The sequence below is a fragment of the Typopeltis vanoorti genome, chromosome 3 (genome assembly GCF_054136105.1).
Source record: "Typopeltis vanoorti isolate ZY-2024b chromosome 3, IOZ_Tvanoo_1.0, whole genome shotgun sequence".
In the NCBI taxonomy this organism is placed as follows: domain Eukaryota; kingdom Metazoa; phylum Arthropoda; class Arachnida; order Uropygi; family Thelyphonidae; genus Typopeltis; species Typopeltis vanoorti.
Genome location: NC_143551.1, coordinates 100019180 through 100240812, shown reverse-complemented (window position 1 = coordinate 100240812; position 221633 = coordinate 100019180). Strand labels below are relative to the sequence as shown.

Here is a 221633-nt window from a genome sequence, read left to right as displayed (position 1 = left end):
TCCCTCTATCATCCGAGAAATGAAATTTTAATTTTCTGATATCCTGTATAACCCTTTCAAAAATGTGTAGCTATCTAACATGTCACTCCTTTTCTTCCCTCTTACTAGCATCAGCAGTCTATAAATTCTCAGTCTAATGCCTTTTATTCCCGCATAGGGAGTAGGTGAGGCCATTTTATCCTTGTCTAACTTTTGGAGACTGAGGGACAGTTCAACCTCCACTGGTAGACAATCAGAGATAGCTGGCCCAAGACTATTACTAATTATACATCGAATCCAGGAAAGAGAGGTGGCTGAGAAGTGCGCCATCTCAGAAACCCGAGTTTCCGAGAGGAAAAACCCTCTTGTACGTATCAAACTTCGACTGATTCGGGACCTTGCCAAAGAAAAGATTTAACAAGAATTCCTCTAGCTGGTGACTAGAATAACGCTCTTTCTTCGTTTGGTCTAGTGCTGTAAAGGCCCACGCTACTTCTACTGAGTTACACAGGCTCTACCTCTTTATTCTTACGTCATTGCTCTTTTCATCATTGCGATTATCCTCTGATTAGCATTAGCAATTTTTGCTGTATTATCAATGAACTATAAAAAATAAATCAGCTAACGCCTTTCATTCCGTTATAAAGGTGATAAAAGGCGTTAGCTGAAATATCCCAGGCTGTTTCAGCCTATCCACCTTTTGGAGTTTAGTAGGCAGTTCAACAGAGAAAACTAGCATAAGACTATCACTAATTATAAGCGACAACGATGAACAGACGGGCGAAGAAGTGCTGCCATCTCTCGGTAATAAATAACCCTATGTAGGTCTCCTGTAAAATTCTTCCCAATGTTGCTAATGTCACGAAAAAGTAGTACTTGATTCAGGACTGGTCTTGGGATATACCACTAGTCACCTTAAATCTAGCTGAATCGGGTCCTCTCCACACTAATTTTTGATATCTGTCATTCAGCTGGAGCCTGTCTAGCTCAGTAGAAGTGGCATTTGCAGACGCTTCATAGCAAGACTCGGGGTTCAAAGCTAGTCGCAGACTAGAGGAACATTTTCTAAGCCTTTTCTCGACCGGTTCCCAAGTTAGTCGATCTCTGGCATGGGCAAGCGGATGTTTTTCTCCTGGAAACCCGGAGTTTTCGTCCCGAAAACTTAAGAAAATACGCCGTCGAATCCACACTATTTTCAGACATTAAAAATATTGTGTTAGGGTTAGGGATCACGAGATGGTGGCACTTGCTAGCCACGTTATTCACTGCGTACCCATTAATTAGTGATAGCTTGGGCCAGCTATCCCTGATTGTCTACCAGTGGAGATTGAACTGCCCACTCAGTCTGTAAAAGTTAGATAGGGCTATACACCCTTTACGGAAACAAAAAGGCATTAGATGGGTTTTTAGCTGGGTCATTCAGCTGTTCTCTTATTCTAAACCAGTAGTATTTTCAATTCCAATCCAAATTATGCAAATGAGTTCCATTTGGAACCCTATTAAACGCTTCAGCCAAATCCGAAAGTATCGTGGTGAATCCATTTCCCTTGTCTAACTCATCATTCACATTATTATAAAATGTGAGCTAGTTATTCAAGCATGGCCTTCTCTAAGTAAACACGTGGTGATAATTGCCAAGTATTATAGATTCTTTGTCACCAGTTTCCATATAGCATCTCTTCTACCTTTTCCAGAATCTTCACCCATTCAGGAGATACTGCAGTTAATAGCTAGACATCTCACTTTTTCACCATTGTGCAATGTTATTATCACATGATTACACTCCTGTGGAATCTTCCTGTGATGAGATTCAAATTGTGCAGACCTTTCAAAGCACAGTTATTTCAACTGAACAGAGTTTAAGCATCCCTGCTAATAGGTCATCAATCTTTATTGCAGAATTCTTTTCGACAATAAGTATTGATGTTTATGCACTTCCTCCTGGGTTTCTTTATCCGTTACAGAGGTATTATTGAGCACTATTTTGCATACACGGAGTTGATAGCTTTTACGAAAAATTGATCAATAATTAGTTGAACAATATCTTTTGTATCTTCCACCTCGCATTCGGCAGAGTTATTTTTTCAAATTCATTCCTTTTATTGCGAAAATAACAATAAAATTCTTTTGGGTTGCCCTCAGATTAAATACTCGGTTTTAATTCATACTCACACTTTGTTATCCACACAAACAGTTGTAACTCTTTATACCTTATCCATAAAATTTTTAGAATTAACATCAATCTTATGCTCACAGTATCACTTCTGCATCATATGTTTTGCGAATCTCTTTCTTATTAAGATTGTACATTAATTTGACTCCAATAATATTATTCAAACTCTACAGGCACAGTCCTACATTGCATCATTAATGTAGTTTTTCGTGCATTAAAAATTAGTTGTGCATTACCAATATCCTTCCCATCCAGCAATTGATACTATGGAACAAAATTACTATACTCCTCAGAAGGCCATAATTGAGTATTTGTAGTTCATTTGTTATAGACGAGCCCTACGGATGGCATCCTGTCCATGACGAGAGAACCTTTATCGAATATTTTCATGGAGTGGTGAATTAGCTGGTCTCATCCATTGGTGGAGAGGACGAAAAAAAATCCTGGTTTTTCGTCCCTCAAAACAGGAAAAACAGCCCTTAAAATACATTTCTATAGAGATAGTAGGTTAATTGCCGGATAGAAGAAATCAGAGACTTAACTTTCTTATATAGAGCAACCTGTGGAATATTCATAACTATAAATTCACACGTATGCCACAATAATTAACTTTTTAGTAATATATATACATTATCATCATTCATCATCATGCATATCAAGGATTTAGGTCTAGAGTGGCCTGTTCTGGCCTTAGAAATCATCGTTGAATCTCTTAAGAGGACGCCCTAGTTTTCTTTTCCCTAATGGTTTGTAATTTAAGGCTCGTTTTGGTAATCTTTCTGTTTCCATTCTTTCAGCGTGTTCCATCCATTTGTGTTTATATTTTTTTAAATTTTTTCTATTACTGATTCCTGGTTTAATTCTTTCATAATTTCTTCATTTCTTTTGTGATCAAGCAGAGTATACTTTGCAGTTTTTCTCATAAACTTCATTTCAGGTGTTATTAATCTTAGTTTGTCTTTTTGTTTTATTGTACAGATTTCACTTCCAGACAATAGGACTGGTAGGGCTAATGTATTGTACACTTTTGGTCTTGTTTGTTTTTGAACTAGGTTTGGTTTAAATATGGAGTTAATTACACCTGTTATTTTTAAATATTTTACAATTTTTAGGTTTATATCTTTTTCATTTTCATATGTAATCATACATGCTAGGTAGTTAAATGAATTCACCTGTTCCAAAATCTTGTTATCTATTACTATTTCAGTTCTTACTGGATGTTATCCTTTAAAGGCCATCGTAATATACGTAAAATACACAGTAATATATATATATATATATATATATATATATATACATATATATATATATATATACATATACATATATATATATATATATATATATATATATATATATATATATATATATATATATATATATATATATATATATATATATATATATATTAAAACATGTTTTAATAATACGAATTTAGAGTTACAGAGCCTCACCATCTTATCATTCTACTGCACATTATGGATTTCAGGTACAGATCCATAATAGTTAACCTGCTGGATGGAGATAACACTTGATGGGACAGATCATAAATTCCTGTTTTGTATCACAGTATGTAACATTTTCTGAATGGAATACCTATACACTTCCCAGAACAGCAGAGAATTCATCCCTGCCACTAAATAGAAGCTGAACACTCAAATCTTTAACTGAAATCGCCGACAGTACACTCAAAGGACAAAAGCATTACAGATATCTATCTAATAGCATGTCACAAACGCGAATAACAGCCTTTATTCTCCGAGACATTGACTCCACCCGATTCCAGAGTGTTGCTGGAGGTACATCCAGCCATATCTCTTGCAATATTGTCTACAACTGTGCCTTAGACTTTGGTCCGGGATACAGGGATCTGATAATTGGCTCTACTACATTACAGAGAGATTTGATCGGATTTTAATCTGAGCAGTTTGGGGCAATCGGATGGTTCCAGACAGATGAGTATTCCTCTTGCCATGCCTAGGTGGTTGCAGCAAGGTAGGGAAATGCATTTTCCTGCTGAAACAGACCATGAGGGAAGGCCATAAAAGTGTGTAGGTGATCAGCCAGCACCTTCTGCTAGCTCGCAACGTGTAAGGACCTCTCCTGACACATAAAAGGACCTAATGTGTCACATAAGAAGTCTCATAAAACCATCACGGTGCCACGAACTCCTTCAATAGAGCCGACCTGGCATGAGGGGGGCCATATCCTCATCCTGTGGACGCCACACCCGCAACCTCCTGTCAGCTTGATATAACTGAAAACTGGATTCATCAGACTACAAAACACTGGTCTCCTCTTCAGAGATCCAGTTTTGAAAGTTTCTATACCAGGCGAAGTGCAATGTCGGATGACGGGCTGTTAACACTGGTACACGATTACGGCGTTGATTTCCGTAGCCCGTGGTATGCAGGGTACGCCATACCGTTTGCTCGCTGACGTTGCTTTCACCTCCAACACTGGATGTGATTTGTGTCGCCGTTGCCCTGTGGGTGGTTGGTATACTAGTCTGGACAATCTAAGTCAGGGAGTGGGTGAACCCCTCGCCCACGGGCGAAATTTCGCCGGCGAGTCTATTTCATTTCGCCCCTTTGCTGATGTACTCGTATGTATATATAAATAAAATTTTATAATAATTTAAATTTACTATAATTAAATTTATTTAAATTTAAATAATTAAATATACAAAGCTAAAAATAGCTATATTACATATAATATGATCATCATACGTTTGGTAAGATATATATTGCACACTACATACACTATATATAACAGTTAAAATTTACCAGTCGCCCGCGGAAGTTTTTAAATTAGCAATTTTCGCCCTTGATACTAAAAAGGTTCCCCACCCCTGATCTAGGTCGACCTCAGTCATCAATGGCGTGTAGTCGGCTTTGTGCCCAGCGAGCAAGATTAACTACTTGCTCGCTGGATACTGGTACGTCCGTTGATAGTATACTCGCAGGTAGTCTGCGAGAACCCTAGGGTTCTTTCCGGTTGGATGATAGAATGACTCATATGTCTTGTGCCAAAAATACGTCCACAATTAAAGTCGCTAAAATCGCCACATTTATCCATGTTTGTCGATTCGATATGCCGCTGGGAAGCCTCGTTGTCTGCCTATTTATCGCCTGCTTTCGGTTTGAGTACGTTTCACTCTGATCGGGGGGGGATATTAGTGTCAACTTCCCATCACCCCTATCTCTAATATTTGGTCCATTGAGTATATAATCACGTCCAATACTCTTTGACATCGAGCTCCTTCTGTCACATGTTGCCTAAGGAATTTTTCTCGCAATAGCTGAATAATTTCGGCTTCATTCTTCTCATGATTTTTCACAGCCAACCTATCAACTTTCGGATGATTAAAGCCCACCATGAATAATAATTTAGTGTACATTAGATTTATTTTGCAATTCATTTAATAGTTACCAGCAACTGATCCACAAGGTATGTAGGAACGCAATGCATTGAACCACCGTTGTTTCCTAACAGTTTCAAACTCACTGCAAAATTGTAACATTGCAGTCATTATCCTCTAACTGAACTCAAATAATCCAAAATCATTAGCATCACACCTCCCTCCTCTCCTGTGTTGTCTTTCATTACTAAAAATACTGTACCTTTTACACTTGATATCAGTTAGATCTTTTCCTGCACTCCAGGTCACAATAATGCCAATAATCTGAGTCCAAACCATACTCACTAAGGCAACAAACTCAGGTTCTTTGTTCTCTCTATAATCTGTATGACATAGTAGCACAACTTTCCAGATTTTGTTCATATCTAATGTATCAAATATGCAGACATCTGTGTTCATACTAATTAATTCCAAACAGATGAGCAAATAATCATTCTTTCATTATAATCACCTTCATGATAAAGAATTTTCGTAAGATTAAACAAATGGCATAACCTAGTCATTCTTTTGCACATATTTTGATTAATGCTTACCATGATATCTAGTTTCTGTGACATTCCGCTTAAGGATCTTATCAATAAATTATCATTTCTTAAAACATCTGATTACAAACACAAGTAAGTGCAGACGGTCCCTTTCACATCGAACTGTTCTTCCTTCAGCATCATCCCATACATTCAGAAACTCACAAACATTATTTTCAGATAGATTATGTATAATCGTTTTCGTTTGCCACCATATCGGTCTTCTTATTTCAGTGCTATTATATCATTGTAATATAATCACGATTTTCACTTTTCATTTGTTCCTAAAAGAACTAGTACACCTTTTACTGTTATTTTATATTTTTCAATAACATTCGATACTTTTTTTTTTAATTTTAGCACCCTAAAAACTCCAAGTAGTAACGTTGTCACAAATTGCATATTTTATAACTGAATCTCCATATTCTTCTTTTCCTTCTTCTTCTTATTTATTAAACATACAGGGAGAAACAGACTCATCGAGAGTGGCCGTTCATCAATCACATCAGTTATCAGAACCTTCCTTAAAACTCATTGACAGTAAAAGGTGTTGCCACTTCAACAAGCAAACTGTTTTACTTATTCATTACTTCGTGACACAAAAATCTATCTCTCCACCCTTTCTTAAACGCAAGCAAATTTAACCTTTAAAGATGTCCCTTGTCATTTCTTCTATTTCATATAACAAAGAATCACATGAACAGTTATATCCTATAGCAACTTTTCAGAAGTTAATGGAATTCTTTCATATCAATCTCTCTCTCTCTCTCTCTCTCTCGATCCTGTCTATTTACCAGTGTCTGTAGGCTACAGTTTCAATCTATCATAGTAATCAATCTTCAATAACACCAACATCTTCTTTGTAACTTTTTTGTATATTTTCCCCAGCTTCCCTACCCCCGAGAACTCATGATTCCTAATCTGCTCACCATCGTTCTGGAGTGGTCGACTCAAGGCCTAGTAAAAAGGCAAAATGGCTTCCACTTACATTTCAATGTTCATTTCAACATCGCCATTATCCTCTGCGTTGTACTTGCAATTTTTCATATATGAGACCAGTGAACCTCAATTTATTATTAAACGGTATTAAACTAGATCATCAAGAGAGGAATGGGGAAAGGTGTGAAGGTTCAGCTATGGAATAAAAACGTGCTAAAGATTTGAATGCCTTTGAAAATGGTATGTGGCGAAAGAGTGGAACAATATGATTTGGGTTCGGACCTTTTAAGTATGTCTAGGAAGGAAAAAGAGAAAATTCTAGAACAAGACCAAGTAGATTGCATATCTAATTATAAGAATAGGCTGTCTTAATTTGTTATGTGTACGTAAATGCCAGGAGCATTGGAAACAAAGGGGTAGAGAGTGTTGCTTTATTGAATACAATGCAGCCTAAGTTTATTGGCAGTGAAACATGGCTATCAGAATCAGATATGGTAAGTGGGATCGAGTGTAACAGATATACTATTTTTAGGAATGACAGAAGAGATAGGAGGGGAGGAGGAGTGTTACTAATGATATCAGATGACTTCAGTCCGGTTAGGGTAAAAATACAAGTAAACAATGATAACAAAGTAAACAAAGTAAGGGACGAAGAAATGCATTTCCAATTAAGCCTTATGGGTACCAAGCGAATGATCATTATGGGTGACTTTAATTTTCCAAACATTGATTGGGTAGAAGAGAAATCTCATGATAAGAAAGAACAGGAATTTATTGAATTGTTGCGTGACAACTTTCTCAAGCAACATGTGAAAAAAGGAACTCGAAGTCAAAGAGTATTGGATTTGCTCATAGCGTCAAAAGGGATCTCTGTCAAGAATATGGCTATTTTACCACCAACCGGTGACAGTGATCAAAAAAGCAGCAAACGCCTTTTATTCCCTGATAGGGAGTAAGCGAGGCCTTCATACCCTAACTAGCTTTTGGAGACTGAGTGGGCAGTTCAATCTCCACCAGTAGCCAATTAGAGATAGCTGGCTCATGTCTATCACTAATTATAGCAGCCACCGACGAAGTAGCTGGCAAACAAGTGCTGCCATCTCTTGGACCTAACCCTAACAAGATATGTCACTGTCTGAAATAATGTGGGTACTACGGTCGATTTTCTTGTGTTTACGGGACGAAAAACCTGAGTTTCCGGGAGGAAAAACCCGCTTGCCCATGCCAGAGATCGACTAACTCGGGAACTGGTCGAAGGTAGGCTTAGACGAAAGTTCCTCCAGTCAGCGACTAGACTAGACCCTAGGTCTAACTTCGAGCAGCCAAGCGCAGAGGACGCAAGCGCGACTTTCACTCAGCTACACAGGCCTTGACAGTGATCATGCGATTCTTTCTTGAGAAATATCTACTTGTATTGAAGTTCCGATTAAAACATAGTACATGCTGAACTACAAAAGCTGGAAATTGTGATCAACTTAGAAGAATATTATCTTTGGTCCCATGGTATAAGTTACTGAATAGGAAAAATGTCAGCAATGCATGGAAATCTTTAAAAAAGTGCTTGAAGGAGGCGGTATATGAATGTATCCCTAGTGTTCGAAGAATAAATAGGTTTGGAGTGAAATGAATGTGCAGCCTTATTAAGCAAGATATCCACAAGGAAAAGATGATATGGACAGATATCGTGAGAATAAAAGTGAGAGTCGTTAGGAAATATATAAAGTTCAGGCAATAAGAGTAACAATAATTGTGCAGAAAACTAAATCGGTGTATTAAAAAAAATTCCCATGCAAGCTAAAGGCAATCCAAAAGAATTCTGTCGTTATGCTGCAAGCAATAAAAAGAATGAATGTGGAAAAATAACTTTATTTAATGCAAATGGTACTCTAGTGTCGGAAGCTAATGAGATTGTACAATTAATGAGTGCTCACTTTTCTAAGATATATTAACCGCTTGAGAGGGAAGTGAAGTGGGCACTGCAACAGCTATCCAATAAGAAGGCACCAGGAGGCGATGGAATACCTATTTAGATGCTCAAAGACCTGGGAGAAGAGGCAGTTAAAATTTTAACACATCTATGTCAGTGAATTTGGATCACAACTAAATGGCCTAGGAAATGGAAAAAATCAGTTTATATATCTTTATTGAAGAAAGGCGATGCAAGAGAGTGCGAAAATTACAGAACTATAGCACTGATTTCTCATGCAAGTAAACTTACTTAAGATCATTCAGAAAAGACTGGGCCATTCATGAAGAGAGAAATACCAGATGACCAGGCAGGATTTCGAAAAGGCAGAGGAACAAGAGATTAAATCACCAATGTGAGATGGATAATAGAAAGAACACAAGAATATCCAAAGAATGCCTACATTTGTTTCCTTGAACTATAGCAAGGCTTTTGACTCTGTAGAACATGTGAAACTATGGAATGTGTTAAGAACAATGGGAGTACCAGAGCATTTCATTATCCTTTTGCGGAATCTTTATTATGAACAAGAAGCTAATGTCCGAACAGATCTTTGAGAAACTGAGTATTTCACAATAGGTGAAGGGGTGCAACAAGGATGTATTTTATCCCCTTACCTGTTTAAGTTGTACAGCGAATACATTTTAAGAATGGCAGGGCTGGAGGAGTCTTCAGTTGGGATTAATAATTTGAGGTATGCAGATAATACCACCTTTCTAGCAGAATGCAAAGTAGATTTGGAGGAACTTACTATGAACGTTAAGGAAGAAAGCAGTAAATATAATCTTAAACTTAACCTCAAAAGACAAAAGTTATGGCAACATGGGGAGAAAATGGCAGCAGTTAATAATTTTGTGCTCCTAGGATCCCGAAACGATCAAGATGGTTATTGTGCTAAAGAAGCTAGAGGGAGATTATTACTCGGAAAAAAAGCAATGAAAAATTTAAGCAAGATCTTTAAAGATAAAGATATTAGCCTCGCAACAATAATCAGAATCGTGAAAGCAATGGTATTCCCTGTGGTACTGTATAGATGTGAAAGTTTGACCCTGAGAAAGAGTGAAAGAAGGAGGATAGATGCATTTGAATTATGGGTTTGGAGATGCTTACTAAGAATACTATGGACTGCAAAGCAAACCAATAAATCAATGATAGACAGAATAAATCCAGATTCCTTCCTCGAAGTTATGATCATCAAGCAACAATTGTGAAATTTCGGACATATTATGCGAGCAAATGACAGTCTGGAGTAGATGAGGATGCTTGCTAAAGTTGATGGAAGCAGGAGAAGAGGAAGACTAAGAATTAGATGTGGAAATGGAGTTAAAGAAGCAACTGATATGAGCTTTGATATTCTGAAAGATGTGGCCAGGGACAGACCTGAATGGAAAATGTATGTTCATGGAGTCACCAGGAGTCATGGAGTCACCACGATGGAACATAAAAACATATAATTAACCAGGTGTATGTAACATAGTGTTCAATGCTACTTTGGATGAAGAGTTAGAGTTTCATGAAAATGAGATTGAAGAGCTCTTGCATAACCTGGATAAGAAATGAATATCAGCCCATTTGGTAAAGGAATGCTCAGCTGAATTGGCTAGCATTTCACACATTTGTATAACTTGAGACTCAGCTCAGGAATAATAACACAGAAATGGAAGGAATGAATGATAGTTCCATTGCACAAGAGTGGTGCAAAAACTGATGTGTCTAACTATCGACACTGCCACACCATAGTATCTATGGTGTGGTAGTGAATATTTTAGAGAAGTTGGTAAGAACTAGCATACAGAAATGGGTAGACAAGCATTCTATACTCTGCAAGGAACGGCATGGGTTTATTAAAGGAAGGTCATGTTTTAGCAATTTTCCCCAATATTTTATAACACTGTTATGACAGAGTTGGATAAAGGAAATGGATACACTATGATAATGTTGGATTTTTCTAAGGCAGTTGAGAGGATTCCACACGATAGGTGCATAAACTGGAGAATATAGGATTGGAATATAATCTATTGACTTGGATCAGGGGATGGTTGACAGACAGATATCAAAAAGTGGTATACAATGGGTGTGTATCTACCAGATTTAACGTAACCAGTGTGTAACTCTGGGTTCAGTTCTTGGGCCAATTGTTCAATCTATAATAATATCAAGCAAGACCTATCATCAGATTTGCAATTGTTTGCTGATGATAATGATGCGAAGATAGGCAGGGCAATCAGGAATGCTACTGATATTCAGCAATTACAAAATGATTTGTATAGACTGGAAATCTGGGCAACGAAAATCGCTGTCAGTTTAATGTTAGTAAGTATATAGTTTGGTACCTTGGCGTGATTAGAGTTCCAGCGGCATATTATATTAGCGGGGTTATTCTACAAGAAACTGAAGAGGCAAGGGATCTTAGTGTATTCATAGATAAGAATTTAAAGTTCAAAATTCACATAGCAAAGTTTGCAAATACAACTCAGAGGATAATTGCTATGTTGAAGCAAACCTTGACATGTAAGGATAAGGAAGTAATTTTGCCTCCTTATAAGGCTTGATAAGACCACACTTGGATTACTGTGCGCAGATTTGGTCTCCCGGCTTCCAAGGGAATAAATAAGCTGTGGAAAGGGTGCAAAGAAGAGTTACAAAGATTATATCTGGATTATGGGATTTAGATTATGAGGACAGATTACGAGTATGTGGATTACAGACTCTGGTTAACAGGGTCTGTAATCCACATACTCATAAACAGAGAAAGAGGAGTGATATGATAGAGGTCTATAAACTTTTGAATGCGTGTTATAGTATTTCAACTGATGAAATTTTTCATTATATGGAAGGTGGGGAGAGAACACGGGGGCATCCATGAAAGTTAAATTTATTTGCAGTCAAGGAAGGGGTAAGAGCTAGGTTTTTCTCCCAGAGAGCAGTGAGTGAGTGGAATAATTTGCCCTTATGGGTATTGAGTGCATCCATTGCAAATGAATTTAAGGGAAGGTATGATAGCCGGGTTGGGTAAATTACACCCTCCCTTGATGAGTCATTGACTCCCTGGAGATTTCAGATAATAATAATAATAATAATAATAATAATTTATTTATTTATTTATTTTTTTTATTGTTCTTTCAAATATTTACATATGTACAATGATCATCTATTCAGTATACTATTTTACAAGGTTCAGCACTTTGTGCTACATATAATGAGATTTAAATAGTAATGATGATAACAGTTTTTTTTATATATAATCATAATAATAATTTACAATTATATTGTTCAGAGTTACATAAGTTATATAATATTACATGTTGTGGTTTACTATTTTTCTTTTCTTTGTTTTTTTCAAGTTTGAAAAGGTGTGATTATACAACAGTATTTACACATATGCAATCTAAATATTATGTTTCTTTATTCTCACAAAAATATGGTGTAAACTTATCATTTACTTTTAAATGAATTTTTTTAACATTGCATACATTTGTTACAGTTATTATATACATTACATACATTTGTTACAATTATTATATACATTACATACATTTGTTTACATATGATACATTACTTACATTTGTTTACTTGTGATATTTACATTACGTACATTGGCTTACATATAATATATATACATTACATACATTGGTTTTCATGTGATACGTGCATTACATGCATTTGGTTACATATGATACATCTTGGATGAGAACTAATTTCTTTGCTTTCATCCTCGAAGCTTATATGTAAGCTTATCTGAGGATGACACCAGTTGGTTATTATGTATTTTTTTTTCTTGCGCTGTGTTGGGAAGCTACGAAATCTATGATTGAGAAATTCGCGCACGCACGCACGCACCCACCTACCCACCCAAAGGTGGGTGGGTGGGTGAGTGCGTGAGTGAGTGCGTGGACAAAGGTCCCTCCCATGATTTTCCAGTTCATTCGGTTTTCTGCTTCTCCCATCCATCTCACTCCTGCAATTTGTTCCAGTTCATCTCTCCACCTTCTTCTCGGTCTTCCTCTTTGTCTTGCTCCATCCATTGGTCTACACTCTGTTATTTTTCTAGTCATCTCCCATCACTGCATGTGGCAATATGGCCAGCACATCTCCACTTAGCCTGCTTAATGTATTTTACAAAATCCATGTTCCCTGTTTAAGATCTTATCCAGGTATTTGTCTTCCTATCTCTTAATGTTATTTTTAACATACTTCTCTCCATGCGATGTTGTGTTGTTCTCAGCTTTTTGTTTAGGGTTTCTGTTAAAGTCCATGTTTCTCCTCCATTTGTAAGGACAGGCAGTATGCACTGGTCGAAAGCTTTCCTTTTTTAGATTCATAGGGATGTCACTAGTGAATATGTCTCTCATTTTCCATAAGCCATCCATCCAAGAAAGTGAATTCTTCGTTCAATCTCTTTTCTTTGGCACCCTTCTCAAAGGATAACAATTGGCCCAAATATACATATGAAGTAACCTGTTCTATTTCATGGTTTTCAACTTGGACAGTTCTATGGTTTATGTATTTATTCATCATTACTTTTGTTTTTTCTGTATTTATTTTTAATCCAATTTCTCTGGAGGCTTCGTTTAGCTGATTTAGCCTTTCATCCAGATCTTCAAGATTATCTGCTATCAGGACAATATCATCTGCAAATTTCAGATGATGCAGCCTTTCTTCATTTATGTTTATTCTTTTTGTTTCCCAATGAAGGCTTCTAAAGACTTCCTCTAGTGCAGCTGTAAATAATTTGGGAGATATGGTGTCGCCTTGCCGGATGCCTTTTTGTATTGAGAATTTTCACTGTTTTTATATAATTTAATTACAAGAGCGATAATCAATTCAAATGATGTGGATATTTTACAGGATGACTTAAATAGGCTGACGCTATGGACTGAGGTAAATGACTGTCAGTTCAACGTGGCTAAGTGTAAGGTGATGCACTTCGGGAGGATGACATCGCATGCTGTTTACTATATTAATGGAACTGAACTGCAGGAAGTTGATGAGACAAGAGACTTGGGAGTTATTGTGGACAGAGAACTTAAGTTTAAAGGGCATGTTGCTAAGATTGCCAAAACATCACATCAAATTACATGGTTGTTGAGGAACACACTAACAAGCAGGGATAGGGAAGTTATTATTCCACTCTATAAGGCATTAATAAGGCCGCATTTGGACTATTGTGCACAGATCTGGTCGCCAGGATTTCTTGGTGATGCGGAAGTGGTAGAAAGGATTCAGAGGCGGGTTACAAAGATTGTTGCAGGTCTGTGGGATGTTCCCTATGAGGATAGATTGATGATCTGTGTGCTCCAAAAACTAGCTGATAGACGTAGGAGAGGAGATATGATAGAGGTATTTAAATTGTTAAAGGGATTTTACAGGATTGATACTGATGATAAGACCAATGCAGGATGTGAGAGAACGAGGGGCCATCCTTGGAGATTGTGTAAGAGTGTGGTTAACAAGGGTGTTAGGACTAGATTTTTTACTTGGAGGGTTGTGAATGGGTGGAATGCTTTGCCAGAACTGGTTGTGAATGCTTCAACTGTGAATGAATTTAAGGAGAGGTATGACAGGTATTGTGTAAATAATGGTTAGTGTGTCAATGTCGGGTCTCCCGCAATGAGTCTTTTGACTCCATGGAGACACCGTTAAAATAATAATAATAATAATAATAATAACAATAATAATAATAATAATAATAACAATAATAATAATAATAATAATAATAATAATAATAATAATAATAATAATAATAATAATAATAATAATTGTAAATATGTTTTTGTGTTTCAATATATGGTTTCTCAGTTCCCTAGGTTTCAGGTGCTTTTAGTGTTGTAGATGTTTTAACTGAATCAAATGCTTTATCATAGTCTACATAGGCTAGCCATAAGGGTTCATTGTATTCAATTGGTTTTTCAATGAGCTATCTTAATGTGGGAATATGGTCCAAAGTATTGTAATTCTTCCTAAATTCAGCTTGTTCACAGGATTACATTCACCCTAGTTTAGATTTTATTCTATTATTTATAAATTTTGTGAAAACTTTATATATGGTGGGGAGTAGGCTTATAGGTCTGTAGTTTTTTATTTCTTCCTTATTGCCTTTTTTAAAAATTAATATTAGATGTGAATTATTCCATTTTTCGGAATTTTTCTCTGTTTTAGGCATTTAATGAAGAGTTTACTCAACTGTTTGATGACAGGACTTCCTCCCATGAAGTCTAATTTAAGGAGTCTACCATAATTCCATCTTCTCCTGGGGCCTTTCCATTCTTCATTTCCCGCAGTGCCATTTCCACTTCACCTTGTAAGATCTCAGGGGCATCATGTTCTTCCTCACTTGAGTAATCCATAGATGATTCTTGGATGTCTCGGTCTTTGTCTTCATAGAGTTCAGTATAAAATTCCTGAATTCTTTTGATTATTGCAACTGTATTTTTTATCAGTTCATCATTTTTTCCTCTTACAGCAGCTATTTCCTTTGTTTCAACTGATAATGTTCGTCTTAGGACCTTCATATTACTATTGTTTTCTATTATTATTATTATTATTATTATATTATTATTATTATTATTATTATTATATTATTATTATTATTATTTGACACCTCCAGGGAGTCCAAAGACTCATCGAGGGAGAGTGTGCCAACAGCATCGAACGAATGATCCCCTTCCAACTACTAACCGCGCTCAAACTTGTTTAACCTTTTGCGTGAGCCATTAGTAGCGGAGGCTCTACCAATCGACCAATCTTTGCTGGCTAAATGTTTCTTTAATTTTCTTAGTATTATACGATCGAAGTTCATGTTTCATCCTTTTACGTATAGTTTTAGAAATATCCGTATATTCTATTTTATTGGTGTCATTCAAATCTCTTTTAATATCTCTTCCTTTCTTCATCAGATCTAAGGTTTGCTGTCTTAGTTTTTCCTCTCCTTGGTGCTTTTTTATACCTGCTATTTCTAGTGCCCAATTCAAGATAGATTTTGTTAATATTTTATTAGCATCATCGATGGTAGTAGTTGTGTTTAACTTTTTTAGTTCATTTTTTGAGTGATTCTCTATAACAGCTTTTATTGTGGTAGAGGTTTTGTAGATTCACTAAATTGGACTTTTTCTTATGAGCTTATTCCATTCCCATTTTTTGTTGATCCATACTTTTGCCCTTACTAGTCTGTGGTCACTTCCTGTGTTAAATCTATTAAGCACTTCGGTATTATTTATTATACATCTTCTGTTGGAGAGGATGAAGTCTATTTCATTGTAAATTTGTCCATTTATGCTTCTCCAAGTACATTTTCGGTATCTGCTAATGGTAATTGTGATGTGAAAAAAGAACAAGTGGTTGAGGAGACGGAATTGAAACCATTTCAAATGCATACAACAAATCTCATGGAAGCACAGGTGATAGTGAGTAATTACTCAACTGAGTGGATTCTAAATGATGTAACACGCGAGTATATCTCAGCTAACGGGTTTCCAGAAAATTTAGACAATGATCTTTCAAAATCACAAAGAGCTTATCCTGACAAAGTAAGACATGTTTCTATGAAACTCATTGAGAGGAATCTGATTAATGGCAAAAAAAAAATAAAAAAATAATAATAAGAGATTTTCTTGTTTACTCTCTTAGTACCGGAAAGATCATCTGTGCGACTTGTGGCCTTTTTGGTGGAGGGGTGCTGACGATAGCCACTTTGTCAGTGGATTTAATGACTAGAAAATGCAGAAGCATGAGTGAGTCATCATGAGAAAGCCACTAATCATATGAATTGTCTCATAGCTTTGAAACAAAGAGCAAATCTTGCAGGGAGAATTGACTTACAAATAACCCAGCAACTGAATGAAAATATTAAGTACTGGAAGGCGGTGTAAAACGAGTCGTTGCAATTGTATAAATATTGGCCAGTAGAAAAACTTGCTTTGAGGGGAAAGAATGACATTTTAGGTTCCTTGCATAATGGAAATGTAATGATGTGTCTAGAGTTAATTAGTGAATTTGATCCTTTTCCTGCTGAGCACATCGCCAAAAGCGGGAAAAAAGAAAAAAGTTTCGTTTCCTATCTCTTCCTTTGCCACGTATGAGGAATTTATTAAAATAATAGGCGAGAAAGTGATCAAATTTATTGTGGAAGAACTTAAAATAGCTAAGTACTATTCCATAAGTGTTGACTCAACACCAAACGTGTCTCTGCTGATCAGCAGCTGTCCTTCATTGTACGATATGTGAAAGAACACGGAACTCCTGTGGAGCGTTTCTTGCGTTTCATTCCTAACGTGAGTCACAAATCTGAAGAGTTACAAGAGGCGGTTTTGACTTCACTATTCTCTGTTTCTAATTGGTACTTGCGCTACCGAATTCTGTCGATACTCTTGTGCATTTTTTGATGTCCTTCAGAAACTGTACGTATTTTTCACATCTTCAACACATCGGTGGAGTGTTCTAAGAAAGCACCTGGAAACTTATGCAAAAGTAATCAAACGTCCTTCGCCTATTCGTTAGTAGCTCGTGATGATGCCTGTCGGAGTCTTTGTGAGGGATGGAAGGAAATAATTTCCACTTTGTCCGAAATTGAAAATAACACCACCCAGAAGAAAGCGCGATGTGAAGCATGTTGGATTCTACGGCAACTTCAGTCACTCGAAGTTGGAATCATGACCTGCCAATGGAGTGATATTCTCGCAAGAATGAATGCTACAAGCAAGAAATTACAAAGTGTAAACATTGATATAGGAGCTGTGTGTAAACTGTACGGGTTCCTCGAAGAATATTTCAAACAACTAGAGTTATTCTATGAATCCTATGAAGAACAGGGCAAGAAACTTAGTGGAGTTGACTTGTATGAGGAAGAGAAAAAGAGGAAGAAAGCCCACCAGGATTTTTTGGCGGCAGCGCAGATGAAAGTAACGAAAATGAAGACGAGTACAATCCACCAGTCAATTTCAAAACTGATACTTATGACACAGTTTTGCATAGTCTCTCATTCGAAATGAATTAAAGAAAAGTGTCATATGAAAACCTATCGAAGTAGTTCCGGTTTCTCACAACAATGCAAGTGATATGTGCAAGGACGTCATAAAACGGCAAAAAACTTCAAGAACACTTTTCGACTGATATTGAACCTGAATTTGTAAACGAATGTCTGCACTTCAGAGCGCACCTGAAATCAAGTAATCTAGAAATAAATATATTCCTACAACTTTCACAGAAAATTCGGCAGGAAGCTCTACAGTATATATATCCCAATATATATATATATATATTACGAATTTATGATATAAATAGGTTATGCATGTAAATCAACATGTTCATTAAATATGAGGGGCGACAGTTTCTGTGGGCCTAGGGGTGGGAAATACCTTAATATGCCACTGACTACAGGGAGATTAGTTTTGACTTTTTTTCTTTTCATATTTGTCATACAGGTATTAATTTAGTGGTTTTACATTGAGTTCATTTATGGTAATAAGGTAATAATATCGTAAAATGCTCTAAATAAATTGAAATGAAAGCAAATAAAAATTTATTACTTTTTTTTTTTTTTAGATTTAGTACCTTTTTCCTGCATAAGTTGGTACGAAATATTTTTGCTGGGTGGTCACCCTGCCCATAATGCTTTATAGATTAGCATTTTTATGTGTATCTTTGAATCGATATTGTTTGATTGCTATTATCATGAATTTGTTGTGCTATTCCAACTTCGATCAGCGTCGAAGTGAAGTCCAAGATAACGTGTTGTATTTACCTGTGTGATGGTTGTGGTTTTAGGATCAGCGCTTTGTTTATAGGAGGATGGATGTTGGTAAGTGAGATATTTAATTTCTATGGATAGGGTTTGGGGGGTTTTTGAGTATCGTTAGCTTTGTTTTTTCAGAGTTTACGTACGAGTACTTGTCGTATTATATTAGAATCATAATTGGACATGATATGTAAGTTATAGTTGTCTCTTATAATATACGTTTAAAATAAAGCTTAACATTATTTAGTCCTTATGAAAAATTTCTTTGTTTGCCATGGGTACTACCAGGAAGCTGCGGCCACAGAGTAAACCATAGTCTACATTATATACCGAAAAACTTACAACGTTCTTTCTTACATATAACATACAGTTATACAGATAGAGTTTCTACCTGTATAGCTGTATGTAGTTCCGGTACAGCTATACAGATAGAGTATGAGGAATTTATTAAAATAATAGGCGTAGCTGTATGTAGGTATAGGTATAGCTGTATGTAGTTCCGGTAGAGCTATACAGATAGAGTATGAGGAATTTATTAAAATAATAGGCGAGAAAGTGATCAAATTTATTGTACTGTAATGACAAACACATTGTTGGCTGAATGTGCTAAGTCAGTAATGGCTACAGCTTTAATCATTATAATTTGCATTTGTATCAGAAGAAGCATAATGTTGTAATAATCTCCATCCCAACAGGTGACACCGTATTACAATGAGGAATTTACCCAAGAAGAATATAAGAATCTTAAGAATGCTGCATTTACAAATTTTTTAACATAATATATTCTGTTAATTACGAACCTCAATTTATTTGTTAAAAATGTGATGTGGGAGTTCAATTTCAGATTGCTATAGATGTTGAGGCTCAATTACTTGACTGATTTTTTTTTTTTTTTTGACTAAGCTACAGTTACAGTTTTGATATCACTACATTTCGTTTCATGCCATTTTATGTTTATATTGTGATCTAGCGTATCTGTTGGAAGTTTTTCCACTTGGTTTTACTATAAATTAACGATACCAAGAAATTATATATTATTATTATATCTATATATAAGGTGCCTCCATGGAGTCAAAAGACTCTTCACGGGAGATCCAACATTGACATACTTACTGTTATTCACACAATATCTGTCATACTGCCCTTTTAACTCATTCACAGATGAAGCATTCACCTCCCCCCCCCCCCTCTGGCAACGCATTCCATCCATTTACAACCCTCCAAGCAAAATATCTAGTCCTAACATCCTTGTTAACCACACTCTTACACAATCTCCAGGGATGACCCCTCGTTCTCTCCCTTCTTGCATTGGTCTTAAAAAAGTTATCAGTATCAATCCTATAAAACCCTTTTAATAATTTATATGCTTCTATCATATCTCCTCTCCGATGTCTATCATATACTTTGTTTAATTTATCCAAATGTAAACAAAGAAAGTTTGCACTTGAAATATAATCAGGACACTGGAGCAACTCGTATATCGAAGCTAATGACTTCACATCACTTGAAGTGATGTGAAGTCATTAGCTTCTTAGTATCCCATAATGCAAGTCATACTAAGGGCTTCTTGGTATCCCATAATGCAAAGCACATATCCTTACAGGTATGTATAATGTCATGCATTATGGGAAGGGTCGCTACCGAGACCGGTTTCGACTTTTATTGAGGTTTCATCAGTGGGAGACAGATCCAGAGGTGATTACTAAGGCAAGTGATGTGAAGTCATTAGCTTCCATATACGAGTTGCCCCAGTTCTGATTATATTTCAGGCACAAACTTTGTTTGCACTTGGATAAACGATTAAACCAAGTATATAATTTCTTGGTATATTTAATATATAGTATATCCAGTAGAAAAAATTCCAAGAACTATCTCTAATCCAGAGTATTTTAATAATAAGGTGTGACGCTTTTTGGCTACTGGTATATGAAAATATGACTTCAGCATTACTTCAACCTAAGTATATCACCTCTAGTATCACCTCTAGGTCTGACTTCCACTGATGAAACTGTTATATATCACCTCTAGGTCTGGCTTCCACTGATGAAACTGCTATAAAGATTGAAATTGGTCTTTGCAAGGATTCTTCCTATGCTTATAATAGAGCTTTTCTTTCATTCTTATCATATTAAATTCCTCACATAACTGATTTGAATCGAATAGATCGTTTTGAGACAGTGGATAATTTTTTTATGTAATTCTGGATTTATTATAATTGGTGCGAATTTCGAATTTTTCATGAATACCTGCACAGCTCATATCAATACTATTAGGTAATAAAGATTCAATAATACAGAATGATGATCTGCTATTTTGCTAAAATAGATTGCAAAGGATACATCATAGGCCGTTTTGTTTCTTAAGAAAATATGAACAAAACACCTTACTGAGTTATTTTGTACTTCTCTTCTATTGCCATCAATGTATGCAAGAAACCCATGTTTAGATAATGTATTTTTATATTTTTCAATTTTGCCATTTATCATATATAAATCTTATATAATAGTAAATAATAATACGCCTACGCCTTTTATTCCCTTATAGGGAGTAGGCGAGGCCTATAAACCTTAACTAGCTTTTGGAGACTGAGTGGGCAGTTCAATCTCCACCTGTAGCCAATCAGAGATAGCTAGCCCATGCCGGTCTCTTCATAGGCAGTCGCCGATGAAGAGACCGGCAAATAAGTGCTGCCATCTCCTGGTACCTAACCCTAACATGATATGTTACTGTCTGAAATAATGTGGGTTCTACGGTCAATTTTCTTGAGTTTATGGGATGAAAAACCCTAGTTTCTGGGAGAACAAAAAAAAAAAAAAAAAAAAACCACTTGACCGTGCCAGAGATCGACTAACTCGGGAGCTGGTCGAAGAAAGGCTTAGAAAAAGTACCACCAGTCAGGGACTAGACTCGAACTATAAGTTTTATCTTCGTGCGGCGAAGTGCAGAGGACAAGCTCTACTTCCACTGATGTGCACAAGCCTTAATTTATATTAATTTTATATTATACCCTCTAATGATATTATTATGTTTTATGCGCTATAGGACATTATTTAGCTCTGATAGAAATATATCAACTGAGCCATCATGTGCACAGCATATAGCAAATATAAGTATATTCATTAATGTGTCATAAATCATCCACGGCTGTACTTACACTTTTCCCAAGGCGGGCGGGGCCAAGGCACTAGAGTTCTCAGGGGACATTAAATTGACCCTAATTTTCGTGGGCTCCCAGCTAGAGCCTTCGCATGTGCATAAGTACGGCCTGAACTCCTCACAGTTTCAGCACTATGCATATTTGATTTCATTTTATGAAAATTAAATGTATATTTTCCAGCATGCAAATTTAATCCGCCTGACAGTTTGAATGATTATAATCATGGAGTAATTAACGAGAGAATAACTATAAATTTCAAGTTGTTTGATCCATATTTCACTTAAGACTAGTAAATCTATATATGATTCGATTTCTGAGAAAATAAGATTAAATTATCAATATTTGACCTTAACGACTTAATATACATGTTATAAGTTGGCGTTCTTAGATGGAAAGATCTTAGACAAATATCTAATTTTTGAAGAGAAGAAGAAAAAGAAAAATAACATGTTAGCAGACAACCTCCACCTCTATGACAGCAAGCAACCCAGAACCTTTAAATTTGGAAAATGGAGTTCAGAGACAACCCCTGACCTCTGTGTGATCACTACTGATATGGAAGGAATCTCTCTCACCTCAACCTATCAAGTGCTGCCTCCTTTTCCCCACAGCTAGCAAAACCATGCCTAATTAGTGTAGGACATAATCCCAAGAATGAACAGCTTCCCAATACTGCGATGGAATTACAGGAAAGTAAACTGTCCAAAAATTACTGAATTCATTAAAAACAACATCAATATAATTCCACCTGATAACTATGAAAGATTCACTAAACTTCTCACAGCATTTAGCAAGAAACACATGCTCTTAAGGTCTTTGGAATGATGGTAGAAGAGCTCTCTGGCATGAAGAAATGAACAAACTCAACTTTATTAAGTCGATTCGCAAGGTTTGGTCACTGCTCTGTCGACTGGGAAGCACTAACCCCAACAGGATTAAAGGAAAAGTAAACTCTAACAGTATTCCAAAAATCTTAGCACAAAAAGCTAAACCCCAAATTCTCACAGATACCAAAAAAAAAGAGATCCATCATCTTTATAAAAAAGTTATCTTATCATGTCCTACATTAACAAGAAACTCCAATCCAGTTACTATAGATGAAATTGATGCAGCACTCAAACTAATTACAACAAGTAAAGCTCTTGGCGTCGATGGCATCCTTAAAGACTTTCTTATTCACCTTGGTACCAAAAGCAAAATCCTGGATATCTAGTTTTTCTCCGCAATAATAAATAATGAACGGCTTCCAAGACTTTGGCATGAATCAAAGATAATGGCCCTGGCAAAACCCCAAGAAGTCAGCTGATGACCCTGATAACTACCGTCCTATAGAATTACTCTGTTCTCATTACAAACTTTTTGAAAGGATTATTCTCTCTAGAATTTCTCCAAAAATAGAGGCCATCTTACCCAGTGAAAACGTTAGGTTTAGGCCTCGCAGAAGCTGCTGCGACCAGAGCCTCGCTTTTACTGCCTATATAGAAGTGGGATACCAAAAAGGTATAAAACAGATACTGCCTTCATAGACCTAACATCAAGAAAGGTTTACTGTATAAAGTAGCTAAAATAATCTAATAGGAAAATAAATGTTCATTTGAATTCAAACAAAAGCAGAACATTTATCTTGCAGGATGGATTGCCACAAGGATCTCTTCTCGCTCAGCTTTATTCCATCTGTACACAAGCGATACTCCTCCAATAGGTAGTCGAAAGTTTATGCGCTAATGACATAGCTATCGCCACGCAATATTGTACACTCTGCTCAGTGTGTCCTCAAGGACACACTGAGATTTCAGCTCGCTACAACATTACTTTGAACACTGGGGACTATCACCTAAGCCTAGCAAAAACTTGCTTTTTCGTTCCACCTATATAACCACGAGGCTCATAAAAAATTAAAAATAAACTTCTGCAACAACAGAACCCAGATCCATGAAAGTAACTCTTGTTACCTTGGTGTCACACTTGACCATAGTGTAACTTACCAAAAATATTTGGGAAAAAAAATTAGTTAAAAATATAGTTAAAGTGCCAGGAACAGCATCATAAACAAACTGGCAGGCACAACTTGGAGTTGTAATGACTTGACTCGTAGAATAGCAGCCTTGGTTCTAGTCCTCGTTGTTGCAGATTATTGTTCGCCAGTTTGGAGTTGAAGTCACCACACGACTCTCATAGACGCACAGCTTAACGTAGCAATCAGAACCATCTCTGGTACCTAACGATTCCCTGATGAAAACAATCTTTTATTATTTAGTGCTGCATTAATTTTTTTTTTTTTTTTTTTATGTTGAGAAAGTAAAAGGAAATATTCAAATAGAACTTGTCGAGATTCAGTGTGATAGAGTACTAAAAGGAAAGTACATATAATGAAATCGGTGTTCTAACTTTTATTTTTATTTACCATGTCTTTTTTTTTTTTTTTGTTTAATTGCGCATGTTTGCTGTAGAACATGTTAGCTATGTTTATGGTGTATACTTTTGTGAACAATTATTTTCATTCTTGAAAAGAAATAAAACTTCGCTTGGCGTAAGATTGGATGAGAGTATATCATCCATATTGAAAACTGCTTTATCACAAAAAATACCAGCCGATATTGATAAAATAATTTCTCGCAAAAGATGTCAAGTTTCTAATAAAAAAATACTAAATTGATTATACTTTTTTTTAAATGTAACGATTAGTGATATGTTTGTATCGATATGTTGACAAATTTATTTTTAAACGTACAATATGCTATGCATTCGATTTTTCTTTGCATGATTCGTTCGCACCATTGTCAGAAATTGTTTTTGAGTTTTAAACAATTTCAATAAATTGAGTGAAAATATTGTATAAGTACAATATTTTCACTCAAGTTCATAACTTAAACAAAGTTATGAACTTATTCAATATTTATAATTTTCACAAAGTTGACTTGTCGATATTAAAGTACAGTATATTAAAGAGGAAATTAAAACCTTTTTTTTTTTTTTTCCTCTCCACATGAGGCCCGTCCGCACTACTTCGGGTACAAGCTTAAGTAGCCTGTGTTCCCCTTTGAGTTTGATCCGCTACATTAGAACTGCACACTGTCGGTGGCAAGTTATTTTGCGACCTAGGCAAAGTTTGCAAGTGCGTCCCTTATTTCATAAACTAAAATGTTTCTAATTGACATTAAACAAAATAAAATTGTCTTTCAGGTTAAATTAATAGTTTTTTTAATTTTCTTTTTTAATTAATTTGAAAATTCCCTGTTATAATTCATTTACAAAAAAAAGTTATAAAATACAAATTTAATTTTTTAAAATGTTAACGTTTTAAAATATTTATCTTAACTGAATTTTAAATAGCGGTAAGTTCAAATCATTTAGGTAAGGAACAAAAAAGAATCAAGAGTTAAATAGTAAAATAGTGTGATGTGTGAGGGATATGTAAAAGAATCGATCCCTAAATCATATATCACTATTTAATTTTGATATTTTAGTAAAGTATGAATAAAGCATAGCTTGAAGTTTTGCGCCCATTCATGGCTTGCACCCTAGGCGGTTGCCTAGTTTGCCTAAATGGTAGCGTCGGCCCTGGAACTGCAATAAATGTTATTGAGTATGTACCGTCATCTATGGATGCTGAGCACTTGGTAACGAAGCTGTCTTGTTATACACGTACGTAAATCTCCCTTCCCTCTTTTAAAGGAAATAAACGAATGTATAATTAATCTCTCCTTTTTTTAAATAAGTAAAGTGGCAAGTTTTGTTTCTCAATTCATATGACAAAGATGAATCACTCCCAGTTGCTCGTGAGTTGAATATTTAAACATGAAAATATTGCTAGAAATCAATTCACACCTGATTGGAGGAAGGAAGGAACAAGGAAGAAGTAAATTCTAGGATGTTTGTTTCGTCACATGAGTAACGTGTTTGTGCCCATCATTATTATGGGAAAACGTTTGGTTATCGAGACACTTCTTTAAAATTCGTAAGTTGGTCTTTTTCCTGCTTGAAATTAATTTCCTTCTTATTATAAAACTTTTTCCAATATGTGTGTATAGCATTTTTTTTTTTTTTTTTACGTAAAAGAAAATTCTCACGATTAGATGACCTTCAATTGTATAATATTAATTCATGATATTTGGCCTTTGCGTAGTCATGACACTGTTTGCAGTCCCAAGGGCGGAAACCCGCCAGCCAAGTGTTGATGGGGGGGGGGGGTGGAATTCTCAATCACACTTATTGGGTAAGAAATGCAACGAACATAAGTTTGCTATACAAAATGTAAAAACATAACGAAAAAAGTAAACATAATTTATGAAGCTATACATTGTTAAAGAAAACGAAGCGGAGAAGTTTTTTTCCTGCACTTGGAGAAATAAATTAATGTGAATGGTGTGTTGGGATTTTCTTGAGGTTGAGGGGAAAACTTTCATCAAGTTACATTTTATTACCAGTATAAAGTGACGCTTCTAGTTAGTTAGGCTACTGCATGCTAAGCGTAGAGCGACTAATAGAAACGAAGCAACAGATACAGTGCTTAATGTATATATCTGTGCGCGCGCATCACATGGCTACGGATACATAATACTGTTAAGAATTATAATTATAGACCTGTTACATTCAAATGATAAATTATTTTTATATAATTAAACATTTAAACAACATTTTTAATTAATGGCTAAAATGAAAAACTTCAGTGATATCAAACAATAACAAAAAATCTATTTATCACCCTGTGTAAAAGTAATTAAAAGCTCGGAATGTCTACTCTTTCACTAGTATTGATCACTTTACTATATTCAATAATTCTTCAGTAAAATCAATAAGTAAATCAATCTCAGTACATATCAGTATTTTATTTTACAGGATTATTGCTTTTTTCAGTAGTGCCTAGACAAACTAGAGGCAGATTTTAATGTCTCTTTTTTCTTTAATGTATTTATAAAACTCGTAGCAATTTAGATAAAGATTTGATTTTATCTGAATCTCTGATTTGGTAAGTTCCACACTGCATCTGTTTCACATATCTGTCCAGTGTCCTGCCACAGTACCGAATAGATTGGTCGATTGGCAGAGCCTTTGCTACTGGCTCACACAAAAAGTTAAGCAAGTTTGAGTGCGGTTAGTAGGTGGAAGCGGTTCAATCGTTCGATGCTGTTGGCACACTCTCCCTCGATGAGTCTTTGGACTCCCTTGAGGTGTCAAATAATAATAATAATAAAGTGCATTTGTTTCCTCCATTTCCTCACATGTCTCTCTCTCTCATCGTCTTGATTACAGTAATTTGTTACTGTTTCCTACAGAAAAACTAGCCAGAACTTTAAAGAAATATGATTTCTGTACTGCTTTCAAACCTCATTTAAAGCTAATTACTCTTCTAAGAATCTACCTTTGGCCCTCTCTGTTCCAGGTATAATAAATTTAGTTTAATCCTTTATCCAAGTGTGAGCAAACAAAGTTTGCGCCTGAAAGTATCTTCAGGACTGGGGTAAGGTGGTACAACACCAGGGCTTACTCTAACCAAGTGAGAAATAAACTTTCAACATCTGTTCCAGGTGTTTGCAAGTTTCCTTGTTCTTGCATCTTATCATATTATGGTCACAGTGGTAGATCTAACATCTATCTAGGTGAACTTATATCCACTGCCACAACTATGGTCAGTCAGGTCTAGCAGATCATGCCTTTGGATATCTTGCATAAAGGTATCGAAAGGTTTCCCTACCAGGATTAGATGCAAAAAAAAAAAAACTACTATGCTTCATCAAAGCATATACAAACTTAAAATACTTTTTAGAATCAATGACAGATATAAAAAACCAGCCTAATCTAAATATGGTTGTGTTAAACTTTTCAAGATTTGGGAGACTTCAGTGCTTAAGCCTTCTGTCCAACAGCATCTATAGAGAAACACCATAGGAATTTGGGCTTAAAATAATTTTAGTTCTTCCATGTATTATTATTATTATTGTGTGTGTGTGTGTGTGTGTGTGATTATAATTTTAATATGTATTTCTAAATATGTCTGTAACAGAGACAAAAAATTGGAACTATTAACTTGTATTTAATTATCTTTTTCGTGTTGTATTCATTCCATTAAACTTAATTATAAGCCAAAACTGACATTGGTATTCTCTGCTGAATATGGCAACAGGTGTTCAAGATTTATTGTTTTTTATGTTTGTAGTATTTTCTTAAAGTTTGCACTCCCATCTAAATTCTTTTAAAAATCTAAAAGATGATAGAAAATTCATTTTATTTTTCTAAAATAAAATCACTAACCTCTCTAGTACCTTCATCACAACTCCAGATATATAGATTGGCCTATAATTTGAAGCCATAGTTTTATCACCACATTTATACAGTAGAATAATTTTACCTTCTTTCCACTCCCTTGGTACCTCTGCTGTTGTTGTAAGACTTATTAAACAGGCATGCCAATGCTACTGCCAATTCCCTGGAATATTCCTTTAGGATGTTTGGTGATATGTCATCAAATCCTATCATCTTATTGACATCAAGGTTATCTATTTCCTCAAATACTTCTTGCTCACTCACAATTAAGCCTCCTCTCCTATGCCCTCTACACTTAACTTCCTCATGATTCTACCTGATCAGAATGAAAAACCCTTATAAATTGGTCTGTGAATACTTCAACAATGTCTTCTGCAGCAGCAGCAGCAGTTACCATTCCACCATTTTCATCCATTAACATCATCTTACTACGATCATTCTTCCCTCTATTTTCCGCACATCTAAACAACCCTAGGGTTTTTCTTTGCCTGATTTGCCAATTTCTGCTCATACTGCACTTTTGTTTTCCTTTCCGAGTTACTCTCCTGGCTTGTTCTTTATATTCTTCGTGTAACTGATTATTACCATTATTCATCCTGTACTGTCTCCAAAGTACTTTCCTCTTCCAGATTTCATGCTTAAACCCCCCCTCATTTATCTATTTTACACCTACCTTATTCAGCCTTTTGGCCTTTGGAATACATTCGCACATTGATGCTGTTTATGAATTTCTTTGTCAGTTCACAAGCAGCATTTATTTCCTTACTGCTCAACTCCTCATTCCATGCTATAGCTTCTGACTGTCTCCTAAGCTTGTCATAATCACCAGCCTTATAATTCCACACATATCCTTCCTCACAGAAGTCTGCATATGGCTACAACCCAGGTGATCACTTCATGATCACTCTCACCAGCTGGAGGAAAGTGTGAAATCCCACTCACAATTACATCCTCTGATAAATGATCAGATCTAAAACTCTTGATCCTCATGTGTGCTCCTTTACATGCTGCCTGAGATAGTTATCTCTCAAGAACTCGAAAAATTTATTTTCCTTATTCCCAAATGCTTACTCCTTCCAATCTATACTGCCATAATTAAAATCACCCCTAATAATTACTGTTACTTTGTTCCCTAATCCAAGTTGTTTATACATTTCTTCATAATCACCCTCCATATTCACTAGCCTCTAGCAGCATCCAACTAAATATCTCTTCCCATCAGCCTCTACCATACACCACACTGCCTCATAACCATTACTACTTTGAGAGGGAGCCTGGAAAGTTCTGATAAATCTAGAACAAAAATGATATTAAAATAACTGATATAATCACAAGAAACAACATATCTTAAAACCATTTTACTCCCATGTTTCATCAAATTGTAATAATTTGTTCGTTTTCTTTTAGGATATATAAGAAGACAAAAAATTAATTAATTTTTGTTCTGGGTGTTTTCCAGACCCCCCCCCCCTCATGTTTCTCTCTTTCATGTGTACCTTATGTGGACAATTCCCCTGCTGTCATCAGAGCAGCACTCTCCTCCCTAAAGTGCAAAAAACACTTTACCCTTCCATTTTTAGTCCCAGTTGGATATCATCTTCATTCAACTACTAATTCCCACGATTTTGCAGCAAATAAACTCAATAAGTGAAGCCATTTCATCTCTCTTATTTCTGATACTTCTGGCATTTGTAAATGAATCTTAGGAACACATGCAATTTACAGACGAAAAATACTAGTGCCAGTGGTTGGCAGTAGATGGTGTAGGTGATGATGCTAGTCATGGTTCACTGTAGTTGATTTAAGTGTTGGAGATGGAGAGTTTGTAGAGCAAGTTCCCTACCTCGATGAGTCTTTGGACTCCTTTGCAATGTCATGTAATAATAATTAACACAGTTCACTTTTGGGTCTTGTAATCAGTCCTACCCAATCCAATTGCTGGTTGTGATTTCCCCACACCTGCCCTTGCCTAATCACTCAGTCTCAACTACTCCACTCACATCTCAGTCTATTCTATTTCTATGCTGATCATCCCATACATATGTACATACATTCGCTACTACTTCCAACATCTACTCTCCCTGTCCACCCACACTCTCCCCATTTCCCTGTTCCTCATGTATTGCCACTCTTTCTTCATCTCTCGCACTACTACTGTTTCCATTGCAAAGCACTACTGTCTCTTCAATACCACTCTCCTTATCTAACACTTCATCTCTTACTTCTGATCTCTTGCAAATATCACACACTGCACTTCTGTCTAGCAAGAGTTTCTTCAGTTCACTCACTCCAAAGCCATTCAAATGAAATCCATCACATCTGTATAATTCCATTCTTCCCTGAAATGTAGTTGATTATAATTTATATATATATATATTGATGATATATATCGATATATTATTATTATTATTATTCGGGCCTCCATGGAGTCAAAAGACTCATCGTGGGAGGTCCTTCCTAAGAACACAAAGTCTGTCAAGACTCATTGAGGGCCCCCCCCCCCCCCCCAAGAAACACAAAGTCTATCATGCACTCCTTAAACTCATTGACCGTTCTCGCACTCACCACTCCATCAGGCAATGCATTCCACGGTTCAACCACCCTCCACGCAAAGAAACCACTCCTCACCCTCTTGCTCACAGTTTCCTTTTGCAACTTCCAGAGATGGCCTCTTGTCATCATTCCTTCCCACTGTTCAACCAAGCGAAAGAACTCCCCAGTGTCAACCCTGTAACCACCTCTCAACAGTTTAAAAGTCTCAATCATATCACCTCTCCTTCTTCTATCCGCCAAACTCTGCAGTCCACATTCCCTCAGCCGATCCTCATAACTATCCTTGTACAGTCCTGAAACCATCTTTGTCATCTGTCTTTGTATCCTTTCCACAGTTAATTTATCCCCTTCAAATCCTGGGAACCAAATCTGAGAACAATAATCCAAGTGTGGTCTGATCAGAGACTTATACAATGGAATGATAACCCTCTTATCTCTGCAGGTCAGTGTCCTTCTCATAATTGCAGCAATCCTCTGTGTTACCTTCACCACCTTTGCAATATGTCCCCTAAACTTCAGGTTTCTATCAATCATCAACCCCAGATCTCTTGTCTCCCCTACTTCCTCCAGTATAACTCCTCCCATAGAGTATGCAGCATCCCATCGATGTTTCCCTAATCTCAAGACCTTACATTTTGCTGCATTAAACTGATACCCCCATTCATTTGCACCCATCTATCTAGCTTATTCAAATCCTCTTGCAGGGCTACCACATCTGCACTATTACTAATAATCCTTCCCAGCTTCACATCATCCATAAATAACTGATTATCCCCTTGCAATCCACTGGCAATGTCATTGATATAAAGGTTAAACAATATAGGTCCTAGTACTGAGCCCTGTCGGACCCCACTTGTAACCCTCTGTCTCCTTGAAACTGCTCCTCCATACACAACTCTCTGATATCTATCAGACCGCCAATCCTGAATCCAGTTGACCCATGTGCTGGATATAGTTTATATATATATATATAGTTTATTAGAATTGTAACTTGTCTTTTGGAGCAGCTTATATGTACATATGCCTATGTATATATGAAAATTGGAAAGAAAATACTTGGTAGCACTATCATGGTTTGGCAGAATAGCACCTGAGGATGTTTGCATAGTGTCTGTTCACTTGGTGTTGATAAACGTGTGGCAAATATTAACAGAATATATTATCTTTCATCATGCGCACTATAACGTTTTATAAAAATGGAACAGTGTTCATGTATAAAAATCCAGGTTGGAAGACTAATGCTTATGACTGCTGACAATTTTCACAGGAAGCATATGGGAATGTGACCCAATCTTTGTCTAATAGGATGACTACATCATAGCTGTCAGTTTAGCCAAGGTCAGAGTAGTGTGCATGATGATTCATATTGCAATTATCTTACTGAAGTGGCACTGTTAGATATTAGCAAAAGAGCCATTTGGATAGGATGTGATAGTCACATCAGCATGAGCATGAACTGAAATGGTAGTTGGGAAATGATACATTCTATCTTGTGACACTGTGCTAGGAATCATTGTGAAGGTGATAATTGTGCCATGTGGTTTTTTTTCTTCATGTGGTACTGACAGGAGACCAGATAGTCAATATATATATATAGTAAAATGGAACATTTATGAAACATTTATCTACACATGGCATTGCTATGGAAGCATCTTCATTTCACTGCCAAATACTAGTCATATCACATGATATGTTGCTGTATATTATTATTATTATTATTATTATTATTATTATTCAGGCCTCCATGGAGTCAAAAGGCTCTTCGTGGGAGGTCCTTCCTAAGAACATAAAGTCTGTCAAGACTCATCGAGGGGAGGTCCCCCCCCTAAGAAACACAAAGTCTATCATACCACTCTTTAAACTCATTGACCGTTCTCGCTCCCACCACTCCATCAGGCATTGCATTCCACGGTTCAACCACCCTCCACGCAAAGAAACCACTCCTTACCCTCTTGCTCACAGTTTCCTTTAACCTCCAGGGATGGCCTCTTGTCATCACTCCTTCCCGCTGTTCAACAAGCAGAAATACTGCACAAATATAGATGGAATTTGTGCAGTATTTCATTCACAGAACTGAAAGGGCAAGATGTCATCTTGCATGCTATGTGGAGGAGCTTCATTATAGATATCATCTGACAGCCACTTCCCAAAAGCATCCATTATTTTTTACCATCAGGTGTGAACATGAATGAAACATATGACTAGTGATTCAGTTAGAATCAGATATATAAATAAATCCACATTGTTGGATTTATTTATATATCCAAATATATTTATATATATATTTATTTATATACCAGAGAGGCTCTGGTTGGAACTTTTTAAAATGTTTGTTATATCATTTTTTTAAAAATTAATTTGCTATAGTGAGTCATCTGTACCACTACAATATTAAAGTATTCTTTTCAAGCTCCATGTTTATGTCATTGTTTTATGACTTGGAGTGTTTTTGATATAATAAATTTAGTTTAATCCTTTATCCAAGTGTAAGCAAACAAAGTTTGCGCTGAAGTATCTTTAGGACTGAGGCAACTCGTGGTAAAGGTGGACCAAGCTCTCATCACTCCTACTCTTATTATCTCCCATAATGCAAGGCACATCTCCTTGCGGATATGTATAATTATTATGATCTGAGACCTCCAGGGAGTCAAGGACTCATCAAGGGAGGCTGTAAATTACCTAACCCAGCTATCATACCCACCCTTGAATTCATTTACACTAGATGCACTCACTACCCCTAAGGGAAAATTATTCCACTTACTCACTGCTCTCTGGGAGAAAAACCTAGCTCTTACCCCTTCCTTGACTGCAAATAAATTTAACTTTCATGGATGCTCCCGTGTTCTCTCCCCACCTTCCATATAATGAAAAATTTCATTAGTTGAAATGCTATAACACCCATTCAAAAATTTATAGACCTCTATCATATTACCCCTTTTTCTCCTGTTAACCAGAGTCTGTAATCCACATACTCGTAATCTGTCCTCATAATCTAAATCCCATAATCCGGATATAATCTTTGTAACTCTTCTTTGCACCTTTTCCACAGCTTCTTTACCCCATTGGAACCTGGGAGACCAAATCTGCGCACAATAATCCAAGTGTGGTCTTATCAAGCATATAAGGAGGCAAAATTACTTCCTTATCCTTACATGTCAAGGTTCGCTTCAAGATAGCACTTATCCTGTGAGTTGTATTTGCAACCTTTGCTATGTGACCTTTCGAACTTTAAATTCTTATCCACCAATACACCAAGATCCTTTGCTTCTTCAGTTTCTTGTAGCATAACCCCGCTAATATAATATGCTGCTGGAACTCTAATCATGCTGAAGTGCATAACTTTATTACACTTACTAACATTAAACTGACAGCCATTTTCGTTTGCCCAGATTTCCAGTCATTCAAATCACTATTCAAATCATTTTGTAATTGCTGAATATCAGTAACATTCCTGATTGCCCTGCCTGTCTTCACATCATCAGCAAACAATTGCAAATCTGATGATAGACCCTGCTTTATTTCATTAATGTATAGATTGAACAATAATGGGCGAAGGACTGAACCCTGAGGTACACCTGAGAGATAATGCTATGCATTAATGGAAGTGCCACTACCCATACCGGTTTTGACCTTTATTGAGATCTCATCAGTGGTAGCCAGATCCAGAGGTGCTGATATTAAGGTGGAAGCAATGGAGAAGTCATATTTACCTATACAAGTTGCCAAAAGGTGTCTCACCTTATTATTAAATTACTCTGGATTTGTTTGCTTACACTTGGATAAAGGATTAAACTAAATTTATTATAGGCTAACCAAGTGGAAAAAAACTTCCAACATCTTTCTCTAAATCCAGAGTAATTTAATAATAAGGTAAGACACCTTTTGGCAACTCGTACTTTTCCACCTTGGTATCACCACCTCTGTGTCTGGCTCCCACTGACGAGACCTCAATAATGGTCGAAACCAGTATGGGTAGTGGCCCTTCCCTTAATGCATTGCGTTATACATGTCTGCAAGGAGATGTGCCTTGCATTATGGGAGATACTAAGAGTAGAAGTGATGAGAGCTTGGTCCACCTTTACGAGTTGCCTCAGTCCTGAAGATACTTCAGGCGCAAACTTTGTTTGCTTACACTTGGATAAAGGATTAAACTAAATTTATTATCAAGTGGGGGCGGAAAAAAAACTTCCAACAAGTGTTTTTGATGTTGAAAAGTTTTAGCACCATTTTTATGGTAGCAGTTCCATTTCTTGCAAACATTCATTGAGACAACACTTGGGTAAAAAGCATTCCGAGTCATCCTTTATACCCAAATACGTTCATGAGACTTCAGTAGCATGACTTGTCATTCCACTGGGGCCACTTTCCAATCCTTGTTCTGTGTTCCTTGGTCTGTCAATTGGCAACATATTAGTTGTTAGTAAAGGCATGTGGACTGTAGTTCTTCACTTATTTGATATGTAGTTCTTTACTTTTTTTTTTTTTTTTTGAAACTTTTGGATTGCTTGTGGCTGCTTGTATATCCAAATATAGATTTTCTAGAGCCCAACAAGATGAAGTAACTAGATGAAGAAACTTCCAATGTTTTAGGCCTGCTTCCCAGTTGTATCTTAAAGGCTTATTTATCCTGTAGACTTTTTCTTTTTTTTTTTAGTGACGTCCACCCATAAAAGGTTAGGAAAAGTACATGGATGGTTTAAGGATTTTGTTTGGTCTCTAGAACTTGTCTAGAGACCAAACATGGAACTTTTTTAAGCATTTCAATCCTCCAATAAGTCCCCCCCCGCTCCTCCACCACAGTGACATTTGACTATGATTTTCCTTTAAATTACTGTTAACTCTTTCCATGTACTCATCATTTGGTAAAGATCTAAATGACTTTTCACAAACTGACATCCTTTATACACCATGTATTGCATATGACTAAATAAACACACGTAAAACCACAGTAATAGGTTTTTTTTAATATGTAAATATTTCGACCTAAGTGTCTTAGGACATTGTCAGTACAGTTGAGAACAATACTAGAAATGACATACAGATAGGGCGCATGAATACAATGGAATCCAAATGCGCTTTCTAGCATTTAAAAAAAAAAAAAAAAAAAAAAATATATATATATATATATATATATATATATATATATATATATATATATATATATATATATATATATTAGATTATTTAGATTAAATTAAAATTAAAATTGAATTATTTTACACAATTTTGTATGACAATTTCCCATACTTTAGGAATGGCAAGAACATCATTAGGGTTTAGATTGGGTCTGTGAAGTAAGGCTTCAGCACTTTCTTTATCTAAACGTTCATGTTTGTATGAAGATCTGTGTAGAAGTTTGTTCTTTTCTCAGTGGATCCTGTGGTTTAGGTTTTCAACTTTGTGTTGGGAGAGGCCGGATTTCTGCGGCTTGATGAGACGGATGCGATCTTGATGTTCAGAGATGCGTTTAAGAACAGATCTGCCTGCCGGCCCAAAGTATGACAGTTTACAGGAGCATGGTACCTCATACATGCCAGGTAGTAACAGAGGTGGGAGTTTGTCTTTAGGCGAAGGTAACAAGTTGTAGATCTGGTTGATGGGTTTGTAGGTCGCAGCAAGATTGTATTTTTTGAAGTCGCTCTGAGATGCCTTTGACATAAGGTATGGGAATCCTATGGGCTTGTTCTTATCTAGGTTGATGTGTGGAGAAGTGGCTGATGATTTTTTGAGTAGTTTTAGGATTGTATCCATTTAGAATGGCTGTGTTTTTGATTATTTCCAATTCTTGTTTTAGAGATTCCTCAGAGGAGCAAAATCTGTGTGCTCTTGATACCAGTGATTTGATGATGCCAAATTTTTGAGAAGGATGATGAGCAGAAGAGTTGTGGATGTAGCAACCTGAAAAGGTTGGCTTTTGAGAAACAGATGTAGCTCTTGTTCGGAATGACCCCAGACTGCAAAGACATCATCGACATAATGTAGCCAGATTTTTGGTTTGGGTTGAAACGTGAAAATTTTTTCCTCAAGATCTTCTATAAACAGGTCTGCCAAGTTAGGTGATAAGAGGGACCCCATAGCTGTTCCCTCCTCTTGCTTGTAGATTTTTTCTTTCCAAGTGAAGTAACCGGAAGTAATTGTAAATTTGAATAGTTCAACAATATCAGACGGAAATGTTTGAGTTAACAGGTCCACTGTTTCTTTATGGGGGATATTAGTGAAGAGGGAGACAATCGAAGCTAATTAGCATGTCAGTTTCCAATAGTCGAGTGTCTTTTAACGCTGGAAAACGCTGCTGCACGCATTTGGATTCCATTGTATTCATGCACCCTATCTGTATGTTATTTCTAGTATTGTTCTCAGCTGTACTGATGATGTCCTAAGACACTTAGGTTGAAATATTTACGTATTAAAAAAGCCTATTACTGTGTTTTTACGTGTGTTTATTTAGTCATGAATTCTCCACCGGTTTCTTTATATAATCAAATATATTGCATATGACTATGCAATACAGATTTTGCTGCAGTAAGAGAGATGTCTTATGACTGTTTGGTTGGAGAGTGTATATATAAATATGGATATTTAACTGTTACACTGATATGTATATTTTTTGATAAATATGCACGGTAGGCAATTACATTCTTTTTATTTACTTTCTTTATCAGATTGAAAGAGCTATGTCTTCATGGAAAATATACAAGACAAAGATTTGTTTGCATGTGATTGTTCCAGCTGTACAGCACTGTAACTTGGACATTTCATCGTTATTAAAAGTTTGCATTTTAATGTTTTCTTTGAATTATTTTGTACTCATTTTGATGTTGTTTGTTCCATTGCAAACTGAAGAATTAATTCAGGTAACATTATCTGATTTGTTATCTGGTAGTCTATACACATATACCACATATGAAAGAAAGATAGGTGTGTTTCTTTTATGTTTCATACATAATTTAAAATTACTTTTATTAATAATTTATACATAAATATTGTATCTTTAAATTTAGCCAGATCATATTGTCACAGGAACAAGAAATCATATAGATGCCAGGATATTTTTGAAAAGGACCACTGTATTTTTGGATGTACTTATCCAAGTGTAAGTAAACAAAGTTGTGTGCATGAAGTATACATTCATGAATAGGCTACTTGTATATAGAGGCTAATGACTTCACATTAAATTGCCTTAGTTATCCCATAATGCAAAGGTAATGTGAAGTCATTAGCCTCTATATATACAAGTAGTCTAGATGTGAATGTACTGTACTTCACTTGCAAACTTTGTTTTCTAACACTTATATTCTTGTTTTATCCTTTATCCAGTTTCTTGGCAAGTTTAATTTAATTTGCAACCAAGTGAAAAAAAAACACATCAACTTTGTACATTTTGCATCTGCATTCTTTTAAAGAGATTATTCCAACGCCCTCATTTTGTAATGTAGAAGCTGTATCTCAGGAAGTTCCACAATACATGATGAAGAGATTATCTGATGTCTGCAATGGCACATGTGGGTTCCACTCTTTATTTCAACAACAACTCTCATCGTGTTTTGAGTGAATTGGTTGTAGAGAAGATTAAGCTTGTTCATTTTTTATTTATTTTTTTATTTATTTTTTTATTAACATGTTGAACTTTTGCTGAGGTGGTGGGGTGAGTTAGCATGAAGATGTCAGTGTGAGTAGGCTTTTGTAGACATCCAGTGATATACACTATTATGTACCTCTTTACTGATTAACATATCTAGGAAAGTGAGTTGTGGTTCTTCTCCATTTTGATGTGAACTTTTTTAATCAAGTCCATTTAGAAAAAACATTTAGATTGTCCAGGCTGTGTTTTCCAAATAATTAGGATATGTATAACATTTGTAAATAACACACTATTCAAGTAGCTAGAATAGTTTGTTTGAATTTTGGAAAGTTTTTAGACAAAATGAAAGGAATTTTTGATAAAAGAATGAGTATTGAGTATGTCCTATGTAGTTTTTAAATTTTTTTTTTTTTTTTTTTTTTTTTTTTAAATTTTCAGCAAACCATTCAGTCTAAGATTAAGAGGATCGCTAGCTTTAAGTTAACTTCTAGTATGATCTATATAAAACTTTTTCACATGAATGAAAGATCTTATAGACATAAGATATTTGTGGAAAGGGACACTGTTTTTTTGGACAGCATCTTTATATCTGATGTCATGAATGGCATCTGCAGGTTTCTTCGTGTGCAATTGTTTGGATAATTGTTTTGAATGAATTGCTTGCAAAGAAGGTCCTGTGTATCCTAGGATATACAGATAGCTCTATTTTTTAACTTGGTGATGATGCTGAACTTTTGCTGGGAGTGGTGGAACAAGTTAGTAGGAAGATACCAGCTGATATGAGTAAGCTGTTTTGTAAAAATTATCTGGTGATATGCTGTCTTCTACCTCTTTATTGATTAAATATATTTCAAAAAGGGAGGTTCTTCTCCTCAGTTTTGATGGTGAACTTTATTTTTTATGAAAAACTGTTAGTTTATAATAAATTTAGTTTAATCCTTTATCCAAGTGGGAGCAAACAAAGTTTGTGCTTGAAAATATATTCAGGACTGGGGTAAGGTAGTACAACACTGGGATACTCGTAGCAAAGGTGGAGCAAGCTACCATCACTCCTATCCCAGTATCTCCCATAATGCAAAACACATCTCCTTGCAGATATGTATAATGTTATGCATTTAAGGGAAGGGCCACTACCCAGACTAGTTTCGACCTTTATTGAGGGCTCTTCAGTGGGAGCCAGGCCCAAGTGGAGATACCAGGCAGAAGCAATAGCGAGGTCATCTTTACCTATAGGAGTTGCCAAAAGGTGTGCCACCTTTTTATTAAATTACTCTGGATTTAGAGAAAGACGTTGAAAGTTTATTTTTCACTTGGATAATCCTTTATCCATATTTTCAGGCGCAACCATATATTGCACCTGAAAATATCTTCAGAGTAATTTAATAAAAAGGTGGCACACCTTTTGGCAACTCCTATAGATAAAGATGACCTCGCTATTGCTTCTGCCTGGTATCTCCATCTCTGAGCCTAGCTCCCACTGAAGAGACTTCAATAAAGGCCGAAACTAGTCTGGGTAGTTGGTAATTAGTTTACGGAATTAACAACGCATATAAAGTATATTAATTAAAGGTAACTTTAATGAAGAACTTCTATATTTCGGCAATGTCACATTGCCATCATCAGGAACATAAAGATATGGTATGTGCACTCAGGAACTAACACAAAGCAAATGAGGAAGAAAGCAAGAAACCAATATTGTTCCTAAAGTCCTAATGGTGCCCTCTTGCAGGCTAATTTGGTAGTCTTGGCAGTTGGGCTGAAGTTCTCATAATGAAAGTCTCCCAAATTTGGGGCAGTTTCATGCACCCAAATTTGTTGAGGTTAGGAACGTTTTTTAGAGCTGCTGAAGATTCTTTGAATAATCTTTCGTATTTAAACTTGCTGTGATGAATTATTTTTGTTTTCTTCCAACAAATTTTATGGTGGGTATCCAAGGCATGGTCTGCCAGCCCAGATCGGCTGTACTGGTGAAACCGAATGTAGTCTTGGTGTTCTGAAATCCTGATATTTGTTGTTCTGCCTGTTTGGCCAAAGTAGGACAATTTGCAGCTGCAAGGGACCTGGTATACACCAGGTAGGTCTAGGGGAAGTGGTTGGTCTTTGGTAGAGCGGATAAGGGATGCCAACTTTTTATATGGTCTGTAACAGGAAGTAAGGTCATATTTTTTGAGGATATTGGTTATTTTCTCAGAGGTGCCCTGGATGTAGGGGATGGTGATAGACATGGTGTAATCTTTATTGGGGAGGGGGGGTTGTGGTTTACAGGTTTTAGTATTTTTTGGATTTTTTTGGGGTTATAGCCATTGGCTAAGAAAGTGTTGAGGATGTGGTTTAGTTCAATAGTCAGGGCCTTGTCATCTGAGAACAGGGCAAAATTAATCATTCAGATTAATTTTGCCCTGTTATATAGTGTTTTTATCACACCATATTGTTGTGAGGGGTGGTGGTGGGATTGCTGGTGAATGTATCTGCCAGTGTGGGTGGGTTTTCTGTAACCAGAGAAAACCAAAGATCCATCAAGCTGGCGGGTGATTAAAGTGTCTAAGAAGGGGAGGGTGTTGTTTTCCTCTTTTTCTAAGGTGAACTGGACTCTGGGGTGTTGGTTGTTTAAGTGTGCTAGGAAGGAGTGGAGTGTGTCTGAGCCATGCGGCCAAATAGCAAACACATCAGCCACATAACGAAGCCAAATAGTGGGTTTTTGTGGGGCGGAGTTTAAGGCTTTCTCTTCAAATGTCTCCATAAAGAAATTGGCCAAGGGTGGGGAAAGATGTGAACCCATGGCTGTCCCCTCTATCTGTTTGTAGAACTTTCCTTGCCAAACGAAATAGCCTGAGTTCATTGTGAACTGAAATAGGGCTGAGATATCAGGAGGAAACTTGGCTTGGATGAGCTGAAGGGTTTCTTTGAATGGGACATTAGTGAATAGGGAGGAGACGTCAAAACTGACCATTATGTCAGTGTGTTGGAGTGTGAGGTTTTCTATACTGGCTTTAAAGTGGGCTGAGTTTTTTATGTGTGATGGTGTGTTGTCAGTGTAGTGTGTGAGCGTTTTGGCTAAATGTTTGGCTAATTTATATGTGGGGGAATCAATGCCATCCACTATGGGACGCAATGGCACATCTTGTTTATGTATTTTTGGGAGTCCATATAAGCGGGGGGGGGGGTCTAGAGTTATAAGGTTTAAGTTTGTTGGTGACTTCCACAGGCCAAGAAGTGACTTTCTTAAGGAGTCTGTGGATAGTTCTAATCTGAGAGCTGGTTGGATTATATTCATTAGGGAGGTAAGCAGTACGGTCTAGTACTAAAGAATTTAGCTTACCTTTGTAGTCTTTTTGATTGAGTACCACAGTGGCGCTTCCCTTATCAGCTTTGGTGATTACTATTTTTTTGTTGTTTTTCAATTCTTGTAGGGCTGTATATTCGTTTTTGGATAAGTTGGATTTTGGAGGTTTGGCTTTAGTGAGAACACCGACTACATCCAGTCTCATGTTGTTGGCGATATGGTTAGGCAGGTTGCGAATTCCACGCTCTATTTGGATCATGATTTCTTCAGCAGGTATCCTTTTAGGAGCTAGGACGAAATTGTGACCACGTGAAAGTGCTGTGAGTGCTTCAGGCTTTAAAACTGCCGACGAGAGGTTGACTACAGTGTTGAGTGGTGGCTAAGGTATGGAAGTAGAATTCTTTGTCAGGTTTTCGTATTTTTTCACGTGCCGACTACGTATTTTTTCGAATTCCTTTCTTGCCGATGCGCATGAGATGTCATTAAGTATAGACCATAGATCAAGGCCGAGTGTATTCGACAGTTCTTCCTCTAGCACCCGTAAGGTTTTGTTTTCATCGGCAAGGAGAACGCGCGTCATGGTAATTTGTTCTCTTAACAGGGCGAAGCTAGTGCGGTTATAAATGCTTAGAGCTTTCTCGGAAGTGAAACGGTGCTTCAATTTGACACAAGTAGGGATCACTTTGTTATCCCGCCAGCGTTTTAGGAACGTCAGACGATTTATTTGCCTCGATATCTTTAACCTCAATTTGCCGTATTGACGGGCCTTTCGTGCGATTGCATCTCCGTGTATGATCATGATTCTAGTAGCAAGACTTATACGTTGGTTAGACATAACTGGTAATTAGTTTACGGAATTAACAACGCATATAAAGTATATTAATTAAAGGTAACTTTAATGAATAACTTCTATATTTCAGCAATGTCACATTTCCATCTTCAGGAACATAAAGATATGGTATGTGCACTCAGGAACTAACACAAAGCAAATGTGGAAGAAAGCAAGAAACTAATATTGTTCCTAAAGTCCTAATGGTGCCCTCTTGCGGGCTAATTTGGTAGTCTTGGCAGTTGGGCTGAAGTTCTCATAATGAAAGTCTCCCAAATTTGGGGCAGTTTCATGCACACTATATAACAGGGCAAAATTAATCTGCTCAGATGACAAGGCCCTGACTATTGAACTAAACCACATCCTCAACACTTTCTTAGCCAATGGCTATAACCCCAAATAAATCCAAAAAATACTAAAACCTGTAAACCACAACCCCCCTCCACAATAAAGATTACACCAAGTCTATCACCATCCCCTACATCCGGGTACCTCTGAGAAAATAACCAATATCCTCAAAAAATATGACCTTACTTCCTGTTACAGACCATATAAAAAGTTGGCATCCCTTATCCGCTCTACCAAAGACCAACCACTACCCCTAGACCTACCTGGTGTATACCAGGTCCCTTGCAGCTGCAAATTGTCCTACTTTGGCCAAACAGGCAGAACAACAAATATCAGGATTTCAGAACACCAAGACTACATCCGGTTTCACCAGTACAGCCGCTCTGGGCTGGCAGATGCCTTGGATACCCACCATAAAATTTGTTGGAAGAAAACAAAAATAATTCATCGCAGCAAGTTTAAATACGAAAGATTATTCAAAGAATCTTCAGCAGCTCTAAAAAACGTTCCTAACCTCAACAAATTTGGGTGTATGAAACTGCCCCAAATTTGGGAGACTTTCATTATGAGAACTTCAGCCCAACTGCCAAGACTACCAAATTATCCTGCAAGAGGGCACCATTAGGACTTTAGGAACAATATTAGTTTCTTGATTTCTTCCTCATTTGCTTTGTGTTAGTTCCTGAGTGCACATACCATATCTTTATGTTCCGGAAGATGGCAATGTGACATTGCCGAAATATAGAAGTTATTCATTAAAGTTACCTTTAATTAATATACTTTATATGCGTTGTTAATTCCGTAAACTAATTACCAGTTATGTCTAACCAACGTATAAGTCTTGCTACTAGAATCATGATCATACATGGAGATGCAATCGCACGAAAGGCCCGTCAATACGGCAAATTGAGGTTAAAGATATCGAGGCAAATAAATCGTCTGACGTTCCTAAAACGCTGGCGGGATAACAAAGTGGTCTCTAATTGTGTCAAATTGAAGCACCGTTTCGCTTCTGAGAAAGCTCTAAGCATTTATAACCGCACTAGCTTCGCCCTGTTAAGAGAACAAATTACCACGACGCGCGTTCTCCTTGCCGATGAAAACAAAACCTTACGGGCGCTAATGGAAGAGCTGTCGAATACACTCAGCCTTGATCTATGGTCTATACTTCATGACATCTCATGCGCATCGGCAAGAAAGGAATTCGAAAAAATACGTAGTCGGCACGTGAAAAAATACGAAAACCTGACAAAGACTTCTACTTCCATACCTCAGCCACCACTCAACACTGTAGTCAACCTCTCGTCGGCAGTTTTAAAGCCTGAAGCACTCACAGCACTTTCACGTGGTCACAATTTCGTCCTAGCTCCTAAAAGGATACCTGCTGAAGAAATCATGATCCAAATAGAGCGTGGAATTCGCAACCTGCCTAACCATATCGCCAACAACATGAGACTGGATGTAGTCGGTGTTCTCACTAAAGCCAAACCTCCAAAATCCAACTTATCCAAAAACGAATATACAGCCCTACAAGAATTGAAAAACAACAAAAAAATAGTAATCACCAAAGCTGATAAGGGAAGCGCCACTGTGGTACTCAATCAAAAAGACTACAAAGGTAAGCTAAATTCTTTAGTACTAGACCGTACTACTTACCTCCCTATTGAATATAATCCGACCAGCTCTCAGATTTGAACTATCCACAGACTCCTTAAGAAAGTCACTTCTTGGCCTGTGGAAGTCACCAACAAACTTAAACCTTATAACTCTAGACCCCCCCCCCCCGCTTATATGGACTCCCAAAAATACATAAACAAGATGTGCCATTGCATCCCATAGTGGATGGCATTGATTCCCCCACATATAAATTAGCCAAACATTTAGCCAAAACGCTCACACACTACACTGACAACACACCATCACACATAAAAAACTCAGCCCACTTTAAAGCCAGTATAGAAAACCTCACACTCCAACACACTGACATAATGGTCAGTTTTGACGTCTCCTCCCTATTCACTAATGTCCCACTCAAAGAAACCCTTCAGCTCATCCAAGCCAAGTTTCCTCCTGATATCTCAGCCCTATTTCAGTTCACAATGAACTCAGGCTATTTCGTTTGGCAAGGAAAGTTCTACAAACAGATAGAGGGGACAGCCATGGGTTCACCACTTTCCCCACCCTTGGCCAACTTCTTTATGGAGACTTTTGAAGAGAAAGCCTTAAACTCCGCCCCACAAAAACCCACTATTTGGCTTCGTTATGTGGATGATGTGTTTGCTATTTGGCCGCATGGCTCAGATACACTGCACTCCTTCCTAGTACACTTAAACAACCAACACCCCAGAGTCCACTTCACCTTAGAAAAAGAGGAAAACAACACCCTCCCTTTCCTAGACACTTTAATCACCCGCCAGCTTGATGGATCTTTGGTTTTCTCTGTTTACAGAAAACCCACCCACACTGGCAGATACATTCACCAGCAATTCCCCCCCCCCCTCACAACAATATGGGGTGATTAAAACACTATATAACAGGGCAAAATTAATCTGCTCAGATGACAAGGCCCTGACTATTGAACTAAACCACATCCTCAACACTTTCTTAGCCAATGTCTATAACCCCAAAAAAATCCAAAAACTGTAAACAACATCCCCCCCCCCCTCCACAATAAAGATTACACCAAGTCTATCACCATCCCCTACATCCAGGGCACCTCTGAGAAAATAACCAATATCCTCAAAAAATATGACCTTACTTCCTGTTACAGACCATATAAAAAGTTGGCATCCCTTATCCGCTCTACCAAAGACCAACCACTTCTCCTAGACCTACCTGGTGTATACCAGGTCCCTTGCAGCTGCAAATTGTCCTACTTTGGCCAAACAGGCAGAACAACAAATATCAGGATTTCAGAACACCAAGACTACATCCGGTTTCACCTGTACAGCCGCTCTGGGCTGGCAGACCATGCCTTGGATACCCACCATAAAATTCGTTGGAAGAAAACAAAATAATTCATCGCAGCAAGTTTAAATACAAAAGATTATTCAAAGAATCTTCAGCAGCTCTAAAAAAACGTTCCTAACCTCAACAAATTTGGGTGCATGAAACTGCCCCAAATTTGGGAGACTTTCATTATGAGAACTTCAGCCCAACTGCCAAGACTACCAAATTAGCCAGCAAGAGGGCACCATTAGGACTTTAGGAACAATATTAGTTTCTTTCTTTCTTCCTTATTTGCTTTGTGTTAGTTCCTGAGTGCATATACCATATCTTTATGTTCCTGAAGATGGCAATGTGACATTGCTGAAATATAGAAGTTATTCATTAAAGTTACCTTTAATTAATATACTTTATATGCGTTGTTAATTCCGTAAACTAATTACCAGTTATGTTTAACCAACGTATAAGTCTTGCTACTAGTCTGGGTAGTGGCCCTTCCCTTAATGCATAACATTATACATATCTGCAAGGAGATCTGTTTTGCATTATGGGAGATTCTGGAATAGGAGTGTTGTTAGCTTAGTCCACCTTTGCTACGAGTTACCCGGTGTTGTACTACCTTACCCCAGTCCTGAAGATATTTTCAGGCACAAACTTTGTATGCTTACACTTGGATAAAGGATTAAACTAAATTTATTATAGTCTAACCAAGTGAAAAATAAACTTTCAACACCGTAATTTAGATCATCCAGATTGTGCTTCCAAACAATAAATATGTCATCTAAATTAAATTATATTTTACATTTTACAAGAAATTGTACTCTTGTAAAATCCTTTATCCAAGTGTAAGCAAACAACATTTGCAAATGAAGTATCTTCATGACTAGTTACCTGTATATAGAAGCTGTTGACTTCGCATGTATTACCACAGTATCCCATAATGCAACAACATTATGAGAAGGGTCATTACCCAGACTGGGTTCAATCTTTATTGAGGTCTTGTTGGTGAGGAGGAAGACTAAAGTTGAATTAATGTAATAATCATTTCCTATATACAAGTAAAAAGTATATCACCTTATTATTAAAATACTCTGGATCAGAGATAAATTATTGAAAGTTTTTCACTTGGTTACAAAATAAATTATATTTGACAAGAAATTATGTTCTTGTTCAGTCCTTTAACCAAGTGTAAGCAGACAGTTATTTGTTTATTTTTAAACTACTTGTGTATGAAAAATATGACTTCTGCACCTTAATTTAACTTTGATATCGTCTTGGGTTTGGCTCCCACCAACATGACCTCAATAAAGTTTGAAATATGTCTGGTAAGTGAACTTTCTCATAATGTTTTTGCATTATGAGATACTGAGGCAATTGATGTGAAGTCAACAGCTTCTATATAACAAGTAGCCTAGTCATGAAGATACTTCATGTGCTAAAGTTGTTTATCTACTCTTGGATAAAGGATTCAACAAGAATATAATTTCTTATCAAATATAACTTATTTTGTAACCAAATGAGAAAAAAAAAATCAACGAAAATTATATTATCTATGTAATGCTCTCATGTAGCTGGGTTTCAGAATTGTTTTTGATGAGGTTGTCTTTTCACATTTTTCTACATGTGCAGTTGGTTGTGACAATGAAGAATACAAAGTTAAACTGTATAGTAAGTAGAGGAGTGAAGGCAGTGGAAACTTGTGTCTTTGTATTGTATCTTATGGAAACAATTTTATGTAAGAAGTTAGCATGTTCTATTAGTACATTTTTATATAATAACACATTATATAACTAGCTAGGATGATTGATTAGTTGACTCAATTTTGGAGTCTTACAACAAAAAAAGAAGACATTCTTGATGAAAACATTCATTTTGAGTCATGTTTTTCAAAAGTACAGCTAAGTATTTTGATAGGAGGCAAGTCATAGAACTCATCCCATCTACTACTGAGCAGAGCATGTTAAGTTTGTGAATTTGCAAGTTATTCAAATTAGGAGTAAGAGGATCGCAAGATTTAAGTTGTTTCTTTAAATCATCAGATCAGTTGAGTATGATGTTAATCTTTCTTGTTACAAGTGAGATCACTGTGTTTTAGATGAGTCACTATCATTTTCCATTTACAGAAAGCCCCCCCCCCCCCACACACAACAAAACCTACAGACAAAGAATGAAAACAGACATAGATACTCCTAACGATGACTTATTTATATCCAAAGAAATCAAGTCAGTATTAAGATCAATGGATCCAAGTAAAACTCCTGGAGAGGACGGAATAACCAGCAATATACTACTAAGAGCATTTGTCGAATTCCCTGAATTCATAACAACAGTTTACAATGAATGCCTAAAAAGAGGGCGATTTCCTTTAAAAATGGAAACATTCTAAAATTATACCCATAATAAAACCAGGAAAAAAAACATCTGACGAAATTAGCAAATACAGGCCAATCAGTCTCATAAACGTTGCTGGTAAGGTGCTAGAAAAACTTCTGATAAACCAAATAATGCACTATGTCTACTCAAGAAACCTATTAAGCAGCAGTCAATATGCATTTAGACCTCAATCCAGCACAGTAGACGCAATTATGGAGGTAAAAGAGTTCACAGAAGACAGTCTACAGCAAAAAAAAGACGTACTACTGATCTCACTCGACGTACAAAGAACTTTCGATGACGCATGGTGGCCAGCCATAATCAATCAATTAGGAGATTTAAAATGTCCAAAAAACTTACTCGATCTTACAAAAAATTATTTTGCAGATAGAAGAGTAACCATGCTATTAAAAACCACAGTGGTAACAAAAGTAGTCAAACGAGGCTGCCCTCAAGGCTCCTGCTGTGGACCAGGTTTCTGGAATATCCAGTATGACTTGCTATTAAGACTTCCTTTCACTACTGAAAGTCATAGCTTATGCCAATGATGCAATGATAATGATTCGGGGATGTGACGGCTTACAACTAACGGCCAACGAAGAACTCTTTAAAATTGCAGAGTGGGCACGCAAGAAGAAAGTTACATTCAATGACAGCAAGTCTAAAGTGCTTCATATCTCACGTAAAAAATGAAAACAACCTGTTGCAGTCTTCCTAGACGGAGAAATTCTTGAGGTAGCCAGTGAGCTAAAATACCTAAGGGTAATAATAGATAAAAGATTTACCTTCAACAAACACATCTCATATGTTGCTGAAAATAGCTTACAAATTGTAAACCTTCTAGCAAAGTCGGCAAGGATTAAGTGTGGATTAGGCCAATGAGTGGTGAAAACAATATATACCGGAGCTATACTACCATTAATATCTTATGCTGCACCTGCCTGGAAACATTCACTAAAATCAAAGAAAAATAGACAAAAGCTAAATAGAGTTCAATGCCTTATAGCCATACATACAATTAAGTTGTATGTATGGCTATGAGGCGTTGCCCAAAATAATAATAATAATAATAATATTATTATTATTTCGGGCAACTCCAAGGAGTCGACAGACCCATCAAGGGAGGCCCTAACATCATGTCAAGAACAACTATTCGACATTCACACAGTATCTCTCATACCTCGTGTTGAATTCATTCATGGTCATAGCACCCACAACAGATTCTGGCAGCTTATTCCACTTATTCACCACTCTCCAAGTAAAAACCTAGCTCTAACACCCCTGCTAACCACATTCTTGCCCAGCTTCCATGTATGGCCCCCTAATCCTCCCACCACCAGTCCTATTCTCAAAAATATCTTCTACATTAATCCTATAGAAACCCTTCAGTAATTTGAATGTCTCAATCATATCACCCCCCCTTTTCTGCCTATCAATCAATTTTTGCAACCCATAAACCTTCAACCTGTTCTCATAAGCTTCATTCCACAGACCTGCTATCATCTTGGTCTCTCGTCTCTGGATCCTCTCCACCTCCTCCCCATCAAGAAGAAACCCTGGTGCCCATATCTGGGCACAGTAGTCTAGATCGGGTCTTATCAAGGCTCGATATTATTATTATTATAATTATTCAGGCCTCCATGGAGTCAAAAGACTCATCATGGGGGGGTCCTTCCTAAGAACATAAAGTCTGTCAAGATTCATCGAGGGGAGGTCCCCCCCTTAAAAAACACAAAGTCTATCATACCACTCCTTAAACTCATTGACCGTTCTTGCTCTCACCACTCCATCAGGCAATGCATTCCACGGTTCAACCACCTTCCATGTAAAGAAACCACTCCTCGCCCTCTTGCTCACAGTTTCCTTTCGTAACTTCCAGGGATGGCCTCTTGTTATCACTCCTTCCCACTGTTCAACTAAGCGAAAGAACTCCCAAGTGTCAACCCTGTAACCACCTCTCAACAGTTTAAAAGTCTCAATCATATCACCTCTCCTTCTTCTATCCACCAAACTCTGCAGTCCACATTCCCTCAGCCAATCCTCATAACTGTCCTTGTACAGTCCTGAAACCATCTTTGTCATCTGTCTTTGTATCCTTTCCACAGTTAATTTATCCCCCTTCAAATCCTGGGGACCAAATCTGAGAACAATAATCCAAGTGTGGTCTGATCAGAGACTTATACAATGGAATGATAACCCTCTTATTTCTGCAGGTCAGTGTCCTTCTCATAATTGCAGCAATCCTCTGTGTTACCTTCACCACCTTTGCAATATGTCCCCTAAATTTCAGGTTTCTATCAATCATCAACCCCAGATCTCTTGTTTCCCCTACTTCCTCTAGTATAACTCCTCCCATAGAGAATGCAGCATCCCATCGATGTTTCTCAAACCTCAAGACCTTACATTTTGCTGCATTAAACTGGCACCCCCATTCATTTGCACCCATCTATCTAGCTTATTCAAATCCTCTTGCAGGGCTACCACATCTGCACTATTACTAATAATCCTTCCCAGCTTTGCATCATCTGCAAACAACTGAATATCCTCTTGCAATCCACGGACAATGTCACTGATATAAAGATTAAATAATATAGCTCCCAGTACTGAGCCCTGTGGAACTCCACTTGTAACTTTCTGCCTCTTTGGTATTGCTCCACCATACACAACTCTCTGATACCTATCGAACAGCCAATCCTGAATCCAGTTGACCAATCTGACATCCAGACCCATGGGCTGCAACTTGAATATCAGCATATCATGTGGCACCCTGTCAAATGCCTTTGCTAAGTCTAGGAAAATGGCAGTATATGCCATTCCCTCATCTAATACTTTTGTAACTTTATCATAAAAGGCTAGCATATTGCTAAAACTAGAGCACCCCTTCACAAATCCATGTTGACTCTCACAGATAACATTACCCTCATCTGCCCAATGCTGTATACGGTCCCTCACTACTTTTTCCAAAATCTTAACAACTACTGATGACACACAGACTGGCCTATAATTAGACACTTCCAGTGTGTTACCACCCTTATACAATGGCACTATCTTACCTTCCTTCCATTCCCTGGGCACCTTTTCCACAGCCAGACTTTCATTGAAAAGCCAGGTTAAAGGCACTGTTAGTTCCCTAGCACATTCTCTCAAAACTCGTGGTGAAATACCATCCAGTCCCAAAGCTTTACTGACATCCAGAGTACTCAATATCTGAAACACACTCTCCTCCTGTACCTCTAAACCTCAAACCAGCCCTATCCCCTCTAACATTAAAACTGACTCCTCTAGGATGAAATACTCCAATAAAGTGTTCATTGAACAATTCCACTGTGTTCTCTGCATCAGTCACCCATTTTTATCCCACAATATCATTCTTCCACAGTCATTTCTCCTCCTACTGGCCACATAGCTAAAAAATTCCCTAGGATTTTCTCTGGATCTTAATGCCAATCTCCTCTCATATTCCAGTTTCACTTTCCTTACCACACTAGTCACTCTTCTGGCCTGTGTCTTATATTCTTCATGCATCTTCTCTTCACCTGTCCCCTTATATCTCTTCCATAACCTCTTTTTTAATATTAAACAGGAATTTGCATGCAATTCCTGTTTAATATTGTTTGTCATCCACTTTACTCCAAATTGTGTCCTCTTCTTCACTCGTGGTATACAACTTACCATTGCTACTAACAAATATTCTTTCACAATTTCCCATGCACTAATGATATTCTGGCCTTCCAATTCTTCCCTCCATGAAACTTCCCGAAGTTGACGTCTAAGACTATTATAATCACCTGCTTTATAATTCCACATAAGTTCCTGTCTCTTTGATACTCCTGCATGTCTATTCATTTTCCAAGTCAAAACCTATATGGTCACTCTCTCCAACTGGTGGGAGAGATGTCATCTCAGTTATTATCAACTCTTCTGATGCTATAACCAAATCCAAAACTCTTGAACCCCATGTTCCCTCTGTTACATGTTGCCTAAGACATTTGTCCCTCAAGAATTCTAGAAATTCCATCCCCCTATTGCTACATGCATCTTCTTCTCTGCAATTTATACTACTGTAGTTGAAATCTCCCATAACAATCATTCTTCTTGCACTTGCCAAACTTAACTGTCTAAACATCTCCTGGTCCCCATCCTCTGTGCTCCTGGGTCTGTAGCAACACCTCACTAAATATCCTGTCTTGCCTACCTCTACCTCACACCATATGCTCTCAAAATCATTTGTCTCACTTCCTTCCAAATTCTCCACTCTTAGAGGACATAGGTCATCACTTATCATAAGCAGTACCCCACTACTACGCTTTCCCCTCCTATCCTGATGAAAGATGCTGTACCCAGCAACTTCTATTCCTGTTATTATATCCCCTTCTGTCAACCATGTCTCAGTGATCCCAATAACTTTTGGCCAGGCTGATGCTATCTGCGCCACCAATTCCTCTCCCTTATTCTGGATACTCCTGGCATTAGTATAAAGCATATAAATGCCATTGTTTCTATACCCAGCATTATCCCTTCTAGACTCCACTGGGCTCAGTGTTACCTGATGTCGTCTCCTTTCTCCCAGGTATCCATTCCCACAAGAGGCCAACCCCTGCTAGCATGCTCTCTGGGACACACTGACTCGTTCAGAACAGCAATCTGTCCAGATGCCTATGTTCTTCCTCATTCAAATGTAAGCGGTCTCTTGCACACAATTCCTCTCTTTCCTCAAACGCACTCCAAGCATCCACATATACCAGTCCTCTCTTGTCACACATTCTCGCTATTATGCCATTCAATATCACCGCTCTTCTTCTCAGCTCATCGTTATCATACCTAGGCAACATGCACACTATTTTTCCTCTCTCTGTCTTCTTCCGTGCAGCCTCAAGCAAAAATCTCATATCTCTCACTGCCTGACTTACATTACCACTCAAGTCATTTGTTCCTACCATCACAATCATCTCATCCACCCTTTCACCTCTCTTAATTGCCATAGCCACCCTTTCTATTGTTCTTCCTCGCAAACACTCCTCATGAATCCTATCTTGAACACCACGGATCATTGAGTCGCCATACATTATACCTCTTATCATTCCCTCTCTCTCTCCTATTGTTTCCATTCTCTCCTGTTCTTTCATTCCCATAGGTCTCTCTCATTCCCTCTCCTCTACTGCTATTCTCTTTTCTGGCATTCCCATACCTCTCTCTCCTACTGTTTCCATTCTCTCCTCTTCTAGCACTTTCATATCTCTCTCTCATTCCATCTCTCCTACTGTTTCCATCCTCTCGTCTGCTAAGCATTCCCATACCTCTCTCTCATTCTGTCTCTCCTACTGTTTCCATCCTCTCGTCTTCTAGCATTCCCATACCTCTCACTCATTTCCTCTCATCTACTGTTTCCTTTCTCTCCTCTTCTAACGCTCCCAAAATTCTCTCTCTCCCCTACTCTGATTCGGCTTGCATTTATCTCTTCCATTCTCCTAATCTTATCTTTCATACTTCTGCTCTCATTCACAAGACATTCCACCTCCTCTTTCAGTTCAGCTATCTCCCTCTGCAGGTCAGTCACTCTTAATCTAAATTCACTCTCCCAAACAAAACCATCTCCTAAACTTTCACAGTCACTCATGCCTTCCACACTATCAACTATTATTTTCTCATTCATATATATATTTTTTCATTCTCTCCTATCACACTACATGTCTTCCTACATTCATTCCCTGTTCCTGGAGCAACAAGGTTGAATATTGATATTTCGAATGTACTTATTTCCTCTCACTGCCTGCATTTTGCGCACATATGCTCTCTGCTCTCTTTCACAAACCACATATCCAATTCCCAAGATGCATACATGCCACAAGTACTGCATGCCACAAAGTCCCTTATGATATTGCTTATAATAGAGTTCTTAAGAGGAACAATATAGAGGAACAATAACTTGTTTATCTCTGCTTGTTAAAGTATTTTTCAGCAACCGAGTGATTTGATGAGCTGATTTAGCCACTTTTGCAATGTGCCTCCTAAACTTCAAATCCCTATCCACCAACACTCCCAAATCCCTGGCCTCATCAATCTCCTGGAGTACGGTTCCACCAATGTGATATACTGCTGCTAATCTTTTCACTCTAAAATGCATAACCTTACACTTTGCCACATTAAACTGGCATCCATTTTCCCTAGCCCAGTCCTCCAAACTATCCAAATCATCCTGCAAAATTTTGACATCCTGTGCACTCACAGTTGCTCTACCCAACTTTGCATCATCATCAAACAAGTGAACACTTCCTCTCAGATCCTTTCCTATATCTTTCAAGGCAGCTTGTGTTATTGCAGCTTTTACACCGATCTACCTGAAAGTACAAGAATTATCTCTAATATATTAAGTCACTTCCGGGAGATATAACTAAAATTCTAACATAGATCCAAATTGCTACGAATGTCTGCTTCACTACAGTAAGTGGCCTCACCCAGCAGAGAAAACAAATATTAAGGAGAAGGAAAGCTCTGAAAGTGACGAATTCCATATATACACTGACGGAAGCAAAACTGGCAGGAATGTCGGCTGTTCTTTCATTGCATATAACAGGCAGTCCATTATACAAGAACGCTGCTCTAGATTGCATTCCTCTCTGTTCTAACAATGAAGCAGAACAACTTGCTATAGTTCATTCATTTATATATCTCCAGGAATTAGAGGTCAACACCTCTCATCAAAAGACAGCAACAATTTACAGTGACAGTAGAAGCACTACAGACGGCATAAAAAACCAGAACAACCATATAGCGTTAATAGAACAGACAAGAAAGCTGGTTTGGAATCTCACTCTATCGGTGTGGAAAATCAAGTTCTGCTGGGTGAATGCACATACAGGGGTTGCAGGAAACGAGAGAGCAGATCAGTTGACTAAAGAAGCGGCTAGAAACGAGTTACCAGAAGTACTCTAAATCTGCTATAAAAACACTTGCAGAAGAAAGAAGCCTAGACTTGTGGGAAGAAGAAGAATGGAAAACGTCAATAAACGGATCATCAACAAAAGAATTCTTTCCTAGCATCAGAAGCAGACTCCAGCTGAAAAAACATGTCATTTCTTGAAGTTTAACCACATTACTAACAGGACATGGAAAACTAAGACACTACTTACACAGATTCCATATCCTGAAATCATGTATTTGTAGTTTGCAACTCCAACAGACCACATACTTTACGACTGCCAGCTACTGGACTCCATATGGATGCCCCTAATGCAACACGTCATTACTTCTAGAGACAAGTGGCCAGTGTCAAAACAGAGACTAATCGAACAGTATTACTCAGAAGTAATTAAATTTGCCAATGAGATTAACTACCAGTCGTTGTAAAGTAACATAAATTACCGATATTCTATGAATTATAAGTGTACATATATGTATATATAAAAATATAAATATGGAAGCAAAAGTTGGAATATGTACATATAGATGTAAAAATATAAATGTAAATATGAATAATTAGTACAAAATTGGAAATATAAATATGAATATTGATACAAAATTAGAAATGTAAATGTTAATCAGTACTTGGAAGCTACATGTAATATATGCAATGGAGCATGGGAATAAATTACCTCCTAGTAGGGTTACTACTGGGAGGCAAATGCAAAATAAACACGTGCACATCACACACACACACATACATAGAGAGAGAGAGAGAAAGATATCTACATAATCATCCAGCCCAACAGTAATGGTATTTTAAAAACACTTATGCACAGATCCAGGGTGATTGGTTCTAATGATACAGCTCTTTCCACAGAACTTAAATATCTGTGCCATACTTTCTTGGCCAATGGCTAAAATTCCTACAAAATAGATAAAATACTACATAGGCCCATTACTTCTCCTTCCTCTAATACATAAGAACATTACTATTCCTATTCCTTATGTCAGAGGTACATCAGAAAAATAGCCCAAGTACTGATAAAACATGGCCTTCATACCACATTCAAACTTCATTTTAAATTACCAACTCTGGTCTGCTCTTCTAAGGATAAACTCCATCCTGTAGCATATCCTGGAGTGTGAAGTTCCTTGTGACTGTGACTTGGCCTACCATGGGCAGACAGTAAGATCTGTTAACATCTTCCTTTGAGAACATGAAAAATACATTCACTACCATTATTATGGCAAGTCAGGACTGGCAGACCATGCTTTGGACATTCCTTTCACACAGGATTAGATGGAAGAAAACCAGTGTGCTATTTAGGACTCATGACAGATCAAATAGATTATTTTTACAGTCAGCCATGGCTATGAAGAATTCTCCTAACTTGAACAAGTATGGTTGCATTAATTTGCCAAAAATTTGGGATACTGTTATCTTAAGATCAACTCCTACATATCTGTAATGCTACTTTTTTTTTTATATAACATTAATGGGTGCCAGATTATGATTTTACATCTTTTGTCCACTACAATTTGAATTGTTTCACTTACTCATTGTCTCATATAATGCTCTGAAGATGCTGATTTGCAATTCAGCTAAATATAAGCCAGTTAATAAACATGTTTTAATATATATATATATATATATATTTTAAGTGCTTCTGATTCTCAGAAAGATTTTTAGTTGCATTATTTTTTTTGTGACAATGGTGTTTGAAAGGATGGACAAATTAGGACTTCAGATCTTTTGTCCATTACAATTTGAATTGTTTCACTTACTCATTGTGGCATATAAACTATAACATGCTACTTTGTGAAGATGCTGATTTGAAATTCAGCAAAATGTAAGCCAGTTTATAAACATCTTTTTTTATAATTTTTTTTGTTTAAGTGTCTTTCATTCTAAAAAAAGATTTTTAGTTAATTCTTTTTTGTAACAATGGTGTTGGAAAGGATGGCTGCTGTTTTTAGCTTAATATGTTGCATCATTTAGAGATAAGCATTTCATTCTTTTACCACCCCAATTAAAGTTCAGCATCATCACTACCATTTAAAAAAAAAAATAGAACTATCGGTATCATAGAAGAGAATGTTGATTTAAAAGAGGAAAGAATTCCTCTTATGTAGATAAACTTATACATTGGTTACACGTGACTTTAAATTTTTCAGGAAATGACAATGTATACTAAAATATTAATTAAAAAACTTTAATCAATTTCCTATATTTCGACAATGTTACATTGCCATCTTCTGGGAACATAAAACTATGATATATGCACGCAAGCACTAGCAACAAGCAAATGAGGCTGAAGAAGGCAACTGAATTTGGTCCTAGAGTTCTGAAGGTTCCCCTTAGTGAGCTAAATTGGGTTGTCTTGGCTGTTAGGCTGATGTTCTCAGGATGCAAGCTTCCCAAATTTGTTGAGGTTTGGAAGTTTTTTATAGATGTGGCTGATTCCAGGAATAATCTTTTATATTGCTGCGATGTAGTAAAGTGGCTTTCTTCCAGCATATTCTCTGGTGGGTATCTAGTGCATGGTTAGCAAGTCCTGAGTGGCTGTATTGGTGAAACCAGATGTAGTCTTTGTGTTCGGATATCCTGATATTAGCTGTCCTGCCTGTTTGGCCATAGTAGGACAGCTTACAACTGCAAGCGACCTAGTATACTCCAGGTAGGTCTAGGGGAAGTGGCTGGTCTTTGGTGGAGCAGATATGGGATGCCAATTTTTTATATGGTTTGTAACAGGTAGTTAGGTTATATTTTTTTAGGATTTTTGTTAGCTTTGTAGATGTGCCTACATATAAGGAATGGTGATAGATTTAGTGTAATCTCTGTTATGAAGGGGGGGGATGTTGTGGTTAGCTGGTTTTAATATTTTCTGGATTTTTTGGGGGGTTGTGGCCATTGGCTAAGAAGGTTAACGTTAAGGATATGGTTAAGTTCAGTAGTTAGGGCATTGTTATCTGAACAGATTAATTTAGTCCTACTATATAGGGTATTTATAATCCCATATTGTTGTGAGGGGGGGGGAGTACGATTGCTGGTGAATGTATCTACCTGTATAGGTCGGTTTTCTGTAAACAGAAGTCAGGGATCCATCAAGCTGTCATGTAATCAGAGTGTCTAGGAAAGGGAGACTGTTGTTGTTTTCCTTTTCCAAGGTGAACTGGATTCTGGGGTGTTGATTGTTTTAGTATGTGTTTAAGAAATTGTGGAGTGTATCTAAGCCATGTGGCCAAATAGCGAACACATCATCAACGTAGCATAGCCAAACAGTGGGTTTTTGTGGGGCTGAGGTTAAGGCTTTTTCTTCAAAGGTCTCCATCAGGAAGTTGGCAATGGGTGGAGAGAGTGAAGAACCCAAGGCTGTCCCCTCTATCTGTTTATAGAATTTTCCTTGCCAAATGAAATAGCCGGAATTCATGGTTAACTGAAATAGGGCTGAGATATCAAGAAGAAATTTGGCTTGGATGAGATCTAAGGTATCTTTGAGCAGGACATTTGTAGATAAAGAAGAGATATCAAGAAGAAATTTGGCTTGGCTTGGATGAGATCTAAGGTATCTTTGAGCAGGACATTTGTAGATAAAGAAGAGATATCAAGAAGAAATTTGGCTTGGCTTGGATGAGATCTAAGGTATCTTTGAGCAGGACATTTGTAGATAAAGAAGAGACATCAAAACTGATCATTATGTCAGTGTGTTGGAGTGAGGTTTCTATACTGGCTTTAAAATGGGCTGAGTTTTTTTTATGTGCGAGGGTGTGTTTCCAGTATAATATGTGTGAGCACTTTAGCTAAATGTTTGACTAATTTGTATGTGGGGGAAATCAATGCCATCCATAATGGGACGTAATGGCACATTATGCTTATGGATTTTTGGTAGTCCATATATTTGGGGGGGGGGTCTAGAGTTGAAAGGTTTTAGTCTGCTAGTCACTTCCACAGGCTAAGAAGTAACCTCAAGGAGCCCTTGAAGTGTTCTGATTTGGGAGCTGGTGGGATCATATTCAGTAGGGAGACAAGTAGACCAATCTAACAGTAAAGAGGTAAGCTTACCTGTGTAGTCAGTTTGGTTGAGAACCACAGCAGCATTTCCCTTATCTACTTTGGTGATTATTATTTTGCTGTTGTTCTTCATTTCTTGTGGAGCTTTTAATGCTTCTTTAGATAGATTGGTTTTTGGTGGTTTAGCTTTGATAAGAACACCGGCTACATCCAGTCTGATATTGTTGGCAATATGGTTGGGAAGGTTGCAGATACCACGTTCTACCTGTATCATTATTTCTTCAGAAGGATTTTTTTTTGGTGCTAAGGCAAAGTTGTGGCCATGTACGAGTGTGCTGAGTGCTTCAGACTTCAGGGTTAGCCAGTATAGAAAACCTCTCACTCCAGCACACTGACATAATGGTCTGTTTTGATGTCTCCTCGTTATTCAGAAATGTCCCACTCAAAGATACCTTAGATCTCATCCAAGCCAAATTTCCTCCTGATATCTCATCTCTATTTCTGTTCACAATGAACTCAGGCTATCTCTTTTGGCAAGGAAAATTCTACAAATGGATAGAGGACAGCCATATGTTCTTCACTTTCTCCACTCATGGCCAACTTCTTTATGGAGACCTTTGAAGAAAAAGCCTTAAACTCAGCTCCACAAAAACCCACTATTTGGTTATTCAGAAATGTCCCACTCAAAGATACCTTAGATCTCATCCAAGCCAAATTTCCTCCTGATATCTCAGCTCTATTTCTGTTCACAATGAACTCAGGCTATCTCTTTTGGCAAGGAAAATTCTACAAATGGATAGAGAGGACAGCCATATGTTCTTCACTTTCTCCACTCATGGCCAACTTCTTTATGGAGACCTTTGAAGAAAAAGCCTTAAACTTAGCTCCACAAAAACCCACTATTTGGTTACGCTACGTGGATGATATGTTCGCTGTTTGGCCACATGGCTTAGATACACTCCAACTTCTTAATACACTTAAACAATCAACATCCCAGAATCCAGTTCACCTTGGAAAAGGAAAACAACAACAGTCTCCCTTTCCTAGACACTCTGATTACACGCTAGCCTGATGTATCTCTGGCTTTCTCTGTTTGCAGAAAACCAACCCATACAGGTAGATATATTTACCAGTAGTCACCCCCCCCCCCCCAACAATATGGAATTATAAACCTATATAACAGAGCTAAATTAATCTGTTCAGATAACAATGCCCTAACTTCTGAACTTAACCGAAGGCCAATGGCTACACCCTTCAAAAAATCACAACCACAACTCTCCTCGCTCCCCTTTCATGACAGAGATTACACTAAATCTATCACCATTGCTTATATCTGGGGCATGTTGGAAAAGCTAACAAAAATCCTAAAAAAATATCGCCTTGACTATCTTACAAACAATGTAAGAAATTGGCATCCCTTATCCACTCCACCAAAGACCAGCCACTTCCCGTAGACCTACCTGTAGTATACCAGGTCGCTTGCAGTTGTAAACTGTCCTGCTATGGCCAAACAGCAGGAAAGCTAATATCAGGATATTTGAACACAAAGACTACATCCGGTTTCACCAATACAGCCACTCAGGACTTGCTGATTATGCATTGGACATGCACCACAGAATATGCTGGAAGAAGGCCACTTTATTACACTGCAACAAGTACAAGTATGAAAGATTATTCCTGGAATCAGCCTTAGCTCTAAGAAACTTCCCAAACTTCAACAAATTTGGGTACATGAGACTACCCCAAATTTGGGAAGCTTGCATCTTAAGAACATCAGCCCAACAGCTAAGGCAACCCAATTTAGTCTGCTAGGGGGTCACCTTTAAGACTCAAGGACCAACTTCAGTTGCCTTCTTCAGCCTCATTTGCTCGTTGCTAGTGCCTGCATGCACATATCATAGTTTTATGTTCCCAGAAGATGGCAATGTAACATTGGCAAAATATAGGAAGGTATTGATTAAAGTTTTTTAATTAATATTTTAGTATATGTTGCCATTTTCTGTTTTAAGTCACGTAAAAGAGAAAAGAGTAACTCTCCCTTTCAATTCATTCTAAATTGTGCTGTGCTATACTGCATGATGATGGCATCTGAATCTCCTTTAAACTAGTTCACACACTACAAATTCTCCTCTAGAAGACAATGTTCCTTTAAAAATATCCTGATGCCCATAGAATCCCTTGTTTGTATGGCAAGGTTTATATAGGGCAGACTAGAAATTACAAAATTTGGAAAGATGAATGTCATAGCAACATTCATAGCAGCTGTTCACATGACCAAAGTGATGCACAGCATACTTGCTCATGTGAATCCTATGTGGCTGTGCGAGTTTATAATTGCCTGCTACAGTCAATCAGCGATCTCTGAAGCACATGTCAGTGCACAGAACATGATCCAATGACATGAGCAACATAATCTAACTGTGGGGGGAGAATCCCTTTATTATTTTTTATTTGCAATAGTATCGTGGACTGGTCTACTGTTTTGTGTGTTTTTATTCGATAAATTTAGTTTTAACAATGTAAGTAATTATATAAATACATTTTTATAAAAATTGTTATTAATAATATATTTATTTACCCAGACAATGTTCACTTTCTAAGACAACAAGAAAAAGAAAATTTATGATAAGGGGAGAAAATTCCAAGAAAAATGGGATGAAACAAAGGACAAAATTGTGTGCATTATTTGTAACGAAACAATTAGTATCACCAAAGAATATAATATAAAATGGAACTACAATAAAATTCACAAAGAATAATATTCATGCTTTGAGGGTAAACTGAGAGGAGAAAAATAAAATTTTTGAAGAATTCACTTGAAAGCGAACAAGTATTTCAAAAATTATGCAAGACAATGATGCAGTGAGAGCCAGTTATGAAAGCAGCTATTTATTGGCAAAACATTCCAAACCTTTTAGTGACAGTTCCTTGGTTAAGGAGTGCATGATAAAAGCAGCTGAAAACGTCTGTCCCAAAAATGTGCAAGTATTTCACGATATTTCTTTGTTCAGAAATACTGTGATCGAAAGAATAACTGAAATGGCAGATAATCTGCCTGAACAGTTGCAAGAAATATCTGCAAACATACAGTGCTTTTCAATTGCACTTGACGAAAGTTTCGATATTCACGATGTGGCTCAAATTTCTCTGTTTCTTCAGGCTTGCGACGACAATATGAATATTGCTGAAGAGTTCTTGGAAATGATTTCCATCCATGGAACCACTACAGGGGAAGACATTTTTGATGTTATGTTTGTATTTTGATGTTTGAAGTTGGTATTTTGGAAAAATACAAACTTCCTCTGAACAGGTTTGTAACTGTGACAACTGATGGTGCTCCAGCAATGACAGGCAAAAATAAAGGTTTTGTACCAAGACTTGTAGCAGTTAAAGGAAATGTATCCAGACATTCCAAAACTGCAATCTTTCCACTGCATTATTCATCAGCAGGTCCTGTGCTCCAAAGTATTGGAAATGAACAGTGTACTCATCGCTGTGACAATTACTCTGAACTTCATCCATTCCAGAGGCCTCAGTCACCGCCAGTTTGCACAATTTCTTAAAGACTTGGAGAGTGAATTTGAGGGGCTACCTTATTACACAGAAATTCGTTGGTTATCTTGTTTTTTATTTCTATTTTATTTTTAGAGGAGATAAAATTGTTCCTTGAAATGAAAAATCATGATGCTGCATTTCTTAATAATCAGACAAGGGTACAAGATCTAGCAATCTTAGTTGATACGCGTGGATAGGCTTATGTGTTCGTCAGACATTTTTGTAATAGATTTCACAGTTTGCTATGAACACAGATGATTAAGAAAATAACTATTTATTAACTTAAAAGCTAATATTTCGCTGGTATTATATCCAGCATCTTCAGAGCACACAACACAAAGTTTGTTACAAATGCAAAACAACCACAATCCGGTGTAACAGTGGCGCTAGTAAAAGTAATTGCAACATGCAACACAAGACTAAAGTCCTAATATGGCGCCATCTAGGTTTAAAAAAAAAAAAATTTTAAGTTTTGAAATAGTAGTCCAAATGTAGTCTTAGAAAGTTTGAAAAAATGAAATAAAATAAAAGTAATAAATATTAATTTGGTCTTAAGATGACTGTCTCCCAAATCTTTGTTGAACGAAAGAATCAGTTTTATCTTTTCTCGATATTGTCCCAAACTAGAAAAGATTAAAGAAGAATTAGGCGATTTTACGCAGCAGAAGTATTCTTGCTTTTTACAGGTCCTTTTTCCTTTTAATTTTGAAAAAGCTCCTATTTGTATTCAAATTTAACTTATTGATTTCCAAAATGATTCCATTCTAAAAGAGAAATACTAAGAAGTTCGTGTTCCAAAAATATACACTTATTTAGGTCAAAAATATCCGGAAATAAAAAAATTTGCAGGAAATTAGATTGGAGACTGGCTATCTGATAGGTATCAACAAGTTGTGTATGGGGATGCGATATCCAGGAAAAGGAAAGTCACTAGTGGAGTGCCTCAGGGGTCTGGTTTAGGGCCATTACTGTTTAACTTGCATATTGGTGATATTGGCCAAGATTTGGATGGAGATATTCAGTTGTTTGCAGATGATGCAAAGTTGAGACGAACCATAAAGAGTAGTGAAGATGTCGTGGCCTTGCAAGAAGACTTGAATAAATTGAGTAATTGGGCATGGAAATGGTGATGTGAGTTCAATGTTGCAAAATGTAAGGTTTTAAAATTGGGAAAACAAAGATGGGATGCAGAATTTATGCTTGTTGAGAATATACTGTTGGAGGTAGAGGAAATAGGAGATCTGGGGGTGATAGTGGATAAGGATCTAAAATTTAGGGGACACATCGCCAAAATTGTGAAGACAACACAAAGGCTTCTAGGAATGATGCGGAGGACACTGACGTGTAGAAGTAGGGAGATTCTTGTTTCGTTGTATAATGCTTTGATTAGGCCACACATGGACTATTGTGCCCAGATTTGGTCACTGGGTTTTCAGAAGGATGAAGAGATGTTGGAAAGAGTCCAAAGGTGACTGACTAAGGTAGTTTCTGACCTCTGGAATGTTGAGTATGAGGAGAGATTGAGAAGATGTAATTTGCAGAGTCTGGTGGAGAGGAGGAAGAAAGGAGATATGATAGAGACCTACAAGTTGGTAAGGGGTTGTTATAAGATCAATGGTGGAGAGGTTCTACAGAGAATAGGGGGGGGAACCAGAGGTCATCCCTGGAAACTGTATAAAGAGGGTGTGAGTAGGGGGAGTGAGAGGCAGGTTTTTTTTGCGCAGAATTGTGAATGATTGTGAATGGTTTTTTTTGCGCAGAGTTGTGAATGATTGGAATGCCTTGCCTGAGAGTGTGGTATCAGCAAGGAGTTTGAGTGTGTTTAAGGCTCGGTATGATAAGATGTGTGTGTGATAAAAGGACCTCCCAGATGAGTCTTTGACTCCATGAGGTTTTGGGGTAATAATAATAATAATAAATATTCTATGTTATTTTATTATTATTATTATTATTATTCAGGCCTCCATGGAGTCAAAAGACTCGTCGAGGGAGGTCCCTCCTAGGTAACACAAAGTCTAGCATACCACTCCTTAAATGCATTGACCGTTCCCGCTTTCACCACTCTATCAGGCAATGCATTCCATGGTTCAACCATCCTCCATGCAAAGAAACCACTCCTCACCCTCTTTCTCAGTTTCCTTTCGTAACTTCCAGGGATGGTCCCCCATGTCATGACTCCTTCTCGCTGTTCAACCAAGCAAAAGAACTCCCAAGTGTAAACCCTGTAACCACCTCTCAACAGTTTAAAAGTCTCAATCATATCACCTGTCCTTCTTCTATCCACCAAACTCTGCAGTTCACACTCCCTCAGCCGATCCTCATAACTAACATTGTACAGTCCTGACACCATCTTTGTTATCTGCCTTTGTACCCTTTCCACAGTTAATTCATCCCTTTCAAATCCTGGGGACAGATCTGAGAACATTAGTCTAAATGTGGTCTGATCAGAGTCTTATACAACGGAATGATAACCATTTTATCTCTGCAGGTTAGTGTCCTTCTCATTATTGCAGCAATTCTCTGTGTTACCTTCACTACCTTTGCAATATGTCCTCTAAATTTCAGGTTTCTATCAATCATCAACCCCAGATCTCTTGTCTCCCCTACTTCCTCCAGTTTAACTCCTCCCATAGAGTGTGCAGTGTTCCATCGATGTTTCCCTAATCTCAAGACCTTACATTTTGCTGCATTAAACTGAACCCCCATTTATTTGCCCTTCTATCTAGCTTATTCAAATCCTCTTGCAGGGTTGCCACATCTGCACTATTACTAATAACCCTTCCCAGCTTCGCATCATCTGCAAACAACTGAATATCCTCTTGCAATCCACTGACAATGTCATTGATATAAAGATTAAATAATATAGCTCCAATACTGAGCCCTGTGGAATGCCACTTGTAACCTTCTGCCTCTTTGGTATTGCTCCACCATACACAACTCTCTGATGCCTATTGAACAGCCAATCCTGAATCCAGTTGACCAATCTGACCTCTAGACCCGTGTGCTGCAACTTGAATATCAGCTTATTATGTGGCACCCTGTCAAATGCCTTTGCTAAGTCTAGGAAAATTGCAGTATATGCCTTTCTCTCATCTAATGCTTTTGTAACTTTATCATAAAAGGCTAGCATATTGCTAAAACTAGAGCACCCCTTCACAAATCCATATTGACTCTCTCACAGATAACATTACCCTCATCTACCCAATGCTGTATACGGTCCCTCACTACTTTCTCCAAGAGCTTACTATTTTGGAAGCACCTATTTATGGAGCATTCTCATGTATGAAAGTAACAAAAACAGCCCACAGATCAATACTAACTGACGTCAATCTTTCTGCCATAATGAAGGTCATATGCTCTCAATCTTTGAGTCAAAATATTGGGTGGTTAACAATAAATGTTACCAAGTGTCAGGAAAAAAATAAAACACTACAATTAAATTACTTAAAATTACTATAATTAACCCCAAAATATAGACATTTTCCCCCAAAAAATGAAGTATTTATTTCTACACAAACATAAAACTTTCAAACTAATAGGAGGCCCTGTAAATGTTTGCGATAGTTATTAATGAAACTTTATACTTTTTTAGACTGTGAATATTTGATTTGTTTAAATAATATTTTAATTTTGGTTTAAATGCTATATATTGTAAATATTAATATAATAAAAAATATTCTTTATTTTTTTGAGTTGTCATAATCATTATACTATTAATTGTCTTGTAATGACTTAGAATAAATTAAATTGTCATTAATTTTTCCATTTATTTATATTCATTCTTTCATTTCCCTTTGATTCTAATTAGTGCAGCTTATTTTTAATCAGAAATTTTTTTGCAGACCACTTGAGATACACTTTTATAGCAAATGGCTTGCAGTCTAATTGAGTTTGACACTCTTGATATACAGGTAAACATGTAGTTCGTCCTTAGGTTTTGGACACCAGTGTAGTTTGTCATAATATGCAAGTAGCAACAATTTGTTAATAGTGTTAAAGGTTTGAAACTGTAATGAACAACAGAAAGAACTCAAGTCATAATATGGCACCAAATGTTGCTGGATAAAGAGCAGTTTAGTCATGCTTGTTGAGGTTTGGGGCATATTTCATATTGCTGCTGACAGAAAAAACATGTTTGACTTGTAATGTCTTGTGTGCCTTCTTTGGGTTTTTTTTCATCTAATCTATAGGAAGGAGGAATCCAAAGTGTGGTCTGCTAGTCTCGACTTACCATAAGAATGGTGGTGAATTCATGAAGATAAACTTATACATTGGTTATACATAGCTTTTCATTTTTCAGGAAATGACAACATATACTAGAATAAAGTTTTAATTAATATTCTAATATTATAATAATAATAATAATAATAATACTAGAATATTAATTAAAAACTTTAATCAATACTTTCCTATATTTCGGCACTGTTACATTGCCATCTTCAGGGATCACAAAACAATGATATGTGCATGCAGGCACTAACACTAAACAAATGAGGCTGAAGTTCAGTCCTAGAGTCCTAAATGTGCCCCTACTGGGTTAAATTGGGTTGTTTTGGCCATTGGGCTGATGTTCTTAGAATGCAAGTTTCCCAAATTTGGGGCAGTCTCATGCACCCAAATTTGTTGAGGTTTGGGAAGTTTTCCAGAGCTGAGGCTGATTCCAGGAATCATCTTTCATACTTATACTTGCTGCAGTAATAAAGTGGCCTTCTTCCAGCATATTCTGTGGTGGATGTCCAATGCATAATCAGCAAGTCCTGAGTGGCTGTATTGGTGAAACTGGATGTAGTCTTCGTGTTTGGATATCCTGATATTAGCTGTCCTGTCTGTTTGGCCATAGTAGGACAGTTTGCAACTGCATGGAAACTGGTATACTCCAGGTAGGTCTAGGGGAAGTTTGGTAGTCTTTGGTAGAGCAGATAAGAGTGCCAATTTCTTATGTGGGTTGTAACAAGTTGTGAAGTCATATCTCTCTCTCCACCCTTGGCCAACTTCTTTATAGAGACCTTTGAAGAAAAAGCCTTAAACCCTGCCTCACATAAATCCACTGTTTGGCTACACTACATGGATGATGTATGTGTGTGTGTTTGTTATTTGGCCGCATGGCCTGGATACACTCCACAACTTTTCAATACACTTAAACAATCAACACCCCAGGATCCAGTTTACCTTGAAAAAGGAAAATAACAGCTGTCTCCCTTTTCTAAAAAAAACCTCTGATTACATGCCAGCCTGATGGATCCCCAGCTTTCTCTGTAACATGGTTTCTGTAACCATGTTACAGAAACCCTACATATACAGGTAGGTACATTCATCAGCAGTCCCCCCCCCCCAACAATATGGGATTATAAAAACTCTATAACAGGGCAAAATTAATCAGTTCAAATAACAATGCCCTGACTACTGAACTTAACCATATCCTTAACACCTTCATAGCCAATGGCTACAACCCCTGCAAAAATCCAAAAAATATTAAAACCAATTAACCACAATCCCCCCCCCCCTTCATAATGGTGATAGACTTAGAGTCTCTCACCATTCCTTATATCCAGGGTATGTCCAAAAAAACTAATAAAAATCTTAAGAAAATATGACCTCACAACTTGTTACAAACCATATAAGAAATTGGCATCTCTTATTTGCTCTACCAAAGACCAGCCATTCCCCTAAACCAGGCATGTCCAACTCGTTTACCTCCAAGGGCCAAATTAAGAATTATACATCAAGTCACGGGCCGCAACAGAAAAAAAAAAAATCTCGAAATAAAGAGGAAACAGATTTTTTGATATTAACATTAGAGTATATAAGTACAAAATACAATCATGTTACATAAATACATATAAAACATAAAGTTTATTTAAATAAAATTATACATATCATTTTTTTGAAGAAACTTGACAACGTTTTTCATTAAAGAAATCTTCAAAATTTGGTTGAATTTGTTGAGCTGTAGTTATTTTCAATATTGCTTTCACATGTTCGTTTGTTAATCTTGATCTTTCTGCAGTTTTATTATTCTTTAAAGTCGAAAATAGTTGTTCGCATAAATATGTGCTTACGAACATAGATAAAATACACCTAATTGCACATAACACATTGGGGTATCGATCGACTGATAAATAATTATAGAACTTTGGAATTCCAACATCCATATATTTTTGTTTCAATATTGAATCACACTGAATTTCAATTAATTCCAACTGTAAATTGCCATCAACAGTTTCCACATCAGTCGATAGAGGAGAAGTAAATAGGTGAAACTGATTTTCATATTTCTTAAAATCTACAAATCTTCTTTTGAATTAATTTTCTAATAACTTAATTTGATTGGCATATTCTGAAAATTTCAATTTCGGTGATTTTTGTAATAACGATTAACAACATTCAAAATGGGATAAATTTTCTTTTTGAATTTGTTTTTGCCAAAGTAATAATTTCTGTTTGAAAATGTTAATATTGTCAAATAACATGGTAACTACTTGATGTTTGCCTGGTAGCTTAAGATTAAGTTGACTAAGGTGACTTGTAATGTCAACTGAAAAAGCCAGGTCCTTTATCCATTGATAATTTTTTGATATTTCACATTCATAATTTTTTTGATTCTAAAAAAATGGTAATTTCGTCCAGAAATTCGAAGAATTGCTTTAAAACTTTATGACTGGAAAGCCACCTAATTTCTGTATAATAAGGTAGATTGCTATATTCACTTTCTGTATCTTCTAGAAAGTTAGTAAATTGGTGATGATTAAGCCCATGTGCATGAATACAATTTATAATTTTACTGACATTTTTTAGGGCATGTCCGGTATTTAAAATTTTTGAGCATAGTGTTTGCTGATGAATAATGCATGAAAATGTTGAAAATTATTATTATCTTCTTTGCATTTTCCTTTTAAATTTGTAACAATTCCTTTAACAACACCAGCCATGGCAGGAGCACCATCAGTTACAAGACAAACTAGTTTTTTTAATGGTAAATTGTATTCATTCAAAACTTCCATAAGGGCATCAAAAATATCAACTCCAGTGGTTGTATCATGCATAGGAATAATTTCTAGAAGTTCTCCACTTACTTTTAAGTTCATATGATATCCACGAATAAAAACAGCCAGCTGAGCGATATCCCGTACATCTGTACTTTCGTCAATTGCAAGGGAATTGGTCTGAAATGTTGGAATTATTGATTTTAGTTGATTCCTTAAGTTCCCGGCTATATCATCAATTCTGCTAGCAATGGTATTTCAAGATAAGCTTATATTTTTAAATTTCTTTAATTCATCAGGACACAGCACGTCAACTGCTTTAATAATACATTCGTGCATATTCCTCTTCAGTGAATGGTTTCGACTTGCTTGCAATTAAATGTGATAAAAAATAAACGGTTTTTACTGTTGCTGTTATCTTCAATAGGTTTGGTAAATACACTTTGTTGATTTTGAAGTCAATTTTAATTCTGACAATTTATCTTCACAAAGTTTTGCAACATATTTGTCATAGTTTTCTTTATGATTTGTATCTTAATGCCTTTTAAAATTATATTATTTGCAAACTGCAATAGAGTTTCTACATATCAGGCATAAAATTTTTTTCCCCTTGAATACAAAAGTATTGTAACTCCCATTTTTCTTGAAAACTACGATGTTCTTCTTCAATTAATTGTTTTTTATCATACTGGTTGAAGGTTTCGACATTATTTTTATAAATTCTTTATTATTATAAAGAAAACACTACACTTTCTTATGACTTGAAAATTGCTAACGGCTAGCTTCCGATTTCTGTGGTCAGCGGATGTAGCCGCATACGTAGACTTGCTCGTTAAAATTCGATATTTATGCAGTGATGTAACAAGATTTTTTGAAATGACAAATAGAACATAATATAATAAGTTTAGTTTAATCCTTTATCCAAGTGTGAGCAAACTTTGTTTGCTCACACTTAGATAAACTCTCGAATAGAGCATTATTTCCTTCAGAAATTGCAGAGTAATTTGGCGTATAAAATAATCTTAAGTGGAAATGTTAATTTTTTTAATATGTTTATTTAATTCAGTGTTGTCAAAAGTTAAATAACCATATTGGTTACAAAGTTTGGCAGGCCACATGTTACTTGTCGGCGGGCCCTCATATTTGACATGCCTGCCCTAGACCTACCTGGAGTATACCAGGTCCCTTGAGGTTGAAAACTATCCTATGGCCAAACAGGCAGGACCGCCAATATCAGGATATCCAAACACAAGGACTACATCTGTTTTATACCCATACAGCCACCCAGGACTTACTGACCATTCATTGGGCACCACCACAGAATACGCTGGAAGAAGGGGCCAGTTTATTACACCACAGCAAGTACAAGTATGAAAGATTATTCCTGGAATCAGCCTCAGCTCTGAAAAACTTCCTAACCTCGACAAATTTGGGAAGCTTTCATTCTAAGAACATCAGCCCAACACCCAAGACAACCCAATTTAGCTTGCTAGGGGGGAACCTTTAGGACTCTAGGACTCTTAGTTGTTACTGCCTGCACGCACATATCATTATTTTGTGATGCCCAAAGATGGCAGTGTAACATAATTAATATTTTAGTATATGTTGTCATTTCCTGAAAAATTAAGAGCAATGTGGTGAATGTTTTTTGATATTGCTCCCACTCATCTATTTTTATCAATTATATATATATACAAAATTGATAAAAATAGATGGGTGTATGTATATAATTGACACACACACAAAAAAAACTAGACTTACCCTGTAGCTTGGGAATGGAGAGTGGGAGGGGAGAGACAAAGAGATGGTTATAGAGCATGTTCTAGCCTGTCACTGTGAAGTAAGGCTTAACTCCATTGCTTTACTCAGTACGAGTGGATGAGTGTTCAAATATTGACATTTTCTTACCCTTGGTCAGAAAATGGAGTGCAAGAGTGAACAGTGAGTTAACATCAAGTTTCTTGTGATACTGAAGAAATCTGTGACGGAAACTTTTCAATTATTGACTGAGGCTTACGGTGAAGAGTGCATGTCTCGTGCACGCAATGGCACAAACGATTTTCGGAAGTTAGAGAAAGCGTGAAAGATGATGATGATGATGATGATCGTCCAGGCCGCCCATACACAGCAGTTACCGATGACAACATTAAAAAGTGTGAGATCTGATTCGAAAAGACAAAAGATTGGATGTTTGAGCTATAGCTGAGAAAGTTCATTTGGACAGGGAAAGTGTTTGATGCATTTTAACAGAAGAATTGAACATGCAAAAAATGGTTCCAAAAATGTTGTCAGATGAACAAAGAGAACGTCACGAGGAACTGTGTTTGGACCTTTTGCAACACATTGAGGATGAACCAGATTTGTTTTATTCAGTAATTACTTGTGATGAAATTTGGATATTTACATATGATCCAGAAACCAAGCAACAATTGAGTTCCACTGAACTTGCCTAAGAGAAGTATCATTGGAACAGATCCTGGCTCTGTGTGTTAGTATTATTACGATATACTGTTGGGCTAAATGATGTCATTATTGTTCATGAAATGAACAATAACAACATCGTGTCATTATCTTCCAACATGTATCAGCTTTCTATAAATGAAAAAAGATAATGAACAATTATCTTTGTGAACAGTTTTCATCATTAGCCTGAACAATGTTTATCATATGATTGATTATTTAGAAATTCTCTACTACATGTTGACTCAAGAGAAGTAATATTTTAATATTTTACTCTCTTAAAGTCTTGGTTTTTTTTTGGTTTCATATAACATCAGACTTCAAGAATTCACTGATGTTCATATACTAACTTCAGTCATGAATTTTGTCAAATGAAAGTTTGTTAATGAGGTGTGCTTAGCAATAAGTGTAAAATACTCATGTTTTTTTTTTGGCCAACTCAGGTAAGCCACATCATTCAGGAGTAGCCACTGTTAATCTTTACACTAGACTCTAACACCAAGTCTCGTAGTTGGAAGTGCAGTTTCACATCATCATCATGATGTTGATTTCATATGCATGATCCTGTCTCAGAATCCATAGCATACCAAAAAAAAATATTGTTTATGGTCTTTATGTTTGTGTATGGTGAATTGCTACATGCTATGTACACTGTATCTATCTTAGCGAAACAGTGGCAAGAGTACTGCCACCAGTTTCCCATCATTTGTACAGTTTGTCTGCCATGTCATTTTAGCTTCAAATAGTAGCAGACTGGAAGAAGTTCATTATCACTTTGGGATGGGGGGGGGGAAGAATTTGTGGAAACAAACATTCTATTTTTCAGGTGAGTGAGGTAAGTGATATCCCTTATTGTAATTAGGTCCTAATATTTTACTCATTGTAAGAGTGATTTAAAAGGGAAACCTAGTATGCAGTATGACAAATCATTCTTTATAATATACTTTTATTCTGCTTGATTTTTTTTTTTATAAAATTCCTTTCGATATAATATTTTTTTCTTTTTTTTAGATATGAGCTCTTTAAATAGGACACAACCTACAATTCACCCTAAAGAAGTAATAGCATCATTAGGAAATAATGCAGCATTTGACTGTGTAATTGAGAATTTAACTCCTGTAAATTTTACATGGTATTTTAGAAATACTGAGATGCAACCAGATAATGAGAAAATAAATATAAACTTGCATTTTTCTCAGAATTCTAATAGTAGTTTACAACAGAAAAGTACCTTAACCCTTGCTACTGTAGAAAAAAATGATAGTGGTGAATATGAATGTCTTGTTAGTGGGATTAAAGCTATAGCTACCCTGATTGTAAAAGGCAAGTATATTCTTTAAATTGGTTATAGATTTTATTAGAATTGATTTTTTTTTTAAAATTATTAAATCTTAACATTGATTTCTTTGCAGTTTGTTTAATTCAGTGTTGCATTATTTGCAACATGCCTAAGATTAATTATTTATCTGTTCTTTTAAAGTTTTGTTTCTCACATTATATAGGGTACTGTGAAATGTTTTGTCAGAAATCTTATTTATCGGGCAACTGCTAAAGACATTCTGAATTTGATATTTTTATGGTAACATACAAGTGCAGTATATCTTCCACTTTGTTCAATAGTTTCTTGAAGATATATATGACACATCTGTGTCTGTAACTACCCTGCAACACATGCCTTGGCAACTTTATGGCCCTAAACACCCTGTCAAGAACTATCTTACATTTGTGCAGTATCTATCATACTTTGCTTTGAACTCATTCAGTTATGGCATCCACAACAGATTCTGGCAACCTATTCCACTCATTCACTACTCTTCAAACAAAAAATACCTAGTTCTAACACCCTTGTTAACTACACTCTTACTCAGTTTCCATGGATGGTCCCTAGTTCTCCCACCACAGACTTGTTCTGAAAAATTTATTCTGAATTAATCTTGTAAAAACCCCTCAGTAATTTGTATGTTTCAATCATATCACCCATTTTCTGCCTCTCAACCAGTTTCTGTAACCCACAAATCTTCAACTTGTTCTCATAAGGTTCATTTCATAGACCATCTACCATCTTGGTCGCTTGCCTCTGGATCCTCTCTGCCTCCTTCCCATCACCAAGAAACCCTGGCACCCAGATTTGTGCACAGTAGTCAAGATGGGATCTTATTAAGGCTCGATAAAGAGGAACAATAACTTGCTTGTCTCTGCTCGTCAAAGTATTCTTCAGTAACCAAGTAATCTGATGAGCTATTTACCCATTTTTGCTATGTGCCCCCCTAAACTTTAACTCCAATCCACTAACACTCCTAAGTTTCTGGCTTCGTCAGTTTCCAGGAGTACAGTTCCACCAATATGGTATAGCTAGTATTCTTTTCACCCCAAAATGCATAACCTTACACTTTGCCACATTAAACTGACATCCATTCTCCTTAGCCCAGTCTTCCAATCTATCCAAATCATTCTGCAAAATTTTGACATCGTCTTTATTAACTATTACTCTATCCAACTTTCCATCATTAGCTAACAATTGAACAGTTCCTCTGATATCCTTTCCTATTTCATTAGTGTACAAATTAAAAGTAGCAGTCCAAGAACAGAACCCTGTGTCATACCACTAGTCTTATGGTTTCTTTTGGAACCTGAGTACTCTGATATCTCTGCATCAACCACCCTCCTATCCACCTCACCAACCCTATGTGGAGAGTTTTTCCACTTTGTTATACTATAAATTAAAGATGCCAAGAAATCATATTCTTAGTTTAATCCTTTATTCGAGTATAAGCAAACAAAGATTACCATGACTGGGCAACTCACTCTTGTATAGGGGCTAATGGCTTCACATCATTTGCCTTAGTATTCCATAATGTAAAGCACATATCCATAAGGATATGCATAATTTTACATTGTATCTTGTACATGTCAATAAGGTTACGTGCTTTGTATTATGGGGATACTAAGGCAAGTGATGTGAAGCCATTAGCCTTTATATAAGAGTTGCCCAGTTATAAAGTTATTTTACATGCAAACTTTGTTTGCTTATACTTGGATAAAGAATTAAACCAAGAATATCATTTCTTGGCATCTTTAATTTTTCACCAATGTGCTGCTATTTACTGATTATTCCTGTAGAAAGACTTATATGCTGGTTAAACACGATAACTAGATACTTAAGGAATTGACAGCGTACACTAGAAATATAAATTAAATCAACTTTAATATATACTTTCCGATATTTTGGCAATGTCACGTTGCCATCTTCATGGGAACTTAAGATAAAGACACGTACATGCAAGTACTACATAACAGCAAACGAGAAACAAAGCGAGGAAGGAAGCTAATGTTTTCCTAAAGTCCTGATATTGCCCCTTGGGGGGGGGGGCTATATTAAGTGTTCTTGGTTTTTGGGCTGAAGTTCTTCTGATATATGTTTCCCAAATTTGGGGCAGTCCCATGCATCCAAATTTGTTAAGGTTTGGCATGTTCCTAAGGGCGGAGGCTGATTCCATGAATAGTCTTTCATATTTGAACTTGCTGCGGTGTATTACTGTGGCTTTCTTCCACCTTATTCTGTGGCGAGTATCCAGAGCATGGTCTGCAAGCCCAGAGTGGCTGTGCTTGTGAAATTGGATGTAGTCCTTGTGCTCTGAGATTCTGATATTTGCTGTTCTGCCTGTTTGGCCAAAGTAGGACAATTTACAGCTGCAAGGGACTTGGTATACACCAGGTAGGTCTAGGGGAAGTGGTTGGTCTTTAGTGGAGCGGATAAGGGATGCCAAATTTTTGCCAAAATTGCAGGAAAAATTCTACAAACAGATAGAGGGGACAGCCATGGGTTCACCACTTTCCCCACCCTTGGCCAACTTCTTTATGGAGACTTTTGAAGAGAAAGAAGCCTTAAACTCTGCCCCACAAAAACCTACCATATGGCTTCGCTACGTTGATGATGTGTTTGCTATTTGGCCACATGGCCCAAATACACTCCTCTCCTTCTTAACACACTTAAACAACCAACACCCCAGAATCAAGTTCACCCTGGAAAAAGAAAAAAACAATAGCCTCCCATTCCTAGACACACTAGTCACCCGCCAACCTGATGGAACCTTTGGTTTTCTCAGTTTATAGAAAACCCACCCATACAGGCAGATACATTCACCAACAATTCCCCCCCCCATTATTAAGATACTATTCAACATGGCAAAACTAATCTGTTCAAATGACCAAGCCCTAACTACTAAACTAAATCATATTCTTAACACTTTCTCAGCCAATGGCTACCCCCCAAAAAATCCAAAATATACTAAAACCAGTTATCCACAACCCACCTCCCCCTTCACAAAAAAGATTACTCTAAATCCATCATCATTCCCTACATCCGAGGCACCTTGGAAAAAATCAACAAAATCCTAAAAAAACATGACTTGACCTCTTGTTACAGACCATATAGAAAATTGGCATCCCTTATCCACTCCACTAAAGGCCAACCACTTCCCTTAGACCTACCTGGTGTATACCAGGTCCCTTGCAGCTGTAAATTGTCCTACTATGGTCAAATAAGCAGGACAGCAAATATCAGAATCTCAGAACACAAGGACTACATCCGATTTCACCAGTACAACCACTCTGGGCTTGCAGACCATACTCTGGATACTCGCCACGGAATAAGGTGGAAGAAAGCCACAGTAATACACCGCAGTAAGTTCAAATATGAAAGACTATTCATGGAATCAGTCTCGGCCCTTAGGAACATGCCAAACCTTTACAAATTTGGATGCATGAGACTGTCCCAAATTTGGGAAACATATATCAGAAGAACTTTAGCCCAAAGGCCAAGAACACTTAATATAGCCCCCCAAGGGGCAACATCAGGACTTTAGGAAAACGTTAACTTCCTCGTTTCGTTTTTCATTTGCTGTTAAGTAGTACTTGCGTGCATGTGTCATTATCTTAAGTTCCCATGAAGATGGCAACGTGACATTGCCGAAATATCGGAAAATATATATTAAAGTTGATTTAATTTATGTTTCTAGTGTACGCTGTCAATTCCTTAAGTATTTAGTTATCATATTTACTGATTAGTAAACCTTTATCCAACTCAGCTGACACTATATTATAAGACATGAGCAAGTGACTGAGGTATGACTACCTTTCACAAAACCATGTTGCCACCAATACAGTATCCCATTTCCATCTATCCATTCCTGTATTTTGATCTTGACCAACTTCTTCAATACTATGACAATAACTCTTGATATGCTGATTGGTTGGTAATATGCTACATCAGTCTTGGAGTCTCCTTTGTGCAATGGAACTGTTTTTTTCCTCTCCTCCCTCTCGGGACTAACCCAGAGTTGAGACTTAGATTATTTCTCAACTGACAATTCTCTCACAGCTTCACTTAAAATTCAAGTTGTTATACTATCCAATCCCACAGCTGTATTCAAAGTAAGTTTCTTTAATATGCTATGTACCTTCATTTCATTTTCCTCGGTTTCCATATAAGACTTTACCTCTCTCTTTCCTGCAATATTACCACCTGGATGATATACTCTTGCAAAGTGTTCACTTAGTAACTCTACTATTTCAACTGATTTGGTTACTTCCCTAATAACGGCATTCATTAAAATCATTCTGCCATAAACATTCTTTCTTTTACTTGTAACATATCGAAAGAACTGTTTGGGATTATCTTTAGCCTGCATTACTAATTTCCTTTCATAGTCTGCTTTTACCTTTCTTTGCCATCAGGATAATGATGGATTAGTATAAAGCATCAGGATAATGGTGGGCCCTTAAGACCACCATTACCCTGATGCTTTATACTAACTATCCCATTCTGCTTTGTTATCAGTGGTACTAACTTAGGCATATTATACACATTAACTGCCACACTGAATGTCTGCATATCCACTCAACAGCTCTTCCCCCCAAAGCTCTAGTTTCCCTGATTTTGCACATTCACTTCATTCAACAACACTTTTTACAGTCTCTGAACACCAAATCCATTCAGATGCAAACCATCCTTATATTGGAGGGCGCTAGTGGGTCAAGCGCTACGAATGTGCTTTGAAGAGCTCCTGATTCAGATAAGTTTTACTAGGAATAATTAAGTATATATGCGTAATTGTTTAAGTAAGAGCGGCTGTAAACGTTGTACGCTACCGATATTATTAGTGTGGGTTTTTTTTTCTTGCTTAAACTAAATACGAAAACGTTAATATTAGACCTAGTAACCTGCAGAGAAAAAAAATGGCGGCTGCATTGTCATTCCATGATTTTAATTTGGATTTCAGTAGGTTCGTTAAGTGTGAGGTCTGTTATATGTATTCCTTCGATTACATAAATGATTTGTGGATGTTTAGTGCGGATGGAAGAAGGGTGTGTGCGAAATGTGACCTGAACGAGGAATTGATGAATGCGAATATGAAGTTGATGACAGAAAGTGCTAGTACCGATTGTGTCGTGAGTGCACGTTTGAAAGAGAATGGCGAGAAAGACAGGCGAAAAAATGTTAAAAAATCAGGAAAAAAGAAAAAGAGCAATTTGACAACCGTAACGAATGTTAAAAGGGACGAAAGTGAGGCGGAAAGAAACGAAATTGAGAGAACGAATGAAAGTAGAAATGGCGTGGTGCAGAAACCGCAAATAAAAAAAATCGAAAGAATGAATGATAGCGAAAAAAGAATGACTGATGGCGAAAGTTGGACGCATGTTGGAACGAAAGTACTGAACCAAAGAAAGATGAATGACAGTAAAAGTGAGAAGAATGATAGCGAAAGTTGGACGCATGTTAGTCCGAAAGTACAGAAACAAAGAAAGATATGTGAGAGTGAAAGTGAGAAGAATGACAGTGAAAGTTGGATGTATGTTGGACCGAAAGTACGGAAACAAAGAAGGATGAATGAGAGGGAAAGTGAGAAGAGAGGGTCGAGAGTTAGAAAGTTAGAAAGATTTAATGATAGAGTGAATGTGTCGTGAGGTTCAGAAGGTGAATTGGATTGGATGAAGCAAGAAATGAAATGGATGCGGAATGAAATTAAGAGAATTCAGGTCAAAACTATTAAAATAAATCATGATGGCATGAAAGAGTTAACAAAAGATGAGCGAGTGGCGTTGTATGGCGACTCCATTATTAAAGGTGTGCTAGAGGATAAAATGCACAAGGCATGTTTTCCAGGCGGTAAAATGAGTAGAGTGATTGAGGCATTGAACATGAGGCGGGAACGAGCAAAAGAGTTAATTGTATTAATTGGAACAAATGATTTGAGAGAGAACAAAGAGCATGTCAAAATGAATGTCAGGAGACTGCTTGGAAAGATAAAGGAGAATAGTGTGACAGGAAGGGTGGTCAGTGTGTTGCCTAGGTATGATTGTGGTGAAATGAGGTGGAGAGCAAGGATTATGAATGATATTCTGGCTGAAATGTGTGAGGAGATGGGAGTACAGTTTGTTAATGTGTGGAATGAGTTTGAGGGACGAAGTGAGCTGTATGGGAGCGATGGACTGCATTTGAGTGGTTATGGTGTGAGTCGCTTGGAGAGACTGCTGCTGGAAGGTAGAGAAGTGAATAGAGAGAATGAATCAGATCAAGAGGGGAGTGATGTGGAAGAGCAGGAGAGTAAGACAGGAGAGATTGAAGGAGTAGAAATGAATGTGGAAGTGAGTGGTATGAGTATAGATAATGAGAGAATGGGTGTGCAAGAGGAGCAGGGAAACGGGGAGGCTCAGGGTGGACAGGGATACACAGCGTGAGAAAGGTGGATGCTCCAAGAGGAGGTGAGAGAATGTGTAGGCAGGAAAGTAATGGGATGATCAGGGATCAAAAGGAAACAGATGGAATTGCAAAGGGTTCTAAAATGAAGAAGCAGAAAGGGAAATGGCCCCAGTCCAGCATGGAGAGATCACATCGAGTGAGTGGTATCAGTGGAACTAGCTGTAGATCCAGAAATGAGTTGTTGTGTTTGTATACCAATGCTAGAAGTATAAGAAACAAGGCGGATGAAATGGTTGCACTAATTGCGTCTGTGCACCCAGAGATTGTCGGAATAAGTGAGACATGGTTAGATGAGGATGACATCCTGACAGGAATAGAGATGGAAAGGTATGATGTGTTTCGTGAGGATAGAAGGGGTAAAAAGGGAGGGGGAGTGCTATTGATGATAGAGAAAGAGTTATGTCCATACAAGGTAGAGATGCAAGGGGGAAATGGGGCCAGTGGTTTTGAGGCAGTATGGTGTGAGATAGAGGTGAATAGAATCAAATACTTGGTGGGATGTTGTTATAGACCTGGTAATGTGGATGGTGGTGATAGTGAAATGTATAGTCAAATAAGCCAAGCAAATAAGAAAAGGGTGATCATTATGGGTGATTTTAATTATGGCAATATAGACTGGAATGAAGAGATAGCAACTGGAAGTAAAGAAAATGAGTTTCTTGAGTTTTTGAGGGATAACTACCTCAGACAGTATGTAACAGAGGGCACAAGAGGATTAAGGGTCTTGGATTTGGTCATCTCATCGGAGGATGTAATTATCAATGAGGTATCAAATCATCCACCAATTGGTGAAAGTGACCATGAGGTGATTACTTGGGTGGTTGCCAGCAGTGCAAGGACCCCTGTGAAAAAAGGGTATATGTGGAACTACAAGGGGGGTGATTATGAAGAGCTCAGGAGACAGCTTGCAGGTGTAGCATGGAATGAGGAGTTAGCTGGAAAAGAGATCAATGCAGCTTGGGGGATTTTCAAAAAATATTTAGTGGATGCAATGTCTAAATGTATACCACGGGTGAGAAGGTTAAATAAGTTAGGTGTGAGATGGATGAATAAAGAGATTAAGCATGCAATACAGAGAAAAAGGGCATTGTGGAGGCAGCATAAGAGAAGTGGAAGTAACCAATTTCATGAGTTCTACAAAGACCAGGCAAGGAGAGTGACTTGGTTGGTGAGAGTAGCTAAAGAGAGGTATGAACAGCAGTTAGCTAATGAAGCTAAAAAGAATCCTAGGGAGTTCTTTCGATATGTAGCCAGCAAAAGAAAGAATGATTATGGAAGGATGACATTGATTGGAGGAAATGGTATATAGACAGCTGTTGCAGAATGAAGAGATGTTGGAAAGGGTCCAAAGGCGACTGACTAAGGTAGTTTCTGACCTCTGGAATGTCGAGTATGAGGAAAGATTGAAAAGATGTAATTTGCAGAGACTAGTGGAGAGAAGGAAGAGGGGAGATATGATAGAGACCTACAAGTTGGTAAGGGGTTGCTATAGGATCAATGGTGGAGAAGTTCTACAGCGAATAGTGGGAGATCAGGGGAGAACCAGAGGTCATCCCTGGAAACTGTATAAAGAGGGTGTGAGTAGGGGAGTGAGAGGCAGGTTTTTTTCGTGCAGAGTTGTGAATGATTGGAATGCCTTGCCTGAGAGTGTGGTGTCTGCAAGGAGTTTGAATGTGTTTAAGACCCGGTATGATGAGATGTGTGTGAGATAAAAGGACCTCCTAGATGAGTCTTTGACTCCATGAGGTCTTGTTTAATAATAATAATAAATAATAATAAATAATAATAATAAGTCCTTTTGCCTGTCAAGCTCACTCTACACATTCACAAATGCCACACCACTCTTCTTGCATAACCTACACATTGAGTCATTCGCTGTTATGGCCCTCCTCAGCTCTACTCTGTCATAGCATGGCAACAGACTCTCTCACTCTTTTCTTTTGCTACTTCCAGTAATTCTTTCACATCATTTGTTTCGGTCAATACGATCATCTCTTTCACCTTGCCCTTTTGTGCTCTAATAGCTTCACTTAACATAATTAATTTTTGCACCCAGGAAGCATGATTTTGTCAATTTCTCATTGATCACACCTCTTATGATTGAATCACTCTACATGACTTGCTCCTTGAATTTTCCTTCTCTCTTGGTCATGTCCTCATTTCTCTTTTCTCACACTTCTTTCTGTTATCAGCTGACCCACTCATCAGACATTTCTGCATTTGTTCCAGCTCCTGCTTCATCCTGTGTCTCATTTCTTGTAACTGAACTATCTCCCTAATTACAGCCAACTCTTCATTCTTTACATCAGTCATACTATTTTTTGATCTACACTTTTACTCTCTCTCTCTCTCTCTCTCTCTCTCTCTCTCTCTCAGTCATGTCACATTTAATCTCACTTTCAATCCTGTCTGCCATTATATCTCACACTTTTCAAGTGCATTCTGAGTTTCATCCACTACTAAAATCTCACAACTCGAGACACACTTTTGACCCTCACTCTCATAGCATTTTTTGGCACACTATCCCGCTAATGTTACTTTCAAACCAAATGCCATTTGCCTTCAGTAATGCATACATTAAAAATAGGTTTGTCTGGGATGTGCCTGAATAGTTATCACTTTAGTTTCCATCAGATTAGCAGGTTTTTTTTTGGGAACAATTTCCCTTTTACAAACTGTGTAAAAAGCAAAATGGATATCACCACTTTCCAGCCAACAGAATGCGGGTTTGAATCCCACGTTGGCATTGATGTTCACGTAAGTCTTTAGGTGGTCAACAGTTGTCATCATCGATTGTTAAAACCACCATCTTTTTTATTAGACACCTGAAGTGGCTTGAAAATGTATTATCTTGAAATATCTTGAAAATGTATTATCTTTGATCTTTAGATTGGGGTGAAGTAACTGGATTATCTCATTCTACCATGTGCCTACAATACTAAATCTATTGCGTATAAAAAATTTTACATTATAGATCCCTGTGGCACACTAGTGGTGTGCTACATTTTTTGGGACTATTGTTATTTAATTTGTATATTAATGATTTTGGGGTGGATTTAACTGGCGATTTACAACTGGGGAGAGTGATAAGGAATCAAGCAATGTTGTGGCCTTAAAGGAGAACTTGAATAGATTACATGAGTGGGCAACAGTATGGAACTATCAGTTCAATGTTGCAAAATGTGAGTTCTGAAATTTGATAGTCAAGAATGGGATGCAAAGTATAGACTTAGTGGGGAAATTCTGGAAGAAGTTCAGGAGACAAGAGACCTTGGAGTGGTGGTGGAACAAGGAGCTGAAGTTCACATTGCACAAGTTCTGAAGGATATGAAGTTCACATTGCTTTCCTCTCCAATTCACATTGGAGAGGAAAGTGTTGTGAAGTCATCATATTGGATTATGGCAATGATGCAGTGGACCTTAACATGCTTCATGTTGGAGGCTTAATGGATTGTACACAGCACTCAGAAAGGATTAAAACAGAATTTAATACTTCCTATATTTTGTCTCAGCCACTGAGACATCTTCAGGGATTACAAAAAACTAATGTAACATATACACAAATACCATACAATACTAAGGCCAGCCACGTGGATGAAAGTCCTATTTAGGTGGCCTGGAATGTAAGGTGAGATCTCTGATAAGTGTTTCCCAAATCTTAGGAAGCTTAATGCAACTGTATTTATTAAGATTTGGTTGATTTCTGAGAGCTGCTGCTGATTCTAAAAATAGTCTCTCTTTTTTGAATTTGCTGTGGTTGAGCATGCCTATTTGATCTCATCCTGTGGATACAACCCACAGGATGAGATCCTGTGGGTTGTATCCAAGACATGGTCAGCCAGGCCTGACTGACCATAGTCCTGGTTGCAGATGTATGACTTGTGTTCCTCTTGGCGGGTGTTTGCTGATCAGCCTCTCTGTCCAAAGTATTCCAGCTTACAGGAACAGGGTACTTTATAAACTCCAGGCACCGAGAGAGGAGGGAGCTGATCTTTTGTAGAACAGATAAGGATAGCAAGTTTGCGGTGGGGCTTAAATGCTGTGTGTAGGTTGTACTTTCTTAAAATCTTGGCTATTTTTTCTTATGTGCCACGGGTGTAGGGTATAGTGATGACATTTCTAAACTCTTTCTGAAGAGAAGACCAGGGAATGGGAAGGAACTGATTATTTTTTTAATACTGTGATCGCTGTAGCCATTGGAGAGGAAAGTGTTGTGTATGTGGTCATTTGTGTATATGTTACATTATTTTTTTGTAATCCCTGAAGATGTCTCAGTGACTGAGATGAAATATAGGAAGTATTAAATTCTGTTTTAATCCTTTCTGAGTGCTGTATACAATCCCCCATTAAGTCTCCAACATGATATCCTTACAGAACTTAAGCCTCTACACACGGACCTTAACATGCAGAAATAAAGAAGTATTGGTTTCATTATATAAGACCTTGATCAGGCCTCATATGGATTACTGTGCACAGATTTGGACCCCTGGTTTTCATGAGGATGAGGATATATTGGAAAGGATCAACAGAACACTAAGGTGGTAACTGGTCTTTGAAATGTGGGACATGAATGCAGTTTTCAAGGCCTTGTGAATAGGAGGAAGAGCGGGATATGATTGAGACATTTAGGTTGGTAAAGGGCTGTTACTGGGTTAATGTGAAGAAATTTTTCATAGAATAGAGGAAGGATATAGAACAAGGGGACATTCCTGGATGATTTATGAAGAGGATTTAAGCAGCAGCATAAGGAACAGGTTCTTTGCATGGAGAGTGTTGGTGAGTGAAATGTTTTTTCCTGACATTGTGGTGAATGCAGATACATTGAATGAGTTTAAAGCATGGTTTGATTGACTTTGTGTGTGTAACAGTGTGTCTTTTTCTCTCACAGTGAGTTCTGACTCCATAGAGGTCTGGTGTTAAAATAATTTTCTTCAGTGGGATTCAGATAAAACCCTATAGTTTCAAGTCCATGCTAACAAGAGAATATTCAAACTTTCAGTGTTTTTCATTTATAAAACATTTTAAGGTATGCTCCCATGCAGAATCTTAGCTGCCAGTTCCAGTATTAAAGACCATATCTCAGAAAAAGAAACTGAAAGCTCCTGGTTGTGAATTTCTGTAACATATATACCAAAATAAAACACTAAAAAGGAACTATTTGCTTGTTAAGTGTATATGCCCTTTTATCTTATTATCCTTACTTTACATATTTTTTGTTTTTTCAATATTGATGTTTTTAGTTTAAAACTCAAAAATAATTAAGTCATAAAAATCATGCGAAGATATATTTATTAACTAGCTTATATTTACTGGATTTCAAACCAGCATTCTCACATCACAACTGCTTGTTACAATCTTACACGCAACAATGAAGACTTACTCTTAATTTGGCACCATCTAATGTTGTTTAGTAGTTATTATAGTTGTTGTTGCAGCTAATGGCTACAGCTCCTACAAAATAGAAAAAATACTACATGCCCCTCCCTCCTTCTCCTCTTTCCCCCAAATGCACAAGAGCAAAGCACTAGTATTCATATTCTATCCAGGGCAGTATAGCTAAAAAGACAGCCAAAGTATTAATGAAATATAACCTTCACATCACATTCAAACCATACATACATCCACTATGAACAGACAGGAAGATCTGTTAACATCCACCTTGGAAAACACAATAAAATACATTTACTACCATCATTATGGCAAGTCAGCACTGGCAGACCATACCCCCCCCCCTTTCACACGAGGATTAGATGGAAGAAAACTAATTTGCTATATACAGGGTGTCCCAAAATTCACGCAAGATTTAAATTTAGCGCCATGTGTGCGGTAAAGTGTTGCCAACGAGGAAAAAAAGACAGCATGACAGTTGATAGTTCAGGGTTATTAAAAATGGAGCGCTACACGAAAGAACAACGCATTTTCATTATTGAGTAATATTTTAAAAATAATGAAGGTTTGACAGCTACAGTTCGCAATTTTCGTACAAAATATGGTCGGAATAGTGATTTAACTTCATGAACTGTGAAAAGATTAATTAAAAAATTCAAGGAAACTGGATCAATTAGTGATCTTATACACTCTGGCCGTCCTTCAACAAGTCGTTCAACAGAAAACATCGAAGCAGTTCGTGAGAGTGTTGCTGAGAGTCCAGGAACATCAATTCGGCACCGTGGTCTTGAATTGGGCATTTCAAGAAGCTCTCTACAGCGTATTCTTACGAAAGATTTGCATCTTTATGCTTACAAAGTTCAGTTGACTCAAGAACTGAAGCCTACTGACTACACACAGCGAAGAGAGTTCGTTGAATGGATTATGGAACAACAACAAGTGGATGCTTATTTTTCGAACAAAATCATCTTCAGCGATGAGGCTCATTTTCATTTTGATGGCTTCGTTAATCGACAAAATTATCGCATTTGGGGTTCAGAAAATCCACGAGTGATTGTTGAGAAACAAATGCACCCACAACGTGTCACTGTTTGGTGCTGATTTTGGGCTGGAGGCATCATCGGTCCATTCTTCTTTGAAAATGCGGCTGGTAAGGCAATAACAGTTAATGGTGCTCGCTATCGCAACATGATAATCCAGTTTTTTGTGCCTAAATTGCAAGATATGAATGTGGACGACATGTGGTTTCAACAAGACGGTGCCACATGCCATACAGCCCGAGAAACAATTCAATTACTGCATGAGTCATTTCCTGGTCGTGTAATTTCCTGTTTTGGTGATCAGAATTGGCCATCCAGATCATGTGACTTAACGCCGTTGGACTTTTTTCTTTGGGGTTTTTTGAAATCTAAGGTTTATGCCAACAAGCCCACGACCACCCACGCCTTGAAGGAAGAAATTGAGTGCTGTATCAACGAAATTCAGCCACATTTATGCAAACAGTTATGGAAAATTTCGACAAAAGAGTGCATATGTGCCAGCAAAGCCGTGGAGGCCATTTACCCGATATGCTATTCCATGCATAACCCTATACTGTATGCTTTATGAATCAATAAGAAATTACAATTTTTAATTAAAAACCTGTGTTTTCTATCAAAATTACTTCTTGCGTGAATTTTGGGACACCCTATAGAAGTTGTTGCAGGTCAGAGGTCAGAAAGACTATTTTTAGAGGTGGCAATGGCTATGAGGCTCTTCTACCTTCAGCTAGTGTGGCTGTATTAATCTGCTAAAAATTTGAGAGAGAAACAGTCATCTTAAGATCAGCTTCAGCACAGTCATAATAATTTCAGTACAACATTAGAGGGTGTCAGATTAGGACTTTAGTTCTTTTGTCTGTTACAATTTGAATTGCTGCACTTACTCATTGTCACGTAGACTGTAAGAAGTTGTTGTGTTCTGTGGATGCTAGTTTAGCATCTGGTTAAACATAAGCTAGTCAATAAATATCTTTTTATCAAATTGTTTTTAATGTTGTAATTGTTAAAAAGAGAGATGATCAACATTCAATATCTAAGCTTGTCTACAAGATTTCTAGTTAAAACAAAGGAAAGTGGGAAAAAAATTAATATTGCTACTTTTTGCATGAGCCACTACTAATGGCTCACGCAAAAAGTTAAGTAAGTTTGAGCGCAGTTAGTAGGTTGGAAGGGGATCAATCGTTCGATGCTGTTGGCACACTCTCCCTCAATGAGTCTTTGGACTCTTGGGTGTCACATAATAATAATAATAATAATTTTGTTTTAATTTTTTAGGTAAAAAAATTGGAGCTTATTGTCAAGTAAAAGAAGTCTGTGATATAAAGGAATCAGTATGTCTTCAGAATGTGTGTTCATGCCCAAATGGATTCTATCCTGCAAGAATGAATAACAGTGAACAAGAATGCAGGCATAAAGGTAAATTCATTCTTTTAATTGAAAATAATGAGATCCCCCCTCCCTCCAATAAATATGTGTGAGGAATGGTTTAAAATTGTTTCCATCTCTTTCTACAAATCATAGCAAAAGAATTGATTAAACAATGTTTATTTTATTTTATTAATTTAATTTGTGTGTGTGTGTGCATGCAGAAAGAGGAGGTAGCTTCAATAGATTCACCATTTTACTAGTATCTTGTTGTGATTTATTTATTTGAAATTAGAGATAAAAGAATGCCAGAATGTGAAATGCTTTCTATTAAGTCATGTAAGATATTTACATCATAAATGTGGACCAGTTGATATGATTTTAATAGTTGAAACATCATCAAATTCCTGATGATGTGTTAATTGTACTCTCCTAAGGATGGGTGGGGTGGGGTCGGGTTTATAGGATATTATGATAGTACTACATGAAACATTTACATCATTACTAACCTATTGACAATTTCCCTTCAAATTTCTTCTGGCAGGACTCCAATATTTTTTGGTCTTCTAAAGCTTGTTACTGTATCCATCTACCTAGATCTTCTGGGTCTTTTTCTTTGCCATCCTGGTAATAAATACCTGTTTTGTTAATCTTCTGTCTATTCTATTTAAGTGACATGAGATTAGCTGTGCTCTGCACATTATCGAATGCTAACAATATCAAGTTCCTTCCTAATATCCTCTATTCATTATCCTAATCTTTCTTATAACTCTCATATCTGTTATCTCAAGTCTTTTGATCAAGTGTTTTATTCCTAACCCAGCACTCAGATCCATAAATTATAATTGGTTTGAATAGTCTTGTATATAGCTAGTTTAGTGTTTTGCCTAATTTCTCGTATTCCATATAAGTTTATTAAGTTCTCTTTCACTACCATACAGCTTTGCTATTTCCATTGCATGTTTCCTTATTTAATTTGCCAAAATTGTGCCTAAATAGCTGAAATGATTTCCTTGTTGTATAGATTCTCCATTTAGGAGATGCAGTTGATGTTTTTAAAAGTGCCTGACTATTTTTATACCATACTTGTTACAGTGATTATTCAATCCAGTTAAAGAATCCTGAGGTCTGACTACACTTATATAAGATTATAACCATCTGTGTAAAGTAAAGTTATGAAATCTGACAGATAAACTTAGTTGTTGATATGATATATTAAAAAAAAATATATATATATATATATATATTAAAACATGTTTAATATGTTTTAATATGTTGAGTTAGTCACTCTTTTCTTTACATTTTGGCATTCATTCTCTGAGTTTTTTTTTTTTTTTTAATTTCTCACTTTTTCTCCATCATCTGTATATATTGCTCTATAGCTCACTGCTAGCTGCTCAACTTTTTAACTTTCCCGTGTTCTCATAAGTCACATAAGATATTTACATCATATCTTATGATGTAAATATCTACATAATACAAAAAGCATCTAATCCGTGATATATTAACTGGCTTTTATTTCGCTGAATTGCAAATCAGCATCTTCAGAGCACAAAACAGCATGTTATGGTTTATAGAGACTATAAGTAAGTGAAACAATTCAAATTGTAGTTGACAAAAGATCTAAAGCTCTAATTTGTTGTAAAAAAAAAAAAAGTAGTATTACAGATATGTAGGAGTTGATCTTAAGATAACAGTCTCCCAAATTTTTGGCAAATTAATGCAACCATATTTGTTCAGGTAAGGAGAGTTCTTCATGGCCATGGCTGACTCAAAAATTAATCTTTTGGATCTGTAATGACTTCTAAATAGCACATTAGTTTTTTTCCATCCAATCCTGTGTGAAGGGGTGTCCAAAGTGTGGTTCAAAAATTCTGCAAATTATTGTAAAAAGTGCTTCCTGGCCAAAAGAAATCATCAAAAAAATAATAAAGCCAGTTCATGTTAAACACTGCACATTTATGGATTACCAAAATCCACAAATCTAATATCCTCCTATAGCAGGGGTGTTCAACCCATCGATCGCGATTGACCGGTTGATCTCTTGTGCATTCCTCCTTACAAAATTAATTAAAACTAAAAACATAATATTTTATTTATCATTATTTTGTATTATTTTTAATTTGCTTTAAGTGTATTGCTATTGTTTATTTATTTTTCATTAAAATTGTCAAATCAGTAATTTTCTTATAAGTCTGGGTAAATGAATTAATTTGGATCAGTGGAAATCAAACAGCGAGCCGAGTGAATACGATTATAAGCAAAGTGTAAAAACTCGATTGTAGCTTAAATATTAAATATTCCAAAGCACATTACATTGATTTTTTACATAGGTTAAGTCCCATGTGAATATTGTAAAAAAATAAACTTTGTTTGTCTCGGTATAGTTTGTATTAGATGTTTTTGTAAATAACTCTTTTGAAGCTAACTGTATATACTGCTTTAATAAAAATATGTTAGAGTATTAAAAACAAAGGCAATGTTTTTGTTGCCGAAGCTGTACATGGCGGCATTAGAAAGATTGTTATTGAAAGTTGTATGTATGAGAAAGGCTTGCAGGCTCTAAGTGTAAACATCTCCGAAGTCAGTCAGAAAGAGTTCAAACAACTTTCCAATGGCCGGCAACTTACAATCAAAAGAAAGCGGAGGAGAACAAAAGGCATGCCGAACTTGAAACTTAAGATGAAAGACTCATACTGATTCTTTTGGGATTGTCAAACTTCATGCGAGGTCTCAGAGGAAGCCTGATAAAAAGGGACTGAAGCAAGCAGAAGGGGTCCCTGTTCCAGAATTGCTGTCAGAGAGGAGGCTGCCCGGTCCAGAGTTGCCGTCAGAGAGACTACCCGGATCCACTTTGTTTAGAGAGGAGTTTCCTGCTTCCAGAAAGGAGCTTCTCGGTTCGAGACATCACTAGAGAGAGACTACTTCTAGGCAACAGACAAGGTTTCAAATTGCTGAAAGGAAGAGTTCTAATTGCCGGAGAAAAGTTTCCAGGCCATTAAATGTCAGACATTCACCAGTGTGTTGCGTTTTCATTACAATTTGATGAATCAAATGACTTAATTGATATTGCTCAGTTAATAGTATTTATTCGCATGGTATTTCAAGATTATTCAAGTAAAGAAGAACTTTTGAAAATTATACCATTATTGGGAAGGACTAGAGGAGAAGACATTTTTTTGGCATTTGATGAATTTGTGAAACAACACCAACTTCTGCTTTTTAAACTTGTGTTTATTACTACTGATGGTGCTCCTGCAAAGATAGGTAATAAATCAGGCTTCATTTCATTATGTAAAAACGATGACAAATATCCAGATTTTTTAACGTACCACTGTATTATTCACCAACAAGTACTATGTAGTAAAAGATTAAACACAAAAGATGTTTTGGATATTACATTTAAAATCGTAAATTGTGTTCGAGGAAAAGCCCTGCAATGGCAGTTATTTAAATTACAGGCAGATGATGATGATAGGGAACTTCTGTTGTACAATAATGTTCGCTGGCTCAGCAGAAGTCAATTTTTAGAAAGATTTCTTGTATTAATTAATGATATAAAAATTTTTCTTGATGAAAAAGGAAATATTTATCCACAATAGAGTGATAAAAGATGGTTGTTACACTTATCATTTTTAGTAGATTTCTGTACAAAAATAAGCAATTTAAATTTAGAGTTACAAGGTAGAGATAAAAATTTAATTGACAATGTTAAGTTCAATAAAAACTTTCCAATAATACTTACTTTTATTAAAGAAAAATATAAATGACCGCGAATTTAGACATCTCCCATATTTATTAACTTTTTTTGAACAAAATCAAGAAATGCTTGATTTTGTTCAAAATCTAGAAATGAAATAAATAAAAGAATTTATTCGTGAAATAGAATTACTTGAGTAAGAAATAAATTCAAGATTTAAAGATTTTTAATAAAACTGAAATGATTGTATCTTTTATCAATAATCCATTTTAAGAAAACTTGAACATCACAGAAATTTCAAATAAAATTAGTGGGCTGTTTGATATAAACCAAGCTGAAGTAGAACTTCAGTATGGTTTACTGAAGTATGTAGGTATAAAAATCTTGCAGTGGCTGCACTACATAGTTCAAATGGCTTGGACAGAGGGGACAAATTCCGGATGATTGGAGTAGCTCTCATAGTATCCATATACAAAAAGGAAAATAAAACAATGTGAGAATTACAGAGATATTTCCCTACTGAATGTTCCTGGTAAGATTTATACAAGTATAGGCATGCCAGACGTCCCGTATTGAACTTTTAGGGACAGCCTAGTGTCCCTTATTTTAATGAAAAGATAAAATTATAAATATTATATTAAGCAATTAGAATGTTCAATATTCTTTTCGAATAATCCAACTTAAATTGATTTCTAAGCCATAAAAAGCTGACAATTCGATGAAATTGTGTTTACGGCAGCGGCATGGCAGCGAGTGTCCCTTTCAGTGGTTGCTTTTTATTTAGTATAAGCATTTTATTTATAATTCTGTACAGATATATTGCATTTGCTTATTTTCAAACATTTCTTATTTGGACATTGTGAGATAAAGGATTAAACTAAATTTATTATAGTCTGACCAAGTGAAAACTAAACTTTCAACATCTACTGATACTGCACCGTTTGGCAGCTCCTATAGGAGGAGATGACCTTGCTAATGCTTCTGCCTTGGTATCTCCACTTGGGCCTGGCTCCTACTGAAGAGACCTCAATAAAAGTCGAAACTAGTCTGGGTAGTGGCCCTTCCCTTAATGCATAACATTATACATATCAGCAAGGAGATGTGTTTTGCATTATGGGAGATACTGAGATAGGAGTATTGGTAGCTTGTTCCACCTTTGCAAGGAGTTGCCTGGTGTTGTACTACTTTACTCCAGTCCTGAAGATACTTTCAGGCGCAAACTTTGTTTGCACACACTTGGATAAAGGATTAAACTAAATTTATTTTATTGCAGTATCAGTATAGTACGTGATGTTATTTCAATAATTATTAAAAATAATATCTCACCTTTTTTGAATGTGCAATACTTGGTTAATACATAAAATATATAATTAAAGGTAAATTAATGTTTGTTTCTTTCCTTAAGCCCTTGACAATGCCTAAACGAAAGGGCATTTTTAATGATGATTATTCGAAAGAATGGAATTTTACGTGAAGATTTCTATAAACTTGTAACAGATGATCCAGTTTTGTTAAAGAATGATAAAAGTAGTGCTAAGTATATTGGCCTGAACTGCACCTAATTATTATAACGTTCCTACATTATGTCATTTAATAAAATTCTTTTAAGGTTTGGAGGTGGCATTTTTTTTTAACACCCATGTCCTGTATTTAGTTTTCCAAAATCGGGCAACCCTGTGCAAATATACTTGAGAAACAGTTGAGAAGGATTGTAGAAGTGAAGCTTGGTGAACAATAAGCTGGATTCAGGCCAAATAGCCGGCCTGGTTGGCCAAGTGGTTAGCATATCCGCTTTCCAGCCAAAAGGCTGCGGGTTCGAATCCCGCCGGGACATGGATGTTTGTGATTGTCTGTGAAAGCACTAGTGGTGGTAGTTGGTGGTAGATGGCATTGGTGTTAGATGATGAAGGTTGGTGGAGTAGTGAGACGAAGAGTTGTAGAGTTGGTGCCCTCCCTCGATGAGTCTTTGGACTCCCTGGAGGTGTGGTGTAATAATAATAAATAGAGGCTGTCAGCAGTATTAAACCTGATATCAAAATTGGAGATGTTAATTCTCAGCTCTTTACTTTATGCAGATGATGTTATACTTTTAAATAACTCCAGTACGAGTCTACAAGATTCCTTGACTAAATTGTTGCAATAAATTTGGTATGAAAATCAGCAATAACAAGAAAAAAGACAATGAAAATATCAACTGTATCCTGAATGTAATCTACAGAACAAGTAAAACATTTCAGCTACTTAGGCACAATTTTTTTAGTGAAGCTGGTAAATGAAATGAAATGTGGACGTAGACAACAGAATCAACAAAGCTGTATGGTACGAAGTGAACTGAATAAATTTATATGGAATAAGAGAGAAATTAGTCGAAACACTAAATTAGGCTGTATACAAGATAGTGTTCAAACCAATTTTAACTTATTGATCTGGGAGTGAGCTGGGTCAGAAATAAAACGCACTTGCCCAAAGACTACAGACCACAATTAGAGAGTCCTGAGAAAGATTAGGGGCATGAACAGATGGTATCAATGGCAATATCATATTAAAAATGAGGATATTAGAAAAGAACTTGACATTGTTAGCATCCAGGAATGTGTTAGTGGAGCCATTGTCAGGTGATATGGTCACTTAAACAGAATGGGAGAGGAAATATTAGCAAAACAAGTATTCTCTGCCAGGTTGGTAGGAGGAAGACCAAGATGTAGGTGGATTGATACAATAAAAAGTGCCTTAGAAGTCAGAAATATAAGAGCTGATAATGTTGGAGTCTTGACAGATAACAAATTGAAAATTGTTGATAGGAAGTTAGTAATGATGTAATTTCTTCATGTAGTACTGTCGTAATATCCTGTACACCCCTTGAGGGTACATGTCAGGAATTTGATGATTATTATGATGATAAAACATCTTTTTATAAAATAGTTCATTTGGTGTTGTTAATACCGTTAAAAAATAAATCATGAATAAAGTTATGAAATTAACATTCCAATTTTGATGTCAGGTTTGATGCCACTTTCTTCTGTTGTATTTTTTAAGAAAATTATAACATAGACTAATTCTTAATTATAATAAATTTAATTAATCTTTCTGATATTTTGGCAAAGTTCAAATTGCCATCATCAGGGAACATAGTACAGTATGCTATGTGCACACAGGCTGCATGGTACTCTCCCAAATTTGGGAACCACTCATCCTCCAAATTTCAGCACAACAGCAAGATCACCCATTATTCAACTAAGGGACACTTTAGGATGACTTTAGGCTCAACTTTTTTTTGCCTTCTTTCAGCCTTATTTACCCATCATTAGTTCCTGCATGCATATATCATACTGTACTGTTTTCTTCGATGACAGCAATTTAACTTGTCTGAAATATTGGAAATATTAATTAAATATTTTGGCCACTGTAATTCATAATGTGCTCCATATAAATGAGGGATAACATTGGAGATAATGTGCACTGTTTTCTCACACCTGATTTAACATCAAACTGTCTCCCTGTACCTCCTTTATTTCTTACTGCTGACTTACATCTCAAACAAAGACTATGTATTACTCTATATAATGTTTCATTTATATGTTCCATTTAATTATAGTGTTTTGAACAACTTTACTCTTTGCATAATTAAGATATCATTTTCCAGATGTATAAAACTTAACTACAGATCCTTGTCATATTCCCATGATTTTTCAACTATTTGTCTTACCATGTTCATGTCGGGGCAATCAGGACCCTTTTGCTACCACCCTAACCATCTGCCGGGGTGAGAGAAAACACCATGCCTCAAGGCAACTTCGTGCTTGCTTATCAGCAGATATTTTAATGGTTCTTTGATTGTAACCAGACCTGCATAGGGGAGGGACTAATGGTTGTTTTATTATATATCGGAAAACAATAATTAAGGAGAATGCTATATTTGAATTACTAAGAGGTGTAAATATGTGAACAATTATTGATGTGCCATGTGAGAATGGGAAAATATAAGGAAGAGAAAGAACAGTTGGGAATAGCAATAGTTTGATTACTGATAAAGGAATTATTAATCATCAACATTTGTGTTATTATATGTATCTCCTGTTTGTTGCTGGATGGAGTGAGTGATGTGATTATGCAAACTCTAGATATGTATATTTGCATTTATGATGGCATAATTGAAAAAAAAATATGAAGAGAGTTAAAGAGATTTGTTTGCAAAATATAAACAAGTAATCAACAATAAATAGTAGCTGTATACATTTGGTAGCTCATTAAATAAATATAGGAAGTTGATCATGTGATTCATTTAGGCATCACGGGAATACACATGGGTTGATGTTGTAGAAAACGATCTTGCATAATTTGTTGTGCAAGATGATTTTCTACAACATTATAAAACATTTTATGTTTTATTTTTATTTCACTTTGTTTTTTAAGAATTTTCTTTTATTCACTGATGTTCAGTGTACACTTTTTACATAGCAATCTACACATAAATAATTTCTGATCATCATCGGAATTATCCATTCTTTCACAAATCCTAAGTTCATTACATAACTTTTTTTTTTCTTTTTGTCAGCAGCTCTTCTGTATTATCAATAATAGATATCTCGCATATTCTAATATTTTGTTGGAGATCAATACATGCAGTCCATTTCTTATAATACATAGCAGGATTCTTTTTTTTTTTTTTTTTTTTTTTTTTTTCAGGAATAGATGGATTTTCATTCACTACATCCATTCTTTCCGAACAGTGGAAGAAAAATGGTCCTACAGCATGAAAAACATTCTATCTGTCCTCAACAGACACTATACTGCAGAAGCAAGAAAAATGAGTAATTTTATATAATACAATATGTACTATGCAGGCGTATAGTGGCTAATTTGTTCAAAAGACATATTTCGGTGATTACACATCATTTTTTATTATTCAGTTATACAACATACTGAAATAATAGTTCCCGACAAGTTTTGTAAATCGTAGGACTTACATCTTCAGGGATGTAAATTCATTCATCATATGAAACGGAACATCAGATGAACTTATCAATTTTAAAGATTATCTCAACAATTTGCACAAGACCATAAAATTCACTTTAGAATAAGAAGAAAATAGAAAACTTCCTTTTCTAGATATTCTATTAGAAGTTAATGAAGAAAATAAACTCTCCTTCTCAGTATATAGGAAGCTGACCAACACAGGAAGATTTCTAAATGCAGCCTCACACCACCATCCTTCACAAAAAATAAGCTTAGTTAAAACTCTTCAAGACAGAGCATACAATATCTCCAGCACCCAAGGAAGATGTAATGAAGAACTAAAATACTTAACACAAATCCTCCAACAGAATGGATATGAAACTAAAACCATCAAGAGAATCCTTAAAATGCCTTTAACTAACAACACAATAAAACAGGATTACAAAAACGCAATCTCGCTTCCTTATATCAAAAATGTTACAGATAACTAGCAAAATTATTGCACAAACACAATGTAAAAGTAGCCTTCCTTCCTATGGAAAAAATCTCAAGATTCCTACATCCACCAATACCACCTCATCATTCTCTTAAAAACCAGTAGTCTACAAAATCAATTGCTCTTTTGCCGGATTTGCTATGTAGGACAGACAGGAAGATCTGGAGAAATACGCATGGCTGAACACCATAAAGACGTACAATACAAAAGAGAACAAAAAAACGGGTCTTGCTTTCCATTCCATTTTCACTGAACACGATGTACTCTGGCAAAAAATGACGATGTCATACATAGAAAACAACTGCTACATGAGAAAATTTAAAGAAGCTGTTAATATGCTGAAAAACCCACCCAATGCAATCAAAATCAAGGTTTAATTCTCCATCAAGTGTGGTCAGCTCTAATTAAAAATCTACCTCAATCTGGGCTCGGACTGTATGAACGAGAACAAGAACACGTGACAGTATTGTTTTATATCTGCATTCTGTTATTGAGTTTATGAATAGCCAGACGTTTATGATTTGTAGTTATTCTCTTGTTTAAACTTTAAGTTATACTATTTACCCATGAAGATGTAAATCCTACGATTTACAAAACTTGTCGGGAACCATTATTTTAGTATGTTGTATAACTGAATAATAAAAGATGTGGTGTAATCACATCTTTTATTATTCAGTTTTACATATACAAATATGTCTTTTGTATATGTACTATGTTTAGCAACAATTAGTGTAATTAGAGACACCTGAAATAGCACCTCATAATGAAAAACAAGTTCCCTCCCAGAGACACAATGCTGTATGCATGCAAGCAAAATGGATTCATTCTTCTAACATTCTCTTTCAAATTTTCAGTTTAAGAAAACATGTGTAACAACTGTTTATAATGCAGTTATTGGCTACAGAAAGCATATTATTTTTGTTATTTGTCTGTGCGCTCTTTCCAAGGTTAATTTATCCCTTTCAAATCCTGAGGACCAAATTTGAGCACAGTAGTCCAGATATGTCTGATTAGGGCTTTATACAATGGAATGACAACTCTTTTCTCTGCTGGTCAATGTCCTGAATATTGCAGCAATCATCCAGGTTACCTTCACCACCTTTGCAATGTGTTCCCTGAATTTCAAGTTTCTATCAGTCATCACCCCTCCCAGATACCTTGCCTCCCCCCACTTTCTCCAGTAGAGTGTGCAGCCTTCCATCGATGTATCCCAAACATCAAGATTTTACATTTAGCTGAATTAAACTGATATCCCCATTCATTTGTCCATCGGTCCATTTTATTCAAATCCTCTTGAAGGACTACCACATCTTCACTATTACTAATAACCCTTCTCAGCTTCACATAATCTGCCAACAGCTGAATATCCCCCTGCAATCTATTGACAATGTCATCGATATAAAGGTTAAACAATACATGTCCCGGTATACTGAGCCCTGTCGATCACCACTTGTAACCTTCTGCTTCCTTGATGTAACTCCCTCATACATACACAACTCTAATACTTCTCAGACAGCCCCAATCCAATTCACTAATTTGACATCGAAATCCATATGCTGTAACTTAAATATCAGCCTATCATGTGGCATCCTGTCAAATACTTTTGTAAAATCAAAGAAATGGTTGAATATGCCTTTCCTTCAACACCCACTCTTGTCACTTTATTATAAAAGGCAATCAGATTACTAAAACAAGACCACCCCTTAACAAATCCATGCTGATGCTCACAGACATTATCTTCATCTGTCTAATGCTGTAAATGATCGCTCACTAATTTCTCCAAAATCTTAACAACTACTGATCAAATACAAACTGGCCTATAGATTGACACTTCCATTCTACTACCATACTTATACAATGGCACTATCTTACCCTCCTTCCAGTTCTTGGGCATCTTTCCTGCAGCTACTCTCATTGAAAAGTCAGGTCAACAGAGTTGTCAGTTCTTTAGCACATTCTCTCGAAACCTGTGCTGATATCCTATTCAGTCCCATTTCTTTATTGACATCCAGAGTACTCAGTATTTGAAACATTGCTATCTTCTTGCACTTCAAACCTTCCCTATCCCCTCGAGTATTAAAATCTACTTCTCCAGGATGAAATACTCCAATAAAGTGTTCATTGAACAACTGCATTATGTCCTTTGCATCAGTCATTCTGTTCCCATTTTTATCCAACAGTTTTTCATTGTTCCACAATCATTTCTCCTCTTACTGGCTATATAATGAAAAAATTCCTTAGGATTTTCTCTGCATCACAGGGCCAATCTCTTCTCATATTCCTGTTTTGTCTTCCTTGCCATACTAGTTCATTCTCCTGGCCTGAGTCTTATATTCTTCATTCATCTGCTTTCCATCCCTCTCCTTATACTCTTCCATAACCTCTTTTTCACCTGCAGTTCACATTTGATAATGTTCTCTTTTTCACTCGCAGCATACAACTTGCTATTGCTGCTAGAAATATTCCTTCACCAGTTTCCAAAGACTGATGATATCGTTTCCTTCTAATTCCCCCACCCATGGAACTGCCCCAGGCTGATTTATAAGATTATTATAAACACCTGCCTTATATATTCCTTTTTCTTTGATACTCCTGCATGTCTATTCATCTTCCAGGTCAAAACCACAAGGTCACACTCTCTCTCTCTCTCCAACTGGGGGGGGGGGGCAGAGATGCCATCTTGTTAGCAGATCTTCCGATGCTATGACCGAATTCAAATTCTTGAACATTGTGTTCCTTCTACTACATACTCTTCCCAGTTATACTAGTTAAACTCTTTCATAACGCACTCTTTTTGCACTCAACAAGCTCAACTGCCTAAACATCTCCTGCCCGTCACCCTTTATGTTCCCTGGCTTATAACAACACCCCACTACATATCCCATCCATCTCCACCTCATACAATATGCTTTCAAAACCATTAGTGTCATTGCTATTCAAATTCTCCACTCTGAGAGTACACAACTCATCATTTATCATAAGCAGTACTCCACCACTGCATTTGCCTTTCCTATCCTGCCAAAAAATACTATACCCTGCTACTTCTATTCCTGTCAGTACATCATCTTCTTTCAACCATGTCTCAGTGATCCCAGTAATCTTTGGACAGGCATCAGTGCCACCAATTCATCTTCTTTATTCCAGATAATCCTGGTATTTGTATAAAAAATCATCACGGTACTGTGTTTCTATACCTATCATTATCCCCTCTAGACTCCACTGGATGCAGCATGTCCTTCATCATTCAGTATGTCCTGCATCATTCAAATGCAAGTGGTCTCTCACATACAGTTCCTTCTGTCCTCAAATGGCCTCCATGAATCCACTTAATTTAAGCCTCTCTTTCAACACATTCTGGCTATCATACAATTCATTGTTGATGCTCTTCTCTGTAGCTCTGCATTATCATGCAACGCACCTATCTTCTCTTTCTCTCTCTGTCTTCTTCCGTACAACCTCAAGCAGAAACCTCAGTTCTCTCACCACTCAATTCACACTGCCTGTCAAATCATTCATGCCCACCATCATAATCATCCCATTCACCCTTTCACCTCACTTAATTGCCAAGTCACACTATCTATCATTCCTCCAAGCAGACACTCCTCTGCCATTCTATCTTGCACGCCAGTGATCATTGAGTCACCATACATCACACTTCTTACCACTTTATTTCTTCCTTGCTCACTTGCACCCCCCCCCCCCCCCGACACTTTCTCTCCTTGTTTTCCTACTTACCTGTCATCTCTCTTTCCCTGGTTCTTGCACTGTCTCACCTTTTTCCCATTCCCTCCATTTCACTGGTTCTTCTATCCTCTTCATTTTTATCATTCCCATAACTTCTCACTCCTACTCCGATTCACTTTATAGTCATTGTTTCCAATTTCCTATTCTCTTTCTTTAATGCTTCTCAACTTGTTTCTGATACGTTGCACTTCTTTCAGTGCATCTCTTTCTCTCTCTCTCTCTGCAAGCTGTTTCCTGTTGCTCGACATTCATCCTCCCATTCAACATCCTCTTCCAAAGCTATTCCATATTTTAAACCTGCTACACTCCCTACTTTTATATTCTTATTCACATCTTATTCACACTCTCAATCATTCTGCTCAACTTTCTCTCGGTTGGTATTCACCCATTTCTAACGTAACACTGCAGAGGTTCGTTATGCTAATTTTTAAATCACAAATTTCTTACCATTTTCTACATTTTATGCAGACATGTACTCCCTTGTCTCTCACTTGCCACATTTCTAACTGCTGGGATGCATACATGCCACAAGCACTGCTGAACACAAAATCCCATATTAGAATGTAGTCGTTAAACAGCAGAGGACTCGGTGATAAGCCACCGGCAAACGGAATTGGGGCTGCCACTATTATTCAACTATTGCACAAAAAATACTAACAAACTATACTAAAATATTAAGTTTAAGTACAAATTCTCGAAGTGCAAACTTCCCACAGTTGATATACTTTCTATCTAGCTTAAGATTCCCCATAAATTTAAAGTAAAAGCTCTGATATATTCCCAGCAGTTGCAAGATTTTTTTTTTTTCAATGCAGAGAAACTAGAATACCCAGGGTGGATGGTAGCAGGGGTGGCCTCTTGTGGGAATGGGTACTTGGGAGAAGGGGGACACATCAGGTAATGCTGAGCCCAGTAGAATCTAGAGGGGATAATGCTAAGCATAGAAACAGAGTGGCATTTTTATACTTTATGCATTTTAATGCCAGGAGTATCCGGAATAAAGGAGAAGAATTGGTGGTGTTGATAGCATCAGCCTGGCCAAAGGTTATTGGGATCACTGAGATGTGGTTGACAGAAGAGGATATAATAACAAGAATAGAAGTAGCAGGGTACAGCATTTTTCAGCAGGATAGGAAATGAAAGCATGGTGGTGGAGTACTGCTTATGATAAGTGATGACTTATGTCCTCTAAGAGTGGAGACTTTGGAAGGCAGTCACACTAATGATTTTGAAAGCATATGGTGTGGGCAAGACAGGATATTTAGTGGGGTGCTGCTACAAACCAAGGAGCACAGAGGGTGGGGACCAGGAGATGTTTAGACAGTTGAGCTTGGCAGGTGCAAGAAGAATGACTGTTATGAGAGATTATAACTACAGCAGTATAAGTTGGGGAGAGAAGATGTATGTAGCAATAAGGGAATGGAATTTCTAGAATTCTTGAGGGACAAATGTCTTAGGCAACATGTAATAGAGGGAACAAGGGGTTCAAGAGTTTTTGATTTGGTCCCAGCATCAAAAGAGTTCATAATAACTGAGATGAATGACATCTCTTCCACCAGTTGGAGAGAGAGAGAGAGAGAGAGTGACCATGTGGTTTTGACTTAGAAGATGAATAGACATGCAGGAGTATCAAAGAGACGGGAACATACGTGTAATTATAAGGCAGGTGATTATAATAGCCTTAGATATCAACGTGGGGAAGTTTCATGGAGGGAGGAATTGGAATGCCTGGATATCATTAGTGCTTGAGAAATTGTAAAGGAATATTTATTAGTAGCAATAGTAAGCTGTATTCCTCAAGTGAAGAAGAGGACACAATTTGGTGTAAAGTGGATGACAAACCATATTAAACAGGAACTGCATATGGAAGAGATATAAGGAGACAGGTAAAGAGCAGATGCATGAAGAATATAAGACACAGGACAGGAGAGTGACTAGTATGGTAAGGAGAAACTGGAATATGAGAAGAGATTGGCCCAAAGATCCAGAGAAAAGCTTAGGGAATTTTTTAGCTATGTGGCTGGCAGGAGGAGAAATGATTGTGGAAGAATGACATTGTGGGATAGAAATGGGAATAGAGGTGACTGATGCAGAGGACATAGTGGAATTGTTCAATGAACACTTTATTGGAGTATTTCATCATGGAGGAGTAAATTTTAATACTAGAGGGATAGAGCATGTTCGAGGTTTAGAGGTGCAGGAGGAGAGTACTGAGTACCAAATACTCAGTACTCTGGATGTTAGTAAAGCTGTGGCACTGTATGGTATTTCACCACGAGTTTTGAGAGAATATGCTAAAGAACTGACAGCTCCTTTGACCTGGCTTTTCAATGAAAGCTTCCATTCCATGGCTACCGAAAAGGTGCCCAGGGAATGGAAGGAAGGTAAGATTGCATAAGGGTGGTAGCAGACTGGAAGTGTCTAATTATAGGCTAGTTTGTATGTCATCAGTAGTTGTTAAGATCTTAGAGAAAGTAGTGAGGGACCGTATATAGCATTGGGCAGATGAGGGTAATGTTATCTGTGAGAGTCAACATGGATTTGTGAAAGGGCGCTCTTGTTTTAGCAATATGCTAGCCTTTTATAATAAAGTTACAAGAACATTAGATGAGGGAAGGGCATATACTGCAATTTTCTTAGACTTAGTGAATGCATTTGACAGTGTGCCACATGATAAGCTGATATTTAAGTTGCAGCGAATGGGTCTGGATGTCAAATTGGTCAACTGGATTCAGGATTGGCTGTTCGATAGGTATCAGAGAGTTGTGTATGGTGGAGCAGTTTCAAGGAGGCAGAGGGTTACAAGTGGGATCCCACAGGGCTCAGTACTAGGACTTTTTTGTTTAACCTTTATATCAATGACATTGCAAGGGGATATTCAGTTGTTTGCAGATGATGCGAAGCTGGGAAGGATTATTAGTAATAGTGCAGATGTGGGAGCTCTGCAAGAGGATTTGAATAAGCTAGATAGATGGCTGCAAATGAATGGGGGTATCAGTTTAATGCAGCAAAATGTAAGGTCTTGAAGTTTGGGAAACATCGATGGGATGCTGCATTCTCTATGGGAGGAGTTATACTGGAGGAAGTAGGGGAGACAAGAGATCTGGGGTTGATGATTGATAGAAACCTGAAATTTAGGGGACATATTGCAAAGGTGGTGAAGGTAACACAGAGGATTGCTGCAATTATAAAAAGGATGCTGACCTGCAGAGATAAAAGAGTTATCATTCTATTGTATAAAACCCTGATCAGACCACACTTAGACTATTGTTCTCAGATTTAGTCCCCAGGATTTGAAGGGGATAAATTAACTGTGGAAAGAGTACAGAGGTGGATAACAAAGATGATTTCAGGATTGTACAATGTTAGTTATGAGGATCGGCTGAGGGAATGTGGACTGCAGAGTTTGGTAGATAGGAGAGGTGATATGATTGAGACTTTTAAACTGTTGAGAGGTAGTTACAGGATTGGCACTGGGAAGTTGTTTCTCTTGGTTGAACAGCGAGAAGGAGTGATGATAAGGGGGCCATTCCTGGAAGTTACAAAAGGAAGCTGTGAGCAAGAGGGCGAGGAGTGGTTTCTTTGCATGGAGGGTCGTTGAACCGTGGAATGCATTGCCTGATAGAGTGATGAGAGCAAGAATTGTCAATGAGTTTAAGGAGTGGTATGATAGACTTTGTGTTTCCTAGGAGGGACCTTCCACGATGAGTCTTTTGACTGCATGGAGGCCTGAATAATAATAATAATTTATTATTACGAAAATTTATCTTTTTTTTTTTTTTTTTTTTTGCTGCTAACCTTGTAACATGTCTGATTATAAACCTCACCCTCTCTTCATTAAATGAAGGAGAAAAATACATCGGATTAAAACTTTCAAAATTTTTACAGGTTATAGGGCTTATAAATAATTGAACTTTCAAATTTGATTATTTCAATATTTCAATAAATAAACTAGATAAACAAAGAATAAAAACTAGAGAAATGAGAACTGCAAAATACACATTATTAGATAAAAAAGGAAATGAAGATATTTTAAAAGAACTAATAATAATATCAGTAGGGAAAAAACTACTCATATGTAAACAAAATTGTATCAAAGATGTAAACTGAACAGTCAACACCCAATATCCTATGCCATGTGTTGGCAAACTTCTTTGACCGTTGATCCCTTCAAGAGTTTCTTGACTTTTAATTGACCCCCTTCTATTTTTTTATTACATAATTATAATAGGACAAGCAAAAAAGATGCTTATGTGAGTTTTTAGATTGTTTATTTTATAGTTATAGTATTTTATTGTATGTATAATATAGTATATATTATTATATTGGCTTAACGTCAAAGGGATACGTTTTTGTTTTTGACGTCCTTCTTAACATTACATATTTGATAAGAGGGATAAATAATATATAAAATATAAAATTTAATTTAGATAACAAAATAACAATAATTCGATCTTCCTTATATATATGTGAAAATAAGACTTTTATTAACTTAGTATATAATTTACTAACGTTATCAATGTGAAGGGTATGCTTCGTGACTCTTGACAAGATTAGCAATGTTGGGTTCAAAATTAGTAAGATTCAGCCTTAAATCGCCACAAAATTGAATATCTAGCTTATTTCTTTTGAAAATTGTGGAGACAACTACTGTGTTCGAGTAAAACTTTAGTTTAATATAACTAAACTCTACATTCGACGTTTCGACCTTTATATCAAGGTCATCTTCTGGAGCATATGCACTGTATACAGAGAACAAGCTACATTACAATCTTAAAGTTACTGGCCAACCGTTACAACAATTGTTGGCCTGACCTCTAAAAAAAAAAAAAAAAAAAAAAAAACCAGCTAACGCCTTTTTATTCCCGTATACAGGGAGTAGGCGAGGCCATTTAGACCTATCTAACTTTTGGAGACTGAGTGGGCAGTTCAATCTCCACTGGTACCAATCAGAGATAGATGGCCCAAGGCTATCACTAATTAAGCGGTACTCAGTGAAGAGAGATGGCTCAAATGTGCTGCCATCTCGTGGTCCCTACGATCGATTTTCTTGAGTTTACAGGACAAAAAACCCGAGTTTCCGGAAGGAAAAACCTGCTTGCCCGTGCCAGAGATCGACTAACTCAGGAACCGGTCGAAAAAAGGCTTAGAAAAATTTCCTCTAGTCGCCGACTAGACTTGAAACCAAGTCTTCCTTCGTGCGGCCAAGCGCCGTGGTTGGCAAACGCCACATCCACTGAGCTACACAGGCTCTGCCTGACCTCTAGTGAAAAAAAAAAAAATAAATAAATAAAATAAAAATTAAATAGAATACATCAACACTAGAGTCCTATTATTAATATTATCTGTTGGTTGTAGAATTACATTGGGCACAATAGTAAGTCTATGTGTATATACATATATACACATATATTTACAATATGATTATACATGTACATTCCAACCAGTTGGTATGGAATGGTTTCTAATACTGGCTAGAAGTTGGCTAGAGTCCTGACTTATGCTGGATCTTATGTATTAGGTAAGCTGAATGTGTGCCATCCAGATTCTTGGAATGTTCATGCTGCCATTGTTGATATTTGGGTGGTTTATCAGAATTTCGCAGGCTTCCTTAAATTTTCTTTCGTACCAGGTTTTTGTATGGTGTAAAGAGCAGGTGCTTTTTCAGTCGATTTGGTGTAAGGTGTTGAGCGCATGATCTGAGAGGCCTACTTCACCAAAATGGTTATATTTAATGTGTCTTATGTGTTTTTTCTTACGTATAGGGATTGTACGTCCTATTTCAATGTATAGTAAGTTACAGGTGCAGTGGATGCAATAGGGGAGGAGAGGATTCTTAGAGGAGTTGAATATGGTTTTAAGTTTAGTAGGCGGCTTAAAGGTGGCATTGAGGTTATAATGGTGTAGGATTCTGTTGATTTTTTCCAATAACCCTTTAATGTGTGGAATGGCTATGGTTTTACTGTAATCTAGATTCTTTTTTGTTGATGTTTTATGGAGTATTTTATTGATAGTATTTTTGTTATAGCCATTATTTATGAATGTGTCGCTGATGATTTTTAGTTCTTGCTTCAGGACTTGCTGGTTAGAGTATGCTCCAGAAGATGGCCTTGATATAAAGGTCGAAACGTCGAATGTAGAGTTTAGTTATATTAAACTAAAGTTTTACTCAAACACGGTAGTTGTCTCCATAATTTTCAAAAAAATGTACTCGAATCACCGTGCAAGCCGAAAAGAAAAGAAAAGCTTATTTCTTTGTTTTGTTAAAATGAAATTAACCAGCTTCAACCATTTACGAGCTTGGAAATGCAAGCAAAAAGGGGAGTACCACTTCAGAAAGTTTTGGATATAACTTAAAGTCCTATTTTTAAAAAGCGTCTTAGCTTCAAGATCAACTGACAATTCAATAAGTTCATCTTGTAAGTTACATTTGATATTTTCAATAACTACAGAAAATGGCATGATAACCCAATCTGGAATGTGCATGTTTTCAAAACCTGCAAAGCGCAATTTAAAATCATCCTCAAATTTTGAAAATGTTTTGTGTATATTTCTAAGTCTTCATCTTTTACTTCCAATTGCCATAGATTTGAGAAGTACTGAAAATCTTTTTGTAACAATGATGATTTAAATAAGGCTAATTTAACTTGGAAGAATAAAAGAATCATCCGAGCTTGAATAATCGTGACATCTTTATCTTGTAGATGGGTCTGTACATCATCAAATTTTGAAAATAAGTCTGGTAAGTAGAAAATATGATTCTTATTTCTCTTCAGTTCATCACTCAAAAACAAATTTACATCTGTAAGAAACTCTGGGGTTGAGTCGAACAACTCAACAAATCTTTGTAGACTTGCATCTCTAGACAACCATCTTACTTCAGCATGCAAGAGTAATTGGTTTGATACTTCATTATTTTTTTCACAAAGTTTGGCAAACAATCGCGATTTAAGAGGATGAGCTCTAATTTGATTAATAGATTTAATACACACTCTTAGAGTATCATGCAGTTCATCACTGAGAGTTTTTGCCACCAAATGGTTTCAGTGCAACACACAGTGAATAGTACGTACACGTTGAACTTTTTCTTTCAGAAAGGCAGTGAATCCTCGATAACGGTCCACCATTGCAGGTGCACCATCTGTGGCTACTGCTGTTATATTAGTAAATGGAATATCATACTTATTTAACTATTCCTCCAATCGCTGAAAAATTGTCAACCCCATTCCATCACTTTCAAAATATTTTGCAAATAAAAATTCATCAACAATTTGATGTTTGGTTTTACTATAATATCTTATATAAGCCATAAGAATAGAAGAACTATCGAATGTAGATTCATCAAGTTGGATGAAGAACTTGCTATTTTTGAGTTCTGATACTACAGTTTTTTCTACATCTTCAGCTATTTCACCAGTACGTGTTTTCACGGTATTTGCACTCAATGGTAAGCATTTTAAAACAGGACTAGAATCTTTTTCATTATGGTTTCAATTACTTCTTTGATTGCGGGTATAACAATGTCCTCTGCAATTATATATGGTTTTCCTTTTTTTACTATATTAAAAGAAATATTGTAGGAGGCTGTTAATCCTTGTTTATTGTCAGCTTTGGCAGGTGCTTTCATAAATGATTTTATAGTTGGTCGATGTGTGTATTTCTCTTTCAGTTCTTTAAAAAAGTCAAGATCTTTATCTTTCTTATCTTGATGGAGTCTTTGAAGATGATCTTTCATTTTTGCTGGTTTCATTGCATTGTTACTAAAAGTTTTTTCACAAAGAAGACACATAGGCCTCATTTCATTTCTCAATGAAGCAATAAACCCAAGTTTCAAATATTCTAACGAATATTGTCTGCATTTCTTTTTAGAATCTGAAGCTGCCATTGTGGTTACTGGGGTTGTAACAAAATAATTAAAATTGACGTCAGTAAGCAAAAGTAATGTCTAAATAATATACAAAACTACCAGCCCTGCTCAACTCTTCAACATAGAGAAGTTTGGTTTATGAATGAATAACGATTGAATTATAATATGTATATTGATGAATTTTAGAACATTAATGCTCACTTGTATGTTGATGCGCAATAATGAGACTGGGATTGAATACGTGTAAGTATAAGTAAATAAGCAACTGTGCACATGTTTCAATCTTGCTCCCGCCGTGCCGGCTGGGCAGGAACCATCGACATCCGTTTATTGGTAAATACGTCATTTTGGCCTCCGTAACTATTTTCATGACCTTGCTCCATCTTACAGGTCCTATTCATGTCATTGTTCCCACAATTCACTCTTAATTGCGTTGTCATTCAGGATGGAGGTAATCCAAGTTAACCGAATTAAATATTACCCGTACAATGATGTCTTATATTTTTCTATTAACCCCTAACAATGTTATATCGACCCCTTTGATGACTACTGCCCTAGACAGTTAATAAAATATAAACAATTTGGGAAGAGGAGGCTGGTAGTCTTCAAAAGAGGCTATTATATTAAAAATGAGACCGAAACAGATCATAAGATCCATATTTAGCGTTATTATGATGATGATGATGATCATTCCATCTAGATATTGGTCTTCCTCTGGGTCTTTTTCCTGCCATCCTGGGCTCAAAAACGTTTTGCTAACCTTTTCTCAACCATTGTGTTTAAGTGACCATTCCACCTTATAATAACTCCCATCACACACATTCCTGAATGCTGATAGTGTCAAGTTTCTTCCTGATATTTTAATATGATTCTGCCATTGATGCCATTTCTTCACTTCCCTATTTTTTCTTAGTGTTCTCTGTGGTGTGTAGTCACAAATTTTTTTAAGCCCATCTCTCAGATCCTTAAGTGAAATTTGAACACTGTTGTACATTGCTCACTTAGTGTTTTTCTAATTTCTTTCTTATTCTGTATAAATTTATTCAACTGGCTCCCTACCATACATTCCAGCATTACTTATTTTGTTGTTTTTCCATATTGCATTTGCCATCTTCACTAAAAATAGTTCCAAGATTTCAGATAATTGATGAATTTCATCTAGTGTACAACTACAACCACCAATTTACTCATTTGACTCCTCACTATACTGGCTTTGCTTAATCTGTTATTTATTTCCATATTTAATATACCATCCTCACAAAAAATTATGCCCAATTTTTAGATGGTAGATGAACTTCATCTCCTGATATGAGACTACCACCCTACTTACTGAAGTGGCTTGAAAAATACTACATTTCATCTCTGGAGAGTTACTGCATTATCTGATCTTTAGCTCTTTCGTGGCACTAATACATGATTGATGATTGTATGTTAGGTGTCAGTTTTTTTGTAGGTGAAATTCCCATAATATAATATGCACCTATTCTGTAGTTGAGGTTTCCTTTTTTCCCTACCTGTATTCATAATTTTAGTATCTTTTTTTTTTAATTACTGATTTTCATACCAAATTTGTTACAGAAGTTATTTAATTATGCTTAGTCTTGAAGGTGCTTGCTGCCATTTAAGAGAATAATATTATCTACATAAAGACCTAAGCTTAATCTCTCTCATGGTCTGCACAAATCATACATAACATCAGTGTTATTTATGATCAGTGGAGATAGTGTACAGTCTTGCCTTAAACCTGATTTAATATCAAACCATTTCTTATATCCTTCAGTTTTTAACTGCTTGCAACGTATAAGCTATTGCTCAGTGAAGGTTTCATTCATACTATGCAGATTTTGTATAGTATAGTATAGTTTGGCCAATTCTTCCTTTGAAATCTTGTTTGAGATCAGTAAATTTTATATTCTCATGATTTTTTTTTGACTCTTTCATAAGGGCCAAAAAATGGGTTTATGTGAAAAATCGGTCTAATCTCATAACCTGCTTTTCATGTAAACCCAGTTTGTTCTTTGCCACTTTCCTCTTCAATTTTTCTCAGCCTTTTTTTCAAACATATTTGTATAAATCTTTTCCTGACACTGATGTGCTAGGTTTATATGCACAGTGTTTAAACTGGTCACTGAATTAGAAAGTTTTATTTAATACTGTCCGACAACAGATACGAGAACCTCGGTTGGCTCTGTGCCAAATCAATTCATGTTGAATGGGAGAAAGAAATAAGATGAAGTATGAATTGGTCACCAACATGCGAAATCACGTGCTTTATACGTAAAATTTTCGAACTATTATACAAGCAAAATAGTTACCGCTTTATAAACTACAATATTCCTAAAGGGGAAGTTAATTTTCTGATGTGTGATAATAATCAACTCATCCCACAATACAAATTGATTACCCTATTATCAGAATAGATTCTCCTTCTTCTGACATGCACAGAGGTGTCAAAGGATCTCGCATCTGTGGGTGTACAGTACCATGTTGGACCTCTTTTAGCCCAAATTACGGTACATATGTGGTTTGGCATAGATTCCATGAGGTGTTGGATTGCATTTACATCCACAACATACCAGGTGTTCACCAGGCGGTCCTTTAACTGGCTCAGATTTCATGGAAGAGGACTTTGCTCTTTGATCTGTTTTTCTAACATGTCCCAAACATTCTAAATAGGGGTTCAGATCCAGGCATTGCAGAAGCCAGGGAAATTGCCATGCTCACTGAACCACTTGAGCCTTCAACCTGTTGGTTGGAGAGCAGACATGCTATCCACTCAGCCAACCAGGCTTGCATTATAGTTCAAAAAAGCTTGAAAATAGATTTCTCTTTTGCTATTTAGTCAAAAACAGAGAAAATAAACTCATTATAGTGGAACCTCGGTTGTTGAATGACTCTTATCTTGAACAAATCGGTTCCTGAACATATTTTCCAAACAAAAAATGCCCCGGTTTCTAAACAGAATCTCGGTTCCCGAACAGGCAAACCGGCAACCATGTGCTCTGTGTGCTGAGCTGTAAGGCGGGAAAGCGTCAGTTATGCAGCAGCCTCCACTCAGTGCATACACGTGCTCAGATTTGCAGTGAGTTTTCTTGATTTTTCTTTGTGTTTTGTTGTTTTTTTATAAATTATTATTAAATAAGCCATCATGGGGCCGAAGAAGAATAGTGATAGCAGCAAAGTGAAAAGAAAAGTTGTTAGAAACATGATGGAGATGAAAAAAGAAAATCATATCCAAAACATTCATGTCTCGAATCTTGCTATGCAGTTCGGTATGGCGAAATCAACGATCTGTACAATACTCAAAAATAAAGAGGTGATCAAGGGAGCTGATGTTGCAAGAGGAAAGTTCTTACTAAACGAAGATCACAAATGATCGAAGAAGTAGAAAAATTGTTGCTGATTTGGATAAACGAGAAACAGTTAGCTGATGATAGTGTTTCTGAGGCTATAATTTGTGGAAAAGCTAGGCGATTACATGATGACCTGTTAAAGAAAAATCCTGTTACGAGTGCTGATACTGATGTGTTTAAAGCTAGTAGAGGGTGGTTCAAGAAATTTAAGAGAAGAAATGGCATACATAGTGTGGTTAGGCATGGGGAAGCTGCGAATTCGAACCAAGAAGCTGCTGAGAAATATATGCAAGAATTTAGTGACTATGTAAAGGCTGAGGGTTTATTTACCCAACAAGTGTTCAACTGTGATGAAACCGGCCTATTTTGGAAAAAATTGCCAAAGAGGACCTACATCACTTAGGAGGAAAACATTGCCAGGACACAAACCAGTGAAGGACACGCTGACTCTTTTGCTATGTAGATGTGCAAGTGGGGACTTCAAGGTCAAGCCATTGCTTGTGTACCACTCTGAGAATCCGAGGGTGTTTAAGAAAAATAACGTGATGAAAATTAAATTATCTGTTACGTGAAGGGCTAATAGTAAGGCTTGGGTAATCAGGCAATTGTTTATTGAGTGGATCCATGAAGTCTTTGCCCCAAGTGTGAGAAAATACCTTCAAGAACAAAATTTGCCAATTAAATGCCTTCTTGTGATGGACAGTACTCCTGCTCACCCTCCAGGCTTGGAGGACGAGTTAGTAGAGGAGTTTGATTTTATCACAGTGAAGTTCCTGCTTCCTAACACAACTTCTCTAATCTAGCCCATGGACCAGCAGGTTATTTTGAACTTTAAGAACCTTTACACCAAAGCACTGTTTCAAAGGTGTTTTGAAGTGACCTCTGACCAGAATTAACACTCAGAGAATTCTGGAAAAATCACTTCAACATCCTCCATTGCTTAAGTATCCTTGACAAAGCCTGGGCGCAAGTGACTTACAGGACCATGAACTCAGACTTGAAGAAATTGGGGCCATCCTGTGTAGCAGACAGAGACATCAAGGCTGAGCATGTTGCTCTTGTCAATGATATTGTGTCTCATGGGCTTGGAAGTCGACACTGCTGATGTAGAGGATTTAGTGGAGGATCACAGGAATGAGCTCACCATGGAAGAACTGGAAAACCTTCAGAAAGAGTAGCAAAAGACGGAGGTGGAGGAAATGTCTTCAGGCACAGAGGAAGGAAGGGAGGATGTTCCTAGTTCTTTGATCAAAGAAATGTCTGCGAAATAGGGTTAGGTGCGAAGTTTTGTGGAAAGATATCACCCTCATAAAGCTGTAGCAAACATCATAAACCTTTTCAATGATAGTGCCATGTCTCACTTCAGAAACATTTTAAAATGCAGTGAAAAACAAATCTCATTGGACAGGTTTTTAGTGAGACAGAGGCCCAGTGTCTCAAGCAAAGTCGAGTGGTGCCGAGAGACAGAAAAGAGAAAGAGAAAAAACACCAGAAAGACAGTTACCTGATGTTTTTATGGAAGCAGACCCCTCTTCCTCACCTCCTTCCACTTATGCCATCAACTCTCCTCCGTATAGTTAAAGTGAAGTTAAATTTTCATCTATATTTTATCTATTTATTGTGTTTATTCTTTTTTGTGTAAGATTTTATGCATTTTCATTGTTTTGTATATGATTTTATGCATGAAGAACTCTTATAAAGGTTTAAATAAACAATCATCTGGGGTTCGGGAACGGATTAATCCATTTTACATTAATTCTTATGGGAAAATGGTTTCATTTTTCAAAAAAATTGGTTCCCAAACAGCCTTTAGGAACAAATTATGTTTGACAACCGAGGTTCCACTGTATTTTGCTCTGGCTCTTCTACATCAATAAATAGCTTTATCTTCTTGAAGTAGATCTCAAACTTCTGTTGACATAAATGCATCACATCTACTTCCCTCATCCAAAAAGCTAAGCTGTATTTTTCATTCCAAATGTGACTTCTTATCCAAACACCTATTTCCTCTATAAATCTTGGATTCTTTGATCTCTGTAATACTTCTCCTACATTTGGAAAAGTGTCTTGCAACTTCTTTAAAATGCATGGAATAATTTTAGCAGTGATTAATTAAAGATCCCACTCTTTCTGATTCGTCTTCCTGTTATGCAGTGCCAATTTAATTAATTTTTGTGCTTCTCTATATATTTCCATTTTTCAGATGAATTGTCATCTGTCATTCTCTCCTGTTTAAAAAAAAAAAAAAAAGGAAGCTTGAACAGTCAAACAACTTGATTTGACTTCAGATTTTAAGCTATTATTCTTTATTTCATCCCTGCTACCTGCAACAAAACATTATCTATCAGCATTTCTCAAAACTACAATGGAGTCTAATAATTTTTTTCTTGTGTATCTGCTAGTAAGGAATATAGCTATTTAAAAAAGAAAAAGAAAAAAGAAATGAAAGTCAGATAGCTACCAGATATAGAACAGTTTGCCAAAAAAAAAAAAAAAAAGTCAAAGGAATCCTAGATTCCCCCCCCACCCCAAAAAAAGAAAATACTAAGAAATACTAATGATGATTATTTCTGAAATTTTAGTTTCCCTAAGTTTTAAATAGTGTGTATTGATATGTAGTTACAGGAATAGAAATCTTATGGTTAATTTTACATTTTCAGCAAAACATGCCGAATCATGTGAGAATTCTCAGGACTGTAGAGAAAATGATTATAATTCTGTTTGCAAGAGAGGAAAATGTCAGTGCATCAGAGGCTTTACTTATCTTGTTCCTTTAAATTCTTTGGACAAAAAATGTTATAGGATATGTAAGTTAATTTTTTAAGAATTATTTGGTATAAACATAAATGTTTTTAATTTTACTATTACATACAATATCAACAAGGATTTTATAACTAGGGAAAGGTGGATTATATGTATTTTAGGGTTTAGAATTTAAAAAGTGAAACATGTTTTATTTTAGCATGTATCTTAGATTCATTGTTCAAAGTATGTGAAAACATAAGCTTGGCTAAGTAATTTTCAGTGATAAATATTTAAAAAAAATTATGCAGTTAGGAAAAAAAATTGCAATGTGATGTAAACAGTCAAAATTCAAGTGCTTGATAATTTTACTATATTTATAAGTAGGAAAAGTAGATATAGAAAGCATAGTATTTTATGGGACATCCCTAACTAAACTTCCTTTTGGCCACTATCAAATACACAACATTTAGGCAAAGTATAAGATGCAAGTGAGTATTTTAGATTAAAACCATCCATATATATTTCAAGATTAGTAGAAGAAAGGATTCATCTTCAGAAATTCTAGGTATATGCTGGGTGGCCAAATTGTTTTTATTTCTCTTTAGAGCTGAAACAAATTTAACCATGAACATAAAATTGTATATGATATATAAATACAATAAGATTGTATTTATGTACAATAAGAGCGGTGATATTGAATGGCATAATAGCGAGAATGTGTGACAAGAGAGGACTGGTATATGTGGATGCTTGGAGTGCGTTTGAGGAAAGAGAGGAATTGTATGCGAGAGACCGTTTACATTTGAATGAGGAAGGACGTAGGCATCTGAAGAGATTGCTGTTCTGAACGAGTCAGTGTGTCCCAGGGAGGATGATAGCAGGGGTGGCCTCTTGTGGGAATGGATACTTGGGAGAGGGGAGACAATGTCAGGTAACACTGAGCCCAGTGGAGTCTAGAAGGGATAATGCTGGGTATAGAAACAATGGCATTTATATGCTTTATACTAATGCCAGGAGTATCCGGAATAAGGGAGAGGAATTGGTGGTGCAGATAGCATCAGCCTGGCCAAAAATTATTGCGATCACTGAGACGTGGTTGACAGAAGGGGATATAACAACAGGAATAGAAGTCGCTGGGTATAGCATTTTTTGTCAGGATAAGAGGGGAAAGCGTGGTGGTGGGGTACTGCTTATGATAAGTGATGACCTATGTCCTCTAAGAGTGGAGAATTTGGAAGGAAGTGAGACAAATGATTTTGAGAGCGTATGGTGTGAGGTAGAGGTAGGCAAGACAGGATATTTAGTGGGGTGTTGCTACAGACCCAGGAGCACAGAGGATGGGGACCAGGAGGTGTTTAGACAGCTAAGTTTGGCAAGTGCAAGAAGAATGATTGTTATGGGAGATTTTAACTTCAGCAGTATAAATTGGAGAGAGGAAGATGCATGTAGCAATAGGGGAATGGAATTTCTAGAATTCTTGAGGGACAAATGTCTTAGGCAACATGTAATAGAGGGAACAAGAGGTTCAAAAGTTTTGGATTTGGTTATAGCATCAGAAGAGTTGATAATAACTGAGTTGACGTCTCTCCCACTAGTTGGAGAGAGTGACCATATGGTGTTGACTTGGAAAATGAATAGACATGCAGGAGTATCAAAGAGACGGGAACTTATGTGGAATTATAAGGCAGGTGATTATAATAGTCTTAGACGTCAACTTGGGGAAGTTTCATGGAGGGAGGAATTGGAAGTCCGGGATATCACTAGTACGTTGGAAATTGTGAAAGATTATTTGTTATCAGCAATGGTAAGTTGTATACCACGAGTGAAGAAGAGGACGCAATTTGGAGTAAAGTGGATGACAAACAATATTAAACAGGAATTGCATGCGAAAAAGAGGCTATTGAAGAGATATAAGGAGACAGGTGAAGAGATGCATGAGGAATATAAGACACAGGCCAGAAGAGTGACTAGTGTGGTAAGGAAAGTGAAACTGGAATATGAGAGGAGATTGGCCCTAAGATCCAAAGAAAATCCTAGGGAATTTTTTAGCTATGTGTCCCGTAGGAGGAGAAATGACTGTGGAAGAATGATATTGTGGGATAAAATGGGAATAGAGTGACTGATGCAGAGGACATAGTGGAATTGTTCAATGAACACTTTATTGGAGTATTTCATCCTAGAGGAGTCAGTTTTAATGTTAGAGGGATAGGACTGGTTCGAGGTCTGGAGGTACAGGAGGAGAGTGTGTTTCAGATATTGAGTACTCTGGCTGTCAGTAAAGCTGTGGGACTGGATGGTATTTCACCACGAGTTTTGAGAGAATGTGCTAGGGAACTAACAGTGCCTTTAACCTGGCTTTTCAATGAAAGTCTGGCTGTGGAAAAGGTGCCCAGGGAATGGAAGGAAGGTAAGATAGTGCCATTGCATAAGGGTGGTAACAAACTGGAAGTGTCTAATTATAGGCCAGTCTGTGTGTCATCAGTAGTTGTTAAGATCTTGGAGAAAGTAGTGAGGGACCGTATACAGCATTGGGCAGATGAGGGTGATGTTATCTGTGAGAATCAACATGGATTTGTGAAAGGACGCTCTTGTTTTATCAATATGCTAGCCTTTTATAATAAAGTTACGAGAACATTAGATGAGGGAAAGGCATATACTGCAATTTTCTTAGACTTGGTGAAGGCATTTGACAGGGTGCCACATGATAAGCTGATATTTAAGTTGCAGCACATGGGTCTGGATGTCAGATTGGTCAACTGGATTCAGGATTGGCTGTCTGATAGGTATCAGAGAGTTGTGTATGGTGGAACAATTTCCAGGAGGTAGAGGGTTACAAGTGGGATCCCACAGGGCTTAGTACTACGACCTATATTGTTTAACCTTTATATCAATGACATAGCCAGTGAATTGCAGGGGGATATTGCAGGGTCTCAGTACTGGGAGCTATATTATTTAATCTTTATATCAGTGACATTGTCCGTGGATTGCAAGAGGATATTCAGTTGTTTGCGGATGATGCGAAGCCGGGAAGGATTATTAGTAATAGTGCAGATGTGGTAGCCCTGCAAAAGGATTTAAATAAGCTAGATAGACAAATGAATGGGCGTGTCAGTTTAATGCAGCAAAATGTAAGGTCTTGAGGTTAGGGAAACATCGATGGGATGCTGCATACTCTATGGGAGGAGTTATACTGGAGGAAGTAGGGGAGACAAGAGATCTGGGGTTGATGATTGAAAGAAACCTGAAGTTTAGGGGACATATTGCAAAGGTGGTGAAGGTAACACAGAGGATTGCTGCTATTATGAGAAGGACACTGACCTGCAGAGATAAGAGGGTTATCATTCCATTGTATAAGTCTCTGATCAGACCACACTTGGACTATTGTTCTCAGATTTGGTCCCCAGGATTTGAAGGGGATAAATTAACTGCGGAAAGGATACAGAGGCGGATGACAAAGATGGTTTCAGGACTGTACAAGGATAGTTATGAGGATCGGCTGAGAGAATGTGGACTGCAGAGTTTGGTAGATAGGAGAGGTGATATGATTGAGACTTTTAAACTGTTGAGAGGTGGTTACAGGGTTGACACTGGGAAGTTGTTTCGCTTGGTTGAACAGTGGGAAGGAGTGATGACAAGAGGCCATCCCTGGAAGTTACGAAAGGAAACTGTGAGCAAGAGAGTAAGGAGTGGTTTCTTTGTGTGGAGGGTGGTTGAGCCGTGGAATGCATTGCCAGATGGAATGGTGGGAGCGAGAACGGTCAGTGAGTTTAAAGAGTGGTATGATAGACTTTGTGTTTCTCGGGGGGGGGGGGGGGGCTCCCCTCGATGAGTCTTGACAGACTTTATGTCTTAGGAAGGACCTCCCTCGAGAGTCTTTTGACTCCTTGGAGGCCTGAATAATAATAATAATAATTATAATAATAATAATAATAAAGATAGTAAATAAATTGTGTAAAATAAAAACAGACACAATTTGATCAATATTGGATAATTATATAAGCTGATGGTAGAATAAAATCACAAAATGATGTCTTATGCATGAAAAATGGTTTAAAATTCTCAATAGACAAATGATTTTTTTAAAAATGATTTTTATTTAGTTGTTGGGATTTAGGATATTGCAGTTTGTAAAAAGAAATGAAAACAGTAGACCTCATTATGGTGATCAGAGTGTCATTCACTATTTGCTTAATTGAGATTCTGGAAAGACTTGCTAATTTTTGGATAGTTAAATAATTATCCTCTATGTCTAGTAATTGTTTCAGTATTTTTCTTTACATTGTATTTTTATCCTGTATAATCTTATGTTCATGCCCAACCAGGTGGATGGCCTGGATGTATAGAGAAGGTACAACCAGGTCATCCACCATACCTATAACTCCTGAAGGTAGGTCCTTCCTTCTAATAACATTGAAAGATATATCAGTGGTTCTACTTTTAATCTAAAATATTTATTTGCATTCTGTGCCATTATTAGGATGATGCAGTTCAGTATTTTAGATAAAAAAAATCATGTGTATTTAATAGTGGCTAAAAGGAGATCATTTAGAGGTAGGTCCATATATATATGGATCAAAGTTATATAACTCAGAGGACACCTCCCCTAGCCTTTAAAGGAATGCAGAGAACCGACCAGGGCTTCTGACCTAATGTACAATCCTCACCTTCTCGTGGTGTACCCTGTTAGATATCTACCTGGATACTGAACGAACGAGAATGGGCTGGCAATTTGGGATTTAGCCGACCAAATTGTATTCTTATTATCTTAAACCAAAATACAAAATGATGGTACAACATGACAGAATTTCATGCCTGCCGGGAGCGTCGGAAGGTTAAAAAAGGCCCCCGTTGTTTTCGCCAGGGAACCAGGGCAAACAGCGAAAAGTCAGTTACTGGAACAAATCTGAAAACACATCCCAACTCAACATCACCAGAGTTAAAGATTGGTACTAGCAACATAAGAATCCTGAATGGCAAAGAAATGGATCTAGCTGAGGAATTAGATAAGTACCAGATCGACATAATAGGGGTGACTGAAACAAAACAGACAAAAACTGGTGAGATCTTTCTGAGCAATAAATACAAAATATTATACTCAGGCAAAGACAATCAAGGAAAAGAAGGAGTAGCCATAGTATTCAAACCAAAATATGAGGCTAATCTTCTTGAATAGCAGGCACTCTCAAGTAGCGTGATGTGGGCAAATGTGAGAATGGGGAACTGGACAATGAGACTTATTTGTGCCTATGGTCCCACAGAAGGTTCTACTAAGGTAGAAGTGGAGGAATTTTTTGAGGCTTTAGAGAAACCAACAGACACCAAGTTGGTCCTTGTTGGGGATCTAAATAACAGAGTAGGAAATGATTGTCAGACATACAAAAATATTTTGGGAAAAATTGGAGAAAAGAGCAAAGCTAATAATAATTGCAAATATCTGTTGGATTTCTGCTCAGGACATGGACTGGTTATTACTAACACAATATTCCAACATAAAAATGTGCACAAATTCACATGGAGAGAAGAGACAAGGAATAAGAAAAGTCTCATCGACTATTTTATTGTTGATAGGGATGTTTTCTCCCTGGTGCAGGACACCAGGGTGTACAGAGGATTTGAAATTGGAAGTGATCACCATTTAGTCCTGAGCAGGATAAAATTGAATTTCATATTGAAAAGAATAACATGTAAGAAAGTTTTAAAATGAATAAAAGTTGAGCAGCTCTCAGATATGAACTGTAGACAAAAATACACAAAGATTATTGAAGAAAAAATGAAAGAGTTTGAGAACAGAAATCAAACCTTGGAGAGTCAGTGGCAAACTCTGAAGAAATCATTGATTGATTCTGCCAGAGAGGCATGTGGTGAGGTTGTCTGCAAGGATAAAAAAACCAGAACTCCCTAGTGGACACAGGAAGTTTAAGAGGCAGTGAAGGAAAAGAAGAAGGCATAACGAAAGTTCCTGTCAAATAAGTCAGCTTGTGCTCTTAGAGAATATAGAGACAAATGCAAGAATGCTAAACACTGTGTAAAACTAGCTAAACAAAAGTAATGGGAGGACTTTGGTAAGAACATAGAAAATAAATATCAAGAAGGTGGCAAGATATTCTGGAGGTTTTAAGAAGCTCAGAAATGGAGGAATGAGTGGTGTAAAAGGAGTTATAGATGATAAAGGTGACATGAAAATGGGAGAAAAGGATATCCTTGAAGTATAGAATAATTACTTCGAAAAACTGCTAAATGAAACAGGCAGCGATGACATCACAGTGGTAAAAAACACTGACCAGGCATGCAGTCAGGAATACATATCCATACTTGAAGTAGAAAAGGCCATGAAAGGCTTGAAATGTGGAAAGGCATCAGGAGTAGATGATATATTCGACCAGAAATGCTGAAGTATGGTGGTATAAGAGTCTTACAGTGGCTGCACTGCATAGTTCAGAAAGCCTGGACAGAGGGACAAATTCCCGATGATTGGAGTAGAGCTCTCATAGTACCCATATATAAAAAGGGAAATAAAACTGCATGTGAGAATTATAGAGGTATTTACCTACTGAGTGTTCCTGGCAAGATCTATGCAAGTATACTTGAGAAACGGTTGTGAAGAATTGTGGAAGAAAAGCTTGGTGAAGAACAAGCTGGATTCAGGCCATATAGAGGCTGTCAGGATCAGATCTTCACTTTACAACAAATAGTCGAGAAAGCATGGGAATATAACTAAGATCTGTATTTAAGTTTTGTTGATTTGGAAAAGGCATATGACAAGGTGCCAAGAGAGAAGCTATTCAATATGCTGCAGTTATATGGTGTAAATGGGGCATTATATCAAGCAATACTTAGTCTTTATTTGAGTTGTAAGTCAGCAGTTAGAATTGAAGGAAGTACAGGAAGATGGTTTAATGTTAAATGTGGTGTGAGACAAGGATGTATATTATCCCCTCTGTTATTCTTTATCTATATGGATCAGCATTATGAAGGAAAGTGGTATTAAACATGATATCAAAATTGGAGATGTTAATCGTGTGGACAGACTTATGTGTTCGTCGAACATGTTGTTTATTATTTTAACGGTATAATAGAACACAGAAACTAAGTAAATAATTGATTTATTAACTTGATGCTGATATTTCGCTGGTATTATAACCAGCATCTTCAGAGCACAAAAACACTGTTTGTCACAATACGCGAGACTAAAACAACATGGTGTACATTAACAAAATTGTAGCAGCAACACAAAGACTAGAGTTCTGATTTTGGCGCCCTTTATCTGAAAAAAAAAAAAAAAAAAAAAAAAAAAAAAAAACGCTATCATATATTGCTAGAGTCCTAGAAAAGTGCTAGTTTTTCCTTAATATGACTGTCTCCCAGATCTTCGGCAAGTTAATACAGCCATATTTGTTGAGATTTGGAGTGTGTTTAGGGCTTCTGTTGCCTCTAAGAACAATCTCTCTGATTTATATGGGTTTCTGTGTAGTACTTTTGTGTTTTTCCAGTTGATCCTGTGTGCAGGGGTATCCAGAGCATGGTCTGCTAGGCCCGACTTCCCATAATGATATTTCCGGACGTATCGTTTATGTTCGCTGATGCGGATATTCACAGTTCTTCCTGTTTGACCGTAGTAGGCTTGATTGCATGAGCAGGGTACTTGGTAGACTCCTGGATGTGATAAAGGAGGAATGCTGTCCTTGGGTGAGCGGATGAGGGTGGCTAATTTGCTACATGGTCTGAATGTAGTGCGTAGTTTATGTTTAATGAGAATTCTTGAGATCTTTTCGGATGTGCCTTTAATGTAAGGGATGGTGACTGTTTTGTTGTAGTTCTCTGTGGTGGATGGTGGGAGGGGTTTCTTAGGAGTGTTTAGTATTTTGTTTATTTTTTGTGGATTGTAGCCGTTGGCCAAGAAGGTGTGGCGTAAGTGAGTCAGTTCAGCAGTAAGAGCCTTGTCATTTGAACAGATTGCTCTCGCTCTATGGGTTAGCGTTTTTAATATGCCATATTGTTGAGAAGGATGATGGTGTGATTGTTTGTGTAAGTATCTGCCTGTATGTGTGGGTTTTCTGAAAACTGAAAATGATAAGGAACCATCTGGGAGAGGTGTGATGAGTGTATCCAGGAAGGGCAGACAGTTGTTGGCTTCCGGTTCCATAGTAAAGTGGATTTTTGGGTGTTGGCTATTTAAATGTGCTAAGAATGTTTTCAATGTCTCAGGGCCATGTGGCCAAATGGCAAGCACATCATCAACATAGCGTAGCCAAAGTGTTGGTTTGAGAGTGGCTGTATTGATTGCTTGTTTTTCCAGGTGTTCTATGTAAAAGTTGGCTAGGGGGGAGAAAGGGGGGGGAGCCCATGGCTGTCCCATCAATTTGTTTGTATATTTTCCCTTTCCATGTGAAATATCCTGCATGTATTGTGAATTTGAATAGTTCAAATATATCAGGGGGGAAGTGTGACTTCAGTAGATTGAGGGTTTCTATTAGTGGTACATTTGTGAATAGTGAAGTGATGTCAAAGCTTACTATTAAGTCTGAGCTTTTTAGGGTGAGGTGTTGTAAGATGCTTTTTAGGTGTGCTGAATTTTTGATAAAGAAGGGAGAATTGTTAGTGAGAGTGGCTAGTAGCTTTGCTAAATGTCTAGCCAGTTTGTATGTGGGACTATTTATACTGTCCACAATTGGGCGTAGGGGTGTGCCTGGTTTGTGAATTTTTGGTGATCCATAGATCCTCGGTGTTCTAACATGGAAGGGTTTGAATTTTTGGTGATCCATAGATCCTCGGCGTTCTAACATGGAAGGGTTTCACCAAAAATTCACAAACCAGGCACACCCCTACGCCCAATTGTGGACAGTATAAATAGTTCCACATACAAACTGGCTAGACATTTAGCAAAGCTACTAGCCACTCTCACTAACAATTCTCCCTCCTTTATCAAAAATTCAGCACACCTAAAAAGCATCTTACAACACCTCACCCTAAAAAGCTCAGACTTAATAGTAAGCTTTGACATCACTTCACTATTCACAAATGTACCACTAATAGAAACCCTCAATCTACTGAAGTCACACTTCCCCCCTGATATATTTGAACTATTCAAATTCACAATACATGCAGGATATTTCACATGGAAAGGGAAAATATACAAACAAATTGATGGGACAGCCGTGGGCTCCCCCCTTTCCCCCCCCTAGCCAACTTTTACATAGAACACCTGGAAAAACAAGCAATCAATACAGCCACTCTCAAACCAACACTTTGGCTACGCTATGTTGATGATGTGCTTGCCATTTGGCCACATGGCCCTGAGACATTGAAAACATTCTTAGCACATTTAAATAGCCAACACCCAAAAATCCACTTTACTATGGAACCGGAAGCCAACAACTGTCTGCCCTTCCTGGATACACTCATCACACCTCTCCCAGATGGTTCCTTATCATTTTCAGTTTTCAGAAAACCCACACATACAGGCAGATACTTACACAAACAATCACACCATCATCCTTCTCAACAATATGGCATATTAAAAACGCTAACCCATAGAGCGAGAGCAATCTGTTCAAATGACAAGGCTCTTACTGCTGAACTGACTCACTTACGCCACACCTTCTTGGCCAACGGCTACAATCCACAAAAAATAAACAAAATACTAAACACTCCTAAGAAACCCCTCCCACCATCCACCACAGAGAACTACAACAAAACAGTCACCATCCCTTACATTAAAGGCACATCCGAAAAGATCTCAAGAATTCTCATTAAACATAAACTACGCACTACATTCAGACCATGTAGCAAATTAGCCACCCTCATCCGCTCACCCAAGGATAGCATTCCTCCTTTATCACATCCAGGAGTCTACCAAGTACCCTGCTCATGCAATCAAGCCTACTACGGTCAAACAGGAAGAACTGTGAATATCCGCATCAGCGAACATAAACGATACGTCCAGAAATATCATTATGGGAAGTCGGGCCTAGCAGACCATGCGCTGGATACCCCTGCACACAGGATCAACTGGAAAAACACAAAAGTACTACACAGAAACCCATATAAATCAGAGAGATTGTTCTTAGAGGCGACAGAACCCCTAAAACACACTCCAAATCTCAACAAATATGGCTGTATTAACTTGCCGAAGATCTGGGAGACAGTCATATTAAGGAAAAACTAGCACTTTTCTAGGACTCTAGCAATATATGATAGCGTTTTTTTTTTTTTTTTTTTTTTTTTTTTTTCAGATAAAGGGCGCCAAAATCAGAACTCTAGTCTTTGTGTTGCTGCTACAATTTTGTTAATGTACACCATGTTGTTTTAGTCTCGCGTATTGTGACAAACAGTGTTTTTGTGCTCTGAAGATGCTGGTTATAATACCAGCGAAATATCAGCATCAAGTTAATAAATCAATTATTTACTTAGTTTCTGTGTTCTATTATACCGTTAAAATAATAAACAACATGGAGATGTTAATGTCAGCTGTTTGCTTTATGCGGATGATGTTATACTTCTAAATAAATCGCTACAAGTCTGCAAGATTCTCTGACTAAATTGAATAGCTGTTGTAATAGATATGGTATGAAGGTCAGCAATAAAAAGACAATGAAAATAGGTAGAATCATTCAAAATGTCAACTGTGCTGTGAATGGAGAACCTGTGGAACAAGTAAAACATTTCAGCTAGTTTGACACGATTTTTACTGAAGATGGCAAATTAAATATAGAAATAGACAACAGAATCAACAAAGCTGGTATGGTAGGAAGTCAAATGAATAAATTCATATGGAATAAGAGAGAAATTAGTCGGAACACTAAATTAGCTGTATACAAGACAGTGTTCAAACCAGTTTTAACTTATGGATCTGAGAGCTGGGTTAGAAGTAAAACACTTGACCAAAGACTAGAGACCACAGATATGAGAGTCCTGAGAAAGATTATAGGTGTGAACAGATGGCATCAATGGCAATATCATATTAAAAACGAGGATATTAGGAAAGAACTTGACATTGTCAGCATCCAGGAATGCGTTAGCAGAGCTAATCTCAGGTGGTATGGTCACTTAAACAGAATGGGCGAGGAAAGATTAGCAAAACAAGTGTTCTCTGCCAGGTTGGCAGCAAAACGACCCAGAGGAAGACCAAGATATAGGTGGATTGATAAGGTACAAAGTGCCTTAGACGATAAAAATATAAGATCTGATAATGTTGGAGTTTTGACAAGTAACAGACTGATTTGGAGGAAAATTGTAGATAGGAAATTAATAATGATGTAATTTTTTTCATGTAGTACTATCATATCCTGTACACCCCTTGAGAGTACATGGCAGGAATTTGATGATGATGATGAAAAAGCCATCAAAGGCTTGAAATGTGGAAAGGCAGCAGGAGTACATGATATTCGACCAGAAATGCTGAAGTAGTATGGAGGTATAAAAGTCTTACAGTGGCTGCACTGCATAGTTCAAATGGCCTGGACAGAGGGACAAATTCCCGATGATTGGAGCAGAGCAATCATAGTACCCATATATAAAAAAAAGGGAAATAAACTGGAATGTGAAAATTACAGAAGTATATCCCTACTGAGTGTTCCTGTAAGATTTATTCATGTATACTTGAGAAACGGTTGAGAAGAATTGTGGAAGAAAATCTTGGGGAAGAACAAGCTGGATTCGGGCCAAATAGAGGCTGTCAGGATCAGATCTTCACTTTATGACAAGTAGTTGAGGAATCATGGGAATATAACAAAGATCTGTATTTAAGTTTTGTAGATCTGAAAAAGGCATATGACAAGGTGTGAAGAGAGAAGCTGTGCAAAGTGCTGCAATGAATAATGTCAGTGGAGCATTATATCAAGTGATACTTAATCTTTATTTGAGTTGTGAGTCAGCAGTTGGAATTGAAGGAAGTACAGGAAGATGGTGTGATGTTAAATCTGTTGTCAGACAAGGATGTACATTATCCCCTCTGTCTTCCATTCTATAAGTCTCTGATCAGACCACACTTAGGCTATTGTTCTTAGATTTGGTCCCCAGGATTTGAATGGGATAAATTAACTGTGGAAAGGGTACAGAGGCAGATAACAAAGATGGTTTCAGAGCTGTACCATGTTAGTTATGAGGATCGGCTGAGGGAATGTGGACTGCAGATTTTGGTGGATAGAAGCAGGAGAGGTGATATGATTGAGACTTTTAAACTGCTGAGAGGTGGTTACAGGGTTGACACTGGGGAGTTCTTTCGCTTGGGTGAACAGCAGGAAGGAGTGATGACAAGAGGCCATCCCTGGAAGTTACGAAAAGAAACTTTGCAAGAGGGTAAGGAGTGGTTTTATTATTCAGGCCTCCATGGAGGCCTGAATAATAATAGTAATAATAATAATTTATTATCTATATAGATCACATTATGAAGGAAAGTGGTATTAAACCTGATATCAAAATTGGAGATGTTAATGTCAGTTCTTTGCTTTATGCAGATGATGTTATACTGCTAAATAAATCCTCTACAAGTCTGCAAGATTCCCTGACTAAATTGAATAACTGTTGTAATAGATATGGTATGAAGGTCAGCAATAAAAGATAATGAAAAAAGCAGAAGCATGGAAAATATCTACTGCATTGTGAATGGAGAACCTGTGGAACAAGTAAAACATTTCATCTACTTAGACTCGATTTTTAGTGAAGATGGTAAGTTAAATATGGAAATGGACAACAGAATCAACAAAACTGGCATGGTAGGAAGTCGATTGAATAAATTCATATGGAATAAGAGAGAAATTAGTCGGAACACTAAATTAGCTTGTATACAAGACAGTGTTCGAACTAGTTTTAACTTATTGATCTAAGAGCTGGGTTAGAAGTAAGACACCTTACCAAAGACTAGAGACAGCAGATATGAGAGTCCTGAGAAAGATTAGAGGCATGAACAGACGGCATCAATAGGATATCATATTAAAAACTAGGATATTAGGAAAGAACTTGGCTTTGTCAGCATCCAGGAATGCTTTAGCAGAGCTAATCTCAGGTGGTATGGTCACTTAAACAGAATGGGTGAGGAAAGATTACCAAAACAAGTGTTCTCTGATCTTGTCAGCATCCAGGAATGTGTTAGCAGAGCTAATCTCAGGTTGTATGGTCTCTTAAACAGAATGGGTAGGGAAAGATTACTGAAACAAGTGTTCTCTGCCAGATTGGCAGGAAAACAACACAGAGGAAGACCAAGATATAAGTGGATTGATACAGTAAAAAGTACCTTAGAAGATAGAAATATAAAATCTGATAATATTAAAGTATTGACAAGTAACAGACTGATTTGGAGTAAAATTGTAGATAGGAAGTTAGTAATGATGTAAATTTTTCATGTAGTACTATCATATCCTCTACATCCCTTGGGGGGTACATGGCAGGAATTTGATGATCATGTTGATGATGATAAAACTATGTAACAGCAATTCCCCCCCCCCCCTTCAAAGCATAGATTACTGTAAAATCTATTACTATTTCATATATCCAGGGCATATCTGAAGCATTTACAAAAATCCTAAGGAAGTATGGCCAGTTACAAACCACATAAGAAATTGGGATCTCTAATGGGCTCTACCAAAGACCAGCCACTTCCTCTAGACCTACCAGGAGTATACCGTCCTGCTACTGCCAAACAGGCAGGGCAGCCAATATCAGGATATCTGAAGACAAGGACTACATCTGGTTCTTCCACCAATACAGCTACTCAGTACTTGCTGACCATGATTTGGATACTCACCACAGGATATGCTAGAAGAAGGACATTCTATTAAACTGCAGCAAATATAAGTATGAAAGACTATTCATCGAATCTGATTTCTAAAAAAAAAAAAAAAATTCTAATTTTTTTTTTTTTTCAGTCTCTGAGAGCTTCTAGAAAAAGCTCTGAATCACTTGGAAATCAGCAGTGTAATTGTGTCAGATGTGCTATATATTTATATGACAAACTATTTTGTATTGTATTGTATTATAGCATGCTTATAACATTCTTGATCACCATAAAGAACTTAAAACTCTTTCATTATCTGCTCAAGATATTTTTGAATATGGACTTAATTTTCTATTCTGTATAAAATATAATCATTAAGCCATTTGATTTTCTGACTAGAACAAAAGCTTTAATGAATGGAAACTTTTTTGGTTTGTTTAAGGTTGCTCAAATTCCATATATGAGATAAGCCTCTTCATGAATTACAAAATCATGCTAATACATGAATTCTGAAGTCACTTTTTTCTCTCTCACATCGAGCAGTATATTATGTACCATGAGACATTTCTTTATATTTTGTAAAAATTTGAAATATTCAGTGGGATGTTTAATAATTTAAAACAATTATTGCTTAAATTGTTGATTATTTATTTATTATTATTATTTTTTTTTTTTTGTAATGCAGTATATGAATGATAACTAATAGTGTAATAATATAAATTTACTAATATGTAAAACACATTTGCTTTAGTGAGAAAATTATATGATGCTTGTGAAGTGAATGAACAGTGTCAAATATTAGATCCAGCATCTGTGTGCTCTAGAAGTGGTGTGTGCACTTGTTCACGGCTGGCAAGTGACTTTAATGGAAAATGTTTACTGAAAAGTAAGAAGCATTTGTCATTAAAATTCTTTCTCATGGTTAAATTTTATTACTTGCACCTTTTTTGCATTTAATTCTGCAAGTGATTATAACACAGATCATCTGCATTTAAAACACAGGTTTTTAGTTGCAGGTGATTTTGGTTATGTATATCAGTAATTTTTATATTTGATGCTTTCACTATTAAATCTGGTAGTATTAAGATGTCCTCGTTACCTCCAGTTGGTGAAAGCGATCATGTGGTATTGACTTGGGAGGTTGCAAAATCTGTGGATTTTTCTATTAAGAAGGGGTATGTACGGAACTACAGGTTAGGCAATTATAACAAGCTTCGGAGTGAGCTTGCAGCCATCCCATGGCAGAACATATTGCAAGGGAAAGATGTTAGCAGTGCTTGGGATAAAATCAGCGGGTATCTGAGGAAAGCATTGTGTCCCCATGGTTAGGAGGTCAAACAAGGCAGGCATTAGATGGATGAGCAGTAGTATCAAGCTTGAACTGCAAAAAAAGAAAATGTTATGGAGAATTTACAAGGAGAAAGGCGATCAGGACACCCATGAGCAGTACAAGGCTCAAGCTAGGAAGGTTACCAGCATAGTAAGAAAAGCTAAATCAGATTATGAGAAGACCTTAGCCAAAGAGATCAAGGGTAATCCCAAAGAGTTCTTCCGCTATGTGGCAAGTAAGAGGAAGAATGACTTCGGAAGGATAACCTTAGTGGGTGCTGATGGTATTGAGGTGACAAAATCAGATGTAATAGTCGAGTTACTGAGTGATCACTTTTCAAAAGTCTATCACCCAAGTGAGGATATCTCTATACCTAAAGTAATACCTAATGTGAGAATTGAAGCTAAAGAATCAGAGGTATTAAATATATTGCAAAACTTAAATGCAAACACTGCGGTAGGCTTAGATGGAATATCAGCTCGGGTGTTGCGTGAATGTGCAAATGAATTGTCAACCCCTCTTACCTGGATATTTAATTCAAGTTTGAACTCTGGTATGGTCCCTAGGGAGTGGAAGTTAGGCAAAGTGGTTCCTTTGCATAAGGGTGGCTCTAAAACTGCAGTATTGAATTACAGACCAATCACCATCTCAGGAGTAGTGGTAAAAGTATTGGAAAAGTTGGTTAAAGACAAAATTCAAGAATGGGTGGATCAGGATATGATACTCTATAGAGGCCAACATGGTTTTGTTAAAGGTAGATCCTGCCTTAGCAATCTATTAACTATCCATAATAGAATAACATCAGAGTTGGACAAAGGAACTGGCTACACAGTGGTACTTCTGGATTTTGCTAAGGCTTTTGACAGGATACCCCATAGAACACTGTTACGCAAATTGGAGCAGATGGGAATGGATATTAAATTGGTGATATGGATAGGAGAATGGCTCAGGGAGAGATACCATAAGGTGGTGTATGGAGGAGCCGAGTCCAGAATGAGGCAGGTGACCAGTGGTGTGCCTCAGGGCTCTGTGCTTGGGCCAATGTTGTTTAATTTGTATATAAATGATATAGGAAACGGCTTAAAGGGAGATATTCAGTTGTTTGCTGATGATGCAAAGTTGTGTAGTGCAATAAAAAATCAAGCTGATGTTGAAAGTTTGCAGGAGGATTTAAATAAGCTGGTAAAATGGGCAAAAGAAAATGGATGTCAGTTCAATGTGGAAAAGTGTAAAGTCATGCATTTTGGGATTAAAAGATTACCAGCTGTGTACTACATCGATGGAAAGGTACTCCAAGAGATTGATGAGGCTAGGGACTTAGGGGTATTGGTAGATAGGGAGATGAAGTTCAGAGGACACATTGCTAAGGTGTCCAAGATTGCACATAGGATTACTTGGTTGTTGAGGAACACACTGACATCCAGAGATAAAGAGGTTATTATTCCCCTTTATAAAGCATTGATACTTCCACATTTGGATTACTGTGCTCAGGTCTGGTCACCTGGATTCCTTGGAGATGAGGAGGCTGTGGAGAGGGTTCAGAGAAGAGTGACCAAGTTGGTGAGTGATATAAAAAATGCTCCCTACATTGATAGATTGAGAGCTTGTGGATTGCAGAGATTGGTTGATAGACGAAGAAGAGGGGATATGATAGAAACATTCAAATTACTAAAAGGTTTTTATAGGATTGATGCAGGGGAAATGTTTCAGCTGTGTGATAGTGATGGAAGAACAAGAGGTCATCTCTGGAAATTAAAGAAGAGTGTGGTTAACAAAGGTGTCAGAACAAGGTTTTTTGCCTGGAGGGTGGTGAATGAGTGGAATTCATTGCCTGACTTGGTTGTGAGCTCTTCGTCTGTAAATGAATTCAAGAAGAGATATGACAGATATTGTTTTGCTAGTTTGGGTCTCCCGCGATGAGTCTACTGACTCCATGGAGATACCCGTAATAATAATAATAAAAAATAATAATAATAATAATAATCTTGATTTTTTTATTTTACAAATGGTGTTTGTTTGATTTCAAGTCTATTTCCTACCAATTAAATGAAGAACTGATTTATAAAGGATTAATAAATGATATCTACTGAATAATGAGACTTTACCTTGGCAGCCCAGTTGGTAGTGATGATGCTGTTTAGCACAAAACTCTCAAATCTAATCTGGAAAACCAGGAACTAAAAGAACTTTTCATCTAAAGCTGAGTTACTTTTCATCTGATAAAGAGGGGTATTGATTTGAAGGGTGTCTCCCCCATTCCAAACACAAACGGGGTGTAGAAATCTCACATTGACAGGCATTGACTACAGGCCTAAGCTTGTTTCAGGTCTGATGGATTCAATTAAAGTTTAAAACTTACTTGAATCCATCAGACCTGAAACAACGGGGGGGGGGGGGGGATTATTTAAGGCTCATCACATTCTTATTAAGGTGAATCGCAATGCATTCTACTCATTCATCACTCACCAAGTAAAATATCTTCTTTCACTTTCTTACTCACATGACCAGTTTTCAGGGATGACATCTCATTCTGATATCATTCATTATCTCAATTCCCTCAATCTGTCCTTATACTCAATATTCCAGAGTTCTGAGACAGTCTTAGTTATTCACCTCTGTACTCTCTCCAATATTTCCTTATCGCCAAAGCCAGGTGACCAGATCTGTGCACAGAAATCCAAATGATTTCTGTGTGATTAAATTCAAATCCACTGTATGAGGCCTAATTGGTGCCTTATACAGGAACTAACACCTTATCTGTACATGTCAGCATTCTTTGCATTATAGCAGCAGTTTTCTGGTTACCCTTACAACATTTTGCAATGTATCCCTTGAACTTCAGTTCCCTATCCCTCACTATCCCTAAGATCCTCTGCATCCTCACTTCCTGAAGCAAAGTTCCTACAATATGATAAACCTCATTCCATCTCTGGCCAAAGTGCATGACTTTACACTTAGCAATACACTGAAATGACATTCCTATTCTTCAGTCCAAAGCACCAATCTATTCACAGTTCAAATCCTCTTGTAACAACACATCAAAACTTCCTGATAGTGCTCTTCCTAATTTAGCATAATCAGAAAACAAGTGACAAGTGGGGGTACCATAAGGTTCTGTTTTGAGGTCACTGTTGTTTAACTTACATATATAAATTAATAAATAAAACCCCTTTTTTACACTTTCCAGGGGACTGATGAAAAAAAGTGTAAATAGCAGGAAATGTAAAAAACATTAAAAAAAGCCTAAAAAGATGACTTACTGCTAGTATGTGACTCTTCATACTAGATTACAAAATTTAAGAACTGAAAATAAACGAATTTATAATTACTTACATTTATGTATTTAAAAAAAATCTTTAATTGTTGATTGTTTTTGCTTTTTTCGCACTCTTATAAGTTCTACCTTCCTCTCCACAGTGTAAAGGCATTAAATGCCCCATTCTCTCCTTTTGCACTTGCAATATACCGTCTCAAAACAGAGATAGCTTCCATTGCTTCTTTACTAGTAGGGATGGTAGGTTCATGATCACACTCTTCTTCTTCAACCACTTCTTTCTCTTCTTCTTCACCAAGGTGGTTGGAAAGGATGTCTTCTACACTTGGTACCATTGATGTGATCACACCAGCATCAACATCAACATAGTCTTGAAATGAGGAAGACTCATCCATCACATACCAGTTGTTGGGCTCTGATATATCTTCGTCTTCCTCCTGTAGTTGTTCCTCCTCTTCCACAAATGTAACTCCTGCCTTCCGGAAACAGTTGGATATGGTTTCAGGAGTAACATGCAATCATTCTTTGGCCACATAATGCATGGCATCAAGGATTGATATGGTCATTTGTTTTGGGTCCATACCATTATCATGCATAAACACATCTTTTTCAACAAACATTTTACTATATTTCCATTTAAATGCATGGATGATGCCCAGATCTAATGGCTGAAGCTCACATCGAAAATATTTTTCGGTTCGTAGTCCTGAATAATAGTCTTTAGTTCATGTTTCCACTGGTTTACAGTTTCCCCTGCAACACTATTACTTTCTCCACACACTTGATTATACACAAATCGTGATGAGTCTTGAAATGATCAGTCCATCCATTTGACGCAGCAAAACTATTAATCCCCAACCTCGCAGCAAATTCAAGGGTTTTCACTCGGAGTATAGTATCATTGACTGGAATACCCGACACTCTCGCAGAAACAAACCACTTCGCCACAAGTTTATCCAATTCATCTTATGTTGATGCGCAGATATATATATATTTTTTGACATAGTGCCAGATTGCTTTGCATTGAGTTCAATGCTTGACTTGTTTTTTACTATCGTGTTCAAAGTGGACACGGAGAGTCCAAGATCTTTTGCTAATTGCATACGTGTTCTGGCATGCCAATCTACCCGTCGCAGAATTGCCATCTTTTCTTCTACCAAAATACATTTTCTGCTTTTTTTCTCCATGCAACCATTCATGGATCATCCACTACCACAACTTGAAAGCAACTATCACATGCTGAATTATGTATCAGAAATTCTGCAATATGCCACGTGCTTCTGAATTGCAACTATGAACACCAACATTGCAAGCTAGTGAAGTGATGTTTCACGAACTGTGATTTATTCATTGATATCTAATATTCACAAGTAACAACTGTTACTTGATAAAAGTGTGAATGTGATTTCACAAATTGTGTGTGATCCTTGTTTGCGATTTCAATACAGCACAGTGAATGTGAAATCACATCACAGCACATTATGGGTGCCACGACCTACCAACAGTTTAAAATTACTGATATGAAAACTTCATGGTATCAATTCGTACTTTGATTGAAAAATCACAGTATCACTCATCACTACTTCACTGCTGCAAGCGTGCAAGTCACCGTGATGGCGGAAATGAAACTACAGCCGAAAGCAACGCTACCTGGGAACAGATATGCACAGATTTCTGCAGAAATCGATTTGAATGAGAGGAAATCAATTCGAAAATCAGTGTTGCCACCCGAGAAAAAATCGCAAAGCACGGGAAATAACATCCGCATCAAGTTGTTAACGGTGGGAAAACAATATATCGTAAGAATAGGCCTTAAGATGGGATCAACGGAAAATGATGCAAATGGCAGGAAAATGTAAATTGCAGGAACTTAAAAACGGGTTTTACTGTATATATATATATATATATATATATATATCTAAGTTAAACAACAGTGGCCCCAAAACAGAACTTTATGGTACCCCCACATGTCACTTTCTTTTTTCAAGACAATGCACTCCCACACACACACACACACACACTTGTTGGCTTCTATTAGTTATGCATCTCTGTAACTAAAACACCAAATGACTATCCATCCTCATCTGCACACTCTCAGCAGTAGTTTATCATTTGGTACTCATTTGGTACCAAATGAGTTACAAATTTGGTACAGATTTTGCCAAGATACCTTGGCAAAATCTAGATAAATTATTATATAAGCATCTCCTCCATGAAATACATTAGTCACCCCATTATAAAATGTAATCAAGTTACCAAAGCATGACCCCCCCCCCCCTCCTCCTCAACAAACCCATGTTCTCTTGAAAGATTTCCATTCTCAACAATTTAGGTTTACATTCTGTGTTTAACCAGCCTCTCTAACACCTTCACCACTACACTACAATTTCAGTAATTTCCAAAGAAGAAAACTCAGATTTTTGAGTTGCTCACTTTTTTTAAATTTATGCTTTAAGTTTGTTCAGAGTCAAAATGCTAATCCCCTACACTCCATTCTCATGTAACAAAAGAAATCATTGAGATACAGAATACAAAACAAACAAAATCACAAGAAATAACAAATCAAAAGAAAAGAAAAAGAAAATCATATGCATTAGAACAAAAGAAATTGTCAAAAACATGATAAAGGAAATTTCTACAAATCAAACAAGAGAATTCATAAGATATAAAAGAAATAACTGGAAACAGAACAAAAGAAATTATGGGAAATAAAAAAAATTACAAAAAATAGATCAAAGTTCACAGGAAACTGAACAGAGGAAAGCTGAAAATGTGTGTAGTTCTTGTCAGTAGATTGGCAGGAATCATACACAAACACACAAAATGACATGAAAAATTACAAATGCAAACAATGATTTGAGATAAAAGAAAGAACTAGAAGAGTAGGAAAATATAAAAATGAAAATCCAGAATTAGTGTAAATTTCAAAATGTTACATAGCTTAAATGACTGCCACTTACCTGAAACCTTCATGATAAACTAAATATGTGCAGTCTATACCATTAAAATTAAAAATAACCTGAAAACTCAGTAGCAGTCAACTTGGTCACTTCCTTACAAAGAGGAAGGGACAGAATGTGATAAGCATTAGTCAGCCTGAGAAAAGTGATAGACACAACTGGTGTCAATGTCAGCTTCCTGGTTGGCCACAGTCCTAGTGATGTACAACTGGCATAAATTATTATTTTGTTTTATTAGAACTAACAGTATTGTTTTATTAGAACTGTAAATTAAAGAAATGTTGCTCATCATACAGTATTTCTTTAATTGGAAGTTTAAATGTTGTAAATGTTACGAAATTGGTTTGGGTAGCAGCTCATCGATATGTAGCAGCAGCGCTAAAGGAAATGTGTTTGAAAGACTCTTTATCTATAAGATAAAGAATTCTAAATTTCCAATTTAAAATGTTTACTTTTTTGGCCTAAATTTTTTATTTTAATTGAAAAAACCCAAATTTTTATGTTTTTGCACATATTTACAGTAGTTTATTATGAAGATTTCTGGTAAGTGACATTCATTTAAGCTAATGCAACCATTCCAAAATTTAAATTGATTCTAGATTTTCATAATTTCATTCACTTCTTTCTTATGTCTCCTATTCTTATTTGCATTTGTACTTTTTCACGTTGTCATTTTGTGTGATTTATGTATGATTCCTGCTAATTCTTTGTGCTCTGTCTTCACTGTGTGATTTCTTGCCATTTCCTTTGTTCTGTTTCCCACAATTTTCTTTGGTTATATTTCCTGCAGTTTCCTTTTGTCTCTTATTTCTGATGCCATTTGCTAGGAAATTCAGTTTGCTATTGTGATGGTGTTCATCTTTTACTGTTTGTAATAGCGAGCTTAAATAGCATTATTCTATAAGACCCGGACTGAGAACATGTCATTTCATTATAGCGATGCTTGTTATAGTGCACATCATCTATGTTTTAAAAATAATAATAATAATAAGAGGCTAAAAAACTATGGAAGAGAAACATGGGGAAGAACAAAATGGATTCAGGCAGTACAGGTTGTCAAGATCAGATTTTCATTTAAGACCAATAGTTGAGAAATTGTAGAAATGCATGCCAAGGATCTTTTTTTTGACTGTTGTAAATCTGTAGTCTATATATAGAGCAGTATATAGACTACATTAAATTTAAAATCAGCATTTAGCACTGTGAAGGGCATTTCAGGAAGGTGCATTGAAATAATATCAGATGTAAGATAAGAGTGAACACTATCTCCATTTTTATTCATCATCTATGTGGGTTAAAATTTTTATTTTTTTAGCTATTTTGAAAAAAAAGTGGGTGAAACCTGAGATTAAAATCTTGTATACTGCTAGTTTGGTGTTTTGGCTAATTTCTGTCTTATTCCATATAAATTTATTTAGCTGACTACTGACCATACCAGCTTTGCTTATTTGCTTATGTTTGCTTATTATGTTTTCAGATATAATTTGCCATCTTTGCTGAAAATTGTTCCTAAGTAGCTACAACAAATAAAATATTTCAACTATTTAGGAACAGGTTTTAAGTGAAGATGGCAAGTTAAATTTTGGAAATATACAACGGATAAGCAAAGGTGGTATGCTGGGTACCCAGCTGAATAAATTTATATGGAATAAGAGAAAAATTAGCCATAACACCAAACTAGCGGTATACAAGACAGTATTCAAATCAGTTTTAAATTATGCATCTGAGAGTTGGGTTAGAAAAAAAAAAAGCACTCAATCAAAGATTGAGTGCTTTTTCAGACCACAGATATGAGGATTCTGAGAAAAATTAGGGGAACAAACAGATGGCACCAATGGCAGAATCATATTAAAAAGGAACTTGATTTTATTATTATTCACTGGATAGTCAGAGGGTGCTTTGGAATAAGTCAACATAAGCACGTGCTCTTTGTTTTTATCATTTTTAGGTGGTTTCTGAATTTAATTTAACCAAATGTAACCATAGCAGCAATCCTCAGAAGGATTAATATCACTGAGGAACCTGTGAGTACTCTTTAAGTGCATCATCATCATCATCATGCCTTTTATCTTTATTCATATAATATCAGCCATGTGCAAGTGCCCATTTAATGCCTACTGTAAAAAAGCAAAGATGTTGGCAGTAAAGCCCAACAATGACAGAGTATGCCGGGCATATCCAACGTCAATAAACCCAACGCTGCTATCAAGTGTCACACTGCAGACTAGACATCACAAACACCAAATAAAGGCCCTTGTGGTTGCATGCTCAGTGCATAAAAATCAACAAATTGGCATTCAAACTTCTTGTAAACTTGAACCATCCTTTCTTCTGCCTACCTACTGTGCCTCCCGTCAGTGAAACAGTTTCTAAACTTAGAAAAACACATTGAAAGCTTGGAAGCGTGCCTTGCTACTATCGACTAAATCTTTTCCCACAAAATTTAATTAATTGAAGCCAAGTTAGAACCGATTCATGATCAGTGCTTATACGAAAAATCACCTGCCACTGTGATACCAGCCAGCTGCGTAGCCTCATTGCATCAATGGTGCATATCGCAATCAAGGCCAAAAACAAAACAAAAGAATATATATATATATATATAATGGCATCATTCTCAACTTCCACACTGAAAACAATGATACACTGAAGGAAGACATCACCAAGCTAATGCAAAATCAGATTCTGACTTCAGAAAAATCATCAGATGCCACTGCTGCAGACCTACGAATAAAAAAAAAAGGATGGGACAACTTTCCCACGATTGGTGAAAGTAACTTGCATCACACTTAATGGCAGCTGTGAACAACTTCAAAATCAATTCTCCAGAATCCCATATAAGAGCCTAGCTCAATCTTTCCTTGACCCAGTGCAAACAAAGCCGACAACTTTGCAAACAACTGGAGCTAAAATTGCAAAGCAGCTACAAAACTAGATACATAGAATATAAAAGAGGAACTCTACTGCAGAAATTGAACCACACCAACAGCCAACTTGAAAATCAGTGGACAAGTACAGCATAGGGAATATGTATGACCCTTGGTCAACAACAACCCCCCCCCACACACAAAGACTTTCAGATCCACTTTACAAATATACATGGCCTCTGCTCCAACCTCAACAGTGTCCACTTTCACCTCCAGCCTACAAAACCCTACCTACTTTTTCTGACAAAAACCCAAATTTCACACTCTCTAAGCATTACTCACTTGAACTTTCTGAAATATGCACCCTTTGACTCCTTTCAGCTCATGGGTAGTGTTTGTGCATACATTTGCTCTGACACCATGCCAGAGAGCATTCAACTTAGAATCTACTGATCATGACTTAATATGGCTGAAAATCTCTCTGCTCCACTCTTTCAAATTCATATTGTTGGATCCTACTTCGTCTTAATCTATACCTTGGATCCGACATGATTACTATTACGATGTTCTTAACTAATTGATAAGTTGTAAGTTGATTTCTAATTCAAATATAAAGAAAATTTATATTTAAAGATTGCGCCACTTTATATCTGAATTAGTTCAAGAATTGAAGATAAACCAACTCTCAACTATCCTTCCTTTATATGTTGTTATTATATATACTGGCCGAGAATATTTAACTTACTTAATTTACTCGCTTTGGTTCGAATATTTTATGAATGGTGCAGGAAAAGAGATTCAGGCAAAATACAACTTTTGATTAACAAAAACAAACATTTAATTTTAGAATCACAAATTTTACACTTAAGATCAAATCACTAATTAAGGTATTATAAACACTTCAGCCTTTCTGATAATACTGTCATACAAACTCAGACAATGGTAAATTTGTTATCTCTAATACAGTCCTCTCACAGTTCCTTAAGTTCCAAATACAATAAAATCGCAGTATTACCACTTTACAAGCAAACACTTTTAAATTTACACTTCAGCTAATCTTTGCAATAGTTACTGTTAGTATAAGGAAATTCTAGGATGAAACTCACACACTTCTCTGTATAGAAATATTAAAAGTTGGAATAATCTTACCGATAATCCTTTTTTCTTCATCTACTTATACGTAAACACTTTTTATAACTGTAAACACTTAAACAGTATACGGCACTCATTAAATAAATCTTCTAAGCAATAACTGAATTAATCATCGGTCACTATACACATAAACAAACGTTCTTGCATGAAGTGCTACTGATCACTCATGAATTAAGGCAACACACAATAATTCTTAACTTGAGGTTTTATATGCACAGTTGTTCATTCCTCCTGCATTCAAATAATTCTTTAGGCACTATAATTCTAAACACAGCTAATGGTAAACTTCAACTTTGCAGCCTCTACTATTCTCTAGTAACTTCGTGCTTTGCTTCAAGGTTCCGTATGACGTTGAAAGGTTGGCGCTGAAATTAAATCCCAACTCAAGTATCGCTAGTCTATTTAATAGTCTCTCAGCTGTTTTTCGTAGCCATAACTATTATTCTACAACTTATTTGCTAACTGCTTCTCGACTGGTAGACTTAAATTAGCTGCTTGAGTGACTTGCCGACTCTCTAATATTGCACTCTGATTCCTGAATGCCCAATGCTCCGATTCCAACCCAATGCCAATCCTCTCTCTCTCTGTTTCCTCTCTATCTTTATTTTCAGCATTCCTCCTTTATATATGCGTTCTTCCCGCCTAAATTGTTCTCGTGATCTCTTTGACTAAAACTCTTTTCAATAATTTTCAACATTCTCTTCACGTGCTGTTTCAAACTCGTGCTCACTTACTTACATACATCTCCATGACAACAAAACAAAACATAATAAAATTGAGCTATTGCATAACATTAAACTTCTGCAAATAGGAATAAATAGAGAATATTAACATTTCGATTAATGCGCAGTTAAATTATCAAATACAAATTCTTATAATATTAATATAGTAATAAATAAAATAGCTTAATAATATTTAATACAGTCTTTTCATTATTAATACATATATCTTTGATTAATTTTCTAATTATTATTAGAACTTCAAGGAAAATTACATGAATAATAAATCTTAAACAAGGGACTAACAAATAATATATAAACAAGTCTTGCTTAGTATATGGTAGATTATGTTAAATGTGAATGAAGAACAAAAACATACAAAATAATTTCATTCACAGTTTAATAATATGCTGTCTATATCATTCTCTCAATGCCACCAACCACTCAGAACTCTTTGATTTCCTCTCTTTGAAAGTCGATGTTCTGCAATCCAACTTTCCTAGGAGGAGGTTGTCTTCCTTGGCAATTTCAGTGTACACAAACTGGCTCTCTTTTTCCAACAGAACAGACCAAGCAGGTAGAGATGCTGAGACATTTGTCATCACGAATGACCTCATGTGAATCATTCACATGCCCGCCACAGTACCAGATAATCTCCACTAGTGATTCCCTCCAAATATACTGTGAAGGTTGTATCTTCCTTAGGTAATTCAGACCACAACCTTGTACTTATTTCTTCCAGTACCCATACAGCCATTCTCAATCAAGAATTGTCTGGCATTATAAGAACATCAAGTGGGATGACCTTCAAGATTTCTGTGCCTCATTCCCATAGTTGGATTATTGCTTTTGGTCTTCCAACACAAGCATATACACCAGATGCATCACTAAAGTAATCCTCTTTGGAATGAAAGCACATAGTCTCCATTCCATGCTAAATCCCCATCCCCTAAGTAAGCAGTAGCATCAAAGTTGCATCAAAGCCATTCAAATTAAGAACCAAGCATACCAAGAACTGGCTATCCTCAAGAACCCCACTTTCTCTCACCCTTACACCAGAGCCTGAAACAGCCACAAGAAAATCATCAGTGCATCAAAAAGCAATTTCCAAAGAGCCAAAAACAGGAAACTTGCATCATATCCAAATGGTAGCTGTGCATTTTGGTCTCTGCCAAAAGCAGTTGGCCACAACTTTTGTCTGACACTGCATCTTCTGTCCAGATGGGTTTGTTGCATCATCACCCATAAAGAAAGTCAATTTCTTGGCATCAACCTTTCATCAAATTTCTGCATAGATGATTTTGATAAATGTTCCCCAACCATTCCAAACACCCAGTACCCAATGCCTCCTATGACTTTTCACCAGGGATCAGAAAATTCCTATCTAAATTAGATATAAAAAATTCCCCTGGCTCTGATGGCTTTCCTCCAATTGTCCTGAAGACTCTTGTACCAGATTTGACTCCTATTCTATGCTATCTTACTCCACTAGCATCTACCTTACATCCTGGATGAAAATTAGCCTATATCCAACCCATTTCCAAGAAGGGTGACCGATCCTTACCATCAATCTCTCACATCAGTCCTCTCCAAAGTAATTGAGAAAATGATCAACACCAACTTCTATGCCATCTTGAAAGCACTCAACTAATAAACGACTGCCAGTATGGATTCCGCTAATGCTGTTCAATGGGGATCTGCCCACCTACGTCACTACCTCTGGATAAGCACCATGGAAAAGTTTGCTGAATCCCAAGTGGTTGCACTAGACATCTCCAAGGCTTTTGACCAGGTCTGGCACAAGGGCCTATTAAGTAAGCTTCTATCATTCAGTCTGTCCCATAACTTCTGCAACTGGGTTGCCAGTTTTCTCACTGGACACACTTTGCATGTGATTGTTGACAGTTCTCTATCTTCTAACTGTGCAACTAACCCTGGACTCCCACAAGGTCCTGTCCTCTCTCACTCACCCTGTTTCAACTGAAGTAGATCATCAATGATCTACTTCAGTTGATTGCCAATCCAATACACACAGCTGCCGATGAAGTACACTATACTACATTCCTCCTTCTCACTTGACCTTGCACCAAACAAATCATCACAACCCACAGAGCAACTACATCTGCAAGTCTAAATACTGACCTCCAAGCCATTCTTCGATGGGACTCAGATAGCCTTGTCAGTTTCAATGCCTGCAAAACACAGTTATGCCTTATTTCCCACAAAAAAGAACTATATTATACCAGCCTTACCTTTGACAGCACCTAGATCTGTAGGCAGGATGAGATCTCTCTCCTTAGGATTAGCTTGACATCAAGACTCTCTTGCCATAAACACATTACAACCATTGCCTCCCCAGCATCCAAAAAATTAGGAGTCCTCTTTTGTTCAAAGCATTATTTTACAGCTAAACAGCTATTAACCCTGTGCAAATCACAAATCTGCCCATCCATTGAGTATCGTTCACACCTCTGGGGAGTTGCCCCTAAGAGCTGCCTAAAAATACTAGACGCAACACAGAAGGCAGTCAGACTAATTAACGATGACCCATCACTTACCAACTCACTCCAGCTACTCTCTCACAGGCATCTAGTATCTACTGCATGCATCTTCTATAAATATTTGCACAGTGAATGTTCATCAGAACCATCATCAATAATTACTTCCCAGTGTACCAAATCCATCAAAACATATGCAGCTACAATCCAACTTCACTTCACAGTCAAACTGCATACTTGTAGAACAAATTTCTCTTCCTCTTCCTTCATCCCCACTGCTGCTGTATTGTGGAACAGCCTTCCCTCCCAAGGAATACAGTGCACAGTTCTTCAAATTCAATGTGAACAAGTTCCTTGTTTCTCTTCCTATACATGGTATTAACGTATTATAGGTTGACCAACTAACCTCTCATGGTTTTGGCCAAAAGAGGTGGTATTCAGACTATACCACACTAAATCTAATGTGGTATGGCCACTTAAATAGAATAGGTGAGGAAAAGTTAGCAAAAAAAGTGTTTGATGCTAACATGGCAGGAAAGAGACCCAGAAGAAAACCAAGGTATGATTCAGTCAGAAGTACCTTAGAAGCAAGAAATATTAGATATGACAATGTTGAAGTGTTGACGAGCAATAGAATAATTTGGGAAAAATTGTGGATAGGCAATTAATGTAAGGCAAACATAATCATGTAGTGCTGTCATAGTAGTCTGAACACACCTAGAAGATACATACCAGTAAATTGGAGATGTTAATTTCATATCTTTTTATTTAGTTGATTTATAGTCTTTAAATATATCCAGTGTAGAATAATTGAATAACTGCTGTAACAAATTTTTGTTTTTTCCACTTGGTTATATTATAAATTAAAGATGGCAAGAAATTACATTCTTGGTTTAATCCTTTATCTAAGTGTAAGCAAACAAAGTTTGTGCATGAAGTAACTTCACGATTGGGCAACTTATATATAAAGGCTAATGACCTCACAACACTTATATATGAGTTGCCCAGTCGCGAAGTTACTTCACATACAAACTTTGTTTGCTTACACTTGGATAAAGGATGAAACCAAGATTTAATGGCATTTTAATTTCTAGTATATCTAAGTGGAAAAACTTTCAACATCCATCTCTAATCCAGAATATTTTACTAATAAGGTGTGACACCTTTTGACTACTTGTATATGAAATATGACTTCTGCATTATTTCAACCTTGATATCACTTTTGGGTCTGGCTTCCACTGATGAGACCTCAATAAACACTGAAATCAGTCTGGGTACTGACCTTTCCCATAATGCATAGCATTATATATGTTCTTAAGGATATGCGCTTTGCATTATGGTATAGCAGGGCAAATGAAGTCATCAGCTTCTATATACAAGTTTTCTGGTCAGTGAAGTTACTATATGTGCAAATTTTGTTTGTTTACACTTGGATAAAAGATTAAACCAAGAATAATTTCTTGGCATCTTTAATTTATATGTAACAAATTTTGTATGAAAATTGGCAATTTAAAAAAAAAAGACAATGCAAATAGGAATTGGGGGGAGGATATGATCCTTCCCATTTTATATTATCACATTACATGTAAAATATTTCAGCTATTTAGGCACAATTTTTTGTGAAGATAATAAATTAAATATGGAAATGGGCAACAGAATAAGCAAAGCTGATATGGGGATGCAGTTGAATAAATTTATATGGGTAAGAGAGAAATTAGTGTAAATGCCAAACTATTGGTATTCAAGACCAATATTCATACCAGTTTCAACTTATGGATCTGAGAGTTGGGTTAGAAATAAAACAGCTTACCAAAATGTAAAGATCACAAATATAAGAGTTCTGAGAAGAATAAAGTAGTGAAAAGATGCTACCAGTGGCAGAATCATAGGGAAAATGAAGATATTAGGAAGAAATTTGACATTATTATCATTCAACAAGGTGTGGGTATGTGATCAGAGAGCTAATATAAAGTATCATTGTTAAAAATGATTTTAGGAAGGAACTTCATATTGTTAACATTCAAAAATATGTTAGCAGGGCTAATCTGAGGTAGCATGGTCATATAAACAATGGGAGAGAAAAGGTTATTCAAACAGGTGCTTGATGCCAAGATCTTCCTCTAGATCTTTTTCCGGAAAAAGATCTAGAAGAAGACAAAGGTCTAGATGGATTGATTCAATCAGAAGTGTTGTAGAAGACTGAAATATTAAATTCTACAATGTTGGAGTCCTGACAAGTAATAGACTAATTTGGAGGAAATTTGTTGCTAGGAGATTAATAATAATGTAAACTTAATCATGAAGTGCTATCATAGTAGCCTGCACACCTCTTGAGGATACTTATCTGGAAATTGATCATGATCGTGATGCTAGTTATCAGCACTGCAATATTGTATCTTACATTTCGGTCTTCTGAGGCACTTCTGTCTGAATCAATCTACTATATATATTGGTCTTCCTCTGTGTCTTTTTCTTGACATCTTGGCATCAAAGGCCTGCTTTGCTAACTTTTCTCTCACATTCTGTTTAAGTGGCCATGCCACTTTAGCTTAGCCTGGCTCACACATTCTTGAATGCTAACAATGTCAAGTTCATTCAGGTTTAATTTGATTCTGCCATTGATGCAATTTGTTCAAGATCTTAATTTTTCAAGGAGCTCTCATATCTTTGGGTCTAATCTTTAATCACATGCTTTAATCACAGCAAACTAATTTCAAGTCATGAATATGAAAGTTGGGTTAGAATGAACAGTGTCTTGTGTACTGCTAGTTCAGTGTTTTGGCTGATTTCTCTCTTATTCCATATAAAACCTGGCTTTTCAATAAAAGTCTGGCTGTGGGAAAGGTGCCCAGGGAATGGAAGGAAGGTAAGATAGTGCCATTGGATAAGGGTGGTAACAGACTGGAAGTGTCTAATTATAGGCCAGTTTGTGTGTCATCAGTAGTTGTTAAGATCTTGGAGAAAGTAGTGAGGGACCGTATACAGCATTGGGTGGATGAGGGTAATGTTATCTGTGAGAGTCAACATGGATTTGTGAAAGGGCGTTCTTGTTTTAGCAATATGCTAGCCTTTTATAATAAAGTTACAAGAACATTAGATGAGGGAAAGGCATATACTGCAATTTTCTTAGACTTAGCGAAGGCATTTGACAGGGTGCCACATGATAAGCTGATATTTAAGTTGCAGCACATGGGTCTGGATATCAGATTGGTCAACTGGATTTAGGATTGGCTGTCCGATAGGTATCAGAGAGTTGTGTATGGTGGAGGCAGTTTCAAGGAGGCAGAGGGTTACAAGTGGGGTTCCACAGGGCTCAGTACTAGGACCTATATTGTTTAACCTTTATATCAATGACATTGCCAGTGGATTGCAAGGGGATATTTAGTTGTTTGCAGATGATGCGAATCTGGGAAGGATTATTAGTAGTAGTGCAGATGTGGTAGCCCTGAAAGAGGATTCGAATAAGCTAGATAGATGGGCAAATGAATGGGGAGCATCTGTTTAATGCAGCAAAATGTAAGGTCTTGAAGTTTGGGAAACATCGATGGAATGCTGCATTCTCTATGGGAGGAGTTATACTGGAGGAAGTAGGGGAGACAAGAGATCTGGGGGTTGATGATTGATAGAAACCTGAAATTTAGGGGATATATTGCAAAGGTGGTGAAGGTAACACAGAGAATTGCTGCAATAATGAGAAGGACACTAACCTGCAGAAATAAGAGGGTTATCATTCCATTGTATAAGTCTTCAGGGGCAGGTGTGGTGGGGAAATCGCAATCAACCAGTGGCTTAGATAGGACTGGTTATAGACCTAAAAATGAACTGCTGTGTTTCTTTACAAAATGCTAGAAGTATGAGAAATAAGGAAGATGAAATGGTTTCAGCGATTGAGTTTATTCACCACAAAATCATTGGAATAAGTGAAACATGGTTGAATGAAGATGATATCGTAATGGGAATAAAAATGGAAGGATACAGTATTTTTGACGAGGATAGAAAAGGCAAGAATGGAGGGAAGTGCTGCTGATGATAGCAGGGAAATTATGTCCACATAAGGTACATATCAAAGAGGAAAATAGTGGCAATGGTTATGAGGCAGTGTGGTATAACATGGAAGTTGACAGGAAGACATACTTAGTTGGATGTTACTATAGGCCAGAGAATGTGGAGGATGGTGATAAAGAAATGTATAAATAACTTGGATTAGTGAACAAAGGAAAGATAATTATTATAAGTAATTTTTAATTATGGCAGTATAGATTGGAATGAAGAAATAGCATTTGGGAATAAGGAAAATGAATTTCTTGAGAGATAACTATTTCAGGCAGCATGTAAAGGAAGGCACTTGGGGATTGAGAATTTTAGATCTGATCATATCGTCGGAGAATGTAATTGAGAGTGGGGTTTCACACTTTCTTCCAGTTTGTGAGAGTGACCATGAAGTAATCACCTGGGTTGTGGCTAGCCATATGCAGACTTCTTTGAGGAAAGGATATATATGTAGAATTATGAGACTGGTGATTATGCCAACTTAGGAGATAGCTTGGAGCTATAGCATGGAATGAGGAGTTGAGCAGTAAGGAAATAAATGCTGCTTGGGAACTGACAAAGAAATACATAACAGCATCAATGTGAATGTATTCTGAAGGCAAAAAGGCTGAATAAGGCAAGTGTAAAATGGATGAATAAGGGGGGCTTAAGCATGAAATCTGGAGGAAGAAGAAGAAGGTACTTTGGAGGCAGTGCAAGATGGATAATGGCAATAATCATTTACATGAAGAGTATAAAGAACATGCCAGAAGAGTGACTCAGTTAGTAAGGAAAACAGAAGTGCAGTATGAGCAGAAATTGGTAAATCAGGGAAAGAAAAACCCTAGAGAATTTTTTAGATATGTGGCAAGTAGAAGGAAGAATGATCATGGTAGGATGATGTTAATGGATGAAAACGGTAGAATGATAACTGCTGCATTAGACATTGTTAAAGTATTCACTGATTAATTTATAAGGATGTTTCATCCTGATCAGGGTGGAATCATGAGGAACTTAAGTGTATAGAACATAGGAGCGGATGGCTTAATTATGAGTGAGCAGAGGCATAATTGAGGTGATGTCAATAAGGTGATAGGATTTGATGACATATCACCATGCATCTTAAGGGAATATTCAGGAATTGGCAGTAGCATTGGCATGCTTGTTTAATAATAGTCTTACAACAGCAGGTTCCAAGGGCGTGGAAAGAAGGTAAAATTGTTCCACTGCAGAATGGTGGTAATAAGGCTATAACTTCAAATTATAGGCCATTCTGTATATCTGGAGTTGTGGTGTTGAGGTACTAGAGAGAGAGAGAGAGAGAGAGAGATTGGTGAGAAGTAGGATACAGAATTCAGTTGAAAACAGCAGTATTCTTTGTGGTTATCATCATTGGTTTGTTAAGGGGGAAGATCATGTTTTAATATGATCTTTTAACTTACTTATACTATAACAAGGTGACAAATACCATGGACATGGGAAATGTATATACAGTGGTGTACTTGGATTTTGCAAAAGCTTTTGATAAGCTCCCATATGACAAACTATTAAATAAATTGAAACAGATGGGATTGGATAACAGACTTCTCAGTTAGATCAGTGACTGGCTGTCAGATAGGCATCAGAAAGTTGTAATATAAGCATGTCGTATCCCATAAGAGGAAGGCCACTAGTGGTGTAGCACAGGGCATCAGTTTTGCGGCCATTGTTGTTTAATTTGTATATTAATGATATTGGGATGGGTTTAGCTACTGATATGCAGCTGTTTGTAGACGATGCAAAATTGGGGAGATCAATGCAGAGTCATGCAGATGTCATGGCCTTGCAGGAAGACTTGAATAGATTTTCATGAATGGGCAGGTAAATTGAACTGTTAGTTCAATTTTGCAAAGTGTAAGGTTTTGAATTTGGTAAGCAAGGATGGGATGCAAAGTATACACTAGGTGGGGAAACTTTAAAGGTAGAGGAAATGAGAAATCTGGGAGTGATGGTGAACAAGGACCTGAAATTCAGGGGCCACATTGCACAAGTCGTGAAATATCACGTTGAATAATGGCAATGCTGCAGAGGACCCTGCATGCCATTGTATATGGCCTTGTATGGATTATTGTGCACAGATCTGGTCACTGGGGTTGGTTTTCATGGTGACGAGGATATGTTGAAAAGGATCTAGAGAAGATTCACAAAGTTGTCAGTGGTCTTTGAAATGTGGAGTATGAAGATAGATTGAGAGAATGTAAATTGCAAAGCCTTGTGAATAGTAGGAAGGGAGGGGGGGAAGGATATGATCGATACATATAAGCTAGTCAAGGGTTATTATCAGGTTGACATGGAAGAGATTTTTCATAGAATGAGAGAGGGGGGGATAGAACAGGAGGCCATCACAGGAAACTGTATAAAGAGGGTGTGAGTATCAGGTTCTTTGTATGGAGAATGATTGGTGATTGAATGCATTGCCTGAGTGTGTTGTAAATGCAGATACATTGAATCATTTTAAGGCACTGTTGGATGAGCCTCCCATGATGAGTCTCTGTTGTTAATAATAATATCATTTACTTCAGCTGCTTTTACATCAACTTTTTTAATGGCTTTTCTATCTCAACTTCTTCTCTCATTTAACAGTCTTTGAAGGTAATTATTCTGGACATCTAGAATATCTTTATCTTCAGTTTTCATGTCATCTTTATCATCTATGATTTAGAATATGCTTTCTCCATTTCTGTGCCTTTTTTTCCCCTCAATAGTCTTTTTAGAATATTTTGATGCCTTTCTAATATTTTTATTTTCTGTATTCTTATCAAAGTATTCAAATAACTTTTGTTTATTTACTTTTACACATTTCTTCACTTTCTTACATGTTTCTGTTTATTTTCTCAAGAAAACATGGACTTACTTGCTAAGAACTTTCAATATGCTTTCTTCTTTTCCTTGATTATCTCTTTAATTCCTTGATTGCACTATGGAGTTTTGTTTATTTCTATCTTTATAGACAACCTTTCCACATGCCTCTCTCTCTCTCTCTCTCTCTCTCTCTCTCTCTGACTGAATCAATCAACATTTTCTTCAGCTTTGCATTGAAACCCCAGTGTTTGGTTCTTGTTTTCAAATGTTTTCAGTTTTTCTCCAACAATATCTGCATATGTAAGACTACAATTTATCTTTGATAACTATTTTACTTTAATTATTTTTAAGTCTTTTGTAAATATTTTTCTTTATATACAAAACAAAGTTCTTTTTTTTTTTCATGCTCAGAACTAAATGATCACTTGCTATTTCATATTCTCTGTATATTCTTGTGTATCAAGCCAGAATGAAGATATTACTATTGATAGCTACCAATTATATATTTGGTTTAATCCTTTATCCAAGTGTAAGCAAACAAAGTTTGCACCTGAAGTATTTTCAGGACTGGGGGCAACTTGTGGTAAAGGTGGAGTAAGTTCTGATCACTTGCCTTAGTATCTCCCATAATGCAAAGCACATCTCCTTGTGAACATGTCTCATCAGTGGGAGCCAGACCCAGAGGTAGTGATACTAAGGTGGAAGTAATGCAGAAGTCATATCACCACATACCAGTTGCCAAAAGGTGTCAACACCTTATTATTAAAATTCTCTGGATTAGAGATAGTTGATGGAAGTTTTTTCACTTGGCTATGCTATCAATTATATATTTGGTTTAATCCATTCTTGACCTTATTGGTCATTCTTGCAGTCCATGAGATTCTTAATAGTCTCCTCCATAATTCAAATGAATCAATTCGCTTTCTATCTTTCTTCTTAATAATCCAACTTTCATACCACTACTGGAAATACCGCTTTGACAATTCTAACTTTCATGGCCTTACTTTACACCTCTATCTTTCATAATTTTTGCCTGGTTTAACATAGCTTTTTTCCCCATGACTATCCTTTTAATTTCATCTTCGCATTTATTAGCCTCCATAGCTCAGTCAGTATAGACAAAGCCCTTTGGTAGGAAAGACCTGGGTTCGATTCCTGTCAGTGATGTTAGGAACCTTTATCTGTTTTTTTTTTGACTAAAGGTGAGTTTGCCAGTCTCATATGGAGGTAGAGGGTTTTTTTCACCCTGAAACTTGAGTTTTTTGTCCCCCAGAACAGGCAAACTGGCCCTGTGAACATACACACATGGATTACAGTGATGAATACATCCCGGCCATATGCCGGTCCTGAACTCGGATAAAATTGGGAGGTTGGGGAAAGTAATGGTGAACTATCCTGTAAAAATCTCACCAGGAATACTTTGTGGGCAATGCCTACAATGCCTATGATCGGAAACGACTGAGACTCTGGGTTTTAAAGGAGAGGAATCTAGAGCATATTGCTCAAAATGTTCCATATAAAAGTTAGCAATAGGGAAGAATAATGGCGAGCCCATGGCTGTGCCTTCTTTTTGTAGGTAGAAAGCCATACAAAATAATCAGAACATAATACATTCGCAAAGAGCACCATGATATCTGGAGGGAATTTGTTCTGTAAAAGAAGGATTGTGTCATTGTTTGGGACATTCGTAGAGCAGAGATGTCAAAACTGACTAATAAATCATCTTTTTCTAATGTAATGTCTTTGATTATATTTATGAAGTGTTGTGTGTTTCTGATATAGGAGGGGGAAATGACCTACCAACTCCTTGAGTGTTGCTGCTAATTTCTTGGCTAGGTGATAATTCTATACCTTCGACTATCGGCCAGAGTGGTGTGTTTTGTTTGCGTATCTTTTGGTAGACCGTAAATCTCGGGGAACGAGCCTTGCGCGGAAGTAGTTTTTTTGACTGTATCTTCAGGCCATGTGGTAATTGATTTAAGTAGTTTCTCTGTTTTCTTTTTTATTCTATTGGTTGAGTCATAGTTAACAAGTCGGTATGTACTATTGCCTGAGACTAGCAGATTCATTTTTTCTAAATAAGTGATTCGGTTTAGAATAACAGTGGCACTTCCTTTATCGGCTCTAGTTATCACGATGTTCGGATTTGATTTTAATGATTTCATCGCTGTTAATTTGTGTTTCATTAAGTTGTTTTTATTGTTTTCTTATGATTTATATTTAAAATGTTGGTGATTTCTAAACATATTTTGTCTAGGATGAATCTTAAGTCTCTTTCAATATTACAAATAAAATCCAGTTTGTTCATCAATCCGGGTGCTACGGCAAAATTTAGACCTTTGCTGAGTAGCGAGAGTTCATCTTTGTTTAAGGCGTGGTTGGATAAGTTAACTACGTTACTGTTATCTACATTATTGGCTCCTGTTGCTTCTTGCTTCTGGTTGGTTCGTTGTTACCATTCACTATGGAGAAATTTGAATATGTCTGTTGGTTTTGTCGATCTTTTAGTCTATGAAATTTGGAAATGAGATTTTCTTTCTTGTTTGAAGGATATGGTTCGCCATGTTGTCTGTAATCTTTTCGAGGATAATCAAATATCTGCGGCTGCGTTCAAGTAATTTGACAGTTCAGATTTTACATTTTGTACCTGGTTTTAAGTACTGGCCAAGTTTTTTCTTGTAGCCTGGATCTGTTCTCTGAGTAACGCTTTCTCCATTCGGTGGTATATTCATTACGCCTTTTTGAGGTAAATTTTCTCTTTAGTTTGATGCTCTAGATACACTTGTCACACATCTTCCTTCTGGCAGTCTTTCCTTCACTGTTTACTGGAAACCAACACATACTGGCCAATATATACAAACTCCTACCACCACCCAACACACAACTAGGTGTCATTAATACTCTAAAAAACAGGACTTTGAAGATCTGCTCCTATGAACATGCGCTGAAAGATGAATTTGAAGTTATTAGCAATACTTTTCTAAAAAATGGTTACAGCCAAAACACTATTAACAAAATTCTCTACAAGACCTCAAGAAAAAACAAAGATAAACCAGACTACAATAAAACTATAACCATTCCTTACATTAAAGGGACATCAGATAAAATAAACAGAATACTACAAAAATACAACCTCAAAGCTACCTTTAAACCTCCTACAAACTTAAAAAGCCTACTCAACTCATCCAAAGACCCACACCCTCTGCTGATCCACCCTGAGTATACCGTATTTATTGCACCTGGCATATACCGTATATAGGGGAAACAGGACGCATAATTCCTATCAGACTAAAGGAACATAAACGACACATTAAATATAATAACTATGGTGAAGCTGGCCTTTCTGATAATGCCCTGAACACTTTACATAGAATTGACTGGAAAAGCACCAGTTGTTTACGTCACACTAAAACATGGTAAGAACGCAAATTTAAGGAAGCCTGTGAGATTCTTATCAACCACCCCAATCTGAACAATAATGATGGTCTAAAAATCACAAGCATATGGAAGGCACATATTCTACCCATGGAACCTTTCTCTCCAAGAGTTAACCATAAACAGGACTGTAGATAATCCAGAATCCTAAATCTAAAATAACAATTGTAATGTTAAAAATAGGACATCATTGTTACTGAAAGAAGACTATCTATAAGAAAGAATGCTTTTCTCATGTTATCTTAAATAGAATTTAGCTTTGATGTAGTTTCTAAATAATTAATATGTAATTTTTTTTTTTCAACTGGAGGTCATGCCAGTAGAATAACCGTTGATTAAATCATTGTTTCTTTAGCTTACTGTGTGTAATGTAACTCAGCTTGTCCTTGTATATTTATATATACTCCAGATGATTATCTTATTATTATTATTATTTAGACCTCCAAGGAGTCAAACGATTCATCGCGGGAGGTCATTCCTAGGAAACACAAGTCTATCAAGACTCATCGTGGGAGGTCCCTCCTGGGGAAACACAAAGTCTATCATACCACTCCTTAAACTTATTGATCGTTCTTGCTCTCACCACTCTATCAGGCAATGCATTTGACGGTTCAACCACCCTCCATGCAAAGAAACCACTCCTCACAGTTTCCTTTCGTAACTTTCAGGGATGGCCCCTTGTCATCATTCCTTCCTGCTGTTCAACCAAGCGAAAGAACTCCCCAGTGTCAATCCTGTAACCACCTCTCAACAATTTAAAAGTCTCAATCATATCACCTCTCCTTCTTCTATCCACCAAACTCCCATTCCTTCAGCCGATCCTCATAACTAACATTGTACAGTCCTGAAACTGTCTTTGTTATCCACCTCTGTACCCTTTCCACAGTTAATTTATCCCCTTCAAATCCTGGGGACCAAATCTGAGAACAATAGTCTAAGTGTGGTCTGATCAGGGTCTTATACAATGGAATGATAACTCTTTTTTCTCTGCAGGTCAGCGTCCTTCTCATTATTGCAGCAATCCTCTGAGTTACCTTCACCATCTTTGCAATATGTCCTTTGAATTTCAGGTTTCTATCAATCATCAACCCCCAGATCTCTTGTCTCCCCTACTTACTCCAGTATATCTCCTCCAATAGAGTATGCAGCTTTCCATCGATGTGTCCCAAATATGATGATCGAAACGTCGGGAAATTAAAAGATTTATTTATAACATGGTTGTAAAGTCCATTATTTCTAAAATGAAGTACATTTTGTTTCTTCCCACAGTTCTTCTAATTCTATTCCTGTCTTCTCCAAATTTTTTTCCAGCTTCTACTTTAAATGCTTCATTTATAGGATCTAAATCAAATCTACACACATGCACGCACACACACACACACACACACACACACACACATATATATATATATATATATATATATATCCTAATCCTAATCCTAATCCTGTGGCCTCTCTGTCCTTTTGTTTCTTCTTAGCCCTTAATTTGAATTTAACTTCTGCTATCAGTAATTCATGATCTGTCCCACAGTCTGCACCAGGTAAATTTTTTTTTGCTGCTTGGATAGTACTCCTCCAACTTTTGCTGGCAACAATATAATCAATCTGATTTCTATATTCTCCATATTAAGTGAAGCCAACGTGTAAAATCTTCTTTTATGTTGTTGGAAGCAAGTGTTTGAAATAAAGCATTTGTTCTCAACACAAAATTCCAACATCCTTTCTGCTGCTTCATTCCTTAGTCCTAAACCAAATTTTCCAGTGATACCTCGTTCTTCTTTTTCAACCACTTTTGCATTCCAGTCACCTGATATCAAAAAGAAAATCTGTTTTATCGATACTGTATACTACTTGTTGCAAGCTGCTGTAAAATTCTTCTACCTCATCTTCACTTGAATCTGTAGTGGGCATACACCTGTATGAGTGTAACAGTCACTGGGGGTGTGCCTTTATTCTGATTAGAATTATTTTATTGGACGGTGGGTTGTAACCTAAAATGTATTTTCTGTATTCTCTTCTAACTATGAATGCTACTCCATTTCTTTGAAGGTTTCATGTCCAGAATAATACATCATGAAATCATCAGTATGAAAGTGACCCATTCTTGTCCATCTCAGTTCACTGATTCCTAACATCTTAACTCAAGTTCTCATTTCTTTCTTCACCAGTTCCAGTTTTCCTTGATACATACTTCTTACATTCCATGTTACTATTTTATATAAATCAGTAAAGCAGAGGCATTTTTCTTCTGAAATTAACTCTGTCAGAAGTTGAACTTCCAGAAGACTTTGATACAGCTTCATCAGTTCTTGTTAACTTTATTAGAAGTTCCTCTCTGCTTTTCCCCAGTAGCCATTTCAGTACCTTCTGACCTGGGTGTCCCATCTTTGAGGACTATATCACAATAACTTAAGCCTCTGTTCATAAGATTTTTTTGGCAAAATGTATATAGAATATATACACAATCTTAATCTGAACAAAAAAGGTCTAAACATTCCAAGAATGTGGAGGACCCATTTACAACCATTATAACAACCAGAACAAGCCACAGAAAAATCTCAATATAAGAAAATTTGGTAGGGTTTTTTTTTTTTTTTTTTTTTTTTTTTTTTTTTTTTTTTTTTTAATCATTCAATAGCAACCTGAACTGTACAAGTCCTGAAAGAAAGCTTAGTACGGAAGGACTTTAGCAGGGTTTGTTGTGTTTTTTTTTTTACCACTAGAGGTCAGGCTAAGTGAAAGATCAGTTACTAGTGTAGATTCAATTTACCTTGTAGAAAGCAAGAGCATGTAGCTTGTCTTCATATACACATATATTTTTTGATGTGATGACCTCAATACAGGGGTCAAAACGTCAAGTGTTATTTTATTAATAATAAGTAAAATAATCATTTCAGCACGTGTTTTGTGTCCCTAAATTCGTAAATATGAATGCTGATCACCATATAACCTTAAAAGAAAGATATACAGAAGTGGTTTGCCATTTCCTTCTGTCTTTGTTTAACCTACTAGGTAAGGTTAAACAAACTGCAAGAGATGAAGAAAAGTAAAATAGGAAAGATTGGGGGGGAGCAAGAAGGGGGGGAGGAAAGAAAGAAGAGCAGGGACCAGTGTAACAGATGTATATGAGAGGGCGCTTGTGAGTCAAGCGTGGCGGATATGTGTGTGTAAGAACTCTGGATTGAGATGTGTTATTCTTGGAATAATTAAATATATGTGAGTATTTGTTTGAGTAAGAGCTGCTGTAAATGAAGTTGTGCGCTACCATTATTATTAGAGTGGGGGATTTTGTTTTGCCTAAAATTAATTACAAATTCGTTATTATTAGACCTTACAGTAGTAACCGGCAGAGGAAACATGGTGACGGCTTTGTCATTCCATGACTTTAACTTAGACTTCAGTCATTTCGTTAAGTGTGAAGTGTGCTATATGTATTCTTTCGATTACATAAATGATTTGTGGATGTTTAGGGCAGATGGAAGGGGATGTGTGCGAAGTGTGACTTGAACTAGGAATTGATGAATGCGAATATGAAATTGATGACAGAAAGTGTTAGTAGTGAGAATGTCATGGGGAAAATGAGTGCACGTTTGTAAGAGAAGGATGGTGTGAAAGAGAGGCAAAAAAAAAAGGTTAAAAAAATCAGTAAAAAAGAAAACAAGTGATCTGAAAATCTTAACGGATGTTAAAAAGGACAAAAGTGAGGTGAGAGTGACGGAAGGAAACAAACTTGAGAGAATGAATGAAACCGGAAATGGTGGCACAGGAATCGAAAGTGGAAAAAATCGAAAGATTGAATAATAGCGAAAGTTGGATGCATTTTGGACAGAAAGTACGGAAACACAGACAGATGAATGAGAGTGAAAGTGAGAAGAGGGGGCCGAGAGTTAGAAAATTAGAAAGATTTAATAATAGAGAGAATGTGACGTGAGATTCGGAAGTTGAATTGGATGAGGCAAGAGATGAAATGGATATGGAATGAAATTAATAAAATTCAGGTAAAAACTATTAAAACAAATCATGATAGCATGGAAGAGTTAACAAAAGATCAGCGAGTGGCATTGTATGACGACTCCATTATTAAAGGTGTACTGGATGATAGAATGCACAAGGTATGTTTTCAGGTGGTAAAATGAGTAGAGTGATTGAGGCATTGGATATGAGGAGGGAGTGAGCAAAGAAGTTGATAGTTTTAATAGGTACGAATGATTTGACAGAGGACAAAGAGCACGTCAGAATGGATATCAGGAGGCTGCTTAGAAGGATAAAAGAAAATGGTGTGACAGGAAGGGTAGTCAGCGTGTTGCCTAGGTATGACTGTAGTGAGATGAAGCGGAGAGCAAGGATTATGAATGATATGCTGGCTGAAATGTGTGAAATGAGCTTGAAGGACTAAGTGAACTCTATGGGAGTGATGGACTGCATTTGAGTGCTTATAGTGCGAGTCACTTGGAGAGACTGCTGCCGGTAGGTAGAGAAGTGAGTAGAGAGAATGAATCAGATGAAGCGGGAAGTGATGTGGAAGAGCAGGAGAGTAAGACAGGAGAGATTGAAGAGGTGGTTATGAATTAGGAAGTAAGTGATATGAATATAGAAAATGAGAGAATGGGTGTGCAAGAGGAGCAGGGAAACGGGGAGGCTCAGAGTGGACAGGGGTACACAGCATGAGAAAGATGGATGCTCCAAGAGGTGGTGAGAGCATGTGTAGACTGGAAAGGAATGGGATGATCTGGGATCAAGAGGAAACAGTTGGAATTGAAAAGGGTTCTAAAATGAATAAGCAGAAAGGGAAATGGCCCCAGTCGAGCATGGAGAGATCACATCGAGTGAGTGGTATCAGTGGAACTAGCTGTAGATCCAGAAATGAGCTGTTGTGTTTGTATACAAATGCTAGAAGTATAAGAAACAAGGCAGAGGAAATGGTGGCACTAATTGCGTCTGTTCACCCAAAGATTATCAGAATAAGTGAGACCTGGTTGGAAGAGGACGACATCCTGACAGGAATAGAGATGGAAGGTATGATGTGTTTTGTGAGGAGAGAAGGGGTAAAAAGGGAGTGGGAGTGCTATTGATGATAGAGAAAGAGTTATGTCCATACAAAGTAGAGATGCAAGAGGGGAAATACTGCCAGCGGTTTTGAGGCAGTATGGTGTGAGATAGAGGTGAATGGAATCAAATACTTGGTTGGATGTTGTTATAGACCAAGTAATGTGGATGGTGGTGATAATGAAATGTATAATCAAATTAGCCAAGCAAATAAGAAAAGAGTGATCATTATGGGCGATTTTAATTATGGCAATATAGACTGGAATGATGAGATGGCAACTGGAAGTAAAGAAAATGAGTTTCTTGACTTTTTCAGGGACAACTACCTCAGACAGTATGTGACAGAGGGCACATGAGGATCTTGGATTTGATCATCTCATCACAGGATGTAATTATAAATGAGGTGTCTAATCACCCACTAATTGGTGAGAGTGACCATGAGGTGATTACCTGGGTGTGTGGACCTCTGTGAGAAAGAGGTATATGTGGACATACAAGGGGGGGGGGTGATTATGAAGAGTTCAGGAAACAGCTTACGGATGTAGCATGGAATGAGGAGTTAGCTGGAAAAGAAATCAGTTCAGCTTGGGGATTTTCAAGAACTATCTAGTAGAAGCAATGTCTAAATGTATTCCAAGGGGCAGAAGGTTAAATAAGATAGGCGTGAAATGGATGAATAGAGAGATTAAGCATCCGATACAGAGAAAAAGGGCATTATGGAGGCCACATAAGAGAAGTGTAAATACCCAATTCCATGAGAGCTACAAAGACCAGGCAAGGAAGGTGACTTGGTTGGTGATGGTAGCTAAAGAGAGGTATGAACAGCAATTAGCTAATGAAGCCAAATAGAATCCTAAGGAGTTCTTTCGATATGTAGCCAGCAAAAGAAAGAATGATTATGGAAGGAAGACATTGATTGGAGAAAATGGTATAAAGACAGCTGTTGCGGAATGTGTGTGGTGGAGATACTTAATGAGCAGTTCATAAAGATCTTTCAATCTCGTGAATGTGACTTCACCGCGAGATTGAGAGCAGTTGATGATGTGGAGGAGAGACTGACTGGAAGTGTGTGCAAGAGGTGTATGGGGAGTTGAGTAAACTAGATGTTAATAAGGCTGTGGGAGTTGATGATATATCACCATGTATTCTGAAGGAATGTGCTGAGGAGTTGACACCTGCCTTGACATGTTTTTTTAATACGAGTCTTGCACTCGGTCAAGTTCCTAAGGAGTGGAAGGAGGGCAAGATTTTGCCACTTCATAAAGGAGGTGATCGAACCCAAGCATCAAACTATAGGCCTATCTGTGTATCAGGTGTTGTGGTTAAGTTGTTGGAGAAGATTGTGAGAACTAGGATCCAGAGTTGGGTTGACAACAATGGTATTATCTTTGATGGACAGCATGGATTTGCTAAAGGGAGGTGATGTTTTAGTTATTGTAATAAATCTACTTATTTATTACAATAAAGTGACTGCTTCCTTGGACAGAGGAGAAGAATACACAGTAATATACTGGGATTTTGCAAAGGCTTTTGATAGAGTACCTCATGATAAGTTGACAGTCAAACTAGAGCAGATGGGGTTGGATATGATTAGTGCATTGGATTGAAGACTGGCTATCTGATAGGTATCAACAAGTTGTGTATGGGGGAGCGATATCCAGGAAAAAGAAAGTTACTAGTGGAGTGCCTCAGGGGTCTGTTTTAGGGCCATTACTGTTTAACTTGTATATTAATGATATTGGTGAAGATTTGGATGGAGATATTCAGTTGTTTGCAGATGATGCAAAGTTGGGACGAACCATGAAGAGTAGTGAAGATCTTGTGGCCTTACAAGAAGACTTGAATAAATTGAGTGATTGGGGATAGAAATGGGGGATGTGAGTTCAATGTTGCAAATGTAAGGTTTTAAAATCCCATCCCATCTTTGGAAAACAAAGATGGGATGCAGAATTTATGCTTGGTGAGGATATATTGTTGGAGATGGTGGAAATAAGAGATCTGGGGTGATAGTGGATAAGGATCTGAAATTTAGGGGACACAGCCAAAATTGTGAAGACAACACAAAGGCTTCTGGGAATGATGCGGAGGACACTGATGTGTAGAAGTAGGGAGATTCTTGTTCCATTGTATAAGGCTTTGATTAGGCCACACATGGACTATTGTGCCCAGATTTGGTCACCTGGTTTTCAGAAGGATGAAGAGATGTTGGAAAGGATCCAAAGGCGACTGACTAAGGTAGTTTCTGACCTCTGGAATGTTGAGTATGAGGAAAGATTCAGAAGATGTAATTTGCAGAGTCTGGTGGACAGGAGGAACAGGGGAGATATGATAGAGACCTACAAGTTGGTAAAGGGTTGTTATAGGATCAATTCTGGAGAAGTTCTATATAAAATAGTGGGAGATAGGGGTGAGAACCAGAGATCATCCATGGAAACTGTATAAACAAAGTGTGAGTAGGGGAGTGAGAGGTAGGTTTTTTTGTGCAGAGTTGTAAATGATTGGAATGCCTTGCCTGAGAGTGCAGTGTCTGCAAGGAGTTTGAGTGTGTTTAAGACATGGTATGACGAGCTGCATGTGTGTGTGTGTGTGTGATAAAAGGACCTCCCAGATGAGCCTTTGACTCCTTGAGGTCTTGGGGTAATAGTAATAATAATATTACATGAAATAAGGTATGGTCCAGCATCAGGTACCTCGGGTTTGCCACTCCCATACTCAATAATAAAATCCTGTACTTATATAAAATCACTAGAAATCACCATTTTCTGATGAGTTTTTTTTTATAAAAATTTGGGAAATGATCATTAAATTATTAAGTCCAAATGAACATGTCAAAATAAATGTAAGCAATTAGTTCATTCATGCTAACAAAACCTTGCTGATCATTCATCCTTTTATTTTCACCTTGCAATATTTGCATGCAAGTATTGCAAGTACTATTTTTAGTACTTGTAACATTTTTTAGGTGCATATGAATATTCTAAAGGCCAAGATGTGTATCGCATTGGACTCATTGCAGCAACATGTATAATTGTTATTATTGTAGCTGTATCTTTGTGGGTTACTCTGAGGAGGTAAGTTTTTTTTATATATATAAGTAATTTCTTTACTTGTTTACTTAACTTTTATAATTTATTCAAAACTGCTGCTTTGAATAAATACTACACTTTTAGAAATCTTGTGTAAGATCTTTTCCATCTGTAATCCAGTTTTTGCTGTTGTATGCAAAATTTTGATTATTGAAATAGAAAAAATACATTCAGTAACTGTTCTAAAGTCTGGGAATTTGTGAGTCCATCAGAAGGTAATAGCAGATGATTAGAGTGTTGAGGATAGATACAATTTTTTTTCAAATTTCATTAATAATATTAGGTTAATTTCTTGTGGCTTTTTGTTTTCAATGAGAGTGTGATTAAGGGAGCTGTTTGTCTTTTAAGAAGAAAGTTGTGAAAGTTATATTATACTAGATATTATCAATGTGGTACTAATGAATAATAATAGAACAATGGTAGCCAAGACTTCTTTGTTATGGAAATTTAATATGAGAGATTTTGTTTGGTACAGTATGTGTGTGTGTATGTGTGTGAAAGCAATTCTGGTGAGAAAATTTGTAGAAATGCTTTGAGGGTGAGTTCTAGTTCTGTAGGGTAAATAAAACATGGGATAGCAGAGTGATGAATATGGCAAATGGTAGGAAAATGTAAGTATTGATGAGATAGTTGATGAAACTGCATTGGTGAAAGATCAGAAGGATAAAGAGGACCTTATGAAAGAAAAAGCAGGCTTGTGTGGGAGTCTTCAGAACAAAGCATGAGATTGAATGATTGCAGGAACATCAGGTGATTGGTAAAAGCTGAGAAGAGAAATAATCAAGAGGTGTGAAGTAATAAACAGGAACATATGACAAATAAGAGAGAGAGAGAGAGAGAAAAGAAAAAAAAATTATCATCATCAGTTCCCTGATATGGACCCTCAAGGGGTGTTCAAGCTACTATGACAGCACTACATGATTCTTCTTCTCTCTTCCATCATCTATGTGGATGATGATGAGGCCAAATGAACTCTTTCCACTTTTGTCTCTCCCGGAAGAGTCCAAACAATTCTGCCCAGTTTGGTGTCGCTTGTTGTGATTTGGTTTTCAGGTCCTCTTTTATTTTGTCTATCCATCTAATTCTGGCTGTCCTTTGGATCTTTTACCTTCTTACTACATGATTAAGTTTGCATTATTATTAATCTCCTATCCACAGTTTTCCTCCAAATTAGTCTATTACTTGTCAGCACTCCAATATTGTCTTATTTAACATTTCTTGCTTCTAAGGCACTTCTGACTGAATCAATCCACCTAGACCATGGTTTTCACCTGGTTCTCCTTCCTACCATCTTGGCATTAAACACTGTTTTACTAACCTTTCCTCACCCATTAAGTGGCCATACCATGTTAGATAAGCTCTGGTTACACATTTTTGAATGCTAACAATGTCTAGTTCCTTACTAATATCTTCATTTTTAATAAGATCCTGCCATTGATGCCATCTTTTCATTCACTCCCTAATATTTCTCAGAACCCTTGTATCTGTGGTCTCTAGTATTTTATTAAGTGCTGCTTTATTTCTAACCAAACTTTCAGATCCATAACTTAAAACTAGTTTGAACACTGTCTTGTATACAGCTAGTAAATAAACTATTCTAAAAAACAGATTTAACTTGCCATCTTCACTAAAAACTGTGTGTAAATAGCTGAAATATTTTACTTGTTTTATAGGCTCTCCGTTCAGGATGCAGTTGATGTGTTCAGTGTTTCTGCCTATTTTCATAGGTTTAGTCTTTTTTTTTTATTGCTGATTTTCATACCAAATTTGTTAAAGCTGTTATTCAATTTAGTTAGAGAATCCTGGAGACTAGCACTAGATATGTTTAGGAGTGAACATCATCTGCATAAAGCAAAGAACTAAGCTTATCTCTAATTCTAATATCTGATTTAATGCCACTTTCTTTCATAATGTGATCCATATAGATGATAAGAGTGGAGATAATGTGCATTCTTATCTTACACCTGATTTTACATCAAACCATCTTCCTGTATTTCCTTCAATTCTAACTGCTGACTAACAACTTAAATATGGAGTATGTATTGCTCTGTATAATGATCCATTTACCCCATATAATTGTAGTGTTTTGAAAAGCTTTTCTCTGAGCACTTTGTCATATGTTTTTTCCAGATCTACAAAACTTAAGTCATATTTCCATGATTTCTTAACAATTTGTTGTAAAGCAAAAAGCTGATCTTGACTTGGCCTGAACCCAGCTTGTTCTTCTCCAAGTTTCTCTTCAATGATCTTTCTCAACCTCTTTTCAAGTATGCTTGCATAAATCTTACCTGGAACACTTAGTAGAGAAATTCCTCTGTAATTCTCACATTCTGCTTTATTACCTTTTTTTATAGATGAAAACTATTAGAGTTCTACTCCAGTCATCTGGAATTCAACTTTCTGAATTATGCAGCATAGTCACTGCAAAACTTTTATATCTCCATACTTTTTCAGTACTCTTTCTTCTATTTCTAAGCTTTTTCAATAGCTTACAGTACATTTTGCCACCTTCCTGATATTTATTTTCTGTATTCTTACCAAATTTTCCCACAACTTTTGTTTAGTTACTTTTACACTTAGCTTAGCTTAGCTCTCTTACATTTTTCTCTGTATTCTTTGAGAGCATCTGCCGACATATTTGCTAGGAACTTTTGATATGCATTCTTCTTTTCCAGGACTGCTTCTTTAACTTCTTGTGTTCACCATGTGGTTTCTTATTTTTTCTATCTTTATAGACAACTTCATCACACACCTCCAACCAAATTAGTCAACGTCTTCTTCAGAGTTTGCCACTGAGACTCCAAGGTGGTTTTCAAACTGCTTCAAATTGCTTTGATAATGTTTGTATAGGCGAGTCTAGATTTACCTGTAAAAGCTGCTCAACTTTAATTATTTTTAAAACTTTCTTATATTCTCTTCTTTTCAATATAATATTCCATTTTTATCCTGCTTAGTATTAAGTAATGGTCACTTCCAATTTTAAATCCTCTATACACTCCTGTATCTTGAACCAGCATGAAGATATCACTATCAACAATGACAATCCATGAGGCTTTTCTTATTTCTTTCTTCTCTCCACTTGAACTTGTGCATATCTTTATGTTGGGACATGATGTTAGTAATGACTAGTGCTTATCCTGAGCAGAAATCCAGCAAATACTTATCATTATTATTATTATTAATTAGCTTTGTCCTTTTCTCCAAATTTTCCCAGAATGCTCCTGTATATGCCTGGTGGGATTCATTTCTTGCTCTGCTGTTTTAGATCTCCAACAAGAACCACTTTCTCCAATTTTTTTTTTTATTTATTTTATTTTTTTTTTTTATGTCAGATGCCTTAACTAATGGCTTGGAAAAATTCTTCCACTTCTTCCTTAGGCACAAATAAGTTTCATTGTTCATTTCCCCATTTTGAAGTGTGCCCACATCACTCTACCTGAACACACTGCTTTCCAATAAAGAAGTTTAGCTTCATGTTTGGTGTTGAATGGTAAAATGTTTGTTGGCATTAGTATTAGTGAAGCTGTCAAGTGACAAAGAGGTATGGTTAAAGAATTGATTGTTTTGGTAAGCACTGTTTAACTTGAAAGGTAAAAAATATTGTATGAAAGGCTACAAAGGATTATTGGAAGAGGCAAAAAAAAAGAAGAAAAAAAAATAAATATAAGTGAGAGAATGATTGTGAGTCTGCTGCTGCCACAGTATGATAGAGGCAAGTTGTGTAGGAGAGTTTTGATTGCAAATGGGTCAATGCATAAGTTGTGCAGAAAGAATATTATGCAATTTTGTAGGCCTGTGGACTGAATACGATCAACAGAAGGACTTTTATAATGCTGATGGATTGTACTTAAATAAATTTTGATTTAGGAGCCTTGAGAAAGCATTGTCACCGAAAGCATGGAAATGCAGAGTCAGGAGTAGCTAGTCCTAGAAACGCAGGTTTTTCCATCCTGCCAAACAGGCAAACTAGCCATAAGAACACACAGAATTTACAGACACAATGAACTGGTCTGAAAGCCTTAATTGCTCAAGCCATAAATCCAATACAACCAGTCAGGGAAACTAGAGCTACTGGTGGGAAGCAGATGTGTATGTTTGCATGGGGAAGCACTCATAAGGTGAAAAAGTGTGAGAATGTCCACAAAATATACAATAACTACTCCAAAAATACGAGGTAGTCAATACAAGGTGTAAAAGTAATTGTTAGTGCCTAAGGGAAGATACTGCAGTTTTTATATACTAATGTATATAAAAGTAAGGTATGTTTGGTCTTACAAATGCATTAATGAGACTTGGTTTACAGCAGGTGATGTAGTTACAGGGATGTAGCAGGGACTGCCTACACTTTTTCTTTTAAACAGCACAAGTTTGCTTTTTTAAAGAGAATTATTATTATTATTTCGTGACACCTCCAAGGAGTCCAAAGACTTATCAGGGGTGGGCACCTACTCTACAACTCTCTGTGTCCACCACGTAATCCACCAACTACACTAAACCACCACTTCCATCATCTACACCATTGGCATCTACTGCCCACCACCAGCACTAGTATATTTTGTCTGTAAATTGCGTGTGTTCTCAAGGCTGATTTGTCTGTATATGCAGGATGAACAACCAGAGTTTCTGGGAGAAAAAATCCTGCTACCTCCATATGAGATCAGCTAACTCACCTTAAATTGAAAAAAAAGCCATATTAAGATTCCTCCCATCACGAGAGGCCTTTTCCAATCAAAGGGCATAATGTACCATCGTTCTTCCAACTGCGCTATGGAAGTGCTAAAAATAATTATTATATGACACCTCCAGGGAGTCCAAGGACTCATTGAGGGAGGGCACCTACTCTACAACTCTGTATTGTTCTCTATTGCAAAAGAAAATTATTCCTGTCTGCATTTGGATGTTTTCAAATATTTTAGTCACAACTGGAAAATCCTTTACTTTCAATCTGATTATTTTGTCTTCTAAGTACTGTGTGTGTGTGTGTGTGTGTGTGTGTGTGGAACTTTTCAAGTACTTGGAAAATAAGAAGTTGCAAAGGATTTTCCAGTTTGGTAGGTTTAGAACATTCACTATATATATATATATATATATATATATTGCAACTCTTCATGTTTTTAACATTTGTTTTCATTTTCCATTCCAATATTACAAATACTTCAGTTAAGCTATGTAGCAGTAAGTCAAAGGCACAAAGACCACTGTGAAATATTTTCTATTTTGTTTAAACTTTCAGTGTTAAATATAATATAATGGTGTAGGTATGGTAATATTTTGATTTCATAATAAAATTTGCTAATGTTTTGTTTTTAGTGATGCTACTTTGTGTATAAATCATGCTACTGTAAAACTCTTTTGAAAAAGCCAGTGATTATCCTTATACCTACTCAAAATGTGTTTGTGCATGTGTTTATGCCTGTATTACTAACTTACAAAAGGAGTAATATGTATACATGTAATAAACTTCTGCAGTATCACAGTGTATTGAAATAATCATAATTTTCGCATGAAACAAATTTAATTTCACAAAGTTTTTGAAGCTTTTCAATATACATTTTTCCTCATCTGTATTCTAGATAAGGGAAATTGCAAATTTTAAATATATGCATTTCAAATTTAAAACAATTTAAAAATTTTTTGAAAAGAAAAAAAAAAGTCATGGCATTTAAAGGTCGAGATCATATTAGATCAGAAATAGCAATAGAAGATAAAATAATAGAACAGGCGATGCAGTTTAATTATGTAGATTGCATAATAACATATCTAAAAGACAAAGATGCAGATGAAAAAATAAAGAAATTTCAGAAAATTGGTGGAACAACTTAAAAGGACACTGAATAAAGAAACAAGATGAGAAACCTAATTTAAATTTTACAAAGGAATAGCTACTCCCATTCTATCATGGTTCAGAAATATGGATTTTTAAAAAAGAAAGAAAAATACAGGCAGCAGAAATGAGATTCTTCCTCTTTTTTTTTTTTTTTTTTTCATCCGTCAGATTATGGATTGAGTCTCCTCATGAAGAAAACTGGGAATTTACAACATAAATGAAAACATCAAGGAATATAGAGAGAAATGAAAAGAGCATTTGTATAGAATGGAAAAATATCAACTACCAAAGGAAGCGCATAAATATAGACCAAAGAGAAGGAGAGAGAGAGGAAGACCAGCTACAAGATGGAAAGATTAGTGAAGCCAGAACAGGCAGATGCTTAATCAATAATAAGAAAGAGCGGGGCTTCCTCTCAGAACATATTTATGAACACACCAACTTACTTGTGGTTTGAAACAGATATGAACTATTTCAGTAAAATATCGAGATCCTGGCAAGTAAATAAGCACAGGAAATGTGGATAGTCTGATATTCATTTTTCTCTATTGTAAAAATGAAGAGACAAAGCCCATCAAAACACTGTTTGGGAATAGTCAACCTGGGAGAATAATTTCTTATCCTACCTCTCATGAATTTGCTTTTCTTCAAAATTGGATGAGTGCTCTTGGACTTCAGTTTCTATTTATTCTATTTATTTACTTTGCAATTGATTTACTGTAACTAAGTCTCTACAGGTATTGTATTACAGTGTTGGCATTAATCTATCACAGCATGCATTTTTTAATACTTTAGACCTATATCAGATAAATGCTTTGTGTGGGTCCAGGTTACAAGCAAAGTAACATGTGGATATTCTTTTCAAAGAGCTGTAGTGTTATGTTTGTCCCATAAATAGACTGCTTGTAATCTGCTGATATGATAACCTAAATGTGCATAAGTCAAAAATGCAAAATTGAAAAATTATAAATCATTGTATATAACACTGGATGCAGTGTTATATTTTAAGCTTGATTTGCTCCAAGTATGTTATTTCCCACTTATATCCAAACTATATATTAAAGACAGTTGTGGAGTAAGAACAATATATTTAATTTTATTTTAGTTGGTTAGAATGTTTCAGATTCATATCCATGATGGTGCATTGACTTCAGGATCAATATGTTGTGTTCTAAAGAATGAAACTCAATTATAGAAAAAATTAAAATATTTACTGTAAACATATAATTATATACAACAGATAATACCTACAAAGAATTATTAAATGGTCATTTTAAGAATTACATAAATGAGCTCAATAATATTCACTCATAACTCTGAATTTCACAGTTACATTCAATATTGAAAGATAACACGAAATACTAAGTATCTCATGCCAGATAAAATTTTTAACTAAGTATTTTATACCAAATAAAATGTTTTATGTAAATTATTCTACGGTTAATAAGTATTTATTCCTAATAATAATAATAATAAAGCCTTTCAAGACTTTTTCCTTAATTGCTGAAAAAGCCTTTCGTTTTTTTTTCATTTTCATAAATTTCATTTTGTTTCTGCAACTGGTTACAATTTTAATTTCAGCTTCAGAGAACTGACTTTTCCGGTACTGAATTATGAAGCATCCTTCAGCAGCGATAAATTATGAAAAAATACTTTAAAATGATTAGTCAGTTTTGGAAGCATCTTTAGAGATACAATTTTATTTTGCTGCTTGATTACATTACATATTTTGGAGAGACATTATATATTAATACCCTGCCTTATGATGCTTTGCTTTACGATTATCTGCTCATATGATGCTTTTGAATTATGACCAATGTCCATTTATATGATGCCACATGCACTCATGTGATGGTTTTAGTGACATAATGGCACTGTGAATCAGATGATGTGCAGTATGCATGAACTCAGTTTATTTACAACATTGTTGCTTGTTATCTCTCTCTCTCTCTCTCTCTGTGTGTGTGTGTGTGTGTGTGTGTGTGTGTGTGTGTGTGTGTGTGTGTGTGTGTGTGTGTGTGTGTTGGTATTTCTCTGTGAATTATGAAATGTTTATAACTATTATTTTATTATTGTTAATAATGAGATAAAATTCAAAGTAAGGGTGCTGTCGCTTTTGAGGATACATCAATAAAACAGTGGCATCACAGGCTGGCTGCCAGATAATACACAGGCCCAAACCTGTCAGTAACAAATCAGGAGGCTGCCTAGTCAGTGGTGCATAATTCTGCTGTCACATACTTTGCTAGGTTGTCCAACACCTAGAGTTAATCAGCAACCACTAACATGGAGTCAACCAATAAAATTCACGGTTGACCTCTCCACTCAGCCTACATTGCCCATCACTAGACACAAGCCATGGAAAGCTTTGGAGAAATGCTGTCACTCATGACACTTCCAGAGCTTTTGATTGCATCTGGTGTCAAGGCCTGCTAAACAAATTGCTATCCTTTGGTTGTTCAATGTATTTCATGGTGGATGGCCCTCCCTCTCTCTCTCTCTCTCTCTCTCTTTGAACTTCACCACCAATGCAGGAGTACCTCGGGGCTCCATTCTATCTCCAACCCTCTTTCTCCATTATATAAACAACCTGCTTTCAGACACCGCTAATCCTATTCACAGTTTTGTTAATGACACCACATTCATTCATCCATCCTACTCATCTGACAAACTATGCAATGCTTAGAGGTCTGAAACTGTTATCTTTAACCAACATCACTGATCTCTATGCTAGTCTTTGATGGAACAAGGAGAACCTAGTCAGCTTCAATGCTACCAAAATGCAGTCTTGCCTTTTCTCTCAACAAAAAGGAATTTTCAGCTCATCTACCTTACCCTCAATAATATACAAATTACCAACTAAATCAGATAACTGAACCATTGAATCACTTATCCAGATGCAAACTATACAAATCCCCAATTTGCCCATATTTAGAATGTTGCTCACATGTTTTGGGTGGTGAACCTAAAGCCTCTCATGCTGCCCAGAGGAGAGCAATTTGGCTCATAGATGATCACTCCCTTGCAGACTCATTTCAACTGCTATCCCACAGATGTACTGTTTCTGATCTGTGTCTGTTTTGCAGATACTTCCATTGTCACTGCTCCACTGAATTGGCAACAACCATACCTCCACTTTCTGCTGGGCCTGTTAAAACAAGAGCAGCAGTAACTGCCCAAGATTCCTTTTTAGTACCATTATGTTTACATCAAACCTACTTCTACTTCTCTTGCTCTTTTATTTCATCTACCTCTGTCCTCTGGAACAGTCTTCTTCATGAAGTATTCTTAAGTATATATAAACATTATATAGTTAAGATATAATAAAATCAGATAATCCTGTACTAATTTAACTATTGCATTTTCAGTGGATCTCTGAGTGGCATATCCACTTCACTTTCTCCTCTTTCTGTAAGGAAAGATAATGTACCTGTGACTGATGCAGCAGGTATTTTAAAAAAATATTTTTTCTCTCCTTTTGTAAAAGTTAAAGATAGTCTGGTGAAAGAATTGCATTATCATTGTTAGAAACATGATTTGAATTTAGATAACCGCAGAGAATAGGCAAATGACAAATGATAAATATGAAAGAAAAGAATAACCTAGTCTAGAATTCTGAAAGTCTATATTATATATTAAATTCTTACATGAAAGGCTATAACACTAACAGCACATCAATATTGCATGTGTGTGTGTGTGTGTGTGTGTGTGTGTGTGTGTGTGTGTGTGTGTGTGTGTGTGTGTGTGTGTGTGTGTGTGGGTAAGAGCTTAAGGGGAAAAGGAATCTACTGATCTTTTCTTGAATGATTGGAGACTGTAGTATATGAGATACACAGCATACATTACTGGACAGCTTGATTACTGGAGGAATGATGCTCCAGAAGATGGAGATAAACTGAATGAAAGTGGAAGGCAATAAATTGGTTCAGTTAGTTCGAAGTTAGACTGTGAACAGACTGCTGATCTGCAGCTGCTCATGTTTTGACAAGTTTAGATGAAAGTGATGGTGATGTCTACAAAATGAAAACAAAGGAATGGTAGATGCCACTTCGGTGAAGAAGTGCCACGAAAACACCTACAAAAAAGCTATAGCAGAAACTGAGAAAGTGACCAAAGTAAGTCTGTGATTAAGTAACAGTTATGTTAAACCAGACTGATCTCTCCTCTTCTGCAGCACATTTTTACTAGTGATGTCATATCGACTATCTCACTTTCAAATAAAAAAGCTCATATAAAGATTCTTCTCTTAATGAAGAGAACTGAACTTAAACCTTTTCCAATCAAAGCGTGCAATATACTGCCATTCTTCCAATTGTGCTATGGAGGAGCAAAATTTATGAACAGATAGGGGTACCTCTATGGGTTCCTTCCTTTCCCCACCAATTTTTTTTATGGAATATTTTGAAAAACAAGCTCTTGACTCCAGTCCCTCTCAAGCCTTCTATCTGGTTAAAATATGTGGATGATGTGATCTCTATTTGGCCTCATGGCATAGACATATTAGACTCTTTCCTCTCTTACATCAATAGTCTTCACCCAGAATCCAGTTTATCAAGGAAAAAGAAATTAATTATAGTTTAGCTTTTTTAGACAAATTGATAACACACCTACCCAGTGATAACCTATCCTTTTCAGCATACAGGAAAATAATAAATATCAGTCTCAGGATCAGAGATATCACTGGAATGAAAAAATGCATGAATAGTGCAATTATGGTTCTGACACAGAAGAAACTTTTTTTTTACTGGATTTTTTTTATTTATGTGGCTTACATATGAATGAATATTTTGTATACCAAGATTTTTTAAAAAATTTATTCCATTAGAGAATTTTTGTGTGTACTGTTGTAAAAATCTCGCATAAATGTTTTGCTTGTTATATTCATTTTATTTTTAGTTTTATATATGCTTAGTGAAAATTTTATTTAATGAGGAGTACATTTTGTTTGTGATCAAGTAATCAAAAATTATACATATATGGTGTATGTGTGATTTGTTTATACTTAGTATTTCGTGTTTATTTAAGATACCTTGGTTTCTCAGATGAACCCAAATATATGGGATAGGAATAGTCATGCTTTGGGCTCATTTATTCAGGAAGGGGAAAGTAGGAGGGCATGTAGTATTTTACCTTTGTTGTATGGACTGTGGCTGTTTGCAATAAAAAAAAAAGTATGGTAAAGGTAGTTGAGTTCTATAGCAAGAGCACCAAAACAAAGGGGCCTCTGGGTCAATGAGTTGGTCTTTTAAGAATCTGTTGAGCTGAATGATATGAATATTTATGCAGGTATATTCCATTATAGAGCATCAAATTAACACTTTTTCTTTTGTCTGTTTACAGTTTAAATTGTTTTCTGTACTCATTGTCACATGTGCATTGTAACAACTTGTGCTCTGTAGATTCTGGTTTGAAATCCAGCAATATATAAGTCAATTAATATATTTCATTATTATTATTTGTTTTGTTGTGGTGTGATAACATTAAAAAGTAGAGATAAAGGCATTTTAATATTTGCAGTTGATGAAAGTTTTTAAAAGAAATATAAATACATTTCTTAACCAAATAAATGCAAAAAATTTGTTCTAAAAAATGAGATTGTAGAAATTAACATTATGATGATTTATTAATATGTGTCAATTTTACAAAACCAATTTGCTTGGTGAAAATATAGTTGGTGATAGCCATTTGTTGGTACGTTATCTTGGAAAGAAAAAAAAAGGGGGGGGGTTGATTTTTCTAAATGATTATTATATTGTAATTATATATATTTTTGTGGCAGTCTCCACATTGGGCCTAGTCTATATTGTTCACCAGTATGGCTATACAGTCCTCATATCAAGAAAATCAGCATGCAAATAAATGCAACAATGAAGACAATAATAGGCTGGGTGTCAGATCCACTCCCCTGTACTGACTTCCAGCTTTGAGCAACATTGCACCACCGAACTTGCACAGACAAGCTGCTTTCGTAAAAAAGTACAGAAAAAGAAATAGTAATCATAATCCCCTGTTACCAATACATGAAAACCTTCCACATTTAAGTATAAATCACCTTAAATCCTGATTGTTTCCACTAATACTGGCTGAAGAATTAGTAAATAGCGATTTCAGCATTAATTCAAAATGGCTAGAAACTTGGAAGGAAAAATCGACACCAGACTTAAACGAGTATATCCTTCCTAATTAAAATCCCAAAGGAGTTGAGCTTCCATGTCACTTATGGAAAAGCTTAAATAGAATACACACAGGACATGTTATCTGCACAGACAGCTTACACAAGTGAGGAAGATCCCCTATACCCCAATGTGACTGTGGGGGCCATAAACCAAACCATTTGGCACATTGTGGAGGACTATAGCATAACCTGGTAACCTGATGGACTTTTTTTTTTGAGGCAAATCCTTCCCCTCTTGAATGGCTAGCTGAACTAGATTTAAAATTTCAATGACTTTTTTATCTGAATGTTATATCTTGACTTTGTTTGTACATATTTTTTTGTACATATACGCTACCTGTCTCATATATCTTGTCTGCACAAATAGGTGTTACATATTTTGATGTCATGTGTCTTTTTTATTATGCCATTTGCTAAATAAAGAAATAAATGGTGGCAGTCATAATTTTTTTTACTTTTTTATAGATTTGCTCTCTTCCTGTTGTGTTACACTTTAGAATATTAACTGGCAATAAAAACAATCAATAAATTAAATTTTTTTTTTAAATGAGATTTTTGAGTCTTACAGTTGTGATGAAATACACTAGTTTTGTGATAACAAAATTCATATATATCTGTCATGTACAGTGCAACTTCATCATGATAAAGTGCCATTCCTGAGTCCTCTTGTATGAAAAAAAAAAATCAGCTATCCAGTGGGTAATGGTTTCTGAAAATATTTCAGAAATTTTCAATGCTACTGGTATTGAAAATACTGTTAAAATACTGCTTTTAAAATACTTTTAATATTTTAAGGACAGCTATATTTACTTTTATAAACTTAGCTAATCAGACTTTTTTGTCAGCTATTTGAGGATGCCATAATATAAAAAAATCACTGTATTATTATTTGTTTTATTTATTTATTATTTTTTTTCAAACGTCATGTCCACTGTAAATATAGTTAAGGTATTTTACATTACTTTAGTAGCTGAATCATAGTTAAGATAAGAACAACTGTATAAACCTGAGCTACAGGTATACATTTTTATATAAAGAAACCTGTGGTGAATTCATCACTAAAAAACACGTACTAACCATAGTGATAACTTTTAATACGTAAATATTTCATCCCAAGTATCTTGGGACATCATCAATACAGTAATTCAAACAATACTGCGAAGAACACAGTTAGGGTGCATGATTAGAATGGAATCTCAATATGCATTTAGTAACGTGCTATAAAAGTAAATTAAAAATATAACTGAACAAAAAAAAAAATTAACATATATAAAAAGATTATTTTACACAATTTTGTATGATTATTTCCCATACTTTAGGAATAGTAAGAACGTTGTTGTGGTTTAAATTTGGTCTGTGTAGTAGGGCTTCAGCACTTTCTTTATATAAATGTTCATGTTTATATAAAGATCTGTGTAAAAGTTTCGACTTTTCCCAGTGGATCCTACGGCTTGGATTTTCAACTCCGTGTTGAGAACTGTATCAGATGGAAACTCAAAAATTTCCATCTGATATAGTTGAATTATTCAAATTTGTGATTACATCCGGTTACTTTACCTGGAAAAGTAAAATTTACAAGCAAGAAGAAGGAACAGCAATGGGGTCTTCTTTATCACCAAACTCAGCAAATCTGTTTCTAGAACACCTGGAAGAAAAAAAAAAAAAAAAAAAAAAAATTTCACTTGTGAACCTAAACCAAAAATTTGGTTACGATATGTTGACGACATCTTTGCAGTCTGGGATCATACCGAAATAGGAATTACAACTGTTTCTAGATAAAATAAACCTTCTTCACCCTCGCATCAACTTTACGCTAGAAAAAGAATCTCCACAGGGTATCTCCTTCCTGGATTTACACATTCAAAGAAAAGAAGACAGTTCCATTGCCACGTCTGTCTATCGCAAGCCTACATTTTCAGGTCACTACATTCACAATTCTTCTGCTTGGCATCATTAAATCACTGGTTTCCAGAGCACGCAAATTCTGCTCCTCTGAAGAATCTCTAAACCAAGAACTAGAAATAATCAAAAATACAGCCATACTAGATGGACTTAAAACAACTCAAAAAATCATCAGTCACTTCCCCACACATCAACCTAGACAAGAAGAAGTCCATAGGATTCCAATACCTTACATCAGACATCTCCGAATGTCTTTCAAAAATTATGAAGAAATATAATTTTGCCACTACTTACAAACCCATCAACCAAATCTATAACTTGTTACCTTCTCCTAAGGACTAACTCTCACCTCTGATGTTACCTGGCTTTTATGAGATCCCATGTGCCTGCAAATTGTCTTACTTTGGACAGACAGGCAGATCTGTTCAGAAACGCATCTCGGAACATCAAGACCACATTCGTCTTTTCAAACTGAAGAAATCTGGTCTCTCTCTCTCTCTCAACATGGAGTTGAAAATCCAAACCATAGGATCCATTGGGAAAAGTCGAAACTTTTACATAGATCTTTATATAAACATGAACGTTTATATAAAGAAAGTGCTGAAGCCCTACTACACAGGCCAAATTTAAACCGCAATGATGTTCTTACTATTCCTAAAGTATGGGAAACTGTCATACAAAATTCTGTAAAATAATCTTTTTATATATTACTTAAATATAAAGAGCCAATAGGCTTCATTTTGGCGATATAAACATTATTTAAATTAAGGGGATATTAATCCCACATTGTTTTAAAATCGAACAAGAAACTCAAAGATTGGAATCAGAGAGTTTCTTGCCGAATATAGTATAATAAACTATAAAAGTATCGGCATTTACTAGCGTGAGCTAATGCAAGTAGTCCTAGTACGTAGTACAAACTCGGGCAACTCGCAGTAAAGGTGGTAAAGTTCTGATCGTTATTCTTGGTATTTTCCATAATGTAAAAACACATTTCCTAGGAAATGTATGCTGTTATTACATTATGGTGGGAGGTCACTACCCAGACTGGTTTCAGCCTTTATTGAGGTTTCATCGGTGAGTAGCTAGACCAAATTAATACCAAAGGGTATAGCGAAAAGAACTTATATCCTCTGCTATACGAGTTATCAAAAAAGGTGCACCCATTTACTTAAATATAAAGAGCCAATAGGCTTCAATGTGGGATTTAATATCCCCTTAATTTAAATAATGTTTATATCGCCGAAATGGAGCCTATTGGCTCTTTATATTTAAGTAACTTAATGGGTGCACCTTTTTGACAACTCGTATAGCAGAGTATATAAGTTCTTTTTGCTATACCCTTTGGTATTAATTTGGTCTAGCTACTCAATGATGAAGCCTCAATAAAGGCTGAAACTGGTCTGGGTAGTGACCGCCCACCATAATGTAATAACAGCATACATTTCCTAGGAAATGTGTTTTTACATTATGGAAAATACCAAGAATAGCGATCAGAACTTTACCACCTTTGCTGCGAGTTGCTCGAGTTTGTACTACATACTAGGACTACCTGCATTAGCTCACGCTAGTAATCGCCAATACTTTTATAGTTTATTATACTATATTCGGCATTTCTCTGATTCCAATCTTTGAGTTTCCTATTCGGTTTTAAAACAAGGTGGGATTTAATATCCCCTTAATTTATATAACTTTTTATATATGTTATTTATTTATTTATTTTTTTTTTTGTTCAGTTATATTTTTAATTTACTCCTATAACACGTTACTGCACGCATATTGAGATTCCATTGTAATCATGTGCCCTAACTGTATGTTATTCGTAGTATTGTTTGAATTACTGTACTGATGATGTCCCAAGATACTTGGGATAAAATATTTATGTATTAAAAGTTATCACTGTGGTTAGTACATGTGTTTTTTAGTGAAGATATACATTTTTTTTTTACTTTTGTGTCATAACTGGGCTACAAAATAACTTGCTGCTATCTCTCCTTACCATCCCTTTCTGTCTGTCTGTTTATATGTGCATGTGAGTGAACTATTATACTTTTCAATGATAGTTGAACTCACAGAAGGTTGGAAACCCACAGCACATAACATCATATGAGAGCTGAGGATCAGATAATCTGATTCTCAGCCTACTCTTCATAAAGACCCTGTTCTTTATGAAGTGATGTCTGATCTCCAGTAAGTATGATAATGGTTTCACAATTGATAACTCATTTATGATCTAAAAACTAATTTTAAGTGGCAAATATATATAACATTTAAAGTTACAATAAGTTTGAAATAACATATATGATTGTACAGAAAAACAAGTGAATATAATGTATATGATTTCTCTGAGGTTTAATTAGTTTAGATTATATTTTAGGAAATAAGCATATTGAAGAAAATTATGAAATATACATGTTTTCCCAGTATATTGAAGTCTTGGTTTATTGATATGGTAGATCATGTAGGTCGAATTCAGGCAGTCAGAATGAAAGAAATGGTGCTAATTTAAGACAAGCAAGAACCTCGGGAGAAATAAACTTAGAAGATAAACCTCCTTCCTATAATGATTTGCTTCAAATTGAGCAACAAGTAAGGACATCGATGTTAGTTATTAATATATCACTTTTTATAAGCAATTCTTGCATTTCATTTTTTTTAAATGATACACTTGCTCTTTGGATGAAAACCTTGTGTTCATATCCTTTCATGAATTAACCAATCAACTGACCAGTGAATAGAGAAACATGCTCACTCATGATCTTGCTGCCTCATAAACATGGCTAGTAGTTTTTACTGATGTAATTAGCATCTAATGTTGGGTTCAACATTGCACACTATAATTGTAGACCAGTTTTTTTTCTTTCTTTTATTCATCTCTCTCTCTCTCTCTCTCTCTCTCTCTCTCTGTATACCGATTCTTTGGAACTAATGTAAATTTACATGACAACTGATCTCTTCCCATCCTCATGTTGGGATACATTAAAATAATTGCATCCAGAATGAACTGGGGGCTTGAAGCACGTATGTGTATTCAGCTTTACTAAAGGAAGCATTTGCAGTGTAATTAAAGAAAATCATCAGTCCATTAATTTCACATTAATATTAATAATTACAGGGCATTTCATTTTAAATGTAACTTTATAATGTCTCTCTCTCTCTCTGTATACCGATTCTTTGGAACTAATGTAAATTTACATGACAACTGATCTCTTCCCATCCTCATGTTGGGATACATTAAAATAATTGCGTCCAGAATGAACTGGGGGCTTGAAGCACGTATGTGTATTCAGCTTTACTAAAGGAAGCATTTGCAGTGTAATTAAAGAAAATCATCAGTCCATTAATTTCACATTAATATTAATAATTACAGGGCATTTCATTTTAAAATGCAACTTTATAATGTAATTAGCATATTATAAAAAAAATAAACCTGATAACACCTTTTATTCACTAAAGGGAGTAGGTGAGGCCATTTAGCCCTACTAACTTTTGTGGACTAGTGGACAGCTAGTCTCTACCCTTAACTAATCACAGAATATCTGGCACAAGACTATCATTAGCATCTTAGGGAGTATAGTGTGGCAGACAACTGCTGCCATCTCTTGGTCATCTCTGACACTGCATATTATTGTCTGAAATAGTGCAAGTTCTACTGTCAAATTTTCTTGAATTTATGGGTTTATGAAAAAAAAAAAAAAAAAAGCATTTTCCCCTGCCAAAGATTGACTGATTCAGAACACAATTGAAGAAAGGCTTAGGAAAAAAAAAATTCCTCTGGTCAATGACTATAAAATTGAACTTAGAATGGTCTTTCTTTGGGTGGCCTAGCTCTATGGATGCGAATGCCATATCCACACTGCAGGTCATATATATAATTTAATTCAATTTAAACTTTATCATGTAATTAGAATGTTAATACAGCATGACTGTTGTACATGACAAGTATGATACACCAAGCTTATTTTGGTGACAAGGCAAGTCACATCCTTCTCTGCAAACTAAGTTTCATCAGGATGTCTTAAATAATATCCTGTAGTAACATTTTTTCAGAAAAATATTGGACTGATAATTCTGTTCCCAGAAACCATACACTAATTTTCACTGAGTGTAGTGGTATTTCATATAAGAATGTGGACTCTCAGAACTATAAATGGATATTCTGTTTATTCATGTGACTTAAATGGGATCATGCTTCATTCATAAAGAAAGTGTTGTCCAGCACTCATGAACAAAGCTGATTCATCATACAATGTAGTAAGGCACATCCTATGCATTATTATGAACATGATACATAGCGAACAGAGGTTGCTCGATTGGTAGTGGCTCTGCTACTAATGGCTCCTGCAAAAAAAGTTAAGCAAGCTTGAGTGCAGTTAGTAGTTGGAAGGGATTCAATCATTCAGTGCTGTTGGCACACTCTCCCTCGATGAGTCTTTGGACTCCCTGGAGGTGTCACATAATAATAATAATATACAGGGCTAGTAATGTCTTGTTAAGTTTATTTTGGATCACAAAATACAGTGTTGTAGAATTTCTTGATTAAATAATAATAGATATGTTCATTTAGCACTTTTTTTTAAAAATTGATTCTTGCAAAGCATAGGAATAATTTAAACTAATAGTAATAAACAATGACACTGTTTTGCTTCAGTTTAAAACCTATTTAACATCATTAAAATATGGGATGAACGTTTATATAGAATGTTAGAAGACCTTAAAAAAGAATCTTAACGCTAGACCCTAAACCTTCTCTTTGGTTACACTGTGTAGATAATATTTTCACTGATGGGAATGATCCAGAATCAGAGCTCCTTTTCTTTCTACATAAAATTAATAATTTACATCCTTGAATAAAATTTACTTCAGAGAAACAATCATCAGGAAAAATGCATTTTCTAGATGTATACATTAAACCTGATGGATCACTTTCAATTTCTATCTACCATAAACGAACTTTTACAGGTCATCGTGTTCCTATTTCATCTGCTGCCATCCATCTCAGAAATATGGAATTAAAATCTTTGGTATCTAGGTCATGTAAAATTTTCTCCTCAGAAATATCTCTTCAACAAGAATCAAAAACCATCAAGCAAATTGCCCTACTTAAACAGTGACCAAAAATTGCATGTAAAATCTTCAGTTTCTGTTGTTTTCCTCCAAAGAACGTAGAGGTCTGCAGAACTTGTATTCTTTAAATTGAAGGTGTTTCTCAATGAATTGAAAAGATTTTGAAAAAATTCCAAAACCTTTTATGACCAAAACCTCTTACCTTTTTTCCAAAAGACAAGCTGTCACCATTTCTTCTGCCTTGTGTTTACCAGGTACCATGTTCTTGTAACTTGTCTTATTTTGGTCAGATGGAAAGATTAGTCAAAAAAACATATTTAAGGACACCAGCCAGATGTGGCTGGTGCTCTAATCCATATCCAGTTTATCATGCCTCATAAATCTGATCTAGCTCAGCATAATATTGATAACATTAACCATTGGATTCAATTGGATTATACCAAACATTTGCATAACTCTGTTTAAATTTGAATGATTATTCAAAGAAAGAACTAAAACATTATGCCATCATCCTAATTTAAATTGTAATAACTGCCTTTTTCTTCCAAAAATTTGAGAAATTGTTATCCTCAGTTGCATTAAATAATTTTATTTATTTTTTTAAATATATACATATTTCTTAGTATTTTATCTTAGCTACTATGTATTACATGCTTGCATGAAAGGATCCTGTTGTAACGCATGCATTTTTCTATTCTTTTATTCAAATTTCTATTATTGTTCTTCAGCTCTCATTAGTGATGTTTTACAATAATTAAAACAAAGTGTTTGTGTTTAATAAATATTAAATTTTTTACTGTGGCAGACATCGTTATGGTTTAAAATCGAGTTGCGAAGAGGACAGCTCCTTTTCTATGGCTTGACCTTCTCTTACAGCGAATCTCAACCTCATGTTCTATGGAACTATATTGGTGCCAGTTGGGATGACTTCATCATTCCTGTACCTCTTTTCCATGGTCTGATGCTCTTTTTTTCCAAACCCCTCCATCCAAATAATTGAAATAATCCTTATTGAAACAAAGGCTTTCACTCCAAACTCCAATCTCTGGTTCTCTAGCAAGCATGCCAAAGCAATCCAAGATAAAAATTTGGCATACATTCAATGGCTAAAGTTACTGATTTTTTGTTATTAAAGTTACAAAAATGAATTACACAAAAATTTTCAATGCAACACTTTGTGTACATTCAACATAAGATTTTTCTAGTTTAAACAAAAAAGACTACTTATGACATGAGAGGAACAACATTTTTCACATATTATGAGAGGTTGAAGACATCAAATATTTCAGATAAAGTATGACTTCTAATGCACAAACTAAATTCCAAAGTGGAGACTATAAGGAGCCTTTCTAAGGGCTTTCAACTAAAGTTGAATTACCTGTCACATGGAAGTTTCCCTCCCACAAAACAGGCAAACCAGTTAGAGAATACACATACAGTTAATAGAAATAATGCAGCTTCTCAGCCTTTGTTGCTTTGGGCATAATTCCAACAAAATGAAGTGGAGATAAATGGGGAGAGGAAGGAATTTAAAAAAATTACATTTAATGACTATCATTAATAATCCTCAGTATACAGCAAATGAATAACACTTATTTTAAACTTTTAAGCTTTAAAATATAAAATCTTCCTGAATTTATCCATTCTTTTCAGTGTGAAAAACAACTTTTCAAATCATCTGATCTCATTAATCTCAAACCACCTCAATAACATAACTAGCATGGGGGGGGGGGGGACATGTTATGTTATTCTAAGTAATTTGCTATAAATCGCTGTTATATGGATTTGTGTTTTTATGAAGTTGACATTAGAAAATCAGCTTCAGACATATAAGTACAGAATACATAATTTCATGCTGGCTTCTTTTGTTCTGAGTTTTATCTAAGCTCACATATTTTGCTCAAAATATGCGAGATTAGATTGCTAAAATTACTACAAATTTAAAACTATTAAAATTTTTAAATTAAATAATAATCAAGATTTTATATATATATATTTTTTTTTATTTTATTTTTTTTTTATTATTTTTTTTTTTGGTGTCACAAAATACTTATTTTCTTTTTCATGTGTCAGCACTAATGTGAGACATTGTGGACATGAGCAAAGATCTAGATTTTTTTCTTACTCACTGTGTATGGCACCATTATTACCATTATACATTAGATAATGATGGTGCTATTTAAAACTGGTTTGAACAACTGAATATCAGAACTAAAAACAGGTGCTGTCAATATAAAAGAAGTCTGGCAGAAAAACTAGAGAAGTACTACATTGACATTTAGTGAGACAGACTTTTGATTAGCAGGCAGTTTCAAAGTTTTTTCACTTGGTTATACTATAAATTATCCTTTATCCAAGTGTAAGCAAACAAAGTTTGCATATGAAGTCATTTCATGACTGGGCTACTTGTATATGGCTAATGACTTCACATCAGTTGGGTCTGGCTCCCACTATTGAGACCGCAATAAAGGTTGAAACTGGTCTAGCCAGTGGCCCTTCCCATAATGCAATACATATCCATAAGGATATGCATTATGAGATACCAAGACTGAAGTGATGCAGATGTCATATTTCCATATACAAGTAACCAAAAGGTGTCACACCTTATTACTAAAATACTCTGAATTAGAGACAGATATTGGAATTTTTTTCACTTGGTTATACTATAAATTAAAGATACCAATCATCCTTTATCCATCTTGGTATCATTTCTGGATCTGGCTCTCACTGATGAGACCTCAATAAAGGTCAAAACCAGTCTGGATAGTGGCCTTTCCCATAATGCATAGCATCATACATGTCTATAAGGATATGTGCATTGCATTATGGGATACCAAGACAATTGATGTAAAGTTATTAGCTTCTATATACAAGTAGCCTAGTCATGAAGTGACTTCATGTGCAAACTTTGTTTGCTTACACTTGGATAAAGGATAAAACCAAGAATATAATTTCTTGGTATCTTTAATTTTAAGGCAATTTCAAGTTGAATGATAATGATATTATTATTATTACTACGTGATACCGCCAGGGAGTCGAACAACTCATTGAGGAAGGACACCTACTCTACATTTCTCTGTCTCCACCACTCAATCCACCAACTACAACTAACCTCAACTGCACCATCTACTGCCCACCACCACCACCACCACCACTAGTATTTCCACAGACAATAAAAAACATCCATACCCGCGGCAGGATTCGAACCCGCAGCCTTTTGGCTGAGGAGCGGATAAACTAACCGCTCGGCCAACCAGGCTGGCTAAAACAATTAATGTCAAGTCATTAGCCTCTATATACAAGTAGCCCAGTCATAAAGTGACTTCATTACTGGGCTACTTGTATATAGAGGTATGAACACATTTTTTTCAAAATGAGGAATTGGATCATGAAACTTATTTGTGTCCAGGATCCCCCCCAAAAAAAGGCTTTCCTAAGAAAAAAATAAAGACTTATTTTGAGTCATTAGAGAAAGTAGCTGAAGTTGGTCCTTGTTGAAGATCTAAACAGCAGGGTGGGAAATGAAAACCAGAAATATAGGAATGTTTTGGAAGAATCAGGAGAAAAGCACAAGGTTTATAATAATGGTAAGTAATTGGTAGATTTCTGTTCAGGATACAAACTAGTTATCACTAACATATTCCAGCAGAGAGAGAGAGGAAACAGTATCTTATTGACAGTGTTATTGTGGACAGTGACATGCTAATTCAGGATACAATAATATACAGGAGATTTGAAAGCGATCACTATTTAGGTTTTGAACAAGATTAAAATGAATATCCTATTGAAAATAAAAATACATAAGAAAGTTTTAAAAAGTATTCAAGTCAAGCAGCTTTCAGAGTGAATTGTAGATTTAAATATACAAATATTATTGGAGAAAAAGTGAAACAGTTTGAAAACAAGAACCAAACAATGGAATTAGTGGCAAAATCTGAAAAAAAAAATTGATTGATCAGCCAGGGAAGCATGTGATAAGATTGTTTGTATCGTTAATGAACAAATTAAACAGCAGTGGTCCAAGAACAGATCCTTATTCAATATATTCAGATATGTCCAAAAAATTTCCTTCAGTTTATCTAGTGCATTTAGTAACTACTTTTCTGATCAGCAATTCTTAAAAAAAATTTTAAATATATTAATGTACTGCATTTCTGGTCCAAAAAATTATCCAAAAAAACTGCTTTGACCACTCTTTATGACATTTCTATATATTTTCCATTTATTTTCTATATAAATCCTCATCTAAAGTATGCCATTATTTAAGGATCTCTGAGGAAGTGCTGAATTTATCAAATGGACCTCATTAAAAATAATTTGAATATCCTTATATTGGAATAATAAGCATTAAACATAGATGGTCTAAATGAACAGATCACAAATGTTATAGGTGATTTTTAAAAATGTTTTTTGTTATGAAATAAAATTTTAATTTTTATTAAATATAAGGATGATTGTTATAAAAAAATAAATAAATGAATGAATAAAAAATAAATTAATAGATATCAATATGTGATCAAAATAACTAAGTTTTCTGTTTATCAGGGGACTGATAAAACTATATTACATCAGATAGGACTATTCAATTAGTACTACACTTTTATATTCATTTCCACACTTATGGTCTTTTTTCATTACTTCTATATTTTACCCACAGTTGCACATATTTCTTTTGTGAGTTATTTCTTCTTGCCAAAGAATTGTTTCTTAAAACTTTTTGACAATCATCTATTAGAATTTTGTTGAAAGCTTTTTCTAGATGGAGCATTCAGAGAAAATGTCGCATCATTATGTGATCATTTATTGAAATAAGCCATGCTGCTCATTAGCTAATCTGTTAAGTATGTTTAACTAATTTATCCATTGCAATGTTGTACTTAAAAGAATTCCCTTGTCATTTACTAGGAGTTTTTTCACCTTTTTATCTATAGTTATTATTATTATTATTATTATTATTAGTTACCTCCAGGGAGTCCAAAGACTCATCGAGGGAGGGCATCTACTCTACAACTCTGCTTCCACCACTCACAATCCACCAACCGACCGCAACTACATCAACGCCATCTACCACCGACCACCACTAGTATTTCCACAGACAATCACAAACATCCATGCCCACGGCGGGATTCGAACCCGCAGCCTCTTGACTGTTATATGACTATAACATGACTATTATATTAGTCTTTGATTCTTCTCTTACATATTTCTTGTGTCTGCATATTTTAATGTCATCATTTACGATATCTTTTTGAAAAATTTTCTATTCTTTAAGCTTTTTAATTGTGTCTAGTATTGTGTTTTTACCAATGATGATTTTTATCAGTATGTGTTATTAAAATTTCATCTTGTTTGTTCATTGTCCAGTTTTTCAAGATGACACATAATTTAGTTTTTACACTTTCATACTTCATGTATTTATCTCATAACATCTTTCATAACTCATATCTCATAATGTCAATATTTCCATAATTGTTCTGCATCAGTAATTAATGTTAAGAGTAATTCTGTTGTATTACTAGAAATTAGGATTTTGTGTTTAAATATGATGAGTGTTAATTAACAATACCTAGGATATTTTCATATTTGTGCACTTTGATAACTCCATTGCAAGAAAGTAGCCTAACTTACTATGGACAGAAAGGTCTTTTTGACTTGCAAAAATGTTTATGTTTAAAAAAAATCAATTCAATTTTTAAGCTAGTTTATTTAACAGCATTGATTCATAACACAGAATAATAAGAAAATAATTAATATTTATTATTAGCTGATATTTTGCTGATATTATATCCAGCATCTTTGGAGCTAAAGAACAGTTTGTTATGGTACACGAAACAACAATTTGATATAACTGTGGGACCAGTTTAATAAATTTGTAACGAGCAACACAAGGAACTAAAGTCCTAATTGCCACCATTTATTGTTGGGTGTATATAGAGAGAAAATAAGTATTAATTTGGTCTTAAAATGATTGCCTCCTAGATTTTAGGTAAATTGATACAGCCATACTTGTTGAGGTTTGGAGTATGTTTTGAAGCTCCTGCTGCTGATTCCAAAAACAATCTCTCTGACTTATGACTTCTATGTAGCACTTTTGTTTTCTTCCATTTAATCCTGTGTGAAGGAGTATCCAAGGCACTGTCTGCTAGTCCTGACTTGCCATAGCAAAAGTGCCAAATGCATTTTTTATGCTGTCCAAGGCAGATACCAACAGTTCTTCTGTCTGTCTGTCCATAGTAAGTTAGGTCACAAGAACAGGGCACTTCAGGGAGTCCTGGTTCTAATAAAGAAGTGAGTTTGTACTTAGGTGAAGAGATGAGAGTTGCCAATTTGGCGTATGGTTTAAATTTGGTGTGTAGCTGATATTTATTAAGCACTCTTGATATCTTTTCAGATGTACCTTGAATGTATGTGTAATAGGCAATGGAAGGGGGGGGTCCCCCACAAAGCATTTAGTATTAGATACATTGTCAATGTATTTAAATAGCCAACACCTTAAAATCCACTTCACAACAGAACAGGAAGTTAATGATTGAATGTCCTTTCTAGATACACACTAATCACACTGCTCCCTGGTGGTTCATTATCTATTTCTGTTTATAGAAAACCCACACATAGGGAGATATGTACAAACATTCACATCATCATCCAGCTCAACAATATGGTATCCTAAAAACACTAACTCACAGAGCTGGAAGATGTTGGATGTAATGTCAACGAAACATCAGCTAATAAGTTAATAAATATTAATTATTTTCTTTATTAAAATAAAGAGCCAAAAGGCTTCACTTTGATGATGCAAAATTTATAAAAATCAAGTGGATAGTAGATCCAGCATTATTTTAAAGCTGAATGTAGAAACTATGAAAGTTTTGTACAATTAAGTTGACCAGAGAGTTTACGGGAATACGCCTGCCGACATTTACAATTCACCATAGCATGGACCACTTTAGAAAAACACATGCTGCCAGGCATCCATATGTGCTTTTCTAATTTGTTCTATTTTTTTAAGGTTTCACTGGTCTTACAGCTGTTTCGAACTGGTTGGTTCTCTTCAGACACCAGGCAGAAACCTTAAGAGAGCAAAAACTCTCTTCCAGTACTAAGGAACTTGAAATGTCAGAGAGGTGTATTTTTCGTAAGCGAACTCTTGGTCAGTGCATAAAAGTAAATAAAGAGCCAAAAGGCTTCAGTTCGACGATGCAAAATTTCAAGTTCATTAGTATCGAAAGAGAGTTTTTACTTTCTTAAAGTTTCTTCCGAGTTTAGCTCCCGGTGAGGGGGTGGCGGTGGGGGCTTAAGATTTCAGAGAGTTTGCCTTGAGAGAGAGTCTTGACTCTCTTGAGTCTCCGGGAAAAGTGTTTTTCGACGTGGTTCATATGGGGCTTCATCAGTGGATGCTTTTCTCTAGAATATGAATGGTTCTGCTCAGTGGTAGGGTGAGTCTGTCATTGAGTGGAACCAATGCTGAGTTGGACAATCTTTCAGTCACTCATAGGGAGTGGTGTGGGGGAATCGCCTAATTTTTAGAGAGGGCTTTACTTAAGTATCTGCTTGGTCTCTGAGGAAAACCAACTAGTTCGAAACAGCTGTCAGGCCAGTGAAACCTTAAAAAAATGGACCAAATTAGAAAGCGAATATACGGACGCCTGGGCAACATGCTTGGGCGACTTGTAAATGCTGGCAGACATATTCCCGTAAGTTCTCTGGTCAACTTATTTGTACGAAACTTTCATAGTTTCTACATTCAGCATTTGAAATAATGCTGGATCTTAATATCCACTTGATTTTTATAAATTATTTTCTTATTATTCTCTGAATCAGTAACGTTAAATAAACTAGCACGTACTGCCAACACAAGCCTTTCTACTCATTTTTTATTAATTTTCTTTATTTCATACTGTGAGCATACAGCAAATGAAAATATGTTGGCAAGTAGCAGTGAAGTGCCACTTTCTATATGCCATATTGAGAATCACATTGGATTAAGAGCTAAAAGTGAAAACAATGAATAAATGATTGGTTTAATATGCTTCCTGGAAAAAGGAAGATTATTTTAATTATTAAAAAAGTATACATTTTTAAATAGCAGGAATAAAAAATATAAAAAAATGTGGAGTCTGCTTACTCTATGGGAGGTATAATAATATACCCTAGAAATAAATACATATGTTTGTTAAAACAAATACCAATAACATTTGCAATAGCCACAGGACTATTGCTTCGGGTTTTCCAACCCAAACTACTCTGAACTGCCATTCCCTAACTAAGCCCTACTCCATCCTCCTTTAGAGCTTATACTTAAGCCCAAAATAAATGCAAAAAAAAAAAAAAAATCAGTGCTTCCAAAACAGATTTGAAAAAGCAAAAAAAAGCAGGAAACCAGCAGTCTGTCATTTGGACAGACTGCTAGTTTTTTGGTCTCTCACCAAAGCAACTAGTCTTAACTTCTGCCCAACATTATTCTCATCCCTATCATATCCAGATGGCTCTATTGCATCATCACCCACAATCAATCTCCTGGCTTCACACTTTGCTTCCAATGCATGCATAACTGACAACGGTAAATGCCCCCAACAATTCCAGATGCCCAATATACAATTCCCCCTATATCCTTTTGCCAGAAAGAGATCAGAAAAATACTGTACAAATTAGACACAAATGTCTCCTGTCCCTGATGGCATTCCTCCAGTTGTCCTGAAAGCTTGTGCACCAGAACTGACTCCTATCCTATGTTGCCTATATATGCTCTCTTACTTCACTGGTATCTATTATTGGATCCTACTTCGTCTCAATCTATACTTTGGATCCGATATTTAGTTATTACGATGTTCTTAACCAAAAAAATAGTTGCTAGTTGATTTCTAATGCAAATATAGAGAAAATTTATATTTATAGACTGCACCACTCTATATCTGAATTAGTTCAAGAATTGAAGATAAATCAACCCTCAACTATTTCTCCTTAATATATATACTGGCCGAGAATATTTAACTTACTTAATTTACTTGCTTTGGTTCGAATATTTTATGAATGGTGCAGTAAAAGAGATTCAGGCAAAATACAACTTTTGATTAACAAAAACAAACATTTAATTTTAAAATCACAAATTTTACACTTAACTTCAAATCAGTAATTAAGATATCACAAACATTTTAGCTCCTCAGATAAATTCAATCATACAACTCATACAATGGTAAATCTGTATCTCACTTTTTATAACTGTAAACACTTAAACAGTATACGGCACTCATTAAATAAATCTTCTAAGCAATAACTGAATTGATCATCGGTCACTATACACATAAACAAACGTTCTTGCATGAAGTACTACTGATCACTCATAAAATAAGGCAATGCACAATAATTCTTTATCTTGAGGTTTAATATGCACAGTTGTTCATTCCTCCTGCATTCAAATAATTCTTTAGGCACTATAATTCAAAACACAGCTAATGGTAAACTTCAATTTTACAGCCTCTACTATTCTCTAGTTACTCGATGCTTTATTTCAAGATTCTGTGTGTCCTTGACAGGTCGGCCCTGAAATTAAATCCCAACTCAAGTATCGCTAGTCTATTTAATAGTCTCTCAGCTGTTTTTCCATAGCCATAACTATTATTCTACAACTTATTTGCTAACTGCTTCTCGACTGGTAGACTTAAATTATCTGCTTGAGTGACTTGCCGACTCTCTAATATTGCACTATGATTCCCGAATGCTCTGATTCCAACCTAATGCCAATCCTCTCCTTTCTCTCTCTCTCTCTCTCTCTCTCTCTTGATCGATCTAATCTCCCCCTTTTTTCAGTGTTCTTCCCTTTTTATATCCATTCTTCCTGCCTAAATTATTCTCATGATCTAAAACTCTTTTCAATAAACCTTCTCCTCACGTTCTGTTCCAAACTCGTGCAAGCTATCTAACATACGTTTCCATGACAACAAAACAAAATATAATAAAATTGAGCTATTGCATAATGTTAAACTTCTACCAACAGGAATAAATAGAGAATATTTACATTTCAATTAATGCACAGTTAAATTATCAAATATAAGTTCTTATAATATTAACATAGTAATAAATAAAATAGCTTAATAATATTTAATACAGTCTTTTCATTATTAATACATATATCTTTGAATAAATAATTAGATATTAGACAAAATTAAAGTAGTTATATGAATATTAAATTGTAAAATAAGTTGTTTACATTAAATAATATTTACAAGTCTAGCTTTTGTGATGGAAGATCTTGTTGGATTCTGAACCAAATAATAATTACTCTAATCTCTACATAATCAGAATCCAACACTATCCCACAGCCTGGAAATTGGCCTATATTCAACCCATTCCCAAGAAGGGCAACAAGTCTCTGCCATCCAACTACTGCCCATCTCGCTCACCTCAATCCTGTCTAAAGTAATGGAAAAAAATCATCAATTCCCAACTCCTACAATACCTTGAAGGCACCCACCTAATAAACGACCACCAGTATGGATTCCATCATTGCCAAATCAACAGGAGCTCTACTTACATATGTCACCCATCTCTGGACCATGGAGAAGTTTGGCGAATCTTAAGTAGTTGCACTTGATATCTCCAAAGCTTTTGATTGGGTCTGGCACAAAGGCTTACTAAGCAAACTACATAATTTGGTCTGTAGTTGGATTGCCAGCTTTCTCTGGACAAACACTATGTGTGATGGTGGATGATTCCTTATCCTCTCACCATTCAATGACGGGGTTTCACAAGGTTCTGTCCTCTCACCAGCCCTCTTCCTACTATATATTAATGATCTACTTCAGTTGACCTCCAACCCAATACAGTTTTGCAAATGACAGTACATTGCACTCCTTCCTTTCATTTGATAAACCTTACTCTACACAACTCACCTTAATCTACAGAACATCAACCATCACTTCCCTCAATTCTGATCTCGAATCCATCCTCCAATGGGGATTCAGATAACCTCATCAATTTTAATGCTAATAAAACCCAGTTCTGTCTTTCTCATAAAAAAAGAACCACCTTCTCCCAGTATTATTTTTGACAATAACCAAATTTCCAGACAATTTGAGATTAATTTCTCTTCTTGGAATTGCCCTGATCCAAGCCTCTCCTGGCATAAACACATCACAACCATTGTATCTTCAGCTTCTAAAAACTAGGATTTCTCTTTTGCTCAAGACTTTATACAAATCACAAATCTGCCTAGCTATTGAACATTGCTCTCGGTGGGGCCCCCTAAAAGCTCCCTGAAAATGCTTGCCTCAATACAGAGGAGAGCAATTAGATTTATTAATGACCCATCTCTTACCAACTCACTCCCCCACTTTTGCACAGACATTTGGTTTCCACATTATGCGTATTCTACAAATATTTCCATGGGAAATGTTCATCTGAAATAGCATCCATAATTCCCACACTTAGTACTATGCTCGTTGGAACATAGTACTAAGTGTACATAGTACCTTGAAACTCACAGAACAAGTTTCTTTTCCTCCTCTTCCATCCCTGCAACTACTGTATTGTGGAATTGTAAAAAAAAAAAAAAAAAGAAATCTTAATGTTTATTAATGTTTTATTATTGAGCTTTAATAGGAATAAGTGTCATCTAAAGAGTATTTTTATTGCTCTCTTCTTAAGGAAAATTATGAATTGAACTGTATTCCTTGTATGCAATGAAACGATCAACTTAATTTGTATATTTTAGGATTGCAGTCCTCCAGCCTATCTTGATGTTATACAAAAAACTCGTCCTCTTCCTATATTTCGGCGAATATCTGCTGATGATGTACTTTGTCATTCCTCAGATAACAATCTTCATCCTCAGGCACTGTGTCATCCACACTTCCAGCATGCAGAAAACTGGGGACTCAGCTCTCAACAGCATATTGCTTCCTCTAGTTCCATGGTGCCAAAGTCTAATATGCCTTTACGGTGTGCAGAAAATGCATCATATGATAATTCGGGTTATGAAGATAAGTGATATTGACAAATATTTTCAGCACTATCTCTGTATTGCCAAAAGTTCACTGTGCCTTCATATTGCAGAAAATTCTTCACACTAATCCACTTTATGATGATAAGTGATATTTACTTAATTGCTTCCATGAAATCTTCCACCACTGAAGTGATTTTATTATTGGCTAAATTAAATCTATGAATTTAACTTTGTAAATATTAACTTGAAAAGATTGAAAGCTGTGGTGCGTTGAGGACAGCTGTACGAGACTACACTTCAGAATTACTATTATGTGTTTGATAAAGTATTTTAAATATTTTTATAAATGTGAAATCACGTTATTTATATTCTTATGTTTAATGGAAATGTAATAGTGGTTATTATATTTTTGTTATGAATTTTAAACATTTGTAGTGAAATTTGTATAGTATTGCAACAGTTTTCAGTATTAACATAATCCTCAGTTCCTTTATCTTCATTTAAGTCTCTGATATTATTTGTAATTATTCTTAAAAACATACACACACACTTTGGATGGAAATATATAGGTTCAAATCCTTTTTAGAACCTACAGAACATTTATAAGGGCATTTTAAGTGGAAGTGACTTAGCCAATCTTATGTGGAAGGAGAAGGTTAACTTTTTTTTTCTTTGCTCAGTTCTTCAGTCATTCATGTTAACTATTAAAAGATATATATATGTGTGTGTGTGTGTGTGTGTGTGTGTGACAATTTATCATGTTGAAGATCACCACTAAAATTATGGCAAGGGATCCTCCTGCAGAAAACTTGTTCTTCTCCAAAACAAAACAAAACAAAAAAAGGCTGGACAACAAAGTTATAGACATAATACACTCCCTTCATTCTGCATAATAGCATATACTTTGAACTTTCAAAATTTGACATTATAAGTTGTACTTTCTTCCATTTGATGGCATTATTTATCATTCAGCGTTGCTGTTTTTTTATGATAATCTTGCCTGAAAAAAATTGGAAAATTATTACGTTATTACTATTATTTGGACTAAGAGTTAGCTAAATAAAACAATTCTGCTCCAGTAATCAAACAACATAATATTTCAGTTCTATAATCAAAAAGCATCTTTTGTTTTTTTAATTTAATTTTATTATTAAGAGAGACCTCCAGGGAGTCAGGGACTCATTGACGGAGGCCACATACCACCCTACCCATATCAGCTGTCATATCTGTTCTTGAATTCATTCACACTACTTGTCCACGTTGTCCAATGGCAATCCATTCCAATCACACTCCTCTATGAGAGAAACATCTAGCTCTCACCCCTTCTTGATGGCATTCATTCTCAACTTCCAAGACTGTCCCCTCGTCCTTTTCACACATTTAAAATTAAATGTTCCATTTACTGATTGATATCCTGTATGACCTTTCAGAAGTTTGTCTCAATCATATCACCCCTCTTTCCCTAGTTTTCCTAGTGTTTGCAGGCTACTAATTCTCAGTCTCTCTTTATAATCAGTATTCCACAATCCTGATATCATTTTTAACACTCCTTTGCACTCTTTCTCTCTCTCTCTCTCTCTCTCCCTCTCTCTCTCTCTCTACTGTATCAGAATCACCACAGACATCAGGAAACCAGACCTGCATATGATTGTCCAAGTGAAATCTTATCAAGGCTTGTAAAGGAATCAAAATGACTTCCTTATCTTTACACAAGATTCATTTCAATGTTACAGTTATCCTCTGAGTTTATTATTACGGGCGACTCCAAGGAGTCCTTAGACTCATCGAGGGAGGCCCTAAACATCATGTCCATCACAACTATTCGACATTCACACAGTATCTATCAAAGTATCATATACTTTGCCAAGTATATGATACTTTGTATCATTCACTGTCATAGCACCCACAACAGACTCTGGCAGCATGTTCCGCTCATTCATCACTCTAAAAGTAAAAAACCCGGCTCTAACACCCCTGCTAACCACACTCTTACCAAGCTTCCATAGCTTCCATGGATGGCCCCTAGTCCTCCCACTACCAGTCCTGTTCTCAAAAATATCCACTGAATTAATCCTATAGAAACCCTTCAGCAATTTGAATGTCTCCCCTTTTCTGCCTATCAACCAATTTCTGCAACCCACAAATCTTCAACCTGTTATCATAAGGTTGATTCCATAACCTGCTATCATCTTGGTCACTCACCTCTGGAACCTCTCAACCTCCTCCTCATCAGGAAGAAACCTAGGTGACCAGATCTGGGCACAGTTGTCGAGATGGGGTCTTATCAAGGTTCGATACAGAAGAACAATAACTTGCTTATCTCTGCTCATCAAAGTATTCTTCAGCATCCAAGTGATTTGATGAGCTGATTTAGCCACTTTTGCAATATGCCCCCTAAACTTCAACTCCCTATCCACCAACACTCCCAAGTCCCTGGCCTCATCAATCTCCTGGAGTACAGTTCCACCAATGTGATATACTGCTGCTAATCTTTTCATCCCAAAATGCATAACCTTACATTTTGACACATTAAATCGACATCCATTCTCCTTAGCCCAGACCTCCAATCTATCCAAATCATCCTACAAAATTTTGACATCTTCTGCATTCACTATTGCCCTACCCAACTTTGCATCATTAGCTAACAAATGAACTGCTGTTCCTCTCAGTTCCTTTCCTATATCGTTAATGAACAAATTAAACAGCAGTGGTCCAAGAACAGATCCCTGTGGCACACCATTAGTTACAGGCAGTCTTTTGGATGCTACTCCTGAATAAACTACTCTCTGGTATCTGTCCATCAACCACCCTCCTATCCATCATGCCAACCCTATATCCATTCCCATATGTTGCAGTTTACAGATTAGAATTCTATGTGGTATCCCATCAAAGGCCTTAGCCAGGTCCATCAGTATCACTGTAAACGCATTACCCTTATCCAATTCAGCCGTCACTATGTTATAAAACCTGAGCAAGTTACTGAGGCATGATCTATCCTTCACAAAACCATGCTGTCCCCTCCATACAGTATCTCATTTTCATCAATCCATTCCTGTATTTTTCCCTTGACTACTTTCTCCAAGACCTCGATAACAACTCCTGATGTGCTGATCGGTCGGTAATTTGAAACAGTAGTCCTGGATCCTCCTTTATGCAGTGGAACTATTTTCCCCTCTTTCCACCCCTTCGGGACTAAACCAGACCTGAGACTCAGATTAAACAATATGGGCAAGGGCACTGACAATTCTTTAGCCACTTCACATAAGGCCTGTGCTGGTATACCATCCTATCCCACAGATGTATTCACATTAAGGTTCTGTAATAGACTATTCACCTCCACTTCATTCACCACAATTCCCATATAAACTAATAGTTCCTTCATTCCTTCAATGTCACCACCTGGATGATATACTCTTGAAAAGTGCTCACTCAGTAATTCCACTATATCAACTGATTCAGTGAGCTCCCTACCATCGGCATTCCTTAAAATCATTCTGCCGTGTGCAGTTTTTCTTTTACTTGCAGCATATTGAAAGAACTGTTTGGGATTCTCTTTAGCTTGCATGGCTAATTTCCTTTCATAATCCGCTTTTGCTTTTCTTACCGTACTCGTTACCCTTCTGGCCTGCGCTTTATACCGGTCATGTGCCTGCAGGTCACCTTTCTCCTTAAATTCCTTCCACAGTTGTTTCTTTTTTGCAACTCAAGTTTAATGGTATTCATCCATTTAACCCTTACTTGATTTACTATTCGGACTCTAGGTATACAGTCAGCCATAACCTCCTGCAAATGCTCTTTGACTACTTCCCATGCCCTATCAACATCCATCCCTTGCAGTTTTACATGCCATGGCACTGAACCAAGCAATCTCCCAAGCTTGTCATACTTACCAACACGGTAATTCCACATGTACCCTGTCTTAATCGAAAATTTCACACATTTAGCCACCTCCTAGGTCAAGACCCTATGATCACTCTCACCAATAGGTGGCAACATGGTCATATTCATTACAGTCAAATTCTCAGATGCTATTACTAGGTCAAACACTCTTGAACCCCTAGGATTTTCCATTACATGCTATCTCAGATAATTATCCCTTAGTAACTGAATAAAATTCACTTCCTTCCTCACATGTGTCCTCTCCTCCTTCCAATCAATGTTACCATAGTTGAAATCCCCATAATAATTACCCTCCTTCAACTCATTTCATCAGTTTGTCTATGCATACTATCTCCACAATCTATTCCATCACCTGGTCTATAGCAGCACCTGACTGTATATTTTGTTCTGTTAGTCTCAATCTCACACCAAATAGCCTCAAATGCACTCTTTTCACTATCCTGCAATACAACTTCTATTCTCCTTGGCTGCAGTTCATCAGCTATCATCAATAACACTCCTCCCCCCATTTTATTCTCTCTGTCCTTCCTGAACACATTATACCCTACACATTCTATCCCACTAACTACATCATCTTCTGTTCAGCCATGTTTCACTAATGCCAATAACCTGTGGCCAGGAAGAGCCAACCAAGGCCAAAAATTCTTCCTTCTTGTTCCTAATATTCCTGGCATTAGTATACATGAAATGCAGTGGTCCATTTGTCCCACCCCTACCTTGATGTGCTATACTAACTATCCCATTCCGCTTTCTTGTCCTTCATACTTGTTCAGGCTCATTATATACATTCTTACACTCACTCACTGATGTCTGTATATCCACTTCCTCCCCTCCTTAATAGTTCTAGTTTCCCTGATTTTGCACATCCACTCTCACTTCACTCAGGAACACTTTTTCCAGTCTTTACACACTAAATCCATTCAAATGTAAGCCATCCATCTTGTACAAATCCTTTCGCCCATCAAACTCACTCCACATGTCCACAAACTCCACACCATACCGTCTGCATAACCTGTGCATAAAGTCATTTGCGATTATTGCTCTCCTTCTAAACTCCTCTCTGTCATACCACGGCAACAGACTCACTATCCTAACTCTATCACTCTTTTCTTTCACTACCTCTAATAATTCCTTTAAGTCCTGTCTCATATCAAATTTATCTCCTTTCAAATCATTCGTTCCCGTTACAACTATCATTTCTTTCACCCTCTGCTTTTGCACTCAAGATCCCTAGCCTGATCTAATACTTTCACTTACATCCTTAATTTTCGCACCTGGTAAGTACGATTTAGTCAACCTCTCATCTATCACACCTCTTACTAATGAGTCACCGTACAACACTCTTTCCTTCATTTCTGAAACACTCCCAGTCATACGTGTATTTTTCCTTTCATACACTTGCTTATTTCCATTAGCCGAGGCACTTGGGAAAGAGTTTTGCAGTTGCTCCAACTACCGCTTCGCCCTATGTATTACTCCGCATAACCGTGGGATCTCACTCATTACAGCTAATTTCTAATTTTTTTCATCATTCAAACCATTTTCTCTCTCTGTATAATTACCTTCACTCTCTCTTTCATCACCGCTCTCATTGCTATCTTGTACAACATCACAATTTACTATCAAACCACTATTTTCTCTTACATTCTGGCTTTCTTCTACAACAACTATCTCATGACCTGACACACACTTCAATTCCTCACTTTCCTTACATTTTCAGCACAGTCTCCCACCATCATTATCTATCCAGACTCCAGACTCTTTCAGGAAAGCATACATCCCACACACGTTACACTGGACGAATTCCCTTACATTAACGTTTTTGAACAAAGACGGCGAAGTTTTGGTCGCCATTGTTTTTCGTCGCATTGCCGCCATGTGCTACACTATCAATCCTATCTTTAAACTACTAGTTTAAATAAAGTGGAAATCACACAGACAGACCAAGTTGAGAAAAACAAACAATACTACGTTAAGATTAAATCAACGTTGCCAATTTTTTCTCAAAATAATAGGGGAGCTCTCTTCGGGAGCTCTCTGCAAACACTACACACCGTGTAGCCCTCTAGCAGACTTCATCCGAGTTATGTTTGGAATCTTTGCTATATGGCTTTAACATCCTATCTACTAAAACTGCAAGATCCCTAGCCTGATCAGTTTCTTCTAGCATAATCCCACTAATATAATATTACATTGCATATCTAATTACATCAAAGCGCATGACTTTACATTTACTAACATTGAACTGACAGCCATTTTCACATTTCTATAATTCCAGAAGCCAAGGAAAATTGGATGAAAAATTTATGTACTGAAATTGAACTGCTTTAGAAGAAACATGATAATTTCAATCTGTATAAGAAAATCAACGAAATTTCCGGAAAACTGAAGAAAAAGCAAATAGTGTCTCTAAAAGACGAAAATGGAAAAATAGTTCTAGAAGAAGAGAATAAAGCACAGATTTGGATGAAATATGTAACAGAACTTTTCAATGATACTAGACAGAAGCCTATAAATATAAAAGATAACATTCAAGGACCAGCAATCATGAAATGCGAAATAGAGAATGCTATACGAACAAGTAAAACCTGCTTTTCAATTTGTTCATCAGTGATATTGGAAAGGATCTGAGAGGAAGTGTTCACTTGTTTGCTGATGATGCAAAGTTGGGTAGAGCAATTGTGAGTGCACAAGATGTCAAAATTTTACAGGATGATTTGGATAGTTTGGAGGACTGGGCTAGGAAAAATGGATGTCAATTTAATGTGGTAAAGTGTAAGGTTATGCACTTTGGGGTGAAAAGAATAGCAGCAGTATATCGCATTGGTGGAATCATACTCCAGGAGATTGATGAGGCCAGGGATTTCGGAGTGTTGGTGGATAGGGAGTTGAAGTTTAGGGGGCACATTGCAAAAGTAACAAACAGCTCACCAAATCACTTGGCTTCTGAAAAATACTTTAACGTGTGCAAACAGAATTTTTAAAATTAATCGAACCAGATAACATCAAACTTCTTGAAAAACTATTTAATAAAATATATGAAAGTGATGAATTTCCATCAGATTGGCTCAAATCTACATTTATCACTGTCCCAAAGAAACCCAAAGCAAATTTCTGTGGTGACTTCCGACTTATTAGTCTAATGAGCCAAACATTAAAAATATTTTTGAAAGTAATTCAGAATCGCATATATAGAAAAAGTGAAGAAACTCTAAGTAAAACACAATTCGGTTTTCGGAATGGTTTTGGTACTAGAGAGGCCCTTTTCTGTACCCAAATATTGATACAAAAATGCATAGAAAAACAGAAATCTGTCTTTATGTGTTTCATAGATTTTGAAAAAGCATTCGACAAAGTCAGACACACTAACTTAATAGAAGTCCTTCAACAAATAAGGCTAGATGAACAAGACAATTAGACTAATAACAAATCTGTATTGGAATCAGTCAGCTACTGTTCAATTAGACAACATTACCACCAGTGATATTAACATCAAAAGAGGAGTGAGACAAGGATGTGTGCTCTCACCACTCCTGTTCAACATATATGCAGATGTAATCTTTAAAAAAGCATTGGAAGAATGTCCAGAGGGAATCACAATAAATGGAAAGATTGTTAACAACCTACGATATGCAGATGACACCATGCTAATTGCAGATAATATTATGGATCTCCAAAAGCTCATTGACAGAGTATACATAGAAAGCCAAAGAATGGGAATAAATATAAACATCAACAAGACAAAATACATGATCATCAGCAAACATCCAGCCTCATCAATGAAACTGACACTCAATGGGAAAAATATTGATCAAGTGTCAAGATATAAATATCTTGGTTGCTGGCTGAATGAACGGTGGGATCCAGAAATAGATATAAAGACAAGGACTGAAGTTGCACGGCAGTCCTTCATGAAAACGAGAACACTATTCTGCAATAAAGACCTAAACATGGAAGTCAGATGCTGAATGCTGAAATGCTACGTGTGGTCTATTCTGCTCTATGGAGTTGAAACATGGACATTGAAGGCGACAACCATCAAGAAAATCGAAGCCTTTAAGATGTGGCTATACAGAAGAATGCTAAAGATATCATGGACAGAAAAAATTACCAATGAAGATGTCTTAAAATCCATTGGCAAAGCTAAACATCGTGTACAAATAATCAAGAAACGAAAAACATCATATCTTGGACACATCATGAGAAACAGCAAATACCAACTTCTACAAACTATTTTGGTAGGAAGAATTGATGGCAAAGGAACTAGAGGAAGAAAAAGAATATCATGGTTTGACAACATCAAGAAGTGGACAGGAAAGAGCAGTGCACAACTGCTCAGATTAGCACAAGAGCACAGTTCGCCAAGATGGTCGCTGACCTTCGATAGAAGATAGCACACTAAGAAGATAATTCCAGTCCATTCAAATCACTTTGTAAGTACTGCATATCAGCTGCATTCCTGATTACCCTGCCAAATCCTTTCCAATATCATTAAGGTACAGATTAAATAACAATGGATATAGGACTAATTCTTGTGGTACACCACTAGTTACTTTAAATCTTGCAGATGCACATCTCCCATACACCACTTTTTGATATCTGTCAGTTAGCCATCCTCTTATCCAGGCCAATGTTTTATAACCCAATCCCATATTTTCCAATTTATGTAACAGTCTTCCATGATACATCCATTCCCGTTGTCCAATTCAACAGTAATGTTATTATAGATGCGAGCAAGTTGCTCAAACATTACCTTCCTTTAGTAACCCATACTGTTCATTGCAAAGTAGAGATTATCTGTGAATCCATTTCTTAATGCAATTCCTAACCAGCTTTCATTATCATCATTTTCACCATCACTCTAGAGATCTGATAGGTCAGTAGTTGGATACATGTCTTTACTCTTCTCCATTCTGAGACTCAAATTATATCAATATATCAGTTAACTGACTAGTAAATCAGTTTGCCAGTGCAAACTTATAATTGAGAAATTGCTCAATATAAGAAAGTATGATTCTGTATGACTCCATCTTTTAAATAATTAATTTTGAAATGTTATCTTCTGAAGCACTGGTTTTATGACAGGAGTGTGGGAAGGATACTTATGTCTTGATATTATAAAGATATGAATAACTTGTTCCATGCAATATGGGAATATAATTATTTATAAAAACGTAAACTACAGTTAATAACTAAATTTGCCCACCATTACATAGCGGGCAAACTTCATTACAACTGAAGTTTGCCCACTATGTAATGGTGCTTCAGCACTTGCTTTAATTAATGTTATGTGTAAATTATGAATGATTATATAATAATTTAGTATTTTTCCCAAAAATTCCATGTTCATTGTCAGTTTTATGTTGAGCCAAGCCAATCTGCTTCTTCATCTTAAGTAACTTCTCCAATTTGGATGTTAGGAATCATGGTACACTAGCATGTCAGTTCCTTTGCCATCCTTTTGATGTCATAATAACTCTTGTTACCCATCCATTTCTTTACATCATCAACCCAAAAAGTTCTTGGTCAACCAGGAGATCTTCTTTTTTCTAATTTCCCCTCCAGTATTTCCAGAGACATTTTTCCTGCTGATCCTCTTAATATGTGTCCTTTCATCTTGTGCTTTCTCTTTATAAGGTCTTCCATGAGTGCTCTTTTGGTTCCCATTAACTTTAATATCCTTTCAATTGTTTTTCTTCTCCCTTCCAAGAAATCTTCATTGATCACCTATAGCACCACATCTTAAAGGCCTACAATCTCCTGATTATGAATTTTCTTTATGTCCGTGTCTCACATTCATAATTCAGTGTGGACCATATGTAGGTTTCGTCTTTATTTATTCCAAAGCTCATTAGTAACTTATTATTCCAAAATTCTTCTTTTGCTTTAGCTATGCTCGATTTTATTTCCATAACTGTTGTTCCATCTTCTCTAATTATTACACACTTAAATAATTATAAACCTTGACATCTTGAATGAATGTTTCAGTAAGGAAATACCGTTAGTAGACATTAATTAAAATTATACTAACGGAATTAACTCACGTAAAATATTATTTATTAGTAGAATTTTCGCCTGAGTATCACAGGTATCTTCAGTACCTGTGAAAAGCTAATTAAACCATAACTGATAATTCCAAAAGGCACCACCTAAGTAGCTAATGTAAGATAACTAAAAAAAGTCATTAAATTTCCTAACTTATTAAAAAAATGAAATAAATAAATAAATTATATATATATATATATATCTCATCTTCCTTATACTCTCTTTTACCTTGCAGTGTCGAGGGTCCATTGATCATTGGACTATGGCCTGTAGTGTTGAGTTCTCAAGGCCAGTTTGCCTGCTTTGTGGGATGAAAAACCTCAGAATAAACTGGGGAAAAAATCCTGCTGTCCATGCCCAAGACCGGCTAACTTGGCTATGGCTGAGGAAGATCCTTCAGCTCCTCACGTCACTGACGGGAATCGAACCTAGGACACTCCTTCCCCAGGCATATGGTTGCGAAGCGCATAGAAACTAAGCTAACCGCGCAGACAATTTTATATATATATATATATATATATATATATATATATATATATATATAAAATTAGGTTAGAAAAGATTAGTTGATTTAAAAAGTACTATCTCCCACAAAGGGGATATACGTAGACCATCGGATCTGTTTAAGTTAGGAGAGTGAAGTAAAGTTTCACATGTTTCTTTATAAAGCTGTTCCATGACGAACCGACTTTTGTGAAGGACTCTTGTCTTGTTCCAATGAACTCTATGTTTAGTGTTGATGGCATGCTCTGCAAGTCCAGACTGTTCAGGTTCAAGGTATTGAATATAAGACTTGTGTTCTTCTAGCCGAATAAAAGCAGATCTTCTTGTTTGTCCGAAATAAGATAACCCAGAAGAGCAAGGAATTTAGTTATCTTACATTAGCTACTTCGGTGGTGCCTTTTGGAATTGTAGTTATTGTTTAATTAGCTCTTTACATGTACTGAGGATGCATGCCTGTGATACTCAGGCAAAAATTCTACTAATAAATAATATTTTGCATGAGTTAATTCCTTTATTATAATTTTAATTAATCTGGAATGAATCCTTTTAAATTTATGTTTTGTTAGTGTTTTTTACTTGTTATCACATACTTTATTTTAGCTGTATTTAATACTGAACTATAATTCTTACTTTAATTAGTATTTCAACCATATTTTAATTTGGATTTCAGTCGGTTCGTTAAGTGTGAGGTCTGTTATATGTATTCCTTCGATTACATAAATGATTTGTGGATGTTTAGTGCGGATGGAAGAAGGGTGTGTGTGCAAAATGTGACCTGAACGAGGAATTGATGAATGCGAATATGAAGTTGATGACAGAAAGTGCTAGTACCGATTGTGTCGCGAGTGCACGTTTGAAAGAGAAGGATGGCAGGAAAGACAGGCGAAAAAATGTTAAAAATCAGGAAAAAAGAAAAAGAGCGATTTGACAACCGTAACGGATGTTAAAAGGGACGAAAGTGAGGCGGAAAGAAACGAAATTGAGAGAACGAATGAAAGTAGAAATGGCGTGGTGCAGAAATCGCACGTAAAAAAAATCGAAAGAATGAATGATAGAGAAAAAAGAATGACTGATGGCGAAAGTTGGACGCATGTTGGAACGAAAGTACTGAACCAAAGAAAGATGAATGACAGTAAAAGTGAGAAGAATGATAGCGAAAGTTGGACGCATGTTAGTCCGAAAGTACGGAAACAAAGAAAGATATGTGAGAGTGAAAGTGAGAAGAATGATAGTGAAAGTTGGACGTATGTTGGACCGAAAGTATGGAAACAAAGAAGGATGAATGAGAGGGAAAGTGAGAAGAGGGGGTCGAGAGTTAGAAAGTTAGAAAGATTTAATGATAGAGTGAATGTGTCGCGAGGTTCAGAAGGTGAATTGGATTGGATGAAGCAAGAAATGAAATGGATGCGGAATGAAATTAAGAGAATTCAGGTCAAAACTATTAAAATAAATCATGATGGCATGAAAGAGTTAACAAAAGATGAGCGAGTGGCGTTGTATGGCGACTCCATTATTAAAGGTGTGCTAGAGGATAAAATGCACAAGGCATGTTTTCCAGGCGGTAAAATGAGTAGAGTGATTGAGGCATTGAATATGAGGCGGGAACAAGCAAAAGAGTTAATTGTATTAATTGGTACGAATGATTTGAGAGAGAACAAAGAGCATGTCAAAATGAATGTCAGGAGACTGCTTGGAAAGATAAAGGAGAATAGTGTGACAGGAAGGGTGGTCAGTGTGTTGCCTAGGTATGATTGTGGTGAAATGAGGCGGAGAGCAAGGATTATGAATGATATTCTGGCTGAAATGTGTGAGGAGATGGGAGTACAGTTTGTTAATGTGTGGAATGAGTTTGAGGGACGAAGTGAGCTGTATGGGAGCGATGGACTGCATTTGAGTGGTTATGGTGTGAGTCGCTTGGAGAGACTGCTGCTGGAAGGTAGAGAAGTGAATAGAGAGAATGAATCAGATTGAGAGGGGAGTGATGTGGAAGAGCAGGAGAGTAAGACAGGAGAGATTGAAGGAGTGGAAATGAATGGGGAAGTGAGTGGTATGAGTATAGAAAATGAGAGAATGGGTGTGCAAGAGGAGCAGGGAAACGGGGAGGCTCAGGGTGGACAGGGATACACAGCGTGAGAAAGGTGGATGCTCCAAGAGGAGGTGAGAGAATGTTTAGGCAGGAAAGTAATGGGATGATCAGGGATCAAAAGGAAACAGATGGAATTGCAAAGGGTTCTAAAATGAAGAAGCAGAAAGGGAAACGGCCCCAGTCTAGCATGGAGAGATCACATCGAGTGAGTGGTATCAGTGGAACTAGCTGTAGATCCAGAAATGAGTTGTTGTGTTTGTATACCAATGCTAGAAGTATAAGAAACAAGGCGGATGAAATGGTTGCACTAATTGCGTCTGTTCACCCAAAGATTATCAGAATAAGTGAGACCTGGTTGGAAGAGGACGACATCCTGACAGGAATAGAGATGGAAGGTATGATGTGTTTTGTGAGGAGAGAAGGGGTAAAAAGGGAGTGGGAGTGCTATTGATTATAGAGAAAGAGTTATGTCCATACAAAGTAGAGATGCAAGAGGGAAATGGGGCCAGTGGTTTTGAGGCAGTACGGTGTGAGATAGAGGTGAATAGAATCAAATACTTGGTGGGATGTTGTTATAGACCTGGTAATGTGGATGGTGGTGATAGTGAAATGTATAGTCAAATAAGCCAAGCAAATAAGAAAAGGGTGATCATTATGGGTGATTTTAATTATGGCAATATAGACTGGAATGAAGAGATAGCAACTGGAAGTAAAGAAAATGAGTTTCTTGAGTTTTTGAGGGATAACTACCTCAGACAGTATGTAACAGAGGGCACAAGAGGATTAAGGGTCTTGGATTTGGTCATCTCATCGGAGGATGTAATTATCAATGAGGTATCAAATCATCCACCAATTGGTGAAAGTGACCATGAGGTGATTACTTGGGTGGTTGCCAGCAGTGCAAGGACCCCTGTGAAAAAAGGGTATATGTGGAACTACAAGGGGGGTGATTATGAAGAGCTCAGGAGACAGCTTGCAGGTGTAGCATGGAATGAGGAGTTAGCTGGAAAAGAGATCAATGCAGCTTGGGGGATTTTCAAAAAATATTTAGTGGATGCAATGTCTAAATGTATACCACGGGTGAGAAGGTTAAATAAGTTAGGTGTGAGATGGATGAATAAAGAGATTAAGCATGCAATACAGAGAAAAAGGGCATTGTGGAGGCAGCATAAGAGAAGTGGAAGTAACCAATTTCATGAGTTCTACAAAGACCAGGCAAGGAGAGTGACTTGGTTGGTGAGAGTAGCTAAAGAGAGGTATGAACAGCAGTTAGCTAATGAAGCTAAAAAGAATCCTAGGGAGTTCTTTCGATATGTAGCCAGCAAAAGAAAGAATGATTATGGAAGGATGACATTGATTGGAGGAAATGGTATAAAGACAGCTGTTGCAGAATGTGTGGTGGAGATACTTAATGAGCAGTTCATAAAGATCTTTCAATCTTGTGAATGTGACTTCATGGAGAGATTAAGAGCAGTTGATGATGGGGAGGAGAGACTGACTGTAAGTGAGCAAGAGGTGTTTGGGGAGTTGAGTAAACTAGATGTAAATAAGGCTGTGATACTTGATAATATATCACTGCGTATTCTGAAGGAATGTGCCAGAGAGTTGACACATGCCTTGACATATTTTTTTAATACGAGTCTTGCACTTGGTCAAGTCCCTAAAGAGTGGAAGGAGGGCAAGATTGTGCCACTTCATAAAGGAGGTGATCGAACTCAAGCATCAAACTATAGGCCTATCTGTGTGTCAGGTGTTGTGGTTAAGTTGTTGGAGAAGCTTGTGAGAACTAGAATCCAGAGTTGGGTTGACAACAATGGTATAATCTCTGATGGACAGCATGGATTTGCTAAAGGGAAGTCGTGTTTTAGTAATCTACTTACTTATTACAATAAAGTGACTGCTTCCTTGGACAGAGGAGAAGGATACACAGTAATATACTTGGATTTCGCAAAAGCTTTTGATAGAGTACCTCACGATAAGTTGACAGTCAAACTAGACCAGATGGGGTTGGATATTAGATTAGTGCATTGGATTGGAGACTGGCTATCTGATAGGTATCAACAAGTTGTGTATGGGGGTGCAATATCCAGGAAAAGGAAAGTCACTAGTGGAGTGCCTCAGGGATCTGTTTTAGGGCCATTACTATTTAACTTGTATATTAATGATATTGGCGAAGATTTGGATGGAGATATTCAGTTGTTTGCAGATGATGCAAAGTTGGGACGAACCATAAAGAGTAGTGAAGATGTTGTGGCCTTGCAAGAAGACTTGAATAAATTGAATGATTGGGCAAGCAAATGGGGATGTGAGTTCAATGTTGCAAAATGTAAGGTTTTAAAATTTGGAAAACAAAGATGGGATGCAGAATTTATGCTTGGTGAGAATATATTGTTGGAAGTAGAGGAAATAAGAGATCTGGGAGTGATAGTGGATAAGGATCTAAAATTTAGGGGACACATCGCCAAAATTGTGAAGACAACACAAAGACTTCTGGGAATGATGAGGAGGACACTGACGTGTAGAAGTAGGGAGATTCTTGTTCCATTGTATAAGACTTTGATTAGGCCACACATGGACTATTGAGCCCAGATTTGGTCACCTGGTTTTCAGAAAGATGAACAGATGTTGGAAAGGGTCCAAAGGCGACTGACTAAGGTAGTTTCTGACCTCTGGAATGTCGAGTATGAGGAAAGATTGAAAAGATGTAATTTGCAGAGTCTAGTGGAGAGAAGGAAGAGGGGAGATATGATAGAGACCTACAAGTTGGTAAGGGGTTGTTATAGGATCAATGGTGGAGAAGTTCTACAGCGAATAGTGGGAGATCAGGGGAGAACCAGAGGTCATCCCTGGAAACTGTATAAAGAGGGTGTGAGTAGGGGAGTGAGAGGCAGGTTTTTTTAGTTCAGAGTTGTGAATGATTGGAATGCCTTGCCTGAGAGTGTGGTGTCTGCAAGGAGTTTGAATGTGTTTAAGACCCGGTATGATGATATGTGTGCGAGATAAAAGGACCTCCTAGATGAGTCTTTGACTCCAAGAGGTCTTGTTTAATAATAATAGTAATAACCATATTTTGTAACACGTTTTGATTTCAATATGAACACTAAATTATCAGCAAATCTTCTGTTGTTAATTCTATTGTCATTTATTTTTATTCTCATTTATTTCTACATATTCTTTTATTATCATTTCACTGTGTATATTGAAAAGTATAGGGGATAATATGATAATATACATCCTTGTCTCACTCCTCTTCTTTTTTTTCAAAGATTACCAGTATGTTCATTATTCTCATCATATACACTGACTATTTATAAATATATATTTTAACTATAACTATCATATTTTTTGTTTATTTCTACATTTATTTTTGGCTGATTATTTTGTTATAGACAAATAAAAATATTTTCCTTATATATATATATATACAAATAGAATAAGATACATTATCAGATAGTTTTCATAGTTTATAAAAAAAGTTTAAAATAAATTAGTGAGTCTTTATAAATTTTTTTTTTATGTGTGTAAAAGGCCATAGCCATACTGGTTGCTCGAAAATTAAATTTGCATGTTACAGTCACTGCAAAATCCAGTGACTGCATTGTATCTATGTGGACTTACATAACATGGTATATACTTGTCATAATATATTATAATCATAATTGGATGAGATATATAAGTTATAGTGATCTCTTATAATATACCTTTTAAAATAAAGGTCAACATTATTTAGTCCCATGAGGTAGTCTCTCAATTTTTTTCTGAAAGCATTTTCTGAGGTTATTGATTTTATTTCATTTGGGAGTTTATTGTAACTGGTTGTTGTTAGGTATTCAAAGGATTTATGAAAAATTTCTTTGTTTGCCTTGGATACTGCCAGGAAGTCCCAGCCACAGAGTAAACCATAGTCTATATTATATACTGAAAAACTTTCAACGTTCTTTCTTACATATAATATACAACCATAGAGATAGAGTTTCTGTAATGGCAAACACATTGTTGGTTGAATGTGCGAAGTCAGTAATTATTATCATTATATGACGCCTCCAGGGAGTTCAAAGACATTGAGGGAGGGCACCTACTCTACAGCTCTGTCTCCAACAACCAGAACTACCATCATATACACCAATGCCATGTACTGCCCATCACTACCACTAGATTTTCACCAACAATCACAAACATCCATACCCACGGCGGGATTCGAACCCGCAGCCTTTTGGCTGGAGAGCGGATACACTAGCCACTCAGCCAACCAAGCCGGCTGCTATAGTTTTAATTATTCTATAATTAATGGCTATAGCTTTAATTATTCTATTTTGTATTTGTATCAAAAGAACTTCCTTTGATACAAATACAAATTAGAATAATTATAGTAATCTCTGTCCCAAAAGATGATACCATATTGCAGTTAGGAATTTACCCAAGAATAGTATAAGTATCTTAAGAATGCTGCATTTACAATTTTTTTTAACATAATATATTGATTATGTTATAATATAATGTTATTATGTTATGTTATGAATTTTATAAATTATGAATTTGGTGATTTTTGTCTGTGTTATTGTGTTTTTTACTTAGAAAATTAGTGTTTTATAGTATATTAGTATAAATTTTAGTGTATTTAGTATTTTATAACGTATTTTTATTAAGATATTTCAACAATAAGTATAAGTTTAAAATGGTGCCAAAAACACACAAGAAAAGTAATGCTAAAAAGAGCACCGCAGGCGAGAACAAGAGGACTAGCCCCACTAACAAGGTTAATGTAGTTGTCGAGGAGGTTAATGAAAATGAATTAATCTCCAAAATAGCAAAACTGAAGCAGCTCATCAGAAAAACAATTATGCAGGAATTACAAAAAGTCAAGAGGTGTTTAAATGAGCAAGGGAGAAAATGAAAATTAAGCAGAAAAATAAGAAACAACAAAGCATGGAAATCAGGTAAGTGACGATAGTAAAAAGAAAGAAGTTATTTGATATGGTGAATCTATAATAAAACATGCTATTGATGAGCAAGTTATAACTTCAAGTTTTCCCAGAGTGAAAATTAAGAATAAAAGGAAACAGAAAAGAAAAGTAAACCAAATTGTAATTGTAGTAGGTACTAACGACTTAACTAGTGATAAATTTGGTATGAGAAAGGACATGAAAGGGTTGGTTGGAAGAGGCAACAGTGAAAATTGAGAAAGTGAAAATCGTCAATATTTTACCTCGATATAATAAAAACGAATTAAGAAGAAGGGCTATGATGGCAAATAATTCGATGTGTAGTCTGTGTAGAAGGAATGGGTGCAGTTTTTGGATGTGTGGAGGGAAGATTGGATTTGTATAAGAAGGACAGCCTATACCTGAATGATGGGAACGAGCTTTGTCATGGAAATGTTGGCGAGGAGAGAATGATTAATGATTTTGTGTTTGTCTGGTTAGGACCCATCAAACATGTGCAAAGATATCTATATGTATAAGCAGTAGAGATGAATAGAGATCTGCAAGTTGTCCAACTATTTCATGCAGACTGCAGTCAAGAGTATACAAAAGAACATGCAAGTAGATTATTATGTCTGTACATGAATGCTGGGAGTATCAGAAACAAAGAAGTAGAGTTTATTGCCTTAGTCAATATGTTGGGACCTCAGATTGTAGGCATTAGTGAGACATGGCTATCAGAATCAGACATTAACTGGTATCGAGTGTAAAGGGTACACTATTTTTAGGAAGGATAGGAGAGGAGGGGGATATGCTGCTAATGATATTGGATGATTTGAATCCAGTTAGAGTTGAGACCTATGAGTGTAGTACTACTACTAACAGTATTTCATATGGCAGTGAATTTGAAGCCATCTGGTGTGTGAAGTGGAATCTAACATGATCAATTACATAGTGGGGTATTGTTATACAGCTGGTGGATCGATTGCTAGTGATGAAATGCATCACCAAATAGACAAGATGAGCGTGAAAAGAGTAATCATAATGGGAGACTAATTATCCAAATATTGATTGGGTAGCAATGGAATCTCAGGAAAAGAATGAAGATGCATTTGTTGAGCTGTTGCAGGACAACTTCCTCAAGCAGCTTGTCAGAAGGAACTTGAGGTCAAGAGTGTTATAGTGTCAGAGGGCGTTTCAGTTAAAGGTGTAACTATTCTGCCTCTGGTTGGTGACAGTGATCATGCAGCACTCACTTGGGAAGTGACTAAGTTCATGAATGTTCCATTCAGAAAAGGTAACATGCTGAACTACAAAGCAGGAAATTATGACCAACTGAGGAGTATACGGAGTTCAGTGGAATGGGATCGGTTGATGGATGGGAAGAATATTGACAGTGCATGGGAAGCATTTAAACAATACTTAAATGATGCAATATCAGAGTGTGTCCTGAGAGTTTGAAGAATAAATAGGGTAGGAGTCAAATGGATGTGTAATCTTATTAAGCAAGAGATTCATAAGGATGATTGGGAAGGAATACCATATGCATAAGGATGATATGCATTATGAAAATTATAAGCAGCAATCTAGAATAGTTACAACTGTTGTATGGAAAGCAAAGTTTGAGTATTAAAAGAAACTGGCTCCGTGTGCTAAAATGAACCCAAGAGAATTCACAAGAATATGCTGCAAGTAAAAGAAAGAATGAATATGAAAGAATAACTCTTCTAAATGCAGATGTTTTGAGGGTTGTGAGGGCAGAAGAAGAAGAAGAAGGTTGTTCAACTAATGAGCACTCATTTTGCTAAAGGCTGTCAACCTGGTGCACAACATTGAGCTCACTACTACCTCTTCACTGGATGAAGAAATTCAGGTGTATGAGGATCGGGTATTAGAGCTGTTGCACAAACTGAATAAGAATTCAGTAATAGGGGCTGATGGGATATCAGGATATCAGCATGGATGTTAAAGAATGTTCAACTGAACTGAGCTGGCTGTTTCTTTGACCAGGCTATATATTAGTCTCAGAAGAGGAAAGATTCCACACAAATGAAAAGAATGTATGGTAATCCCATTGCATAAGGACAGTGCAATGACCGATGTGTCCAACTATTGACAAATTAGTATCTCAGGAGTGACAGTGAAGATTTTGAAAAAATTGGTTAGGTCTCGCATTCAGAAATGGGTTGACAGCGAATGTCTACTTTGCAATGAGCAACATGGGTTTACTAAGGGATGGTCATGTTTAGCAACTTGCTCACATTCTTTAACAATGTTACCATTGCACCAGACAAGGTAAATGGATATACGATGACACTTTTGGATTTTGCTAAGGCTTTTGACAGAAAACAGCATGGTAGAATCTTGCATCAATTGGAGAATATGGGTTTGGATTATAGAATATTAGCATAGTTAAGAGGATGGTTGACTGACAGACAGAGCCGTATTCATGGGTGTGCGAACTGTGCGGTGTCACAGGGCCCTGCAAAGCACAAAAAATTGAAAAAAGAAAATCAATTTTTTTTTAAATTATTATATAAATTAATATTGTAATTATTATATATACATACATCTTCAAGGGCCACCTTTCCTAATTGGGTTGTGGGGGAAAAACAGCTGCAAGAGGAACTTCCAGTGGTCACAATCCTCTACCACCAAGCTCAGGTGTTCCGGTGGGATTCCCAAACGTGTCCACCCAAGGTTTTGGATATAATCTATCCAGCGAGTCCTTGGCCTTCCATGTGGCCTCCCACTCTCTGGCTTGGCAAAGAGGGCCTGCTGAGGGAGCCACTCTTGTGGCATTCCGACTAGGTGCCCGTACCAATATAACTGTGATCTCTCAACACGGAGAAGCAGCGATTGAGTATTGAGGGTTTCCCGAATTGCAGAGCTTCTGACTCTGTCGAGTCGTCAGCCCCACAACCCCTTGAAGGAACCTCATTTCAGCCTCTTGGATTCGTGTCCGCATTCTTTCGGTCATTACCTAACTCTCATGATCATAGGTGAGGATGGGGACATAGACTGTATTGAAGACAGCCAGCTTTGCCTTCTTGCTTAACTCCCGCTTCAATATTACCGAACAGCCAAGCTCCCACAATATTGAGCTTGCTAAGCCAATTTGAGTATCTAGCTGTACGTCCCACTTTCCATCATTCGTGAATATGGACCCAAGGTATTTAAACTACTCCACCTGCCTCATCGAGACTCCAGTTACATGTAGAGTGCACTGGGATGGTTGTCTTGAGACCACAAATGTTTCAGTTTTGACTACACTGATCTTCATTTTGGCGTTTGCACAAACAGCTACAAACCTGGAGATCATCTGTGGAAGAGCTAAGCAGAACTAGGTCATCTGCAAAAAGCAGATGTCCAATGCAACATCTTCCAATTCTGACACACTCATTGCCTTGGCTGTGCCTATCAATCCAGTCCATAAATATGAAAAAGGAGGGGTGACAGAACACACCCTTGGCAGAGGACACTGGAGAATGTGAAACGTTCAGACTTTGTGCTGTTTACCTGACACAAAACTGGGCATTCATACAAGGACTTGATGGCAGCTAATAGTTGGCCATCCACTCCATACTCCTATACTACTTGACAAAGCTTATCCCGAGGAACCCGGTCATATGCCTTCTCCAAGTCCACAAAATGTGTAGACATTCTTGGCATATTCCCAAGATTTCTCAAAGACTTGCCTTAAAGTGAAGATTTGATCAGTTGTGCTTCTACCAGGATGAAAGCCACATTGTTCTTCCTGGAACTTTGACTCAACTATGCTCCCGCACCGTCTTACCAAGCACCTAGCATACACTTTCCCAGGCAGGCTGAGCAGAGAGATGCCACGATAGTTACTGCAATCCTTCTGGTCTTCCTTCTTGAAGACTGGTATTATTATGCCTGTCTGCCATTGCTTTGGTGCTCGCCCAGGTATCTAAGCAGCCTGACACACTCGATCAGCCAGAGGACACCTTCTCGATTTAAGGCTTCTAGCATTTCTGGCCGAATTTCATCATCGCCAGCAGCCTTGCCCGATTTTAGCGATTTTAGTAATTATTATATAAAAAATATTATTATATAGAAAAATATATGTATATAATTTTACAACCAACTATTGTTGTTATAGTAAGCGAAATAAGATCGTCACGGTAGTATTTGAAACTACTCTAAGATATATAACAATATCCTACAACATAGTGTTAAATAGGGAAAAGTGCATTTTAAAACAGGTGTTTTTAATAATTTTAAGGAGTTTTTTAATTTTAATTTATGATTTTATATACAAGTAAGTATATTCACGTACTGTCATGGCAATTTGTTTATGTAACATTACTTGCAAAACATCTTAAAAAATATATTTTGCAAACTGGTTTTAGGTTATCCGACATCAGAATTTTTCTTCAATAGCAGTTTTCAATCTATATTAGATTTATTTATTTTCTAATATTATATATTTTAGATATATTTTATTTATCAGGTAAGTAATTTTGTTTTAATTTATTAACTTATTTTATAATTAATCTATCTTATTTAATTCTAGAGTATGACTAGCCGTGAGAGAGATTATTATGGAAGAAAATACCCAAGTGGGAATGAAAAACGAAAGCGAAAACAAGAAAAAGAAGCGGCTGAGGAACGTCAAAGAAATTCACTGTTTAAATTTATGAAGTTGAACTCATATTTGTTTAGATATATCAGTTGATATATCTAAACAAATTCTGAAATAACTATAAACAGTTCTGAAATAACTATAAACAGTTCTTCGGCTTCAACATTAATTACGGTAATAATGAGAGTTCTAAAATACTCAAAGGAAGCGGAGAACATGGCGCGTTTGGTCAAACAATGAGTATTGAAGATCCTAAAACTGAGACACCAGAGGAAGGTGAACTATTTACTATTGATGATCCAGCAACATGGCCCAAAATTTTGAACAACGCAAAACTAACAAATTGTACAACGTGGTCCACCATCTTCTCCGACTGAAAATGATTTTCCAAAAGATGAAAACAAGAGGTGTTTTTCCACAGCTATGTTAGAACAATTGCAAACGGAGAGAAGCAAAACAAAAGATGGCTTGTATACTCAAACTCTTCCAACTCTATTTTTTGTTTTTGTTGCAAATTATTTTCTTCTGATAATTTTTTATCTAATAATGGCTTTTCTGACTGGCGACATGTAAGTGAAAGATTAAAGTCGCACGAACGAAATCCAGTGCACGTGAAATGCATGTATTCATGGACACAAATAGAATGTAATTTAAAAAATCACAATACAATTGATCAGGCAAATCAAAATGTCATAAAATTTGAAGCAGAACGGTTAAGAAATGTTTTAAGACGAATAGTAGCATCAATTCTTTATTTATTGGAACCTAATTTAGCTTTTGAGGTAATTTTGATACTTTGTACACAGCCCATAATGGTAATTTTTTTGGAATCATAGAATTAATTGCAGAATTTGATCCACTTTTAAAAGATCATTTAATGCGATGTTCGACAAAAAAAAGTATAAGTAAGAAACAAAATTCGTATCTATCACCCATTGTACAAAATTAATTAATTGTTGATATGGGAACCAAAATTCAACAAAATATTGTAAATATGATACGACAGGCAAAGTACTATTCAATAATTCTCGATTGTACTCCTAATGTTAGTCATCAGGACCAAATTTCAGTAACTTTTACATATAGTTGAAGCAGATATTGAAATTCGTGAATACCTTTTGACGTTTTTAACAACTAATGACACTACTAGTAAAGGTATATTTGAAAATATAAAATCACTTTTGAATAAATTAAATCTTAAATTGTCAGATTGTAGAGGGGCAAGAGTATGGTAACAGAATGAATATGAAAGGAGAAGGGAGTCCGTGATTACATTTTTAATTAAAACGAAAAGGCATTTTATCCTCCTTGTGCCTGTCATAATTTAAATTTGATTTTAGGGGATGTCGCAAAATCATCAATTGTAGCAATAAATTTTTTTGATGTTATACAAAAAATGTATATATTATTTGCTGCCTCAACTTCACGTTGGGAGATATTAAAGAAATTTGTTAAACAATTAACTCCAAAACCGTTATGTGATACAGGATGGGAATGTAGAATAGAATCAGTTAGAGCTGTACGTTTTCAAATTCCAGAATTTTTAAATGCACTAAAAGTACTATTTAAAATTGCACCAGATAATTCTATCAAAGTAGAAGCGTTTCAATATATGAACAAATAGATTCATTTGGGTTTATACTAAGCCTTGTAATTTGGTATGAGCTTTTGTCAAAAGCAGTGGCAGCCCGTCAATAAGCACTGTGACACTGCAGCATCCCCAAGAAAAAAATTAAATTTTGTTTGTGTTTATAAATAATAACAATTCGTACGACATTATATAAATGCAATACAACATGCTAAAGGTTACAACTTATATTTCGACATTGATTGAATAGTTAATAATTGGAATTGTTCGATTAACGCTTTAGATTACGAAACAAATGCACTGCGATCTAACGCCGATATTCGTTTGCGCTTGTCATTGCACGTTACGTCATTCACAACTATAACTGCTCAAACGGCAGTGTATCTTTAGTATCCTTCCGCGCGTTGTTATTATTATTATTATTATTTTAACGGTGTCTCCATGGAGTCAAAAGACTCATCGCGGGAGACCCGACATTGACACACTAACCATTATTTACACAATACCTGTCATACCTCTCCTTAAATTCATTCACAACCAGTTCTGGCAAAGCATTCCACACATTCACAACCCTCCAAGTAAAAAATCTAGACCTAACACCCTTGTTAACCACACTCTTGCACAATCTCCAGGGATGGCCCCTCGTTCTCTCACATCCTGCATTGGTCTTAAGAATATCATCAGTATCAATCCTGTAAAATCCCTTTAACAATTTAAATAACTCTATCATATCTCCTCTCCTACATCTATCAGCTAGTTTTTGGAGCCCACAGATCATCAATCTATCCTCATAGGGAACATCCCACAGACCTGCAACAATCTTTGTAACCCGCCTCTGAATCCTCTCTACCACTTCTGCATCACCAAGAAATCCTGGCGACCAGATCTGTGCACAATAGTCCAAATGCGGCCTTATTAATGCCTTATTGAGTGGAACAATAACTTCCCTATTATTTCTGTGAGATATGAAACATTTATTATTGGTGCATGTGAGTGGTGAACTATTTTTGGTAAATCTTATTTTATTTTGTTAAAATAACATATTTATTTATTACAGATACAAGTCTGAATTATGACCAGTGTCACTGTCGAAAATATGAAAAGAATTATATCGTTTCATTTATTTCGTGTAACGATAATTGCGATCTAACGCCGATATTTTTTTGTAAATCTTATTTTATTTTGTTAAAATAACATATAATTATTTATTTATTATAGGTACAAGACTGAATTATGACGAGTGTCACTGTGGAAAATATGAAAAGATTTATATTTTTTCAATTATCGTCACACGAAACAAATGCACTGCGATCTGACGCCGATATTCGTTTGCGCTTGTCATTGCTATTGATACGAAACTTTCATTATTCGTGTTTTTTCGCGGTGAGGATGAAATATTTTTAATAAAGCAATTTTTAATATGTAAATTTATTTAATAATAAATTCGTTACTGATGGGGACAATTTGGCTTCATGCCTGGTAAATCAACAATACATGCTATCTTTGGGTTACGGCAGATGATGGAAAAGTTTCGAGAGAAACAACGGGAGCTACACCCGGCATTTATTAATCTGGAGAAAGCATACGATAGAGGGCCAAGGCAAGATGTCTGGAGGTGTCTGAGAGAGAAGGAGGTACTGGAGAAATATGTCAGGTTGGTGTGGGAGATGTACAGAAATGTGAAGACAAGAGTTTGGACCTGTCTGGGACAAACAGAAAGTTTTCAAGTAACAGTTGGCTTGCTGCAAGGGTCAGCATCGTGGGCCGCGGCCAGGAGACAGATCTGGAGCTGGAAGGAAATGTCATCAGGAAGGTGAGAGACTTTAGATACTTAGGTTCAACAGTGGAAGAAGATGGAGGGGCTGAGAAGGAAGTGGGATGCAGGATACAAGCGGGTTGGAGGAAGATGGCTGGAGTCTTATGCGATAAGAGAGTGCCGATCAATCTGAAAGGCAAAATCTATAGGACAGTAGTGAGGCCAGCTATGACGTATGCTATGGAAACTGTGGCCCTGAGGAAAAATAACATCAACAGGATGGAAGTAGCAGAGATGAGAATGCTTAGGTGGATGTGCAGTGTGACCAGAAAGGATCGTCTGAGGAGCGAAGATACAGGAGGCAAGGTTGAGATGGTTTGGTCATGTGATGAGGAGGGAGGACGAATATGTGGGAAGAAGGGTCATACAGATAAATGTGCAAGGAAGAAGGAAGCGTGGGCGACCAAAGACGAGATGGATGGAGCTGGTAGAAGAGGACTTCAGGATGAAGAAAACTTGGATGTGGTGACAGCCCAAGACAGGAGGATGTGGCGGAGACTCATCATCAACAGTGACCCCACTTAAGTGGGAGAAGCTGCAGAAGAAGAAGAATTACTGATCGGGGGAGGGGTTGTTTGTTTGTATATGCAGCACCCCCAATTTAAATTTTCACCGGCCGCCACTGGTCAAAAGTTAATTTGGTAAGTAAAGTATTACAAAATGCAAAAATTTCCATAGACGTAGCAACTAAGCATATTAAAGAGTTTATGCAGTACTTTGAGGAGCAGAGAATATTAGGATTTGATAGCTGTTTTGAGATTGCTAAAGAACTGTCAAATCTATTAGAAATAGAAATTAAATTTAAAGAAAGCCGAGTACGTCGAAGCAAAGTATTTTTTTATTATGAAACGCCTGATGAATCACACATAGGTGATAAAGATAATTTTAGGATAAATTTCTTTTTTGTAATTTTAGATACTGCTCTACAATCTGTCAAAAAAAGATGAATTGTATGAAATTCACAAAAAATCATTTGGATTTCTTTGTTATGAAATTAATAAGAAAATGACAAAAATTAATTAAAATTTTGCTGCAAACAGCTATATTAAAAATTAAATACAGATATTGATGAATCTGATTTTTACAATGAATTAATTATTTTTAGAAATATTGTTCCAGAAGATGCACCCATTAATATTTTTAAATTCATAATTGCAAATAATTTGTTGGATATTTATCCAAATATTACAACGACATTTAAAATATTATTGACCAGTCCAGTTACGGTCGCATCAGCAGAAAGGTCATTTTCCAAATTAAAATTAATAAAAACCTATTTGTGATCTTCAATGTCTCAAGAACCCTGGCAATAATATCTAATAGAGCATGAAATCGCAAAAAAATTGAATTTTGATAGCGTTATAAATGATTTTATTGATAAGCACATTAGGTTAATTTTAAATCTTATAAGTTGTTGTACATATATTTCATTCTTCATAGTAAAAATTGATATTTTTTTTCATATTTTAATATTATTTATAATATTAAATAAATCATTGTTCTGGCGTATTTATATGATAATGTGTACTTACATAATAAAATAATATATCATGTACATACAAACACATTTATTTTTTAACTATTTTTTTCCCCTTTACTTAAATTGATGCTAAAAAGCATACTTGTTTATTTATGTGCATAAATATTTTTCATATTTGATTTAATTAATTAACAAGATATTCTTCCATTTAAAATTTCCATAAATGTTACTAACTTTCAGGGGCCTCGAAAAATGTAGAAACGGGCTTGCTGACAGATATCAAAAAGTGGTATATTGGGGATGTGAATCTGCAAGATGGGTGATCCCACTCCTGCGGCTGTCCAGATCACGAAGTTAGAACTATCTTCTTCCCGATTTGCATAGAGGCTTTCTATAGCCCATTAATACAAGAAGACTTTAGGTGGCTAAAGGATGGTCCCATTATCAAGGTACCTTAATTGAGTTAGCACCTGAAGAACACAAGAGATGTTCATTTCTGCTACACTGTTCTGTAGATAGCGCCCCTTTAAAAGAGTCATATCTTGTCCCTCCCCAGCATGATTAGGTAAGGGATGGCACCAGACTCCTCTCTGGGTTCGAGTATATTGACCTTATCAGGACGAGGATGAATGCCCTGCCCACTCGAGCCCACAGATCTCGATGGGGTAGTGATGACTCAAACTGTAGAGCTGGCTGCCACTACAGTGAGACATTATCTCATATAGCCTAGTGTTGCTTCTGCAACCATGGAGTCTGTGTGCGGAGATATGACACCATGGTCTCCATTCTGAACAACCACTTTAAGAACAAAGGTTGGGAGACTCCGGTGGAACCACATAAGACCCCCACAGGTTTGCATAAGCCAGACTTAGTGATTAAAAGAGATGATGACGTCTGGGTAGTTGATGCCCAGGTGGTGGGAACAGGGTGCCCACTAGCCCATAGCCATAATAATAAGGTAAACTATTATAAGAATAACCAAGATCTAGTTAGTAAGATACGGGAGGAGCATGGGGCAACTCCGAGGTTTACCAGTGCCACCATCTTTTTACATGGCGTATGGAGCGCAGATAGCTATAAGGACTTAAAACAGCTTGGGCTTATGCAGAATGATATAAAAGTTCTTTCCTTGAGGGCCCTACAGATCATACTGGTGGCATGGCGTTGCCACCAGAGAATGACTACAATGATAACTAGAACAGGCATAGGGTAAAACACTTGTAAAGGCTTAGGCCTATATCAAGTATGGATGTGATGTAAGGGTAGTCTGCCCATAACTAGTACAAAGATTAATAAAAAAAAAAAAAAAAATTAAATAACTAGTGGTGTACCAAAAGGATCAGTGCACTGCTATTTAATCTATACAGTAATGATATTGAGAAGGATTTGACAAGCGACAAACAGCTATTTGCAGATGATGCAAAGATGGGTAGGGTAATCAGGGATGCTGCTAATATGCAGTACTTGCAGAATGATTTGAATAGGCTGCAATTCTGGGCATGGGAAAATGGATGTCAGTAAATGTAAAGTCATTCACTTCAGCATGATTAGATATCCAGCACCTTATTATATTGATGGATATATGTATTATCGAGGGATACATGTATTATTGCAACGTCAAAGCTAGAGGGCGTATAACATTCTAATTTACAGTTAGTGGGGATGAAGTGATGTGGTGTTAAGACAGAAACACACGTGACCTTGATTGAAAACAACCAATAAACTTGACTATTTTAAAATTTCGAATTTTATTGTTTTAAAGCCAATCAAAGCAAGACGAAGACCAGCAGAACAATTTCATTGTAAAATCACACATTATTTATCCAAACGTATAAGTGTACACATTCGTATTTTTGTTTTTATAGTCGTTGATAGAATACTGTGTGTTGAAAATAGGTCGATTATAAACAAACGTGGAAGAAGTATTTTTGTGTTTGTACTACATAGCAGATACAGTCGTGAGCACACTTTTTAAAAAGTACAAATTTAAATCTTTTTTCTACTATTATTTGGTGATTTGCTTCTGATTGATACAAACTATACTAGTCAAACACTAATCAACCCTATTTAAAATAAATTATAGGAACATGAGACGACAAAGACCAAGTGGATATCAAAGAAAAAAATAAAAAAGAAAGAACAAGCAGTTACAAATATGTCGGGAGCTATTATAAAATATACTCCGTGTGGTGACCAGGGTTATAGAACCCAATGCATGTCGTAAAAGGCGACTAAAATGGGTACCCAGCACACAGGGGTATAGCCAGGTTCCTTCTTGTAAGGTTGGACGCAGGGCTAACATCCTGTCCTGTAAAAAAAAAAAAAGAAAAAAAGTCAACTTGTTAAGAAAGTCTAAAGGAAAATTAACCCGGACGGACTTTATGGAACGACCTGGACAACGGAAAAAGGATTATGAGTATTGGT

The 221633-nt window shown here is 36.4% G+C and overlaps 1 protein-coding gene across 5 annotated transcripts; it reads left to right on the top strand.

Annotated features, from left to right (window-relative positions):
* Positions 1–25624: 25624 nt before the first annotated feature.
* Positions 25625–192758, top strand: LOC150108420 (uncharacterized). 5 transcript variants are annotated; one of them, XR_016548133.1, is made up of 10 exons: positions 25625–25850; positions 37372–37627; positions 72995–73306; positions 87449–87589; positions 114315–114461; positions 128862–128996; positions 161224–161332; positions 170543–170622; positions 177708–177840; positions 192029–192164. XR_016548133.1 is itself a non-coding variant. In XM_090390772.1 (9 exons), the coding sequence occupies exons 2-9, from the start codon at positions 37384–37386 to the stop codon at positions 192302–192304; spliced, it is 1497 nt and encodes a 498-aa protein (XP_090246898.1). In that variant the 5' UTR covers positions 25633–25850; positions 37380–37383; the 3' UTR covers positions 192305–192758. The 5 variants fall into 5 exon arrangements, 4 of the variants coding, with proteins under 4 accessions (XP_090246900.1, XP_090246898.1, XP_090246896.1 ...); XM_090390772.1 differs by lacking the exon at positions 170543–170622 and having other exon boundaries at positions 25633–25850; positions 37380–37627; positions 192029–192758; XM_090390770.1 differs by lacking the exon at positions 170543–170622 and having other exon boundaries at positions 25634–25850; positions 192029–192758.
* The last annotated feature ends 28875 nt before the right edge of the window (positions 192759–221633 follow it).

What these genes read in the sequence shown, in the direction of transcription:
- LOC150108420 (XM_090390772.1), top strand. Translation starts at nt 37,384, where the DNA reads ATGTCTTCATGGAAAATATACAAGACAAAGATTTGTTTGCATGTGATT. An exon ending in ACAAGAATGCAGGCATAAAG is followed by an intron (nt 87,590 to 114,314) that starts GTAAATTCATTC and finishes TTACATTTTCAG; the next exon opens with CAAAACATGCCGAATCATGT. An exon ending in CAAAAAATGTTATAGGATAT is followed by an intron (nt 114,462 to 128,861) that starts GTAAGTTAATTT and finishes CATTTGCTTTAG; the next exon opens with TGAGAAAATTATATGATGCT.